The 288358-nt window shown below is 38.1% G+C and overlaps 2 protein-coding genes across 2 annotated transcripts in view; both read left to right on the top strand.

The window, feature by feature from the left end:
* Positions 1-75652: 75652 nt before the first annotated feature.
* On the top strand, positions 75653-270831 carry ADAMTS19 (ADAM metallopeptidase with thrombospondin type 1 motif 19; the record flags this gene model as incomplete). The annotated part of the gene is made up of 23 exons (XM_084886566.1): positions 75653-75749; positions 76292-76932; positions 113364-113529; positions 120944-121116; positions 122665-122748; positions 123422-123579; positions 136310-136353; positions 157648-157753; positions 175160-175300; positions 176749-176899; positions 187601-187702; positions 193309-193439; positions 194675-194847; positions 202627-202754; positions 206966-207086; positions 214898-214978; positions 223530-223687; positions 233379-233532; positions 243598-243733; positions 246221-246425; positions 248264-248416; positions 267713-267890; positions 270680-270831. 23 exons carry the CDS (start codon positions 75653-75655, stop codon positions 270829-270831), a joined length of 3633 nt encoding a protein of 1210 aa, XP_084742692.1.
* Positions 270832-277811: 6980 nt separating this feature from the next.
* Positions 277812-288358, top strand: part of MINAR2 (membrane integral NOTCH2 associated receptor 2) — a 12142-nt gene continuing 1595 nt past the window's right edge. Inside the window, exons 1-3 of the mRNA XM_084886737.1 lie at positions 277812-277982; positions 281495-281545; positions 285378-285605. Of these exons, the coding sequence (XP_084742863.1) occupies positions 277818-277982; positions 281495-281545; positions 285378-285605 (444 nt within the window). The 5' untranslated portion in view covers positions 277812-277817. The remainder of the gene's footprint in view (positions 277983-281494; positions 281546-285377; positions 285606-288358) is intronic.

Raw genomic sequence — 288358 nt, 5'->3', positions numbered from 1 at the left:
GCCTCTTATCAGGGATCCAGCCCGAAACCGGAGTCAAACCAGTGCCCTCTTGGTTTTTGGGTCAATGCTCAATCACTGAGCTACATTGGCCAGGCTGAAATTTTTATTAGAAGAAAATACAAGATAGTCATCATCTGACCTTGAGGTAGGAAATTTTTTTTTAATAGAATCAGATTCAGAAACCAATAAGACAACCCCAAAATGGATTTTAAAGATGATTTTGCTTCTTCTGATATTTTTAGTTGACACTGTTCCCTTTTAGTTAACACAGGTCATTGGAAATTTATTGAAACTGTTATATTTTTCTCTTTTCTTTGAGACTTATCAACATTATATTTTTAAACAAACAGACTTTCAAATTACAGGGGAAGAGTAGAGAGATATGGGGGCGATAAGAGATCAACTGAAGGACTTGTATGCATGCATATAAACATAACCAATGTACGAGGCACTCTGAGGAAGGAGGGCATGTATGGAGGGGATTGGTAAGATATGTACACATATAATACCTTAATAAAAAAATGAACGAAAAAAAAATATAAATCTAGATAAGGAAAAAGAGGCTCTCTGCAATTTTAAAACCTTAAAAAAACCTCCAACAAAATAAAAAACAAAAACAAATTAAAAATAAATAAACTTCAGAACTTTTAACACTATAACTTCATAGGTTATGATACATTAACATATATTTTTATTTTCATTTATGTTAACATATTTTATAATTTCCTTAGTGATTTTTGACCCATGGATTATATAGGAATACATTCTTTATTTCATTTTTTGGGCTGTGTGTTAGTATATTTTTGTTAGTGATTCCTAGTTTAAGTCCATTTGGGCCAGTGTACATACTATGGATGGCTTAAGTCCTCTTAAATTTATTGAAAGTTGTTTTGTGGGTCATAGTAACTTTCCTTTGTGAACTTTTTGCACACACTTAGAACGATCATGTATCTACTGTTGTCAGGTGTGATACTTTATGTATCAGTTAGGGAAAGTTGGTAGATCGTGTTGTTCAGGTCTTCCATAGCCTTACTTACCTTTGGTCTTGTTAGACTGTCTATTATTTGGAGTTTTGTACAGAAAGCCCAGTATAATTGTGGATTCATCACTTATCCTTTTCGGTCTGTCAGTGTTTTGAATCCAGGTATTAGGTGCATACCCTTTTAGGATCTTCATTTGTTCATGCTCATCTATCACTGTCAAGTGTCCTTTTTCACTCCTGGCTGTAACTTTGTCCTACTTATCCTCGTTAGTGTGGCCTTCCAGCTTTCATGTTAGAGTTCGTATGAAATATATTTTATTACACACATGAGACTGATGTGGCTTATTAGAAAGAATGCATATTTATAAAACCAAACTGTGTGAGGCCAGTAATAAAGTTTGTATCAATTACTAGTTTACAAAATACAATAGTGGGCTTCTATAAGAAAATAAAAATGTAGAAAGACATACATAGTAAGTAAGATCAGCAATGTTCTAACACATGTTGAAACTGCTTGATAGGTGTTCGGGAGTTTATTATGCTATCTTTCACCATATTTACTTTTTCCATTAAAAACTTAAGGAGTAAAGGGACATATATAAGGTAAGGATACATATTATAGTAGAAGATGGAAAGATACTAATTGGATTGTGCTAGGCAGAAAATGTTAAATAATCTAATGCTACAAAAGGAAAATGGCTTTTGTAGTGAAGAAGGCAGATATCATACAATTACTCATAAAATAAAAAGAATATAATATAAAAAAGATTGTAAAAACAAATCGAAAATAGTTGGAATTAAATGAGGAATTAAAAATCAATTAAGCTTGGCTGGCAGGTGCTCAGTGGTTGAGTGTCGACCTAATGAACCAGGAGGCCACAGTTCGATTCCCAGTCAGGGCACATGTGTGGGGCGTGAGGAGGCAGCCAATCAATGATTCTCTCTCATAATTGATGTTTCTATCTCTCCCTCTCTGAAAAAAAAATTTTAAAAATCAATTAAAATACAGAAACATGTGATGACACACTGGTAAGTAAAATAACGAGTGGTTAAACTGATCCTAATAAGTGAGGGGAAAGTATAGGCTTTCACTAAGAATAGAATTTAAAACACAGAGTAAAATTATGTAAACAAACATCTTGATTCATAAAAATGTATCTCCAAATATAATGAAAACAATGCCATAAATTGTTAGTAATAGTTAAACGCAACAACTTTTATTCCTTAGGTGCCAAAATCTTTAATTTTTGAAGAATCTAGAATGGAGCATATGTTAATTACATAGTGTTATTCTAATCTTACTCTCCTGATTTCTTGAAATTAAATGTAAAAAATAATCCTTCCCAGTACAGAGCCATTAAGTCCTGACTGCTAGCACGATACTTTTATAAACTGAGAAACCATGAACCTGGAAAATGGACTCTTCCTATGTGAACTTATACTGGTTCAGAAGAAAAGTACTGAAGTATCATAATTACACCTGGAAGTTTAGTACTAACTTTAGCCTAATTGTAGATTATTTCTGTTTTTGGGTTTTTTTTTTTTAAACCAAGTAAGTTCTTTTTCTTTTTCAATATAAAATGACATACCTATATGACATGACTATTTTTTCATCAGAATTTCTTTAGATTTTAAGTTTTTCTTTACTTCCTCTGTCTTTCCCACATCTCTCACTGAGCTTTGGAAAAACATCCATCATGGCCTTTACATTAACTCCTTCTATTATATTTGAACTTTATTTATTCATTAAATGTATTGCTTCAATAAAAAACTATGGTAGCTTATTTCTCAAAGATTTTAAAGCATATCAGGAGAGTAATCTATAATTTTAAGATAATCTAAAAAATATAAGTATACTAATACTCTACAACATTAAAATATAATACTGTTAAGTGATAAGAGAGATTTCATCTATATATTATATTTATAAGGCATTTCATTTTCTGTTGTATTATAATATTCCAACTAATAATTCGAGTCATTTTGAGATTTTGCTGAAACTAGATGAATTTGTTGTTTGTTAGAAAACTGGTATTAAGAAATCTGGGTTAGATTAAATTTTGTTTTATGCCATAATGGTTCAGATTTCATTTATATATCTTCTTTTTTGCTATTAGATGTAGTATATATTAAATAGCTATATAAAAGTAGAAAAAAATACATGAAATTATTTTGTCAGTTTTACTACAACAACTAAAATTTATAACCATGAGAAACATATGATCCTGGAAATAAGTAGTTCAAAGCTTCATATGCTAAGATAATCCAAAAAGGAAAAGGAGAGAGAAAAAAAAAAACAGAATACAAGCATAAATTCCAGTTATTTAAATGCCTCAGAAAATTTAGAGAAAGGTATACTAGTAATTCAGAAAAATCTTGTTTTCAAAGAGAGGAAGGTAAATAGAAAATTTTTATTGACTTGCTTATTCACATTTTAGAATGGATTCCTTATACCACCTTTCAGAACCGTGTGTTGATTTTGTCCGCCGATTCCCGTAGATCCATGTCAAAGTCACCTGACCTGTGAGAGCTGCATTATTGTTTTGAGTATCAGATGTATTCTGACAGTATTATGCTTATTTTCCAACATTTCCTCCCCAGGATCTGTGGATAGTTTTCTCCTCTTCTTCTTATTGCCTCTGTATGTACATCTTTGAAGTTCTTTCAAAGTATACATACTCTAATTCATTCACTGACTGTATAAAAAAATGTATGTGCACCGACCATACAGGTTTTTATACTTTTACTGCATAAGGAACAAGTCCATAAACACCCCCAGTACTGCTCTGTATATTTAAATTTGTACTTTCCTAAAATAAAAAATCACTACTTTAAATTTTCTTTGCAACTAGTTCCCTCCCCCAATTTGTTTTTTTTTATTTACGTTTATCTATGTCAATATGTTTATTCATTTCATTCATTTTAACTATGTATAACTGTAAATATAAGCTATCAAAAGCTGTAATGGCAAGTTTATATCATTTAATCTAATATATCGTATGGACATGCAGTGTAGATATGAGAAAGAGAGAGTTTTCTAAGTTATACAGCTAGAGGTAGAACTGCTAGGTCCGAGGTGCATTTTCACCATAGTTAGACCAGCACATTGTTCTTGGGGCTGATGAACTAGCCTCTCGTGAGCAGTCAAGTCTTTCCATGGGAAGCTCTTTAATTTCTGCCGGGCTTAGGGGAGAAAAATTTCTATTGAGTTGGAGAATTTTTACAAAAGTTTTGGCCATTTGGATTACTTTTAATTCACTTTTTATTACCATTAAGTACAGTGGGTTTTTTATTTCAATATTAAATTCTACTTGATAATGTGTTCTAGTTAGGTTTTTCCCCCCAATTGGTTAAAAGTTCATTCATTGTCATACCATGAGCTATAACAATTTATTGCTTTCATTATATTTTTTAAACATCCCTCACTAGAATACATGTAATTACTAGACCATATAAACCTTACTCTGCACTTTTAGTCTCACAACCAGCAGAGTAACTATAACATAGAAGGTTCTCAATAAATATTGGCTGGAACAATAAACACATATAGTCTTATGTTTCTAACCGATGCCAATTAAATAACCAATTTTAGAGGTATGGAGGATGCAGAATGCAGATGATAAAGTTTCTATCTGTCCAGTGACTCACATAAACCTTGAGAAACAAACTAATTTTCAATATACTCATTGCAATGTCCTCCTGGCTTTTTCTTTGCATTAATAGTCTTGAGTTTTGACTGACAATCGCACTCATAAAACTCACGTCTTCATACAGCACAAAGTTCACTCGGCTCTAAGAAAGACGATAGGATACGAACAGCCACACAGCTGCTGTCTGATGACTCCCAGGCAGTGTCTGGTTCAACATATACCAATCAATAAATGTGACATACTACATTAATAGAATAAAAAATTAAAATCACATGATCCTATGCTGCCTTAAAAAAGAAGGAATTCTTACCATTTGCAGCAACCTGGATGGAATTGGTGAACATTATGATCAGTGAAATAAGCCAGTTAATGAAAGAAAAATACCACATGATCTCACTCATTTGTGGATAATAAAAAACATTATAATCTGGTGAACAAAAAGATAGAGAGACAGTAAAGCATCAAACAGACTGTCAAATTATAGCGGGAAGATTAGGGAGGGATGGGGGAGATAAAAGATAAACCGAAGGACTAATATGCATGCATGTAAGAATAACTAACAGATGCAAAACATTGGGGGGTGAGGGCATGTACGGGAGTGAGGGGGCAATGGTAAGATATGTACACATATAATACCTTAATAAAAATAAAATAAAATCACATGGTCATCTCAATAAATGGGGCAGGGGGGAAAGCATTTGACAAAATACAGCATCCTTTTTTGATAAAAACCCTCAACAGACTGGATATAAAAGGAAAACACCTTAACATATTGAAGACCATGTATGACAAACCCACAGCTAACATACTCCACAGTGAAAAACAGCTCCATTGAATTATTAAAGCTAAAGAAAAGCTTCCAGGATCTGAGTGCCTTACCTAAGAGACCTCATCAGTTACTTTCAGAAATGGATCAGATATCTAGGTCTCTCTATATCTGCTTCATTGTTCTTTGTCCATTGTGCTCCTAAATATTATCTCCACAAAGGAGAAAGTTTTCAAGCTTGCATTACTCAAGAGTCATTTTATGCTCCAGAGAAGCTTATACTTGAGATCGATGTTATTCCCAGTTACATGATATTGACCATGGTGTGTCCTTGTTTGAAAATTCTTAATAATTTCTCATGTTATGAAGAACAAACCCCAAAACATTTGTTTAAGAGTCAAAATCATGTGTAATCACAATAGTAAGTTAAGAGATATACTAATGCACACAAAAGAAGTGAAATTAATAATGTATTAAATTTGATGTGTGTTTTTTACCTATCTGTGACTTGATTTTTATTAAATTAAGAGACAAACTGATTATATAGTAAAGCATGGATGAGCTGTAGAGAAATAAAATTATTAAAATAAAATATAATAATTTAAAATTAAAATATATCATCCAGGTTTCAGAAATCAAAGTCCTCAATTATAACTAACAATAGCTGTGAGTATTTTGAAGAAAGTTGAACAGTTTAATAATCAGGAGTCATCTTGTCAGAGGTCCTCAAATTTTTTTATAACATGTGACTTATATTCTGTCCAAGGTGGGCTAAGGTTGAGCCTTAAGTTAAGAAAAAAAGATAGAACCATTCTTGTATTCAAGGGATAAATCCCACTTGGTCATGGAGTACAAAAATCCTTTAAATGTGTTTTTAAAATATGGTTTTCTAATGTTTTGGTGAGAAATTTTGCATCTAAATTTATCAGAACTATTGGTTTATACTTTGCTTAAAATGTTCTTATCTGTTTTTGGTATTAGGGTAATTCTAGTTTCATAGAATGAGTTCAAAAGTGTTGCCTCCTCTTTAATTTTTGGAAGAGTTTGAGAAGGATGGACATTAATTTATTTAAATATTTGGTAGAATTTGTGCTTCTTTGGTTTTGGGTTTTCTGTGTTGGAGGTTTTTAATTACTGATTCAACCTCTTTCATCATTATTAATCTCTTTAGATTTTTCTATTTCTTCCTGAATCATTCTTAGTAGATTGTGTGCTCCTAGGAATTTATCCATTCTTCTAAATTATCCAATTTATTCATATATTGCCGGTCATAGTTGTCTCTTAAGATTTTATATATTTCTGTAGTATCAATTGTAATGTCTCCTTTTTCATTTCTCATTTAATTATTTATTCTTTTTTTTTTCTCTCTCAGTCTAGTCAAAGTTTGTCAATTTTATCTTTTTGGAAAACCAGCTCTTAGTTTTGTTAATGCTTATTGTTGCTTTTCTGGTCTCTACTTCATTTATTTCCACTCTCATCTTTATTATATCTTTCCTCTATGATGGTGTGTTTAACTTGTTCCTTTTCTAATTCCTTGTGGAATAAATCTAGGTCATTTGAGATCTTTCAAATTTCTTAGTATATGCATTTAGTCTATAAATTTTTCTCTCAGTAAATTGCTTTTACAGCATCCCACAAGTTTTGGTATATTGTGTTTCCACTTTCATTTGTTTTGAGGTTTTAAAAAGTTTTCTTTTTTTGACCTATTGGTTGTGCAAAAATGTCTGTTTAGTTTTCAAATATTTTTGTAGATTTTCTAGTTTTTCTCGTGTTGGTTTCTATTTTCATTGTAGTCAGAAAAGATTGTTGCTACAATTCCTTTTTTTAAAATTTCTTTATTGATTAAGGTATTACATATGTGTCCTTATCCTCCCTTTGCCCACTCTGCTATAATTTTATTCCTAAATTTGCTAAGATTTGTTTTGTATCTTGTCATCAGTTCTATTCTGGAAAATTTTCCTTGGGCACTTGAGAAAAATATATATTGTGCTGTTGTTGGATGAAATGTTTACATCTATGTCTGTTAAGTCCATTTGATCTAAAGTACGGTTCAATTCCAACATTTTGTTGTTGATTTTTTTTTGCTTTTAAGATCAGGAATAAGACTACGATGCTCATTGTTGTCTCTCTTATTCAATACTAAAGGCCCAGTGCGTGAAATTTGTGCATGGGTAGGGTCCCTAGGCCTAGCTGGCGATCAGGGCTGATCTGTGGGGTGACTGGTGGGGCAATCAGGGGGCCCATACTGACGCCCACCTTGGCTGACCTGGGGCCTGGGGCTGGGGGCAGCTCCTGCATTGAGCGTCTGCTCTCTGGTGGTCAGTCGCTTAATCATAGTGACCGGTTGTTCTGCTGTTCAGTTGACTTGCACATTAGGCTTTTATTATATAGGATAGTACTGGAAGTTCCAGCTAGAGCAATTAGGCAAGGCATCTGAATCAGCAAGAAGTAAAATGGTGATTATTTGCAGATGACATGATTTGTTTGTGCAATAATGTAAATAAAGACCCAGTTTTGTTAATAGCTTTCTGGTCTGTCGGTTTCTGTATGTTAACATCGTCTCTGCACTTGATCACAGGATGAACTCTGCACCTTACATGATAGCATCTCCTTTAGGAAAGAAAGGATTTAAGGGTGTTTGTTCTCCTGGCTTCATTCTGGCCTTTTATCTTTCTCAGAAGCCTTTCTCCAGGGGACTTCTTACATTTCACTGGGAAGAAAGGGTTTAAGGTCCACTCTCATACCAATGATGTCACTATAATTGTCTTGTACCCTGGGGCTAGGCATTTTAGTGTTCAAACAAGAGTTGGCTAGACAGAACAGAGGATAGCTGCTGGATAGGCAAAAGGATATTTGGCTATTTTGACAATTAGTAAATGTAATTTAATTCAGATCAACAAGACTGTAGTAAATCTCCTATGTCCCAGTTATTAAAATGAGACAAGCCATAGTTCCTGTGCTTGAGCAGCTCACACAGTATTTTGGTGCATTTAGAAAAAGAAGCAATTCTAGTTTATTGTGATAAACCTATTCAAAAGTGATAGTGGAGGGTGGATGGGAGTGAGGAGATAGGGACCCTCATTGATAAGGAGAAGGAAAGCAAACTACTATTTGTTTCACTTCCACACTATGCTAGCTTCATAAAAGCATGTTGAATAACTTCGAGTGAAAACATAATTATAATGCAGAGTTGCCTTCTGGAAGCAGACTTAATAAGTCCAGGTTTAGAACTCATGACTCCAGACCTGCGGTCAGTATATCTTTCACCAGGTATTAATCCACAGCTTACAAAAACTCACATTATAAAATCATCCTTCCTTTAAAAAAAAGTGTGGATGTTCTACTTCACATATAAACATTTTTAATATAATCTCTTGGTTCAGTTCAAACTGATTTCACCTAATTGGACTTTGGTCACATCCAGTAAATCCACCAATCAGACACGATTGCTCTTCATTTTCCATTGGGATAAGTAAAGGAGGCTGTGCTGTTGAGAGATGAGATTTCATTCCTCTCTAGAGAAAGAAAAAAAAAAAAACCATGGTCATAAAACAAAAACAATCTTCAAGTTTTATTCAGTTTATCTAAAAAATATCCCGTTGAAAGGCTACTTTTTTTAAAAATGAGGAAAATGTTATGCTAATTGGAGGACCTGGTTAGTAATGCCAATTACATCAACACAGTGTGTTTATTCTTAGTGTGTAATATTCACCAGACGTTCTAAGTCCCACAGAGAAATTCTGAAGCAGGAGGAAAGGTCCACGCCTAATTAGAAACGGGCCGATCAGAGGAATTTATTAAGGGGGATTAACCACGCATTCAGAAACAAAGGGTCAAATTCTTATTCCTTCTTAGCTTCAAAAGGAGCTCCGAGAAATAAGGCAAATGGAGTGGAGAGAAGGGAAATGGAATCTGGCCCCATTTCTCATCTCTCTGAAGGCACAGAAAGGTTACGTGGCTGCCTCAGGCAAGGTAATTAGACTGGCTGAGTTGCAAACATGAAGAGGTAACATTGGAAATTAGACTTTCAGCTCATCTAAAAAGTTTAAATTAAAATGTTGTTTTGGAACAAAACCTTTAAAACAGCAAACACTTTTAATGCTTCTTTTTCCCCTTCCAAATAATTGACTTAATGTATATATTCTTCTTCTTGATCTGGAATTCTCAGAACATATTTGATGTTACAATGTAGTATTATATTGTGCTTCTGAATTAATAGAACTCTACCAACTGGGAAAATGGTGCCTCCTAATTATTTTATATTTGACATTTTTGAGTAGGCGTTTTAAACTACTATAAAATTTGTTGCTTTTGTTAAATTAACTTACTTTAAAAATTAAAATAGTTTTATAGTAGGAAAGCTATGTATAACAACAAAAACACTGCATTGTTCTTGGAAGGATTGATTTCAAGCATTATCATGTTGTATTCATTACAAGAATGTCTTTTTCATGGAAAAAAAATAGCTGGTTACTTTTAAATAAAAATAAAGATAACTTTTAAAGTTGCTGTGATCATTTCTCTTTCTATTACACAAGGGGGGGGGGGAATCAATGAAGTTTGAATAAATTAACAGTCAACTCAACTTAAAACCAAGGGGAAATGTTCTATTAAGTTCTCTGTTATGTTTGCAAAATATTTCAGATCTTCTTTTGAAGAGAGGTAATCCATAACTTTTAGACTTCTGACAGGTGATTAGGTTATGTATTTCAAATTAGTTTTTCACTTGAAAAGAATTGTTCTCCTTAAAGAAATTCTTATATTAAATGTCATAAATAATTGTTACTGTAACACCTGCAATTTTCAGGCTACTGTATGAATGCAGAATAGTAAATTTACTTTCCTAATAATATTGGTTTTAGATTAAACCCTACTAAACTTGCTTGTGGCTGAAAAGTAATAAAGAAGCATCACTTAAAACTTATCAAAGAAAATTGTATATTTTAAAAATAGGATACTATTTTTCCATATAATATGACAGATGGTTTTCATTCTTTAAAAAAAATACATGGAAGTAACTGGGGGAAAAATCTTAACACTCCAAGTAGGTATTATATAAATATTACAAATCCTCTATCCTATTCTCAGACCATTTACCAGGATTATTCTTCCTTCTATATCCCTCTAGGCCTGCCAACAGAAGGATGCTATAAAATATTTAGGAACTCTATTTTCATCTGGCATGTCTTGTGAATCTTTTCATAGCTAAAGGATTTGTTTTAATGACTACAAAGTATAGAATGGTGTAGAGATAATGTGACTTATCCAACTAACCCTGTTTCCAAACTACTTCCTTTACAAAGTGTTGCAAATAGCCTTTACAAATTGTTAGACTACTTGTATGGAAAATTTCTAAAATGAAAGTTCTTGCGGGGTGCAGCAAGAACAAGCACCTTTGCTTATGATATTAAAATTTTTCCCCCCAGTTGATCCTTTTTCTTTTGCAATTTATTTCTGCTGGGCTTTTCTAAATGCATCAGTAATAAAATTTCAGTTTTTATGTATTAAAATGCACCTATGTGTGTAGCGTCTACGTTTTAATCATTCTTGTGAAAGTCATACTTTGCTTTTAGATTAAAAAAGATGTTACCTCTTTATATAGGTATATACTAGAGGCCCCTTGCATGAAGATTCATACAATAGGCCTTCTTTTCCCTGGCTGCCAGCACCAGTTTTCCTCTGGCACCCAGGACCCAGGCCTTCGCTCTGGCTGCTGCCGTCCCGTCCGCCTTTGCTCTGGCCGGAATCTTGGCTCCGGCCAACTGGAGTCATTGCTCTGGCTGGAATGTTCAGTCTTCTTTGCTCCGGCCAGAGTGCCGCTCCTGTAGCTACCTCCACCCTCCACTCTCCTCCTCATAGTAGGCATACTGCCCCATGCTTGCATATGCAAATTAACCCACAATCTTTGTTGGGTTAATTTGCATACCCACTCCTTATTGGCTGTGGTTATCATGGAGATTTGGTCAATTTGCATATTTCTCTTTTATTAGTATAGAGAAATTCTTTTATTTTTATTTTTATTGTTGACAGTATTGCAGATGTTTCCCATTTTTTCCTCCATTTTATCCCCCCTCCACCAAGCCCCTGCCCCATCCCAGGCCTTCACCTCATTATTGTCCATGTCCATGGGCTATGTGTATATGTTCTTGGTTAATCCTGGATTAATCTCTTCCGTTCTCCCCTCCAACACCCTCCTGACCCCATCAGGGCACATACCTAGAATGTGGGTTCGATCTCTGGTCAGGGTACAAACAGGAGCCAAACAATGGATGTTTGTCTCTCACTTTTTTTCTCTCTCTCTCCCTTCCTCTCTCTCTCTTCAATCAATAGAAAAAAAACCATATCCTTGGATGAAGATTTAAAAAGAAAAAAAAGGAGGCCCAAATAAATAAAATCAGAAAGAGGAGCCGAAACCGGTTTGGCTCAATGGATAGAGCGTCAGCTTGGGGACTGAAAGGTCCCAGGTTCGATTCCGGTCAAGGGCATGTATCTTGGTTGCGGGCATATCCCCAGTGGGGGGTGTGCAAGAGGCAGCTGGTTGATGCTTCTCTTTCATCGACGTTCCTAGCTCTCTATCTCTCTCCCTTCCTCTCTGTAAAATGCCAATAAAATATATTTTAAAAAAAAAAAGAAATGAAAGAGGAGAAGCAACAGCTGACACTACATAGGATTGTAAGAATATATGATAAACAGCTACATGCCAACAATTTGCACAACCTGGAAAAATGGATAAATTTCTAGAAATATACAATCTTCCAAAACTGAATCAGGAAGAGTCAGAAAACCTGAATAGGAAATAAAATTACAACTAAGGAAATCAAAGCAGTAATAATAATAATACTAAACTTCCCACAAACAAAAGTCCTGAGCTAGCTTGGTGATTTTATCAAATATTTAAGGAAGAACTAACACCTATCCTCAAACTATTTCAAAAAATTCAAAGGAGGGAAGACTTCCAAGCTCTTCTTACATTCGCATTATCCTAATTCCAAAACCAGATAAAGACACTACAAAGAAAGAAAAGTAAAGGCTATTTTCCCTGATAAACATAGATGCTAGAATCCTCAACAAAATATTAGCAAACCAGATCTAACAATTCTATATAATAAAAGGCTAATATGCAAATTGAACGAATGATGGAATGACTGGTTGCTGTGATGTGCACTGACCAACAGGGGGCAGATGCTCAACGCAGGAACTACCCCCTGGTCGTCAGTGCACTCCCACAGGGGGAGTGCTGCTCAGCCAGAAGCCTGAGCTGGGCTTACAGCTGGTGAGGGCAGCGGCTGTGGCAGGAGCCTCTCCCGCCTCTGGGTCAGCAATAAGGATGTCTTACTGCCAGCTTAGGCCCACTCCCCATGGACCTAAGCTATCAGTTGGGCATCCCCCATGGGCACCCACACTGCAAAAGGGCACAGGCTGGGCTAAGGGCCCCTCCCTCCCTTCCCAGTGCATGAATGTCGTGCACTGGGCCTCTAGTACATTAATAAGATCATGCACCATGATCAAGTGGAATTTATTCCAGGAATGCAAGGTTGGTACAATATTCACCAATCAATAAATGTAATACATCATTGAAACAAAATGAAGGATAAAAATCATGTGGTCATATCAATAGATGCAAAAAAGGGCATTTGATAAAATCCAGCAGCCATTGTGATAAAAACTACCAGCAAAGTGGGAATTGGGGGATCCTATCTCAGCACCATTTATTGAAGAGGCTTTCTTTTCTCCATTGTGTGTTTGGCTCTTTTGTCAAATTTTTTTGCCCATCTACGTGTGGGTTCATTCCTGGCTCTCCATTCTGTTCCATTGGTTTGCATTTCTGTTTTTCTGCCAGTACTATGCTGCTGTGATTATTGTTGCTTTGTAGTATAATTTTAAGTCATGGAGTGTGATACCTCTGGCTTCATTCTTTTTTTTTCAGTATTGTTTTAGCTTTTCAGGGTCTTTTGTGGTTCCATATAAATCTGATGATTTTTTGTTCTATTTAAAAATGTCATTGGTATTTTGGTAAGGATTGTATTAAATTTGTATATTGCTGTGGGTAATATGGACATTTTAAGTACATTGATTCTTCCAATCCATGAACACAGGATAACTTTTCATTTCATTATGTCTTTTCCCATCTCTTTTAAGAATGCTTTGTAATTTTTAGTATATAGGTCCTCCACATATGAAAACTTTGAAAACATTTATTCACAAAGATATATGCACCCCTTTGTTCATTGCAGTATAATTCACAGTGGTCAAGACCTAGAAACAGCTAAAGTGTCCTTTGATATATGATTGGATAAAGATGTGGTACATGTATTCTGTGGAATACTACTCAACCATAAAATGAAATACTGCCATTTGCTACAACTTGGACAGACCTTGTGATTATCATGCTAAGCGAAATAAGTCAGACAGAAAATTTTAAGAACCATGTAATATCACTCTTATGTGAAATATAAAATGAAAGCAACAAATCAATAAACAAGAAAAACAAAAACTTATAGACACAGACAACACATTGTGGTTACCAGAGGCAAGAGGGGTGGGAGGTAGTAAAGGATAAAGAGAGTCAAATATATGGTGACAAAAGATGATTTGACTTTGGGTGGTGGATACACAGTTCAATATACAGATCATATGTCATAGAAATGTACACAGGAAACCTATGTAATCTTATTAACAAATGTCACCCCAATAAATTTACAACAGTCTTATTCTTTCTTTTGCTTTGGTTTCAAAGGGTATTGTGCAAGCATGGGGAAATGTTTGGATGCATCCATATGAACTTGGTGGGTTTAGCTTCAATATTCCTGCCGATTATGTGTAGAGTTTTTGATCTATAAGGAGTCTGTTATCTTGTAGAGACCCTAGACCAATATTACACATTTAACAAAACCTAGTCCTGTTGAAGTGACTTTCTTGCAATAAAATGAATCATGCATTCTGTAGTTTAAAATTTCTTTCCACTTTTTGCATTGTTTTCAGAATAATTTTCAATCCACATAGTTTGGGTTACATAGTCATTTACAATGGTGCCCAAACTACTTCTTTAGTCATTCCACCCCAGGTATTCTACATTATTGGCACAGGCAAATTTAATCATCCACCCAACAAGCTCTAATTTGTTGAACATTTACCCTATTCATAAAGTGAGTTAAGGAAGGAATTTTCCAGATTCCTTTGGTGACAATTCTCATTAATAGCTCCTACAGTGAACCATTTTCTATACATGTATATTTTAAATGTATCATGTTATGTCTATGTTTTTCCTTACAATGAAGATTAAATATATGGTCAAAATCTACAATTCTATAATGTACCTGAATATACACAATTAAGTACTCTTGGAACTTTCTTCTTAAAACTAAATAAATATTTCAACCTTAAACCATTTGTCTGCCTTTTCCAGTCCTTTGAATCATTATTGTAGTTTTCTCTCTACTCTTTCCAAGTTCCCCTTATGCGGAAAATAAAGTGCCATATAAAATTGTTTATAGTGTTTGTCAAGCATTCATTATAAGACTTAGTCTTACAAAGTGATGATGCCGTCTCCCCTCCTGTTTATGCATGAGTATGTATTCTGTTTGCATTTTAACAGTGGCAGGCCATGACTGATTCATGGCCACTGATGAGTCATTTTCTTGATTAATTGTGTTAGGCCTCTTTGTGTTCTGAACAACAAAACTATGTGATGGATAGCCGGGTTCTATAGTTTAAGACAAGAACAGATGTTAAGAGTTTGTATTCAGCCTATTAAAAGAGGTAACCAAATAATTAATCATCTACGCTGTCTTTTTAGAGCAGTCTGGCAACAAGCACTGCCTTATAAAAGTTGAACTTTCAGTTCCACTGACAAATGTTGCTGTTTTTCTTCATCCACATTCACACTGGAGATGCATGACAGCGGTTGTCTTTATAATCGGTTTAATTACATTTCAATCAGGTTTCCTACCAAATTAAATGTCGGCTATCAAAAGAAAGGATTTCTTTCCAGAGACCTCCATTTTACACAATGAGAATGTGATCCAGGTCATTAAATTGTCCTCGTTATTTCCTGTTTGAGTAGCTCTTCTGCAACCAATACCCCATGTCTGTACCACCTACATATATATTCCTACTGATTAAGACAGACAGAGTCATAGTGGGTCTAACCTGCCTCTTCCCTGGCTGCAGGCCTATGAGCCCTGTGCCTCAGTGTTCCTTTAATTAATAAGCCTCACTTGCATGATTTTGTTGTAGACGTGAATTCAGGTACCGGACTTTGTCTTGAGTTTCCTTTTCCTAGAATGCTGTGAGTTTTTTACTATCGCTTGTAAGGATGATGGAGTTGAAAAAATGATCTGTATTGAAGAACTAGCCAGGCCATGAATATATTTTATGGTGTTCTGCAAGATATTTAATCATTCTAGTGTGAACTGTTTTCCTTATCAGTGGCAAGAGAATAAGAATACCTATCCGTCTTACAGATGGAGTGTTGTGCTTTCGGAATAGGATAGACATAAGGAACTTTTCTTAAATGCTCGGTGATTTCCCTTCCTCTTTGATAAGCGCCCTCTACTGGTTGTTCTTTCCCAGAAACCAGGTAGCAATTGCACAGTCAGGCTCACTTGGAGCAGCTTGGGCTTTTTCCGATATTAAGAACATCTGTGTATTATCAGATTAAAATAAAGGAATCCTGAGACCTCATCCTTGTATGTATAATAGGTTAAACTTTTAAAATGTTTGCTATTTTAGTATTTATATAATTTACAGGTAACCTCAATACTTGAGCAAATAGAGTTCTGTAGCTATCGCTGTCAAGCTTCTATGACCAATGGTGGCACTTAAAATATATTAGTACTGGAAAAAAAATATTAGTATTCATTCTTCCTAACCCTGACTACGTGGTGTAAAATCAGATTTCCCCCCTTTTCTCTACATGCCTATTCAATATCTTTTCTCGACTTTTTCATTATTTTAAGGATCTCTGTATTGTTGGGAGCTGCAATGTGCCGATCCCCAAAATAGTATTTTCTGGCCTCCCTTGCTTACGGGGGAGACTAATGTAAGCAGAATCTATTGAGTGAGGTTTGGGAAACATTCTTTAAGAGCTCTGTAACTGGCAAGGGAATCTTTTGTTTTCCTCTTTTTCATTATCTTCCTATCTGGAATGGAGTAATTATTATGGGTGGCCAGTTGCAATCTTGCAAACAGTTGATGAATTTGAAGATGAAAGCTGTACGTTAAAGATGGTGGAGGAAAACGGTATTAGAACCCGGGCCCTGATGACTTTGTGGAGCCACCATTCTAGCTCACGTTATGTGGGAGAAAAGGACATTCTGAAATTAAGTGTAAGCCATTGCTATATTTGAAGTCTTGGCTAGGTTACCCTTCATAAAATAGGCTTATTTTTTTTTTCTCTTTCTCTTCTCATAATCAGAAAACAAGACAAAAACAATAACAATAACCAAAACAACAAGCCACTACATGTATGTATCTGCTAGTACACACATAAGCAAATGGATTCATGATAGAAACATGAAGTTGGGCACTATATATATATATTTTTCACTATGACTCTTACTCAGGCATTCACATGTCTTGATTATAAAAACTGATTTAAAGTGATTTCCTTTCATAATGGAACTGGATTCACTTTAAATGCACAGAAAAAAATAAATCTCAAGGAAAAATTCCTCCTCTTGAGATCGATGCCAGGACATGTCAGAACAATAGGCAAAACACAACGAAGAGGTCTCCAGCGACTGCCAGGCCCAATGGTTCCCGAAGATTAGCACTGTCCTGTGTGTTATTATGACACTTGGTGATTAGGCATTATCTTTGGCTGTTTCCTCTGGCTTTCTTTTTCTGACAGGCCTGTCTTAATTAAGCCCAAATTCGAATGAAATATGACAAATAAGCCCATATTTATTTATCATTTCAAGGAAAACAATGCCATTGGAAATTAATCATTTCTACAAAACATCTTGTGCTTTTCAGATTTATGTTTAAGTCATTGTTTTCTTTTGGAGAGTAAGAACCTTTTAGGTGTGAAAGTATGCAAAATCATAATTCTTTGGGAAAAAACAGAATTATGGATGGGTGAGGGAGACTTGCCAACACATGTATATGCTTATAAAAATAAGTATATATAAAAATGTTTGGAAGAAAAGGCAACATGATGGTCAAAAGTAGAGAGTGCTTATCTGCAATTATCAAAATATGAGCTTATATAATTTTCTTATTCATATTTTCTTGTTTCTAATATAATGAACATGAATCTTTTTTATAATAAGAAAATAAAATTGTTGAAGAATTTTATTGAATAAAATGTTATTACCTACCAGATTTTATATATAATATATGATATATGATATATCTATATATAAAAGGCTAATATGCTAAGTGTCTTTCCCTCTGTCCATGTAATGACATCACTTAGCAATGCCCCGCTTCCTCTCTCTAGCAATGACTAGCCTTCTTGCAGTTTCTTCAGCCCAGGAACACAACTTGCTTTACAGCCAGGTGGAAACATTTCACACTGTAATCAAACATCTGTGCCTCATCTTATTTGACCCTCACAGAAGTAGGTACCCTGTTTCCCTGAAAATAAGACAGTGTTTTGTATTAATTTTTGCTCCCAAAGATGCGCTAGGTCTTATTTTCAGGGGATGTCTTATTTTTCCATGAAGAAGAATACGGTACACATTTATTGTTAAATGAAAATAAAGGAAATTTATCACTTGTATACGGTACTGTAGTATGGTAGTTGTCAACACAAACCAGACAAACTGTGAATCCTACAGTATCAAGAATTTACTCATTTATTCAATGACAATCATGTCATCATCTTCTGGAACATCATCATAACAATCCAATTCCTGAATTTCCTGGTGAATTGCTTGTGACTCCATTTCTTTCAGAATCAGTGCACCAAATCTCTCATGTTTAGCAATAGCACTGTCTTTAAATGAGTACTTCTTGTCAAGGTAGCCTGCTTGCAGTGCATTTGCAATGCAACTGTCAGTGATTTTCTCCCATGAATTCTTCACCCAAGTCACAACTTCTTGCAGTTTAGGTTTTACAAAGTTTCAACGCTGATTTCTCTCCATTCTATTTTCAATGTAGTCATTAATTTCCATGTGCAAATTGTCTTTGAATGGCTTGTTTATTGCAATATCAAGAGTCTGGAGATAGGCCGTCATTCCTGCGGGAATCATTATCTGATCTATTTTTCTTTCCTGAAGAAATGTCTTCATGTCTTTAGCGCGGTGAGTGCTGGCTGCATCCCAGACTAGCAGACCTCTTTGGCTCCCTCACATAACAAGCGGCAGCATTAAATCGACCCACTTCCTTATAACTGCTTGTGTGGCCCAGGCTTTTTCAGTTTCAAGAATAAAAATGTCCAAAACACGTTCAATCTTTTTCTTCTTGTCCTTAGAAATGATTAAAGGTGGGATTTTAGTGCCATCCAGATGAATTGCCAAAATATAGGAAACACGTGCACTTTCGTAAGCAGTGAAGGGAATGTACACTAAGGAGGCACCCCGCTGTTCAATTGTTGTTTGAGATGATTGGCCCATAAACACTGCAGTTTCATCCATAGCAATCATGTTGGAAAGATTGTATTTAGAGAAGTCAGCATCATCAATAAAGGACTTGAATGCAAGTGCTCGCTTAATAACTTGAGTATCTTCCAACCTAAACAATGTTGTACCAGTAGATCTTCTTAAAGACAGTTCACTTCGCTAAAGGAAATTATCCAGCCAGTGTTGTGATGCTTTGAAGTCTTCCGGGGCTATGTCAAACTGTGGTGCCATTGCAAGGGCAAATTCTTAAATCTGATCCCTATTCATAACCAAAGCCTTTGCTCTCCTGTCAACAACCCATTCACAGATCAGGTCTTCCAACTCGGAAAATAATGGTTGCCGACCTGATCCACACTTGTGCTTTTTAGCATTTCCCTTGTCCACTTGTTCAATGAGGTTACCATACTCTGCTCGCCATTTTCAGACCAATCGGATACTCAACATCTTCTCTTTGCAGAAAGCAGTAAGATTTTGGCCCCAAGAGTCTTCCACAATTCCTTTCTTGTACTCCACAGAGTAGCTTTTTCTTTTTGCGCTCATTTCTAGGGGTAAAAAAAAAGGAATTGGGGTATCAAGGTGGGGGGAGGGGGATCACTTAAAATGACACAGGGGGGATAAGAGGGGGAAATCAAAATGGCACAGGAGAATCAGAGGGGGATTACCATTTTAGTAACCCCTTTTGATCCTCCTGTGTCATTTTAAGTGATCCCCCTCCCCCCACCCCTGTGCCACTGAACACCTTCACCAGACATCCCCTCTACCCCTTTATCAGACATTTACCCCCTGCCTGGGGACTGTCACTGGGCTTGCTGGGGCTTGGATCTAGACTGGAGCAGGGTCTGCCACTGACTGAGAACCTTCAGTCATCATGAGGGCGACCGTGAGCATCAGGTAGTGTCTCCAGAGACAGACCAGCACTCACCACCTTTGCCTCGTCCCATCCGCTCTAATCCTCCTGTTCTATATGCATCTGCGAAAGTCTCCTCCTCTCTCCAGCCCCACGCTCACGGCTCACTCCAACCTCTGCTCTTCCTGCACACAGCAGTGACATCAGGACTCCGTGTATTGTCACTGGTTGCTAGACGCCAGTTGGGGCGGCCCTAGCAACCAGTTTACGGTAAATTAATTTTCATTCTGAGACAGAGCCTGGGGGGGGGGGGGGGGCGCTGATTTTTTGGGGGATGCCTTATATTTCACTCAGAAGGAAACCTGTAAGTAGGTCTTATTTTCAAAAGATGTTTTATTTTCGGGGAAACACGGTAGATAGGAAACTCGGTGGAATCCCATTTTCTTTTCATTAGATGGAAAATGGAGATTTAGAAAGCTTAGAAACTTGACCTAACTAAAAAGTAAAAAATGGTGGGTCTTGAAAATTATTTCAGGTTTTCTGACTGTGCAGAATATAGTCAAACATTATTGCAGTTAAATATTTTACCCTTTGTTCTCCCTGTGTGATCTACAATAATCTTTTTGTGTTGATATTTACTGCTGTGTTGCTGACAATTATCTGAAAAAGAAATTGGGGGGCTTCACTGGGCTGGGAAAAGTTTAGCTAAATCAGAAATCAGGTCTAATTAAGTAAGTTTACTCTATATCTATAAAAGGCTAAGTTGACTCTCACATGCGCAGTACATATAAAGCTCTCACTGGCACCAATTGCACACCTTTGTTTCCATCTGTCATTGTCCATCATGAATTTGGCTGACACTTCTATTACAGAGAAAGGGCAAATAGCAATATTAAAATATTTCTTCTAATTAATTTCCTTTCAATGTGTATTAATTCTTACACCAGGCCACTAGGAATATATATATAATTCTCACACTATAATAACTGTACCTTGTTTTTATTCTCACTTACAAGACAGAATATATATAGTCATCTTTCTATATCACAGCTTTTCATATACACTGTAGTGGTTTTAAAACTATAATGGTTTAATATTCCTTTCTTTAAGAGGTAATGCTTAATTTCTCTACCCGTGAATATGTGCTAAACTTAGTGACTAACTTTGTAAGGAACATGTCTCTGATTCATCTTCATAGAAAAGAAACAGCATGTGGCTAGGTGGTTACTGAATTTCCCCAGAGCAAACAGGATATGGGGGATGGGGAGAGGGTATGAGAGCTGTGCTCTTTGGCTGGTAGCCCATTTTCTTGGAAGATTTCCCTAAACAAAGGGAGGTGGAGACAACTAGAAGGTCTCAGCCCAATATTTGAAATGGCCCAATGGGAAACAGCAAGATCTAGGCAAGGTTTTAGGAAACAGGTGACCAAATAATACCCAGCCAATGAGGAACTAAAGAGGGAATAAATAAATAGACTATGTTCCCTGAATCACATGTGTGCCCTACAATGATGCCCTCTCTCTTGAGTGTTGTTCTCATTTCGCCATGTTTCTGTTTCCTAGCCCCTCATTCGAAATTCGGACAGGTGAGCCATTTCTTACAACTTCTAACAAATGGAATAAACCAGAAATGCTATATCACATCCAAGTTCCAATTAAAAACAGTGTCTATTGGTTGGCATGGCTCAGTGGTTATAGTGTCAGCCTGTGCACCAAAGAAGGGTCACAGGTTCTATTTCTGGTCATGAGTACATACCTGAATTGTAGGTTTGGTCCCCCGCAGGGTACATGCGGAAGGCAACCAATAGATGTGTCTCTCCCACATCAATGTTTCTCTTGCTTCCCTCTCTCTTTCTCTCTCTCCTTTCCACTTTCTCTGAAAATCATTAAGAGTTTCCGAATTCTAGAGAAATCAGGTAGGGAGAAAAAAGATATAATTTACCAAACTGCTTTAAGAGAAAAATAAGTCTCCTTATATCTGAAAAGCAAGAGGAAAATCCCTGCTCTTATAACAGCATGAAGAACCGAACTCCAATTCTGTATTATCTTATTTTTTATCTTTTAAATTCATTATTTAGCTTAGCTATATAATTTCCTCTCAAGATTTCTTCTCACAAACCTTCATAATCCCTTTTAGCTTACCATTTCCTAACACATTCAGAAATAACCAACTTTAGAACAACTCATTTTCTTCCTTTTCCTTCGAAGAGTATCTCCACATCTTATGCCTTCCATTACCCAAACCATACAATTTCTTTCCAACTTAATTTTTAATGACAACTACAATAAAATGTAAGCAATTAGATTGGCAAATTCATTTTATAATTTCTAGAAACATAGGCTCCTCCATTGGCAAACACTCTCACATTTTTAAGAGATATACTTTTAATAAAGTATAAGACATTCATTAATAGCTAGCTTCCAATGTATTTTCTAGCTTCTCTTTAATAAAAAGTAGGTAAACTTAATATTTGTCTAGCAATCAATGTTTCAGTATTTTATTTTATTTTATTATTTTTTAAAAATGTTTCAGTATTTTAAAATATCTAGATATTTAATAATTTATATCAAAGCATTAATTTAAAAAGCAACAGCGGGAATAATTTAAATTGATCTCCTCAAATGGCTCAGGGTTTTTTTCCTTTCTTTTTCCTTTCAGTAAGAATTACCTCCCAGAAGCTTGCATTAAAAGATGGCCCAGGTAAGAGTTATTGAAGAAGACCGGGTATTTGCATCTCAAGGGCACAAGAATAAAATGCAAATTCCTCCTAGAAAAACATTGGTTTTATAAAGTCACTTATCTATAAGCCTTTTGAGCATAACAGGGGAGGTTTGGGGAAGAAAAAGGAGTTTGGCTTTGCATTGTTTCCTTTAGTTGTCGTTAAGAATTAAGTTGGAAAGAAATTGTATGGTTTGGGTAATGGAAGGCATGAGATATGGAGATACTTGTTGAAGAAGTGTCTTTGGCCCTGTTATGCCTTTGGCCCTGGAAAGACTTCATTTGTAAAACAAGGACAGTTGTTTTCAATAACTCAGTAATTAGTTTGCCACCCAAATGTTGGCAAAGGACTGACAAACTCTTTCATCTTTTTTTTTTTTTTTTTTTTTTTAACTTTTCCTATTTTATACATAGCTTAAGGTTATCTCTGAGAGCCATAAAGGCATGGATTTGTGGTACTTCCATCCATTTCCCTTGGGAATGGCAAAACAGGTCTAGCTGTAAGATATCATTAAAATTAATGGTGCCATTAACTAGCCAAACCTCTCCATTGTCCACTTCACTAGTATATTGGAGCCAGGCCATGTGGCAAGAGAAGATTAACCTCTTGTTTCTGAGGAGCCCAGGGTCAAATCTCTCTCAGTTGTCAAGTATGCATCCCAAAAGGGACATCTTGAGGCATTGTGGACTGGTTCCCTGGCTACGGAGAGACAGACACGTTCTGAGCCAAGAGGCAGAGGTGACTCTAGTACGAGTCTCTGGGCTGTTTGGGGCTGCCCTGTGGTCTGAGAGCCACTGAAGGGCAGGCACTCTATCGCCCGGGATGTGGAGTGCATGGTGTACCCTGTGCCCTGAGGGTAGACTTACCAAAGGTCACTGCAATAGCCAATCAAAGGGAGGATGGACTTACTCCACTAAGGTAGGGGGACTCCACTCCACAGGGATACCCTGACGTACCAGTACCACCCAAGGTGTGGAGTGCCAGCCCATGCTCTGAGAGCAGACTTACCAACGGTCATAGTAGTGACTGGGCACTGTTTATCTGGACTCGCTCTGCTCAGACAGGTGGACTCTGTTCTACACAAAGCCCATTCCCAGCAAGGCCTCCCTGCTTGTTGGCCTCTGGTCTTAGCTACCTTCCTGGAGGTCCCCCATCATGCGTATCCATACGAGGGTTGCCTATCTCTGTCACCTTAGATGGAAGCCTCGTGCTACAACGCTGGTCTCTAGGAGTTGGGCAGGTGACCTGTCGCTCTTCCTTTTATATTCCCAAGAGCCCTTGTCCTTTAGGAGGTCTAGGAGAGGGGACAGCTTACACTTGAAGGGAAGGGAGAGACCCTGGTAAGCTGTCCCTGAAGCCCTCATATTAATAATGAAGAAAAGATAAACATTCAGTCAGTCTCAAGATTAGTTTCCTCTTGTGGAGATCTATTTAAAATTATTATTTTCCAAGCTGGTTCAGTACCTAATTCATTTAATCCTAAATATATTTTGTCCTTCTGGAAAAAGGATATGTGGGTGCCATGGATTTCAAGAACATCTTACCCTATCAGGTGACATTGTCCCAGAGGATTCCAGAGCTTGGGAAGGAACAGGTTCTAATGTAAAAACAGACATTGGTTGATTAGATATTCTTGTCCATTTGTGCAGAAGCTTTACTCGGAGGTAGAAGGCAACTTACTTGGTTTTAGTTAAGAACATAAAAACAGCCCCAGTAACTATAAGGGCTACAGTGGCTTCCCTGTGGCTTTGGTTCAGCAACCTCAGTACTTGAGATGTGGCTAAGGAAGATTTCAGAGCCAAGACTCAAACTATAAGAGAAAGTTTATTTAGAAAATCACAGAAGTGGAAGTGAGAGTTGGAAGAAATGTGCTCAGGAAACAAGTTACAGAGGCAAAGGAAAGTGCCCTTGGAGCTTAGAAGAGAGAAGGGCAAAGGTAACGCCTCTGAGGGGGAAGAGGAAGACTGGAAAGGCACAAAGTGTACTCCTGAGAGGGAGAGCACGCTTAGTAACTCTTAGTAGAAGTTTACAGTGTGGAATGATGCTCAGAATTGGAGAAGGGCTATGGGAATTGTTTATTTTTAATTTAAAAACTTTCCAAAGTTTTGGAATTATTTCCTTGTACTAGTACCAATATTATTTTTCAAATTAAAAAATAGAATAATATACATACAAGTATTTGGATTAAATTCTGAAATCTAGTTTTTATTTAACTTTGTAAAGAACTATGGATAAGACAAAGCATATGTATAATTTGATGTTTTCATAATTTCCTGATAGTACTCACATACACAAAAAATATAGATGATCACTGTGCAAGCAATGTACTAAAGGAAATAAGAATAAATTTCTAATAAAGATTCCTTTAGCCTGGTCATGGTGGCTCAGTGGTTGAGTGTTGACCTGTGAACCAGGAAGTCATGGTTCAATACCCAGTCAGGGCACATGCTGGGGTTGTGGGCTCAATCCCCAGTGTGGGGTGTACATGAAAGGTAGCCGATCAGCGATTCTCTCTTATCATTGATGTTTCTATTTCTCCCTCTCCTTTCTTCTCTGAAATCAATAAAAATGTATTTAAAAAAAGAACAACCATAATCAATGAGCTATAACAGCTCAGAACTTTGTGATTATATGTTATAGAACTTTGTCTTTGTCGCCAATGGTGAGAGAGAGAGAGAGAGAGAGAGAGACAGAGAGAGAGAGACAGAGAGAGAGAGAGACAGAGGGAGAATGACTCCTGAACACCAAGAAGGCTCTGTGCACTTTGGAGTGCTGAAGGTTTGCTCTTGCACCTAGAATTTTCCTTCCTAGAAGGCATTATGGCATTTTATTGCACTCAGTTTTATTATGTTGTGTGGAAGTGTCCTGTGATTCAACCAAGGAGTTCCAGTTCTCTGCCTGTAACTTTTTAGAAAGAGAACTAAACTCTGGGTCCTCAAATGCAAGTGTTAAGCAAAGGAATTTGGCCTTTTCTCCTAAATGTCTTTGCTTCATTAACTTTCCGAAGAAACTGCCTCACACGAAGAAAGAGTCTTGAAAACCTTCAGGGTCCATCAGAAAGACTCCCTTTGCATAGACTCGTTCATCAGTTTCAGCAGCAACAGAGAGCAGTGGCAGCGTGATCTGAATCGGTTGCTGAAAACTGAGTAGTAACTTGAAACTCTGTTGAAGTTGTTTATCAGATGTAGGGCACAGCTTGTTCCTTGTATTTATAAATATTGAAACATTATGGACATTTTTACCACAATTAAAACATTTCTACCCAAAGGAGTGGTGATGGTGTAATGTGAGTTACATGTACAATACACTTAACTTTCAATGAGCAGATGAGCTGTGACATGAATTTTTAAAGCAATTTAAAATAAGACCTTTTGTTTTCAGAAATATGCAAATATTTATGAGTCTTGTAGAACCTACTCCATGTGAAAGATTATTATTATTATTTTAAAATATATTTTATTGATTTTTTTACAGAGAGGAAAGGTGAGGGGTAGAGAGTTAGAAACATTGATGAGAGAGAAACACTAATCAGCTGCCTCCTGCACACCCCCCCATTGGGGATGTGCCTTCAAGCAAGGTACATGCCCTTGACTGGAATTGAACCTGGAACCTTTCAGTCCACAGGCTGATGCTCTATCCACTGAGCCAAATTGGTTAGGGCATGAAAGTTTATTATTATCAAAAGTATTTTTCAGAGAATAAATGGCTTTAAAGCTGGAAGTCTCTGGCACAGAGGGAAGATTTTTTTTTTTTTTTTTTTTTTTTTTTTTTTTGTGTGTGTGTGTGTGTGTGTGCTCCCATCCATGTGCTGTCCACTCTCAATGTCAGTACATTTTGTTTTTATAATTTTAAAATTTTATACATATATAATTTACTCTGGTTGATACATCTGTATTTACGGTTTTTGATAACTATTAAAACAGAAGTTCTGTGCCTGTCCAACTTCTCCAAAGAGAGAAAACAGAGAGCTTAAAAATTAAGTCTAGAAATACTTTTTTAATTGGAAAGCAACTGATTAAGAATCAACCTGTGGTCCCTCCCCTGTGACATTCCTTTCTTCTTCCTCACCCCTAAATAAATAAGTAAACATCCTATAAAATTCTTAAGGTATTTTCCCTATAAATGTTTAAAAATTATGTGCTCTCTTGGCCTTTAAAGTGATTGATATATTATTTAGTAATTCTGGAATTATTATTCCAAGAAATATTTTGTGATTTTTTTAAAAAGAAAAACTATTTCCTAACAGTCTTGGAAGTTCTTTGCTACTCTGAAACAAACCAATAAAAGAGTGAAAGAGAGAAAGAAGGAAAAGAACAGAGAAGGAGAGAGAAGGAAGGAAGGAAAAGAACGGGTGCTACACAGTTCTTCGATACAAGGAGAGATTATCATAATGTTTTGAGACAAAAATTATGTGCAGGCAATTTTATGAAACAAGATGAAGACCAAAATGATAGTAAAGATCCTGGGTACTATACCCTGAAACAGCTGTTTTCAGACTGCTTTTTAAAAACAGGAACAATTTAAATTCCGTTTATTTTAGCACTTTCCTGTTCTCTCTGAGAATAATTACACAACTATATTTTTTAATATGACATTTAAAATTTATATCACTAAAATTTTGATTAATATAAAGCATGAGAATAAAGTTAGAGTTGTAATTATTGATGCCTACTTAAAATATTTGGAAGAAAAAATATATTAGTATTTCAGTAAATGATCATTTAAATAGTATACAAGTATGTATATATGTGCATATATACATTTGTGTCCAGCATAAAACATTATACATATGTATACTGCTCAAAATTTATTTATAATAAATGGAAGAAAAATAATTAAGGCTTATATTCATGGCTTTTTGTATAATGAACTGAATTGAATTCTTTTTTTGTCTAGAATTGTTTCTTTTTCATAAAGACCAAAGGATAATAATCTTCTTCTGTCCATATTTTAAAAAAGTAGAGTAATCACAATCTTCTTAAATTTCTACCACTAAATAAATATTAAATTGATATCTTGTTAAAGTTGACATCAGTTTAAGATAAATTAATCCTTGAGGACTAAAAGGATCAACTAAAAGAGCAAAGATTTGTGTGTGTTAAGAGACCTCTTCACTATCTTATTTAAAAAAAAAATTTTTATTGATATTTTACAGAGAGGAAGGGAAAGGGATAGAGAACTAGAAACGTCGATGAGAGAGAAACATCGACCAGCTGCCTCTTGCACACCTCCTACCAAGGTACGCCCTTGACCGGAATCGAACCTGGGACCTTTCAGTCCGCAGACCAATGCTCTACCAATACTGAGCCAAACCGGTTTCGGCCACTATCTTATTTTTTAATGTATTTTTGAATTGACTCCTTAAGGTACTCATCAGAGTCTGTGTCCCATTTGGGAAACCACCATGGTTATCATCAGTAGCTCCAATCTATTGCTATGACCCAAGAGCAAACGTTTTGAGTGTCTAAATTTTTATATGGTTAGTTTACGTATCCAGGACACTCTAGAGTGTTCTTTGAGTAAACTCATTTTTTAATAGCATGTTATGATTTCTTAAGCATTATTGTGGCTCAAGATTTTATCATATCATCTTATGATAGTTTTTTATTTTTAAAAATATATATGTTAATTTTTAATGCTCACCAAGGATATGTTTTTCTTGATTTTTTTTATTTAGGGAGAGGAAGAGAGGGAGGAAGGGAGGGAAGAAGAGGAGGAGGAAGAGGAGAAGAAGAAGGAGGAGGAAGAGGAGGAGGAGGAGCAGGAGAGAGAGAAAGAGAGAGACATGGATATGAGAGAGAGACACTGATTGGTTGCTTTCTGTTTGTGCCCTGACAGTCCTAATGGGGGATTGAACCTGCAACCTAGGTATGTATCCTGACTGGTAATAGAACCAGCAACCCTTTGGTGCTCAGGGCAATGCTCCAACAAACTGAGGTCCCCAGCCAGGAGTATTTATGTTAATTTTTAAAAACATATCCTTACCTCCCCAATCACTTTTGGGGTCTGAGGTGTTCCCTCCCTGGTGGTGGTTGTCCCGCCCCACCACAAAATCAGGGTATCCATTTTAGCTGCTTTAACTTAACCTTTTACCTTAATATCCCTACCCACACCCAGAACTTCTGTTGAAGGAGAAAGGGCATGTTTAGGAAACACACAGAGATCCGTTGCATCCCATGCTGACACACGCAGCCTCTTGATGAGCGCTGTGTATAGCCAAGTGGTCATCATCCTTATAGTCCAAGACTGTGTCAGTGCAATGAGAGAATCCAGGGAGCCAAAGCAGAATGTAAATTTCTTTGGACCCTGCTTGGCCAGGCTGTCTCATCTGGAGCGTGTACCAATCCGGCTGGCCTGACGTTGCTGCTAGGGGAAAGAAAGGAACATCATGTTCAGAAACAATCCTGGCAGAATCCCAAATTTTCCAAATTAGTATGTAACCCTCTGCTCCATTTAGCCTTATTATTACTACCCAGGAAGCATCCTGAAGGCGGTGATCCCTCTCTGGGGCAGCCACACTAAGTGACCAGCTCCTTGAAGGTGTGAAGAATAGCAGGAGGTGAAAGAAGTAGAATCAGAATCTTCTTGAGTGGGCTATTAAAGAGCTTGTTCCAACACTCAAGAATACCAGAAGCCACCCTGGCCAGTGTTGCTCAATGGTCAGACCACTGGCCTTCACACGGAAGGCGCAGGTTGGATCCCTGGTCAAGGGCACATACCTGAGTTGCAGGTTTGATCCCTGGCGTGGTTGAGGCATGGGCAGGAGGCAACCAATCAATGTGTCTCTCTCACATCGATGCTTCTCTCTCCCTCTCTCCCTTCCTCACCTTTTCTCCCTTCCACTCTCTCTAAAAATCAATGGAAAAAATATCCTTGGGTGTGGATTAACATCAAAAAGAGAGAGAATACCGGGAGCCCTTGTGGGTGGTAGTGAGAATGGAAAATCCATAGAGTAACCTGGCTGTCGATTGCTGAGTAGCTCTTGCAATAAAATGTGCATAATTTTCAGACTAGAAATGACCAACGAAGCAAAAAATAGGACACAGGTTAGTTCCAAGGGTCACAATGAAGTGTCTGGAGTTGGCTGATTAGACTGGAACAACAACGCAAATCTGAAATGATGTCAGCATCGTTGTGATGTCACGGGAAATCTCGAACAGGCCAGGGTTTTAGAGACGCTCCCAGTGTCTGCTGCCCAGGGTGGCTGTGAATGTGCCTCCTTTCTGGTTCCGCGTTCCAGCGCTTCTCTGCAGCCGTTGTCTCCTGATTCTTACCAGTGCCAGTCAGAGGAGGAGAAGACAGTGTTCGTGTATTGATCTTTTCTTCATGTTGTTCTATTCCCTTCAGACATCACTTGATAGTTCAACAATAGAATAAATTCCTAATGTTGGAATTTAAAGTAGGGAAGAAAAAAAAAATCTACATACTTGAGGTATTACCAATCTCTAACAAGTCTGTAACCATTTCTACATGTGACCATTGGTTCCTTTGTCAGGTGAGTGAAAGCGATAGCATGTTTGTTGTCATCCTCATCATCATAAACATAGGAGCCTTTGTAAGATTCTTCATATTTTTACAAAGTAGCGTTATGATTTCATCCATCTTCTCAAACACGGCTTGAGGAAGGTAATATCCCTTTTTGTAAGTAAGGACATAAAACTCCCTCATTATTCTGCGGCCTCAAAGCGGCAGAGCGAACGGAGACTGGGGGCTTTCATACGGAGGAGCTGGTGCTTGTCCAGGGCTGTCATTAAAGCTTTCCTCCCCCGAGAAGGAAAGTATGACGAGGGTCGTTTGTTTTGCATGTGTCGAGGCCTTGCCATGTAACTTGTAAATGCCCACAAAAAGCTTGAGCACGTTTGATACTTACTTACAAGATTGGGTCAACGGATATAAGGCAGTGCAGCCTCAGGTCCTCATTAGATACTTTTGATGTTGGAGGGCATTGTGTGCCCCAGTGGGTGCGGAAGGTTGATTTGGCCCAGGCTGTCATCCCCTGCCCCCGCCCCGCAATTACCTGGATGACGTATTGGTAGGGTGGGCAGTGCTGCTAAAGAATTCTCTCATCTGAGGGTGAGGATGAGAACAAAGCAATGCGTTCTCTCTTCATTGTTCCCTACGTTTTTGTTTTATCTTCCAAAGGTTTGATGCTTGATAATGAATAAATTAGGATAAAATATGAATGCCCCCTCTGTAAGGACCCAGCGGGGAAACACGGCTGTGGAGCCAGAGCTCAATCAGCAAATGAAAGGGGTTCATTTTGGCATTAAGAACAAGCCTGTGAAGTCTGCTTATTTAGAAGAAAATTCAAGATGAAAAGGGCAGCGAGAGTGTGTGTGTGTGTGTGTGTGTGTGTGCAAGAGAGATAATAAGAAGGCTTAGAAAAGTTTCAATTTTGTGGAAATAACACACATTTCATATAAAGTAATTTGCCATTTTCTTCTATAACTTATTCTTTAAAAATATTTATTAACTAATTTATTACTAATTGCTACAGATGTCTTATTAATGCTCTAGAATGTCTTATTAATGTTTTACCTCGTGGAGGCTGAACACTAAAGCAACCACACACATATGAAATCGCAATGATGCTGGCTTTCGCTCTTGCCCACCTCATAGAGACAACAAGCCATTTGCAAAAAAGCAAATTGTATGGTAACTGGCTTTAGGTGGAATTACATGAACAGTGTCATAGCCGGGTTGCTTTTAAAGGCTGCTGACACACTGTTACTCTGAGGACAGGGCCATCAGTGACTCACCCATGCTATTGGAGCCCAGACGGAGGCTGCGAGCTCGCAAATCTCAGCTGGCATGTGGCTCCAGGCTGTTGCCATTCTCCTCACATCTGCCCCACCAGGAGAGCTGTCAAAGGAAGTTAGCAACTCCCAGCGCTTCCTGTCACTGGCTGGTAGATAGAGGCTGGCTTCTGCTCAGAGCCCTGGCTCCACATAGGGCATGCCTAACGTAAGGGATGGAAACTTTGGCAGAGGCTTCAGTTCTGAACTATGCAAGAGGGATGGAGTCCGCTCAGGGAAACACTGGCAAGTCGGCAAAATGTCTTTCTGGCCTCCCCTGTGTGCACTTTCCCCTGATATTCAGACTCCACAGTGGCTGGGAAATGTGCCTTAAGAAAAGGTTGTGAGAGGTGGAGAAGGTCTCTTTCTTTCTCCTTTCTTTCCTTCCTTCCTTCCTTCCTTCCTTCCTTCCTTCCTTCCTTCCTTCCTTCCTTCCTTCCTTCCTTCCTTTCTCCCTCCCTTCCTCCCTTCTTCTCTCCCTACCTATCTCCCTCCCTTCCCATCCACCCTTCCCATCCGTCACCTGTTACTTCTGAGCTCATTTAAACATTGAACTCCCCTTTTAACTGCATAGCCCAAAACTTAATTTCTAAATGAAAAAAATCTGCCAAATCTAGCTAGCACGTTGGAGAGATATTTTGGGTGGCAGAGGCAGTTCCGCAAATAACCTATCACGGGTAGCTTCTCATGCCACATCTATAATGATTTATAAAAGTAAAAGCATAACATGCTAATTAGATCGGACAGCCAAACAACCTTCCGGACATCATTCTGGATGTCCTGCAGCAGTAGGGCTGAGGCAGAGGCAGTTAGGGGCGATGAGGCAGGCAGGCAGAGTGGTTAGGGGTGATCAGGCAGGCGAGCAGTTAGGAGCCAGCAGTCCTGGATTGCGAGAGGGATGTCTGACTGCCGGTTTAGGCCTGATCCCTGTGGCAGTGGGACAACCCCTGAGGGGCCCTGGACTGCGAGAGGGTGCAGGCTGCGCTGAGATACACCCCTCCCATGCCTGAATTTTGTGCACCAGGCCTCTAGTTTATATATAACATGCCATGAGGACAGAGTTGTTTTTTTTTGGAAAGCACTTCACAATTCTGTCCCTTGAGGTCTTGTTCCAGTCACTGAGCACACAATAGTAGTTCTTGTTCTGACTTATTTGGCATGATATGATAAGTGACCTGGCTCAGTGGAGGGCCAGCTTATTTTTAAGTAGAGTCAACATGGCATATATGAAAAAATGCAGTAAGTCCACTACCTTATTACATGGGAACTGCAATTACAGCATTTCCCCCCTTTCAATCTGTAATCAGATATATATTCTGTTTTGATATTAAGAAATAGGAAGATATGGATAAGGCAGTTAACTTTTGAAACAGTGTGATTGAATGATTTTAAGGAATGACATGAAGGTGTTTTTTTTTTTTTTTTTCCTATTCAAGAGAAATTTTAGACTTAAAGTGTTTTAATAATAAAGATTTTTTGAAAGGACAGGAAGAATAACAAGGTATACAGCTGTGTATTATGTATACAGCAAAATCAAAATACATTAAATTAAAAGTGCTTTCCCTATGTATTTTATCTGACATTAATATATGCATTTAACATTTTATTTTGAACGCTTTCTTTTTCTTTTTTTCATTATGACCATTAAAGCCGAGATTTTTATCTTTTAATTTGACTTATGTTAGAGTCGCCTGAGGGAAGCATGCATGGCTAAGTACTGAATTGCTACCATATAATTAACTGGCTTCCAACAAGTAAGAGGGAGGGGGCAGGGGAAGGAAGAGGGAAGAGAAAAAAGAGAGAGAGGCAGAGAGTTGTTAGAGGAAAAGTATCCATTCTAGGAAAGTGTATTATATTAATAAATCATAGGCTGCAGTTCTCTATCATCTCACAAGGTGGCATGTGACTGATTTAACAGAAATAAAATTAGAGATGAACCAGGAAAGTTATGCTATTAAAAATCAGTTGTGCCTGCAAGTTATCTGTATCTATGTGTTTTCTTACCTATTTGCACAGTTCACAAGCCAGGCATCTCAAATTTGTATTGGGGAGCAAATGATACAATACACTACATGCTGAGCATATAGTTAGCCCTCCACACGTGTAAATTTATTTTCGTGTGACTAGTCATCGTAGAAAGTGTTTCTATGTTGTTTATTCTTACTAATGTTATTAATGAGGGAGGTCAAGAATTTTTATAACCAGTAATATGCTTCCAAATGGTTTAAAGTTTAAAGCATGAAACTGTTATCGATTGGGGTAACCCGCTGGGATCTTGGTTCTTTTCATCAATGCAGAAACGATTTTAAGGTCCACGAAAATAAAAGTAAAGCAAAAATGGGGTTTATGGAAGATACACTCCCCAGGAGACGTGGGCCAGTTGAGAGAGACAATGGCTGGGCTGGTTTAGTTCAGTAGGAAGTCAGAGAAAAGGGGGGGGGGGGGGCTCGGAGACAGGCTTGGGGGGTTAGTCCCGATGAGCTGCAGGTGCTCATTTCTCCCCTGGTTGCAAGTCTCATGGCATCCCTAGGGGCTTAGTCACAAGGAACAACAACAGCCTGTCATTATTGGAATCGAGAGTCTAGGTCAGTGGTCGGCAAACTCATTAGTCAACAGAGCGGCAAACCGTGGCTCACAAGCCGCAGTTTGCCGACCACTGCCTTAGAGCAGTGGTTCTCAACCTTCCTAATGCCGGAACCCTCTAATACAGTTCCTCATGTTGTGGTGACCCCCAACCATAAAATTACTTTCGTTGCTACTTCATAACTGTAATTTTGCTACTGTTATGAATCGTAATGTAAATATCTGTGTTTTCTGATGGTCTTAGGCCACCCTGCTAGAGGTTCTCAACCTGTGGGTCGCGGTTCATAACAGCAGCAAAATTACAGCTATGAAGTAGCAATGAAAATAACTTTATGGTTGGGGGTCACCACAACATGAGGAACTGCATTAAAGGGTCGCATCATTAAAAGGGTTGAGTAACACTGACTTAAGGTAAAGCTTGACCTTTTTCAAGGAAGATATTCCCCTAGGACCCGACTACCCTCCATGACTCGATTTTAGTTAGGAAGTTTTAGTCAGACCATCTTCTGTGGCTACTTCAGGTCTCTGAGTTTGTAAGGCTTGCCGTGCAGGCCTTTGCTAAGCTTGCCAGGCTTAGTATGTAGCCCCTCTCTTTGTCCGCACATGTATGGTAGATTAGGGGAGAGAACAATGGGAAATTGTAGCAGCACAGAATGTTGTTAATGCCGGTCTACCCTGAGTACAGCTAGTGAATAAATATGTATAACATTCACTTGTACTTTTCAAGATCTGAAAATAATGACAGAGAAACCAGGTTTGAAAATATTCGTGTAAATTATCTCCTGAAATGAACCACTTAGATAAGTTGACATGCATTTGAGATGACTCCTCAAATAGAAACTTGAGTCACTTCCTTTAATAATGAAAAAGATAGACAAGTAGTTAGTGTGTGGTATTTTGTTAAAGCAGCTGAAATGGACTATAAATATATAGAAACAAACATCTTGGGGCTCCAAATATCAGAAACAAATTTTGAAATAATTACGCTGTGTGCAAGGTGATACTGGCCAGAATTGAAATTTTCAGGAGAAAATTCCAAACTGTAAAATAATAAATAGAAATTCTAGAAGTGGATAATAAAGTTATTGGCTCAACCAGCTTGGCTCAGTGGCTGAACTTCAATGTATGAACCAGGAGGTCCAGGTTCGATTCCCCATCAGGGCACATGCCTGGGTGGTGGGCTTGATCCTGGGTGTGGGCCATTCAGGAGGCAGCCAATCAATGAATCTCTCTCACCGTTGATGTTTCTATCTCTCTCCCCCACTCCTTTCCTCTCTAAAATAAAATAAAATAATATTTTTAAAAGAAAAATAAAGTTACTGTAATGAGGAGCCACTGCCTTAGAGCAGTGGTTCTCAAATTAAAAGCAACTGAGAAAGAATTTGTGTAGTGAAAGAGCTAAGAAAAGGTATCTTGAATAATGCACAAAGAGACAAAGATAAGGAGCAAACAAAACACGAGAGGCACATAGAGGGTAGGATAAGAATGTTTAACGTAATTGTAGGTGGGATCTTAAAGGAGAACAGAAAAATGGAGCAGGAACAATTTGAAGAGCTAATGAATACAACCTTTGTAAAACTGATGAAAGACATAAAATCATTTTTCAAAGAGTATGAACAGCAAGCACGGTAAATACAAAAGAAAATCCACACTTAATCGCATCAGTAACTGTTGAAAACTAAAGATAAAGAGAAAATTTAAAAGCAATCAGCAGGTTAAGAAAACTTTAAGGATTATATTCTGGTGTGTGACAGTTAAATTAAAACCTAACTTCCGTACAGCAACTACGGGAAATAGGAGGTAGCTGAATGATATTTGCAAAGTGCTGATAGAAAATAGCTGCCAACCAGAATTCCATACACAGCAAAAATGCCCTTAGAAAATTAAAGTGGGGGAAAAAGATATTTTCAGGCATGCAAACACTGAAAGAATTATTACTCGTAGAGTTTACTATTGGGAAGAAAAACACCTCTTCCAAAGGAATATACAGGGTCTCAGGTGGGATATCAGAGACGCCAGGTGGTCAGAAGAGAAATAAAAATGGTAAAAATGAGAGCAAATCCAAATAAAGTTGGATAGGATAAAAATGATAATGTACTAACGGTTTATATTTCACATTTTTATATATACTACTAGAGGTCCAGTGCATGACTATTATGCATTGAAGCGAGGTGAGGTCCCTCAGCCTGGCCTGTGTCCTCTCGCAACCTGGGACCCATCAGGGATGTCCACCTGCCGGCTTAGGCCCACTCCCCACAGCAGTCGGACACCCCCCAAGGGGTCCTTTGCTCTGTTGTGGAGGCAGGAGAGGCTCCCGCCACCACCGCTGTGCTTGCCAGCCCTGAATTCGGCTTCTGGCTCAGCGGTGCTCCCCTGTGGGAGCACTCTGACCACCATAGGACAGCTCCTGCCATTGAGTGTCTGCCCTGGTGGTCAGGGCACGTCATAGTGACTGGTTATTCTGCCGTTTGGTCAACTTGCATAGTAGGGTTTTATTATATAGGATTGTTATAATAACTATTTATTTATATATTTACTTACAATGGCTAAGAAAAAGCACATGAGTTGGAAGGTAAATGTATAAAGTGTTCTGAAGAACTATGAGAGAGAGAAAGAGAGAGAGAGAGGGAGAGAGAGAGAGAGAGAGAGAGAGAGAGACTCCATGTATAAAAATGTCAAAAATCAATGAATCATTCACTACTGTGTAGTCCAAAGCCATTTGATGGAGGTCAGCAAATCTCAGCTATGGCCCAGAGCAGGTAGCAGAGGTATTAGAAAAGGGCACTTAATAAAATGCATACTTTTGTTTGAAATTCTGTGGTGAATTAACAGAATTTTAAAAAAAGTATAAGAGCTGATGGCGAACACTTAAAAATGCCAGCTTCCTCGGACTGTATACCCAGTTTCTCCTAGCCACCAGAATCACAATGAAAAAAAACTCTAGAGCAGTGGTTTTCAACCGTTTCATCTCATAGAATACATAATCACTAAAATTCTGCAGCCCACTAAAAATGTATTCTATTTTTTTCCAATTTGATAAAAAAAAAAAAAAAGTATAATTTTGGTTCATTCATACCACAGGCTATTGTGTTGGCTGTTGTCATTTTTTTATTTTTTTAAATCTGACATCCAAGGGAAAGAGATCAGTGCTCCTGATGAGATGGCCAGGAATTGCACGTGGGTTTTGTTGTGGTTAATTCTCACCGGAGGCTAATCTTTTCCATTGGTTTTTGGAGAGGGAGAGAGTGGAAGGGAAGGATATCAATGAACAAAGTAATCAATTGTTTAAATAGATGTTTAAGAATGCCTCTCTACTAAGAAGTATCAACTTCAAAAGAACCTTTCTTTCAGAAACACTTGCCACCATGCTTTTTATGGTGGCTTCCTCTGTCTCTCACCGAGGCAGCGGCCGCACGTGGCTTCTGGGGGATGCTGGTGGTGTGGCTCTGGCCGGAGAGTCTTACATTCGAAGATCTTTGTGACATAATGATTCCCCTGCATGGTGGCCTAGAGGTGATGAGCATGAATTCTCCATGTTTTCTTCTTTACGGAGGAGTGTATTTCATGGATACTTACCAGGAAGGTATATTTGGTTATGTTTTTGCTTTTGAAAATATTATCTTAAATTATTAAAAGTGTTCTGGGAACAAAATTCATTACAGTGGTCTCTCAGTATGCTGACAGAGACGCGTTTTGAAGGAAGAAATGAAAAAGAAAGAAGTCATACAATCCCAGAATGGTGCTCGGTGAAGGGCCGCACAGGCCAACCTCGGGTTAGGTCGGACTCGATGTCATTTTGTGGTGATGTCACCACCTCCCATTTATTTATACAAAAAAAGTTCCATCATTTCGGCGTATATACATATGTGCTTTATGTTTTTTTTATTATTATTTATTTACCACAAATAAAGGTCAGGAATTATCGTTCTTTTAAACTTTTTTTACTGTTTCACTTCATTACTGCTGTGTATGTGTGCGCCATGTGAGTGACGTAGGTGCTTATGTAGGTGGGTTCCGACTCATGGCGAAAATCCTGTTATGCAGGAGGAACGGATATCTGGATCTCGGACCTCACCTGAGCATCTGCTGTGAACTGAACTCTGTTCCTGTCTGTGTGGGGCCCGGAGGGCTTTGCTCCAGATCCACACAGTGCCGCTATACTATACAGCGAAGCGATCCACCCCACATGAGCAGTTCTTCCCATCGCCCCAAGGACTGCCCAGCCCGCCTCCTTCACCCAGAGAGACACTGAGCAGGACCACTCGTTCCAACTTTCTGCCCACTGGGAGGCACAGCGATTTTTACATGCCCTCAAATTCCACTCAAGGTAGTATACGGAGACTAGGGTGTTTTCTCCGGAACTCTTGGCCTAGGATTACCTCGTCAAGTTTTAGAAAGAGAGAAAGAAAGAGGAATGATTATGCCAAGAGGATTCTATGATGGGAAGAATAAAGATTTGGGAGAGATGACAGAAGGTGAATTGGAGTTAACCAGAAAATGAGAAAATCTGTACAGAAGCAATGGGTGTGCTGTTTCTGGTGAAAGGGAGACTAAGGTGCTTTGGAGAAAGACAAGAGGTTGGATGTTGCTGAGGTGTGGGGAGTGTGATCACAGATGGACAGGAGAAGTGGACAGGGAGAATTTGATAGCTTCTTCAGTGATCCAGTATCCCAGAATATTCCAAACTGAGACTGTGTGAGGAGGAGACTTTTTTCTGCATGATTTAAAGATGAAATGATCACAAAATCCAATGTTTGACAATTAATAGTAAAATGTACATTGTAATTTAAACGCAATGTGATTCTAACAACAAGCTCTTATTATACAAAGTATGTAAATGCAAAGTCCAGTCTGCACCTGATATGACACCTGAGAGAAATATTAAGGTCCGTTGCTTCCTTTGTTTTTCTTCTTGATAACCATAAATTTCCACCGAAAGTACTAGTGGGTCTGCTGCATGTATAGGCTTGAGTAATATCACTATATTTTGACTCAAAGGTATTTTCACCTAATCTCTCTGGGAAAATGTATTGGAAAAATATAGGGAATATTTTATTTCTTCTTGAGCTGATGGTCTTTATAATATTAAAATACTATGAAATGCAGGTGTTTTTTTTTTTCTTTTCTTTTTTTTTTTTCTTCCTGGTAATTTAATTCACTAGATGCCAGGTCACAGCTTTCATGTGTGAGATTTTTAAAATTCATGGTATGTGTAGAAATTTCATTGTTTCCCAGAAGAGGAAAATGAAGTTCACATATGTGATCTTTCCCAATGTTTTTCCTTTCAACTATAGAAAAATAACCAAACTTTCCTAAGCTTACTGGGAAGTGCCTTCAATTTGTTCAAAGGACCCAAGTCCATGGTCACTTCATTTGGTTTAGATAATCTTTGCCTCTAATTTTAGGTGTTAGAATTGATTCTGTTGGAATTTGTCCTTGACTTGATGCTAAAACAGCCACTCCCACAAACGTTCTTTTCAAGTTGTCACATCTACAAAAGGCTCTTCACCTGTTTCATTTTTAATCAGGTACTCTCCCCCCATCCCATGCCCCCCTCCCCCCTCCCATCCCAGTGTGAGCTTCGCCCGACTGAATACTGATGCGGTGATAACTTCAAAGAAGATGTTACTGGCTCACCACAGCAGGTTGGCAGCTGTAAGACAGGGAACTCAAGTGGTATGTCCTGGATGGTTCATATCCTTTGTGACTGTGGAACAGACTTACAGAGTGACTTCTCAGTTATGTCCTCTATCTCCTACTCCCATTACTGATATGAGAATTAATATGAGAGGTCTAAGAAATGGTGGCCTCTTACCTCAGAAAACATCTTGTTCATATAACCCTGTTGACATTTTGAAACTCGGGGATTTCAAGACTTATGACTGTCTTTCAGGCATCTTCTTATCAAGTCACAGATAATGTCTTTCAGTGATGCATAGTCTGAGTGATGGATATATGATCACCTGACTTTGGTATGATTCCTACATCACCGCAAAAGGGAGGTTTGGGTGGGATTAGGGTTAGGGTTAGGATCTTTCCTTACTATTCCTCCTGATGAACATAACCTGTATTCTTCTCCCTGACCATCCAACTCAGTAGGTAAATGAACAGTCCATGATGTATAAGCTTTTCTGTCACAACTCTAGAACATAAAAAATATATAAAAAGAATTAATTGTAGCCATGTTTTAGTAATTTAAGATAGATAATAGAGGCCCATTGCAGGAAGATTCCTGCAAAAATAGGGATTCCTGCAGCATTCTCCATCGCCCCGCCTGCTTCCCTCCCTTCTCCGCTGCCCTATTTGCTTGCTTCTTCACAGCTTTGCTCCCTTCTGCTGCACTTGGCTTCCTTCTACGCTGTCTTCAGTCTTCGCTCTGTGCCTGGGTATGCAAATTAACCACCATCTTGGATGGGTTAATTTGCATACTCACTTCTGATTTGCTGGTGGGCATGGCTTATGGGTGTAGTGGAGGTATGGTCAATTTGTATCTTTCTCTTTTATTAGATAGGATAACCCACAGTCAGTAACATAAATGATAGAGTGATTAAAGAGCATTTTCTGGGGGGAGGGGACTGAATACTCTCTGGCACAAAAATATTAACTCAAAGCTTACATTCTATTGAAAGTAAATCAGAAGAAAAACTGCAAGTAAAAACAAAAGCTATATTTAATTGAAACCCTAAAATCTTTAAATATATTCTTGCTGTGATTTATTTAATATAAATATATTTAATAGATAGTTTGAGTATGCATTAAATTCACTCATAAAATATTAGTGATAGCCAAGGCTGCTTTCAAATACTGATTGTTAACATTATATTTTCCAGTTTTTAAGGAATTCCTCTCATCCACTTTCATTAAAGCTAATTTGTCTGAACAATTTTTCAGTGATATTGATTGTTAATGAGGGTTAGTGCTTCTCATTCCAACTCATATTCCTATAAGCTAGGCCAAATACATAGACCAAAGAATTATTCCTAGAAATCCAAGTCTATACGTGGGGCACAATTAACATTACTTACCATTTAGCCTAAACAAGGACTATCACCCACTGAATGTAATGGGCTCAAAAAACGAGTTCACATTCAAGTCTCTGAAAAGTCCCCATTTTGCTGATTCACTTCCCTTTTCAGTAGTTTGGCTCCATGAAATAGTTACTTAATATGTGACCTCCTTAATAATCAGATCAATTAAATCAAATGAAATATTTCCACTAGAATCTTATCCACAGCAGTTCTCCCAAAGACTCAAATGCCATACTCCTTACTTTCCTTGGGGTAAAGGTTTGGATTTAATTACCACATTATTAAGTGCCGAGTCTTTATCAGGCATTGATTTATGCATTTTCACACATGTAATCTCCTTTAATTTTTAAATGGAAAAACAAACAAACAAACAAAACCTCTCAGTGGCTTCAGTAAGAGGAACATTTGTTGGGACTTTTGAGACTACGAAAGTCCTGGTTTGGGTTACACAAAATGTGAGTAAATATGTTTTCATGGACCGTGTTCTCAGAAAAGATTTTGGCCCGATTATTTGAATAGGTATAGTTGCCATGCTTCCTGAAACAAAGTGAATTTGTTTCACAGCTGTTCTGTGTCCACAGTGCTTTACATTATCTTGATATAATAGGCATTTGTTTTGCTTACTCTCAGATTGTAGCCCCGAAGTCTGCTTAGTATTGCTCCATGTTGATCCTAGTTGCTTCTGCGATTTCTCCGGGAACAGTAAAGAAGATATGCATGTTATTAACAGCACTGTTTCCACTTTGATCTTTATCACTGCACTTCTGCTGAGCTTTATCCACTTTCACATTCTCACGACTGGAATTTGCAGACATTGCCTCAACTATATGTGCACTTATAAGCTTCTCTAGCACTTACAGCAAGGATTTTAGGGAGAAGTTAGGGAAGAACACAGTTGGAAAAACCTGTCGTGCTAATATCTCTCCCGAGCAGTGCTGTGGGAGCATGTCATAACAAAACTTTAACCACCAGACCTCCTCCTCACCGTCTCCAGGACTTTGCTTATTGTTATCACCTATTGCTTCTGCTTCATGGTCCTCTCTTTCTCTATAAATCATTCCTGTAGGAGAGTTAACTCTACAACACGCGTCTTAGAGAAACAAAAGTCCCCTTGACCCACTTCCCCTTCCATTAGAGTCCCATGTTCTCCTCTCCCCTGGGAAGCCAAACTAGATGGAAAATACATTATATATCCTGTCTCTGTTTCCTCACCACCCATCAAGCCCTAGGCTCATCCCCTTTGGCTTCAGTCTCCAGAACAACAAAACCATGCTTATCACGGACTTCTACTTTTCCAAATCCCGTTCGATGTTTCTTACTCATGTTATTCAGATTCTCAGTGGCGTTTGACATAATTATTCTAAAAGTTTTCTCAAAATATTCTTCTCGACTAGTTTCCCTGAGCTCCTCCACCTCTGCAGCTGCTCCTTCTCTGCGTCTCTCCTCCTCATTTATCTGCACTATAAAATTTGGAAGTTGCAAGGGCCATATCCTAGACTTTCTCTTATTTCTCAACATTCTCCCTTTGGTTGTTTTATCCATTCTTCTGGCTTTAAATATCATCTATACCGTGAAGGCCACTGTCCCATCTACAAAATTATTTCTCGTTTAGCATAGAATTGGAAAGTATAATTTAGGACCTTTTCTCTTCATCTCATTTTGACAAAAAAAAAATTAGTAGGGATATATTATTCTGTTTTGTTTTACTATTCAATATTTGAAAAGTCCTCCCATAAATATTTTCTAGTATTAATTTCCTCTTTTTCTTCTGCATGGCCTTCATTCTCTAATGTCTCTCAATGTTCATCGCATTACTGTGAATGCCACAGAGTACAAAGCACAGCCCTGTGTTTGGTGATGCGTGATTATTTTGGACTTTGTGTGATATGATAGCTACAACCCAGAACTTATCTAATGGAGACATAAGAAACAAAAACATAAAATATTTACATGTTAGGACAGTCAATACTTTATGTTCTTATAAATATACATGTAACAATTGGTATGTCATTCAGAGGAAGAAAGGGTAAATATCAGCTGGATTAATCTAAGGAACTAGATCGAGAAGATGCTTTCTATCCCAAGATTATTGTTTTAATAATTTGAAGGGTCTTCTAATAGTCCTATCATAGGTTACCAACATAATCAACTCTTGGTACTAACAATTCCAATTAAGAGGAATTTTTCTAGAGAAATTGTCAAAATTAGGCATATAATTTAATTTATAAGAATGTGTTTTAGAATGTTATTCATAATAAAACCTAAGATACACACATCCACTATTAAGTAAAGTTGTTTTGAGGAATTGTACATGTTTTTGTTGGTAACTTCTAATGCATTTTCAAAACCAAGAAATGATTTAATTTTAGAGCTGAACCATTGGAATAATCTAGTTCTATTTCCTGTTTTTAACAATGGAAAATTGTAAAAATGAATTCCAAAGCAACTGAATTACCAGTTTAAGATTTCACATACAGTCAGACTAGATTAGACCAGAAGGCAATATAGTTCTTTTTTCACTATGATTTACACACGAATATTGCTTGTTTGTATACGGTGTAAACATGCTTTTTTGTGTCAACGTTTGTTAGTCTTAGAAAATAACCCCATAGTGACTAGCTCAACATTTCACAGCCAGCTCGACTGTATCAAACCATGATAATCAGAGACTTCTACAATTAGACTGCTACAATTTAACCACTACAGTTTTGTGGGCCAGGAATTCTATCATGGATTTCAATCTATGTGTATTCATAGATACGTAGTACTTACATATATAAATCATTTGTATTACAGGCATGTTTGTTTTGTTGTTATGGAATTAGTCCTAAGAAATAATTCTAAAATGATAAAATTGGCCCATGTGTGTACACTTGAAAGCAAAAAATAAAACTGTGCTTCAAGTTATGTCACTGAAGAATCAGAGCTTATTTTAGAAATGCGCGCGCGCGAGCACACACACACACACACACACACACACACACAAAATAACATAAAAGTCTGGCCATCTGTGTACGCATGATCAGCAAGACGACTCACGTGCTCAGAGGAGGCTATGTAACGGGCCATGGAGATATGTAATGAGGCCAACGTATTTCCCGAAAACTTGTCCTGCAAAGCGTTGCCCTGTTTACAGTATTTCTGTGCATACGAAGGTATTGCTCCTGCACATTCAATGCGGACAAAGAGCCTGTTGTTCATGCAAAAAGTTCCCCCCTCCCCTTTTCATGTTATTCGATACCCCATGGCCACAAGTGATCTAAAGATGTCTGGGTGCTGAAGCAGAGAAATGGACTGAGGCAGTTAGGTCGTTTGTACACAGACTCCTGGGTGGGAAAATTAGTGAGCTTTGTTTGCTTTCTTGAAGCTTTATATAGATGAGGATCTGTGGCGTGCTCATTTTTTCCTTGGCCCCGTTCCCACATCCTCAGTCAGATCTTGCCGCCAGGTCTAGGTATGTATTTCCTTGACTCCTGAGACCTGCACTTGGGTGGGAGCTCATGTGTGGATCACAGATGCAGAGACTTTGTTTGTGTTGTATGGAAATGGGGGCTGCGGAGTACCATGCTAATCCTGGAGCCGCTGGGACTAAAAGAAGGGGCCCGCGCTTAAAAGGTACTGAGGCGGCACCACACAGCAACTCGCGGACTAATGGTCTACAGACAGTCCCAGAGTCACACGCAGTTTCCCCTGCCTGCTCACACATGCTGCTCCTGCCGTCAGGCGGTCAGGTGCATGCTCCCCTTTTGAACTTCGCTAGCCTGGTGGTTTGCTTTGATCACCAGAATGTGGCAGAGGGATGTTCTGGACTTTTGACCTCAGGCTTTTAGAGACCGGGTAGGTTGCCCTGGTGCTGTGTTGGAAACCGGCTGCTCTTTAAGGAAGTCTGACGGTCCCTGTGGACGAGAGGCTCCAAAGGGGGAGGAAGAAGCCCTCAGGCCCCCAGGCATTTCAATCGCCCAAGTGAAGCAAAGGACATGTGAGTGCAGTCATCTTGGACTTTTCTGAAGACTCCATGTCCAGCGAAAGAGCTGCTCAGTTGAAGCCCGTCCACCCTCAGAATCACGAGAAAGAATGCATTCTGGTCGTTTGAAGCTGCCATCGTTGGGGGTACTTTGTTGTGCATCAATCGATAATCACAATAATTCTACTACAGTTGGCACAGCAGATAACCTGACTTCAGCCACTGCCCTCTGTGTGTGTGTGTGTGTGTGTGTGTGTGTGTGTGTGTGAGACTCTGCTTCATTTGATACCTCCGATTAAGCCTTTCCCAAACTTTAATTCTGAGATACCCCAGTCTCCTGATTCTCTTCTAATCTTAGTTCTTTTTCATCTCTATCATCAAGCTCCTTCCTTATCTCCACATTAAATAGGAATGGTTCCAAGACTTCAATCTCCTCTCCCTTCCCTTCTTGTGGTATATGTTCTCTTTCATGCCTCCCCCACAACTCAATGTGTTCCTCAACCATCTATTTCCTAAGTCCCCCAAACTTCTAACTTAAACCAGACACCTTCCAGTCATGTAGACTCTCACATTCAATTTTGTGCTTGGAAAACTCTGCTTAAATATTAAAGTATTTTTAAACTTGGTCCTGAACTAAGCTCCTCCATGCTTACCCCCCCAAATTATGTGTCATTTAAAAAATTTATTACTTAATCTACTCGTTCACGTTGCTTTCTGGTTCTTCTGAGCTGTAATCTGAGGAGATCTTCCTCTGGGCCATAACAGGTGTCCGATTGATTGCCTAAGAATAGATGTATGGAAGGTGAGTGGGCTGTTAGGGCTGATGGGAAACAGAACACAGGAAGCTGCCACCAGAATGCAGGGCTCTCCACCATCCTGGACACACTTTCACTGACATCATCGAGCAGGAAAAAAAATCAAAGCAACTCACTTTCATCAGGGTTAGCGAGATAGCACTGAAGAGGAACAGAGAGCCGTCTGTCAGCACTCCCCTTAGTCAAGGATCAGCAAGTTCCTTAGAAGACCAGAAGCACTTCAAACGATTCCCTTTCAGAGAACCTGGCAGGGATACTCCGCTATAAACTTTGTCGGAAATTTTAAAGTAACCAGAGTAGCCAGAGAGATCAAAATCCTTAGCCTTAAGCATAAAAGCGTCTGGTTAGTATTTCCTTAACATGCGCAGCACCTAAGGATTAGCTAGTATTATCACCCCTTCCAAAAAGGAAACCGAGACACCTTTCGGAAATAGCGTTTGTGACGCTCCAAACATGACTCAGAACGTGCCTTGCGTTTAGAAGGAAAACCAAAAGGCTGAGCTCTCTAACCTGCCCTCTTCCGATTCACTGTGTAGCTTGTGTCTGAGCACATTCTGTGATGGAGCTCGCTGCCTCTCCCACTTCTCACACTGTGCTTGGGAAGACAGGAAAGCGAGCCAGGTTGATGGTGGAGGTCCAAAGCTAAGACCTTCTCTTATCATCTTGGCTGCGTTTCTTTCAAACCCACGCTGCTGGGCTGGATAAAGGTTGGCAAAAGATGACAGTGTCGCCAAGGTTCTGAATATCCATGCGGAGTTCTTGCCAGTGGGGCAGAGGGATCTCCATAAACGCTAATTTAAAAACCTGAGTACTGCCCACACGGAGGCTGCGGGCTGCCACAGATCACTACTAATAAATGTCGACACATTGGTTGACTACCCACTGTCTACAATGCTGGCTTTCACTGATTTTGGAAGACTCTTAAAGCTAACTGCTTACGGTAAATGAGACTTACCAATAGGTTGAATATTTTCATGTCAGGAACTTAAAAAAAAATTCTTATATCTAATATTTATAGTTATAGATAAAAATCCAAAGGCTCCATGAGGTTAATTTACTCACCCAAGGTCATGTAGGTTGTAAGAGGAAGAACGAAATTCAAATGCAGGCCTGTCTAATGCCAGATTTATGTTCTTTTCCCTATGCTAGTCAATAAAGGTATGCTTCATGTATTAGACATTCAAGTTCTAGTTCACACTGTTCATCATATTAGTCATAAGTCCACAGCACCATTTTAAGTACAGAGGTTAATGATCAGAATATAACCCCTTTCACTGTGGGCTGGGATGTAAACATCTGAAATATTTAAATACTAATATACGTATCTATAAATATTCAGATGTTCATCAAAATGCAGAACATTCTAGATCCTCATTTCCTGTGATGCCTACTCTTTGCTAGCATAACGTTACTCATTTCTTTCATTTGGAAAAACACTATTGACCAAGGACCAGGAAATGTGCTGAGCATGGCTGGCGTCCCAGTGAGCACGCAAGCAGAACTCCTGCCACCAAAGAACTAACATTTTAGTCGAAGAAGGCAGATCATAAACACATAAGTAAAAAGTAAACACATAAATGACTATGATCGTTACAGGCTGTGGAACTCATTTTGAAGGAAATACACAGTGTGCCTGGGCAGAGAATAATTACAGAATAATTACTATAAAAGCCAAATAATTTGGTGCTATTTTCTTCAATAGCAGTAGCATCCATAGAGAGCGTGTCTGAGGTTTTCTAGGAAGGAAAAAGGTAATTGGTAGATGCCTGTACCAGTCCCCTTGCACAATTTGAGCGACCTACAAAAGAATTCTTCCATTCAGAATTGCACATTGATGGATGTTGCAGGTGCTACGCAAAAGGGAAGCTAATCTTTGCTTAAAACCTTGGTGTCTATCAGCAATTTTTTGTTCTTTATAGGGAGTTAACAAGTGATTCTTTTGTTTCTTTTTTTTGGAAAACAAAACTCCTTTATCTGCCATGAAGACAGGATTGCGGCTACTGACGTTTGGGACAGTGGGCTCCCAGGAATCATTAGGAAAGTGATGGAGGTGAAAAAGCCCAGGTGCCCTGGCCAGTCTCGGATCCTCAGTAGTTAGGAAGTGTCCTCAAACAGTTCATAACTGTCTTTTTTGTTAATCCTCTCCAGAGGATATTTTTTCCCCATTGGATTTTAGAAAGCGTGGAAGGGGGAAGGGAGGAGGAGAGAGAGAGGAACATTGATGTGAGAGAGTCACATCGATTATTTGCCTCCCACATACACACTGACCAGGGCCAGGGATTGAACCTGCAACCCAGATACCTGCCCTTGATGGGGAATCAAACCCACAACCCTGCAGTGTGTGGGCCAATATTCTAGCCACTGAGACACACAAGCCAGGCCATGTCATAACCATTTTTCTTTTAAATCTCTAAGGTGAGCATGTTGCATCATTCACCAAATGATTCATTCCAACTATGACAATTTCTGATTCTGTTTTCAGATTCAAATTATATATATATACATATATACATATATATATATATATATATATATATATATATATATATATATATATATATAAAGAGAGAGAGAGAGAGAGAGAGAGAGAGAGAGAGAGAAGTGATCTATATCTGTTGAGATGGAGAGAATGTGAAAGTGGAGAGCAGAACTGTCTGTTTGAGTTATCTTGTAAATTCTGGGTATTGCTTCAGAAATTTTAAAGACATTACTCTGAAGCTATTTGGCACAGATACTGCCTGACTAATGGACAGTTTCCTATTCTTTTGGAAGAGGAAACTGTAGCCCAGAGACATGAAGGACTCAGCTCTTGTCCTAGTGGCAATGGCTGGACTGATACTAGGACTCCAGAACCCAGTTTTCCAGTTGCTACCACAGTTGTCTTTCAGCCTAACCCTGGATCATGTCCCTTTATATACTAATATTTTAATCTGAATCAGCCATATTCTGTTTCTGACCTAATTTTCCATTTATTGTTAATTATAAATTTATTAACATCATTCACATTTTGGAGATATAATTCAACCAATATCATGATAACCTGGATATATATATATATATATATATATATATATATATATATATATATACTTGATTTTTTACAGAGAGGAAGGGAGAAAGATAGAGAGCCAGAAACATCAATGAGAGAGAAACATCGACCAGCTGCCTCCTGTACACTCCCTACTGGGGATGTGCCCGCAACCAAGACCAACGTACATGCCCTTGCCCAAAATCGAACCTGGGACCCTTCAGTCCACAGACCGACGCTCTACCATTGAGCCAAACCAGCTTCGGCCGATAACCTGTTTCTTATTTCAGACTATCAGACCCTATCTCCAAGTCAATGCCTATGAGAAAAAGGGTAAGGGGATATGTTGTAGTTTAATTTACCTGCTTTGTTTTTTCTTGTTCCTTTTGAACTCTGCCTTCTTCTTAATGATAAAGCCAAGTCATTGCATGGACAGATCTATTGTCTACACAGAATTTCAGGTTTTATATGACAGCTAAACCTAGGCATGTACAGAAAGGAGTCAAGTTTCACAGTGCTTTTTTGTGAAAATGTTCTTTATACGATGCCCATTAAGAAGCAAAGTAGGAATTATAATTATGAATACTCTTGTAAAATTCTCTAATCTGTATACCCTCACCCTCCCAAATGAAAATGTGTCCAGGTAAAAACTTATACACTAATGTTTACAGAAGTATTATTCATAAGTAGAGGCCTGGTGCATGGATTCGTGCACTGGTTGGGTCCCTCAGCCTGGCCTATGCCCTCTTGCAACCCAGGACCCCTCAGGGGATATAGTAGTGCGTAGTGCATGAAATGGCTGGGGAGGAGCCAGAGCCTGGGTTAGGCTCAGAGCTGCTCCCCCTTATCCTGGCCCCACTGCTCCTGTGCTTGGTAGTGCTGCCATGGAGGTAGAGGAGGTTCACACTGCCACCGCTGTGCTCGCCAACAGTGAGCCTGGTGTCTCATGCATGTTGGTCTGCTGAGCAATGCTCCCACTGTGGGAGTGCACTGACCACCAGCGGGCAGCTCCTGCATTGAGTGTCTTCCCCCTGGTGGTCAGTGTACATCATAGCAACAGGTCAACCAGTTGTTTGGTCATTTGATCGTCAGTCACATAGGCTTTTATATCTATAGAAGATAGTCAAAGATTGAACACAACCCAGATGTCTATCAATGATGAATGGATGGATAAGCAAATGTGGTATATCCAGACAATGAAATATTATTTGGCACCAAAAAGGAATGAAGTACTGATATATGCTACATATATGCTACATAGGAATCTTGACAACATTATACTATGAAGAAACCAATCATAAAACATATCATATTGTATGGTTATTTATATGAAAACTCCAGAATGTACAAATCTATACAGACAAAGTAGATTAGTGGTTACCTGAGATTGGGTGGAAAAAAATAACAACTACTAGATATAGAGTTGTTTTTAGGGGTGATGAAAATCTAAAATTAGGTTGTGGTAATATTTGCATAAAACCACTAAATTTTATACTTTAAGTGGGTACATTTTATGAATTATATCTAGTTAAAGTTATTTTTAAAAATCATCTATCTACATGAGCATCTCTCTATTGGATTTCCAAGAAGTTGAGCTTACCTTTCCCATGCACCAATTTAATCATTAAAAATGTTGAATAAAATTTTACTTTCAAATAATATAAACAATTAAGTCTTTTTGTTGTTCTTAATCCTCATCTGAGGATATTTTTGCATTGAATTTTATTTTTAGAGTGGAAGGGAGGGGAAGAGACAGAGAAAAAACACTGATGTGAGAGGGACACACTAACTGGCTGCATCCCACACACTCTGACTAGGACCTGGGATTGAGCCTGCAGCCGACGTACGTACCCTTGACTGGAATCAAACCCGCGACCCTTTAGTCTGCAGGGCAACCTATTTTCACTGAGCCAAACCAGCTAGGGCTAACTACTTCAGTCTTTATAGGTTTAATTGTTTCTTGTGAAAAGAGCAATTGGATAAAAGGTAATGAATCCTCATTGTGCTCATATGATGATTATTTAAACAGATGGAAACAAAATAAATTTTGTATTTAATTCAGTTTAAGTTCTACAGGTTACTCCAAAAAATGTTCATGAAGTTTGAAGATACATACTAGGTGACCTTCAGTTTTAAGGAAATTTATTTAAATAACCATTTCCATCCAGTAATATTGAATGGGAATGATACTAAAGAATTGTAACACACAGTTGAAATTCTGGATTTTTTTTTTCAAATATATGATTTAGAAATATAACACATAAATATAAAATGGTTCAGTAATTAAATGAAATACTGTCTGCTATGTTTTCTGTTTCATGCTTTGATTGCCAGGCAAGGTCTAAATAGATTCAGGAAAGTAGTCACAAAACTGTTCTTACTTGATGTGATGACCTGGGGGAGAGGAAGCACGAAACAAAGAGTCAGGAGAGAGAGAGAGAGGAAAATGACAAAAACATAGTAATTACATTCTTGCTAGCCCTTTTGATCTTCATGTAACTCTTATTTTCTATCATAGAGTAGATATACAACAAGGTCTCTGGACTGGAATGCAAAGTATTTTAGTCTAAAAGCAATTTATCTAACTAGTCTTTAAAATTACAAAGTCACTTAGAAATGTAAACCAAAAGGCTTTTAAAACAGCACTTTTCCTATACGGAAATAAAAGGGATGAGAGCAAACTACAAACTTTGACATTTGACTGCATTTATAATCCTGACACATTGGCTAAACAGTTTGATAATGTTGAGTTCAAGTTTAAACAAATGACAAAGGTGTGTCCCAAACTAGGGTTTCTTAACTCAAACTTTATATTTACATCTGACTAGTTACATTTCTATCTTTTACATCGTGTTCCAAAATGAAAATATTTAATTAACCTCAAAATCAACAGTTCCAATGAGCAGAATTCTAAAATTTGCAGCTCAAATATAGAACAAGTAAAAGATAGTTAAACTAAATCAATAGTTGAGGTCTGTATTCCATTTGTTCATCTTCCTTTCTTTTCTTTTTCCTTTTTTTGCTCAAAGAATTTTAAAGAATATTCAACCAGCCTCACTGGTGTGGCTCAGTGGTTAAGTATCAACCTTTGAACCAGGAAGTCATAGTTGGATTCTAAGTCCAGGCACATATCTGGGTTGTGGGTTTGATCCCCGGTGTGGAGTGTGCAAGAGGCAGCCAATCAATGATTCTCTCTCATAATTGGTGTTTACATCTCTCTTTCCTTCTCCCTTCCTCTCTGGAATATATATAGTTCAACCAGCGCGCTCGCGCTCGCTCTCTCTCGCTCTCTCTCTCTCTCTCTCTCTCTCTCTCTCTCTCTCTCTCTCTTATAAACAAGACCTTAACTAAAGCAAATAATTTCCATCTATTATTTCAGTTCAACCTGTATTATTAAAATATATTCTATGATAGTGTGGTATTAGAGCTACTTGTACATACAAGAATTTTAAAAACTATTGTCTAAAAACTCTATTTACTAGAAGATACACACACATAACAAATAATGGACTTAAGCTATCTTTAAGAAATGTCATAACAAAGGTATCTCGAGAGCACTATGAGAATATCTGGGAAGGAGAAGCAATGATCACTTTAGGGAATCTTGAGTCTTCTTTTAGGGGACGGCAGGTGCGCTGGCTTTCAACAGAAGGTTAAGTTTGGACAGGTAACTAAGGAGGATGAAGAGAGAATGCAGAATGAAGTTGCAAGAACAATTTAAAGCACGACATATTTTGAGGACAAAAATAGATTGGTCTGGGCTCTTGATTCTCCTGCAGTCCAGTGTTTCCTCTCCTTTTCAACATCATAATTCAGCAAACTGTGAAGCAGCCGTATGGCATTTGCCTCCCATATCTGTGCTCATGATGCACAGAGAGAGATTGTCAGGGGCTGCAATGAATCGGAAGCTCTTGGCATTCTGCCTATTTTTAAGGCAATAAGAATATGCTCAGTTGCTCTGTTTCTCCTTAGTCTTTTCTAAGTTCTTTTGCCAAAGTTTGGGCACTGGACTGTTAGCCTGTAAAGAATGCCTTGAAGACGCGGCTCAGGCCATGTGAGACTCAGACAGTGTTTTCACGGCTCACGTGGTCTTCCAGAACCTGCTCTGCAAGCTTCCACATCTCCGTTTTATGAATAAATAAATGCATTGGAAAACATAAATCAAATCCCTAGAATTCGTTTATTTAAAACCTGCCCAGAATAATGGAATCTTTTTTAATTCTAGGGGATAAAAGAGAGCAAAGAAGATATTCATCACACAATTTAAATGAAATATGACTGGTAGGTTAATTAATTTTCTTCATTAAAAAATTTGAACTTTGCTGTTAGAATATGCTATTTGGAATGTGATTTGCACAAATCACTGAACCATTGACTTGAATAGAAAAGTTAGTTTAAATAACTTTTACATTGTTGATTCAATATTGTTAGGACAAGAAATAAACTATACATGTCATCACTTGAACTGTGAAGGTTGTATACATCAAAGGTACACATGCAGTGTTAAAAAAAAGTAGACCCCACAAATTCTCTTTTATCCTGTGAAAACTTTCAATGCATTCTTTTTAGTCAGATCTACCGTCAAGCATCAACTTTAAGTATTAGTAGACGTATAGATCATGTTAAATTTTGGATAAGTGCATACGTTTATTGTGTACTCACATCTCTGAATCAGTGAGTACCTCTGAGTTCTATGAGAAAACAGAATTCATTGTTTTGTTGTTATGATTTTTCATATTTCTGCTATGTCAGGAGGTCTCACAGGACCTTTATGAGTGGGAGGCACTCAGGGAATGTTGATTGTTAGCAGTACTATTACAAGAGAAACCTTACAATTATAGATGAACTTTCAAGAGGTCACTACAAGCCTATGTCATTGTCTAACACACAAGCACCAAGTTTGCTAACAAAATTATCATTGCACTATTTTGGATAAGAATGTTTCACACTCAATTTTTATCTGTTCTGTAAATGATCCAGATATACTACTTTTGTGAAGTTTCCCAATGTTGATTAGTAAAGTCTATTCCATTTTCCCCACAAATAATGCAATAGTGGTCCATGTGATTTTTTTTAAAAACTCATGGACATTTTCAAATATACACATCAGCTTCTACAGTCATCCTCCAAAAGCCTACCAAGTTTTATCTCTAGCCCCACCAACTTCACAACATCTATCCCAGTTACTTTGATAGAAATCACCATTTGTACAGAATAGTCCTGGTTTTAGCACTGAAAGTTCCAAGTTTCAAGAAACCTCTCAATCATGGGCAAATCAGTACATTTGCTTGCCATAGATATCTATCATTTCTATAAATATTTAGAAGGATGAGGGATCTTTAAAAAAATACAATGTTATTAGCCTATTTAATAATCATTATTGTCATCAAATATTCCATCAGTGTTCACTTTCTCTAATTGTCATAAACTTTTAAACAATTTGTTTTTCATATGAGGATCTAATTAAGGTACATAAGTTGTGATTGCTTGATATGTTTCTTTAACTATTTTAGTTTTATTATTTTGCTTTGTTTTTAGTCGACAGAGTCTGCCTTTCCATGTCTCCCAGGCTTTGTTTTCAAAGAAACAAAAGAGTTGCTTATCCTGTACAATTTCTCATAGTCTGGATTTTGCTGATTGCATTCTCCTGGTGCAATTTAACATGTTCCACTGACCCCCATTTATCTTGTAAATTTCTAATTTTATGTACAGTCTTGGCCATATCTAAGTGACAATTTGGTGGGGAGAGGACAGGACTACAGGGGAGGTGTGCCTCTGTGAAAGTCTATGTCTACCTGATGACAGCTGCCTGCAGTCAGTATTGCCTAGAGTCCAGGGGTCTTCAAACTACAGCCCGCGGGCCACATGCGGCCCGCAGAGGAGTCTGATCCGGTCCGCCAGGTTTTTTGGGCAGTGAGCGCAGCCGAGGTGTTACAGTAGGAATTAGTAGTTCATATAGTCCGGCCCTCCAGCTCTCTGAGGGACCGTGATCTGGCCCCCACTTTAAAAAGTTTGAGGACCCCTGTCCCTAGACTCATATGTAGTCTTAGGATATTTAGTCTAGAAAATTCAGTAGAAAAATATTGCAAGAGTAATGAAAAATTACATAGGTCTTGCATAATTACTGTTCATTCTATCTAGCATGGCCCTTTTCTAACTGGCACCAATGGTGGGAGTTGTCATATTTTGTTTCCAATCAATTCTAACTCAGGTATATTAAAGTAATCCGTTTTCTTAAGGGTATTATCACTTTAAAACAGAATTGTTAAGGCTAGAAACACTCTGCACATATATGAAGTTATACTAGTGTAGAGATAGGACAAAAATGTATTTCAGAACATTGTCTTGCTTTTGTGCTCCTTCTAATAATGCCTCATAAATAGTCCTTTAGGGAACTTGCTTATTTATGTATAGGAATATCTCATTTACTAGTGATACTAATAATTTTGGTGTATTGTGTGAATTGCAGATATTTTTCCCCAGTGTTTATTGTTTTATTTTTTAAGGTGATTTGGGCCTTTAGAAATTTTTGATTTTGATATTGCTATCTATATTCTTCTTGTAAGCTTTCTTTGTTTAAACTATATTTTTATTGATTTCAGAGAGGAAGGGAGAGGGAGAGTGAGATAGAAATATCAATGCTGAAAGAGAATCATTGGTCAGCTGCCTCCTGCATGCCCCCCACTGGGGATTGAGCCCGAAGCCCGTGCATGTGCCCTTGACTGGAATCAAACCTGGGACCCTCCAGTCCGCAGGTAGATGCTCTATCCACTGAGCCAAACCAGCAAGCGCCTTTTAAGCTTTATTGATTCCTTTTCTTAATGATGCCTAAGGCTTGGTAATTGTTTAGAGATTGAGGTTTTCTAAATCATGCTTAGTTTTTATAAGCAACATTAATAAATCTAAACAATGTATTTGTGTATGGAGTAGCACATAGCCAATAATTTTAGTTTCTCTGTCCCTGAAGAAATGCTAAAGTGCCTGATTCATTAACTTAATGAGGTTACATTAATCACTCAGAGAAAATGGCCAGCACTAAAGGCAAGAATCCAAAGGAGGAAATAGTACACTGATGGCAAATAGGCTTAATTGTGAGTACTGGCTTACATATGTTGGTAGTGAGACCTGAAATATAATGCCATGAATATTTATAACTATGAATTCATCGGGATTTCGGGAGAAACAAAACTCTGATTAATTAATACTATCAACAATAGGTTTAGGAGAGGGTAGTGATGGCACACTTGCCGTTTGTTTGCTGATTGTTTCCAAAACCAATTCTTTACCAAGCTTTATCTTAATCATTTAAGTCAGTTTCCTAAAATTACCACCATATGCTAGATGCATTGAAGAATGTAAGAAAGTACGGCAATAGCTTTATTCATCGTGATGTATAAATTAACCTTGAAGGAAATATAAAGTCTATATGCCAAATATTATCGCTGGATGCCTTTTAAAATTTTTTATGGGAATTATTTGATATTTTGTAGCAATATTTTATAGCCAACATAAAGTTGAGAGAATTTGTACCTAGAAAATATTCAGGTCATTATATAGGTACATCTTGAAAAAATTAAGTCTATTTTATTAGAGTGAATACACAAAACAAGCTAACAGGAATCTTAATCACTGTGCTCTATTTCACGTGAATAGCTAAAAAGCTCCCAAACTAGGTATCATTAAAATTACCGGAATCAGAATAGTCAGATCTCAGAAAATTTAGGGACTGGCTAGTTTTTCAACATCCTAAGTATCCTTATCAACTGTTTCTTAAGAATTGTAAGCCTACCAACCTCCATTCTGTTAATATTTATCAGCTATGTTTTCTGTCTCTTCACTGTGTATGTCTTCATTTGAAGTTGTTTTTCCTGCCAAACCAATAATGCACTCTTTCCTATGAAGGGCTTTTGGATTCTATTTACTCTTCCTGCCCATTGCTACTTATGGGTCTCTTTTTCCTCTAGTTCACTTTCTGATTCTACTACCAAACAAATAGCCTCTGACTATTTATTTACAGTTCAGATTATCAAGAGAAAGGAAGTTTCTAATTCTTGTGTGGCTTTTTCCAGGCTATTGACTGACTGCTCTTGAGTTACAGGCCAACTGTAATGGAATCATGTTTAACTGGAGAGATGGCACCCTTACAACACTGTCATGTCAACTAAACCAAAGGGAAATTCTGAGGCTCAGTGTAATGTACATTTACCTTTCAAAATATTGAATTCTGTTACAGAATGTGAATAGGTCTATAGTTTGAAAAACAGAGATGAAAACATTCAAATTTTGAGTATAAATAAATAGTAAGCAAAGAGCTTGTTAGGCATAAGCAGAATTCATGTTTAATAAACATAAGTACTTGGTAGCATAGTAATCTTAAACATTAAAAGAAATGGACCTCCCTAGCTGGTTTGGCTCAGTGGCTAGAGCATTGGACCTCCGACTGAAAGATGGCAAGTTCAATTCCAGTCAAGGGCATGTACTTCAGTTGCAGACTTGCTCCCTGGCCCTGGTCTGGGCAAGTGCAGGAGGGCAGGAGGGAATCAATTGATGTATCTCTCACATGGATGCTTTTCTCTCCCTGTTTCTCCCCTTCCCTTCTATTCTCTTCAAAAACCAATGGAAAATATCTTCAAGTGAGGATTAACCAAAATTTAAAAAAAAAAAAAAAAAAGGAGTCGACAATACTTCATTTTATAAATATTATAGAGACCTGGTGCATGAAAATTCATGCACTGGAGGGGAGGAGTTCCCCAGCCTGGACTCTCCCTTCTCATATTCCAGGAGTTCTCAGGGGCAGGAGGTGATCCAGTGATCAGGGGAAGGTGATACCCCATCACACCTCTGCTGCTGCCACTGCCGGCAGCGCAAGCCTTGGCTGGCCCTGGTTACCTGAGCCTCAGGCAACCCTGGGCAGCTGGGCAGCTGCCATCTGAGGCTTTCCTGAGCTTCAAGCTGGTGCTGGGCAGCTGGGAGACTGAGGGTGCCGCCATTTTGAGGGCAGGGCAGACAATTAGCATATCCCCTCCTTATTGGCTGTGGGCACCGTCATCTTTGCAACACCTTGAGGGTCAATTAGCATATTCCCTCATTATTAGGTAGGATATTCTTTAGATGGTTGACAGGGGTCTAGAAAGAAAAGAAAGGTAAAATATTGAAAAGGAGTACAAGGAGATATGAGGTAGAAGTTTATGAATGGACATATGAGAGTGGATTTAGGGTGTGAATATTGTTTGTTGCATTATATGGTAATGCCCACAAAAAACATCCCTCATAGAAGAGGCAAGAATAAAAAATGACCCAGCCAGGACTCTCGTTGGACGCTCTAGTGATGCTGCAATGGACACTTGAATACAGTGGCCTTGATGGCAGAGGTGGAGGCTCTCTATGTGCCCAATAGCATTTGCTCCTACTTGCTGATCTACTGGAAGCCAACATTGAAGGTCCCACCAACCAACGATAAAGACTGACGTTGATCCCCCATTTTGTTGCCATTCTTTGAGGAGACCCACTGGCTAGTTGGTGCCATGATGACTACGTTGTACCCCTTTCACTCTGGACAGGCCAGCCAATTGTTCCCCGAAGAATGGATAATATTCAGAGCTTGGGTTTGTCTTTCCTGTACGTAGGGCCTCAGCGAGCACAGCTATTTGAAGTTGGATAGCATGATGGAGCCACTGGCATGGGGCCCCACAGTGCAGTGCATCAGACTGAGGGGACAACTTCATAGCAGAGAAAGTATTTGCTTACCTGGGGCACATGCCATCAGATGGCATGTCATCTTGTAAGAATTACTAAAGGCCGAGCCGAGGCCATTGTCAGAGTGTTATCTCTCCAGGGGGCTGCAGCGTTTACACCCTAAACCCCAGGAGGGGTTCAAGGCCTAGACTGAGAGAACTGCTGAGAACTTTCCCTAGTAATGTCAGCTGGGAGAGAGAACCAATAAGGGATGCCAGAAATCCCAACCTGTCCATCTCCCCTCTCTTTCTCGTAGAACAAAAAGCTGAATTTGCATGGGAAAGAGCAAAAACAATGGCTGCTGTTTCTACAGGGAGAAAAGAAAAAAGAAAAAAGAAGAGCTGTACCTGGCAGCTGAGCTGCAATACTTGTTATTCCCCCTCCTCACACTTCCCCTCCCCCGCAGCGAGAAGAGGGACACATTCCACAAGTTCACAGAGGCTGCTGAGATTGAGGCTTACTCAGAACGTCAGAGAATGCCCTCGCCCTCTGCTTCCCACCTCCCAGGTGACAAACCCTGAGTGGAAACAACTGGAGTCCAGAAGGGGTTGCTGCAGGAGGCAGCTCCTCCCCCTGGGCCTGGGCCTGGGCCTGGGGAAGCACTCTGTGGTAAACTGGACCACACCCAAACTCGGAGAGTCACGGTAGAAATATAAAGCCTCTGGGACATGGAAGGTAACCATAGCAACACCAAACTTTAAACCCAGCCTGATATTTGACCACTAGATTAACCCCCCAGTTCTGACCTCCCCCCCCCCCCCCCCCCCCCGACCCTAAGGTTATAGAAGCAAAAAAGGTATGCTCATCTATAAGGTAAATTTGCTTCAGAATCTTACCTGTCTAACTTCTAACAACCATGATAAGGCGTTTGAATAAATACAGTACGAAGTTGGAAAGTCATCTCCAGAACCAGCCTCAGATATAAGCCAAATGCTGGAACTGACAGGGAATGTAAAATAACTATTAAGCCTTCCTGCTTCTCTCGCTCGTTTCACGATATGAGGCAGAGCGTACCTTCCTCCAGCTCCACCTGGATATCCTGGAAGCCGTCCCAGCGAAGGAGGAGGACCGCGAGCTGGAGACAAACACCTGGAGTGAAGACCTCAGTGGCTGAAGCGAGAGGAAGACCGCTGTGGAAATAGTCCGGGCAGCGGGCACAGGTAGACGCGGTGGACGCTTGTTTTGCACGAGGAGGACCAGACCCTGGGAAATCCTCTTCCTTACGTGATCACGAGGAACCCGGAGGTCTGACTGCGTGGTTACACTACAACCCATCCTTCAGAGAGTAAAATTCACTTACGGATTCAGACTCGAGGTGCTCTTCCAGCTGTTGAGCCATTTCAGAGAGACCTGAGTGAGCTCATGACTGTCTGCCAACATGTGCTGGACAAGTGTGAGGCCAGCATAAAGGAAGACAAGGACCAAAGAGCATGCAGAAATGAATCCACATTCCAGGCCCTTGTGCACTATACAGGGATGATATTCTGGGATATTCTCTTCCTGATCTTGCAAAACCCAGAAATAGAAGTTTATGATCACAACACAATCTGCCCTTCAGAAAGGTGTGATTCTAGCTAGTAACTCATTACAGCTGTGGGAATCCCTGCAAGAACCTTTTGTATTTTCCTAAGAAAGTCCCTCTTTAAACTAATAAATAAGTAAGTAAATAAATAAATACAATAACTATTAATAATGTAAAACCTCTATATAACGGACTAATTCAGGCGAGGGAGTGTCTGTTAAAGCCAAAAGTGTGTTCTAAAGTAGTTTTTCTGAATGCATGTGTTAAAAAATTGGCAAATTGGTGAGTGTATCTGTTTTTACTTATGTAGACACAATTGTGAAATTAAAATTAAGTAAGCATGAAAAGTTTAATTTCACAGAAGAGCTTTCTATATGTGTTACTGTAACTTTAATTATACTGAATGGGTGCATCCACCAGTCACTGCGGGCAAACAAACGCCCCCGGCTGGGGTGTGGCTCAGCGCCTGTGAGAGCACTGGAGTTAAAGCTGCTGCAGAAAGTCATGCCAACAGACCCAATTACGCAGAGTGATGCGGATTTACACTATGGTTGTAGATATGTCATGTTTTTTTTTTTTTTTTTTAATGTTGGCAAAATTACTATAGTTTTCCCCCCCAACATATGGCCTATTCGCTAAAATCTGTTAAAAAATAAGAGTGAATTAATAACAAAACATAACTTGTTAATTTAATTATAATCAAATCTTGGTTAAAAGCATTTAAAAATTCATGCCGGGACTGGTTTGGCTCAATGGATAGAGCGTCAGCTTGGGGACTGAAAGGTCCCGGGTTCGATTCCGGTCAAGGGCATGTACTTTGGTTGCAGGCACATCCCCAGTAGGGGGTGTGCAAGAGGTAGCTGATTGATGACTCTCTCTCATCGATGTTTCTAACTCTCTATCTCTCTCCCTTCCTCTCTGTACAAAATCAATAAAATATATTTAAAAATTCACAGTGCGTTAATTTTCATTTATGATATATGGATCAGAAATTTTGTTCATTAAATCTGAAGTCCGATAAGTTGAGATCCACAAAAGTGAGGCTTTACTGTAATATGTTAAAGGCTCTAATAGAAGAGTTAGACAACATGCAAGAACAGATGGGTAATTTTAGCATAGAGCAGGAAACTTTAGGAAAGAATAAAATCATATCAAAATACTAGAAATAAAAAGACACACAGTCACAGCAGTGATGACATTTCTATATACTTAATTTTCAGAGCTCTGAAACAAAACATAGTTGTTATTTAGCTCCTTATTTTATACTTCTACTACTACAAGAACTCAGACTGATTTAATCTATTAAGTGTTTTAAACTTACCAGTATTTCTTGGGAATTTTTTGAGAAATAAAATGAATAAAAACAAGCAAATCCAATAGAAAGCTATTTTACTGACTCAACTATGTTTAAGTATGTTTTTGTATGTCACTGTATCTGTAAACCGATTTTTATCAAATTTAATAAAAACAGCTTGCATTCTGCATAAAGTCATTCATTTTCGAGGGACTGACTCAGGTGTAAAGATAGAAAAGGGCTTTGTGTCTGAAAGAATGCTACTTATTTTAGAAATTTCTGCATATCAGACAAGCATGCAATCTTTCAGGCAGCAACAATTTTTTATTTCAACTTAGACTAAACTTCCCAGGGAATTCCATTAAACTGAATTGTTCTGGGGAAACACAACACTGTGTATGATGTAAAACAGCCCCTGGCAATTTACTAAATTGCTTTTTCATTAAGCTGTATTTTTAAAAGTAAAAATGATCAGTTTAAGCATTTCTCTGTGGCATAATGCACCTAAGACAAGATCAAGAAAATCTTGACTGACAATCCATTTAGTGTTATGTGGAACAGTGCTATTAAAAAAAAAATAATAACCATCCAAATTCTACCCACATGTACTGCTGTTAATAGTACTATTTATTATTTGTTGAGTGCTGACAGTGAGCAGACACAGCCCCTGCCCTAGGGGCTTATAATAGAACCTAGACAGCCAAGGAAAGAAATCTGAATAAAGTACTCCAGTAGGTGTGAGGCTTTGGAGCTTATGTCCGTCTATAAATTTCCCTTTCTTTCCTCTTCATTTGTCTTGTGAAACACTGTATATAAAGTGAGTATATTACTGCAGTATTTTTTCCCCCCAGATTTCTTGTAGTTTACATTAAACAAGTCACGTGTTACTACTAGTAATTTGTAATACGTAAATAATATATGCCATGTAAGTGGAGGATATTTAACATATTAAATATCATTATAATGGAGAATGCTGTAAGTCCATGAAAGCTTTTCACAGAAAGAATTTGAGATGATATCCATAAGTATTTGTAATCAAATAAAAACATTTTAATCACCGAAATGATCCTTTTTCTCATTTTCAGAGAAAGGGGCTATTTTAGTTGCATAACAAAAAGAAGGAAAGAAGGAAGACCTGTTGATTACCCACTATTTGTTCACAGCTATTTGAAGGTCATTGTTTTTCCTAACAGTTTTCTGTATTGTGGTTTAATTTTTATAAGTGAATTTTGTTCTAAAACAAGGTTTTCTTAAGAAATTAAAAAAAAAAGCTTTTGAAGTAATCTCTAATATATATATATGTAAGCAAATATTTTAGTTAAGCATATAAATACAGTATAGAATTACGCATTGAATGTTTAGAAATCATGAGTTAATGTGATGTAAATGTACTGTTTAGATCAACAGAAACACATTGTTGCCTTCGCAGAAGGGAACAACACTCTCTTCACTAAGCATTCTAAAACAGAAATCAACATCTAGCACGTACATGTATGCTTCTGAGAGGAAAAACCAGTTTATAATCTATCTTGAGTTTTTGTAAGAGTTTATTTACCCTGAGATAACATTTGAAAGGCTTTCCAGAAACAGGAAGACATAAGTTTCTGGTTCTAATTTAAATAGTCATATGATATGTGACCTTAATGTAGTAAGAGGTATTCCAGCCAGGGTAGTTTCTCCTATGGATCAAGTGTATTTTTGTTAAATTGTAAAAATTTAAAACAAATGTCTCCCAAGCTGAAAAAAAAAAAAAAAAAAAAAAAAAAACCTCAAGGGCATCATCAGTCATAGGTTTAAAACACATGCCCAAATAATTAACAGCTAAATCATAGTAGAAAAAAAATAAGAGCTTTTCCTGAACAATTTGTGGCATTATTTAAAGTCTTCTCTTAGAAGGCAATTGTTCTAGAATGACTGATTTTCTCTGTGTACTTTTGCTCAATAAACATTAATGAGTCAATTATGTAAAAAGTAGAAATAAAGCAACACAGAGGAGCATTGAACACTCTGAATGGCAATGTTTTTTCTTTAAAAACTCTTTAGTAGATTTTTCAGAAGTTACAGGGAACTAAGCGACACAATAGAAAACATTCTGAAAAGTTTTTCTCTGTGTAGCTCTCTCTATTACACCTAACATACATTCACATTCCTTTGATATATTTCAATAGTTCATTGTATACTTGGCCATCTCTTTCTATATATTCATACAAATGTATACAGCCACTGTATATCAGAGGAAATATTATTCCTGTACATTCTGACTTACATTTTAAAAATTATAAAATATAGAATATACTTTTTTTTTTGCATATCAGTAGAAAAAGGTCAATGCTTTTTTTTTTTAAGTTTTTAAAAAAATATATTTTATTGATTTTTTTACAGAGAGGAAGGGAGAGAGATAGAGAGCTAGAAACGTCGATGAGAGAGAAACATCAACAAGCTGCCTCTTGCACACCCCCTACTGGGGATGTGCCCGCAACCAATATACATGCCCTTGACCGGAATCGAACCTGGGACCTTTCAGTCCGCAGACCGACGCTCTACTGCTGAGCCAAACCGGCTTCGGCAAGGTCAATGCTTTTGAGAATATTCCACAGTAAGGTGTGCTCTAAGTTATTCAGTCATTTGCTTAATGACGGACATTGAGGCTTTCCTGCACTTGAAGTGCCACTAGAAATAGTGGTGCCATAAACATCATTGGACAATAACAGCCTTAGGAGCCCTGGCTTCTCTCTCTTTGAGATAGATCTCTTCAAGTGGGATTGACGGGTCCATAGCATGTGTTGTTTCCATGTTGCTGAAGATGTCCCGTTTCATTTCCAAAGAGGGCTTAGCACACTCAGGAACAAAGTTAAAACTGTTTCTCCCTCTCACACTTACCCTGCAATGACTCTTAACACTCTTTATTTTAAGGGGTTTAAAAAGTCAAAACAGAATCTTTTTTGTAATCATCTGCATTGTTCTCCCTAGTGGTGAAGTTGAGCATATTTTTCATATTGCTTCTCATTTGAATTTCCTCTTCTCTCAATGACTTATTCTATCATTATCCATTTTTCTTTTTGACTGCTGGTCTTCTTTTAGCATTAATTTATGAACACCCTTTTTATATTAAGGATATTAACCCTTTGTCGTGTGTGTGTGTGTGTGTGTGTGTGTGTGTGTACCTTTTAGATATATATTTTATAATACAAACAATTTTAAATAGATGAAGTCAAATCTCTTTTTCTTTATGACTATTATTTCAAAAGGCATTCTTAACAAAAGATTATTCAAATATCATTACATTCCTATAATGTAATGATATTTTTGCTGCTGGCATGTTAGTGGTAGTAGAGGCCCAGTTAATTTTAGCAAGGGAAGTAGCCACCAATGCTTTTTCGTTACCCTCTCATTGACTAATGATGAGTGCGAGGCTGGCTGATGTTGGCAGAGAGGGCTGGTTTATATAATCCAGGCATGACCCCTCTCTCACAGAGGGGGCTTTGGAGGAGTAATCACATGGGACACAAATGTCTTCTCCTCTGGGAGGTTCCTGAACTTCAACTTCAAGAAGTCTATCCACATAGTTCTTAGACAGCTTCTTTTTCACCCGTCCGTTCATCCGACTTCTAGGTTCTCACCTCCTTGGCAAACCGTTAACCACCTTCCATTAATCAGAAGAGAAACTTACTGCATGCCATGCCTCTTTTCCGGGCCAGACAGGAACGATGCGCTGCTCGCAGTGTGGCGTGCTGTTCTTCAGGCCCGCTCCTTTGCAGCTGTCCACTGGTGGCTGGTGCCAGCAAATTGCCCAGAGAAACGTGTGACCAGGGCTGAATCTATTCCCCTGTCATCGTCAGCTGCTCTCAGAAAACTTCCCATGAAACAACAGATAAGGTTTGTGGGAGGAACTTCAGTGAAATTGGAGTAAGCATGCTCATATTTTGAGAGAACTGTTTAAGGGGGCTTTCAGGTACCGCATAGATGCTATCCTGTGGATGCGGGTTCTATTCGATGAGAATGTTTCTGGACAAGTTTAGGTAGAATCCTTTCTCTCTCTCATCCTCCCTTGTTCCTTCCTTCCATCCTATCTTTTTCCTTTCCTCCATCTATTAGTAAATATTTAAGAGACAATGATCACATGCCATGTATCAGTCCAGAATCTGGGGAGAGAGTGGTGGGCAGGCTAGGCCAGTGCCTTCCTTCACAGAGGTAACATGCTGATAAGAGTAGAATAGCGCGGTTTATGATGGGCAGCTCAGCTTACGTGGCCACCTCCTATTTCACAGTCAGGTATTCAGTCTCAGTCGTGGCCTAGTTGACAGGCAAGAGCTTTTGTAAAGAAGCGAGTTATTTGCAGAAGAGGGCCTGGCAATGCTCCAGAAATTTTCAAGTCTCCATTTTGCTTTTCTAATCACTACTGCTCCACACAGGGATGGGATAGTACACACCTGCCCGATGCCCCTCTTAATCCCCTGGTCAATAGGGTAGAGAGGCAGAGCTATTTGCACCCCAACAAGGCCAAATGGGGACACTTTGGTTGCTCTGAACCATGTTCAACATATGTCATCCTTTAGATCAACTGGTAAGTATGTTGGAAAGGCTAACTCACATGAGGTGTGTTTTCTCCTAAACTCAAAGAACCAAGAAAATGTTTTTCGTATTAGTAGGGGTACACGGTACAGTAGGGGTACACAGGACTCAGGATTTCACTACATCGCTCAAACTATTTCTTGAATTTGAGAGAGAGATCCTGACTTGCCCCCAAATCACTGGACTACTAGAAACTTTACCAAGTTGGTAGACCCTTAATCTCTCACTCTTTAATATATGTAATATTTTATATATATATATATATATATATATATATATATATATATATATATATGCTTTTCCTCAGGACTGGCTACATCATGCCCTCTGTTCTATTAACATCATTATTAATCCATGTGGACAAGCATTATATCCTTGAGGGATCAGAAACTTTAATATCCCTGTGGGCTAAATTATGGAAAACATCAGACAGTAGCTATTATCCAGGAGGAAGCTATTTTTTAAAAATCTTTTTTTAGGTAAGAACAAATTGTTTCCATTGATTTACATTTATAGGAATAAAGGAAAAACTTTTTACCAAACAGCTGTCTATTAATTTTCAGAGGCTGTATTTATTTGTCCAAGCAAAAAATTATATCTAGAATAGCAGCTAAAATAGTTTAAATATACAACACTCTCTTCTTATTTTCCCAGGTTCATCTTATCTGCAGGTAAGTGATTTAAATAGGAATGTAAAAAGGTCACCTCCTTGGCATATTCCAAGTTTTTGTTAGAGGCACCAATTTCTGTAGTTTCATAGTAATTTAGAATTCCTTTGATATATAATTTTGGTTCAGAAGGGGAGTTGTAGTGGTTTCCATTTGTTATCTTATTGCAGTAGACATTGCCGTATGTGTCAGGAAATCCATGTGGGAGATCAGCCGATTCTCAGTATTTCTATTTCTGCCCCAAGAAGAAAGGAGCCTGTGTCCTAAAGTATAAGGAACATCTATCTCAACTTATGACACAAGTGAGAAATATACTTCTATCGCGTTGTATCTATTATATGTTTCTGAGTATATTTGTTCCCATAGTCTTTTAAACACAGTGTGGACTCAGGATTTCACTACATCGCTCATGAGCATCCTCAACTAAAAATTCACGTGTGACTTTCGGAAGCCCCATTCTGACATGCGCATTGCAATGGATGGTTGGGTGCTCAACTCCATTTCTCAGAGTTAGTGGCCAACAGTAAGACTCAAAAGACCTGGGAAAATTCTATTCCCCAAAGCCAAGCAATCTTAGTAAATACTCATAGTTACAGGTCCTTTTCTGGCAGGAAAGAAGATTGGCATAGAGCCGATGTTATCAGGTCTTCTGGGGGGAGGGAGGGTATTCAGGCTTTTCTTCCTTCAAGGGACTGGGGACTGTGTACTAAGCCAGGTCAAGGAATTTGAGAAGTAGCATCTGGGGGATAGTTTATGGCAGTGGTCGGCAAGCTCATTAGTCAACAGAGCCAAATATCAACAGTACGACGATTGAAATTTCTTTGGAGAGCTGAAAACCGACTTCTGCGCATGGGCCACGAAGTTCCAATCTCACTGTACGTGCGTGTCCGCACGTGGTAATTTGTGGAAGAGCCACACTCAAGGGGCCAAAGAGCAGCATGTGGCTCGTGAGCCTCAGTTTGTCGACCACTGGTTTATGATAACTCTTCCTTAGCTAGGGAATCCTGGGTACATATATTCTTTATCTATCTATCCATCTATCTATCTATCTATCTATCTATCTATCTATCTATCTATCATTTATTTTTAAAATTAAATTATTATCTGTGTACATATACCAAGTGAAGCATCTGGGAACATTGCATACTCATCTCAAGTTTTTCCTTAAATAGGTTTATTGAGATGCAATTTACCTTCAAGAGATGCAATTTACATACAAAAATTGGCATCTTTGTTAGGTATACAATTTGAATGAGTTTTGAAAAATACAGTTAGGTAACCAGTATCATAATCATGATATAGAACATTTTCATTACCCAAGAAGGCTCTGTCATCTGTGCCCACAGGCCAGCTCCTGGCATTGATCTTTCCATCACTTTGTTTTTGCCTTTTCTAGACTTTTATATAAATAGAAGCATTATTTACTGAGAATAATCCTTTTGAGGTTCATCCCTATTGTTGCATGTATCAGTAGTTTGTTTCCTTGTATTGTTGAGTGAAATTCCACTACAAAGATATAGTGAAATTTGTTTATCCATTCACCAGTTGATGGACATTTGAGATGTTTCCAGTTTGGGGCTATTACTGATAAAGCTGATGTGAAAATTCCAGCAGTACTTGGAATTTACATGTTTCTATTTCTCTTGGTAAAAATGTATAGAACATGGGTTGCTGGGTTGTATGATTAAGAAATATAAGAAGCTGTCATCCCCTCCCCACAAAGTTGCTGTTCTTTTGCATTCACATCGGCAATGTACGAGAGTTCCAGTTGTTCTACATCTTAGCAAACATTTGGTATTGTAGATATTTTAAACTTTCTCCATTCTTTTAAAATATGTTTTTATTGATTTTAGAAAGACAAAAAGGGAGAGGGATAGAGAAGTAGAAACATCAATGAGAGAGAAACATCCATCGGCTGCCTCCTGCATGCCCCCAACTGGGGATTGAGCCCATAACCCAGGCATGTATCCTGACCCAGAATGTAACTGGGGACCTCTTGGTTCATGGGTCGACATTCAACCACTGAGCCACACTAGCCAGGCAAAATTTTCTCCATTTTAATGGTGTGTGACATTATCTACCTGTGTTTTTAATTTGCAGTTAATGTTTATTTAGCTACTAATGATGTTGGCTATTCATATATAAAAATATAAAACTTTATCTTATCTCACCTCATTACCAGAATTAGGCCAAAATGGATCAGAGACCTAAATGGGAGACAAAAACTCTTAAAACTTCTAGAAAAGCAAAAAGTTCTTAGATAGCAAACCAAAGGACAAACTATACAGGACAAATTAATAAATTAGATTTCAAATTAATAAATTAGAAAAAATTAAAAATGTTTGCTCTTTAAAGGACATTGTTTAATAAACAAAAGGCAAGCCACAGACTAGGAGAAGATCTAGTTTACTATATATATATATATATATATATATATATATATATATATACACACACACACACACACACTAGAGGGCCGATGCACAAAATTTGTGCAAGAGTAGGCCTCCCTTCACCAGGCTGCCCGCACTGGCTTTCCTCTGGCACCTGGACCCGGGCTTCCCTTGCAGCCCTGGCTTTGTCCAGAAAGCCATCTGGAAGAACATCTGGTCTAATTAGCATATTATACACACACACACACACACACACACACACACACACTCTCTCCCTCTCTCTCTCTCTCTCTCTCTCTCCTGGTTTGTATATATTTTGATAAGAACTTTGCTGTTATTATCTTTGCTTCTCTACATAATTCAATGCATCTTTCCCCCTCTAATTTGTTATTAGCAATAGCTAACTAATACATACATATATTGGTACCTTGAAGTAAGTATTGTTGTAGCAAAAATTAAATTGTGAGCGTGGTTTGGAGCTGGTCAGTGAGCATTGAGGAGAGTAATAGTGAAAGTGTAAAGTATTTGTAAAAGCTTATTTTAGGTTTTATTTGAAAAAATTGTACTAAAAAATTTACAGATATTGCCTATAAATCTTTCATCCAATTTTCACTAATGATAATATATAACCATAGTATGTTATCAAAACCAGGAAATTGACATTGGTACTGTATTATTAAATAAACCACAGACTTTACTTGGATTTTACAGTTGTAAAATGTGTTTGTGTGTAGTTCTGTGAAATATTATCATGTATAGATTTGTGTAATCACACTATGATTAAGAGAGAACTGCTTCATTATAATAATAAAACTTCCTTTTCCATTTATTGCTATATACCAATCAATACTCCTCCAAAACTTAATCCCTGGAAGCCATTGATATGTTTTCCATCATTATAATTATACTAGGGACCCAGTGCACGAATTCGTGTGCCTTGAAAGGAACTGTGGGCCACAAGGCTGCGGTGGGCACAGGGGTGGGTCTCAGCCCTTCCTTTGTGCCCCCACCTGGCCCCTCCTGCTGTGATCCCTGGTCCCCTGTCTGCTGGCGGCCCTGCTCCAGCAACCCCCACTTCCATGCACTGACAGCACCAGCACACTCCCACCTGCTGATGGCATGGAGCGATTGGGGCTGGTGCCAGCAGCAGGTGTGAGCAGTGGCTCCAATAGTGGCAGTGGATGTGAGTGATGGCTGCTGCCCTGATCATCCCTCAGGAGCAGGGGGAGGTGGAAAAGCCCTGAGGAGTGATTGGGGCCAGCAGACACAGCTCAACATCCAACATCATGGATGGATGTTGAATTTTGTTTAATGCTTTTTATGCATCAATTGGTATACTCATGTGTCTTTTTCTTTAGCTTATTGTTATGAATTACATTGATTGATTTTGGAATATTGAACTAGCCTTGCATTCCTTAAATAATCTCGCTGGTCATATTACATTATTCTTTTTATATATTGCTGGATACAATTTACTATTATTTTGTTGATTTTGCATCTATATTCATGAGATACATTGGCCTGTATTTTCCCTTTTTGTTCTGGCTTTGTCTGGTTTTGGTATGAGAATATTGCCAGCCTCATAGAATGGGTCGTGAATTATGGTCTTCTATTTTTGGGAAAGATTATGTAGAATTGGTGTTACTTTAAAAACAAATGTTCAGTAGAATGAACCATTGAAACCAGCTGGAACTAGATATTTCTTTTTTGAAAGCTTATTTTTTTTTTAATTACAAATTTAATTTCTTTGCTACCTTAGGAAAGTTTTTAGTCGAATCCATATGATTTTTTTGGTGAGGCCACAGGTGAGGGTTTAGGAAAGTGAGGTAAACATTATTGGAAACTAAAGGAAGGGGAATCCTTGTTATATAGTGGCAATAATTTCACTAACACTTGTCTGCAGTAGGAAATAGACCTAGTGAACTGGTTCGTCAAGCTCAGGACATTCCCAAAATTTTTTTGTAGGTCCCATCTATTTTTTTCTGCTTATAGAACATGTGAAAGGAGAGAAGATAAACTAAAGAAAGACCGTTAATAAAAAGCAGCCAGGACTGGATGACTTCGAAATTGTTTAGCTTCTTTTTCTGGAAAATAATGCTAAAATTAAGAACATATTGCATTATAGCAAAGACAAAATACGGAGCACTTTTAGGAAAGCATGGCCTAATGATGAAGCCAAAGATGTGATTGTAATATCCCTTGTTAAGAAATCATAAAGATCACATGTGGTAATTCAGAGTATCTTTCAGTTGGCTGCCTCGAAAGTGTTTAAGTGTGTATCTCCTAGATCCTTTCAATCAAACATTAGGGCTTTTAAGAAGTATAAGAGCACTGCTTCTCAGCAGTCCCATCAAATAGTCAAGATAGAGATTTCTCATCTTCCAGAAATTTGAGGGGGTGGCTTTTGTCTGAACTCCATAAAGATTCACAGAAGACTCACAAAGTTTGGAAAACAGAATTATCTACATACTCAAAACCATTTCTGGACAGAAAGCGGCAGATACTCTATAAAATAATATGGTCAAATGACTTAGTGATTTGCTTCAGATGAACAGAATTTGGTAGAAGTGATGGTATATCCTTTTCAAGATTTGGTTAAAAGAAGACCATAGCTTACTATGGGGTGCACTCTATTGGAACACATATAATGAGCAGCCCTCAGGAGAGAGCCGTGTGACTGGTTCCCTGTCTATCTTCAGAAACTGTAGACCTGGCTAAGAGTTTGATTGTAATTTTACGAGAGAAACTGAGCCTTAAATAACCAGCTTAGCTACTCCTAGATTCCTGATCCTCAGAAACCATTTGAGAAAATAAGTGTTTGTTTTTAACTGGTAGGTTGGTTATGCAGCAAGACATAATAAATACTCACCTCTGGTACTTTGCCCGATAAATTCTAGTCATCTTGCTCTGTCTTCTCAAATCTGTGGGTCTTCGGTGCTCTGTTTAAACTTTTCTCCTTGTGCTGAAGCCTGGACATTGCCTTCAGGTAGTAAACTAGGGAAATTTTAGTGATATCCCATTTGCTTTCTTTCTCTACTAGATCATAGTCTTAGGCTGCCTGTTGTCCAATGTCTGAAAACCATTTTTATTTTTATTTTTATTTTTTACATTTTGTCTGTTTTTCTAATTGCTAAAGGTGAGAGTTAGTTTGGTTCCTGATACTCTGTTACTCTCCCATGGCCAGAACTAGCTTAAGTCTTTTTTTTTTTTTTTTTAAATCCTCTCCTGAGGATTATTTATTTAGAGATGAAAGGGGAGAGATATATATATCAATTGGCTGCCTCCTGTGAGAGCCTGATGTAAGAATCAAACCAACAACCCAGGCCTGTGCCTTGACCAGGAACTGAACCTACAACCTTGCACACATATGTCACAATCCTACACTTATTCCTCTATCTCACCATATGTAATTTACTCAATTCCAAATCAGGCTAGTTCTTTCACTTACATGCATATGTGAAACTTACATCCACTGTAACCAATGCCCTTGTTTGCACATCTAAGTCTCTTCTAATTAGAGCACAGAAACTTCCTCCAAGTCATTGCTCTCCAGAAAAATCATACTGATGCTCCAACCAACGGAGCCACTGGCCAGGGCGGAGCTAGCTTAAGTCTTGATGTCCTTTTACACGTGAGTGCTATTGGGAGTTGGTATCCTCATGTAACTCAATGAAAGGGTTCTTTGTATTTCCTAAGATTTTATGGTTTCTTGGATGGGAAATTTTTTAAGATTAAAGTAGTGAGAGGCTTCAGGCCAATGAGCAAAGAGAATGAGGAAGGGGTGAAGGCATCAAAGCCACTTTTCTACACAGAAAAGCATGGGTTATAAAATGCAACATGTGAGCACCTTGTGTATAAGAACAGTTGGTTCCACTTACTCTGATGCTTGGTCACTTACACCCACTCCACAAAAGCATTGCTTGGTTGATGCTAGCTACCATCTGGTGACATATGTATTGACCTGTCTTAAGCAACATATTTTTCCCAGCTGTTCTTTTCTTTCCTCTAAGATTGGTATTGCACACATATGTCACAGTCCTGCCCTTTTTCCCTCTCTCTCACCATATGTAATTTACTCAATTCCAAATCAGGCTAGTTCTTTCTTTCACTTACATGCATATGTGAAACTTACTCACATCCACTGTAACCAATGCCCTTGTTTGCACATCTAAGTCTCTTCTAATTAGAGCACAGAAACTTCCTCCAAGTCATTGCTCTCCTAGGCTTGTTCTCTCTGTAAACCAGAAAAATCGTACTGATAGTCGAAGATCGCCAACCGAGCTAATGTAATTCTGGGTTAAAACTGGAATTGAAGTAAAATACTATACAGACAGCAATTTCTATCATCTTCTAAAGCATCTTAGAGAATTTCTACACCTAAATCGCTGAATTAGGCAGGTTGATAAAAAATGAAAAGCTATCATTCCTACCTTCACAAATTGATCACATAGTAGGATAAATATGTAAACAAGTCATTGCAAACCAAATTATTTATAAAAGCCTTTGAAAATATACCAGTAACTTATAACAGTATTTCAAATGGGAGAGAGAGAAGAGCTTGCTGGGAATTAATCAGACCTTTTTGGATTATGTTAGTAGGGAACTCACAGAGACAACCCGTGTGTTTGAGTTGTATATTTAATTTAATCCTATAACTCATCTTGTTTTAAGGAATCACAAATGTATTCCAATAAATGCATACAATTTAATATGCATTCCTACAATTTTACGCTTATATTTTTGTTGTCATTGTTAAAATTATAGAAAAATTGAAGATATACCCTATGGAGGTGTTTCACTGAAACTAGCCTTTTGTCTTAATGACTTGCTGTATTTATTAAAAATAAACTGCCTCAGATCTCTTGCCTAGTCTAAAATCTGTATAATGGAGTCCCATAAAGAGAAGTGTGTAGGTTCCTAAGTAACTCAGATATTTCTTGAGAGTCAGGATACCCACACCCCCACATTTTAGATCTTTAGCAAGACAAGGTTTGGAGACAAAACACTCCTTACAAACACACCTAGAGGGTCTTGGTGTTTGTTTTTAAACTCTGGACCACTCAAACAAAGTATTCTAGGACCCTGCTTATTCAAACAATGGCTTTCCTTTGAAATAAGATCCTCTGCCTCCCTGAAAGGCATAGTGGTCACCTTTGACACAAGGAACAGAAGGTAAAACAACAAAGGATATGAAAAACCAACCTCAGTGCAGGCATTTAAAAAAAAAACCCTCACCGATTTGCATTAACTCTTATAGGTAGATGCCTGGCCTAGTTCAGAGGAAGCAAATGGCGGGTTAGATTAATCACCCTTGAGTCTGACTTGAAAGGTTTGATGTGGACAAGAAAAGAAGTGTGGAAAGGGGGTAGGCATTACGAAGAGCTTCAACAAAGAAGGCAATATTTAAGGATGAATTTTCCCCCAAAAGACAGAAATAGCAAAAATATATTTAATGTACATAAAAAAAGGCAAAATCATCTCACTTGGCCTGAGACTTTTAGAATACATTATTCAACATTGGTCCTCTTAATCTTACCCTCATTATGAGAGAGAGAGAGAGAGAGAGAGAGAGAGAGAGAGAGAGAGAGAGAGAAATTGATAGCACTGATTAACTGATTAATGGGAAGCCGGGAAGCCGGAAAGATAAGGCAGGATAAGGGGCTCTGAAATGTCAGGATGTCTGGATGTCTCCTGTCCTGGGAATCTTTGAAGCCACACGCCGTGACGAATGACATTATCTCCAGACTTAGAGAATTCCTAGAGACAAAGATGGGAAGAAAAAAAAATCAAAGGTCTTCGGTAAATGGGGCCCAGCTTTGTGCTTACATTTGCTCTAAAGTGTTGCTTTGTGTGTGATGTGCGGCGGGGAATTCGATCCGAGGAGGAGCCTGAGGAAGGAGGCGGGGTGGGGAGAGGGAGGCACTCCTACCTGCTCACACCTCCGCCGGGGTGGGGGGGCGGGCGCGGTGTGAGGATGCAAATCGGGGCCCCGAGCAGCCAATCAGGGGGCGGGTGAGGAAATTTGGGTCCCCACCCCGTCCCCACTGGGCGTGTGAGCACGTGTGTGGTGTTCGGGGACCTTTGTCCGGCAAAGTCACCCTTGGCGGGCCGCCTCGGTCCCTTTTTCTGGTGGGATTGGTTTGAAACTCTTCTCCAACATCCCACCTGGCACGCGGAGTCTCCCCCTCGTCCTCCCCCAAATCCTCTCCCGAGAGCCTGCAGGACTCTGGTCTCGGGGCGGAGGAGGCGTGTGCCCACCCTGCACCCCGGGCGGCTGGGACCGCGGCACCCACTCCGGCACCCACCCCGGGCAGCTCGGCGGCGCGGCTCGGACCCCGCGGCTCTCCAGCCCGCGCAGGGCAGTCCTCCCTCCGTCTCCGGGCTGCCCTGACCGCCTGGCGCTGGCCGGCCCTCTGCTGACTGTGGTCGGACCGGGGCTCCGGAGGAAACTCCTGCCGCGACCAGAACACAGAAAATATACTCATCACCTAATCCGCCAGGGAGCGGGGAGCCGCGGGCTGCGCGCTGCCTGCCCCCGCTCCTCCCCCCACCCCACCCCACCCGCCCGGGCTCGGGCAGCCTCTCGGAGTCACACAGCACCCCTCGCTCCCCCCGCCCCCCCCGCAGACAAAGGGCCCGGGCAAACTCGCCGCCCGGCCTCCTTGCGCTCCGGGAGGCGGCGGCGCCCGCGGTGCATCGCGCAGGGCGGCGCGCGGGGAGCGCGGGATGGGGCAGCGCGGCGGCGGGATGCGCCTGGCTGGCCTCTGCGGCGGCTGCTGCCTCCTGTACCAGCTGGCGGTCCTGGCGGGCGGCGTCGTCGCAGGTAAGTGCTGGCGGGACCCGTGGGAGCCCCTTTCCGGGGTCCCCAGCGGAGAGGGGACGCGCGCGGGTGGGCCGGCGGGGAGCGGGGCGGTGCAGCCGGTGCGCGGGGAGCGGGGCTCAGGGGCATCTGGGCGCGGAGGACAGACGGGGACGCGCTCCGGAGCCCGCACGGTTCCCCCGGCCTTTTAAAAACCACCCCGAGGGGGCTCGTTTTCCTCCCGGAGAGGAGGGGTGCTGGGGAAGGTGCGTGCACAGCACCTGGTGGAACACGGGGACGTCCGTGCACGGCTAGCTCTGCTCCGGCATGCACTGAAGGACACTGTCTAACGGTGCCCCCGTGGTCTTTGCACCTTTGCACCACCGAGGGCTGTCACTGCCCGTTCCCTCTCCCTCCCCCCGCCCTATATAGCACTTTTATTTTGAAAACGCTGGGGTCTGTAATCTGATCGCCAGGCTTCGGGCCCGCCGGAGCCCCCGGGGCTAGACGGGTGGTCTGCGAGCCGGGGCGCCGCGCGCTCAGCCCGCACCTCTGTCCGCCCGCAGGGCTGCAGCTCGGCCCGGACCGCGCCGCCGAGTGGGAGGTGGTGTTCCCCGCGCTGTGGCGGCGGGAGCCGGACGCCGCCGCGGGGGGCAGCGGGGGCAGCGCCGACCCGGGCTGGGGGCGCGGCGGCGGCGGCGCCTGGACGCAGGCGGCCGGCAGCTCCCGCGAGGTGCGCTCCGTGGCCCCGGCGCCCCCCGAGGAGCGGGCGGCGGAGGGCCCTTCGGAGCCCGGGCCCCGGCCCTCGCCGCCCCCCGGGGCCGAGGAGGACGAAGAGCTCGAGTCCCAGGAGCTGCCGCGGGGATCCGGCGGGGCTGCTGCCGCTGTGTCCCCGGGCGCCCCGGCCTCGTGGCAGCCGCCGCCGTCCCCGCTGCCGCCCCCGGCCCCGGCCCCGCACGCCGACCCGGAGGGCGAAGAGGTGCTGCTGCGGATCCCCGCCTTCTCCCGGGACCTCTACCTGCTGCTCCGGAGGGACGGCCGCTTCCTGGCGCCGCGCTTCGCCGTGGAGCAGCGGCCGAGCCCCGGCCCAGCCCCCACGCGGGCCCCGCGCCCGCCCGCGCCGCCCGACGCCGCCTGCTTCTACACCGGGGCGGTGCTGCGGCACCCCGGCTCCCTGGCCTCGTTCAGCACCTGCGGAGGTGGCCTGGTAAGCCGTCCCTCGCTGCCCCCCTCCCCATCCCCCTGGTGTTCCCTTCCCGCTCCCCCTCCTGTCCCCCTCCCTCTCCACCTCCTCTTCCTCCTCCCCTTTGCAGCCCAGCTGGTTCACCGCACCTCCCCCCTCCCCTGTGCTCCCCAACTTCCCCCGAGTCCCAGCCACCACCACCCAGAGGCCACACCGCTCACCTCCCGGCGCTTGGCCAGGGCAGCCAGCGGCCTGAGGGCTGGCCGGGTGGATCAGCAGCCTGCTCCCTGCAGAGGATGCCCTGCCTTAGCAAACTGCCTCCCTGTAACTGTCCCTGCTTCCCGCTCTGTTCTCCAAGGGAAGCCCACCACGTGGTATCTTTCAGGAGCCTGGGAGACAACCAATCTGTTCCCTCTGAGTCTCCTCTGTGCGCGTCCCCCCACCCCCCCATTTCCTCTGCCCTTACCTTATAGGAGTTTTCACGCCCTACCGCGACTCTGTAGAGCAGCTCTGAGCTGCACTCTGACAGCTGCCTCTGAGGCATGCACACCCGCCCCAGGCCGCCGCTGCTCAGGGTCCCCCCGAAGGACAGGGGCTGAGCGGGCCCCGCGGAAAGCCTGGGAGCTGCTGAGGAACGGATGACTTTGTAATCTAGTCAGTGTTCAAAGGGCTACGGTTCTGTGATGTAACGGTCTTTCCTTAGGTTAGTATTTTATCTGGCAGGAGTTCCTTTTCTTCTTCCCACTCCACGGGGAAAGGAAGGAGCAAGTGTGAGAGCCTTGCTCTGAGAGGCCTGGTGGAACTGGAGCGTGAAAGCCATTTGCTCTCTGTCTGTCTGAAAAATAGAGATCATCATTCGTTCCTCCCCCCTCGCCCTCTCCTTCTTGACGAAGGGTTAGGGATAATTGTTACCTCCTGTAGGTTAGCCTTCGCTTTGTGGTAAAGTATACATAAAGTTACCATTGTAACCATTTTAAAAAATATATTTATTTATTTATTTATTTATTTATTTATTTATTTATTTATTTTTTACAGAGAGGAAGAGAGAGGGATAGAGAGTTAGAAACATCAATTGGCTGCCTCTTGCACACCCCCCACTGGGGATGTGCCTCCAACCAAGGTACATGCCCTTGACCGGAATCGAACCTGGGACCTTTCAGTCCGAAGGCCAATGCTCTATCCAGTGAGCCACATTGGTTTTGGCCATTGTAACCATTTTTAGGCGTCCGCTTCAGGGGCATTTAGTACACTCACATTGTTGTACAGCCCTCATGACTATGGCCTTTACTGTTGGTTTAAAGCAAAACCCACACAATAATTGAAAATGCACAAGTGATTTGTGGCTTCCTTTTGTTGTTCCCAGTGAGCCATTGATGAAACCCACAAGGACTCATCTGAAAACAACCTGCCTATTTGGAGAAAAATCTAACAGTAATTATTTAATTTTTTTCAAAGTACTTAATCTTTGTGGATCTCATTTCCCTTATGTATAGCAGGAAATATCTGCACAATCAAAGCTACCTAAAGCCACGAAATGGAAAAAGACAGTTAAAAATTCAACCAGAATGAAACTGGAATTTTTTTTTTTTTTTTTTTTTTTTTTTTTTTTTTTACCTATACCCTCCTAAGGTCCCATAGGCAAAAGATGTAAATTACTGGACAGAGCTATATCTTACCAGAGGCTCATAATGATGAATATTCACATGTGAACATTTTTAGCCATGAGTGTAAAAAAAAAAAAAAAAAAAAAAAAAAAAAAAAAAAAAAAAACTGGCATGGAAAAAAATCACATGGAAAGCTTTTAAAAATGTTTTTTTGTGGAACTGATGTTTGACCACCTCAGGGGGCTAGCGGGGTAGGAGGGGGGACTTTTTGTGGGAATTTCATTGTCCACTAGTGTTCGGCCTGGGATTAAATAATTGCATCTAGAAAGGTCTTGGTGTGATGGAAGGGAAAGGGGATAAAGCATTTCACTGTGTTGAAATGTGGGCTTTTGGTCAGATTTTCCAAATGAGCTATACCTTCTCTCCATACTTAAGGGAGCAAAGTTAGAATTATGAGTAGGTTTTTTCATAGACTGAATAGGAGTTCGACATACCTCCCTGTTTATCATGTTGGACGTATACTCACTTTTCCTGTTAGCCACATATGTATATGTTCTGAACTGGGAAGCCTTTGTTATTGAGGAAAACTGACATTGCCAGCAATACAGTATAGCAGTCAGACTTTGAGTAAAAAAGTTAGGCAAATAGCCAAGAAGGGTGGGTTTGCTACTCCAGACTCTACCGTGCCAGCCCTTCCCCTTATGAGGTGGGTAATGAGAGAGGGAGCATACTTTGTTTTCTGAGCCCTAATATTGGCTCATTTTCAGGTGATCAACAAGTCCCCTACCTCTCTGGAATTCAGTTTTCATAAGTAAAATGAGACAATGGGATGATTTCATAAATAATTGGGTGATAGAATTAAAATTCCACTGGATGTCCAATGTATTCTCAGTCCCGTGTCAGGGGTGCACAGATCAGTAGAGGGACATCACATATAAGTAGATAGGGCATAGATCATCATGAGACAGTGACATACTGACATGATGAACAAAAAAGTATGCCTGAGGTCAAGTCCCCTTTGGGGAGTGAGATGAGGAAGGCTTCCCAGCATTTAATTGGATTTTTAAGCGTGGGAGAGACTTCCTCCTGGCAGAAGAGAACCGAAGAGTGTTTCAGACAGAGGGGAGAGACGGAGGGAGATGTGGAGGTGCACAGTGTATCAAGGGAATAGAAAATTGTTGCCCAGGATGAGGCCCGAAGGCTCCACAGGGGAAAGGCCCTGGAAAGCTGGTGAGCTCAGACCTCAAAAGCCTTGTGTGCTGAGGACAGGGTGCTCTGGTTCATGTGGATTAGCACTGGACTACATTTCTGCTCCTTTCTATGCCCAGAATCCTGAGATCCCGGAATCCTGACTTGAGGAGTCATGCTGCTGTCTTTCTATGAGGTTGAATGATTTGTTAATGTAACCGCCTTTAATTGGCAATAAATAGGTTTTTCTTCCCAGTTAGCAAAGATTTCAGGTGGTCAGTGGCACGTTAACGATCACTAAGTATACCTTCCCTTCCCTCCCTGAACTCCTCAGCACCTTTGGTTGCTGCAATCATCATCTGTCCAGTATTGCGAAGTGGTGGACATTTATGAGATGGGTCATTCAGTCTCCAGTGACCAGTCTGGCTGGTGCTGGGAAGGGAAAAGTGCTAGAACGAAGTTGGATTCAGGGCCAGGTGCCGGCTTTTCAAAGTTCTTAATCTTTCTGGGTCTCATTTTCCCCATTTATAAAATGGATAAATTGTGTTTTATCCCTAGCAATGGACATATAAAGTGTTCTTACTATTTCCGTTTCTCCTTATTTGTCTCTAATATTGAATAACAATCTGATTTGAGGCATATGTTTGATGTAAAGGGCACACAAATATAGTACTAAAGCAATTAAACACTTATTGAACAACTCCTTCGAGCAAGGTATTGTGTGGATACACAGAATCCAAAAAGGAGATGAAGAAGTCTTGGTAGGTTACAAGGAGCTCACAGCAGCAGGGCCCACCAGTCACAGATGTCAGCAAAAAATAGAGCAGGTTGAGATATGTATAAATGCAGGGATGCCCCAAGTGCTGTGATGGTACTGTATTGTCCATCTCTCTTCATTTCCACAGCATTGTAAGATATCTAATTTTTAGTGGATATGCAATAACAATCACTAGATAAAACATAACACATGCATCACTTTATTATGTTTTAAATAAATAATCTCTATTAAAATACAAAAAAGAAACAAATAAAATTCCATGAAAAAGTGCAACAATTATAGTTCCACAAAGTTAACACAATACTGACATACACACGCACGCTTGTGCGTGCGCACACACACAGACACACACACACACACACACTCTAAGCACTGGGCCATGGTATACTAATCAGGACATACCTTGCCTATGGTTCTCTTAACATGGACTGCTGAAATGCTTATCAGTTATATTTAGATTATTTTTCCAGGATGATAAAAAGCGACTCCTAAAACTTTACTTAAATTTAGTTTTACACAGTAGTCATTTTGATGAGTTCTGAATCAAAATGCAGCATTGTATAAATTACGATTTTTAAAAAAAATTTTGCCATTTAATCCCTTACTTGAAATAACATATTTGATGCCATGGCAAATGTTGAATAACTTAAATATTTGGAGGTACCTGTTTTGGAAAAGGTACTTTATCAAGTACTAGCATGAAAGCAGGAGGGGAGGGTGTCGGGGCAGGGATGGGGAAAGGAAGCACACAACTAGATCAGGGTTAGGAGCGGAATCAGCATCCACATGGAAACAGTAAGATAGCAGACTAACCTCACACGTCTACCTTCTTTGTTTGATCCAAATCTTAGGAATGACAGAAAATCTATTCCAAATAAATCTAAAGCAGTATTATAAAAGAATGCCATCGGTGCATCAAACATTTTGAATATCTCTTGAAAGACTGAAGCAGTTTGGACTGGATTAATGGAAAACACATATGGATGTTAGGAAGCATCTGTGAATGGTGGGCGCTGTGCCAGAGGAGCTGCTGCACAGGCAGTGGGCAGAGGGGGCCCTAGAACGGCTCCTTGACTTTCTCTGATTTCCAGTTCTGCCAACAAGTGGAGGCCAAATGCGTGTCCCTGAGCAAGAGCACAAAGAATAGAGACAGAGCTTTCCCAGGCATGTGGGTGAGTCCAGAGGATAAAGAGTCTTCTACTCTCCAAAGATGAACTATTGGTTCCCTGGACCCAGGAGAAGGTCCCACCTGTCTTACCAAATAACTGGGAGAGAGCTGGGTAAGTGAACTAGTCAACAGATAAGTGAGCAGCAAAACCAAAAAGGGATGAGCTGACACCAAGAATACCTTCTAAAAAAAACGAACCATATAAAAGAGAACCCTCAAACTCTGGTTAATTATTAAGCAACAACATGAACAGAATAAAATAAAACACTTTCACAGATGATTAAAAGTGGATATATATTTATGGAAAAATATGCTTAAAGAAAACAACAGCTTCTATTTGGAAAAAATGATTAGATACAATGAAACTAATTTTTTTGATCATTATAATTAAAAAACTTCATATATAAACTAATCAGTCAGTTTGTGATCTAGAAGATCAAGCCCAGAAATTATCCCAGAATATATTATAAGGGATAAAAGGATACAGAATATGAAAGAAAAGTTGTGAGCCAAAATTGTAGATCTAGATAATCCAAATTTTTCTAATAGGAGTTCATTTTTAAAATAAGTTACAGGATAGAATTTTTAAAATGCATGAAATGCACCCTAAACATTTAATTCTAATTTAAATCACCAAAGTGTATATTCATCTGCCAACCTTTGGATATAAGGCCAGATACTACGTACTCCTTTAAGTGTAGGTCACATAACTGGTGTTCCAGGTGAGCCTTACCAGCTGTGCACCAAACCAATTTCCAATGTAGGTTTCTGTATTTGGGATAAAAGTTAAAGAGAAATGCAAGGCAATTTATGTGTAGAATCCTGGACTTAAAAATAAATTGAATCGTTTTTCCCCTTCATTTATTTTTTATTAAATATACTAAAGGCCCAGGCACGAATTCATATATGGGAGGGGTCTAGCCCCCTGCCCCCCATTGAGGGGGGGGAGATAATGGAGGTGGGAAAGATAGTGGTTGTGCTGGGCACCTCTCCTGGACACTTGGCTGATGGTCTAGAGTCGGACCATCACAGAGCAGTTTTTCTCCTGATCACTCGTCATTCAGGTTCCTGATCTATGACAGCTAGAGAGTGTTCACTTAGAATCACTGAAGGTCACATTTCAGTGATCTGGGTGGGAGAGGCTGGTAGGGGGACGGGCCGCAGGCTATTGGTGGCCGGCCCTGCCCCAGATTGGGCTGGCTGGCTGCTGCAGTGGGTGTCATAGCCACTGGTAGTTCTGGTCGTTCTGCCGTTTGGTTGCTAGGCTTTTATATATATATAGATAGATAGATTGGAATAACATTGGTTAATAGATTATATATGTTTCAGGTGTACAACTTTATAGTAAGCATATGTATACTCTATTATGTGCTTAGCACCCAAGGTCTAGTCTTCTGTCACCATATATTTGATACTCTGTTTAATCTCTTTGTTCTCCCACCACTTCTCTTTCCTTCTGGTAATCATCAAAAACTACTGTCTTTTGTTTATTTGTTTCTTTTTGTTTTATACCCCACATAAGAGTGATTGCATATGTTTCTTGTCCTTTTCCTTGACTCATTTTACTTAGCATAAGTAAATACTCTCAAAACCTACCCATGTTGACGCAAATGGCAGTAATTCATCTTTTTAATGGCTAAGTACTATTCCATTGTAGATATGTGTCACATCCTTATCTAATCATCTGCTGAGGGATACTTAAGTTGTTTCTCTGTCTTGGCTATTGTGAAATGCCACAGTGAACATAAGGATACATATATATTTATGAGTAAGTGATTCAAAACCAGTTTTCAAATATTTTATAGTTGTTTCATCCCAAATGAAATATCTATCTATCTATCATCTATCTATCTAACTTTAGCAACTTATCTGTCTCAAGTTTTCCAGGAAATCTTCCTGGAAACAAGCACACCTTTTGCAGAGTTTACTGGCTGCTAATATTAGTGTCTGATTAAATTATGTAATTGCAAAATGTTGTGCATACATCTGTTCAAACAAATATAGCTGATTCTTGGTAAACATGCAGGCCTACTGGTGGGAATAATTGTGTATAGCAAGACAAGGTAGCAATCTACAAACTGAGCACTTACGTTACTTCAATGTAATTTTATTTACTTACTAGAGGCCTGGTGCATGAATTTGTGCATGGGTTGGGTCTCTCAGGTTGGCCTGTGGAGATTGGGCCCCTGCTCATGCCTCCAGCCTCACAACCCTGCAGCCCTGCCAGGCACCCCAGCTTGGCCTGGTGCTGCCCCCTCACCTGCTCCAACATCCTGCCTGTGGGACAGTTGATCAGGGGCTGGACCCCCGCACATCCTCTCAGCACCTGGGAACTGGGTGGCAGCCCTGCCCCCACCACCACTGCTGGTCACCATCTGTGGGATGATTGGCAAGGTGATTGGGCCCCCTGTTCACACCCACCTTGACCTGGTGATGCCCACTTACCTGCTCCACCATTCTGCTGCAGTCCCGCTCTTGTCTGGGCCCATCAGGACCAGCAGCACCTCCACTGCATTGCCAATGCCCGCCATGTTCTGTGCCACCCCCTGGTGGTCAGCGCACATCATAGCAAGCAGTCAAACTCCCAGTCTTCTGGTCGAACTACCGGAAGGGACAATCAGCGTATTAGGCTTTTATTATATAGGATTTTTGTGTTATGGTAAGCTGAGATCTTTTCATATTTTTATTCTAATTTCCTTTACTGTAAACTTTCATATTCCCTACTCATCTTTTCCATTAAGTTTTTGGTCCTTTTCAAATTACAAAGCTCTATTTTTTTCAATTTTAATATTACTTTATTTCCATTTCAGTTGACATTCAATATTATGTTATTTTCAGATATACAGCACAGTATTTGACAGTTACATAATTAAAAAGTGATTCCTCCCCATAAGTTAGTACTCACCTGGCACCATACATAGTTATTGCAATATTATTGACTACATTCCTTATGCTGTACTTAAATTCCTGTGACAATTTGTGACGGTCAATTTGTACTTCTTAATCCCTTCACCTTTTTCACCCAGTCCTTCAATCCCCCATTCCTCTAGCACCTGTCAGTCTGTTCTCTGCATCTGTGAGTCTGTGTGTTTTATTTTGTTTTTTAGATTTCATATAAGTTATCTGTGGATATTGAACCAACTTTGCATCCCAGGAATAAATCCCACTTGATCAAGATGTATAATTTTTTAAATGTATTACTGAGATCAGTTTGCTAATATTTTGTTGATGTTTGCATTTGTGTTCATCAGGGACATTGGCCTGTAATTTTTTCTTGACTTTCTTTTTTGTCCCTGAGGGGGTGCACTGCTCCCCAGAGGCACTGGAATATCAGACAATGCTTGGCGTGGGGAGAGCAAGCTCTTATTCGTCTCTTTGGTCCAAAAATTCATTAATATGCATTTCTTGGATAGAGGACATATTGGATGTTAATTTATAAGAGCAGATACCTTTTTAGCCAAAAGGTTGAGATGCGATGGTCTATAATTTTCTTCTCTTTTCTTTCTCTCCTCTCCTCTCCTCTCCTCTCCTCCCCTCCCCTCCCCTCCCCTCCCCTCCCCTCCCCTCCCCTCCCCTCCCCTCCCCTCCCCTCCCCCCTCCCCTCCCCCCTCCCCTCCCCCCCCCTCCCCTCCCCTCCCCTCCCCTCCCCTCCCCTCCCCTTCTTCTCTTCTCTTCTCTTCTCTTCTCTTCTCTTCTCTTCTCTTCTCTTCTCTTCTCTTCTCTTCTCTTCTCTTCTCTTCTCTTCTCTTCTCTTCTCTTCTCTTCTCTTCTCTTCTCTCTTCTTCCTCAGGCTTTGGGATTAGGATAATGCTGGCATCGTAAAATGAAGCTGGGAGACTTCCTTCCTGTTCAGTTTTTGGAACAGTCTGACTGTTCCAGGCTGGCTGCCACCGACACAGCCTCTGGCCGAGTGGGAGTTGGGGAGGACAGGGCCTCAGGGAGTCAGAAGGGTGGGGCTAGCGGAGCTCACCAGACCAATGCCCTGTAGGGGAAGTTTTTAAGCCAGGGAAGATGGTGCCAGTGGGCTGTACAATAGGAAGATTCACCGCAGGGGCATTAGAGGTTATCCCTTCAGCCCTCGCCCTGAAGCCACAGAGCTGTCTGTCCCTGTGTGACTGATACCCCCTGAGCAGCCGTCCCTCTGCTGGTGCCAGGGGGAGTGCCTGAGGTAGTCTAGTCTGTGAGTTGTCCTTTTCAGAGGGAGCCTGAATTCCCAGCAACCTTCAGTCTTACCCAGGCATGGATGGAATCCCCATTGAATTTCACTGCCGGATGTTATGTGGGCTTCTCTTCCTGGTTCTTGTGCCATGGGCTGGGGAACCTAGTGTAGGGTTCAGGGAGGACCTTGGCAGCTGAACTATCCCTCTGGGGTCTCAACTGACACACCTGGGTGTGGAGCCAACCCATTTTGTGTTTCTGACCCTCCAGTCTCGCTGTAGTTTCTTCTTTATGCTCTTAGTTATAGGACTTACGTTGAGCTACTCTTTTTTTAAATTGATTTTTAGAGTGGGAGAGAGAAAGGGAAGGAAGGAGGGAGGGAGGGAGGGAGAGAGGGGAAGGGAGGGAGGGAGAGAGGGAGAGAGGGATAGAGGAAGAGAGGAAGAGAGGGAGAGGGAGAGGGGGAGAGAGAGAGAGAGAGAGAGAGAGAGAGAGAGAGAGAGAGAGAGAGAGAGAGAGATTGATTTTGATTTGTTTTTCCACTTTATGCATTCCTTGGTTGATTCTTGTATTTGTCCTGACCTGGGGATTGAACCTGCAACCTTGGCATATTAGACAATGCTCTAACTCGCTGAGCTACCCAGCCAGGGTTTCAGTTACTTTCAGATGGTTCTGTAGGTTGATTGTTCTGTGATTTAGTTGTGTTTTCGATGTGGACATGGGAGGAGAAGAGTTGAGCTTCCACTTACTTGGCTGTCTTGAACTCCTATCCCCCAGGAAATTATTTAAGAAAATCTTCAAATATTTGTTATGCAACATTAAAACAGCACATTTTTACTGTGCTCTCACACAATTGAATGTGTTTTTTTTTTTTTTTTTTCCTTAATTGAAATTATATTTTTACCCCAGATGGTCTTAAGGTCTTTATGTTTGCAAAATAAAGAGTAATCAGAGGCATTGCAGGTTCCTGATAGATGGGAAGGATGCTAAGTTGGGGATGTAATCTGACATACTTTGAGGCCGTGGGAGAACCAGTGGTCTGTCTTGGATTATGATTGGGGTGGGGGGAGGGGATGTTCCTGAAAGGAAGCTTTAAGATTCCCCGAGCCAAGTGAGGATCATAATTTGATGCAGAGTGCATTCAGGGTGCAGCCATGGTGAGCACATCATCTTGTCTCCAGCTCATCTTTATTCTGATGCCAAGTGCTAGACTGAGAGAAGTGAGAAAATGGGAACTCAGCCATTTCAATGCTCCCAGATATTTGAGCAGAATTATTGCATGGCGGTGTGGGGAGGCCCCTGGGGATGAGATAGACTGGGCCTTGCCTTTTCCAGCAGGAGAAAATGGATTTCATTTCATAATTAATGTGCATAAATATGCAATAAATTATTAACTTTTTTAGGCTTTAGCTCAGATAATTAGGGGATGGGATTGATCAACCCAGATCAATTTTGGCATTATTAAGCAGCTTCTGTTTGCTTATTGCTTTCCATTAAATAAAATGAGATCTAAACATATTTTTTTTTTCTTCACAAGCACTTAAAGATGTTTTGCCTCAGATTTTTATTTCAGCCCTCTTGCCTCTGCCAGGCTTCACCTAAACCACAGGACCATCTTCTGCAGAGAGCCCATATCATTAGTAACTTGTTCATGCTTTTGATGCCCTGTTTCTGAGAATCTGGTGTGCAAACTCTTAACCAAAGTCATGCAGTGGGGGTGAGGCAGAGGAAGGTGGTGTGTCTGCATTTAAAACTGGGATTTCAGGGTGTACCTCAAACCTAAGAAATATATTTAGAATCCAAGGTAATTCCAGTGCAAACTGGAATTTGAGGGCAGCCACTCTAGTGGCTTGGAAAACTCCAGAGCTCATGATATTCAGTGGCTAGATTCGTATTCACCAAACTTTATATACCCTAGGTGTTTTGAATGGATTTTAATACTATTTTTTTTTTAACTCCAATGATAGTAAAGTTGGATACTTTGTCTTTATTTTTCACCTCCTCCCAGGAACCCTATTAGATTTCATTGAGCTACAAAGAATTTTATGAATTTCAAGTGATTATTTAACAGGCTTTACAGTACCTATGAACTAGTTGGGAGATAATGTGATAGGGCCTTAATGCCAGTATGAATGTTTTTGAAGCAAATAGAGCAGATTATTTCAAACTGTTACCCACTGTTTTGTGGGTAATGTAGCAGGAGAATGAGAGTATTATATTATTAGATGTTTCACAATAGTTACTCTAATAAGATGAAGTTGTTGAAAAGTAAAGGAGGAAACATACCTTTAGGTTGAAAGGGGCCTACCATACTACCAAGTTCAGATATGGATAAATGAAGATGGAAGCACATTATAGAGGGATCTTAGAATATCAGTAAACTCTTTGTGAGAGATTGTCTACGCTGACTGGCAGTGCAGTGTGGTCAGGTTAAGAAGACCTTGGACATGCATAAGAATTAAATGGTAAGCTTACTCAAATGGCAGAAATAAAATAATGTGTTTTATCTCCTCATTCACATCCTAAGAATTTTTATATCAAGCCCTGACTTGTGTGGATCATTTGGTTAGGCTTTGTCCCACGTACAGAAAGGTGGTTGGTTCTATTCTTGGTCAGGGCACATGCCTGAGTTGTGGGCTCAATTGCCGGTAGGGGGTGTGCAGGAGACAGCTAATTGATGTTACACTCTCACATAGATGCTTTTCTCTTCTCCCTTTTTCACTATAAGTCAATAAACTATTCTTTTAACAGCCAAAAAAAAAATAAATAAAATAAAAAAATAACATGCTACGAGGAGTGGCCAGGCAAATAATTATATTAGCTAATCTAATTAGTGCAAATTGTCTCTGTTATAATTTGGATTTAAATGTATGTAATAGCAACAAAAATGTGATAGACATATCTCCATTACTAAAGCATTATATTACCAGCAAATATTTAGTGTTCAGTTCATAGTCAGTTGACAGAGGAATTTATGTGTATTTAGCATAAGGTCTTTGTGTTATCTGATTCTGATTATGTGCTTGAAGATAAATATAACTTCAAAATGCTATTAAAAATAGGAAGTGGAAGTAATTTATTATGGAAATAACAATTATGTGTAAATATAATTAACAAAGTAATGTCTGAGTAACTTATTGTGGACATATCTGTCTTTTTATAAATATAATTATTTTATCTACTAATATGGATAATTTCTGTGTCTCAAGAACTCTTAATTAGAATTGTGGTTAATAATGTTTTAAAAGTACTGAATTTAGTAACTTAAGATTAAAGTTCCTACTTAAAAAACTTTTCAAGTAGAAACTAATTATTTCTCATTAGTAAGGTAGATTCATGAATATTTTGAGCTGACTTTCCAATATAACATATTTTAAAAGATAGTGTGAATGCCTTTTTTTCTAGTATCTTTCTTCTGGTATGATTTACATGCCATAAGATTCACCCACATTTATAAATCAGTGGTTTTTAGTACATTTACAAAATTTAAAGTATTTCCATCATCCCACAGGGCTTCTTTATTCCCATCTGCAGACATCCAGTTCCAAGCAACCATTAATCTTTCTCTCTCTGTAGATTTGCCTTTACATCTTATGTCAATGAAATTACATACAATTTGGTCTCACTTCTTAAACTTAGTGTAATGTTTTTTGAGGTTCATCCATGTGGTAGCATGTGTCAGTAGTTTAGTTTATTTCCTTGCTGAGGAATAAATCATTATTTGGATAGACCACATTTTATTTACCCATTCATCAGTTGATGGACTTTTGGATTGTTTGCACATTTTGGCTGTGATGACTAACGCTAACATGAGCATTTGTGTACAAGTCTTGTGTAGAGAGATTTTTATTTTATTTCTGTTGGGTACATACGTAGGAATGGAATTGCTAGATCATATTGTAAATTTATGTTTAATATCTTACAAAGCTGCCAAATTCGTCTCCAAAGTACTAAGCCATTTTAAATTCCCATCAACAATGTGTTAGGATGACAGTTTCTCCTATTTTAACTCTTCTTGTGATTGGTTAGTGGTAGCTTGTGGTTTTAATTTACATTTTTCTAGTTACTAATTATCTTGAGCATCTTTTCATGTGCCATTTCATAGCCACTGCTATATCATCTTTGGTGAAATATCTGCTCACATCTTTTGGCTGTTTTAAATTAGTGTTTTTTTTGGTCTTCCTACTCTGGAGTTCTTAGAGTTCTCCATATATTCTGGATGTAAATATTTTATCAGACACACGGCTTACTAATGTTTCTTCCAGTCTGTCGGTTTCTATTCATTTACTTAATGGTGTCTTCTAAAGCCAATTAAAAACACACACAGTGAAAATAACCCAGTTTATCAATTTTTCTCTTTTACTGAATGTGTTTTTGGTGTTGTATCCAAGAACTTTGTCTTAATTCAAAGTCACAGACATTCTCTTACATTTTCTTCCATAATTCCATTCTTACATTCAGGCCTATGATTAATTTTAAGTTACTTTTTGTATATGGCATGAGATAAGAGTCTAAATTAATCTCTTTGCATATATGTATCCAGTTTTTTCTCAGCATCATTTGAAAAGATCATCCTGTCCTCATGAAATACCATCCATAGAACTTTTGTGAAAACTTAATTAACCATAAAGGTAAATTTACTTTTAAACTATTAAAAGTGTACTTTTGATCTGTATGTATCTCCTTATGTCAATACTGTACTGTCTTGATTTATGTAGCTTTATAATATGCTTTACATGCAGGAAATTTAAGTTCTTCAACTTTGATTTTCTTCTTTGAAACTGTTTTAGCTCTTCTGGATCCTTTGTATTTCTATATAAACTTTAGATTGTCAATATCTCCAAAGAGCCTGTAGGGACTTTAATAGGGATTGTATTTAAAGATTAATTTTGGAAGAGTTTCCATCTTAAACAATATAAAATGTTATTATTATTATTATTTTTTTTTTTAGCTTTCTGGAAATAATGATCACTAGAGCAATCATTAAGGGATATCTATGAATACCCCATTGATTAAAATGAACAAAATTAGCTACTGTAGTTCATTTATATACTAGTTTATAAAAAAAACAGAGAACAGCTGGAACTGGTTTGGCTCAGTGGATAGAGCCTCGACCTGTGGACTAAGGGGTCCCAGGTTCCATTCCGGTCAAGGGCATGTATCTTGGTTGCGGGCCGCATATCCCAGTGGGAGGTGTGTGGGAGGCAGCTGATCGATGTTTCTCTCTCATCGGTTTCTAACTCTCTATCCCTCTCTCTTCCTCTCTGTGAAAAATCAATAAAATATATTAAAAAACAAAAAACAACAACAAAAAAAACAACAGCAACTGCAACTACCAGAGACCAGAACAAGCAGAGACCAGAACACCATGGCCCCTGGCCCAGGCTGGCCCTGCCCTCAGGGAGCAGTTAGGGGTGCCCCTAGGCAATGTGATAGGGTGCGAGTTTGATGGAGGGAAGTAAAGAAATGGGGGGAAAGTCTTAAGGGTCTGCGGGGATGGGATGGTTGGCCCAGAGTAGGTTTGGCTGTGCTGGGGAAGGAAGAGGCAGATCCGATTGGAAAAGCACAGTACCTTTCTCGTTGCAAACCAGGACTGTGCCAGCAGTGGCCTGAATGGGCGGTTGTTTCATGAGTGTGCTTGGGACAGGCATCTTCATGGCAATGGCGCTCCCAAAATTTCACTGATTCCGCGTAGTGAACAGCTATCAACTTCAAAAAACAGAGAAATCTACTCCAACTAGAGGCCCTGAACATGGCAAGGCTACTGACGGAAACATCACTTAAGGAGGAGCTAAAAAAACCGGAAGTAAGGGACCAGAGGATTGTGGGATTGCGGAGGACACCTGGGCACCTACCGCTGGAACATGAGCCTGTTATTGCGCATGTGCATAGTCAGCTCTATAGCCCTCAGTCTCTCGGTATTTGGATGTGACTTCTGGAGGGAAATTATTTCAGTTGAGGTTTGCTGTTCTCTTGCGGTGAGGAAGATCAGAATTAAAGGTTTCGTTTGTTACCTTGGTTTGAAGCGGAGGAAAATGGGATTCTGACGAATAAGAAACTTTGGAGAGAGTGCAGGGCAGTCTGTTGAGAGCTCAGAAATAGAGTTTAATTGAGATAGAAATCTTGCTAATAGCCCATGATGCCTGAAATCTGAGAACTCTACTTTTAGATTTTCCAGTTCAAGTTTTTGGAGACTGCCTATTAAAACATTTCCTGGTTGGAAAGTGTTTGTATAGAAGCTCATAAGTATTAAGTATTTGCTGTGTTTACCATGCTTAGCTCTCTCTGAGGAATATGGAATAATGTTAAATGCCTCATGTTCTCCAGAAGTTCGATTTTTAAATAGAAAAAATAGAAATATTAAAAATAAAAAAGAAGAAGCTTGAGTTTCAGGGGCAAAATCAGGCAGGCAGGTGAGCAGTTAGAGGCGATCAGGCAGACAGGCAGAGCAGTTAGGGGTGATCAAGCAGGCAGGTGAATGGTTAGGAGCCAGTGGTCCCAGGAGAATTGCAAGAGGGTACAGGCTGGGCTGAGGGAACCCACCCCCCCATGCAAGGATTTTGTGCACTAGGCCTCTAGTATTATAATGTTTACAATGGACTAGACTTAAAATTCATAAAGGATTTATAAAAACAAGTAATCAAAGCTATTCATTTGATGGTATACAAATAAGGTATACAGAAATAGGAAGTCATACAATTAGTAGTGTCTTTGTAGGATTAGGGCATGAATTCAAGTATAAGTTCAATATTGTTTCATATATCCCACTGCTGTGAAAAAGACCAAAGTTGTTAGGATAACGGGTCACATCAAATAAACAATATATACAAAATAGCCAACAGCATATAACTCAACCTTGGCAGGAAGTCGATTTTCGTTGTAAACAGTCAGGGTTATTCTGAAAATATAGACCTCTATCCACATTATTTTGTGTGTTCGCTCAAATAGAACCAAGCATTCCTTTATTAAAAGCCAAAGCAATATATTCTTTGGTAATCTGAGTTTAGGCTATAGGAATCATGACTGAAAAAATAGTAAGGTGAAATAAAGGCCCTTAGTTAACCAGTTAGGTATCTATATATATAAAAACTTAAGCGACCATTTCGATTAGACGACCTGCCAGTAGCTATGACGAGCACTAACCACCAGGGGCAGATGCTCAATGCAGGATCTGCCCCCTCGTGGTCAGTGTACTCCCACAGCTAACTTCCCGAGGCCGGCCAACCTCTGGCGGTTCCTCCTCCCAGCCGGCTAGCTCCTGTCATCCCCAATTGCTGGCCACGCCAAGGGACCCCCACCCATGCAGGAATTCATGCACTGGGCCTCTAGTTAATTTAGTAATGATATAAAGGAGCCTAGTAAAGGATAGAAATACTGTATTCAGTTTATTCTAATAGATTTTTTTTTTTTTTTTTTTTTTTTACATTTTACATACGGCTGTTCCATAACACATATCTTAGAATCGATGGATTTTGATGTGAAAGCAATGTGGACTTGGTGTCATTTTTAGGAAGTGAATATTTATGAAGGCCTAGTTGTAACTGTTGTCCTGGAAATTTTGGCTTAGGAAGGAACAGGAAGTGTGATACCTGAATGGTTCTATTTAAATTTTTGGTTTCAAATTATGTATGGAGCTATACAGAGAAAAGCTTTATAGTTAAAAAAAAAATTTTTTTTAAATTGATATCAGAGAGAAAGAGATCAGGAGAGAGAGATAGAAACATCAATGATGAAAGAGAATCATTAATTGGCTGCCTCCTGCATGCCCCACACTGGGGATCGAGCCCACAACCGGAGCATGTGCCCTGACCGGGAATCCAACCCTGACCTCCTGGCTCATAGGGCGATGCTCAGTCATTGAGCCACACTAGCTGGGCTATAGCCTTTTTATTTTTATTTTTTTATTTTATTTTTTTTTATGTGCTTAAAAATCTACTGCTTGAGTTGTCTCTAGGTCAGGATTAAACCATTTTCAACTGTGTAAATCTTATATTAAAACTGAGCTTCAAGGGGTAAAATGATGACCCAGTAATTTTATTAGGAGGGATGTTTTGGATCAGAGGAAAACAGACAGGACATACATACAAATGTCACTTGAAAGTTGGGACCACATCTTGTTGGTAATATGGTAAACTAAAGAAATATATTTTATTAGTATTTAATTCCCATGATTATTTATTTTGCATTTTCAGTTTCTATAGTTCCTACTCCTTGTCAGGCCCCAAGAGTTGACATAATCTGTATGAACTGACACAACCTTCCTATGAAGGAGGCAGTGTCATGAGGTGGCCAGTGGGTGGAAGGATAAAAGAGAAGTGAATTCATGGATGTATATTTAGAGTATGTTTTAAGCTTAAGAATATGGAAACCTCTTATTTCTGCTTGAAATGCCTTTGGAACAACATGCTAAAGCACCCTGGGGGATAGCCCAGCAGTGCACATTACCGTGGTTTAAAAGGTCTCCAAAGCCTTTGCCTATCGTTAGCTCAGTTGTAGTATTTTAGTAAGTGTTCTAATAGCTTGGCTGCTCTTGCCCTTGGCCATGGGATCGCCACAAGGGCACCGTGTCCAATTTTGGGGTGCTTGGTCACTTGATCTTACGTGTTCCAAACCTATTACTAACTCACCATAGGCTTGTAAGAGACTGCATCAGACTGTACATTACAACTGCACCGTCAACTGCACCCTGGTCTTTCCTGCATTTCTTTCCATTACCTCTCCCTCTAGGAGACATACACATTCAGTCCTGTGTTCGGTGCTTCCAGATTCTCTTACTTTGGCAATTCTGGATTTCAATTAATTATAGTCTTGGAGAGTTAAAAAAATAATACAAGGGAAAGAGAAAACAGTGGAGGAACACTGTAATAATATATCGATAAATGGTTATCACCATGATAACAACATAGTTTTAAAATACCTTCCAGTTTATAACCTACATTTACAAAATCTTTGGTTATAGTTTGTCTACACATTTTTAGAAAGTAAGTGACTTACTCAAACATGTGTTTACATCTTTAAAAACTTACGTGTAAATCTAGGTTTTTTTTTTGTTTTTTTTTTAACGGAATTATGTTTTAAGGGTACTCTAAGATGTATTTATGTAAGGGAAACGTATAGTAATTTTTTTTGGTAAATAAATAATAACCCCTAATTTAGTATCACTTTCTTAGTACAAATTAGTTTGGAAATGCCTTTATGTTTTACCTTTTAATAATTTAGGATTTTTTAAATACATTTTAAAGTATTCAGAAACTTTACATATGAAAAATAAGAATAGTTTCCTATGCGCTGGCAGTGGTAAGTAGTAGATTATAAGAAACATCCCTGAAAAAAGGAAAGGCGATAGAGTCTTTCACTAATAATATTTACAGGGGCAGGAAGTTTCACCCCCACCTTTTTCTTTATCAAACCAGTGTCCAAATGTACCACAGTTCGCTTATTTTTGATCTACTCACCTACTTGGATGCTTTCATATCTTGGCTATTGTAAATAATGCTGCAATGAACATAAGGGTGCATATATTGTTTTGAATTAATGCTTTGGGTTTCTTTGGGTATATTCTCAGAAGTGGGGTTGCTGGGTCATAAGGCAGTTCTATTTTTAATTTTTTCAACATTGGCTGCACCAACTAACAGTGCATGGTGGTTTCCTTTTCTCCACATCCTTGCCAACACTTGTTGTGTGATGATTTATTGATGCTAGCCACTCTGACAGGTGTGAGGTGAATCTCATTGTGCTTTTATCTTGCATTTCTCTAATGATTAATGATGTTGAGCACCTTCCCATGTGTTTGTTTGCCATCTGTATGTCCTCTTTGGAGAAATGTCTATTCAGGGTCTCATCCCATTTTTAAATTGGATTGTGTGTTTTGTTTTGTTTTTGTATTATATAAGTCCTTTATATATTTTGGATATTAACCCCTTATCAGATGTATCATTGGCAAATATGTTATCCCATTCAAGGGGTTGTCTTTTCATTTTGTTGATAGTTTCCTTTGCTGTGCAAAAACTTTTTAATTTAATGTAGTCCCATTTTTCTTTCTTCGTTTCCCTTGGCTGAGGCAATATACCAAAAAGAATATTGCTATGAGAAATGCCTGAGAGTTTACTGCCTATGTTTTCTTCTAGGATTTTTATGGTTTCGAGTCTGATGTTTAAATCTTTAGTCCACTTTGTGTTTATTTTTGTGTTTGGTGTTATAAGATGATCTAGTTTCATTTTTTTTTTTTTTTGCACATATCTGTCCAATTTTCCCAACATTCTTTATTGAATAGAGTATCTTTAGACCATTGTATATTTTTACCTCCTTTGTCAAATATTAATTGACTATAAAAGTGTGGGTTTATTTCTGGGCTCTCTATCTGTTCTATTGATCCATATGTCTCAGGGCTTAAATAGCAAGTTGGTAAAAATGACAGTGTATTTCAATGATAAAATTTAAACTTAAAGTTTTAAGTTATATATATTAATTTATTTAAAAACTCTATAGTAAGTCAAAAAAGTGTTTTTATTAATATTATGGCTTTTGAGGTCTTTAAAATTTAATACAACTGTGTTTCATGACAAATGTACATATGTATAGTTTATATTAACATTAGGATAGATCTGGCGCACCATCTTACATAGTGATCACATTTCTTTTTTAAAAATATGTTATTATTGATTTTAGAGAGAGGGGAAAGGAGAGGGAGAGAGAGAAAAAAAGAGAAACATCAACATGATAAATATCCATTGGTTGCCTCCTGCACGCCCCCTACTGGGGATTGAGCCTGCAACCTGGGCATGTGCCCTGACTGGGAATCGAGCTGGTGACCTTTTGTGCATGGGACGACCTTAACATTTTGGTGCATGGGATGACACTCAACCAACTGAGCCACACTGGTCAGGGAGTGATCATATTTCTGTTTATAGATCACAATATACTATATATATGCTATATTAACATATATATGCTAATTATTGTATCTGGATTTTAATGTGTTGTGTTTTTCTTTTTTACATATGTAAGATAATGAATACATTGATCTTTTTTCCTGACACTTGAACTGAATTTCAAATAGCGTAACATTTTCTAGATGAACTTTTCTCAGTTTGAAATAATTAATCACAGTTTGTTGAAGTAATTAATTTCAGTTTGTCACCAGTAATGGTCTGTGTCCTTCCTAATTAAGAGACTAATCCAGGAAAACATGTGAAGCAATTTACTCTGGCACATAATTTATTAGTGAGAACTGTCATTTGTATGTATTCTTTTGGGCAGCTGTTGAATTAAACCTGAAGGGATTGACACCCATATATGGTTTTTAGGTCTACATGTTGGATAAGGTGAATAAATAAGTCACAGATAAAAATACAAGACCAAAAAAAAAAAAGCGTAAGGCAACGTATTATGTAGGAGGTTCAATTTTTAGGTCTTCGGTTTTATTTATTTTCTGACAAAAAACCCTATTAGTAGTCATAGCCAAGGAAAGACACCAGCCTTTTAAGTTGAACAGAATTATCTAATGGCCAAGTACTTAGGCCTTAGTCAGGTACAGCACAGAATGGTTTAATTTCTGGAGAGATTTATAGTTGTATAAAATGCTTTCATGTATATAATTTCATTTAATTAGGCAGGAAACGTTTCTGTGTAAGATAGCAAAGGCTTGCTTTGATTTTACTCCTAATGTTGTCTTTGTCCTAATCTTTACGCAGACACTCATGCTCGTTTTTATCTGACAAGCATCAGCCCCGCTCCTTAGGTTGGAAGGTGAACCGAACTTGGTATGAGTGTTCCTTTACGTGAAAGAGTGGTATTTAAGGAATCAATCCAAAGTATCGATAGAACAGAAAATTTAAAATGTTACCAAGCCTCACTAGTCTTTGAAGACTAGGCTTTAATATTACAATAGAGCCTGCTTAACTTTGTTTCATAGTTTTGGTTTACTACCCAAGTTGGTAGGTAGTAATTCTGGTCTTATCATTAAAGAGAACATTTCTTGAGGGCCCATTATGAAAAGTAAAGTGTGATTTATACCTCTAATTAAAACAGTTTGTGGCTCCTCTCCTCTTAAAGAGATGAACACAAGGAATAGTATAGAAAACAGATTAAAAAAGGGAAAGTAATGTCGCAGAAGCCAAAGCAAACAGTGCCCGCCGAAGGAAAGGGTTACTTAGAGATTCTTTCCTACACTGTTCTCTGTGTTCATCTCTGATTTGGAACATGTTAGTCTGTATGATCCTTTAGGTAACCAGGGTGATCTTATCTCAGGAGCCTGTGGTAGGATGCTCAATTAAGTTATTAGGAAGAAGCCCATGTTGTTTAAAATCTTTTGGCCTGCCTCAGCCTGTTTGGTTCAGCGGATAGAGCATCTGCCTCTTGATTGGGTCCCGGATTCGATTCTGGTCAAGGGCATGTACCTGGGTTGCAGGCTCCACCCTGGCCCAGGCCTGGTTGGGGCTTGTGCAAGAGGCAACCTATCGATGTGTTTCTCTCACATCGATATTTCTCTTGGTTTTCCCTCTCTCTTCCACTTTCTAAATATCAATGGAAAAATATCCTAGGGTGAGGATTGAAACAACAAAAACAACTTTTGGCCTATCATGGCCACTTCCGTTTCAAATGGGACTGCAGGTCACTTAACCTTTACTTTCTTAATTCCGAGATCTCAAATCTTTGATTTTATCTTTTCCGAGAATCTCATCAGGATCAATGGCTCTTAATTTTCTGGATGAATGAGCAATTCAATTACAATTTCCTGAGGTTGGTTGTTTTTATACTTTCGAAGAAACATATTTTGAATTATGGAAACACTCCGGAAGCAGCCATCTTTTGTAATGAAGACATTGGCACTCTTTTTTCAGAATTGTACTTAGTGTTTGTTTTGCACATGGTAGTTGATGAGCACTTTTTCCAGATTAGACTGCTTTTTTCTCAGTAGCCATGACCAACAGATCTTTTAGTGTCCCCACACTAACCATGAGAAAATGAAGACCCCTGAGGTAGTATCGCTTGCTCCAGGTCTCCCAGATCGCATCTGTGGAGCCGATCCTGAGTTTGGTCTCCCTGTGTCATAGTCTTGGCCTTTCCCTTATGCTTAAGGTTTCTTCTTGTTAGGTGGAATCATATGGAATTGTTAATATATGAATATTTGACCTACAATAAAAGCAATTTCTTATGCTACTACAAAACACACACACACACACACACACACACACACACACGCACACACACGCACGCACACACACACACACACACACACACATACAAACCAAACAAAACCACCAAGAACAAACAAACAACTCCATTTAAGAAAAGCTCATTTTGCAGGCTGGAAGAGGCTAATGGGGGGGAAAGATACACTTCTTTAAGGGAGAAACACCTTAGTCATTAATGTCTGGAAATGAAGAGCCAGAGTCACACACTTCCTTTGTGAGGACTCACGGCTCCTTTTATGTAAAAGCAGGGACTGAGGAGCCACAGTGTGTGAGTTTGAGTCCAGTCCCCCCTCTTACAACCCTATTAGCAGTGTCACCTTAAACATGTCACTTCACCTCTTAGTGCCTCCCTGTCTTCACTTTTTAAGATTCAGCAAGTTATTTTCATGCATGAGGTTACTGAGAGAATTTTCAGAGTGAACACTGAACCACTATTACTTATCTTTTAAAAGCATACATTTTGTAACCATCTTATTCATTTAGATCAATGGTTTTCAGCTGGTATGCCTCAAGAATTCTTAAAACACATAATACCTGACTCTTTAGTCAGGGGCACTGACCTCTGTCCCTTAGATTGTCAAATAAAAAAAATGAAAAAAGCCAATATGACAATAGTCACCTGGTGTGAATTAATCTATTTTTTTTTTGTCAGATTGGCAAAGAATATTTTTTTCTGTGTGCCACAGAATTTTAGTAATGCAGAATGAAAAGAAATCATAAATGAAAACACTTTCCATCTCCATCTTGTTATTCTACACAAGTCTTAATGTTTTACTTTTTTTTTTTTTTTTTGCAGTCTCTTTATTTCAGCCCATCCTATGTGATTAAGACATTTCTCGTTCAACATTCATTTCCATACTTTAAAAATTAAAGCAAATCTGCTGGCCCAGAAAGAAGCTCACTATAGACTGATGCATATGCCTTTCAGCATAACGATTATTGCTTGTCTCTGATTCTTATAAGTATACTTCCAGTAGGACATGATTTCACTCATCTAGGGGAAATGGTACACAACTGATGAACAAGAACAGACCCAGAGATAAGGAGCCATGGGTCAGACTGTTGGACCTCAGAGGGAGGGTGGGGATAAAAGGGAGAGATCAACCAAAGGACTTATGTGCACACATACGAGCCTAACAAGTGGTCAAGGACAATAGGGGGGTGGGGGCATGAGTGAGGGAGGATTGGGAAGGGGGGTTGAGGACAAATATGTGATACCTTAATCAATAAAGAAATGAATTAAAAAAAATAAATTTAAAAAAATTAAAGAAAATCAACCCTAAAAATGACATTTACAAACTAGATAACTTCCAAGTAAAAGGAAAATAGTGAAGAAGGACAGGGAACCCATTTCCTATCGGGAATGGTTACAGTAACCAGGCACATACAGAGAGGCTGTGAGAATATTTGTCACATTTTGAAATGGGAAAAGGTGCTCAGGAGGCAGAACCAGGGCTCATGGTGTGGAGTGATGGTGAAGAACCTTTTGGGCCTTTTATAGAAATGTTTGTAAGAATTACCCCTGTCCAGCAGAGGCCTGGGTTGCTTCAGAGTGGTGATCGCTCACGTAGTGATTGAAATGCATAAACAGGATATTAAATATTTATGAGATGCTGTTGAACGATGTCTTCTCTGGGTAGAATTTGGAACAAACTGACCCCTAATTCCTTGTTCGGATATGCTCTTGTTTATAAATGTCTTTATAAGATATGATGTATGGGTATAATCTTCCTGATGTGGTGTGGGATATGCAGGGTGCATTGGGTTTCCTGGTTTATACCGGATCATTTCAGCTCCTTAGGTATATGACCTCCCAGGGCCACCTCTAGTAAATCAATGTGAGATTACATTAGCTTTCTGAGCCTCTGTGCTTACTGATGGGATGTGTATGAAAGAGACTAAAGAAAGGTTGGGCCAAAACCGGTTTGGCTCAGTGGTAGAGCGTCGGTCTGTGGACTGAAAGGTCCCAGGTTCGATTCCGGTCAAGGGCATGTACGTTGGTTGCGGGCACATCCCCGGTGGGGGGTGTGCAGGAGGCAGCCGGTCGATGTTTCTCTCTCATTGACGTTTCTAGCTCTCTATCTCTCTCCCTTCCTCTCTGTAAAAAATCAATAAAATATATTTAAAAAAAAAAAAAAAGAAAGGTTGGGAGGAAAAAAGGTCAAGTGTGTTCTTCTCTCTCTCCCTCATCATACATTTGTATTCGGGATCTTGTAGTTAGGAAACAGGCCATGTGAAAAAGAACGTTGTCGGTACACAATTTACTGCTACCTTTAAAGGGGAAAACCCCACTGTAATTTATTGGACATTACTTAATGCCATTCAGAATGGGGGGTGGGAGAGACTATATGAATTACCCAAGGGTCCTAAGTGAAAAACAACAACACATTTGGCTGGTGTGGGTGCAAATGGGAAAGAAGATAAAATCTACAATAAGTAAACTCCTTAATTATTACAAAAGATACTTGAGATGGTTTTGAAATGACTGTTTCATAAACTGGTGTATTTCCTGCATCCAATACATGAGCTCACACATGCTTTGCACTCAGAGAGTATTGTCAAGTAAACGAATTGTATTTATTTGACCTTTAATTGAATCCGGAAAATGAGTTGCAGCACATTTTCCATGTCTCTGAGTATCAGGGCCCTGGTCCTGGAGCAGTTTGCTCCACTAATCTGGTTTCCATGGTAAAATGAATTTGCATCTGCTCTCTAGGGGTATGTAGGAGGTTGGCAACATCTCTGCTAATTGTGAGGTCACCCGAAAGGCCTGGCAGGGATGAGTCCTTCCCCAAATTGCAGCTGTGCAGCTTTCTCAGTGGTCTCATTCAGTTCCACTTCAAGCACATAACTGGGCTGGAATTGCATGAGATAAGTGCAGCCAGTGCTCATCACCATGGTGAATGGCTCTGAAAAATCGGGGAGTAACTAACCCTTTAACAGAGTATATTAGCTCATTGAGCACCAGGGTCGGTGGCAAGTTGGAAGCCCCCTTTAAAACATAGTCAATAAGTTTAAAACTTAGTCTATAAGCATAAATTCTTCTCACGTCTCCCCAAAATGTAAGAAAAGTAGGTAACATGGTGACAACTTTTGAGAGCCCTGGCTGATTCCTTTGCTCAGTTTTTGCTGTTGGGCTTAACAGAACCATGAGTTCATGTGTTTGTTCATCTTGCATAGGGCTACTGAAGTTTTAATGTGAGCACTCTGGGTTAGACCAGGCAATAGTTTTTTGTCTCCCCCCCCCCCCCCCCCAGAAGGAAATGAATGAGAGCTTTTTCTTGAAAGCCACTTCTAGAGAGAAATTCTGAGTTTAAAAAAAATCAACTATACAACCTCACCAGCCCTTCCTCCCAGGCTCCTTTGCTGATTGCTTCTCAGTGTTAGGGTCCTCAGGGTTTGGTCTTAGACCCTTTTCTGTTCCTTCTCCACACACTCTTTCTGGGCAGCATCACCCACCCCATGGATTGAAAATGTTGGAAGCTCTCAAATGGAAGTCTCTGGCTCCGAATCCGCCACTAAACCCCGTACCCCAAATATCTACTTGATTTCCCAACTTGGATGTTTCACACGATTTCAAACCTAATTTGTTCCCATAAGACACTTGGATTCTCTGTCCCTAAAGTTTGTTTCATCCTCAGTGTCTGGCATCTATATCTCTCTATCACAGACATCTACGTACCCTTCTTGAGTACTGAAGCTATCAACTCCGGAGTCATCCTTAATTCTTTCGTTATTGTCCCTCCACGTTCCAACATCTAAACCACATGTGTCAAACACAAGGCCCGCGGGCCAAATCCAGCCCGCCAGGCCTTGCAATGTGGCCCGCACCGCGCTGTCATCACTGCACTCCGCTGTCAGTTTATGACATTGTCAGTTTATGACTGTTCAGTAAACCATTCGGCCCGCGATTTGGGCTGGATTTTAGATTTTGGCCCCTTCTCTGATTGAGTTCGACACCCCTAATCTAAACCATTAACAAATTAGAGTGGTTGCCCTCTAGTGTGTGTGAGAATCAAAAATTAATCTCAAATGCACTTAAATCTTCTACATATCTTTAGTTCAGCCACCCTGTGTTGCTTCTTTGGTGTAGCCATCATGATCTCGCACTTGAGCTATTATAACTGGTCTCCCAGATTCTGTTCTTATCACCCTATAACCTGTTTTCTAAAAAGATCAAGAATGACTTCCTTCAAAATTTATATCAAATTATGCCATCCACTGACAGTTGCTTCCTATTTTGGGCCAAATAAAATCTAAATGTCTTACGGTCTTCAGAGTTCTATGAATCATGCCCTGCCAAACCCTCTGCTCTATTTTTGCTGCTGTAATGATTGTCTATGATTCTTGCCACTGTCTTAGTCTCTATGTCAGTTCTGTGTGGTGACTCATATATTGGTCTTCCTCACTTACAGACTTTACATTGATGCCACTTTAATTATTGCAGTTGCCTCTCAACAAGTTTTATTTCAATTTCTTTTTTTTTTTTAAAATTAAAGTGTAATCTAAATCATATATGTACATCATTTGAAAAGTCAGTACTTATTACAAAAATTATATTGGAAAAAATGAACATTCCTGCCCCCTTCTCTCCATCCTTGACTTCTGCCTGCTAGGAGCAATTGCATTTCTTTTGATACTTGCCTGGTTTCTATATTGCTAAGTAGTATAGTTATTTATTCTTTGTTTTTCATTTTTTAAATATTTTACTGTGACATAAACAGATGAGACCCAAACATACTTTGTAATAAGTAAATTTGTAATTTCTTAAGGATATTTTTCTGAATACCTAATTTTTTCTTCTCTTTCCCCCCTAATATATAAGATTCATGAAGACAGAGATTGTTTTCATCCTTGAATACTTAGTATACTGCCAACTTAGGTACTCAGAGGGTATATTTGTAGTGACCATTAAATAATCACCGAGAAGATACCATGGAATGTAGCTTTTGAAAACACTCGTTGATAAACAAAAAAATCATTTTTGATAAGTAAATTTAGGATGGAACATTCATTTTTCCATTTTACCAGTTTTTACCACTTCCTTTTCACTTCTTCAACACAGAACAGCTTCTGTTTATTATTATACTTTTGATGCTGTTCATCTGTAATGCAGTTAAAAAGGAACATTTTGAAATTGTCTTTAAATCTATATCTCTGTCAAATGTGGGGAAAAAGAGGACATTGGTTTTAAAGAAAATGGGAGAGAAAGCTTATTTTTTTTTCATTTGTAAGAGTGAAATCTAGTCCTGTATAATTATTATATAGACTAGAGGCCCGGTGCATGAAGATTTGTGCAAGCATGGGCCTTTCTTCCCCTGGCTGCCGGCACCACCTTCGTTCCGGCCCAGAGCCGCCTTTCTGCCTTCCCATGCTACAGAGGCCCAGAGCTGCTGGGGCAGTGCGGACCTCCCCACCCCTGGCTGTGGTGCCTGCATATGCAAATTAACCCACCAACTTTGGTGGGCTAATTTGCATACTCACTCCTGATTGGCTGGTGAGTGTTGCGAAGGTACGGTCAGTTTGCACCTTTCTCTTTTATTAGTGTAGATAGACTAAGACTGTATTGTGAGGCCATAAGCACAGAAGCCATCATGATGTGTCCCATAGTAAAATCTGTAACCAGTGTTCAAGAAAGATAGATGGTCTAAAAACTAATGGAGGATTTAATGAGGATTTATTTTGCATGTGAGTCAAATAAGTGACACTGTGTGGAATGCCCCTGAGTTCTTTTCTAATAATCATTTCCCATGTATCACTCTGTTTGAACTGTACTACCCTTGCTTTTCCTTAAACATGCTAAGCTTATTCTAAACTCAGGGTCTTTGTTTCCCCATCTGCCTAGAACATTCTCCCTATACACCTTCATCTGGCCATCTCCCAAACTCTAGGTCTCTGCTCAGATGTCACCTCACCCGAAAGGCCATCCACTCTCTAACCCCTTCATGGGATTGGCACCTGACTTCATATTACACATCTATAACTTTTCATCGAGTAAATAGGACTTTAGGGACGTCTTCATAAAACAAGGGGTATGTCTTTTTTTCTTTCTGGTCTTCCTTCTGGTGTTGTGCATACTTAGGTTGTGAAAAGTTCCCTGGTAAATTTAGTCACAGAAAGTCTCTGGTAATTAAAATATTTGGTAACGACAGTCCACATTCACATATAGTTAACATTTTTCTGCCATACACCCTCCACATCCCGGCTTTCTTGGAGCTAATCACTCCCAGTGAAGAAGGTGGATGAAGTTGGATTCCTCATTACTTCCCCACCTAGAGCGTTCATGCCTCCTGCTCAGTATTGCGCTTCCTCTGGCTCCTCTAGGACTGAGTCATAGGGGAGGTGAGTGGCAGGAGAATATTCACTTGACTGGCAGTGTCATGGAATGGTGTTGCTGAGCACTATTTTTTTTAAATCCTCACCTGAGGATGTTTTATTGATTTTTTTCTTTTCTTTTAGAAAGGAGAAGGTAGAGAGAGAAGAGAAAGAGGGAGAGAGATACATTGATTGGTTGTCTCCTGTATGCACCCCAACTGGGGATCCAACCTGCAACCTGGGCATGTGCCCTAACCAGGAATCAAACCCAAAACCTTTTGGTTCACCAGATGATGCTCCAACAACTGAGCCACACTGGCCAGGGCGAGCGCTATTTTGATGACTGCTTAGAATGAACTCTCTCATGGGAGAGTCTCCTCTTTAGAAACACCCATCAGTCCCTGGGGCCTCCCTCTTGTCTTTTGAAGAGGCTTAATTCATCTTCCTTGGATGGTCATGTTCAGCTCCTACTGTGGCCTGTAGGCTTAGTTTAACCTTGTTTTATATTGTGAAACAGAACACTGGTATAAATATGTATGTAAACCATCAATGTAAGCTCATGAACCAATGGTTGCAGAGCAATTGTGTGTATAACTTTGGCCCAGTTGAATAAGTAGCACCTTGTCTCCCTCCCTAAAGTATAAGTTAGTGATGTGTCTTCCAGCCTCGTTCGCTGCTGCACCCTTAGCTCTGGCTGTACAAAGTTGGTACTCATAGGCATTTTATTGACTAGAAGATCAAATGAATGAATAGCCCATAAAGTTATAATACATTTAAAGGACAGACTATTATTCAGCAATTAAAAACCCAAGCTTATAAAGATTATTTAATACTATTAAGAAACAAAATAGCTATTAAAGCTATTCTTAACTGGGAAAAAGAAGTAGGATATAAAACTATCATATGTATGTATGTGTATAGGAACACACATACATACACACTGATACATACACACATATATACTTTTATATACTTGTGTCTGTAAATAGATGAGAAAGAAATAGTATATACATATATTATAATTGTGTCATATGACAGGATTTGGGATGGTTATTTTCTTTCTTTAACTATATTTTTAAATGTTCTGCTATTTAAAAGTTCAGGTTTTAAGATCACATTTTGAGAGAGTAAACAAAAAGGAGAACTAAAAGAAAGGAAGAAGGACAGGAAACTAAAATCTGGAGCTTTTCTCCCAGATCTGCCATGGGAGAGTTATTGGGCATCCACCAAGGAGGAGGCCCGGAGAGAAAACTCTGGGCCACTCAGAAAGCCAGCGTGCTCTTGGCAGCTTGTAAATCTGGTCACAGAAAACTGTCAGCCCAAGACAGAGCTCCGAGCCCAGTGCAATATTTTGTCTTCTGCTTCGTGAGGGAGGGGGCCCGGCCTTGCTATTGATATCAGATTTTGGACATCGACCATCTGTGAGGTGTTGCGCTTGACGTCAAATCCTTAGTGCAGAATTTTTTAAAGATGAGAGCTCTTTGGAACAGCAGTCATGGCAGGCCTGGCCTCTCTCAGAGAGCCTCAAGAAGGCAGCGCGCGTGTGGAGCCAGGCCATCTTTGGTGTGAGTTCTGTTTCACCACAGATTGATTTGTGACCTTAGAATGCAAGAGTACTTTTTGAAACTCTAAAATGAGTGAGATGAACATAGGTGTCTCAAGCTGGCTGTTTCTGATTCAATGAAATCATGTATAGACAGTGTCTGGCATACAGTCATAATATTTTCTTATTGTTTTCTTTGAAATATTTTTGCACACATTTGAAAAGGGAAGAGTGAAGGGCTCTGTAGTTATTGAGGCCTGGGTGACGAGGGAAAGGAGTCATGAACAGAATGAAGACTGGAGAGGAGAATGACGGTACCCCTGCAGTGAGATGAGAAGTGGCAGGTGTGGGAATGGATCTCGAATGGAAGCAGTGGGATGGGAGGGGGACTTGGGAGTCCTCTTCAGAGAGGGGGTAATAAAACCACAGGAAGTGATAAATGCAGAGCAATTGCTGACCAGAGACCAGCCTTGGAGTGAGGAATACCGGCCTGGTTAAGGAAGCAGAAACAGGTGCTAGAGAAAAAGAAAGCTAGAGCGACACAGAGGAGAAAAATTGTCCAGGGTCATACCCCTTAGAGAGGAGAGTAAAGGAAAGGAAACTGCAGGTGACCCAGAAGAATTTCTGGAGTTCAGTGGGGCAAACTAGAATGCAAATGAAAATGTAGGTAGAATGTCGGTAGCAAGCAAATGTAGAGTGATGGACTAAAACCAAAAGTCGGTTTGGAAATTGGGAGCTGTAGATTCCAGCCCTGACATTCACACGAACTTTCTGTGTGATTGTAGATGAATCATGCAGCATTTCTAGGCCTTGTTTTTTTTGTTTTAAAAAAATATATATTTTATTGATTTTTTTACAGAGAGGAAGGTAGAGGGATAGAGAGTTAGAAACATTGGTGAGAGAAAGACGTCAATCAGCTGCCTCTCGCACACCACCCATGGGGATGTGCCCACAACCTAGGTACATGCCCCTGACCGAAATCGAACCTGGGACCCTTCAGTCCAAAGGCTGACGCTCTATCCACTGAGCCAAACCAGTTTCGGCTAGGCCTTGGTTTTCTTGATTTTTAAAGCTCCAGTGATGGCAGGATGGTTTCTGAATTTCCTTTTTACGTTGTATTGATAGTTTGTGATTCTCTTTGAAGCCCTTTGTCAGGGAAAGAACACAGAATGGTGTTCATAATGTTACTTGAAGGCTTTTTCTAAAGCTAGAACTTGGGCCCCTAAAGAAAGCAACAGAATTGCCAGAGGAAGAAATCAAATTGTAGTGTCTTCCCCCCTCCCCACACACAATGGAGCCCCAGGAGGAGTAAATGGACCCCTCCTGAGGGCAGTGAATGGATATGTTTTCTCTGAAGGAAGAGGACAGTGAGTGACAGGCAGTATCCCTTGAGCACCTGTTGTGTAGCAGACCTTGTGTATTGAAGGCGTGACGAGGGGCTCTGTGGCCAGAGCCTTCCCTCAGACAGCTCATGGCCCAATCAGAGACCCCAAGACAGTAACCACACCGGGTTTATCAGTGTGATGATGGGAAAGGTCCAGGGTCGAAGCGGATACGGGAGGCAGTGGTTACTTTGGAGAGAGAACAGGGTTGGCTTGAATTCAAAGAAATAACTCTGGATACTGACAGTGACTTTTCTGGAAAGAGAAAGCAGCACATGCCATGTACGAGGATGTCATCATGCAGCTGGAAGTTTTTTGGAAACATGTTACAATAGAAAGCTTGTTCACACAATTAAAATTGGTTTGTTAGGGTTATACATGAAGTTTAAGTAGTGAAAATAAAGCTGGAATGATACCCAAGACTTTGTCACGACTTTATACTGTCTCTGTCTTCATTAAGGACTTGGTGTTTATCCCTGTGGGTGTGAAGGGACACAGAAAGGGTCGTCAGACAGAGTATTTTAGCAGAAGGCAGTAGGCTAGATGTGGTGTCAGAGGTGCATTTTTGTGTGTGTACATAGAATGCACAAATGCATGGCAAAATACTCTCATTTATAGTAATATTGAAAATGACATTTTAAAAATAAAGCGTAAAACAAAGTTATAGTAAGATTCACGTCTTGCTTATATTCTGCTTACATTTTAAAGTATATAATGCAGTATTTACTTAATGAGATAGATATTCTAACATTACCATACAAGAAAATACGTAAGAAAATAAGGCCAAACTTGTGTAGACATTCAGGTCATGTAGAGCATCAGACAAATATTTGTCTAAAGTGTTTTTACAAGCAGATACTGATGCCAAACTTTTCAGCAACTCCTGTTGCTGTTGTTTAGAAATGAAACACTTGTGCTGCTTCCAGTGTCCTCAGGTCTTCAGGAGCTGGGCTTTCCTTCTGCTGTCAAGCACTTGGCCATTTGATGTTCCCAATTATATGGGTTCATGGTATTTGTTGGCTACATTTCTCCAGTTCTCTTCTCAAGCCATCCTCTTCTTGAACTGTTTCTGAGACTCAAGTCCTCTTTGCCCTTGTTCCCAAACGCCTCCTCTCACAGGGAGCCACCCTGCCACAGTCTTAGCCAAAGCCTGCTGTTCTTCAGGACTCCTCTTGTGTCCTGAAGTGATAAGATCTATCACCTAATTTCCTGTAACACTAATGGAATTTAGATCTTGCGATTTGCATACTAATGGTTGGCAAACTTATTGGTCAACAGAGCCAAATATCAACAGTACAACGATTGAAATTTCTTTTGACAGCCAAATTGTTTAAACTTAAACTTCTTCTAACGCCACTTCTTCAAAATAGACTCGCCCAGGCTGTGGTATTTTGTGGAAGAGCTACACTCAAGGGGCCAAAGAGCCGCATGTGGCTTGTGAGCCATAGTTTGCCGACCACTGTGCTATACTAATATTAAAGGATATTCTCAAAGACTTTCACAATACATGCTTGAGCCTCAGATAAAATGCTTTCAGCCAGTTCAGTTAAAGATGAGCTAGAAAACCAAAGTTTTGTAAAATACAGACAAGTTCAGGAAAGCGCATGGAAGCATGAAGGGAACACTTGAGAAAAATAACCACAGTAGTGCTTCCGTTTTGTGAGTGAACGGGAAGTGAGACTGTGAAAGGGAGGGAGGTAACCTAGTAGGAGTGGGAACCAGAGTGGAGAGTGCCAGGTTCTTTCTAATTGTTCAGTTAATTTTTAGTTATGCTTCTACTAGAGCCCTGGTGCACAAAATTCATGCATGGGGAGGCTCCCTAGGCCTGGTTAGCAATCAGACCTGATCAGGGCTTTCTGGCTGCTGGCCAGGGCTTTCCTTCTGCCTGGCAGCGGGCCTCCCTTCCCTGCTGCCAGCTGCCAGCTGCTGGCTGGGGCCTTCCTTCCATACTGCACCCTCGTGGTCAGTGCATGTCATAGTGAGCGATAGAACTCCTGGTCTCCTGGTCGAACTCCCGTGGGGACACTTTATATATTAGCCTTTTATATATAGAGATTAGATTTTGGAATCTGTTTGTCTATTTAATAGACCATGGTTCATTTAAATTCGGACAAATGCAACAGTGATATTTGGTGAATTGAAGAAACAATATATAAAAATTCGTGCATATTGGCCAAATTAAATTTCAATTTGTGATTAGAAGTTGGTGGCAGTATCAGTAAACATACATGTAAATCAATGTTAATAGTTGTTTTAAAAAGCACAGAGGCATCTAAATAGATGAAATATCAGAACCAGTAAGAGAAGACATGGCTGGCAACACCTTTATGTAAGTTATGGTGAATGTGCAAAACACTGAAATTCTTGCTGAATCGTCAAATCAAAGAATAACATTCAGTGACAAAATAACAGATGCCACCATATGAGGAAATGTACATGATGACAGAAGCAAGGTAGGGAATAACTGTGAAACTTAATTTCATTGCCAAATATTTGCATGTAATGTCTCATTGAAAAATCTAAAAAGAGCAACTGGGAGTAAACCACACATATAGTCTGCATTTATTTTACAATAGATAAGGGACAGTGTCCTACTAATTCACACAATCTTTCCTTTCCTTCTAAAATGGAGAGGACAATATTTGCCCTAAAGGGAGTGTGGCTTCATTGAAGATTGTGGGGCACAGAGGCCCTTGTCAGAGAAGTTAGTGTGGATTTGTGTTCTTCCATGGCCTGTACAATCACAGTACCGATAAAACAACCTGTTTTATTAGTGGACAACGTAAGCCCTTTGTGGAGACACAGAACACCTAAAGATTTTCTGCAGTTCTTTTTAGTACACGTCATTATCTTGAAAGAAACCAACCTCAGCTAGAGCACTTCCCAAGCTGCAGGATAGTTTTTTGATCTCGGACAGGAAACACGTCCATGGAGAGAGAACACCGAACGTGCCCTGGAGTGAGCTGAGCCGCACGCTGTGGTCAGACAGTAAATATACCTTGAATGAATAACATTTTTTTTTCTTTTTAAGTTGGTCCTTCTCCTTTTAAAAGTGTCTGTAGTGTCATATTAAAATTACACGAAAAAAATGCCCCAAATATCTACATATTTTTTAAAATTTATTTTAAAAAATATTTTTATTGATTTCAGAGAGGAAGGGAGTGTGAGAGAGAGAGAGAAACATCCATGATGAGAAAGAATCATTGATTGGCTGCCTCCTGCATGCCCCCTATTGGAGATTGAGCCCACAATCTCAGGTATGTGCCTTGACCAGAAATCAAACCGTGACCTCCTGGTTCATAGGTTGACGCTCAACCACTGAGCCATGCCGGCTGGACAAATATATACATATTTTTAAAGAAAAATATTTAAAAACAATCATTAGGGTAAATCTTTTTTTTGCATTATCCCTACCCACAAATGATGTGTGCATGTGAGCTTGCACTCGTGTGTGTGTGAGAGAGAGAGAGAGAGAGAGAGAGAGAGAGAGAGAGAGAGAGAGAGAGAGAAAGATGGGGGGGAGAAAGAGGTTAGGGGAAGAAGACTGGGAGAGAGAGAGAGAAGAAAAGGGAGTGAGGGAGAGAGAAGGGGACAGATGGAGGTGGTATAACTATTATTTTATTTTAAAAATATTTTTATTGATTTCAGAGAGGAACGGAGAGGGGGCGAGAGGTAGAAACATCAATGGCGAGAGAGAATCTCTGATTAACTGCCTCCTGCATGCCCTGCGCTAGGGATCAAGCCTGCAACCTGAGCATGTGCCCTGAGCAGTGTTAGAACTGGTTCATAGGTTGACACTCAATCACTGAGCTATGCTGGCCGAGTGGAACTGTTCTTCTAGTTCTTCAAAATTTTATTTGTGATATAATAAAATGAAATTGAGGAAGATTTTTAGATTACTTAAGGTATCTTGTAATGTTAATTCTTACAGAATGATAAGAGATAGCATATTCGCAATCACCTGGACTTTTTATATGGAAGATGCAATATATTTTAATCATTAGAATAAAGCAAAAGAAAAAGCTTCTTCTATACGTCTAAGGAAAATGTACTTTTAAAAAATGTAGATTTATTTTACTATTCAGCTTGGAAGAATTACTATGTCTGAAAAAGTAATTATATTATTGCTGTGGTAGGTATATGTGAATCAAATTAAAATGAACTATATATAATTAATGCAAAGCAGAATTATGAACTTTGATATTAACAGATTGGGTATGAATAAGCAGGTTCTAAGGGATTATTCAAAAATAATTACTAAAGAGTTAACAGTGATCAATTATATATATATATATATATATATATATATATATATGTAGATATTACAGTGGAGTAAAATAAAATTGAAAAGATTAAGTCATATGTTCTTCTATGTGGAATATTTTCCTAGTTATAATGCAAATTTATTCTAAAAAAGGAAAGAAATGACTAGGCTTAGCTTCAATATAATAAAAGGATACCTACTTGTTATGAGTTCTTTTTATTGATCATAACCACATTTTACAGTTTTTAGCCCTCTGCCCACAATTGGCGAACTTTAAAATCCATTTTCTTGGCATTGCATGAAATGAAACTTGTTTATATAAGTGATGCTCTTTCTTCTCCTGTAATTTATTGTTCACAGGTTTTCAAAATGTTTAGTAGAAGGCCTTAAGAATATTTTACATAATGACTCTAATGCTGTGTCTCTTATGTTTGCTTTGATATGTTACACGACTTACTTTGTTAAATAATGATTGTCAAAAAGCTGGACTATGTCTCGTATGCAATTAAGAGCTGTATTGCTCTTCTGTACATGCCGTCCATGTGAGTGAGCCCATGGGTCTCCCAAAGTGAGCCTTTAACATTCCAGAAGTTTTACTGTGCATCTGTTGCTGGCATCTCGCCTCCCACCCACACAGGCTAAGACTAGCTAAATGAAGTTTTTGCTAGTGTAATAAAGTACATAAAGATGAAGTAATAAAATGGGAAGACAGTTACTTTATTATGCGGTTGCCCGAATAGCTTCCCTAGAAGAATGCATGCACATATGTGAAAGAAAATAGTGTGCGAGTTAGGGGAACCCAGAAAGTAATTTATTCAAATGGCATTTCTTACATGTCTCTTTATGTTATTCATTCCAGATGGGATTCATACAGCTCAATGAAGACTTCATCTTTATTGAACCACTCAATGATACAGTGGCGATAACGGGTCACCCGCACCGGGTATATAGGCAGAAAAGGTCTGTGCAGGAGAAAGTCACAGAGAAGCCAGCTCCTCACAGTCATTTCTGTGGTATTGTTTCAGGTAATGCCCTCTGAAAGATTTGACTAACTATTCAATGTGGGGGTTGGGGGAGCAATATGAGATGGATCTGTCAAAAAATTCTATCCGTGCAGCCATCCATTCATTTACTAGCTTTATCTTTTTTCTTTGGTTAATGGCAATTAAATATATTTTCAGTCCATTTTTTAGTTTTCTGGGAAGTGCCACCTTTTAATATCAAGAAATATGAACTCACAAGGACTTCAGAGATTAACATATAATATACCCCACGTCTCTCCTATATTGTGAAGTGTTTCTCTTGGGATGTGGGTCACCTCGCTGGGATAGACATGACACTGGGAATCCTGAAACTGATCCTGTGAGCTCTTGGTTTGGCCAGAAGCATCTTTTTAAAAAATTTTAAACATTTTACCCAAGTAAAACTCATCTTGGAGGTTAAAATTATCAGAGGGACTGGAAGAAGGGTAAACATTTCTTTGGCTTTTATTCTCAGTATCAGCATACCCTAAACCTGGCAGTTTCAGAGGCACAGACATTCCTAACCACCAAACCCTGTCTCTGCCTGTGTGCTAGCACTTCACAGACATGAAATGGTGACTATTTTGTGCACTTTCTTACTTCCTTTGGCAGAGCTCTGTGGCATCGGCAAGAATGGCCGGGGAAATGAATGATTTCTCTTACATAAGTAGGATCTGGAAGTCGTAGCCAACATCCAGCAAATAATGAGTTTCCCTCGGAACAATTTTAAACATCTAAACCAGACATCTCAGTGAATATTCACTGATATTAGATTAGAATCTGAGGAAATATGAATTTATTGAAGAATTCTTGGTGCAAAGACTTTAAAATTTGACTTGCAGATTTCAAATTAGGTGTAAGTGCCAAGATATTAAGTCTAAAGTTGGTTATGGTTTTGAGGCTGATTTGGATATATGAATTTTGACAAGAGTAACATTTGCAGAGGCCATAGGATGCATAGGGTGTTTGGATTCAGGAAGAATTACGATTTGTTTCTGTTTAGATATATTCATCTCAAGTTAATCCGTGGTTTCTGTTTTATTTTGTGAAAGGTCTTAATATCAGTCTCTTTGGGAATCATCTTCAAAAGTTGTTAAGTGAATCTCTGTCACACCACTCAGTGTACATGATCAAGTCAATTAAAAAAAGACACATCTCTCTTCTCTATTCTAAGAACTATAGCACAAGGCATGTAACAGCTGAATGGATGTCATAGCATTACAAACAAGCAACAGAACGGCTTTTGTATGGTGAAATGACAACAGCAACCACAGCTTGAATTTAGTCCATCTAAGGAGATAGCGTTGTATGAGTTATACTGTAGTCAATTCCAGCTGCTCTAGACACCCATGTATATGGGTCACAGAAAGCAGGCTTCGTGTGCGTCATTATGTAGGGGGGAAAGATTGCTAGAAAATTTTTAATCTTAATAGGTTTATAAAGCATAAATACTTGGTTCACATTTGACAAGCATTTCTCATGAAGTTTTAATTATTATTATTATTATTTTTTTTGGTTAGGCATAACTATTTTAGGTTAATTGACCTATCTGTACCAAGCAGTTGCATATAAGAAATGCTAAGCTGTCATCAGTTGGATGATTTACTGAGCTTACCTATTTTCAGTGGCTTTTTAAGAGCATACAATTAAAAAAAAATCATTTTAAAATGAACAGTTTATGAAATAAAATATTTATTTACTTACACTGAGATGTCTAATTGGAGCTCTTATTTCAGGCTGATATATTCACATATTAAACACATGATTCAAATTTGAATAACATTGCAGTATTTGCCTTTGCACAATCCTATATAATAAAAGCCTTAATATGTAGATTGACCGAATGGCAGAATGACCAGTGGAATGACTGGTCACTATGACACACACTGACCACCAGGCGGGCAGACGCTTAGTGCAGGAGTTGTCTCAGCCCAGAGACCCCAGGCTAGCCACGGCGGGTGCCAGTGGGGGCCCTGAGATCTCTCCACCGGTCACCCTGCAGAGGGAAGCGACTGGCGGCGGCGGCAGCGGGATGGGGGTTGGGGTTGGTGCACGGGTGGCCACCAGACCAGCCAAGGCAGGTGCCAGTGGAGGCCCCCCAATTGCCCCACAGAGGGAGGCGACTGGTGGTGGTGGCAGGGGGCAAGGCCAGTGAGCTGGTGGTGCAGGCGGGCCAAGGCAGGTGCCAGTGGGGGTCCCTCCCGATTGCCCCACCAGTCACCCCACAGATCGGCCCTGATGGCTGGGAAAGCCCAGGGACCCTATGCGTGCACGAATTTCATGCCTCGGGCCTCTAGAGGAATCATAAAATTTATTTGTATTCAACTTAGTCTCTGTATGATTTCCCTTCTGCATTTTGAAGCCTAAGTACATTATGTTTACATTTATTTATTTTATGAATATTTTCTCAAAACGGGGATTTTTATACTTTAAGACAACCTTGTTGTATTCTTTTATTAAAATTAATGTAGAGGAAAGGAAGGCACATAAGGTTGAGGGTCAGAGGCCCTGAGTTTAAAGCACACCTCAGTCCCACTCCAGCTAGGTACTCTTTTTTCAATTCTCTTAAAATTCTGAAGTTTAGCTTAATTATTTGCAACATAAGCATGACCAGTCACCCCACAGTGATATGGAGTTAAAAGGCACAGCTCACATTCTCAAGAGGCAACTAATGTGTTATTTTATTTTAAATATTCTATTTAGCCGAAACCGGTTTGGCTCAGTGGTAGTACATCGGTCTGCGGACTGAAAAGTCCCAGGTTCGATTCCGGTCAAGGGCATGTACATTGGTTGCAGGCACATCCCCTGTAGGGAGTGTGCAAGAGGCAGCTGGTCGATGTTTCTCTCTCATCAACATTTCTAGCTCTCTATCTCTCTCCCTTCCTCTCTGTAAAAAAAAATCAATAAAATATATTAAAAAAAAAAAGAAATGCTTGATTCTAAAAAAAAAAAAAAATTAGAAAATTTAAATATTTTATTTATTGATTGACTTGAGAGAAAGAGAGGAACAAGGGGGAGGGGGGAGGGGAGAGACAGAGACATCGGTTTGTTTTTCCACTTATTGATGCATTCATTTGTTGATTGTTGTGTGTGTCCTGGCTGGAAATCGAACCCACAACCTTGGCATATTGGGACAATGCTCTTACCAATTGAGCTACTGGGCCAGGGCATCCATGTATTATTTCGGACAAACTGGTAAAGGAGTAATGACACTGTAGTGCGGTAAGAACTGTGACAGCCTCAGTGCACAAGATCTCAGGCTTCACTGGTGGGGTCTGAACCTCAAAGACCAAATAAAACTTAGCCACCCCGCAGGAGGAAAAAAGAGCAGAGTATGCAGGCTGAGTCTGGACTTTGCGGTCAGACTGCCTGTTTTCACATTCTTGTGCAATCACTTCCTAGCTTGGTGACTTTGGAAAACTTTATTTCTCGAAAGCTCCATTATCACTTCGGGATAGTAATACCCAAAGCTCAGGGCTGTTGTCAGAATTAAATGACATTATGCGTACAGATGAAAAACATGTGTGAAGTTTTTAGTGCATGTCATTAGATGGGGAAAGCATTTAGGCAGAAGGAACAATGGCATCGTCTCGAGGAGCTGAAGACAAATGTCTTCAATATGGCCACAAGATACAACCCTGGGAAGGTAGTCATCAACTAGATAATGCAGGGAGTTATGTGCCGTGGGAAGGAGTTTATCTGGAAGGCAAAATGTGGTCTCTGAAGACTTTAAGCAGGCAAGTGACATTATCAATATACATTCCTTAACGTTTTAGTATAAATCATGAGTATGTCTAGGACTCAGAACACTGCTGAAATCATTTCCATGCACCATCCATAACTGTTGTGGAGATTATTATCAGTATGTGGAGGATAGTATGGAGATCATACATTGAACCCCAATGAATACACGTTTTAACATGAACTCTCTGACTGGAAGTGTGTGATATCAATTATGTTGTCTTTATATTTGCATATGGGTGGAAAATGGCCTCAAGATTTAGGAGATGAAGAATGAGTAAGCATAGTTGGTGTAGACAATGAAGGCTTCAAAGGAAGCAACTTAATAAAATGATTAATTCAATATGCATGATCTTCACACCCAGTGGCTAACTTGTATGATGGCATGTATGATGAAGTTAAGATTCCTAAGAAACTTAGATTTGTTCCAAGTAGCCTATCCTACATAATAAAAGCACTAATATGCTAAGTGTCTGGTCGTCTGGTTGGCCATTGAACCAATAAAAGTGTAATATGCTAATGATATGCTAAGGCCACTCAACTACTCACTATGACATGCACTGACCACCTAGGGGCAGACACTCTGACCGGTAGATTAGCTTGCTGCTAGGGTCTGGCCGATCGGGACCAAATGGGATGGGTCAGACACAACCTGGAGCCATCCCACAGTCCCTCCCTGGCTGGTCAATCTCCTACGTCCCTCCCCAGCTCCAATCATGCACCAGTGGGGTCCTTTAGCCTGGCCTGTGCCCTCTTGCAGTACAGGAGACATCCTTGGGGATGTCAGAGAGCCTGTTTTGTCCTGATCCTGCAGGCTAGGATGAGGGACCCCACTGGTGCATGAAATCATGCACGGGGCCTCTAGTCTATATAAAAGCCAAATATGCAAAGTGTTCCCTCAGGAGTTTGACCAACCAAGAATTCAATCACTTACTATGATGTGCACTGACTACCAGGGGCAGAATTAAGGAAGGCCCTGGCTGGTAGCTGGCAGCTGCTAGGGACCCTACCCATGCATTAATTTTGTGCATTAGGCCTCTAGTTTAAATGTAACATGCAAATATGGATGCTAAATAGTGACAGTTTGGGGCCAACGTAGCTGTCAGTAGCTGGGGCAACAAAGGGAACAAACTTGGTCCAAAGCCCCTCTCATTGTGTGACTATCTCTGTGGTTTCTTTTGGGCTCTCATTTTATTTTTCTTACATCTCTCCATGAGTGTGTCTTCTTCCACATGTACACCCCCTATATGTAGGAATTTCCTAGGACTTCCTCCTTTTCTTTCTACTTCTCACTCCACATCCTTTCTTGGGGGGATATAATCCAAATCTCACCTACTCTTTTGTAATTGGCTTCTTGTGCTCAGACTTATTGTTAGGAGGTTCATCTATATTTTTGCACACTGCAGTAATTGGTTTATTTTCATTGGTATACACACTGAGTGGCTAGATTATTATGATCTCTAAATGCATAATAAACTGGCCACTCAGTGTATATCCTATATAATAAAAGGCTAATATGCAAATTGTCCCCTCAACCAGGAGTTCAACCAGCAGGCAGGCCGGCCAACCATCCATGTGCCCTCCCTCTGGCCAGGTTGGCCGGGCTCCACCCATGCACGAATTCATGCACTGGGCCTCTACTACACACACACACACACACACACACACACACAGACACACACACATACTGAGTGGCCAGATTATTGTGCGTTCAGAGATTGTAATAGTCTGGCCACTCAGTGTAGCATTTCATTGTATGAATAGGCCAAAGTGTCTTTATTCATTTTACCATTTTTAAAAAAGATTTTTTTATAGAAAGAGAGGGAGAGAGAAACATTGATATAAGAGCACAACATAGAGAAAACATCGATGTGAGAGTGACACATTAATCAGCTGCTTCTTGTACACCCCCAGGGGATTGAGCCTGCAACCTGGGCATGTTTCCTGACTAGGAATCCAACCAGGGACCTTTTGGTGCATGGGACCACGCCCACCCAATTAAGCCACACCAGCCAGGGCTATCCATTGTACTATTGATGGTTATTTGAACTATTAAGAATAATGCTGCTCTGAATAAATCGTACATGTGATTTGCATGCATTTTTGATGAGTATATATTTTCAATCATTGATCATTGGGTGTGCAAATGCTCAACCTTAGTGGTTGTTGCCAATCAGTATTTCAAAGTGTTTATCTTAATTTAAACTCCCAGCTCATGTATGCGTATGGGACTTCCAGTTCTTGCCCCCACATTCTTATTGACACCATATAATCACCTCTTTATTTTAGCCATTCTAAGGATTTAATTACTTTAACTTATTGTAACTTCAATTTTTATTTTCTTGAAGACTAATGAGATTGAGCATCTTTTAAAAAATATTTTTATTGATTTCAGAGAGGAAGGGAGAGGGAGAGAGAGAAAGAAAGATCAATGATGAGAGGGAACCATTGACCGGTTGCCTCCTGTACACCACACACTGGGGATCGAACCTGCAATCTGGGCATGTGCCCTGACTGGGAATCGAACTGTGACCTCTTGGTTCATAGGTGTCGATGTTTAACCATTGAGCCACGCCGGCTGGCAGCATCTTCTCATATGCTTTTCATTAGCCGTTTGGATATCCTTTTAGTGAGAAATCACTGTTCTTTGCCAGTTTTCTAATTGGTTTATCTGTCATTGATGTAGAGTAGCTTTTATTTCTTTATTATGGAAAAACCATTATAAATATCTTCTCCAACTTGGCATGCTTTTCATTATGATAGTGGCATGTTTTAATAAACAGAAATTTTATATTTTTATGTACTTAAATTTATAAATATTTTTATTTGTGGTTACTGCTTTTATTTGGCCCTGTTTGAGGAATTTTTATTACCCTAAGGTAGGGGTGTCGAACTCAATCAGAGAAGGGGCCAAAATCTAAAATCCAGCCTAAATCGCGGGCCGAATGGTTTACTGAACAGTCATAAACTGACAATGTCATAAACTGACAGCGGAGTGCAGTGATGACAGCGCGGTGCGGGCCACATTGCAAGGCCTGGCGGGCTGGATTTGGCCCGCGGGCCTTGTGTTTGACACATGTGCCCTAAGGTCAAACTTCTATATGATCCTGATGGAAGGCAGAACCAAATCCTTTGTAAGCCATGCATAATGTTTTAGTCATTAGGGATGTCTGACTGAAATTAGGATATGTGGTGAAGTCACTTAAGGCACTTCTTGCAAGTAGACCTTTATTTTGTTACAGGTCTCCGAAAGAAAATAATCTACCTTTTGTTTATTAGGTTATCTTATTTATACTATTTTTTTTTGTTTATTGAGTTGTTTTATTTTTATTAATGTGACGTATTATATGCCATCACCAACTCTAGAAAGTAGGTGTTAGTATTATTCATTTTACAGATGAGGAAACTAAGGCTGATGCAGTGATGTTAGTTCTCCAAATGGTAGATCTAGTAAATGGCAGAATTCCATTCTGTCTTGTTCCAAAGTCATACTCCCATGCCAGGTGCCCTTTTAGGTTCCACATGTGAAGGGGACTTACTTGGTTTTGCTCACCATAGTATCATCATTACATACTGGTATTTGGTAAACATATTTTGAAATTATTGAATAAACAGATTATTAAAATTTACTTTGCCAAGATGGAGGCACATTTGAAAATTCATTTCTCTGTTGCAGATAAAGGAAGACCTAGATCTAAAAAAGTAACAGAGAGTGGAAGAGGGAAACGATATTCATACAAATTACCCCAAGAATACAACATAGAGACTGTAGTGGTTGCAGACCCAGCAATGGTTTCCTATCATGGAGCAGATGCAGCCAGGAGATTCATTCTAACCATCTTAAATATGGTAGGCAAACTTTAAAGTGCGCTTGGAATTTTTTCAAGAAAACTCTAAGGAAGAAATGTGTGAGTATAATGAAGTTCTTTAAAAATTCATTACTGTTCCTTTCTTTTATTGACACCAGTAAAAAAAAAAAATCTTTAGGTTTAACACATTGATCTGTCTCAAAAAAGATATCAACATAATAATTCACATCATCTAGTAAAAACAACAACCCTATTGTTCATTGTGATGTGGTAAAACTCTTTAGTTTTCTCTATCTCTTTTATTTTTGTGTGTGCCTGTCTTTTCATTTTCATTTGTAAAGGCCATTTGTTGAAGTGGGCAGAAATGTTATAATATTTTTTTTATATGCATGGTCCTACCCACAATACTCTGGATTATGAGGTAGAATAAAAATGGAGGTTGATAACCCATGAAGCTCTTATATAGGTATGTAAAATTAGATTTCAGTTATAATACTAGTTGATGAGTAATACCTGATAGCTAAGAGCTAAATTTCTAACCAGCTGAACCATTTGTAGCTACTTCAGCTGGCAATATCCAGACTGCAGAAATCTAGTTTGCACCTAGCATTTTATGGATGCATACTGCCTCGTGAATCCTTTGACGTAATTGTGTATGGTTTTGAGTAAACCTCCTTCAAGGCAGAATTAGAAGGTCATAGTGAAGCATGGTTTTAAGGGGGAGAATAAACATCAATAAAAGCCAGAGGCAGATGTCCATTTATAATTCCAGTTACCATATATGGGTGAGCACTACTGACTCAAGAAGAAATATGTCATGTTTTTGTACAATTTATATTTTTTTTTTGTTATTTGTTTTTTTTTTTTTTCCCCCAGCAAAAAGATTTTCCCACACTGCAGTCATTTCAGTGTATGTTCAGCTACCCCTGAACACTCTGCCAACTTTCAACTAATGCTATCTCAGAGTATGGGCTTGGTGTGTCAGGATTATATTTTATATTCCAAATTAAATAAATGCTAAATTTTACAAAAACTTAACACACCACATAAAAATTCACCTTGCTTTCCAGCATGTCAACATGCACCGTGTTTTGAGAAAACCTGTTATAATGATGGTCTGAAACCCTTAAGCAGCCATGACCCACAAACGTGTCTTCATGGGATCATTGAAGGGAGGAGCTTTGAAGTTGTGTCTCTATTTGACAGCTAGCCGGGGCGAGAAAAAAAGACTCCAAGGAATGAATTGGGAAGTGGCATAAAGCAGGCTGAGTTTTCAGGACTGTTTCTCAGAAGAAAGGAAGACTCTGGCATTTTGTGAATTGAGAATTAAGACAAATTTTAGAGTTAGGTACCAAAGTTCTTTTCAGTATCATAAAAGCCACCCTTCTCTCAGCACCCCATTGAAATGCCCAGCCTTAGACGAATTTGCTAAGTTACTGCTTATTAAGCTAATTTTTTAAGTATTTCAAGTTTTAAATATATATAAGATTTCCCAACTAAATGGACACTGCTCCCATGTCTGGGCTTTTAGAATAATTAAGATGTTTTTCAGTTTTATTTTAGGATTTTTATTTTTATTTGTTTTTAGGTTTTTAACCTTTTCCAACACAAGAGTCTTGGTGTGCAGGTCAATCTTCGTGTGATAAAGCTTATTCTGCTCCATGAAACTCCAGTAAGAAAGTCTTGAGTTTTTTGTTCTGAATTAAGTGGGTGAGAAGTTGTGTTCAGCTGCTTTTAAGTAAAGGGAATGTTAGGGATGTACTTTTTATTGACTTAAAATCCAGAATCACTTAGAATATACATAAACTGGTCTTTAGTTTTGGTTAATGCCTCAATTTTTATTCCAAAAAATGGAATGTTCTTAGTTTCCCAGGATCCTGACCACAAACATTAACTTTCTAAAAGTAATTTTAAAAAGTCATATTTAATGACAGTTTTATTTTTTCCTCTAAATATGTACATGTAAAGTCTTTTCTTATCTGCAAGTCATTTTAAATGAGGACTATTCTGTGACATAATTTTAGCATGCTGCTTAACTGGTACTTTGTTCTTAAATCATAGAAATAATGAGTTACATGAGTTTAAAAGTTCCACATTCTCAATATTCATTGAACTTCTCTCTTTTTTTTTTTTTCCTGAAGAGCGTTAAACAGATTTTGTAATTATTGTACCTTCACAAAGTTCTAAGATTTTTACCTCAGGCTAAATTAATCCTTAATGTCTTCCAGGTTCTAATTAATGTTATGGTCAGCAGTTTGCTTTAGTAATTCATGGCGTCCCCTCAGTTTTTAGTGTTTTGTGAATCTGAGGATAATTTGCCTTGAAGTGAAATCTCTTCTTTACAGGCAGATCTGTATATTGGGCACCACGGAGAGAAAATGCTAGAGAGTTTTTGCAAGTGGCAACACGAAGAATTTGGCAAAAAGAATGATATCCACTTAGAGATGTCCACAAGCTGGGGAGAGGACACGTCTTCTGTGGATGCAGCTATTCTTATAACAAGGTAAGTCTCCCAAAGCCACTTAGGACGTCCCTAATTCCACGGCCATGCCAGTAACCCCATCAATCCCTTCACCCAATGCGTTTATTCTAGATTTTGTGTTCCAAAAAAAAAAAACCACACCAAAAACACATTTGGCATAATGATGTTAGTCAGTTTCCCTCAATTCATCATCACTGGTTTTTGAACTGCCATTCATTAGGTGGCATGTTGACAAAACATTTGGCTAGTTAATTTTTAAATAAAATTTTGTTTCAATTTTTGATGTGAAGTTATAGTCATTGACAGTGATAAGTGAAAACTATGGTTTAATTTAGTGGACCTTTGAATTTATGGGCCCAAAATATATATTTTTTCAGTCATCACCATATAAAGTAATTTAATATGTTAAATTTAGACGTTGACAAACTTTCTTGTTCAGTCTGAGAAAAATGTTTCAATTAAGTTTTGAGGAAATTAACTTGAGCTATGTTGTGAATGTCTGTAGTATTCACAAGCTTTGTAATGCAGCATTACGTGTAAATATAAGGAAGTGAAATAATGAGTAAAGATATACTATCCAGGGGCATTCTATATTAAGAATCATTGGTAAATACATCTTACTTAGAGCTAGTAAAAATGATGATAATTGTTCAGTGACAACTTAATTTTAGTATCAATAGTGTTGACATTTCACATCACATAATACACAGTGACATTTAAATGTGATTTTTTTAAATGAGCCTATTAAATGCATGATAACTTCTGTTGCTGAATCATAAAAAGCTATTCTAGCTACACATCTAAAATAATAAAAGTGTGACATGCTAATTAGACCAGACATCCTCCTAGTCATCCTTCCAGATGACCTGGACGAAGCCACAGTGGTGGGGGCTCTATGTAAGAGAGAAAATCTCTGTGTAAGAACACGTCTAGACTTCCAAAGTTAGTTATACCTGGTGCTGGGCTACTGTTATTAATCAGCATACAACTGTGAAATAAATACTTATTTGGCATCTACTTTCAATCATTGGAGAATGAGTAATGTAAGGCTACAACTCTTGAAAGAAGGGAAATTTATTAACACCAGTCAATCCAGCTTTTGCCTTTTGACAATTGTCACTAAAGGAGTGAGGATATATTTTCCATTGATCCTAGAGAGAGTGGAAGGTCTGGGGGGGGTGGGGATTGGACCCGAAACCCGGGTACATGCCCTTGACTGACAATGAACCCATGGCCCTCTGGTGTGCAGGCCGATGCTGTAATCTCTGACCAAGGCACAATTAAAAAAAAAAAAAAAAATTCTCACCCAAGGATATGTTTATTGATTTTAAAAAGAGAAAAGGAGGGAAAGAGGGAAGGAAAGAGAGAAAGAGAGAGAAAAAAATACATATGAGAGAGAACCATTAATTGGTTGTCTTCCATGTGCTGTGCCCTGACTGGGAATTGAACTCACCACCGAAGCCATGAAGCCAGGATGATTTTTGTTGACTGCAAGCTGAAATCTAGGTAGAGCACAATGGACTCTTATGAAGGCAAATGTGCTAAGAAGTCTGTGTGCAGATTATCTGTGAGACCTTTGAAAGACTAATTTGAATATACTACTATATAGATATAAACTGCCCCAAATTTATCAGAGTGCTGCTGCTATGGAGTTTAGATTTAAAAAAGATACTAGCAACTGAGCAGATTCAGGCCATAAGAGTAGGACAACCTTGTTAATACCTTATTATTACACCTGACATTTAGCTGAAAAAAAACAAAGGGCTATGCTTTTCTAGTAGAGACCATGATCCAGAGAAATACCTGCCCTTGACCTGCCCTGACAAAGCTGAAACCACACCCCAATAAGATCTTTAGGGGAGACAGAGTTTTGGAGTTTGATTTACAAAGGCTTGGGAATCATTTTGAGCTTTGATAGATCCTTCCTACCAAAGAATAAACTCAAATCGACCAAAGTTCAGATTGATTAGCCATTAATTGAACTGCCTCCTACAATAAAAGTTAGTACTCGAGGAAGATAACAGAATCTCAGATCTCTATATTATCTACAATGTCTAAAAGATATAAAAATTAGCCAAGTAATGAAACATAAAAATGTGACCCATAGTCAAGGAAAGTAGTCAATAGAAACTGACCTTGAGATAGCTTAGATGTTGGATTTGAGAAGCAAATGAGAATGGTTTAAAAAATTATTTGAAGATGTAATGGCCAAAAATTTACCCAAACTTGGTAAACATTTATAGACTTAAGCATATCATAGGAAAATGGTGAAAACAGAATTAAAAATTTTTTTTTCCAGAGAAAAGAGATACATTACACAGGGGAAACAGTGCTAAGATCAACGACTGACTTCCCATCTGAAAAAATATTAGTCCAAAAGATAATGGAGTGATCTTTCTATTGTAAGGGTACTAATCCTATCAACAAAAGTTCTTAATGAGGTTTTAAGGGTACTTTGTTAATCTATGAAGGAGAATTCATACACAAATACACACCAATTATCTATAACTAACATCACACTTAATAGATACTTTTAAAATTATAGGCAAAAAAGGTCTATATCCATTCATGGTATTTAACAAGTAACTAAGATTCAATTCCTTATCTCATATTTTTCTCAATTCTCTGCTGAATTTTCACAGATAATTAAATAGTTTAAATATATACTTAATTTTTTTTTATTTTCTATGTTACATTGTTAGGATTGTTAAATTATACTATTTAAATTATTTTTATTCAAATTGTTTATTAGAGTTGCTATGATACATTTTGAAAGCATGCATCTTTTCTATGGTGGAGGTCCATTTCATGATATTTCAGAGTGATAGGGTAAGTTTGGAAAGATGGTCATTTTCTTTCTATTTTTCTTTTGTTAATTCTCATCCAAGAATATTTGGATTTATAAATTTTTTGTTATTGTTATTTTTTTTTAGAGAGAATGGAGGGAGGGGGAGGGACAGAGAGAGAAACATTGATGTGAGAGAGACACATCCATTGGTCGCCTCCTGCATGCACCTTAACCAGGGCCAGGATCGAGTCTGCAACCGAGGTACCTGCCCTTGACTAGAATTAACCCAGGACCCTTCAGTTTCTGGGCGGAGGTTCTATCCACTGAGCAAAACTGTCTAGGGTGATAGCCATTTTCAATCACTTTATTTTGGGGGCCCTCTATGAAATCAGCTTATACTAAAATCTATCTTGTTTATGACTTGAAGCATTTTTTATTTGAATAAGATTAAAAATACTACTTTTAACTCTACCAAAAGTTTAATGAATTGCTTTTGTTAAAATAATAGAGTAGCAAATATTGCTATTAGTGAAGATGTTTGGGGTCCGCAGGGAACATGCAGACTTTATTTCTTTACTTTTAATATGAAATTATGTCATGTTTTATAGTAATTCTGCATGACAAGGTTCTTAAAATATATTTTATTTTTTATATAGTACTACATATTATATTTCTGAAGAAAGAATTTATAGTGACATATAATCTATAGTATTAGTTATGATCACGTAAGTTATTGTATGTGGTTAATTTGAACTTCTAACCTGTAACCACCACTCTGATATAGACAAATTAGATTTCCAGAATGCATTAACCATGAGTGATTTTATATTTTTATTGCTTGATTGATGAAATCTGTCCTTCTTCTTCTCATAATGTAGGTATTGGAAATACTGCTTAAGATTAAAGAGGATAATAATTAAAATAATACATATGTTTTTCTTACTAAGATTTTAATACATTTATTACAGAAATTTGAGAAATACAAGAGTAAAAAATAAAATATTAGCCTGTAATTCCACTACCTAGGAGTAATTATAGGTAACATTTTAAAGTATATTCCTTCAGCTTTGTTTCTTATGTATTTGTGTTGCTAAATACATATATTTATATTGAGCTCATACTCTTTATTCAAGTTTTGCCTTGCCCCATCAATACTGTGACATTAACTTCCTTATCTACAATGCCATTTTCTCTTCAAAACTGAGGGAAAAAAATAATATTCTACATCTAATGTATTTTCTTCTGCGATAAAGCTTTAAAAGTCATGCTTTTAAAATTAAATTAATTGGAGTGGCTAAGGTTCCAAGTGTACATTTCTGTGAAACCTGATTTTGTATATCGCATTGTGTGCCCACCACCCAAAGTCAGTCTTCTTCCGTCGCCATATATTTGACGTCTTTTACCCATTACTACCTCCTCAAGCCACTTCCCTCTGTGTGTATGAGCTTTTGTTTGTTTGTTTTCATTGTTGGTTCATTTATTGCTTTCAGTTGTATATATCACATGTGAGTGAAATCCTATGGTTCCTAACTTTTTCTGGCCGGCTTATTTCGCTTAGCATTATATTCTCAAGAAAGACGAAATAAAAGGCACAATTTAACCACTCTTCATTATTTCCCTTGCTGCCAGTCTTCACTAGCAAGATATCACAGGAGTTCTCTTTAAAAAAAAAATTGTGTGATGTATTGAAGAAAATATAAGGAATAATAAAATTATCAGCTGTCTGTTTACCACTCTGTAGAAGAAAGAATATTATTCATTGAGTTTAAGTGCCCATTTTATTTCCAATACACTAGAGGCCCAGTTCATGAAATTTGTATACTTCTTGGGGGTGAGGGGTATTCAGCTTGGCCTGCGCCCTCTCGCAGTCCGGGGCTCTCACAGTCTGGGACCCCTCACTCCTTACTGCCCGCCTGCAGTGAGCGCAGGAGCCCTGCCATCACCGCTGCACTTGCCAGCCATGAGCCTGGCTGAGTGGGGCTCCCCCTGTGGGAGTGCCCTGATCACCAGGGGGCACCTCCTGCATTGAGTGTTTGCCCACACTGGTGGTCAGTGTGCATCATAGCAACCGGTCATTCTGCCGTTAGGTTGATTTGCATAGTAGGGTTTAATTATATAGGATATTTTCCCTTAAAAATCTAGTCCAAACATTTCCTTGTTTATAAACAGTTCTTTAGGAAACACTGTTGCATAATTCCCTAGAAATGCATGAACATCTTTTTATGGTACAGATTCCTCAAAGGTAACCAGTGTTGAGTTGGTATGAAATCTAAAGAACATTGTTTCATGTGATACACAGTTTTCTTTATTTTTTTCTCACTCTCTACTATGTTTTGTAAGTCCTTTCATGACATTAATTGTCCACAGAAGCTATGTATATGTTTCTCTACATGGCAAAAGGGACTTTGTAGATGTGATTAAGGCTGTTGAGATGGGGAGATTATCCCAGAGTATTTAGATGAGTCCAGTGTAATCACAAGAATCCTAAAAGATGGAGAAGGGAACAGAAGTCAGAGTCAGAGAGACCGGACGATGCTCTGCTGCTGGCTGTCACGATTGTGGAAGGGCTCCGAGACAAAGAATGCAGGCAGCCTCCAGCTGCTGGAGAGGACAGGCCCACAGATCCCCCCTCCGAACCTTTCGGAGAAATGCAGCCTTGGTGACACCTTGATGTTAGCCCCGGAACACCTATCTTTGGCTTCAGAGCTCTAGAACTATAAGATAATACACTCCTGCTGTTTAAAGTAAAAGTTTGTGGTAATTCGTTACAGAAGCAAAGGGAAATGATATAACCATATTGGTCTATATTTATATAACTGTTTTATATAAATCTAATTTATATTACTATTCTATATTTGTGCAACTTTTTGTTTTTTTCACATTTAAAGTAAAACATAGAAACATCTTTTTTAAAAAATATATTTTATTGATTTTTTTTTTACAGAGAGGAAGGGAGAGAGATCGAGAGTTAGAAACATCGACCAGCTGCCTCCTGCACATCACCTACTGGGAATGTACCTGCAACCAAGGTACATGCCCTTGACCAGAATCAAACCTGGGACCCTTGCGTCCACAGGCTGATCCACTGAGCCAAACTAGTTTTGGCCATAGAAACATCTTTATCTATTTATGGTTTTAAACATGTGCTACTATTTACTTGGGGTGATTAAATAGTACTTGTGTCCTGGTCGGGTTGCTCAGCGGTTGGAGCACCATCCTTTACACCAGGGGCGGGAATAGTCTGGCCTGTGAGTCATAGAAAGCTCATGAATTCATTTGGTCTGGCCCTGCCAAGGCATTAGGGGTGAGTTAAATAAGTGTTTGACCAAATACAGCAGGCTAAGTTTTAAGTTGGTAATTTTGTATGGCCTGCTAATGATATTTATATATCCAAGTGGACCTTGGCAGAAAAAAGTTTCCCCACCCTTGCCGTACATCAGTGGGTTCAATTCCTGGTCAAGACACACACCTAGGTTGCGGGTTTGATCTCTTGGTTGGGGTACATATGGGAGGTAACTGATTGATGTTTCTCTCTCACATCCATATTTCTCTCATTCTCCTTTCATCTTTCTCTAAAATCAATAAATATATCCTTGATGAGGACTAAAAAAAATAGTACTTGCTATTGTGTTTAGAAATATAATCTTCCAAAATAATCTTCCGTATAGTAAAATGCTCATAAAATGCAATCAAATTTCATGTTTAGCCATGGGCTAGGTAGGGTAATATATTAAGAGAATGAACCGAAGGTAATAATATCTAAATAATATTATCCAGGAGCACATACAACAACCTGTATTTAATAAATTCAATCTGAAGGATCAGGTCAATTGATAAAATCATTATTCAGTCCCAGATTTCCAAAACTTGTACTGCCACATGACTAAATATGTATTCTCTGTGCCCAAATTATAATTTTCCAAGCTAAAGACAAAATAAGGCAGTATTACTTCTGGTATGTCTTTTAGTTATGGATAGAAAACCCGAGCTTCACTGTTTGTTTAAACAGAAACCTAGTGGAAAGCCTTTTTTGTTACAGTTTTGCTAAGCCATGTCATTTCATGGAAAACATTTTGCATATCTCCTTTTGTATCCCTCCTCCATCCTTTAGCAGAAATGGTGACTTCAGGTTCTTGCACCCAGATAAGTAGATCTTAGAATAAGACTTAGTAGGTTGCTTCTGGGTATGATCTTCCTCCCTCCCTCCCTCCCCCCCCTCCCTCCCTCCCCCCTCCCTCCCTCCCTGCTTCCCTCCTTCCCTCCCTCCCTCCCTCTCTCCCTCCCTCCCTCCCTCCCTCCCTTCCTCCCTTCCTCCTTCCCTCCCTCTCTCCCTTCCTTCTTGTAAGGAGAGTGATGGGAATAAAAATCTGTGGTTGGAAATAGAAAGAGATCTGTCGAAGACTATACACATATTAAATATTAATAGGCACTGACCAATAATTCTCCCTGGCGTCCCCTGTGGAGGTAAGGCTTGTACGGTGGGTCACTATTTCTCCAGAACAGTAAGTTCAGTGCCGTAGCAGTGGAAATCAGCCCTCTGAAGGGGATGTGGCCTCGCACCATTTGGTCAGGAAAGTCTATCAGGGGTCTTCAAACTACGGCCCGCGGGCCACATGCGGCCCGCAGAGGAGTCTGATCCTGCCCGCCAGGTTTTTTGGGCAGTGAGCGCAGCCGAGGTGTTACAGTAGGAATTAGTAGTTCATATAGTCCGGCCCTCCAGCTCTCTGAGGGACTGTGATCTGGCCCCCACTTTAAAAAGTTTGAGGACCCCTGGTCTAAGTGAATGGTCTGACTGGAAAGAAGAATCTCTTTTTAGTTAGTGTCAGCATAAAGATGATCAGGTCTTTAGCTTTGCAAGGAACCTGTGAAAAATAAAAATGTTACTCTCCCTGGATTTCACGTGCCTATCCATGTTTGACAAATGAGAGTCATATCCAGCCTGGTTTCTAGTGAGTGATCATCTTAGATAATTATTAAATGTTGTATGTTATGGGAAAACATTAGTAGGAAGAAATTTTAGCTCAGTTATCAATTTTGGTCTCCACTCAAATGAGTGTTTGTATAAACCCAAGCCTATCTGCAGTAATATCTTGGTTAAAGTTGTTCTGTGAATACAACGAAGTAAATAGTTTTAAGCTGACCTAGTGCTTGTGGGCTCATGGTAACAAAAACACAAAACTGTCAACTCTGATTTCTTGGCGTAATTTACACGTTTCTCTTTTATAATAAATCAAGGAGAAGGCCTGTGTCTGTGTCTCTTGTAAACACCCTTTAATTTAGAATTTCATTTTGTTAATGATAGTTTTGCCATTCCTATTTACTGAAATGCTCCTGGTTTATGTACAGCACTTCTGAAAGTTAGTTTCAAACTAATGACATTGGCAAGTAAGATAGAACATTTAATATTAGAAATGGCAGAAACATATTAATTTAATACAAATCATAGAATAATATTTGAATGAGTCATTTATAGGTATAACCCAGGGCACTATAAAACTCTACAATGAGACTTATTCTCAGATGCATCTTCATTCTTGGAAATTAAAGGCTATATTTCATTTTTTTTTTCAGTATAAATCAGAACTTAAGCAGAATTTATTGGCTTTCCCAGTTGCCAAAGTCTAACAGTATCGTTTCCATAAACTCTCATAATGAAACTCTATGATGCAGACTTCAGGCGCACTGAGCCAGCATGAGCCAAAAATTAGAGAATTTGAATTCACATGATCACTGGTCTAGGCAAACAAATCCCCCAGCCCCCCAATAAATCTTGGAATATTATGAAATTAAGGATATGTTTTGGTCCTCTGGAAAGAAACTGAGGATTACAAATGGCAGTCTGACCTGAAGTTTTGAAGTGCTGCTGACAATATGTTCATTCGTCAGTTGTCCTGAGAGGTATTTCCAGAGCTTTTGGATGAAAGACCTTGTGTTTTTCGAAAAAAATGTGCTTTCTTCATCTGTTTGCTAAGCGAACAGAAATGGGCTGTGTGAAGAACGAAGTGCCCTTGACAATAAGCAGTGCATTTGTCATAGTTTTATCATGTTGTTTAGTTACAGATGCAGTCCCTTGCGTCACATTATGTAAATCAAATAGTCATGCTGCAGCCTCATGCATGATTAGATGATGTACGCTTAGAAAAAGCACATAAAATCCCTTTCCCCCTACATCTGAATATACTTTGTACTCAGTAATCCTTGGCCCTGAGGTGAAGATTTGATTTTGTGTGCTTCTCTAATTTTCTGCATTATCCTATTATTCAGTATCATCTGCTTGGGTGTTTCTCTCTCCATTTGCTGGCAAAATCAGCCGCGAAACAGAACTCTCCATTCTCTAATGCAATTCCCCTGGCTTCTTTCTCCCTGATCCTGGGGTCCTTATCACACTCCAGAGGTAATCATGTTCATCCTCTTTGCCTTCAGAATAGAAACCTGTTATTTATCTTTGTAGTCTTCCCCTGATCCAGTCGATGCTTGGCATATAAGAGGCACTTAATGAATCCTACCATATCCCGTTGTATAGGTAGGTTGTGTGCTACACAACAGTAGAGGGAGCCATTTATATCGTTGCATTTGTAAATGTACCCCTAGAGTTAGCAATATATAACCTGTACTCTAGGTCTGGTGTCCCTGTGGTAGATTTGATTTCTGTATCTTCTGATGCAGAGAAAGACTAGCCACCTGGCCGTTTACCGGTACACAAAGAATGTCAGTAAACCTTTTTCATCTTTCTTTATCTGTAGTTGTATTCAGACTCTGAATATGTTACACCACTGGTGGGGATATATTTTCCTGTTTCATTTGGTGGTATTCTTGAAGCACAGAGACCAATTTGCCTAAGCTGAACACCAGAAAAAGTGTTTTGGATTTTTTTTTTTTAATAGCTGGAGGAGATTCTGTTTAGTACTTAGAATCAAAAGGAGAATTAAAGAACCAGGAATCAAGAAAGATAGTAAAGGGGAGAAGGGTTGGGGGGAAAAAGACAATGAAGAAGGAAACTCTAGAAATCTCAGCGGCTGGATTTGGATCAGGGGTCCTCAAACTTTTTGAAGTGGGGGCCAGATCACGGTCCCTCAGAGAGCTGGAGGGCCGGACTATATGAACTACTAATCCCTACTGTAACACCTTGGCTGCGCTCACTGCCCAAAAAACCTGGCGGGCAGGATCAGACTCCCCTGGGGGCTGCATGTGGCCCGCGGGCCGTAGTTTGAAGACCCCTGGTTTGGATGATCCAGAGCCATTTACATTCTCTTACTCTATCATCCACTTTAGATTTTCTGAAAAAATATTACATATCAGTTGCAGTCCATGTGAGCATCGTATTTAGGTAGTTATGCAATCTTTTAAAGAGTTTGGTAAAAGTAGATGCATGATATCAAATATAATAATAGAATAAGGCTTACATGGCTAGTTTCTATGTATATTAAGATCTAATGTTAACCATGAACAAATATGTGTTTCACTATGCTTAATTTTTATATGGTTGGTCAAGATTGGTTCATTTATTTTAATTATGTGATAATCTGGCTGATGAGGTGATCAGAAAGTATTTTCATTTGTAGGCATTTAGAAATTACAGAAAAAAAATAATAAAACCCTTTTATATGTGCAGATAAGCCAAAAACAGAAAGGGCTCTGGCAAAAAATAAAACAATAAAAAAAAAAAAAATAAAGGAGCATGCTTCTGAGATAATGTGATGGCTGCCCTGGGAAAGGTTCGTTGGACTCAAAAATCTGGGTTCTTGCCGAAACTGGTTTGGCTCAGTGGATAGAGCGTCGGCCTGCGGACTGAAAGGTCCCGGGTTCGATTCCTGTCAAGGGCATGTGCCTTGGTTGCGGGCGTATCCCCAGTAGGGGGTGTGCAGGAGGCAGCTGATCGATGATTCTCTCTCATCCATGTTTCTAACTCTCTATCCCTCTCGCTTCTTCTCTGTAAAATGTCAATAAAATATATATATTTTTAAAATATATTTTATTGATTTTGTCAGTCCCTTCAGTCAGGACCCTTCAGTCCCCAGGCCGACGCTCTATCCATTGAGCCAAACCGGTCTCGGCAATAAAATATATTCAAAAAAAAAAAATCTGGGTTCTTGGGGTTAGCTCCCACATGAAGAACATCCTCTGAGATTGGGTGGGGAAATGGAACTGAAATGATGGCATACCACCAGAACCTGCAGATGTCTGTTCCTTGAATGAAAGTGTGATCTGGTAAGAGCTCTGCAAACAAACACAAGTTGTCAACAGGAAGCGTTTTGTCTCAACCAAAATCCAAGTTAGGTAAAGCAGCCCCTGCTTGGGATCCACCACCACGAACATCATCCCGTCACCGATGGCCGGAGTGGAGGCCTGTGCAGAGCTGCTCGGAAGCGGCCCTCTTTCAGCTCTCCCTGCACAAGACAGCCCCGATGAACTCACCTAAATGACTCACAGCGGAGCTCCGAAACTCCAAAGGACAACGGCTTCCGTTGTAAAAGCCAGGAACTGTGATAAAGAATACATTTTTTTAAAAAAGCTGACGGATTATAAAAGCGTATTCTCATAATGAAAAGCACACACAAACATTCCAAAAGGTTAGAATAAGGTGGTTTAAAAATAAGTTGATTTGAAAATTAAAGAAAATGAAACATCTATAAAATAAATGTATTTATACTTGAAATCTTAATTTGTAAGCTGGAAATCAGATTAGATGCAGATGAAGGGAGTGCTTGTAGATTGGATGATAGAGCTGAGGGGATTTTCCCTGAAGGCTGCACAGAATGGCTCACAGACGGAAATACAAACAGAGCTTGAGAGTTACAGACATTAAAGTGAGGATTTATATGCCCCGGAAGGAGTTTTAGGAGAAGAGAGAAGAGAGAATGTGAGAGGAATTGGCTAAATAGGAAATGGTAAGAATTTTCATGTGTTCATGGATCTTCTAACTGAAAACACCTCAGGCCAAAGAAGATAGATGGTATCTAGACACATCTGAGTAAGACTGTAGAACTACAAAGACAAAAATATATCTTAAACTTAATCAGAAACCAGTTATAACTCAATAAAAAGAAATTAGAATGCAAGTATTTGGAAGAAGAGCAAGGTGATTGCAGACGTCTAATCTCTATGTATGAATGCTAAAAACGCTGCTTTCAGATAGTGTGCCTCAAAATTTTATACTTTGTCATGGAGTACTCTCTAAGACACAGTAGTCATATAAAGAGCAAATCATAGAATATTATTCATGGTTAGATCCCAGTTGTGTAAAAATACTAGATTCTTAATAAATACTAAATTAATGCTCTATTAGAACAATTATAATCAGTCTTTTTAAAAATTTGCCAACCTTATGATATAAAATGTTATGTTGTTTTAAGTTGTACTTCTCATTTATATCTGGAAATTATTTTTGGCTCATGTAGAGATCTTACAATATTTTTTAAACAGGAGGGCATTTCCCAACCAGACACTATTTTTTTATAATAAAAATATGAAATCCTGCCCTAACCAGTTTGGCTCAGTGGATAGAGCGTCGGCCTGTGGACTGAAGGGTCCCAGGTTCGATTCCGGTCAAGGGCAAGTACCTTGGTTGTGGGCACATCCCCAGTAGGAGATGTGCAGAAGGCAGGTGATAGATGTTTCTCTCTCATCGATGTTTCTAATTCTCTGTCCCTCTCTCTTCCTCTCTGTAAAAAATCAATATAAAATATTTAAAAGAAAGAAATCCTGTAAAAATAAAAACAGGATAGAATTTTACTTTGGAAATATTGTCTATAAAGTAGGAGAATGTGTTTCAGGATCATATCGGGTAAAAAGGTATAAAAATTTCTCACATTTTCTGAGAACTAAAAAATTATTTATTTAATCTGATATTGAGTTTTATTCTTGGAGATAAAGATACTGGTTTATTATTTATACACATATTAAAATAAGTTACATAGTCTCTATTATTTGTGGAAAAGTTTAATTTTATATTTTTCTTTCTAGGAAAGATTTCTGTGTACACAAAGATGAACCATGCGATACTGTTGGTAAGCGTCTATAAAAATTTTTACACTTTTGAGGCATTCTGGGGACCTTGAACACATCATTTGTTTAAATATAGGAAATTATTGCAGGGTGCTGTTCGTAATAGAATATTTCTATAATAGAATGTCAGATATATATATTTTCAACCTATATGTTTAATTATTTGCCAACACTTCAGTTATGAATGAAACAGCTTAAAGATATGTGTACACTGTATTTGAAAAAAATTAAATTAAACTTTAAGAATATAATGGTCTCCCGGCTCAGATGGTTGGAGTGCTGTCCTGTACACCAAAAGGTTGCTGATTCAATTCCTGGTCAGGGTGCACACGGGAGGCAACCGATCTATATTTCTCTCTCACATCGATGTCTCTCTCCCTCTCCCTCTCTCTCTTTCTCTCTCTCTCTCTCCTTCCCTCTCTTTTTCCCTCTTCCCTCCTCTCCCCCTTCCATTCTCTTTAAAAATCAATAAAAAGATATGTTCTGGTGAGGACTTAAAGAAAAAAGAATATAATGACTTTATTTTCTCAGAGCCCTAAATTTGGGTTTAATAAAATTTTATTATTTTTGGTAAAGCAAGGCAAAATATATTAATGACTGTATGATTGGCTTTTTTAGGCTAAAATATCTGTTTTAAAGTTATATATGCTTGAAGTTATTTGCAGTAAAATAACACTCTATTTAATTTGACTAATGACAATTTCTATACATGAAATAGCAAATTTTCTGTACTTTTGTCCTAGATATCCAAAATTCCTGATTCATAACCATATAGCCAATAGAATCCATACAACTAGTGTTCTTAAGTTTGAGAGAATGACCATAAATATATGCTAATATAAATGCATTTGTATAAATTTACCTATCCAAATATACATAACTATATATATAACTATAAATATAGTTTTAGGCCATGTAGCTGTATATAATAAGACTAGTGACCCGGTACACAAAATTCATGCACATTAAAAGGGGATTAATTAGAGGAAATAATTTAATATTGCTATTTGCTCTTTCTCTATAATAGAAGTGTCAGAGATGAAAGAAAAGTAGTAAAATGTGTATGAAAACCTTCCTCCTGTCAGAGTCTGGGCTCACCATGGGACCCAGAGTCAAGTCCCCTCCCACCCTCATGCACCTCAAAATCGCGTGAGACCCATACCTGGTTGCACTCCCTCCTGGGGCTAGATCCAGACCCAGCTAGTCCCACCCTTGTCAAGCCCTGCTGGGAAGGGGGCACAGCCTCAGGTCCCCCTTCAAGCCCTGCTGGGCTGGGGGTGCAGCCTGAGTTCCCCTGACCCAGCACTGGGGGTGCATCTTGAGGTCCCCTGTCAAGCCCCGCTGGGTGGGGGCACGGCCTGAGATCCCCTGTCAAGCCCAGCCAGGCAGGAGGGTACAGCTTCAGGCCCCCTGGCCGTGTCCTGGGATGCAGTCTGAAGTCCCCTGTCAAGCATCTAGTGGGGGGGGGGGCATGGCCTGAGGTCCCCTGGCCTGGCGCTGGGGCAGGAAGCACACCTTGAGGTCTCCTGTCAAGTCCTGCTGGAGCAGGGATGGGCGTAGCCTCAGGTCCCTGTTGATTGCTCAGTAAGGATCCTTATGGGACATTGGCCTCGGTGGTGGGTGCCATCTTTGTGATGGAGTGATGGTCAATTAGCATATTCCCTCTTTATTAGATAGGATATTATTGGTAAGACATATGTAAGAGTCATAATTTGGTCTGACATCATGTGGGGTTCATTTATTTTACAGGGTAATAAGTATCTTAACCATCTTGAGGTTCTATGTAAGATGAATGACAAAAAGGGGATAAAACAGAATAAGGGGTTATGGGTATTTAAAAAACTAATTCTAACTAGTTTCATTAACTTCAGTTCTTATCAACCTTCTCAGATGATTAAAATCTGAGACAATAAGTAGAAAATAGTTATAAAAGAGTAAAGAGGATGATGATGTCAAAGAAATGTTTGGTTCTGAAGGGACTTTAAGCATCAAAAGAGTGGACAACTGAGAAAAAGCTGACTTGATTTTGGGATGATCTTGCTAATGTTAACAACCTGCTTTCTGCAGCTTTCCTTCCTTGCCTAGATCTCCATAAATTAAATCTTAATGTAGTTTTAAAAAATATATATTTTATTATTTTTTTTACAGAGAGGAAGGGAGAGGGATAGAGAGTTAGAAACATCGATGAGAGAGAAACATTAATCATCTGCCTCTTGCACACCCCACACTGGGGATGTGCCCATCACCAAGGTACATGCCCTTGCCCAGAATTTAACCTGTGATCCTTCAGTCCGCAGGCTGACACTGTATCCACTGAGCCAAACCGGTTAGGGCCTTAATATAATTTTAATCAACCTAACCACAGAAACTGTTGATTACCAACAAATAACATTTTCTCCACTTGAACAACTATGTTGCCCCTAACTCATTTTTAAATATAGACCCATTTCTTGCTTCATTCGTGCACTCAAGAGAAATCAGTACTATCTTCAATAATTATGCCCCTTTATAGCATGGGCTCATGGACTAAGGAAGCTAGTACTGACGGGAGGTGGAGCAATGCTTTCTTTTTGATTGTGACTATGTTTTATAACTTGCTAAATTTGCTTATCAAAAATAGCATTATATTCGTGATACATATTATCTATGAGACTTATTTTCTGGTGTAAAGCATATTTGATTCATGAAGTAGCCTGAGGGGCTTGAACATTCAGGAAAGTGATACAGTCAGTCCCGAACACTATTAGTCCCATTCATAAGTGATCCGTCTGCTACCCTTCTGGCATCAGACTTACTTATTACAGTATTGTTGTTTATATTCCCTACAGGAATCCCTGCCTATAGTTTAAATACAATGGTAAGATTTATGCTGTGCATTGCAATTTCAAGCCACATTTTCATGGAAATCTGAATTCTCTGCTTTTATAATCATTATTGTTTTATAGCTAAAGAAAACTCTGAAATAGAAGAGAACATGGATTTGAAGTCAGGCTAGATCTAGATTTAAATCAGAGTCTTATTTAAATCTAGATCCTACATGAATGTGGATACATTCATGTTACCTACATGACTATGTGTATACTACTTAATATCTTGAAAGTTTGGGTTCCTCACATTTATTTGTTTGTTTATAAATGTATTATTGATTTCAAAGAGGGAGGGAGAGAGATATTAATGATGAGAGAGAATTATTGATTGGCTGCTGCCTGCATGCCTTCCATTGGGGACTGAGCCCTCAACCTGGGCTCTACCACTGAACAACACTGGTTGGGCCTCACCTCTTTTTATTTTATTTATTTTATTTTATTTTATTATAAAGTAAACATTTTATAATTAACATGTGAAATTTCCCAGTATTGCTTCTTTCATGTCTAAATTCCCTAATGAATAAATGGAGAAAATACTAGTACCACACTTCTTGGTTATAGAGTTTAGTATCTACATATTGTTATGGACCATTCCGTGATTGTATTAAAACATCAGTTACATTTGACACAAAAGTAGAGGCTATGTTATCAACTTCACAGAATGTTGTGAAGCCCTGACACTTGCAGAGGCAGCTAGTTTTGTGTGTGTGTGTGTGTGTGTGTGTGTGTGTGTGTGTGTTTTTTTAAATATATATTTTTATTGATTTCAGAGAAGAAGGGAGGGGGAGAGAAACATCAGTGATGAGAGGGAATCATTGATTGGCTGCTTCCTGTATGCCCCCTATTGGGGATCCAGCCTGCAACCCCAGGCATGTGCCCTTGATTAGAATAGAACCTGGGACCCTTCAGTCCACAGGCCAATGCTCTATCCACTGAGCCAAACCGGCAGCTATTTTTTAATTGGCGCTCAGTATGCACTAGTTTTTATCACTTCCTTTCATTTCCTGCAGAGAGGTTATAAATTTGCCCAGCGTCATTGTTAGTAAATAGTGCTGCTGGTCTCTACTTCAGATCTTCTTAGTATAATGAGAGTCAGCATTCCTTTATAACACGGAGTGTTTGTATGATAGAGGAAAATACAACTAGAACACTGCAGGTGAGAAATATATATTTATTCTTCATATCCACCTCTGTCTGTGTTATGCTCTAGGCAACATTTTCAGCTATTTTTATCAATTTATACAAATTTCCTATTTTCTTAGTATGCTCTTTACTCTGTTTAACTTATTTATCAAGATTCTTTATTTTAATAACCCATTTCTAGAGATTCCATTTACCTTTTTTTCCTCCATCAGCTAGAGTGTTTCAGTAATATATTGAGTTTTCCTCTTGTTTTCAATCTCTTCTTTTAGGTTTCAATGCTTTAAAGTATATTTTTGAATAGTCACTAATAATTTTAATATTGACATCCTTGTCACTCTGGCTCCATTTATTTATTTTCCTGAATCCTATCCATGGTGACTTGTCCCTCATAGGCTGCATTATAATCTGTGGACATCCTGAGGAAAGGTTGCCTCTCTCGAACCAAAAGATAGATATAGAGACAGTAAAGCAACAAGCAGACTGTCAAATTACAGCAGGGAGGGTAGGGAGATCTGGGGGAGATAATAGATCAACCGAAGGACTTGTATACATGCATATAAGTACAACCAATGGACACAAAACTCTGGGGAGGGAGGGTATGTATGGGAGGGGGGGCAATGTTAAAATATGTACACAGATAATAAATTAATAAAAAATGTAAAAAAAATAGTTTTTATTCACAAATACTATCGGGGTATTGACGTTAATTCCTTGGGTTACTATCCTTGGAACATGAATGTAATCTAAATTAGGTATCCCAACTCTGAGAGATTTCTTTAAACAAGAGAGTTTGTGTCGAAGTAGACACGTTTTTATGCTATGACCTGTGTCAGGGAGCAGTTTGTTTTGTTTTTCTAACCTCCCCTTCCATCGGGCTTAGCAGTTTTGTTGAGGGAGAGGGAGAGGGAGATGACACCCCCTCCTTCCCGCCTCATTAGAAGTTCCAGATCCAGGACGTACCTCGAGCAGTCCCTCCGCGCTGTGGCCAAAGCCGCACAGCTTTGGATTTGAGTGTGGCAAATGTCCACAGGCCACCAGCACATCGGAGCTGGCTCGAAACTGCATTTCCCTTCTTCAAAACTCTGCATTTCCCCTTCTTTTCTTTAGGCCCATTGGAGGCTTTCCCTTGCTTGTATACTCAGCCTTGCATTTTAGAGGATTTTGTTATCTTTATTCCAGCATTTGTGTGTATAGGGTTGCAAACATTGTCTTGCTGCTAGGATGGGTATTTTAGGGAAAAGTTTTAAAGCATTATAGTATATATTCCAATGCACTCTGTAGCTCTACTCGGTGAGTCAGTCCTCGTTCAGCATTCAGCTGTGCTCTGGCACCGGTTTGGAGAATTAATGTTACAGTTACAATGACTCCCACAAGTTTTAAAAAATAATTTTAGAAGCTGTTCTGCTTAAATTGCCTATATATGCTATAAGCCAGTGATTCTCACACTTTTTGGTCTTTGTATTCTTTTTTTCTAATTCTTTTAAAAAAATTGATTTCAGAAAGGAGGGAGAGGGAGAGAAGAGATAGGAACATCAATGATGAAAGAGAATCACTGAATGGCTGCCTCCTGCAAGCCTCACACTGGGGATCGAGCTGGCAGCTCAGGTATGTGCCCTTGACTGGAATCGAACCTGGGACCTTTTAGTCGGTAGGCTGATGCTCTACCCATTGAGGCAAACCAGCTAGGGCTGGTCTTTACGTGCTTAAGATTTTTTTATGTAAATAATATTTATCAGTTGTCACTATAATAGAAATTAAAAGTGGGAAATTATAAAAATAATTTATTTCAAATGAACAATAACTCATCAAATATTAGCACAAAGAACATGCTTTTAAAATAAAAATTATGTCATTCAAATTAAAAAATAGTGAGAAGACATGACTTGGTTTTAAATTTTTGCAAATCTCTTTCTACCTATTTGGCTTATAGAGGACAGACAGGGAGGGCCTTATGTCTGCTTGTGCTGGTGTTGCCTTTTGTTATTTTGGTTGAAATACACTAGGAAAATGTGGCCTCACACAGATATGTAATTAGAAAATGGATGAGTGTTTTTAGGTTATTATGTGCTTTTTGAAAGTAAACTAAAACACATGGTAGTATCTTAATGGTTAGGAGAGTGTGGTATGGAATGTGAAATCACATTAGTAAACTTTTCTATTTTGTTAAGTAAATATCTGTTGGTGTATTTTATACTTTAAGTGGATGTGTTTAACTAGGATGGGTTTTTAGCATCATTCATTGATCAATTAGAAAGTATTGTCCACTGAATTAGGCAGATTTCCTTAATGTTGAGACATTTCTCCCTTCAATATATATGTGTGGTGACAGTCATTGGTCGTGTGTGTATTTCAGAGAGAGAGAGAGAGAGAGAGAGAGAGAGAGAGAGAGAGAGAGACATCTCCTTTGTCAATATCATCATTGATCTAATCAGAAAAGTCTTTAAGCGTTGGGAGGTTGTCAAGCTCACAGTGGCAGATAAAGTTTTTCAGTATTCTAATTTCACTAGGAAGCTTGCAATTTATCATTAGGGGAAAAAATACTGTCAGTTGATTTCCTTGGCGTAATAAGTTTTCTTTGTTCATTTTTGGGTAAATGTCAGCCATGTGCCCAACCTGAATTATCATATTTGTCCATCATTCTTTGAATACAAATGGAATTCAATGAAAAACACATTTAGTTTAGCGCATAACCCAATCTTATGGTGCATTATCTTTTAGTTGGCAGCAGAAATGCTTTCTCCATACTTCTTTGTTGTTACACAAAATATTAAAAAATGGTTGTACTCAGGACTCAGATTTGATAAAATTAATACATTTCACTTTGGTAATTTTAAAGTGGAATTGATATGCCTTCCCCTGGGGATAAGTGGCAGTGAAAAATAAAGTGACTGGTGGTGAAGAGTGGTGCCACTGTCCTGATTTGTGCCAGGCAGTTTTACCTACGCTGGCTTTTGCATCAGTGCAAGTGTAGACACTTTTGATCTTGTGAACCTCCTGAGGAGATCTGGAAAGATACGACAGAAGCCCAGGATTCTGCAGAACACTCTCAGAAATTATGCCACATCCGGGAATTGATCGCTAATCGGTGGTGAGAATCATTGGTCGTGTGTGCGTTACATGAAATTTTGTAAGGTCTTTGAAGTATAGAAAATTAGCAAATACTTAGAGCTGGCAAAGGTACATGTTGATCAATATGAGTTTGCAGCTCTGAATGTTTTTCTCATCCTTGTCGATGAGAGAGGCTGTGTCCTTCACCACCGGATTTCCAGTTGTGGGGTGCTGTGCCCCTTTCTGCATTCTATTGCCAAGACTTAGATGCTTCAATATTGTTAATGAACCTTCTTCTCCCACCTCTCGGCAGGTGGGAGTGATAGTTTTATTCTTCCGCGTGCTTCTAATTCTGATGGTATGTACTTGCGACTGTCAAACACGCATACAGACCACCTGGGAAGCAACTGCCAAAAAGAAACATATTCACTAAAACATACTTAAATCACACTTTAATGTTGACATTGTGCATGTGAGAATCTCCAGACGTTTCCCTTTCTGAACACCAGTATGTTCTCCAAACCGCATTTCAGCAGAAGTAATCATTTTATTGGGTGAGAAGAAGAGGTCAAGCCAATTTTTAAAAGTACCTTAATTTTTTCATTAAACAGCAGTTGTAGCATTTTTTTTTTAATATGCATTGTGGCACCTAACGCATAGAGAATTTCAGGGTAAAAATGCTTAAAGAAATTGCTAACATTATCTCTCTACTTTAATATCCTTTGGTTAGAACTATATTTTTTTCCTACTGAAAAATCGTATTAGTTTAACATTCAATATTTTGAAATTTGTAATCCTTTGGTCTAGATGTAGAATACAGTTAACTTTTTCTATATAATCTTACTTTAAAAAAAATTTATTTCTTTATTTCGAAGAGGAAGGGAGAAGGAGTGACAGAAACATCAATGATGAGAGAGAATCATTGAAAGGCTGCCTCCTGCACACTCCCTCCCCCACTACTGAGGATCAAGCCCACAACCCAGGCATGTGCCCTTGGCCAGAATCAAACCTGGGACCCTTCAGTCCACAGACTGATGCTCCATCCACTGAGCCAAGCCAGCTAGGGCTAATCTTACTTTTTAAGTGAATTAGTCGTATAATTAGGTCTTTAAAGGAGTTCAAATATATATATTGTTGGACATTTACTATATTCAGAGTTTCTTGTTGAGTTCTGTGATGGATTCAAGGATGATACTGGGACATATACTTTAGCAAAAGAGATTATCAAACCTATTAGAAGCATGTATCAGCCTTAAGTGTGGATGATCTTATAAAACCTAGGGTCAGATTGGAAAGACTCAGAGGTCATTGGATTTGTGAGGTATGTTGTTATGAAGTTTTGCTCAGTGTTTAATGTGGATGTTCTCAGAAATGCAAAGAGAATATGCTCAGTGTGGTGGGCAGAATTCTACAGTGACAGCCCTAAAATTTTTCCGCTGGTTATTCAGTCAAACAATAATCTAGGTAACACTATAAAGGGATTTTGCAGCTGTAATTACAGTCCTTCAGTAAATGTTAAAATATTGAGATCTGACTACATTCTCCCTGTAAAGCACAAGCAGGGAACTGAATTGTGCCAATAACGTCAATGAACTTGAAAGCTCCTACTTCCTCACACCTCAGCTTGGCTGACACTTTGATTTGGCCTGTGAGACCCTAAGCAGAAGACCCACTTAAGCTGAACCAGACTTCTGACTTATAGAACTGTACAATAATAAATGGGTATTACTTTCAGCCACTACATTTATAATAATTATGTAGCAATAGAAAACTAACACATTCAGACTAAAGGATGCATATTGTTATACACTAGAGGCCTGGTGCATGAAATTCTGCAAGAAACTCACTCTCACCATACATAATAGATAGAATAAGAATAAAGATATGAAAAATACATGCCATGAAAAAAACTAATAACAACTAAAAAACATTTGAGTGGCTATGTTAATATCACACTATTTAGATTTCAGAGCAAAGAAAATTGCCAAATACTAAGAGGGAAATTATATAGTAAATAGGTAAATTTACTAAAAAGATACAATGATCTTAAATGTTTCAGCACCTAATAATAAGTGTTTTAAAATCATGAAACAAGAACTGACAGAACTAAAAGAAAATATGGACAAACGCACAATTATATTTGGAAAATGTCAGCACTCTTTCAGTAATTGACAGAATTGGTCAACAGAATGTGCAAGCATATAAGAATAGCCCTGCCCGGTGTGGCTCAGTTGGTTGGGCATCTTTCCATGCACTAAAAGGTTGCTGGTTCAATTCCTGATCAGGCACATGCCTGGGTTGTTGGCTTGATCCTCATTAGGGGTCATGCAGGAGGCATCTGATCAATGTTTCGCTCTCACATCAATGTTTCTATCTCCCTTTCCCTCCACTCTCTCTAAAAATCAATAAAAATTTTTTAAAAATTAATAACACTATTAACATTTGTACACTGCTCTACCTAAAATAATAAAATCTGCAGGCTTTTTAAGCAACATAGAAAATTTTCTAAGGAAGAACATTTTATAGCTTATAAAACAAACTTTTATAAATTTAAAAGAATTGAAATCATACAATTTATGTACTTGAACATGATGGAATTAGACTAGAAGTCAATTATTGAAAGATAAGAAAATATTCTGCAAAATATTTGAAAATAACATATTTCTAAATAATTTTTAGGTCAATAAGGAAATTTTAAGAAAAATTAGAAAATGATTTGAACTAAAAAAAAAAGACAACATATAAATTATGGACTGCAGATAAAGCAATGCTTAGAGGAAAATTTGTAGGACTAAAGGTTTTTATTAAAAAAGGAAAGGTGTGAGGTCAATACTCTAAGTTTCTACCCAAAAAACTGAAAAGGAGGTGAAAGCAAAACAAACAAACATGCTCATATTAAACAGAAGGAAGGGAATAATGAAGTTAAGAAATGGAATGAAGTGGAAACAGAAAAATGATTGTGAAAATCAATGGAAGTAAACCTGATTTTTTGAAAATGTCGGTAACATTTTAAATCCGACTCATTTTATGAGGCCAGCATTATCCTAATATTAAAACCAATCCAAGAAGTACAAGGGGGGAAAAAACAAACAAACTCCAGTCAATTGTTCCTAATGAACATAGAGTATAAGTAAATTGAACCAAGATCTAAGAATATACCCTGTTTCCCCGAAAATAAGACAGCGTCTTATATTAATTTTTGCTCCCAAAGATGCGCTAGGTCTAATTTTCAGGGGATGTCTTATTTTTCCATGAAGAAGAATACAGTACACATTTATTGTTAAATGAAAATAAAGGACATTTATTACCTGTATACGGTACGGTAGTATGGTAGTTGTCAACACAAACCAAACTGTGAATCCAACAGTATCAAGAATTTACTCATTTATTCAATGACAATCATGTCATCATCTTCTGGAACATCATCATAACAATCCAATTCCTGAATTTCCTGGTGAATTTCTTGTGACTCCATTTCTTTCAGAATCAGTGGACCAAATCTCTCATGTTTAGCCTAGGGGGGCCTTATTTTCGTGGGGATGCCTTATATTTCACTCAGAAGGAAACCTGTAAGTAGGTCTTGTTTTCGGAGGATGTCTTATTTTCGGGGAAACACGGTAGGGCGGGGCTTATGTCAATATTTAAAAATCAATCTGTGTAATCCAACATATGTAGAATCTAAATAAGAGACACGATTATGTCAACTGATGCAAAAAGAGCATGTGACAAAATTCAACATCCAGTCACAATGAGAACTCTCAGAAACATAAGCATAAGGGAATGGCCTTAATCTGACAAAGAGTGACTACAAAAAAGATTAACATTATATGTAACAGTGAAAGAATGAATGTTTTCCCATTCAGACTGGAACCAGGCAAGGCTGTTCACTCTATTGTTTTAGAATTTCCAAATGGAAGGCTATTTCTTTGTTGTCCTCTCTATTCTTGTTTATGTTCTACCCATTCTTCAGAACCTTGATTAAATTCCACTTTTGGACTTCCTACATTGCCACTCTACCATGCATGAACTTGGCGGACTTCAGTGTACTTTTCTGATAACTTGCCTTCCTTCACTCCCTCCCTTTCTGATCTCTTTGTGGTCAAAGATCATACTCAGTGCTCTGTGTCCTCAGCACAAATACAACGATTGAGCACTCCAGATCCCAATCTGTGTATTTCCGAGTAGAAACGATTAGAAAATAACATCTTTCCTATGGTTTTCTATAAAGGCAAGTTCAAACTTATCTGGTTTAATTCTTGGCTGCTGGTTTGCATCTTGGTAGGCACTGGCCAGAATATACATCAGACACTATATTTCTATTTTGGCAAGACAAGTTGCAGGGACAGGACTTGGAAACACAATTCTTAAGGAATTACTATGAAAAGTGGTTGTTCTCAAGATATTTCTCTTCTTAAGATCTTTTATTGTTAAGTATTGATTTTAATTATAGAATTTTCTTTATATTAGAAAAGTTTTAAAGGTGCTATTAAACACCATATGAATATTAAAACATGCAGAGCATATCCTTGGGAAACAAAAACCTTCTTAAATGAGAAAACTCCCCGAGGCCTTCCTTACAGTTTTCAGAGTTGTTATTGTAAGCGTCTGGAAGTCTAGCTCTGTGTTCACCACACACACAATGTTGTCAGTGAACAATAAGACTTTTAAATACATCACCTCCTTTAACCCTTTAAGAGTTTTCTGTCATAAGGGATTGTTACCTCATTTTACAAATAAGAAAGTTAAATTTAATATGTAGTGGCTACCATGTTACAGACATGTCAACATGTACTTGCACATGTTATCTACATTAGCATTCCAAGGACAAATTATTTCCAGTTTTACTGTTTGGAAAACTGAGGCTCAGAAAACAACTAATTTTTCTATGGTCACAAAGCTAAACACTGAGCGTAAGACTAAAACCCTAGAATATTTAACAAAAGAGCATTGATTCTTAAAAATTTCTTTGCATTTTGCCTTTTTTACACCTGATATAGAAAGCAGGTCATGAAAAAATTGTTATTGAATTCCAATCAGGATTTTAGAAAGTGTCACATTATTTTGGAGGAATTTTTAACTAATTTATTATGAACTACCTCTGTATACAGACCTAAAAAACTAGAAGCTTAAAAATGCATGTAGAGTTGAAATCATTTGTCCCTAAGTAAACATATTTTATTTAATACATTATGTCAAATATAATATTTTGAATATTAATAGTTGACATTTGAGAACATCCAGATATTCATAGTTGTAACTGCATTATAATTATAATCTTTAGATTTCTACAGTTTATTTATTCTCTAGGTCTTTATTTGAATAAAAACAATGATAATAATGAGTTAGAAAAGAATTTAAGAATAACAGTGATTAAAAATTGGCATGTGAAAAAGGAATGTTGTGTCAAATTGAAGATTGAGTTGGTTTGTAGTTATAAATGCGTGCTGTCAATATTTTTACTAGTATACTAAAAAAGCAATTTATACAGCTTTTTAGTAGCATGACATTTTTAGTTTTAATTGTCCCTGCTTAATGCCTTCAGGATATGATTACGTTATAATGTTATACAATGCATTAGCCAAATTCCTGATTTATATGCTATCAGAACACTTTTAAAATTTTCCAGCTGTATTCTAAAACCTACTTCATGAAAACCTTTAACTGTGATTCATCTTACCTATTTTTTTAAAGTCATGACAGTTTTTTAATCTTTGAGGCATATGAAATCATTAAACCTAATTCATTTTTTTTCTCCGCTTGTGCGCTCCATCATATAGAAAGCCTAAATACTCTGGTTTACGTTTCTTTACATGAGCATAGCAGTGAGAATACCCGTGGTCAGCCATGTTTGGGGTGGACTGCACAGTAAAGTTCTCATTACTGATTTACTAGAATTAGATGAATAATCCACCACATATGGCTTTTTCAGTGTGCCACAATAATTATATTTTTCAAAGTTATACTGAAATCTAAATTAAGAATTTCAAATGGTATGTAGTATTAGTGCATTAATGATATATCAAAACCACAAAAATGTACCGTGGAGTCTGGCTTAATTTGAACTCTCCAAGAATTTGAGAGTTTAATTTCTAAAACCATCCAATCAGCTGGTACTTTGTGTTTGTGTCTCTTATTCTTGATTAGTTTACTAGGGAACAAGGAGCTTCTGCCAACTTCCTTTTACATTTATTTTACTCATTTATTTTTCTCTTTATGATTCCTTTCTTCTATTTCCTTAAGCTTTGATTCTCTCTTCTTTTCCTAGCTCCTGGAAGGAAGTTTAACCATTAATTCTCAGTCTTTTTTGTATTTTCTAATATATGTTATGAATTTTCGTAAGTACTGTTGTTTCAGCTCACACATTTGATGTGTTCTATTTTTATTATGATTATGTTTAAGTACTTTCTAATTTCCATTATAATTCCTTCTTTTCCTTGTAGAATTATATCATCCCCAGTCTAGGCAGTTGGGTTTCTCTACTTATCTCTTTAGTTCTTGATTTCTTAATTACTGCCTTTGTGGCCTGGGGATGATTTATACTTTTTTTTTAAATATATTTTATTGATTTTGTACAGAGAGGAAGGGAGAGAGATAGAGAGTTAGAAACATCAATGAGAGAGAGTCATCAATCAGCTGCCTCCTGCACACCCCCTACTGGGGATATGCCCGCAACCAAGGCACATGCCCTTGACCGGAATCGAACCCGGATCCCTTCAGTCCCCAAACCGATGCTCTATCCATTGAGCCAAACCGGTCTCGGCTGATTTATACTTTTGAAATTTATTTTTTTTCACTACTTTGGTCAAAATTTATAAATGTTTTATATAGTACACTTAAAAAGAAAACAGTATGGAGATTTCTCAAAAGTTTATGAATAGAATTACAATATGATCCAGCCATTCTTCTCCTGGGAATTTATCTAAAAACACAAGAACACTAGTTCAGAAAGATATATGTACAGTCATATTCATTACAGCATTATTTATAGTAGTTATTGGAGTAACTTAAGTGTCCATAGATAGATGAATAGATAAAAAAGACATCTCTTTATTTCTTTATTTCTCTCTCTCTCTCTCTCTCTCTCTCTCTCTCTCTCTCTGTCTCTCTCTCTCACTCTCTCTCTCTCTTATACACACACACACACACACACACACACACACACACACACACACGAATACAACTCAGCCATAAAAAAGAATGGTATCTTGCCATTTGTGATAGATTGGTAGACCCTGAGAATTTTATGGTAAACGAGATAAGTCAGTCAGAGAAAGACAGTGATTTCACTCATATGTGGAATCCAGAAAAACAAACAAAAGAAACAAGCGAACAAACAACAAGCTCATAGATACAGAGAACAGATTGGTGATTACCAGAGCATAAGGCAGTTGGGAGAAGAGCAAAGCAGGTGAAGGGATCAATTGTACGGTGATGGATAGTAAGTAGAATTTTGGTGGTGATCATGTTGTAGTATATACACATGTCAAATTATAATTTATCTTAATAAAAACATGAATTTTGTTGTTGGGTGAAATATTCTAGTATGTCAGTTAAGACATACTTGCTACTTTTTTTGTTCAGCTCTTTAGGTCCTTAGTGAAATTTTCATGGTTATTCTATCAGCTATTAAAAGAGACATGTTGAAGTCCTTAGGTTAAATTTTGGATTTGTCTATTTTTCTTCTTAATTCTAATTATTTTTGCTTTATATATTTTAAGGCTTAGTTATTGTGTAAATACAGATTTAGAATTGTGATATCTTGTTGGAGTGACCTCTTTATCACAAAAATATCCCTCTTTATCTCTCTTTATGCTGTGCTTAAATTCAATTTGTCTAGTTGTGTATTTGCAATATATTGTCAACCTTGCTCTGCTTTGGTTAATATTTGAATATTATACCTTTTCTACTCTTTTTCCTATTATTTCTCTGTCCTTATACTTAAAGTGTTGTTTCTTCTAAGCAGAATAGAGTTGGGACTTATGTTTTTTTTTTGTTGTTGATTTTTTTTTTTTTATCCAGTTCTATAATATTAGTTTTGATTTAGTAGTCTTTTTTATTTAATGAAAGTTTTGGTATGAAATGCTATCTGTTTCTTATTTGGTTATCTCATGTTTTTCTCCCTTCTTGTATTTTTAAATATATAAATCCAATATTTGTATGTCACTTTCTTTCTATATAGTTGTTGGTTATGCATTATGTTACTATTCTTTTGCAATTATATTATACTAGGGGCCCACTGCACAAATTCATGCATCTTGAAAGGAACTGTGGGTCATGAGGCTGTAGCAGGCACCAGGGTAGATCTCGGCCCATCCACACCTCTACCTGGTCCCTCCCACTGTGGCCCCCAGTCCCCTTGTCTGCCAGCAGCCCTACTCCTGCTGCCCATGTTCTGATGGCACTAGCCCTGCTCACACCCGCTGATGGCATAGAGCAATTGGGGCCAGTGCCAGCAATGGGTGCGAGTGGAACTGGTGCTATCAGCGGGTATGAGTGGTGGCTGCTGCCCCAATTGTCCCTCAGAACCTGGAGGAGGTGGAGAAGCCCTCAGGGGCATTCAGGGCTGGCAGCTGCCACTTGCAACCACTGATGGTGCCGAGCAATTGGAACTGGCGTGAGCAGCGGCTCCAGTGCCAGCTGCAGGTGTGAGCGGGGCTGCCACTGGCAGTGTGTGTGAGTGGCAGCTCTGGCACCAGCAGCGGGTGCAAGTGGGGCTGGTGCCGGCACCAGGTGTGAGTGCTGGGTGGGACCATGGCTTGCGGAAGCAAAGAATTTTCAGTAACCACCAGAGGCTCGCCCTCACTCACCTGCTCCACCATCCCGCCATGGCCGACTCCTGCCATGTTCTGTGCATGCCCCCTGGTGGTCAGCACACGGCATAGCGATCGGTTGTTCGGTTGTTCTGCCATTCAGTCAGTTTGCATATTAGCCTCTTATTATTTAGGTTGGTATGACTTGTATCCTTCACCTCTCTCCTGGTATCACTAGAACTTATGAACTCTTGAACTCTATCCCTCATAATAAATGGTCACTTGTATTTTAGTTGACTATATTTTAAATTTTAAGACATTAAAAGTAGTGTTTCATATATTTAATATTTGTTGATAGTTACACATTTACTTACCCTGTTTAGTGTTCTTCATCTCCATGTTTTAGTCTGGGATTTTTCCTTCTGCTTGAAGAAATTTCTTTCACATTTCTTTATCCCAGTATTTTGATATAATGAGGAAGGGTTTCTTTCTCCAATTAGCAAAAAGATGCACTTGGATTGTGGTGACCCAGTGAATATGGATTTGAAGTTCCCTTATTATGTTAAAATGTCTTTATTTCACTATAATTTTTCTCTAGTGTTTTATGTCAGTGGCTTTCCTCTCACTGTGGACCACTTTCTTCACTTGGTTTGTAATTTTTATCTGTGAACTCATCTTCAGGGTGAATATTCTGTTTGTTGGGATGATAAAGTATGTCATAATAGTGACATTTCATTTTTTTTTCCCACTGAACTAACAAGGTTTTCCCCAGTGTATGATCAAGTTGTACATTATAGTCGTGGCTTAGTATTTGTGCATGGATCTCATTTCCTACTCACTAATACTCCTCCCTGCAGATATTTTGAAACACACCGTTAGTTAATAAGACTGGTATCTTATCTGACACCCACGTTGTGACATCAGTCATTCATGATCTTAATACTCCGTATTTTGAGATTTTAAGCTTTATTCTTATACTTGGGAATTCTTTTTCTTCAATCTTACCATGCATTAAACTTTTTATATATTACACAAAAGGGTGCTCAGTCTACCATGATGCAGGAACACATAAATAACATTTTAATGTGTACAAAATATTCTGCATTATTTGTCTACAGAAATTTACTGTACTATTTATTAAACTAATGTTTCTTTTTGTTAGAAGTCATTTTTTTTAATGTTCATAGAAACTGTACTGTTAAGAATGTTATAGATTTGTCAAACATGAAAAAGAAACTGGAAGCCTGTTTTTAAAATCTATAACTATATGATAGTAAACTCATAACTTGTATAATTGTACTTTTATATTACTAGATCATCATCTTGTATTTTAATGGAACAGAGACAGATAATTAACACAACTAGTAAGGCAAGTTATTTTAAAATATGCTTAAAATCCAAATTGAATGTAATCATGTAAATGGTTTTCATATTTAATAATTCTATATATTCTTTAAATTAGTGAATGAAATAAATTTTGATTCTTCAAAAGTACCTTCTTAAGGCCCTGCATTGAATCACATTTTATATTAATCTTTGTTTCAGAAGATTTAATCTATGTAATCCCTTTAACACTATTGAGAATGTGCTAAATCCAGTGTTGATGCAGAGATGCATTACATGGCTTGCACCTTAAAGAACCTAAGCTGCTCCTCTCTGGGTGACATCAACTCTTATAAGCATCTCCTCACCCTTCTTCCTGTTCAGTCTTTTGTTCAGGAATTGCCCCCACTCCCAGTTTCCACTGCCTTTCCCTGGCTATTCTCTGCCCATTCTGTGATAACAACTAGCTGTTTTCTTTCTTTTTTAAAATATATTTTTATTGATTTCAGAGAGGAAGGGAGGGAGAGATAGAAACATCAGTGATGAGACACAATAATTGATTGGCTGCCTCCTGCATGCCTCACACTGGGGATTGAGCCTGCAACCCATGCATGTGCCCTGACTGAGAAGCGAACCTTGACCTCCTGATTCTGTCTGGGCCTATTCTCTTTTCTAAAAGCACTTTGATTTTTTCTATTTCAGATGTCTCTTTTTATTCTCTCATAATATCCCATGTACATCTTGATCTGTATGTCTTGATCACATTTTAGAATGAGATTTTTCTGGCTCATGCTTCTGAAGACACGGTTAGCATGTATTAGTCTTTGTACCTTCGGCACCTGTTCATATTCCATTACTTGTTCCTTTAGGCCTCAAGTAATAGAACTCAGAGGTAAATAACTCATACTGTGCAGCCATAGGGCAAATAACTTACCTAAAACTGCTAGAAGAGCAAGGATTTTGAACTCAGGTAGTCTGGCTAGTGGTTAGAAGCAACAGTTCTGGACCTGGATGACTGACTGACTTTTGTTAGTATATATCCATCTGATCACATAAAAACTGATTTCCCAATTATCGTCATTATCATCACATGCATCCTGCATGGTTTTAGGGGTTTGGTTATCTTGATCAGGCATATCATAGCATGTCCTAGGATAGTGCACTAGTTTTCAAACGAGAGATACTGTAGATTCCTGCATGACTTGATTAATTTTTAGGTATGAAATTCAAGGCTATTTTTGATTTCCTATATATTCCCAGTTTTTTTTTTTAATATTAAAAGAGCGCATTAAAAAGGGTCTGTATTACATCTATCTTTAAATAACAGCTATATTGGATCCCTTCTTCTTCTAACCTCTACCCTTTATTATAATAGGAAACATGTGGGTTTTGGAAAGGGCCTGAAAGGCACAAGCTTTTAAACAGAATAATGTAAGTCATTTAAATTAGTCATGGTTTCACTCATTCTCCATAATTTTGAAGTTAAACAAAGTCTTGGTATGCCAAATATAAGAACAATGAAATTAAAATTTATCAGAGTCTTAATGATTCAGACTTAACATAAAAGAAGAATAATGGTAAAGGGTCATTTTTATTTATTTTATTTATTTTATTTTTATTATTTATTTATTTATTTATTTTTAAAGATTATGAACAATCTTTATTGTTCATATTATTACAAAGGTTCCTCATTTCTTCCCCCCTCCACCAGGTTCCCACCCCACCCTCCGCCCCCTCCCCACCCCCCATTGTCCTCATCCATAGGTGCACAGTTTATGTTCAGTCTCTTCCTCCCTCCCTTTCACCGAGAACAGTCAGTCCACTCCCCTCCCATATCGCCGACTCTACTACAATGAACAGCTATTATTGTTCATCAGGTTAAATTATTAGATTTTAAAATTTATTCTTAGAAGTGTAAAAGTTTATTAATTAAAAAAACACACAACAACAACAAAAGGAGATCAGAGGGTCATTTTTAATTGTTAAATTACACTCTGGTCTCTAAGATTTTATTAGTATTCAAATTTCATTGACATATCACATTTATGTCTTTAATCTTGTCATTAATAAACTATTTATAGATATTTACATAAATGTGGAAAATGGGTAAAGATGAGGAAAATTACATATAATCTCTCCACCTAATATAATTTCTATTAGCTAGTTAGCATACTTTTGTAATCTCTATGTTCTATTAAAATGTGATGGTATAGTTTTTAATACTTAGGTATAATCATACTCCTATGTCTATCTGTACTCATCACTTTTGAATTATATCTTATATCAATTCATATTTTATAGTATAAATATATATCTTACACATTATAAATTATAACCTTTATCAGCATAATATTTTCCTCAGCCACACAAACCTGTGGAGGAATCTAGGGCTCCCAGAGAGGTCACTGTTCATTCTTTCTCTTCTCCTTCACCACAGGCTGATGCCAGGCAGATACCAACATTGTATATCTGTTGCATTCTTCTTCCGTGCTTCTTGCTTCCTACGCCTATAAAATCTCTCCTGTCCGCAGGTGAAAGCTCTTCCTGTGAAGCAGAAGCTGTTGAGTTTTATAATCTTATCCCTGTCACTGAGATTAATCTCACTGATTCTTGGTCATATCCTATGGATGCTGGCCACCTTTCCACCTTCCTGAATTCAGTGTGATCATGTTCATGTAATCAGTCCACCCAACACTACTTAATAATTCTTTGACCCCAATATTGATGGTCTCTACTACCCGTCTTTACTCTCGTGGCAACACCTAATTATGTCATGAAACTTCACCTCTGAAATCCTCAACCTCTGAATCCCACCCTCTTATCACAATGTCCAATACTTTTTTGGAAAGTGTCTGTTCTTTTTCAATGTTCTTTTTCATTGAGGTATTCATTCTCCTGACAACTGGATTCTATTCTCCAAATCATCAGGCTCCATTTGACCTTACTTCTTAACTTATCTAGCATAGGTTATGCAAGTTCTATTATATAAGGATGTGAGAATATATAATGAATTCAATAAAGCTAGGTAATATTTCAATCATTCTTGTTAAATAATTTTGTGAAAATTGCAGTAATATTTACATTTAGAGTATTTCAGTCTCTTGTGTTAAATGATATTTATTCAGGGATATATCTGAGTTGGTAAAATAGCACATAAATCTTTGACTAAAGAATTATAAATGATTTAAGATATTATCATCTTTACTGATAATTTAAACCAAAGACCAAGAATCTTTTCTTAAATAATAGTTCAGTATTATATACTCTTCAGTTGGATCATCTTATTAGCCAGGAAATTTTTGAGGAAACATTATAAATTTTCCAAATATCACAGATAGTTTAAAAAATATATATATATATACATATATATATATATATATGTATATATATATATGTATATATATATAGATTGATTCTAGAGAGGAAGGAAGAGAGAGAGAGAAGAGAGAGAGAGAGAGAGAGAGAGAGAGAGAGAGAGAGAGAGAGAAACATCAATGACGAGATAGAATCATTGGTTAGCTGCCTCCTGCATGTGCCCTGCTGGTGATCAAGCCCACACTTGGGTCTGTGCCCTTGGCCTGAATGGAACTCAGGAGCCTTAAGTCCTCTATCCGCCGACGCTCTTATCTGCTGAGCCAAACGGGCTAGGGCCACAGATAGTTTTTGTCATATTAATTAAAATAGTACTCCACAACATTAAATATCAGAATTTATTAACTCAAAATATAAACGTAAGTACAAGGATATCCTATATGTAGTTTATTTTATTTTGTGATATTTCTTTGAGACTAGGTTCTTCACAAGAACTGAAAAATATTTAGCAAAATCATTGCTTTTTTGTTTGCATTTCTAAGTTGCTACCATTCACTTATCTTAAATTACAATGGAAAGTGGTCATTATAGATGTATTATTATAGTATGCCTTTTGAGAGTTGAATAATTGGTTAAATAATTTCATTTAAAATGTGAAATTCAAAAGAATACTAACAGTTTATGAGTCACTTATATTTGCATTTCCCCCTAAAATTCCACTTATAAAGGCTAGATATTAGATTTTAACATTGACATATTTTTTTTCTTCACTTTTTGTTTCTTCTTTTAGTACCTAGCATAAGTATTTGCATCTTAATTCTGACATATGATCATTAATGTTTGTGTTTTCTAGGTATAGCTTATTTGAGTGGAATGTGTAGTGAAAAGAGGAAATGTATTATTGCTGAAGACAATGGTCTGAATCTTGCATTTACAATTGCTCATGAAATGGGTCACAAGTAAGTAAAAATTCTGGCTATGCTAGCAGAACTTTACAATTTGAGTTATTGAGTAGCTTGCATACATTTTTCTTTGTTTTTTTAATGCTCATCTGAGGATATGTTTTTATTGATTTTAGAGAGAGAAAGAAACATTGATATGAGAGTGATACACCGATTGGTTGCTTCCTGTAAGCACCACTCAGCATCTAAACCACAACCTGGGTATATGCCCTGATGGGAAATTGAACCAGCAACTTTTTGGTGTACAGGACATTGATCCAATCAACTGAGACACCTGGCCAGGGAGCATATATATTTTTTTCCTTTGGGCTCGAGTTTTTAAAAATTAGGGGAAATTAGAAGAGGTGGAGAAGACCTAAATTTAAAAAGTGTCTTCTGAATATTGTAACCATTTCTGATAGGTTGAATAATATTTTATTACATTATTAAAATCCTCATCTGGACAGTCATTACATAGCATATGATTGATTTCACTACACATTTTCAAATGAAATAAACATTGCAATAATCATGGCACTACAAAGCTGTGTATTGTTTTAAACTCTAAGGAAAACACTTTGAACAAGTTTAAATACTTTTAGTTTATAATAGTACCAATGTTTATTATTGCCCAACACAGAGTAAAGGAATTAATCTCCATGGTTTAGGGGTAAATGGATTTGAAAGAGAATTAAACAGACGCATAATTAACATGTAACAACATTAACTGTGTCCCAGGCACAATCGAAGCACTTGACATCAATTAGTTCATTTAAAACTAATAAAAAGAAAGCATCTCATTTTACAGATAATATTAATAGCAATAAATAATTATTAATAATAATTACTTATATAACACTTACATAACACTTACTATGTGCCAGGCACATTTCTATGTGCTCTCGGGAACTTAATTTACCTTGTCAAAGTTATAAAAACAGTGAGTGTTGGAGGAAGGATTTGAACTCAGGTCATCTAACGCAGGCCACACCTTTGTGAATTTCTTTGTTATCTGTTTGCTATATCTTTTGGGCCCTAAATCACTCATCAGTAAAATGGGGATATTATCTGTGTCCTGAGATCTATGCACATATTTACAGGCAGTATATTATACTACACATACATCGTGTGAGTTAGGAAATCAGACCGAATGTTGACTGTTGGCTTTCCTACACAGTCACAGCATCAGCAGTACAAAGGAGAAGTATTTTAATTGGACTCTGATTTAGGAGGTCCTTCTCGGGGAGGGAGGTGATCATTATGGCAGCTTATTTGGTCAAAGACATATTTAGTTTGGCTGATGGTGTTTATAAAAGTGAATCAGTTGCCAGCATTAAAAAATATAAATTTGACATAAAAAAATTCAAATTTCCAGACTTGGCAACACCAGACCCACAGTCCCATATGGCAACCATTCCTTGCGCTGAGTAGCGTCTGTACCCTGCAGACTGGGTCCATCTTTCCTAGCTTATCGCAGGCTACAGCACTCTCCTATCAGATGTCCGGCTCACTTCATCTCCATTATGTGCCTGGACCCGAAGACAATTGAGTAAAGTTAATGTTTGATTGGTATAAGAAGGCTTAGAAGACAACTTATATAGGATGTAACAGTGTTTGATTAAAAAAAAACCCACCTTTTTAATCAGGTAAATGAAGTATAGGAAAATAAACAAGACATAATACAGCTCAGTGAACTTTCAACAATTGAATATACATGTGTGCTTATAACTTAGTCCAAGACATTATCAGCAGTTGTAAATTTTTGATGTTACTATTTAAATGTGTGGATATACTTTGAGTGTTCAGTTGAGTACTCTAGAATATAAGTTTGTTATTCAGAAAAGAAACGAAAAGGAGATAGAGTTTAAAGTCATCATTCTTTATGATACAATGCATTAATCTCATTCAGTATGCCATCCCACATATGATAGGATTTATGATTTTAATTCCAAAACAGTTTTTATAATTTAAAGATGTTTTAGTTTAATCATACCAAGAAAAACCATGTGCATCATTAGAATGTAAATATTGAGAATAATGTTTAAAGGCAGGAAAAAAAGTTACCATTAAAAAATTTTTAAGATAATAAATGCAAATTAGTCATAAATATAATTCTTATAAATTAAAGGCATGTTTATGAATAATATAATTTTCACTATGAAGCCATGCATTAACAGCTTGATATACAAGCAATCTGAATACATTTTTATACTACAGATGTTAAATGATTTTGTCAAATACCCTGAATAGTAGGTTTACTTTAAAAAGTTATTTTATACTTTTTAAAAACAGATATGTAAAATTACTTTATTCACTTGCTGTTGTATTTTTAAATGTATTAAAGGAACCAACCATAATACATGTTACTTTATTAAGATGTAATGCTTGGTCAAGCTCCTTAAACACAAAACGAAATGATATGATTTAAGGAAAGGCCACTTCAACTTTATGTAGTAGAAACATTGCTTTATGACCAGGAACTCAGTGAAATATTATTTTACTTGACTTTTATAGAACTGTACCCAAAATCAATAGAGATGTGCCAAAGGTATGTGTAATGCTTGATGGATTAAGACCAGGACATGTGATATATGTTTAGCTGCTTCATTGCTAAAAGTTCTCCTCACTAGTAAGCAGGTATTTGTCTTAAAAGTAGAGACTAGTGCTTTTTTTTTTTTTTTTAAATATATTTTATTGATTTTGTACAGAGAGGAAGGGAGAGAGATAGAGAGTTAGAAACATCGATGAGAGAGAGAGTCATCAATCAGCTGCCTCTTGCACACCCCCTACTGGGGATGTGCCCATAACCAAGGTACATGCCCTTGACCGGAATCGAACCGGGGACCCTTCAGTCCCCAAGCCGATGCTCTATCCACTGAGCCAAACCGGTTTCGGCGAGACTAGTGTTTTTTTTAAATATGTTTTTATTGATTTTTAGAAAGTGAGGAAGGGAGCGGGATGGAGAGATAGAAACATCAATGAGAGAGAAATCTATCAGCTTCCTCCTGCATGCTCCCCACAGGGGATCGAGCCAGCACCCTGGGCATGTACTTTGGCTGGGAATCGCACCCGTGACATCTTGTTTCACGGGTAGACTCTCAACCACTGAGCCACACTGGCTGGGAGAGACTAGTGCTTTCTTGATGCTAGCTATTAGGAGACAATAACAGTGAGAATAATGGTGTCTTTATAAAGAAATAAGTAGGAGGGAGTTTATCTATATAAATTCAGTGTAAGACATAATGTACAATGAAAGAAAAATGTGGGTGGAAGCACCGAATTTTAGTCACTAGACCACCATGGAGGGTAAAGGTCAAAGGGGGTCAAATATATGGTGATGGAAGAAGATTTGACTTTGGGTGGTCAGCACACAATGCAATATACATGTCATGTATCACACAGAGATATACAGTTGGAACCTATAGAATCTTATTTGCCAACTAGAGGCTCGTTGCATGAAACGCCCTGACCAGGATTCCTGCAAGAGTAGGCCTTCCTTCCCCCGACTGCTGGCCCCGGACCCTGGCTTCCCTCAGCCCCAGCTTCGTCTGGAAGGTCATCCGGTCTAATTAGCATATTATGCTTTTATTATTATGGATGTCATCCCAATAAATTTAATCTAAAAAGTGTTTAAAAAATGGGAAAAAAGAAAGGAGAATGTCTATATATATATATATATATATATATATATATATATCCTCTAAAATAGGAAAAGTTTCCATAGATGTTATATCATTATATCTGTGAATTCTGTGTATACACTCACACAAACATATCAATTGAGCTCTTTTGTTTTATTTTTCAAAATACATTTTTATTGATTTCAGAGAGGAAGGGGACAGGAGAGAGAGAGAAACATCAATGATTGGAGAGAATCATTGATTGGCTGCCTCCTGCTGCACACCTCCTGCTGGGGACTGAGCCTGAAACCCTGCCTATGCCCTGACCAGGACTGGAACCACCATCTTCTGGTTTCCGGGTTCAAAAGTGGATGCTCAACCACTGAGCCATGCTGGCCAGGCGAGCTCTTTTGATTTAGAAAAATGCCAGTATTGAATATTAAAAAAAACAATTCTATCTATCTATATCTATCTATCTATCTATCTATCTATCTATCTATCTATCTACCTACCTACCATCTATTATTGAAGAGAAAAAAGATAACTAAATACTTATGGCATTAATCAGAAAATGGAAAAAAATGTAGAACTCTTTTAATTAGAGGTGTAATTAAGAGTTAACTCCTTAAGTAAAACTGTTAAATTCTCAGTTTCTTTCTCTTAGGATTTCTTTTCCTTTTTTTTTTTTTTTTGTTTTGTTTTGTTATTACTTCTTCCCCTATAGTTCCCTATATGGATCAGAAAAATGGATCATATAATTTTGCATCCATATTTTAAAATGGCAGAATGATTCCATTTATATGTGTCAATTCAAGGATACCTTTATAATCACACGTGAAATGTTTCTAAATTGATTTGCGATGAACATACTTATGTTTGTTGCCTTGAATTTGATTTCTAGAAATTCCCAGAACAACACCATATATGGCTGGGAAAATCATTATGGGAAAAATCAATATGGGCCACCAAAGGGTGAGAATTTGAGTTATCAAAGAGAACAAAAATTCTTCTTTTACTATTTCAAAGGAATCTAAAATAATGTCAGCAAAAATGTATCAAATTTTTCCCTTTGGAATTTATCAATTTAAAATATCTTATATGAATTTATGTTAAAAATGTAAGTTAGAATCATAGCAAGAGAGGAGAAGTAAATAATTTTTATTGTTGTTAATCCTTACTTGAGAATATTTTCCCTTGGTTTTTTAGAGAATGAAACAGGGAGGGAGAGACAGAGAGAGAAACTTGGATGTGAGAAAGACACATCGATTGGTTGCCTCCCGCAAGTACCCCGGCCTGGGCTGGGGATTGAGGTGCGTGCCCTTGAATGGAACTGGAGACATTTCAGTCCATGGACCAATGCTCTATGCACTGAACCAAACTGGCGAGGGCAGAAGTAAATCATTTTTACCAATGTTTTATGTTTCCTTTTCAAAATTATTTTTCCTTTTAAACAATAGGTTTTGGGGGGGTGATTATTTTTCTTGGAACCCAAAATTTCAAGAATGGAATATTTTAATTGGTATTGAGTGTTTTTATACTTATGAAATATGAATGGGATCTTCACTAATTCACTGTGATAAAGACTAAAATGTTTTTTATAAATTAAAATAGTCATAAATTTGACAGTGTTTATTGAGTGCATATATACAATATATACACACACACACACACACACACTCACATATATATATATATACACACACACTACATTTTATATGATCTTTATGAGCAGCAATTTGTTGGAGGAAGGAATCTTCCTTTGATAGTAAGCCACAACTTGTTATTAATATATTAATTGCGGCTGGATTATGGTGTTGGAGGAGAACGTCCCCAAGATCACCCTGAGGTTCCATGATTTACGAAACAACTCACAAAACTCAGCAAATCTGATTAATCCATAATTATGGCTTATCATAGTGAAAAGATAGAGATAAAACTCAGCAAAGGGAAAAGGCAGGGGCAGGGGGCAGGAGACACCGGCACAAGCTTTCACTGGCCCTTGCCCAGTAGAGTTGTGCAGACAGTGCTGAACGCTCTCAGCCACAGTGTGTGAACACAGGCACAGGGGACTGCCACCCGGAGAAGCCAGGCTGAGCCTGGTGTCTGGGGTTTTTACTGGGGTTTGGTCATGTAGGCCTGACTGACCACCCACAAGGCAGACCTTTAGTCCCCATCCACTTCAGAGGTCAAGCTGGCTCAAGTCCTCCCCCTGCCACACCCCCGCAAATGACATTGCTAGTATAAACTAACCACATAAACAGATATTCCTGCTAAGCAGGATATCCAGAAGCTTAAAGGTTACCTCCCAGGGCCAAGCAAGGACCAGACCTTTCTCTGGAATGTGTAGGTTTTGGACCACCCAAACTCGTGCAGTTAACTCTTTACTGCACACTTACACTAGCGTACCATCACAGCTGCTCTTATAGAAGTTGGCCAAGTGTTTCCAAAATTTATATTTAGATGCAAATTGCCAAAAATAGCCAAAATATTATTGGAAAAGGAATGGAGGCAAAGACAGAGGAAGACGTGGAGAATTATCTGTGAATCTTGCTCTAACAAGGACTATTAGGAAACTACTAGAGGTCCGAGACACGAAAACTCTTGCAAGAGTAGGTCTTCCTTCCCCCGGCTGCTGGCCCCGGCTTCCCTCCAGCACCAGGACCCGGGCTGGCGTCCCTCCGGCCGCCCGCGGGCACCCGGGACCCACCTGGCTCTCCCCGGCCGCCCGCGGGCACCGGGGACCCATCTGGCTCTCCCCCGGCCGCCCGCAGGCACCTGGGCCCGGGCTGGCTTCCCTCTGGCCTCCGCTTCATCAGGGAGGACATCCAGAATGACGTCCGAAAGAAGTCCAGTCTAATTAGCTTATTACCCTTTTATTATTATAGATGGTAGTAAGACATTTCGACATTTATGCAGATAGAGAGAGCTAGACCAAAAGAATGAAGTGCAGGGTGTGAACAGGCCCATGCCTACATGGAAACCCGAGGGCTAACCCTGGTGCCACTGCAGACCAGGAGAGGTGGTTGACTATTCAGAAATATGAGATGGTGCACCTGGTTTTCCACATGTATAAAAATAAAGTTAAATAGCTTCTTCACATCATTTCTAAAAATCAACTTCAGGTAAGGTAAAGAGCGATAAATCACAGATAACACTTTTTAAATATATATATATTTTATTAATTTTTACAGAGGAAGAAAGAGGGACAGAGAGTTAGAAACATTGATCAGCTGCCTCCTGCACCCCTCCCCACTGGGGTTTTGCCCACAACCAAGGAACATACACCTGACCAGAATCGAACCTGGGACCCTTCAGTCCCCAGGATGACGCTCTATCCACTGAGTCAAACCAGTCAGGCCTCACAGATAACACTTTTAAGGGAAAACATATGAGACTATCTTTAGGACTTCAGGGTTGAAATGACTTCTAAAACAGCATTTTTTGTGAGTCCTATTTTAGACGACAGAGGAATGAGATCTGATAAAGAAGTCTGACATGGATCTCAGGATTGGTCTTGTCCAAATTTCTTATTTATGAGATGTTTCCTTTAATACTTAAGTTATATTAGATTGCATAACACATATATCTATAGTATGTATAAACACATCATAACATATTTGTTTTTATGAAAATATTTCATATTTTTATAATTGAAATAAAACTAGAAAAGAGTGGCAAAATGAGCATTATTTGTGTAATTGGAAAACTCAAGGCAATCTAAAAAATACCTATTATAATAATAAAAACATTTTATTGGCTTGTTACAAAACTACATAAAAATTTTTGCTTTCCACTGCATAAACAACCACTTGAAAACTATTAAGAAAGAAAATATAATAAATGTATATTGAAGATAGCAAAAAATAAAATAAAAATTTAAAAGATAAAATACCTAGGAATATACTTTCACAAGAATGTACAAAACTTATAAAAAGAAGAATTTATAACTACACAGAGAGTCATAAAAGTGGTTTAAATAAATGGAAAGACATTTCCTGGTTTGGAATAGGAACAGTCGATATTATAAAATGACAATTATCTATATATAAATGTAATGTGATCTGCCCAAAAATGCAAATAGAATTTTCATTTCGTTTTTTTGTTAGACATACTGATTATAGAGTCCATATGGAAAAATCAACATAAGAAATTCCTTGTTAAAAAAGAAAAAAGGAAATGGTGGGGGAGAAGAGTGGATGTTATCAGATACTACATTTCATAGTAGATAAAGCAATTTGTACTTATGCTTGAATTTGTAGGCAAGTCAATGGAAGAGTAAAAAAATTCCATTTATAAGTAGGAAATGCTGTGGAAATGCAATGTATACTAAAAGCTGCACCTATAATCAGTGGGGGAAATGAATTATTCAGTAACAAAGTATTAGGAATTTGATTCTGGACCTTCGACATTACATCAGAACACACCAACATGATTCTGAACATTGAGATATTTTATTTTGTTAGCTTTTTAATTTTTTTAGTCTAATAGGGAATGCCTATTTTTCTAGATATGAAATCTATAAACATTTGAGGAAAAGTCATAAATTTAACAACTCAAAATTAAATAATCAGAAAAAATACAATACTCAGAAGATAAACCACTATCAGTGAAAGTATGACAAAGTAATATTTTCCTTAATATAAAAACAGCTCTTACTGATGAACAAAACCAGATCCAGAGACAGAGAAGCATCCAGCAGGTGCTCAAACCTCAGAGGGGAGCTAGGGGAGGGTAAGGGTAAGGGAGAGAGATCAACCAAAGGACTTGTATGCATGCATATAAGCCTAACCAATGGATACAGACAGCAGGGGGTGAGGGTGAGGGCATGATGGGAGGGGTCAATGGGGGGAGAAGGACACATATGTAATACCTTAATCAATGATCATAAAAAAGTTCACAAATGAACAAACAAAAAAATCCCCAGAAAAGAGCTCTTACAAATGAATACACAAGTGACCAAAGCCCCATTTGAAAAAAAACGGCAAAAAGTATAACCACACAACTCATAGAGATGTATCCAGAGCTTATATAAAACAATTTTAGCATCATTCATAGAATGCCAGTTCAGACCACAAAGCCATTCTGCTTTCACCTATCAGATTACATAAATCTGTACAGATGAATCCATACTTACTTTTCACTATAAGGACCATTTGCTTCCTTTGGCAAGAAAACTTCCTGTTCTGTCCCCTCATTTTTTTTTTTTACTCTTCCTTAGATCATTTTTCCAGTGAAGTGCTCCATGGGTAGGCTAAATCCCTTAATATATGCTTTTAGAGGTCCTAGGTAGTTTCTGTTTCTAATTTTTTCACAGAGGCTGCTTTAAATTATTTGTATGATTGATTATTTGATCTTTGATCAGGTTGTGCTTCCCGAGGACAGAGGCTGTGTCTTGTTTTGTTTGTGTTGTGTATTGTTGTTGTCATTTAACATTGTGTCTCTTAACACTTTTCATATGTGCCCGATAAATAGCTGTTACTGGTAAGTGATGTTTGGATAATAGTGTAAAGTGAATGAAAAGTGTTGGAATGTGTGGGAAAACATATTACATTTTTTGAGAGGAGTATAAAGTGGTGAACTATTTTTGGAGGCCATCTGGCAATAGTTATCCAAATTTAAATAGAGGCCTGGTTTTCAATAGTTTTAGCTCCTTTTGCCAGCTTGAGTGTAGCACATTTTAAATTATAGCTTAATTGATATGTGTGTTTCTTTGTTTACTAGAGGGATTAGACATCTCATCTTTTTCTGACTTGCTAAATTTAGCCCCATTATGTAAAAATTACCAATAGTTATAAGGACTTAAAAATGGTCACTATTTTACATTACTTAAACGTTATTTTTTGATCATTAAGTATCTGATGGCTCACAACTTTCTTTTTCTAGCCATAAAAAAGTGCCCTTTTAAGATATGTCATATTCTTGAAATAATTCTATGGTCATAAAGTTGTGGACAGAATTGTCTTGAAATCAATACATGACATTGTTTTGTAATTTGACATTAGCACATATATAAGAATTTATACTTGTAATGGTGTCTGGAAAATAAAAAAGCTCTAGCAGATTTCTATATTTTTACAAGTTAAAAGAAACCACATTAAACATACACAATTTATTCACTGAGAATCTCATATGATAATTAGATTGCCTCCTTTTTTAGAGATATTGAATGGAGAAAAAATTTTAAGTTAGGGGAAATCTCTTAATAAGTCATGTCATAAAAACATACAGCATTTTTTGATAAAAGCAAAACACTTATGTGTTTTAGGGTTTTATTTTGCTTTTTGAAGTAGGGGGAAAGGACTAATACACACACACACACACACACACACACACACACATATATATTATTAAACGTTGGCACAGAGACAGGGCTTTTCCACTAAGTTGGCAATTCAGGAGTTTCTTTAAAACTCAGAGGCTGAGGCAATAAATATGCAAATTTAGCTCCTTGAAGGCAATATATATTTGGGACACCGGCTAAAGTTTAATTCCAGAGTACAAAGAATATATATGGCCGGCCAGTGTGGCTCAGTGATTGAGTGTTGACCTTTGAACCAAGAAGTCATGGTTTGATTCCTAGTCAGTGCACATGCCTTGGCTGCGGGGCTCGATCAGTTGAGTGAGGCAGTCGATCAATGATTCTTCCTCATCATTGATATTGATATTTCATCATTGATATATCAATAAAAATATATCAAAAAAAAGAATACACATGTCTGTGACTAATAAGCCTTTGAAATCAATGAGACTTACTTACATACTTTGCTGGATACCACGCCAAGGGCAGAACCAAGGGATAGGTTATCAGTCTGCGTCTTCAGAGACCTGTGTTTCTCTGATTGCACCAGTAATGTTACAATTTCTTTAGTTGAGACATCTGAAACATTTTTAACTCTTTCTTCCCTTAATTCTTCCCATAATCAGTTGCCACATTCTCTTCACTCTTCACCTGAAAGTCCTCATCTTCGGTTTAGAAATCTTTATTGCCCTTTATTTCCTAATGAATGAATTCCAAATTCCTTACCCTTAGATTCTTAACTTTTACAGAGTGGTCCCAATCTGCCTTTCTGACTTTATAATCCACTTCTCTATTTCATGAATGCAAATAGTGCATAATTTTCCATTTTTTTTGTCTTTATTAATGCTTTTGCTTATCCCAACTCCGAGCCCTTCTTTCAGTTTTATTCACCCATTAACAACCAACATAAATACTGTCACTCTCAGGAAATTAGAACTGAAAGTTTGGCTAGAATACATTTTCTTTTTAAATTTGTACTGTTTATTATAAATACCACTCTCTACTTGTACTGATTTATACTGATATCTTCACATGCACACATGTGCGCGCGCACACACATACATACGCATAAACACACACGTGCTACTAGATAGCAATCTCTCTGAAAATAGGATTTCTGTCTAATACATTTTTTTCTTGCACGAAATTGATTGCATTGTACATTATAGGTACTAAAACATTTGTTGTGTGAATGGATAGTCATTTGTTGTATAAAATACTTATCTGTTGGACAATCATCATGAGATACAGAGTAGAAGGAAATTAAATTCTAGAAGAGAAGAGGAATTAGTTTGTCAAAGAATGCAATTACCTGACCGAGTAAAAGAAAATATGACTATACAAATAACGATGGTAAAATATTTTTCCTTTTTGGTTCATGCTATTTTGAATTCCTATATAAAATAAGCTGTGGAAATAAAATAGTTAAATTATATGTTGGTTATTATGAGTCTACTTTGAAGTCTGATTGCAGTCCTATCAAGTAATTCCTTGCACGTCCTAACATCCAGGGTTTTGAAGGACCAAATCCAGCAGTTTTAGCAATAGGACCATTTAATCTAAAATTCTGCTAATTCAATAAGAAGCTAGCATATGCCCTAGGAGGCATCCTGCCAAACATAAATTTGGCTAGTCTCAGCTTGCTGCAGGAGTACTTTTTAGAAGAGAATAAAATATTTGCCCTTTATTTTGCATTGCTATCCATCAATAGATCTACTAGAAGATATATTCTAAATGGAGAGTAGACAAACAGTAAGAAGCAAATAAGAAATGAAGATAAAGGCATGCCTCCTCGTCTAGGATTATTAGGGTGCAAACAGACGAAATAACAGATGGTTGCAAGTAGACAAAAATAAATATACTCTCACCTCTAGAAATCCATTGCTCCTTAAAATGTTCAAAATTCATTATTCTGTTAATAATGTTCCTTAACCCACTAAAGTTGGGAATGGCTACATGTAAATTTCCTGTCCCCACATTTTACTCTTTGAAATTCTTTATGGCTGACGTCACAAGCTTCTTCTGACACACATGCCTTCGTTAGTGTGAGAAACTACTCATTGGGCAGACGAGAGAGAGTGTGTCAGGGAAATGCAAACTTGGACCCGAATCCTTGTCGTTCCAGCTACTCACTGAATTCATGTTAGGCAAGTTCACCTGTCTCAACTAATTTTCGTCATCCCTAAAATTTGGATACATTTTCCTCTCAAGGTGCCTTATTAGATTGGTGATGCCCTAATTGCTTGGTGCAGTTGTTAAGACATAATGCAGAGTGAATGAATAATAAGAATAATTAGTCATATTATCATTTTTTATGAATGCTTTTATGTAAAATTGAGCTTTTCAGCCTCCAATGGCCGTATGTTCAAGGAGTGATTTAATAGCCTTCTGAATTCTTATTGGATTGTCAGGCAAGTGAGCTTATGGAGAGACTTATAGATCACGAATATAGCTTTTGCATTTGATACTTTATTTAGACCATGATACCAGTTAGAATTAGAAGAAGTTTGTCCAAGTTAGTAATTATAGTGGGACTTGAGCCAGTATAGATGTGGCTGCCTTCTTGGGTGCCATAGTATCGTAGAAGAGAAGAAAATCACCCAACTGAAGACTAGCCTTACAATGATTGGTCTGTTTGCATTTCTCTAATACATCTTGGTAGATGTATGCTCTAGAGCAGGGGTGGGGAACCTTTTCCCCTCCAGGGGCCATTTGTATATTTATAACACCATTTGCTTAATATAGTTCACTTAATATAAATGTATGTTGCTATGAAAAAAGCTCCTAGATTTATTGAATTTAAAGTCTCGCCTGCAGTTGCCTCGGCAGGGCCAGACCAGATGATTTCGTGGGCCGTATTGGTGGCCCACAGGCCAGTCATTCCCCACCTCTGTTCTAGAGTAAGGCAGGCAACCATGATTGAGCAGAGTATCTGTAGACTTTTCAGGCTACGGTCTCTCTAAGTCAGTAAGAAGCCATTTTAGTTTCAATTTTTCATCACATTTACAGAATATTTGGTTGTACTGTCTGTAGATATTTTTTTTTAATTAGGTAGATTCAAGGAGTTAAAAAGAAAAGATGACAATTCTTGGTCTCTGAACACAAATTCTAGGTGGTGATAGTTTATATATATTACTTAAAATTCACCAGAAATAGAAGGTAGTTCTGATATATCTTACTTGCCATATATTTGAAGGACACAGAAGTTTAGGATTGTGAGAAATAGACGCTAGGACTTTTAAAGAGTCCTTTATGCAGGAAGAAGGACTTAAAATTGAGTTGTATTTGTAAATATAGGTAAGCTGGGGAGAGCGTTCTCAGAGGAGAGCACTGTGCAAAAGGGTAGGCTGGGATGAACTGTTCCTATGAAAATTAGATTGAAGTCAGTTTGAAGATTGTTTGAAAACCAGGATAAAAAAAGAAAAGAAAAGAAAAGAAGCTAATTGGTTTAACCAATTGGTTCAGTTGATTGGACCATCATCCAGTACACCAAAAGGTTGTGGGTTCAATTCCTGGTCAGGGCACATACCTCGACTGCGGTTTCGGTGGATCTCTGGCAGGGCCGTTTGCAGGAGCAAATCAGTTGATGTTTCTCTGTCTCTTTCTCTCTCTCCCTTCCTCTCTCTCTAAAAATCTATAAACATATCTTTAGATAGGGATTTTTTTTTTTTTTAAAGTCCATTGGTTCTCTGAGTTTTAAGTAAGAATTATCTAGAAAATGTGTTAACATAGTGTCTTGGGCCTTATCTCTAAATATTCTCTTGCACTCAGTTGGAATAGGGCCCAGGAGCTTCCTTGTCACTCACCCAACATCATCACCCTCCGATTCTGATGCACACAGTTCACATTTTCAGTAGATTGCTTGTCAAGGAAAATTAAAAGATTTTGTCCAGGAAACTAGTTTGTGTGTTGATATATTTCTAAGAAACTAAATTAATTAAAGCAGATCGAAGAGTTAGGGGTCAGTGAAGCAGACGTTACAATCCAGGAGTGCAGAGAGTCGGCACTTGTCTGGGTTGACAGCAGTGGTGGTGGGAAGAGGAGGGGAGTTTTAAGGAATGTAGAACGAACAGGATCCAGGCATTTATTAGCTGCTTGAGGATAGGAGCTGGATCTTATTCATTTTCATGACTCCCGCTGTGTACCCAGCAGATAGTGGGTTCTCAATAAGTGTTTGTTGAATTGCTAGGTAAGCCGGTTACATAATACACAGCAAAGTAAAAAGGAATCATTTGATACCTCTATTTTTTATTAAACTCTAATTTTTCCCCCCCATGTTGCTAACTTACTTTTAATTGCCTTTTGACTTGCAGTAGAGGTACATATTTAGTTGTTTTGTGCAAGTTGAAATAATTGAAATAAAATAAGAAAAGTAATGAAAATATCTTGTATTTTTAAATGTTAGTCTTTGTTCCAAGAACACACAGCAGTGGATTTACATCAAATCCACTGCAGGGTGTCTGTAGACTTTTAGTGGATATAGCCACTGCACTGTATGAAATTAAATGTGATGTCGTGGAAATACAGTCCACGTCCAGTTAGATATTTCTATCGTTTGCTTCTTTTCTCAATTGATTCTTCCATGAGGCTTTTAGTGGGAACTAATGTATCATGATCAAATGTTTAATGTGTTTAACACAAACTTCTTAAAAATATTGACCTTTTAAAAATGCTCCAGAAAGTGTGAGTGAATTCCTCCGTGCTCTCTTCTGTAGCTCTTTAGCCATCAAAAGGGACCATCTTCACAGTGCGCGCGCCTCCCCAGCTTTCCGCAGGATATCACACAACCGCCTGGCAGGGAGTTTTAAACAAGTGGAGAAGTTTTATAAGATAAAAATATTTTTTCAGTTGACTTGACAACCATGCACAATGTTAGTGGAGAGTTTATTTGCCCAAGGCTCTTTGTCAAAAATGAATGGAGACTGAGATTATTAAAATGTAGCTCAGTTGCACAGCGTGAGGAGAAGTGTGGCTCGGGTCTCGCTTCGAGATGCAATGCCACTCAGTTGTGGGCCTGGGTGTGCATTTCTGCTACCAGAGAGGAGACATCTGGGATATGAAACAATAAATCGTTCGCACTAATCGAGAGGGTGTCGCACTCATCTCTAATTTGGGTGGATTAGAGGTCTCTCCACTTGACCGTCAGACTGCCTGGGTCTGAGTCACAGCTCCCCTGCTAATTAACCTCACAGTGCCTTCCTCGTCTGCAAGATACAAGACATGATAATGGAAACATTATGAGGATATTGTGAGGAGTAAATGATATCATCATTGTCAATGATTAATATAGTGGCTGGAACAGATAGAGGTTCACAATTAATTGTCTTATTTCAAATCCGTAGACTCAGGACTAAGCAATGTCTCCTGATGACAGGTCCAGATGCGTGGTTAAAAAAAAAAAGCCCTGTCCCAATTTAACGACCATCTTTTCTGTTGCAAGTTAAATAGCTTTAGGAAAATTTAACTAATGGTAAACAATGCTTGAATCGCCAGATCTCTCCGTGGCTGTAGCTAATTTCTTACATGAGAATCAGGATCCCAAAAGGAAAAGCCTCATCTGGATGAGAAGCTGTAATCTTCCCAATTTAGAAAATCACATTACACTACTGCGGGAGAATGTCCAAATTGCTAAATCTTGGAAGCGGTGCCTCCTCTTCTCTCAAATGGACACATTATTTAAGAGGTTTTATTATTTCTGAGAAAGATCAATTGCCTTTTGAAAGTGCTAGTGTTTGTGATGGTTCGGAGGCCTGCACGCCCCAGATGGCAGGGCTGGGCGTGCTCCACGTGGCAGGCGCCTGCCGTGGGGGGAGTCACCCAGCGCCACGGCTGCAGCTGGGCTCTGTGCTGGAGGTGGCAGCGGTGCTGCCAGGGGCTGTGTCTGAACCGCACCGTTAGACGTGCACTGAGGATTCTTTATCCGCCCAGGAGATTGTGCTGTACTTACAACTTCTTACTTTAATTTAACATCGGAACAAGTAGATTCTTATTATGTTCTTGGTTTTCCTTAAGTCCACAACTTCCACCACCATCAGCAAATACAAAGATTACCTTCCATGATTATCTCTAATGATGTTTACTGCTTTGTGTTTTGTGACAAATTCAAATAAGTAGATAAATTTCTCTGATTTACTGCCCCAATAAAAACAATGGTTATGAATTCCTATATAATCTAGCACTGTGTCAGGCATTTTACATCATCCCCATGGAGACTTCACAGCCAGTCAGGGAAGTATTTTAAACACATGAGGAAACAGAGGAACATTTATTTCTTTATTGTCATTTAACTTGCCTCTGTTCACATGAATAAGGAGATACAGAATTCAGATTTCTAACTCCAACATTTTTCACTCTACCCCTTGTCACCGAGCTGGCCCAAACCTGCTTAACAGCATCTCTTATTTTTCCTCTTTGTTTTCAAAGTATGAAAAACACACATCTTCTTATTCTATTTATCATCCTATTAATGTGTGTCGATACAGACCCTATTTAAATTAATTAATTAGATTAGGAAAGATAAATGTGATTCACCATATAGCTAAATTTTTTTAACACTAAAAGTGAAGAAATGATACTCAATAAAGTGTTTCATTTAGACCATAATTTTTATAGTCTTCAAAGTTAGTAAACTTAGTGAACTTGTTACTTCATTACTCTTATTCATTAATTAATTCCATCTATAGAATTTTCTTTCAAAAATATATTGAGTATAATAATTTTTATTTAAATTCTTAATTTATCCTAATGAAAATATAGTTTGATAGTCTTGAGAATTTTTTCATTTGAGAAAATGTTGTCTACTTATATTTTTCCTTAGCAACTTTATAGTAACTCTTTTATTAGTGTTCTAAAACACAATATAGATATTCTTGTTATTCACAATTTTTCATTCTGAAAGGCTAGATCATTACACAGTGAGAAGAGGGCAGTTTTCAGACATATTCAATTTAAAATTCTTTTAGTACATTTTAAGTCAGACTTTTAGAATGGAATTCCAACCTAACAGAACAGATTCAGAATTCAGTAGAAAAACTAAAGATGGCCATGAATGTAGTTTCCCAGAGACAGGTTGTATTATCTAAAGAGTGGAAGAAGATGATCCAATGAAGCACACAGGGAAAATAATAGGTTAATGTGGTTTTAGGTGTGATATAATATATGAATAAAGAATAAAGAATCTCCAGTCAAGAGAAAGAATCTCAATTGGTCAACTAGAAATTTACTACTTCTATGTTTCTCATACAAACTACTATGTGAAAAATATGTCTATCGATGACTTCCATATAGGTGAACTAAGCATATTATTTGCTAGGTTGATTGGGAAAATGATTTTTTTCTAAATAAAAATATAACAACATTAAAAAAAAATCAATCTGAAATCTAATTTTATAATGAATTTCTCTCCCATTATTATAAGTCTTTAGCTGTTATTTAATTTCAGTTTTTTAAAAAGCTAACCATACTTATCTAATGTAATTTAAAAATTTTAATTATATTTCAAATCAGCATGGGCATTAATCATGACAATGACCACCCATCATGTGCTGACGGTCTTCATATCATGTCTGGTGAATGGATTAAAGGACAAAACCTTGGTGATGTTTCATGGTCCCGATGTAGCAAGGAGGATTTGGGAAGATTTCTAAGGTACCGAGGTCACTTACTGTTGTTGTGTTATGAATGATTATGTGTGCCTGCTTCTTCTGCCAGCCAGCGAAGGTGGCATGACAGGGCAAGACACCAGATTGGGAATCAAGGCACTTGGTCCCAATTCTGGCTCTTCCATGGACTCATAGTGTGGATTGGGACATATTATTTAACCCATCTTCTTCTCAGTTTCCACACTTTCAAATTAAAAATTGGGCAAGATGATTTGTAAGGTTGAAAAATTATAAGGATTTAAAAAATCTATTACATTAGAATTTAAAAATTCTAATTCTCTCTTCAGAATTTCTCAGAGGGAGCATTCTCATTGCTCATCACTCAGCACATCTCTTGTCATCACGAAGAACCACTTTAACCAAAGCTGCACTTTTCCTTTGAGATGCTTCTACACGCTGACTCTTTTTTTCATTACCACATAATTTTCATCATTACAATCGCTCTTGGCCTTTTGGCTAAGATCAAGGGTACTTTTCATCATTACAAATAGACCTCAATTCTCCTCCTTTCCATCTTCAACACCAGTAACACTTAGCTTTCACCTAGTTGGAAAAATAAGTGAAAACCATTATTATTGTTTTAATTTTCATTTTAAAGCCCATGTTCTTTAATTATCCTTTTGATCATGAAAGGAGCAGCTGAAACAGTGAGCAAAAGTAATGAGCAAGAGAGAGTTGCTTAGAGTAGCCAAAAGTCTTAAGTAAGAAATATAGAGACACCTAGTTAGCTTATTTTACTGCACTGAGAGATTTAATTCATTTTCACATACCATTTAACTTAGAAAGCCTGTGTTTTTTGCTAAAACATTTATTACCATAATTCTGCTCTGAAATATGTACAATATATTCTGTGCACGCTCTTTGTTGTGATGGTATAGACAACAGCGCTCCGAGCATGTCATGTGAACACACAGGTCACTGGGGCAACAGCCCTAATGAGTTTCTAAGGAACATGGAAACATGTGTGATTTTGTTTGGCTGCCCTCACATGAATCAGAATTATGATAAAATTAAACGTCACCTCATAAGTGGAAGTTGTATTACCACGTCAAGTACAAACATATTCGTGCTATGCGTGTTCACTAGAGAATGCTTTCTACAGATTCTTTAAATCCCTGGATGTAGTTAATTTTTTACCTTCACACATCGCTTTTGGACAAGCTAATTTCTGAGTCTATGCTTCTTTCTTCATCTTATAAATGTGTAAAATATAATAGTAAAGCCACCTCAGTATTATGTAGATTTGCTGAGCTAATCCAGAAAATTCTGTTATCTTGAACATTATTGTTATCATTAGGATTATCTTAAATGGAAATGCTTATAAATAAAAGTCAGACCATATTTTTCATCTTATGAAATATTTCCTGTTGCATGCTAATGATAACAACTTTTTACATTAAATTCAAAATGTTACACATATCTGCATATTGTCAGGTCAAAGGCCAGTACCTGCTTGCTCCAGACGAACCCGCAGAGTGTCAATTCCGTGATGGTGCCCTCCAAGTTGCCCGGGATGACATACACCGCTGACGAGCAATGTCAGATTCTCTTCGGGCCGCTGGCTTCCTTTTGTCAAGAGATGCAGGTAAGGGTTGTGTCCAGGTGGGATTTGTAAAGTGTGCGTTCACATTCATTGTTTAGACTCATTGATTAGAGGAGGGGAAGATGACTTTATTGTAGTAGAGTTTATGGCTCAAAATCACCCCAATCTTCAAAAGCAGGATTTTCTCAGAGAAGTTTTCCACATTTTCCCCGGAGCGCTTTGGTGATGATAGAAATAAGGTGTGGGCATTTAATTAATAAGGAATGACCTTCGTTAAAACTTTTCCTTCTCAGCCACACGCTGTAGAATGAGAAGTGGGAATACATTGTGTTTTATTTATTTACTTTTATTGTTGACACTGTTCCAGATGATTTTAGAGTCTCTTAAGAGCTAAGAGGCTGGACTTCTATGATTCCAAAATCTTATTCTGTGTTACCCTTGAAAATCATCATTTTGATCCCAAATCGGTGCAGCTTGTGAAGTGTAGGAACCAAGTAGGTAGAGAGATAAATAGATAGAGCCTTTGAAGAGGTTATTTACAAACTCAGTCTCTGATCTGACAAATATTTATTGAGTGTTCCAACTACTTTCCAGACACTGCTCCGTGCACTAATAACACGGCAGGAAACAAAGACCCCCACCTTCATGGAGCATACATTTTAGTTGGGGAAACAGACAGAAAGCAAATATATATAATGTGTCAGTTGGGGTAAGTGTTTTGGGGAAGTATGAACTCAGGTAAGAAGGAAAGGGAATACAACCTGCATGGGAGCATAGGAATGGTGCTGTTTTCTATGGGGTGATCTGGGAAGGCTTCCTGTAAAAGGTGGCATTGGGGTAGGAAATGTCTGGCCCGCAGGCCATATAAGGCCTGCCATATCATTTGGCCCGGACCTGCCAAGGCATTTGGGGTTAGTCGATAAAATGTCTGACCAAATAGAGCAGGCAAGTTTTTAAGCTGATAATTTTGTATGGCCCGTGAATGATGTTATAAATATCCAAATGGCCCTTGACAGAAATAAGGTTCCCCAGCCCTGGTTTAGAGATTTGAAGGGTCTGGTAGCAAGCCATGCATTTATCTTGGGGGGACAATGACAAGAGGAAATGGGAAGCAGAATACCTTGGAATGGAGATTTGGCAGTTTTTTTTTTTTTTTTTTTTTTTTTTTTTTTTTTTTTTTTTACATTTAAGATGCCTATTAGACATCCAAGTAGACATGTAAGAAGGTCCAGGATAGTCAATGGCAGGGGGTATAACAAAAATATTGGGGGAAATAGTTATTAGTTCTGCCTCTTAAGACACACACATATACCTTAAAGTGGATACACGTGGAATTATTGCATCTACCAGCCTGCCATCTAGACTTTACACAAAATACATCTCCTAGGAGGCAGGTCCATAACATCAAAGAAGTTGTCAATCCTTTTTATCACTGTACCTCTGGCACTAAAAAGAGTGCTCAGGAAGTATTGGTTAAGTGAATAAATGAATCAGTTGAATGATGAAATAGTAATTCTAAATTTTTGCTCACAGAGTTGGTTCTTAGCTATAGGCATACCTCATTGTGCTTCACTTTATTGCATTTTGCAGGTTTGTGGCAATCCTGGGTAGCACAAGCCTATCAGTGCCATTTTTCCAATAGGCTCAGAAGATGGTTAGCATATTTCAGTACTAAAGCACTTTTTAATTAAGGTGTTTACATTGTGTTTTAGACATGTGCTATTACACACTTAATGGACTACAGTATAGTATAAAAATGAATTTTGTATGCCCTAAGAAACCAAAAAAATTGTGATTTGCTTTATTGCAGTGGCTTGGAACTGAGCCCACACTATTTTCCAGGCTTGCGGGTATATGACAAGATAATGTGAAAATAACCTTCTAAAATACTAATTTAACCAAATTAATTCCTTAAATTCAATAACACATAATTAAATAAAATATTAATTTATAACTACATGAGCCAATGGATAAGGTCAGACAACTTATGTTTCACAGCTTCTACGTGTTAACCAAGCGTCCTTACAACCATTCCATCTCCAGTTATAAGTAACTATCAAGCTGCATGGAATGAGGATCCATAGCAACGTTTCAACGTGTGTTTCTGGTAAAATGTTAAGAGACTATGGCAGTTGGTCTATAGTATTTGAATCACGTATTGCTCTTGCATACTTGTAAACATTTATACGCAAGCACTAGCGACTCCAAGATTACATACATGCTGATCTAATGAATGATACATTTATCCGAAGACGTAGCCGTAAAGATGCTTGTGAAACATCTTGACCCCCAGCAATAACAGCTCATGCTTCTGCATTAATATGCTAACGTCTTGGCTATCCTTGTTCCCGAGTCCCGGTGCCTCTAGGCCATCTGGCATCTTATGGCTGAGCCAGCTCCAACTGCATCGAGTCATTATAATAGCTGCCGGTAATAGCCGTGCTGAGAACACAGATGTATGGATGTTTCCCTGGAAACAGTAAGAAGTGGCCACACAAAAGTTACATTTTTTTGAGCAGTGAGGAAGTGTGCTGAAATAATTGAAGACCTCCAGGAAACTTAAGGCTCTGCCTTTGCGTTTGGACAGGCACATTGTGAATTGTAGACACACTGCATTGTGTAGGAAACTTTCTAGTGTCATTGGATTATAGGGTGACTTAAAAAAGTTATGTGGAAAGTTCATTTTACATTTCTCTTCTACCGCCTTGATACATCAAAATAGGTAGGACTTCTAAACCCTCTCATTTGATTCATTGAACAGGTTGACAGTGAGTTGAGGTATCCTATGAAGAATTCTAGAAGACTGAGTCACTGGGATTTGGCATTGTGAAACTCCAGAGTCAACAGGAATTTGGACTTAAAAAGGCTTAACATGAATTTGCCCTCAATGGCTAATACTTATTTGGGCATTTCAGACAGCCTCATTGATAAATCATGTGGTCAACATTGAAATTGTAGATCTTATAAAGTCTTCCCTTCCTGTAAGATCTATAAAGTTATGGTGGGTTAAACTATCAGGAATTGATTCAGCCTGTTTGGCCATCTAATCAAAGGTTCATCTTACCCTTTAAGTTTTAATGCTACAGTCTACAAGCACATGAATTTGATGACAGCTTATTTTACTGGGTAATCTAGCTCTTTCATTTCTTTCCTCAGAACTATTTTTCCCCATGACTTCCCATGGACATGGACTTTTTATTTTTTTTAAGTCTCTTTGTACATTGCCTATTTTAATTTTTGCCAATTTTTCAATTTTCTATTTTTCTCGCTGATTTGCAGTTATTTCTATATTCTAGGTGAGAATTCTGTATTTTAAGCAGTGTATCTAACTTTTATAGTATTCTTTGTCTTTTAATTTGAGGTGGTTAAATCCATCAGATTTCCTCATGGATTATGCTGTTTTTGTTTTGTTTTCCTTCTTCCCTACTCTGCAATTAAATTGCACATGGTACATTCATTTTCTTTCAGCTTAAGTATTTCTTTAGAATTAAAGGCATTTCGGGTTTTTAAAAGATACCTTTTATTAAATACATCTACTTTGTTGCACTGCAGTAAGATGAAGTCATCTGTATGATGCCAGTCCTTTAAAATTTATTGAAGTTTTCTGTTCATTGTAATATATGATACATTTTAGTTTTTGTTCTCTGTCTACTTAAAAGGTTGTGAGTGTTCTTTAAAGTTCATTATCTGTCACTAGATCTTAGATGAAGCATACTAATATTATTTAAAATATCTATTGCTTATTTTAGTTTGGCTGATCTATCAGTAATTAACAAGCATGGGTTAAAATACCTAAGTTTGTTTATTTATTTATTTGTCCCTGTAATTCTGACAGGTTTTTTCCCCTCATAGATGTTGAGGTTATACTACAAGATACATACACATTTAAAGTTTTTTTTATCTGCTTGACTTGTTTTTTCTTTTCCATTTTTTAAGATGATTTATGCCTTAAAACATTTTGTCTGGCATTAAAAACACCATCCTGGCTAATATTTTTCATACTTTCTCTTTAACATCTCCAGATATAAATATAATGTGGATATTGATATGGATAAATAGGTATGTCTACTAGAGAAAGGCTATTGCTAGATTTTATACTTTTCTGTTTAAACTAAGTTATAGTTCTTTCAAATTTTTAATCAACTAGTTTAACATTTTTATATTTATTGTAATTAGTGGTGTTTAAAAAAAATATATGTTTTTATTGACTTCAGGAAGGAAGGGAGTGGGAGAGAAATAGAAACATAAGTGATGAGAGATCGGCTGCCTCCTGCACATCTCACACTGGGGATTAAGCCCACAACCAGGGCATGTGCCCAGACCAGGAATTGAACCATGGCCTCCTGGTTCATAGGTCAACACTCAACCACTGAGCTTTGCCAGCTGGGCTATGAAATTAGTTTTCTAGGACTTTTATTGTCAACCTATTTTATTTGTGTTTCATTTTATGTCATTTTTTCCCTTTTCTCCTTTCTACTTTCAATTAATTTGAAATTATAATTTATAATTAATAAAACCTAATTTCTTCTGCATTCCAAAGTCATACATTCTTTATGTGTTTTTGTGTATATCAGTAATTGATTCTTTCTTCTTGCTAAATCACAATCCACTGGTAGATAAACTATTTTGTTTATCAATTCACCTCTTCATAGAAATCTGGGATGTCAGCTGTTATGAGTAAGGCTACTTCGAACAATTGTGCAATGCTTATGTGATTATGTTGCAATGTTTTTATTCTGAAATATTAATACTTTAATACATTATATATTAATTGATTGAATTCTTATACACTGGCTTAGGAACTAGCTGCTTTTATAAATAAAGTTTTACTAGAAAATAGTCATCCCTCTTTGTTCACATGTTCTCTCTGGCTGCCTTCAAACTACAATGACAGTGTCTAATAGTTATAACAGAGTCCATACGGCTCACAAATTTAAAATATATACTATTTGGCACTGTACCAAAAAAATTGCTGATCCCTTTTGTTCCTCCAAAAAGTTTTGTTTTCAGAGGCAATTAAGTTTGTTTGATTCAAACTGGAAACTCTGTCGTGCCTACAGTGTGTGGCTTCTCATGTCTTGGATAAGTTCACTCTTCCCTTATCATGTCTGTATGGGTTTTGTGCCAGCTAATGGTTTAGGCTTCTCTAACTCTTTTTCCTTTTAGGATTGTCCTTTCAGTTTTTTTAAAAAAAATGTTTTTATTGATGTTTAGAGAGCAAGGAAGGGAGAGGAATAGAAAGATAGAAACATTGATCAGAGAGAAATATCACTGATTGGCTGCTTCCCGCATGCTCCCTACTGGTTATTGAGCCTGCAACCTGGGTATGTGCCCTGACCAGGAATCAAACTAACGACCTCTTGGTTCATGAGGCAATGCTCAACCATTGAGCCACACTGGCCGGGCCCAGTTTCTGTCTTCACTGTTGCTTGAGCCACCAATTGTCATACCATGAGCATAAGCCACTATTAGGTCAAAGCTACAAAAATGGTGAACTCAACTTGTGCCACAACTTCAGCTCCCTAAAAAATATACCTGCTTTTATCATTCTCCACAGCCACCAGGAAGTTGCTTTTTGTTTATGATGGTTATTTCCAGAAGGATTTGTCTTCTGGAAACTTACTCCTCCATTCCAGAAGCGGGATCTTTATATCTATCTCTTTCATAGTAAGGAATTCTGGATCTTTTTCCCCCCAAATATTCTTAATAGTTTCTTTCCACTTTTCATTCTTTGGATTTTATTAACTTTATTAACAGTTCTCTTCTCTCTAAATTTTCTCTACTGATTTGAGAGAGAGAGAGATTTGTTGTTTCATGCATTTATGCATTCATTGGTTGATTCTTGTATGTGCCCTAATTGGGATTGAACCCACAACTTGGCATATTGGGGCAATGCTCTAACCCCGTGGTAGGCAAACTACAGCTTGAGAGCCATATGCAGCTCTTTGGCCCCTTGAGTGTGGCTCTTCCACAAAATACCACGGCCTGTGCGAGTCTATTTTGAAGAAGTGGCATTAGAAGAAGTTTAAGTTTAAAAAATTTGACTCTCAAAAGAAATTTCATTCGTTGTACTGTTGATATTTGGCTCTGTTGACTAATGAGTTTTCTAACCATTGCTCTAACCACTGGAGATACTGGTCCAGGGCCACACCTTGACTTTTTTTTTCTTCTTCTTAACACTTTCTGATGTGCTCTATTGCACCATGCTACTTCATTTGTTCATTAGGCAGAGTACATTTTTCTTCCCATGTCTATTAACTCTTGCGCTAGCAATCTTTGTAAGTATGTGGAGTTGGGAGGTTGAAGGAAAGACAAACTTATCGAACTGTTAGCCGCCAAATCTCATCTGTAAAGGGATAAATTTTTGAGATATAAGTGAGCTAGATTTCTAGTATTTCTCCTACTACAAGGAAGGTTTATAATGATGGCTGAAATCCAGTTGTTGCTTTATGTAGTCAATGTTTATGTAGAATTATCCTCATTTCTATCACTCTCTTTGCTCACATTGCCTTTTAGTCCTTTGCTATCAGATCCTATTTCTTCTTGAAGTACATCGTTTTGAAATTCCTTTTGGACAGTTCTGTTGGTAGTAAACACTCAGTTTTGTTTCCTTGAGAGTCTTTATTTAACCTTTGATTTTAAATAAGATTTTAGCTAAGTTGAGGAGTCTATAATGACAGTTTTTTTCCTCTTGTCATTTTTGATATATTATGTATTCACTTCCTAAAGTTGGTACCAAGATGCCATCTTTTTCATTTTCCTAATCTTAAAAGAAAACTTTCAACATTTCACTGTTTTTTTTTATGATGTTTGCTGAAGATTTTCATAAATGTCCATTAATCATGAAGACATTTTCTTCAATGGCCCATTTACTGAGATTTTTTTTAATGAATGTTTTAATGGATGTTGAATTGCATCGCATGCTTTGTACCCATAGACATCAAAATCATAGATTTCAAAGTTACTGATGTGCTTGATTACACTAATCAAATCTCTAGTGTTGCAGTAACCTCGTATTCCAAGGAAAAAGCCACCTTGGTCATCGCACATGGCATTTTTTATGCATTGCTGGACTCAGTATGTTAACATTTGTTATTTAAATTTAAGTTAGTAATGAGGTAGATCACTATTTTAACTTTCTTTTACAATCCCTTCTGGCTTGGATATCATAAAGTGTGTTTAGAAGTTTTTTTGTTTTTTTTTCTTGAGAGAGTTTATGTAAATTGAGAATTTAAGTTTCTTGCAAGATTGTTAGTCTTTGGACCAGATGTATTCTTTGTGAGATTTTTAACAATCAGTTTTAACTATCATATGGTTACAAAACAGTTCAGCTTTTTCTATAGATTCTTGGGACCATTTTAGTAAGTTTTGTTTTTTTTTTAAAACCCATTCTTTCATTTTATGTAAGTTGTCAAGTTTATTGTCATGAACCTCTTAATCACCCTATTTCTGTTTAAACTTTACATTGTCTGTTAGTATGACTTCATTTTTTATTACTAATAGTGTTTGTTTTGCTAATTTCTCTTTTCTTGCTAATTTTCAATTTTATTTAGTATTTATAAGGAATAGATTTCAGCTTTTTATTATTCCTTTTGAGTCTTTTGTTTTTTGATTTTTAAGAATAGCTCTTTCTCTTTCTTCTTCTCTTCCATTTTTAATGATACTAAGGTGTTCTGTAATGGAAAACACTGTTTTTGAAAATACTGTCCTATACTGAATTACACTTTCAATCAAAAGTTTAAGTTATTGAAACTGTATTTTGGAAGATAATTTTGGGAAGAATGAGGAGTTACATGTTCAAGATTTAATTGTTTCTTTCACGTATAGGCACTTAAGTGTTTTATTTTAACATAAATTTCGGAACATCTTAATGGAACTATTTGCTATAAAGAAAGACATAGGTATAAGTTATCCTTGAAGATAAATTTTATGGTATTTCTATATGAGCAATTAATCTTCCATTTAAATTATTTGTTTTAAAACATTATTTTCATGTAAACATTTAAAAAGCCTACTTGAGATAAACCTCCAGATTCATACTATGTGCTTTTCATGGTCTTTTCCTGTTATGGAAGAATAAAAAAGGGATACTGCATTATTTTTTATTAGTTTGCTAGGAAATGCTGAGTTGTACATTTCTGTTCTGGATTCCTACACAAAGCATTTTAAGCTTGAAAGTTCTTTTCTTAATTGACATATTAAGTGGTCCCAACAATTAACTTGGAGAAAAAAATTCAACTCTGACTGTGTAACCTATGGTGACTGCTTGGTTCTAACACAATAGCCCACCCTGCCCCTCATTATCTTAAGAAAGGGCTCGAGATTACAAAGCTCTAATAGCACACGTCCCAGATATTCCACTCAGGGTAAAAAACGGATTTCTTCAACATTTTCTTGCTTTACTTTAGACAGTTTGGTTTGAAATTTTGAATAGGAGTTATTTTTTAAAAGGAGGCGGTGATTTACTTACCATGAGACCCCAAGGCCTGCGGAGCATAAAGGGGAAAGAGAGTCCCTCTTTGAGAGATTTATGCTCCAGGACTTGCTTATCTTGAAAAGCTGCCAAGTTTGCTTTTATGCTCTCAGTGCCTCAAGTGGAAATCAATTAAAGTACCTGCTGTTTTGAATAGTAGATAATGGTGGAAGGTCAGAATTCAGACCACCAACAGTGTCCAACAGGCAAGTCTTATCCTAAAACTACAGAACGGAAGACTGGCTTTTTAATTCAGTGTGCACTGGTTACCTAACGAATGGACTGAAATAATTCCTGTTTTCACACAACTAAGCTTTACTGAATATGAGCAGAGCAACACTCTTCCTTGGCAGAAAACTCAACAGTTGACCCCATGATTGTAAAACATCCTTAACAGAAAGGTCTCAGAAGGAAAAAAACAAAACAAAAACACTTCTAGGAACTAAAATTCTCAGATTAGAGATCTGTTAATTCAGATAGAAATGTGTCCACAAAAGTACATCAAACAAATAACCTATTTTTTTATTTTCAAGAGTCTAACATATTGTACAGATTTGATTTAGGGATTTTTAAAAAGAGTTGCTGGATGAATTTTTTTGATGAATGATATGTACAAATAAAAGCATACAAAATATACTTGTATAAAATATTTTGAAGCAGAAAACTATCTGTCATAGTCGATAAAGCAACATAAATAAAATATATCACACTGTTGCATTGACTGTTAAATTTTTAAGACCTTACAAACATGTCAGAAATTGGAATATTTAAGTAAAGAAATAATAGGAAAATAATATTTTGGGGTTTGTGGACAAATCCATTGTTAGAGTTGTAACAGGTTAAATATATCTTTCCCAGATTTGGGTCATAAATTAATTTGAACTTTGCCATGTTGTTTTTGTTTGTTTGTTTTTGTGTTAATCCTTATCCGAGGATAGTCTTCCATTGATTTTTAGAGAGAGAGTGGAAGACAGAGGAACAGCAATATGAGAGAGACACAGCGATTGGTTGCCTCCTGCACGTTCTGACCAGGGCCCAGGATTAAGCCTGCAACCCAGGTACAAGCCCTTGACCAGAATCGAACCTGCAACCCTTCAGACCTTGGGCTGACGCTCTTTCCACTGAGCAAACCGGCTAGAGCTGCCATAGTTTTCAGGCTGTTTTGAGCACCACCATCAGAGTAAACCTCCTAAAATAAAATAGCCTTTTTCTCTTAACCTGCTGGTCAACTGCTAAGTGGCTTCTTTTTCTCTCCAGACATGGAGTCAGTCCCTTGTCCTTCCTGGCAAGATCTGGTTCTTATGTCTTTCAAATCTTGTCCACGCTCCCTTCCACGGTGTGCCTCCTCCATCAAACTGACCTCCTCCCCTGAGTGACCCTGCCTTTCACATTGTCCTTACCTTTTTCTCTGTCTTTATTGACTTGCTCGCTTCCACCCTCTTCTCCAAATATCTGGACAGATAGCAACATAATCATATTCACTATAGATTGCTTTCATCACCTTTAAATATTCCTCATGGATTTCATATTTCTGTGCAATTGGTTAGTAACATACTTATGCCTAAAAACTTCAGCCATCTTAAAGAAATAGCATATGGCAGTTGCGCCTGATCTTGTCTGTGTCTCTGGGGCGGCCACAGTTACAGCTGTGGCTTCGGTTTCTGACTGTCCTCCCGCCTGCATTTCCTCGGAGCACTCTTCTTCATTGTCTCTGTTTCTGCTGCTTTTTCTCAGTCATCATTATTATTATTTTTTAATTCCTTTCAACTTCTCCCTAGAAAAAGTTCATTGTATCCTGGAGATCTAGAACTCATTCCTCCTGAGGTAAAATGACTGATCATTTATGGAAGTACACCCACTGAGTGCTCTGTATTGTGTCAGGGCGAAGAGTGTACAATGAAATCATGACACTGGCAGTGGATAGGAGGCATTTTAATTCCCCAAACCTGGTCCGTGTAATGGTATAAATAATGATTTCTAGCGTACCCTTTTCTGTTGTATGATAGCTACTTAATGTCGCATGATCTTCTGTGTTTTATTAAAAGAAATGTAAACATACTGAAATATATTGAACAGATTTTCTGTTTTTATGTATCAATCTTCTCATCACTATACATAAGCCTTATGTGATTTTAGTCGTAAGTTCAATATTAAAGCATATTTTTTTCAAATAACTTCTGTTCTATTGAAATAGTTTTCTCAAAAATGATTGATTTAACTTCAAAAATATGATACTGTTCCCTTATCAGTTATTATGCCCTTGTTTTCAGCATGTTATCTGCACAGGGTTGTGGTGCAAGGTGGAAGGTGAGAAAGAATGCAGAACCAAGCTGGACCCCCCGATGGATGGAACTGACTGTGACACTGGGAAGGTAAGTCACTGGTGTCGTCTGCAGTTAATTAGAATATGATTTCCCCCTGCCAGTTACATGTGTGTCCATCTTAACACTAATGAAATATTTTCAGTATATATAAAAATGTTAGCATTTCATCTATTTTCCTCTTTAACTTTTCATATTTTTTACATCGATGGTTATTTTGTTAATATCAGTGCAATTATTTTTATTGTTGTTGATTATGAGAATGTTGAGAGTCAGATAGATATTTGTATAGCCTTGCCAAAAAGAAGAATTCTTTTTTTTTTTTTTTTTTTTTTTTTTTACTATTTATAGCAATAGTAAGAAATAACAATCATAAATAATAGCATACATAATAATGCTTCTCAGAACTGATGAATACTTTTGGGTCTAAAATGTTGTCTTAGAAGAGGCACTGAATATAATTTTTCCTTGTCATTTCAAGCATCATAAATAAAATACTCTATTTGACATTTTGGAGATTAGTAAACATTTGGCTGTATAAGTTGTTTAACCTAATATGTTTTATAAGACTATAGAAATTTATTAGTATATATTTCCAAATCAAAATAATTGTTGAAAATTTAATTTTCTTTTAAATAAACTGAAGGAGGTAGATCCCACATAAATGTATAATTATGGTAAATTTAGTCAAAAGATAGCTCAATAGTGGACCTACTTTTTAAATTTTATTCTATGAAGGGAAAGTGGATAGTATGACTTCATTCTAGATGAAAGATCAGAAACCTTGCCTCTGAAGAATATGAATTTTTATTACATTTGAAAAGAAACAACATAAAGATTACTTAGGATGAATACTTAGTGAAAAAAGTTATGTAGAGTGCTACTTTAAAAACACATCCTTTTGAAAAATTAACAGAATGGAAATCTAGCAATTCCATTTCTAAAATTTTGCCTAAGGAAATGCTTACACAGAAGCACAAAGTTGGTATGTGGGTATGTACACACACAGATGTTTATGTAAGTGCAATTTGCAATGGTGAGAAAAGAGAAACAACAAAAATATGTATCAGGAGAAGAATGGTTACAGTGTATCTGTTAGAACAATGAAATAGTCATATTTGTTCTAACATGAAAACATCTGCAAGACACAGTGGTTAGGATATGAAGGCATGTAAGAGAAATTGATACTTTATTATACCATTTGAGATTTAAGAAAAACAGCAACTTATATACAGATGTGAATACACATCACATAGTATATATATATATATATTTGAATTATATGTATATACAATAGTTTGAAAATATAAATTTCTAACTGTAATTAGTAGTTAATTCTTGGGAGAGAAGTGGAATTGATGGATGGGAATAAAGCAACAGGAGGCAAAGGTGAATATAACTTTTCTCCAGACATTTCTGGATTGTTTGCATTAAGCACCTAGTTATTTGTTACTTATATGATTTCTTTAATTAAAAACAGTGCAATTTGTTTAAATCCCAGATGTCTTTAAAAAGAATAGCAATATTTTATCACTAGATAGAATCAATAAAAAATGGTTTCTTTAAAGGGAACTTTTGTGAAATATCAGTTAGTTATTCACATACTGTGCCAAATGTTTTTCTACGAGCTTATATGGAGAGTCAGAATTTGGATTTGTTTTGTTTTTAAAATTATACACAGAAGTGCAATAATGTGTGTATATTAGGCAAGCCTTATGGTGTTGTGCTGAGTAATTTATTGCTTGAATCATAAAACTATGCACCAGCAATACTTTTCATTATCCCTAAACACAAAAACACTAGTAAACAAAGATAGCCATATTTCTTCAAACATCACACAACCCATTCTCCTTAGTTATTCTTTGGCAATATCAAAATTCTTTTTTTTTAATAATCTGGTGTCTAAATGGTTTTCTACTATTATTTTTCTCCTGATATTTATGAGAATAATTTGCATTCTCAAGGTCTCTTACATAAACTTATTCTTCCAACTCCTCAAAAGTAAAATGTTTTAATTCCCTATGATTGCACGAGTGACATGCTCTAAGTGGTGCTGGTGTCATACTTTGTGTATGGAAGTAACTAATGAGCTCTCGGTTCCTCAGGCCATGTGTCTCAGCTGTTGTAGGAGCCTCTATGAAGATAGCTTCCAAGGTTCTGCAGTTGAGTGCTGTAGCGCTAAATCATTTGAATGCTTACAACCTCGCACTAACCACTATAGCTCAATGCATTGCAAACCAGGAAACAGTTATGATGCCATGACAGTGATGTTAATCTAGCTGTGTAACTAGTTTGCCTACAAGTATATAATTAAGTTGAGGAGGTGCCTACCAAATGTTATGATTCAAAATGGTTCGTGAGTATAGGGATTATGCACTATTCATACACAGCATTTTTCAAATTACAAATAGCTCGCTTCCTTTCTTCTTTTCTCTTAAACAATACTATCACCTGTATTTACATTTTTATAGAATAGAGGTTAAAGAGTTGATAAATGATTTGGTAAGAAACAAGAAATATATGTTTTTTACTTATAATATTTGCTAAGTATTGGGAGAGGGAAAAGCAAAATTTTATAGCAATTTACTAGAATTTTAGATTATTTTGAAGGATTGTACTTAATACATAGTCACTATTTACTTTTTAAAATTGAGATTCTTGAAATTACCATGGTCTTTCTTGATGGGAAAAAACCCGAAAATGGAAATACCCTTATAATAACAAATTTGTGTATGTACCAAGTTTGCTGACTTCCTTCCTCCTCTCCTTTTCTCTTGTCCAATAATGTATGTCTGAGAAGATTTGATTAGAAAAGTGTTTCCTTTGACATCTTCCTGGACCTCTTCTCATCCGCTGTTTTCATGAGCTTCCTGGACATATCTGCATAGAAATTTGAGAGAATAGAAATATAGTCAATTTTTTAGGTGGTGTACCATCTCAGAAACAATCTGTAGTACATTTTCTTAACATTTTCATAAATCAAACTGAATTAGTAGATAAGACAAATTTTGACCTTTTTTTTTTTTTTTTTTTTTTTTTTAGACCAGGCGTAATATCGTTTTTGAGGCTAAAAAATACAAATGAAACAAAATTTGCTGCTAGAAAATTTATGAAAATCATAATTAGGATAATTTTACATTCAAACTCAATAGAATATATTGTATAATAATCTAAAGAAAACATTTAACGCTTGCCTCACCTTGAAGTACAGCTCCTCCACCTGCAAGACTCAAAAGCAGGTTCTTCACAGTCTTACCCAGAGACATGCCTATCTGCAAGGTGATGAACTTTACATATTGTGTTCCTTTAAATTTCCCCGATTTGTGTACGCAAATTTGGCTTGCATATCTGTTTGCGTTTCTCTTTATCTGCCCAATTTGGTCTAGATGAAATGACATATAAGTCTAGATCCTGGTCTTTCCCAGAATATTTTTAGTCAGCTGTGAACTCTAGACCGTCCTTTCATTTTTTTTTTAAATTTTTTTTTTAGACCGTCCTTTTAATGTCAGCTTGCTGCTAACTAGGCAAGGAGCTATGACATTCACTCTGGGAAAAATAAACACATTTCAAGTAGGTCAAAACAATTGGACCAAATGAAGTTTAACAGCTTTATCCTCAAAAACCCCCCTCCCCTCCACTCCCCGTGAATGACATAACATTAAAACCATTAAGTTTGGTCCTTAAAACCATTAAGTTGTTTAAATGTTTTCACATGGTTTGTTTTTCCCCTCTTTTGAAATTATTGGACTTGAATCTTCATCTAAAATCTTAGTTTCTTTAATGACAGACTTAGCATATCAATACATATGAGTTGTTGAGGTTTATTTTTTTTTAAGCCTGGATTTAAAATTTCTTATCTCTAAAAGTGAGTGAATTTAAAATTTGACATGATTACAGAAAATCTGCAGGAACTAATTATTTTAATACATAGAAAGGCATTAACTGGGCTCACACAAAACAAGGTAGCATAGTTTCTAATTTTTCTAAAGACAGCATTTAAAGACTTATTCTCAAAATAAATGTTAAAGAGGGGGGTGGGTGCAGGCTAGAAGGGGTCAATGGGAAAAAAAGGACACCTATAATATTTTCAACAACTAAGATAAATTTTAAAAAATTAAGAATAAATTTTAAAAGAAACATAGATCAATGAAAAACAGAATGAACAGAATTTTGCTAAGGTTTCTGCAAACTTATTAATAACATTAATATGATAAACATGCAATTTATTTTTGTTATAGCTCACCTTTATTAAATCTTTAGTATGGTCTATGTATTATGCTTAGCACTTTATTCAGTCCCTGAAAAAAGTCTGTTAGATAAATTTGATTCTCATTTTCGTTTTGAAATGGGAAAATTGGGAATAAGAGTGTTTCTTCATTTTCTCAAAATTCCTTAAAAATCGTGTTGCCCTGAGGTGTAGAGAAGTGTTTCGGGCTGAAAGGGTCAATTTGCTCAACCATTAATCTAAATTTTTCTCATCTTATTATTCTCAACATGATTTTTTCTTCAGTTAATTTTTACCTTGAACCTGTTTGCTATGACCACCACATACGTGATTTTCCTGGAATAAGAAGAAATTATAACAAGCTGTCTACCAAGTCCTGGCAGCCATTTCCAGTGACACAGGGACAGCCTCTCTCACTGCTTTTGTTTAAAGTTCGTGTGAAGGAAGATATAAAAAAAGGAGCACGCTCTTCTTTCTTCTTTCACAGTTACCTTCCTCAGTAAATGGACACTAAATAAGCTACAGAAAAATGGAAACGAAATGACAGGATTTCAAAAAGTCTAATTGCCGAAGTTTTTCAAGTAAACAGTTTTCAGAAGAAAACATGCTATCATGTTAAGGCTTCAACTTAATGGGAACTCTTAAAAAAAAAAAAAGGAGACATACAGGAAAGTGCTAAAATAAGTAATACTTGTTTTTTAATTATAAGGAGAGTACCCTGAATCACTGACATTTAAAATAAAAGTTGCTAAATTTGTTTAAATTCAGCTTCACTCTAGTTATAGGACGTGGGTGTCTTATTTTCTTCCATCCTTACAGCTGACTGCGTTTTCTGCTCACCGCGCCTTAGTTATAAGTTTTTAGAGTGTGATGGTTTCTCTCCCCTGGCCTGTCACCCCCACATTCCCGCTTCCCCTCTCCCTGTCTCCAGGGCTGAATCCTCAGGGCTGCAGTACAAATGTCGGTGTGCTGGGTTTTTGTTTTCTGTTTTAAATATATTTTTTATTGATTTTAGAGAGCAAGAGAGAGGGAGAGAGAGATAGAAATATCAATGATGAAAGAGAATCATTGATTGGCTGCCTTCTGCATGCCCCCTACCGGGGACCTAGCTGACAGCCCTGGCGTGTTTCCTGCCCGGGAATCTAACCAGAGGCTTCTTGGTTCTTGGTTGATGCTCAGCCACCGAGAAACTGGCTGGGTTGTGTCCTTTTTCATGACAAGACTGTTAGATCTGACATGAGACCTGGGGGACTGGGCCATTCTATTAGCATCACACTTGGGAAGTGCCTACTGATCGGTGGTCTTTTTCAATTGCGCATGTTCGGGGATCCGGTAGACCTGATTTAATGGCAATCCCAGGGACTCTGTAGGCCAGTGAATGATTTTCCGTTGTGCCCTGATTTGTTCACCTAAGACCTGACTTTTGGAATAGTGGTGTAAGGCTGGAGAATGTACCAGCAGGACCTCAGCACCTGGACACGTGGCCGGAGAGTGGAGCGCCTGGAGCCCCTGCAGCCGGACCTGCAGCGCTGGGATCAGCAGCCGCGAGCGCCAGTGTCCCGGGTAAGCACAGCGCTCCTGATCGGGGGAGGGCGGCTTTCTCTTTCATTCTGAAATGCAAAGCTTCTCCTGACCAATTCTGAAAGCAAAAGATACTCCTCACACCCTACTCCACTTGGGGAAACTGACAGGTCCCTCAAATTATTTAGTTTGTATAAAAGCTCCCTTTAAAAATCTCATTTATATGTGGAATCTAAAGCACCAAACAGACAAACAAAATAGAGATACACTCATCGAACAGAAAATATGGATGGTTGCCAGAGGGGGCGGGGGAGTTGGGGATCTGGGTGAAAAAGATGAAGGGATTAAGAAATACAGATTGGTAGTCACAGGGATGTACAGTGCAGCATAGGGAATATGGTCTATACTATTGTAATAACTATATATGGTGTCAGGTGGGGACAGGAAATATGAGAGGGAACACTTTGTAAAGTATAATATTGTCTAAGCACTATGCTGTATACCTGAAACTAATACAAAATAATATTGAGTGTCAACTGTAATTGAAAAAAGAATAAAATAAGACCAATACTTCTAAGAACAAATACTTAAACCCTGCACAGGGTGGTGGTTTCTTGATTAAATAAAATAAAATGTGTTAAATAGGGAGAAATGCATTAGAAAAAGTAGGTGACACTTAAAGGAACCCTGAGAGGAGCTAGAAGAGGACAGGACTTTGGAAAGGGAAGGCATGGGAGCAGCATCAGTGTCAGAGGAAGCTAAGCACGGGCGCAGATAGGGAGGGAGCAGGGCGAGATCCTGCCGCTCCGCCCCATGGTCCCGCCGGGATCCTGGGACAGTGTGTGAGAAAGTCATTTCCGGTTTGTGCTGACTCTTGGTGTGGGCTCAGTGCGCCAGTTACTTCCCAAGCAATTTTAATAAATCTGTATGAAAATGTTTAGAAGCATCTTCTTATTAATTAAACAAACTCCCTCATGGGAACTGTAGACTTTCTATTTCATTTAAAGCCCTTTCTCTTTAATTTTCATGGCAAGTTGGCTTTTGTTTCTCATGTATTTTGGAAGTTAATTTGGTCAAAGATTGGGAAAAAAAATACTTAGTTTTAAGAAAAACATGCATTTTTCTACTATTACCAGTTATTTAATGAATCCACATTTTCAAAAGTAGATTTAATATAAAAGGGTATACATTATTACTATAATGCCTTTTAATTTAAAAAATGAGTAATTAACCTAAAAAAAAAAGATAAAATTGATTATTTGTACTATCTTTTCTAGGCTAGGTTCTGAAGCAAGGGATTGTAATGGTCCCAGAAAACAGTACAGAGTATGTGAGAATCCACCTTGTCCTGCAGGTTTGCCTGGATTCAGAGACTGGCAATGTCAGGCCTATAGTGTTAGAACTTCGTACTCAAAGCATGTACTTCAGTGGCAAGCTGTCATGGATGAAGGTATGACCGACCACATCACCACGTCTGGGTTTGCAAAGTGTTTATAAGAGTAGAACATGTCATTTTTACAGGTTATCTTCTAGGCATTTCTACACTCCGTTTTTCTCTGCCTTTACCGACATAAAACAACCACAAGCACTGGCTAAAAAAATGTACATATAAAAATATCTCTACACATCCATCAGATCAACTAAAATAAAAAAGAATGAAATGCCCAATGCTGGTGAGGATGAGGAGATGCTGTGTGTGTCTGCCAGACTTTGCTGCTAGGAATCTAAAGTGGTACATGCGGCTACTCCGAAAACAAGCGTCACAGCTTCTTAAGTAACTAAGGATATGCCCATCATATAATTCAGAAAGTGCAGTCCTGTGCATTCATCCCAGAAGAGTGGAAATTTACAATCATAAAGTATCTTGTACACATACATTCGTAGCAGCTTTATTTTCAACAGCCAAGAACTGTAAACAACCAAAAAGGTTCTAAATAGTCGAATGCTTGCACAAACGGAGGTACATGCAGACCATATTAAGCAGCAATAAAAGGAACAAATTACTGATATGTGCAATGGCTTTTTTTTTTTTTACTTCAGAGCATTATGTTGATTGAAAAGAAAACAACCTCAAAGGGTCACATACTGTATGTTTCCATTTATGTAACATTTTTGACATGATAGAACTAGAAAGATGGGAAATACATAGGTTAGCGGTTATGGGAGTTAGGGATGGGAGTGGGGAAAGAAGGGATGTCACTGTAAAGGAATAGCATATGGTAGAACATTGTGGTGAGGAAAAATAATTCAATATATTTTTGGTGGTGGTGGTTGTAAACATCTACACGTGATAAAATGCCATATAATTATACACATACATGTACCAATGTCAGTTCCCTGGGTTTGCTATTCTGTAGTTACCAGGGTGTAACCACGGGGAGAAACTGGATGAGAGGTATATGGGATCTCTCTGTCTATTTTTTCAACTTCCTGTCAATCTTGAATCATAATCAGAATTTTAAGAAAATTGTATGTTGCCTATTTCTTAAGAATGATAACGCTTGCCCATGGTCAGTGGACTGTGGGTTCGAGCTGCCGAACCAAAAGTGGGGGGGAATTCTCCGTCTTAATTGACCAACTTGCCCCTGGTCTCTCCTTTTGTTGTTTCCCCCCTTCGTCAGTTTGGACTCTGCTTTCCCTCCTTTCAGCAATGCTCTTGTTAGTAGCCCACACCCCATTGTTTATCAGGTTCAGTGCCCCCATCTGGCCAAAAACCTTCCCTCCATGTAGGCAGCTGAGCTTACAAGCACTCATGCGAACAGCTAAACAATCAAGCACATTATTCCACTGCCTCTTGGTGGGGGATAGCCATCAGGTAATTTCCTCCTTGTTTTCTTGCTGACAAACCCCTGAGCCTAACCATTAACTGCTTTCTACCATGCCGCGCAATCTTCATTCCTCCTTTCCAAAGCCGGGGGCTCCTTCTGTGTCCGTGATGTCATCCGGATTTTCCCTTTTCAGTGTGCTCATTGGTTACCCCTACTTTCTCTTATATACCCTGTTTCCCTGAAAATTAGACAGTGTCTTATATTAATTTTTGCTCCCAAAGATGCGCTAGGTCTTATTTTCAGGGGATGTCTTATTTTTCCATGAAGAAGAATACGGTACACATTTATTGTTAAATGAAAATAAAGGAAATTTATTACCTGTATACGGTATGGTAGTACGGTAGTTGTCAACACAAACCAGACAAACTGTGAATCCTACAGTATCAAGAATTTACTCATTTATTCAATGACAGTCATGTCATCATCTTCTGGAACATCATCATAACAATCCAATTCCTGAATTTCCTGGTGAATTTCTTGTGACTCCATTTCTTTCAGAATCAGTGGACCAAATCTCTCATGTTTAGCCTAGGGGGTCCTTATTTTCAGGGGATGCCTTATATTTCACTCAGAAGGAAACCTGTAAGTAGGTATTATTTTCGGAGGATGTCTTATTTTCGGGGAAACGCGGTACTTCATCTGCTTTTTCTAATTTTTCACACTGGATTTTTTTAAACATATTTAAGACTCCTCCATGAAAACCTGCAGACCTTCCTCCAAACCCATGGCCACTTCCAGCTGGTGTACTTACACTCCGCTTTCCCCCCCCTCCCCCCCCTCCACACACACAACCAGCGGACACACTTCTCCAAAGAAAAGAGTTGTCTGTTTTCCAGCCCTCTGTTTCCTGGCTTTTCAATCTGGATTTCACCAGCACAAATCACACTAATGTCGTCAGGACTTTCATAGACACTAGACTTAATAAATGGTTTCCAGTCCTTTTTGTACTTGAACTCTCAAAGACATTCCAATGGTTGGCTACCCTTTGGTTCTTAAAACACTCATGCGCCTTTATTTCCATGACATAACACCTCCATGTCTACATGCGCTCTCTGGTGTTTTCTGACTAGCCCAGATGCTATTCTGTTTTCACTCTACATTTTCTTCTTAAGTGATCTCATCTATTCCCATGACTTCAAATATGCAAATAACTCATGAAGTTATGCCTTCAGCCAGATTTTTTTCTTTGAGTTCCAAACTTGTTTGTGCAAGTCCCTCCTTGATATTTCTACTTGGATATCTGCAGTTTAGGACTAAATTCACGATTTTAACCCTTCCAATCCATGCCCATTCTGATCCTCTTTAGTGTCTCCTATCTCAGTGAAGGTTATCCCAGCTTCTCAGTTGCACCAGCCAGAGATATGACATTCTAAAGTTCCCTCTTCCTCCCCCACACATCAATCCATCACCATGTCGTATCTATTTTACTTCCTGAATCTCTCTCCACTCCATCTCCACTTTCACTGTTCTAAACTTCAGTTTCCACCGTTTCTTGCTTGGGCCACTCGAGTGGCTCCAAAGAAGTCTTTCTGTTTCCACTCTTCTGCCTCAACTCACTCTTCATAGAGCAGCCCCCAGATCTTTCTACAAAGTGCAGATTTGATCATTTGTTTCTCTTCCTTAAAGCCTTTCCGAGGCTTCCCATAACTCTTCGGGTAAAGACCAAATTACTCCACAAGACATGCACAACAAGACCCTCCTTAATCTGCCCCCTAATACTGTCTCCTTCACCTAAAACCTCCATCCCTTTCACTTGGCACTCCACGCATTGGTCATGTTTTACTGCCTCAAACATGTCATGTTCTCTTTCCCCACACAGTCCCCAAACATAGTTTCTTCAGTTGAGAAGAAATTACATCACAATCCCTTCAAAAACTGGTCATTCTGTCTTTCTGGAAGTTATCATATTTTCTTTCCTTTCTCTTTTACTGTGTATTCACAATATTAGTAAGGTTACATAAAATCCATCCAGAATGTCATCATTTTTCATCATCCAGAACCACCACCTTGGGGCGAGCCACTCTCTTTCATCCAGATGATTGCAGTGGCCTTCTGTCTTTATGCCTGTGCCCTTACCCTGCCTTCATTCTGAACATAGCAGCTAGAATGATATATTTAAAATGTCAGTTATATCATGTTCTTCTTCCATTCATAACCCTCTAGTATCTTTACAACTCACCAAGAGTGAAAGTTCGAAGTTCTTTTAATGGCCTATAAGGACCTCCACTACCTGGCTTTTTGTTGCCCTCGAACTTCATCTCTACTGTTCCTTCGTCACACCTTTCCACCCACACAGGTTTCCTTGTTCTTTCTTGAATAAGTTAGGTACCCTCCTGTCTTAATATCTTAGAGGCTGATGTTTTCTGTGCTGAAGTACTTTCCCCAGATATCGCTCTGATCCATTCTTTCACCCCCTTCAGGTCTTTTCAGAAATATAAACTCAGTGCCTTTCCTTTCTCTTCTTTATTCTGTTGTTCCAAGAGCTTATCATCTGCCATAATACTTTTATGTTTTATTTGTTTATTATATGCCCTTCAATTAATAGTTGTAAGGGCAAGGCTTATTGTCATATTTTGTGCATGTTATATCTCTAGCACTGTAAATACACGTGAACAGAATAGGCACTGAGTCAATATTAGGTGAATGACTGATGTGTCCAGTGGGAATTTTCTAGTGGTCTGTCTTGGCCCCTCTTGTCTTCTGACTAAACATTCTCCTTAAAATAATCTTATTAATTCAACGGGGTTTATTTATCTTCTATATGTAAAGGAGCACAAATATTAGTCTCCAACCCAGATTGCTCTGTTCTGATCTCCTTAGCTACTTACCCATCTGTTGCACAGCATCTCAAAATCCCATTCGTGTCCAACTCAACATGCTCCCAGTTGAACACATCCCCTGTTCCTTTCCTTTTCCAATCTACCTTATACTTCTCTTACTGGGCTCTCTCACTGAGAATGAAATCAGGATCTGCCTCATGACCAAGCTAAGCCAGAATCCTTCCTCAGTCTCCATCCACCTGTAATCAGTCATCAAATCTCACTTGTCCAAATCTTCCTACTGCCCGCATCTTTGTTCATAATCGCACCATCTCTAAACTGGATTCCTTAGTTTCTGCACAGTCTCTGCCATAGCCTTACCCTCTGCCAGCCCCTCCGCATTTCAGCCGGGTTGGCCTTCTGAAAGGACAGGCTTGTCAGGTGCATTGCCAAGTAACACCCTTCCGTGAGTCCTGCTGCTCTCAGGACCAATCTCACACTTTATTACCTGGCCTGTACGGCCCACCCCTTTGACTTCTCTCATTCCCTTCTGTAGTCTCCAGCACAGTCAGGCTGGATTCCATTCCCTTCCTCATGTGCATCGTGCTCTCTTATTTCTGGGCTTGTGAACGTGCTAGTTTCTTGGCATAATCCCTTTTCTTTCTCAAGCTTTGATCTCTCTCCCCCCATTTATTTACCTTGAAAACTTCTGCTGATTTTTTTTTTTTTACTCAGCTCATGTCAAGTTTTCTAGAAAAAAGAATCCCCCTGACCCTCCAAACTGGGTATGTGCCTCTTCCAAGTACCCGCCAAGCACCCTGTTGTAGCAGATTTCATGTGTCTGTATTCTCTCTATTGTCTGTGCCTAGTATACAGTCTGGCAGTTATTAAGCTTTTGATTAATGTCCGGTGCATAAATTGGAAATACATAAACAATATATTTTTGTTGTAAAGATATAATCAAGATGACTATTCAGATCATGAAAGTGATTATCTGATCATTTGAGGGGTAAGTCTATCTCTGCCTCTAACTGACTATACAGTTTGGTAATATTAAATTTATTTGAAACCTGTCTACTCATATGTGAAATAAGAGATAGGAAAGAGTTTTCCTTCAGTTTAAAAAAAAAAATCAGAATTGGATGGGAGTCAGTTTGAAATATTAAAGATATTGGAAATCACAATTGAATAAGTGCCTAACTTATAAAGTGACATTTATCACCAGAATAATCCATAACAGATAATTATATAATTAGCAGGTTAGCATTTTTTATAATGAATTTTTTACAAGTGAGACATCAAGCAAACCCAGCAGTCTGTATGATGAATAGAGCCCACAACAATTTGTCTCCATAGATTATTGCACAATGGAAGAAATTCAAATACATAATTCTGTTTAAAAGTCTAAGTCTTAATAACACATGACACCTTGAAATTCAAGTGGCTATTTCCGTTACTGTTATGGAGTACACGGACCTGTGGCTAGGAGAATTAAACTTAGGGCATCAATGCCGTGGAACATTTATTTTTAGAGAAAAAAGATGCATGGCTTTGACATTCAGGTGTTTTGCATACTCGGTGCTGAAATTTGGCTGATAGCCACGTTTAATGCATATCTTGGAAAGGGTTTGTCTCTTAAATCAAGACAGAGCCTGCCTGCCAAGTGCTGGCATGTTAAAAGGATCGCTAGAATGTCACCATCTCAAGGGTATTTTCCAGGAAGGAAGATTGGTATCAAATGTTTATGTCATCTGTAAAGCTAAAGTAAGCACAGCCAATTGACAGTACGTTGTAAAAGGAGAAATACAAAGATTTTTATCTGAAGCCTTGCTTGGAATGTGAGTGGAATTTTCTAGATTAACTCCTGTCAACATTATTCATATATCAGGTTTGCTCCTCTCTTTCATAAAAACTCCAGAAAGAGATATATCTTTTAAAGTGTTACAATTACAGCAGCTGTTTTTAAGTCCAAAGATATGACACAGTAAGCAGCCATTGAATAAACATAACCTACTTTGAGGTGTGAGAGCACACTGAAACACTTTATTGTGGCTTATAATGGCATCCTAAAGGAAAATTTCAAAACCATGCGCATTGAAGGCCTTGTTCCAACTCATCAAAATTGTTCAAAGCAGTATTCAGAAGCCACATGTGAAAACTGTTTGAAATGTTCAATTCTGAAGGCTCATTTGACTGTCCGTCTTCCCTTTGCAAAGTGATACCCTGTTCCACGCCTCTGGCTGTTATTTGGTATTTATAGAACCCCATCTGCATCCTGGAACTTTGCTGAAGACATACTCGAAGATCAGTGGCAGAGACTGTCAGCTATTTTCCATTCTCTTTATATGAGCTTAATAAACAATAAAGGGCCCGACTGGTGTCAAGCCAATAGAGTAGTAATGTAGCATGGAATTTGCTCTAACGTTTCAGATTTGGATAATCCTACTACTGGTGTTACCAAGTACTGCAGCTCCTCTGTACCATGCTTAGAAATAGAAACAGCGCTTTAAAAATATTTTGGCACTCTTTGACTGAGCTTAAAAGACACGTGCTTTAGCTCTAGCTGCCCAATCTTATTGAGCTCTAGCTCAACAAAGTACCAGAGAAGACTGCCAGCCATTCAAGAATTCTTTACCTAGAACTGTGGTTCTCAACCCCGACGTCCTAGACACTGACCTGCTTTCTGACTAAGCAGTAAAGGAGGTTGAGTCCTAGACAGCTAGACAGTGCGTCAGCAATGGTGCACACCAATGGACGTTCTAATGGGATTGTGTTACATTTCTAAACATCCTAGTCATGCAAAAGCTTGAACAGTGGTTCATCTTAGAAGTTCTTTCTCCCTTTAGTTATTTTTCAATTAGAAAATGCCAAATGCATAGGAATGAAAGTTAGTATTTTGAGATTTATAAGTGAGGTCAATAACACCAGAAATTAATACAAAATAATATTGACTATAAACTGTAATTGAAAAATAATTTTTGAAGTATTTTTTAATTGATTTCAGAGAGGAAGGGAGATGGAGAGAGAGAGAGAAACATCAATGATGAGAGAATCATTGATCAGCTGCTTCCTGTATGCCCCCTACTGGGGATCGGGCCCGCAACCTGGGCATGTGCCCTTGACCAGAATCCAACCCGGGACCCTTCAGTTCGCAAGCTGACACTATTCACTGAGCCAAACCTGGTAGGGTGAAAAATAATTTTCTTTTAAGTTGAAAAAATGAGTTTTAGAAATAAAGTAAATCTTAAGTGGGTAAATGTCTGATATGTAATTAAGACAAAAGGGAATTTGTTCCAAAAAGATGTGAGCAAAATGGAAGTGGCCATGATATTTTCCAGGAAGAATGGTTGGCTTGTGTGGTAGGATTTTAGTGCCAGAAAATAATAAGTGATACATTTTGAAAATAATCTAAGGACAGATTTCTTAAGAAGGACATTGATACTCATTGGATAACAATTTTTCTCCAGGCATCATCTCCTATGCTACTCATAGTACCCCTCTAGTGTTATCTACTCTAGTATTACATTATCCAATTAACATTAAATTATATTTTTTTACTCAATAACTGTTCTGAAAAATAAAGCTTAAGATAAAAATATTTATGCAATCACTTCTGCTTGTTTCTATATACTCTGTGTGTAGGAAAACCATGTGCCTTGTTTTGCTCACCTATTGGGAAAGAACAGCCTATTCTTCTGTCAGAAAAAGTGATGGATGGAACTTCTTGTGGCTCTCAGGGATTGGATATCTGTGCAAATGGCAGGTGTCAGGTAAGGTGGTCTGAACGGGAGAGAACATACATGCTGAAAGAGGGCTGTGGGACCCCTGAGCAGCTCCCCAGTGTGGTAGAGAGCTTTGCCCTAACATTCAAAAGATGTGGATATTGTCCTGACTCAACTGTGAGCTTGACCAAGTCTGATCTACTCTGTATAATTTAGGGTTTGGACTAGATAATCTATATTATCTATTATTAGGGGAAAGATTATGAGATTTTTATTCTATCAGTACTTTCTATAGGCCTAAAATTATAACACTTTGGTCATTTTAAGCCAAAACATGGCAGACCAAAAATTCAAGCACTCCAGTTCTCCATGTCTTGTGTCCTAGACTGAGCCATGCCATAAAAACTAAAGTCAGTCCTACTACTCACTTAATATGAAAGCACTTTATTTTTAATGGTTTTTTATTGATTTTTAGAGGGAATGGAGAGAGATAGAGAGAGAGAGAGAGAGAGAGAGAGAGAGAGAGAGAGAGAGAGAGAGAGAGAGAGAGATAAGAAAGAAACATTGGTTCCCTCTTCTTGTACACACTCCAACTGGGGATCAAACTCGTAACCTGGTCATGCGCCCTGACCAGGAATCGAACCGATGACCTTTTGGCGCATGGGATGGGATAATGCTCAACCAACTGAGCCACACCAGCCAGGGCTGAAAGCATTTTAAATTTTCTTATAATACTTAGACATTTCATTTGCCTCTGTCTTCCTTTTTTTTAAAAAAAAATTTTAATAAAATTTATTGGGGGTTACATTGTTCATAAGATTATATAGGTTTGAAGTGTACAATTTTATGATACATCATCTATATAATGCACTGTGCACCCACCACTCACAGTCAAATCATCTTCCCACGCTACATATTTAACCCTCTTTACATTTCACTACCCTCCCAGGCCCCTTCTTCTGGTAACCACTCTGCTGTTATCTGTGTCTACGAGTTTTTATTTGTTTGTTTTTCTTGTTTGTTCATTTGTTGTTTTCAGTTTTATATCCCACATATGAGTGAAATTATTAACTTTTGCTGTCCGATTTATTTCGTTTAGTATGGTGTTTTCAAGACCCATTTATATAATCCTCATCTACTGCATGCATTTGTGTGCTCTTCTTCATTTATCATTGGAAATTCTGTTAAAGTGAGGATGAGCAGCATGGTGGAAAGATCCAAGGCTAGAACTTAGAATTTGATAGCTGTAGCTCTGCCTCAGGGTGGCTTCCCTGGGAGATTAATATGCAGGATGTTTAATGCCTAGTGTTTTCATGATAAACATTTATGTGGGAACGAAAGGAGGCAGGATTGGGCACAGGGAGAAACTGGGCTGTGGTGCAGTCACAAGACCTCGGCTGACCCTGTGGGCATTGAACCTGGGATGGTTCTTCAGAGTTGTCCCCACTTGGGGTGGGAAAAAGCTCTTTTTACCTGTAGCAGCTACGAGCGTTTGGACACAAAACTGTCTTTGGAGAGAATGTGACCTTGGGAAATGAAGTTTCCTTAAGACTAGGTAATTTCCGAAAAGGGTTGGGGGCTGAGAGCCATCAGCTGATAAACTGCCCAGGCATGGGAGGGAAATCCATCCTTTAGTTACGAAAGAGCATCTGAGTGGAGCAGCACTGAAGCCATGACAGCCACTAGGAAGCTGTTCTTGGGAGAAGCACTTAAGATGGGTCTGCATCAGTGGACTCTGTAAAATGAAGTTGTTGGACCAATGGTCACTGATTTTTGTGTGCAATACACTCCTTTGAAAATTTGATGAAAAGTGTCCTTTTTCACCCCACACGCTCACATTTTGAAAATAATTGCAAGCTATAGATGGATCAGTCTGGTTTGATAGAAGTCTATAGACTTTTGGATAAAAACTTGAAAACAACATGAAACTGAAATGCTTCACCAGCTCTGAGATTCTATACTCTTCCAGAATGCTATAAAATTTAAAGCACAGAATCATGTACTAACATTGACATAAGAAATAGTTTTTAAATTGCATATTAATTTCCTTTATTATTTAACAGGATATGGCAGTAATATAAAATGTAATCTTTTCATTTATATGTAAAAATAAGTCCTTGCAGATACTTCTACATATTTGTTTTCAGAATTAAAATTATGTATGTTGTATAATTAAAGCTTTTAATTTAATTGTGTCATTACATGTACATCTGTCACATTATTGTATGTCTTAAATGAATTTATTTTTCAAGAAAAAGTTTTCCAACTACATATGCCACATACAATAGCCTAAATTACTATGCTTCTCACTTAACAATGTTGTGTAAGCCAGATCTGTTGTGTAAGCCAGAGTTCCTAGCTAGACATTAAAATTATAGCAATAAAAAAGTATGCATCAATGCTATGAGACTCTGAGGATTATAATTACATTAAAGTCCTATGAAATGGATTTTGACTTCTAACAGCTTTGGAATACTTCAAGATTCTGGCTTTTTAACTAAAATGCTTCATTCAGTCTTTCAGTATAATTAAAACCATGTCTCCTTCCATTTCCCCTCCCCGCACCCACACACACACAACCTTCTGTATGTTGGATTTGGATTGAATGTCTTGTTTTATCACAAAATGCATAGCACTGAAGCTGAAAATAGAATTTTCATCTTGGTGAATGGACTCACGAGGGCAATTGAAAATAGACAGCTTTCTTCCAGGGACATTTCCATAATGCATTTCCATTATCTAAGCATATTTTGATAAGTATGGGCACTTGAGACTACCGATTACAAAATATGAAATTATCTTAAAAAAATGCATGATTATTGAGCCATGGCTCAATATTTCTATATCCCGGACTTTTAGGTTTATAGACATGTAATTTTCCAGTTATAAGGGTTAGACAAAAGAGAAATTAAGTACTAATTTATTCAATTTTTTAACTACTATTTATTGGGTTTATTTTATTTGCCAGAGTACAAGCTGGGGACTAGGTGTAGAGCAATAAAGGTGCTTCTGTTACTTCAGAATCACTCCAGAATCTACTCTACATTTTTTGGTCATTTGTATATGAAAGAGATATTTTTTTCTCACCCCAGGACTCCCAAGTCTTTTCATGGCTCTGCTTCGTGACGTTTTCCCACACCCTTGTTGTGTTTTGAGAGTTTCCTGTGTGGCCACCTCTTCCATCGGAGACATTCCCTTTATCCCTCTCTGAATAAGCTTTCGTGTTTTGCTGACCATGTTTTCTGCTGATGTGTTGCATTGTCTACCTCTTGACATGGATACAGTCCTCGATACAAGGAAGGATGCTATGTGAGGCAGGTTTCTTGAGATTTTTGCTTTCAGGATGTTTATCCTGCAGCTGCCCGTTATCTGCCAGCTTCCCTTATCGTAGCACCACCCACACCAACCACAGCGAAAGACCCGGTTTTTGTTTCTGTTTTATTGATATCATTTAAATCCCTCTAAAGTAGGTGTGACTTATACATGGATGTATCCTCAGTCCATCTTGCAACTCTTATTTAGGGGTAATTATATGATCCTACTATTTATTTCTGGCAGCATTGATAATGATAAATTCTGTCCTTGGAGTATGCGTAGCTTTACAAAATATTGTTATATTTTCTGCACGTGCCTAGGAGACCAACATTATTCACTAGAAAAGATTCAGTGATTTAATCTCAGAAGATTTGTATTAACACCATTTTTCTGGAAGTATATAAATATAATTCCCCTGTGGCTTATATTTTCTCACAGCAGCCACATTTGTGTGCTGGATGCCAAAGAACTCCTTTTATTCATGAACTGTAGTGAAAATAAACATTTATTTGCTTTTCAAAATAATTAATATTTAATATTCAATATTCACTTTGCAACCTTAGAAGTGAAGCCATCCATATAATGTAATATATCTACTCTATTTTTTAGTAGAATGAATTAGATTAGTTGTGTTATGTTTAATAGAAATGTCACTGCCTTTGGGATTTATGTAAATTGCAGTTGTTTCAATATACTTTATCAGATTGCTTTAGGATATCATTTAATTTTAATAAAATAAAAATATTCTCATCACTATTCTGCTATTTGATCACTTTTAGATAATATTTGACATGAGCATGCTGAATTGGTTTGCACCAGAGACTATGACATTTTACTCGGTTGTCAATTAAATATGTCTAGATTGTAGAGACTAGGCTTGTCCTAAATTAGCGTTAAAAAAGAAAAAACTCATTTTATGATGTGTTGCCATTCTTTTGTTACAGAAGGTCGGCTGTGATGGTTTCTTAGGGTCTCTTGCAAGGGAAGACCATTGTGGTGTATGCAATGGCAATGGGAAATCGTGCAAAATCATTAAGGGAGATTTCAACCACACCAGAGGAGCAGGTAATTATATTTTTATATTTTTAAAATTAATAATCTGAACAATCTTTGGGGACAGAGATTACATTGAACTTGACTTAGAAATCGCAGTTCTGAGCCTATTGAAGACCTTGTAATGGGTATTGAATGCTTTTTCATGATGACATACAATACATGTGATATGAGCCAGAAATTCTAACAAGGCCATTTCCCAATAATGAAAATATGAAGTCATCTGTTGTGCATTTAATAAATTGGAGCAGCAAGGGAATAATCTAATTTGCATTGGCAAATGCTATCAGGTTTCCACATGCCTTGTTCTCCAATGCGGAGCACGATGTCTCACAGAGAGTAATGATTTGTAACGGCCTGAAGCAACTCTTCAGAGCATCAGGCTTCAGGTTTTCAGCTTTCCGTTGTCTTTATGTTTTCTTAATGTTTTTACTAAATTTGAAGGGAACACACTGTTGGAAACAGAGGATCTCTGTAGCACTGTAGCACCGGGGAAACAATAACAACGGGGAGTCAGAAGATGAGGGATGGTGTTCCTGATGTATTAATAGTGAGAAGCCACCCTCGATTCTTTTGTTCTCTCATCTATAAATACTAATACTCAGGGGATGTGAGGGTGCCATGAATATGGGTGATCAATATGGTGTGGGTTTAAAACTGTGAATCACAACAAAAGTACGGTAACCTATACTGAAATATACTTTAGACCCGGCAAATGCTTTACACTCGGGTCCTCAAGTTTACTGGGAGGGGGCACCTATTTCTGTGTTTACATTAGTATCTCACTGGACATCTGCTTATTAAATTATCTTATTATTTGTGATTATATTTTCATCATCTTTAGGATGCACATATTACATATATTTGCCATTTCCTGTTTTAAATTTCTTTCTTGGTCAAATACCAAACAACCCCGAGACTAAGATACATTTTCGTTTTAATACAAAAACAATTCATTTGTGTTTGAATGATCAAGAAAACTGAGTTTATTCTAGATAAAAGGATCCTTCAGAAGAGAGTATTAGACACAGCCCTCTGAAGTTGAATGTAAGCACTTGCTAGGCCCTGGCAGAATAAAAGATACGTGAACGTAAGATTTTGAAGCCTAACAATAACCAAGGTCCAAGATAAGTTACAGATCCAGATCTCAGTCTCCAAAGCTATGAAACGGGGGCCTGTGAGTCAAAAGCTGCCATAATTCATTTAGAAAAGTTCCAAAGCTGTAACAAGCTCTCGGACTTTCAGCTAAGAAGTTCAGTTGTCATAAGTTGTTCAGCCTGATTGTGGTGGCAGAAATCTTTGTAGTGCACGAGGTCCGATGAAGTCTGAAAGACTAAAAATGTAAAGACACTAGAATTTTTGAAGAATCCTCTTGCATAGTTGTTTGGCATGCAGGGAAACAGTTCACTGAAGAATACTGATGCACACTCATACTGATATCTTAAATTGTACTAACACTTGATTTTTCCACCAAGCGTAGAAAAGAGAAATACTAGTTAACCAACCAGTAAACTGTACTCACATAACTTCAGTCAGAATGATAAACAGTAATGTTTATCATTCTGACTGAAGTTATGTGAGTACAGTTTTCCAGATTCCTATTTTAAAAGTTGTTTTTATTGCACTTTAATTTTAATTTTGTTTATTTGTTTGTTTGTTGAAGGTAAGTTACATTAATGGCACCTGTTATTTGGAAAATGCCTGAGATTCCTAAGATATTGGAATTATCAGAGACTAATAATATTACTTTCTCCCTTTAACTCCATGCCAGTTTCACAATCCTCACAAGAGAGGGAGGGAATTCTTACTTTGGACCATACAAATGGTCCCACATGATGTGATCTCTACCTGTCTCTCCAGCACCATCTCTCATTAAGGCCCCTTTCCTTCTCTAAGCGACAGCCACCAGGTTTCTTTTAGATTCTCCAATTGACCTTGTTCCCTCCAGTACCTTGCAATTGAAAATATGGCCGCTAGCTTCCTGTTAGCTTTGCCTGGTTAATTCCTAGCCATCACTTAGATCTCAGTTCAGTTGTCACTTATGCAGTGAAGTGTTCCCTAAATGGCCTCCACCACTTATCACTAACAACCACATTCCTATTCAAATTCATATTCATTCATATCCATATGGTGTAGCTCTAATCCCATTTGTAATTGTACATTCATTGGTCTTTGCTTCCCCACTTTAAGGTCAATGAGAAAAAATATCCTGGCTGTTTTTATTCAGGCCCCAGATTCTTAGTGACAGTCATTGTGTCTGATTCTTTGTTAATTTAATTAACAATGAAACATTACATCATTAAGAACTTTAAAAAAACAAAATGAGTCCGTAATTATATCTTAGGCTTCATCTACTTGTGAATTTAGGAATGCCGTGTTCATTTCTCTTGAGACAATTTTATCCTTACGGTTTATGGACTTCCTCGAATTTCTTGAAGGAATTGCAGCCTCCTTTGGTCCAGTTGGCCATGCACACTGTATGTGCTGTATGAGTAACACATGTGCAGACACATGTGGGTGTTTCGGTCCCTGTGCTCTATTTAGAGTTTGCTTAGTCATTTTTGTTGGAGCTAGAAAACAAACTTAAGAGGAGGGTTTTTTTTCTTTTTTTTTTTTTTCTTGTACATTTATCATGTCTTTCCTTATAACTTGCCTAGCTAGGAGATAATTTTTTAAAGGAATTTTTAAAGTTAAATCATGTATTTGGCCAATTGTGGAACTATATAGTTATCAGTATACACGAAGAAGAAATGGGCATAAAATGTGTTCGTAATATAAGAGCTAATGATACCTGTTCTGTGTAAGGAACACAGCTCTTAGACTGTCTGTTTGTATGTTTGCCACGGGACTAGGAGTGTCAGAGAGCCATGTACTAGTATTCTGTTTTGTAATATAGTAGCAGTGGGTCATAGCTGGAAGTGCACAGTGGAATCAGACGGATCTGAGTTACAAGCTTGGGTCAGCTAATTACTGACAATGTGGTGTTGAAAAAGGGATGAAGCCCATGATATAATTAAGGTCTCACGCAAATTTTTTTTTTTTCTGCCTAAATTTATTTTCTCATCTATTATGTGAGAAATGTAATATTACAACAATGGTACTTTGGGTGTTATCATTATGATTAAATGTAGTAATTTATATAAATTACCCATAATAGTGACTAGTACATAGTGTTGCTCAAAATATGGCATTTTTCATTGTTACTTACCATGAAAATAATGATTGCTATTGGAATTTTAAGATGGCTGATTAATAATGGATCTCTGGTTATAAAATAGGATTGGATTTTCGTATGTAAAAAGCATGCTGACACAATTTATGGCAATGATGTCACAGGCTTTATTTCAACTTCTAAGCTCAGTGGTAGCCACTCTCATATTCACTTCTTTATACATTCTCAATTGTGCTAAGTGGCTTATTTACTGAAAAATATCTAGGCCCCCAGTCATTAGCTTTTTCAAATGTCTTTGCTTAATATTTTTCTTCCTCTCTTCTTTAAACTCAGTTTAACTCACTTATCATCCAGTCCATTCCAATTGAATAACAGAAAATTGCTCTGGATATAAGTGTAAACTTAGCTATAACTATTGTCCTAATGTACAAGATACCTTTGCCTTTACTGCTAAACCCAGTTACTATCTCCACTTGCTGCTGCCCAGTCTTCTTTTTTAGCATCCTGACATTTAGCATCTCCAAACACATAGCTGAATTCATTTACTGAGAGATTGACAGTCGTCTCCTGATTGTGACATCCAGGCACAATCTCCTTTCTCACTTTCTCTTTGACGTTGCTACAGTTGGTGACGCAATTGACCAACCACTCTTCTTGAGATATGCTAATCCAAAATAGCCAGATCTCCTCCTTCTCGGGATTATTACTTCTCTATATTCTTTCCTGATTTATTTTTAACCTCTGTCAGTAGGTTAGATTATCATCCCCCTATGCCAAGATTGTGGGTTCGATCCCTGATCCCTGATCAGGGTACATGCGAGAATCAACCAAGGAATGCATAAATAAGTGAAACAACAAATCAATGTTTCTCTCTTTGTCTCTCTCTAAAAATGAATAAATAAAAATTTAAAAAGCACAGAGCTATTTTTCAATTTAAAATCAAACAAACATAAAAACAGCTCTTGCCAGTAGTTCTGTTGGTTGGAGCATCATCCTATGCAACACAGGGTTGTGGGCTTGATTCCTAAGTTTCAGGTTCCATCCCCCAATGGGGTGCATGTGGGAGGCAGCCAATCAATGTCTCTCTCTCTCACACACATCTATGTTTCTCTCTCTCCCTCCTCCCTCTCTAAAATCAACAACAACAACAACAACAACAAAAAAAAAACAAATAGTTATCAGTATACACTAAGAAGAAATGTGTTCTTAGTATAAGAGCTAATGATACCGATTCTGTGTAAGGAATTGTGTGAGGATTTTAAGAAAGCCCAACTATGACTGTCACCAGTGTGGAGTTCTTGACTTGTCTCTCGATTTTCTCCACTTACTTTTATGACTTAGTTGATTATCTCTGCAAAGATGCCTCCCAAAGGGACTTGAGTTGTCTGACCCTTTTCTGGAGTTCCAGATGGTCAGAGCTCTTCCTGGGTATGTTTACTAGTGTGTTACCCATTTTGTTAAATGCAAATTCCAAAGCAGAGTTTATCAGATTCTTACCGCAACTTGACTTCCACTGTCTTGTAAGCAATGGCCCCATTCTCACCTAAGTAATAATAAAGCATTGAGTTCAATGTTTGTTTTTCCACTTTCCATTGATTCTCAAGTTCAGAATTTTTTTGTTTCCCTTCACAAGCCTTCTGAAATTACTGCCTTGGCCTCTACCATTCTTGGGATTTTACGTTAGACTTCTGCCACTGTTTTCCACAACTGCATTGCTGGGTCTCCTGCATCCTGCTGCCAGTATCTGATTACCAACGATAAAGCCTTTCTGACCAGTATCTCATTACCAAGCTGGCTTGCTATAGAATCTCCAGTCCCTGCAAATTGAAAAATTTCAGTGCCCTGGGCATACTTTAAAACTCTGTTATTTTGTCAGAATTATTTTATTCACGTGCTCCTAAAGATGCCACTTGCTCCCTTAATTTTCTTTTTTTTTTAAAAGTAGTATTTTTTAAAAAATATGTATTTTTTATTGATTTTTATAGAGAGAGGAAGGAAGAGGGAGAGAGAGACATCAATAAGAGAGAAACATCATTGATTGGCTGCCTCCTGCGCACCCTCTACTGGGGATCGAGCCCTGACCAGGAATGGAACCTGCGACCTCATAGTGCATGGGTAAATTCTCAACCACTGAGCCACACCAGCCAGGCTCCTTTACTTTTCTGTACATACAGTGAACTCATCCTTTTTCTGTATCTATCCGTATCCTGTCCATTCTTCAAAGACATTCCATCTACTTTGTGAAGCTTTCCTTAACTATAAAAATTGTTTTCTCCTCTGAATCATACATAGTCATCCCGGCTGAAGTCAGTGTTTCTCAAACATGAGTAATGTATCTCACCATTTACAAGGGAAAAATAAAAAGTATATCCCACTTCTGTGAGTTAAAAATAGCAGCAAACCTTTTGCGTGATGATGTGATTGGAGAAGGAGGGGTGCAGTGTAAACCACATGATTTATATTCTTCAGCAGGGAGTTAACCACATTTCCCATATGATCTTTTAAACTTGATTTTTGAAGTTTGATTTAACCCAAACTTATATGTTATTTCTGCCTTATCTTTCCTATTGAATTGAGTGCAGAGACTTCTTACCTTACTTCTGAGTACAAATAGACAGTAAGCATTTGTTTCTATTTTCATTGCTGCCTATTTGTTCATGTAACAAAATGATAGTGGTTTGGTGTCACTGACAGTGGTCAGATTGAGTAAACAGTGTTCGCTGATGGAAATTATGATTCCAAAAGGTGGGACATATGCTACCTTTCAATATATACCAAATGCAAGAAACACTTTCAGGAATTTGAATAATCAACAGCAGACAATTCTGAGATTAACTTTGAAATTAGACTTCTCTCGGATATATGAAGCTACACAAATATACTAAGAAAAATATTAAATACTAGAGGCCTGGTGCAAGAAATTCATGCATGGAGAGTGGGGGGTGTCCCTCAGCCCAGCCTGTACCCTCTCCAATCTGGGACACCTAGAGGGATGTCCCGGTGGGATCAGGCCTAAACAGGCAGTCAGACAGCCCTCTCACAATCCAGGACTGCTGGCTCCCAAATGCTTGCCTGCCTGCCTGCCTGCCTGCCTGCCTGCCTGATTGCCCCTAACTGCTTCTGCCTGCCAACGTGATCACCTCCTAACGACTCCTCTGTCAGCCTGATTAAAATGTAACTGCTCCCCTGCTGGCCAGATTGCCCCTAACTGCCCTCCCCTGCCAGCCTGGTCACTCCTAACTGCCCTCCCCTGCAGGCCTGGTTGCCCCCAACTGCCCTCTCCTGCTGGCCTTGTCACCCCAAACTTCCCTTCCTTGCCAGCCTGGTTGCTGCTAACTGCCCTCCCCTTCCAACCTGGTCATCCCTAACTGCCCTTCCCTGTTGGCCTGGTTGCTCCCAACTGCCCTTTCCTGCAGGCCTGGTCCCGCCCAACTGCTCTCCCCTGCAGGCCTGGTCCCCCCAAACTGCTCTCCCTTCAGGCCTGGGTCCCCCCAAACTGCCCTCCCCTGCTGGCCATCTTGTGGCAGCCATCTTGTGTCCACATGGGGGCAGTCATCTTGTATGTTGGAATGATGGTCAATTTGCATATTACCCTTTTATTAGATAGGATTATTGCAATAAATGTATGTATCTACTTATTTTTAAATGTATCTTTATTGTTGAAAGTATTGCAGATGCCCCCTCTTTTCCCCATTAAATGCCCCCTTGAACTTGCACCCATGCCCCCCTCAGGTTTTCACCACAGTATTGCCTGTATCAGTGGACTGTGCATGTATGCATATAAGCTTTTTAGTTAATCTCTCCCCACTCCTCCCATCCCCATCCCCACCTTCCCTCTGAGATTCATCAGTCTGTTCCATGCTTCTATGTTTCTGGATCTATTTTGTTCATCGGTTTATTTTGTTCAATAAATTCCACATATGAGTGAACATAAGTTTAAAGCTAAATAAAGTATCTATTCTATTCTTTATTAAACGAAGTCTTGATTTTTTACCTTTTCTGCACATTCTCTTTTCTATCCCACATTATCTTGTCATCTTATTTCACTTTAAGCTTTATATTTCTAAAATTCTGCTGAAAAACCTTTCCTAAAAAAAAACTAATTGTGTTTTGTTTCTAGCTGTCAGACACCTTCCTAGATGACACCAGCTTGCTCGGTGTGGCCTTACACCTACTTGTCTTGATCCCCAGCTTCACCGCCCTTTGTGAGTCTCCTCGGGGAGAGGCTAGTGTGTAAGCTCAGCCACTCCAGGGACCTGGTGTCCTGCCAGCTGCAGTTCCCTCTTCCCCGCATTTTCTAACTTACATGAGGTCCCCAGCAGAATCGGAGGCTATTTTCTCTGTTCTCTGTTCTGTGTTTCTAACTGGGCTGTCCCATTGTGCTTTTTCTCTTCTCACAATTCTTATAGTGAGTTTGACATAAAATGTAATTGTCTGTTTGCCTCTGATAGTGCTGTAGACTTAACATCTTTCCAAGAAACTTCTCTACTTGAAATCATGACAGCTTTTGTACTAAAGTTTTTTCTTCCCATAGGTATGAAATCATCAAAGCAACAAACAAACAAATAAAAAACACAAAACAGCAAGCCAACTAAGAAAAGAGATCTCCTAAGAACTCGAGATTCATTTCCTGACTTATTGACTCTTGCAGGTTATGTGGAAGTGCTGGTGATACCTACTGGAGCTCGAAAAATCAAAGTGGTGGAGGAGAAGCCGGCACACAGCTACTTAGGTAACCTGGGTTACAGATACAAAGCCCATCCGAGTGGGAGCCAGCTCCCTGCCCTGGGCACTCGATTATGACAAGGCTGTCAATCTGTTTCTAGTTATATGTGTGAATTTCCCAGGAAGCACCTTTTGTCATATCAAGTTGAAGTTTCTTTCAAGGACTCCCCAGGAGCAAAAGCAATTTGGTTGTCTGTGTGTTTTGGAGGGATATGAATTGCTTCCACATGTTAGTCCATGTTAAAAAAACAACACCACACTCATTGAGGATTTGCGTATGCTTTGTTTCATAGGTATGCATTTGTATAAAACATTCCATAAGTATATTTATTTCATAGATACACGCATACATATACACATAGTTATATTTCTTGCATAAGAAAATGCATATGTTCCTGTATGTATGTGTAATGATTACTTTTGAATTAGGAAATCTTGTGTGATTCTTTAAAAAATTTCAATATATTAAAAGGACTTAATATTTTAATGGGAAATGATGCTCTTTTTTGCCTCACCTATGTAGAGAGTATTTAAAATTTTTAATTATTACTTATGGAAAGAATTGTATGAGCTATTTTAATTAGGCAAATTAAAACGAATTTTTTATTTAATGATTTTTAAATATATGAAAGAAAATAGTAAATTGTCAAAATACATATTGCTTTGTAGGTTCAAATTTCAAACTAAGTCAGATGAAGTGATCTTTTATAGTTGTGGCATCACAGGTAGAGAAATCTAATATGATTAGGTCTGACAAAAAAAACATAATATTCTCCCCAAAGTTAAACATTGTATTTATAAAATCTTTTTAAAAAGCCTGCCTGTCTATTTTTTCTTAACAAAAATAATGTCCTCATTATTCTTTATCAATTCGAAATATCCTAATAGGGAAACACTTTGTACATGATTAAAAAAACCAATATTGTGTGATTGTTCATATTCCACAATATTGAAAATTGCCTATAGTACTCAGATTGAATTATTTTTCTTATTAGGGCTTGCTTTCTAGGAGTAGGAGGGTTTGAGGAAAGAGGACAGTAAAATAAACCCTTTGTCATGTGACACACTCATTAGTTTGTTTTTACTAATATTTAAATTTTGTTTTTACCACCTATGATTTTAAAATGCATTTTAAATGCAAGTAAATCCTCCCAAATGTCCAAATTCAGATCAAAGCTCTAATAACCCGTTTTTGGAGACACTGTGCAAACTACACAATTTCAAAATATTTGTTTAATAGTAGACCTTTGGCTATCACACTGGGGAATATGGTGTGTGTGTTCCCAAGCTGAAAAGGAATGTAGATGTCTCAAATGGAGTTAGCTCAAATTCTACAAAACTTCATCGTATTATGATTTTTAAGAACTTGAAACTGTGGCTAAATACATAAGCCAGTTTTACAAGTGGGAAATTTCCATGCTCTCTCTCATTCCTCACTTCCCAGGCTCTTCAGCCAATCCAGGCTTTTTTCTGCCTCCACTCTACAGTAACTGCCTTGGTCAAGTCAGCCAATGTCCCCTATTGACAGTCCAATGGTCACGTGATATTTGGCCAATAAACAGCATAAAAAACTGTTGACCTTTCCTTCGTTCATTAAATTCTTTCTTTGTTTGGCTTCTAGGATCCTTACTGGTTTCTTTTGTAGGATTCTCGACCTCTGCATGCTTTCCAAATGCTTCTATACTGTGGCTCAAGCCAGGGCCCCGCTCTCCTCCCTGCTACGTTGTCTCCCTAGGAAGTCCTATCTAGCTCCATTCCATATTTATTTGATGCAGATTATCAAATGTCTCCTACGCACCTCAGAAATAATAAGTATAAATCAAAAATTTCATTCCAGCCCATGCTAAAGCCTCTTTCTCCTTTGGTTTTTCCCACTGCAGTAAATGTCACCCTGTTAGTATTTTATGACTTCTGTAACTATTATCACAAACTTGTAGGTTTCAAAAAACAGGTATCTCACAGTTCTGGAGGCCATAATTAGTTTCAATGGACCAATGTTCAAGGTGGCTGCAAAGCCATGCTCTCTCTGAAGATTAGGGAACCTCCTTGACCCTTCTAGCTTCAGATAACTATCAGCATTCTTCTGCTTGTGATAATATATGCCTCCCTAGCATCAATGCCTTTTCTTCTTTTCCTGTATTTAAACCTCTCTTCCCACCTCTTACAAGAATGGGTGTTGATTGCATTTCAGGCCCAATTGGATAACACCCCCATCTCAAGATCCTTAACCTAGTCATATCTGCAAAGTTTGTTTATTGCCATGGAAGGTAGCATTCTAGGTTCCAGGGATTCTGACAGATAACTTTATTCCCTTCACTAACACCTTTTTAAAGCATTTTAAAAATTGATTTCAAAGAGGAAGAGAGAGAGAGAGGAGGGCGGGGGAGGGGGGAGAAACATCAGTGATGAGAGAGAATCACAGATTGGCTGCCTTCTGTATGCCCCTCACTGGGGATCAAGCCTGTAATCCAGGCATGTACCCTGACCTGGAATTGAACTATGACCTCCTGGTTCATAAGTTGACACTCAACCACTGAGCTGCACTACCTGGGCATACTAACACTTTTTTTAAAAAAAAAATTGTGGTAAAATTTACCATCTTAATTATGCTAAGTATACAATTCATTGGCATTAAGTACATTCATTTTGTTAACTATCACCACTACTATCCATCTCCTGAAGTCTTTTTGTCTTGCAAAACCAGAATTCTCTCCATTCAATAATAACTTTCCACTCCCCCATCTCTCATCCCCTGCTAACCACCATTAAGTTTTCTATCTCAATGAATTTTGCCACTCTACATACCTCATATATGTGGAATCATATAGGAAGTGTCCTTTTGTGAGTGACACATCACTTAAGAGAGTGTCTTCAAAAGTTATCGATGCTAAAGCAGGTATCAGAGTTCCCTTCATTTTTAAGGTTGAATAATATTCCATTGTTTGTATGTACCACATTTTGCTTATTCATTCCTTCATTCATGGATACTTGGGTTGCTTCTTCGTTTTAGCTGTTGTGACTAATGCTGCCATGAATATGAATGTACAAGTCTTTCTTCAAGATCCTGCTTTTCATTCTTTTGAGCATATACCCGGAAGTAGAATTGCTGAGGCATGTGGTAATTTCTGTTTTTTAATTGTTTTGAGAAACTGCCACACACCATTTTCCATTCCCACCAATAGTATGCAATGGGTTCTAGTTTCTCCATATCCTCACCAGCACTTGTTTTTTCTGTTTATTTTAATAGTGGTCATCCTAAATGGTGTGAGTTGATATCTCAAGGTGGTTTTGAAATACTTTCTCCAATAATTCTATATGCTGAGAATTGTTGGCCATTTGCATATATTATTTGGGAAAATGTCTATTTTAGCCCTCTTCTCACTTTTAAATTAGGTTGTGTGTTTTTTGTTGTTGTTGATGAGTTTTAGGAGTTCTCTATATGTTCAGGATATTAATCCCTTATCAGATATATGATTTACAAATATTTTCTACCATTCTTTGGGTTTTTATTCTTGTTAATATTGTCTTTTGGTGCACAAAAGTTTATGTATATGCAATTATTTTTAATTTTCATGAAGTTTAATCCATCTCCTTTCTTTTATTGCCTGTGCCTTTAGTGCCATATCCAAGAAGTCACTGCCAAATTTAGTGTCATGAAGCTTTTGCCTTATATTTTCTTCTAAGAGTTTTACAGTTTTAGGTCTTGGATCTTGGATCCATTTTGAATTAATTTTGTATATGGTGTTAGTTAAAGGTCCAACTTCATTGTTCTGTATGTAGTTACTCAGTTTTCCCAGCACCCCTGGCTGAAAGACTGTCCTTTCTCCACTGAATGATCTTGGCACCATTGTCAAAACTCATTTGGCTAAGGCTTATTTCTGGGATCTGTAATCTGTTCCATTGGTCTATATGTCTGTTTTTATGCCAGTAGCACACTGTTTTTGATTAGTGTAGCTTTCTAGTAAGTTTTGAAATCAGGAAGTGAGAGTCTCCAGCTTTGTTCCTCTTTTTCAGGATTGTTTTGGCTATTTAGGCTCTCTTGAGATTTTAGGAAAGTTTTTGTGTGTTTTTTTTAATTTTAATTTCTGCAAAAAAAATAAATAAATATAGGCCATTGAGATTCTGTAAAGGATTGCATTGAATTTATAGATTACTTTGGATGATATTAACATTTTAACAATATTCAGTCTTACAATCCATTGACTTGGAATGTGTTTCCATTTATGTCTTCTTTAATTTCTTTCAACAATGTTTTTTAGTTTTCATTGCATAAGTCTTTCACTTCCTTGGTTAATTTCCAAGGATTTTTTCTTTTTTTCTTTTTGATGCTATTTTAAATAGGATTGTTTTCTTAATTTCATTTTCTGAGTGTTCATTCTTAGTGTATAGAAATGCAACTGCTTTTGTGTGTTGATTTTATACCCTGCTTCTTTGCTGAATTCATTTATTAGTTCTGACAGCTTTTTAAAATATAAAATCTTTAGGGTTTTCTACATATCAGAGCATATCATTTGTGAACATAATTTTACTTCTTTCTTTCTGATTTGGATGCTTTTTTGTGCTCCTGGATTTGGTTTTCTAGTATTTTGTTGAGGATTTTTACATCAATGTTCACTAGGGAAATTGATCTGTAGTTTCATTTCTGGTTTTTTTTTGTTTGTTTGTTTGTTTTTTTCTGGTGTTCCTATCAGGAAAATATTGGCCTTGTAGAATGAGTTAGGAAATCTCCCATCCACTTCAGTTCTTTGGAAAATTTAAGGGTTGGTGTTGGTTCTTTTCTAAATGTTTGGTAAAATTTACCAATGAAGTCATAAAGTCCAGGGCTTTTCTTAGTTGGGATATTTTGATTACTGATTTGTCTGCTTTCTAATTTTTAGGTGTAGTTAGGATTTCTATGTTTTTGTTGTTGTTTTTTTTGTGTGTGATTCAGTCTTAGTAGGTTTTGTGTTTATAGGAATTTGTTCATTTCATATCCAATTTGTTAGCATACAATTGTTCATGGTATTTTTATAGTCCTCTTTATTTCTGTAACATCAGTTGTAATGTTCTCACTTTCATCTCTGATTATTTAGTTGTCTCTTTTTTTATTTAGTCCATCTAGCTTAAAGGTTTGTCAAATTTGTTGATCTTTTCAAAGAGCCAACTTCTGTGTGTTTTTTAATTAATTATTTTTCTATTCTTTATTTCACGTATTCCTGCTCTAATCTTTATTACTTTCTTCCTGCTGGATGGTTTTTCTAGTTCTATAAGTTCTAAAGCTCAGTTGTTAACTTGAGATCTTACTATAAGTGTTAATGATTATTAATTTCCTCCAATCGCACTGCTTTCACTTGTGTCCCATTAGTTTCTGGATGTTACATTTGCATTTCTATTTGTCTTAAGATATTTCTGAATTTCCCTGTGATTTCTTCTTTGATACATTGGTGTTTGAGTATGTTGTTTCATTTCCATAAATTTGTGAATCTCCAGTTTTCCTTCTGTTGTTGATTTCTAACTTCATCCCATTGTGGTCAGAAAAGATGCTTTGTATGGTACCTATCCTTCAGGACATGGATACCTTTGAGGAGAGGCATCATTATCCTATCACAGTCACTAATTCCTATCACATGCTTGCTTTTCTATTGCCTGTCTCCTCTATTAGTTCCTAAAGGCAGGGATCATTTTGCTCATGACCATATATGCAGTAGCTAAAACAGTCTGGCACACAGGAAATAGTAAAGACTTTCTGAGTGAGTTTCAATGAAGATGCTTCACATTTGTATAATGATTAGTATGAACCAGCACATTAAATATACCCATTACATAAATCCTCACAATAACTCCATGAAGTGTATACCACTAATTTCCCAATTTTAACAATCAGACAATTAAGGAATAGAGTTTACCTTTTGGTTACACATCTAAAAGAATGAGATCCTGGATTTAAACCCAAGCAATCAATTTGGCCGTAGTGTCTGGTTCCTACTCTCTCCTTTATACTAAATATACATAGTAAAGTTCTAAAGTTCAGTTGTTAACTTGAACTTTAGAACTATATATATCTCTATATCCTATATCTATATATCTATATATCTATATATATATATATATATATATATATATATATATATATATATCTGTCTATCTATCTATCTATCTATCTATCTATCTACATATATACATAGATAGATAGATAGATAGATAGATAGATAGATAGATAGACAGACAGATAGATAGATAGATAGATAGATAGATAGATAGATATAATGGATCTCAGAGAGGAAGGGAGAGGGAGAAAGAGATAGAAACATCAGTGATTAGAGAGAATCATTGATCAGCTAGCTGCCTCCTGCACTCCTCCTACTGGGTATTGAGCCTGCAACCCCGGGATATGCCCTGACTGGGAATTGAACTGTGACCTCTTCATTCATAGGTCAACTCTCAACCACTGAGCCATATCAGCATATCTGTATTTTCATTAGAGACTTTTAAAAAGTATAATTGTGCCCTGAATATGTTTATGGAAATGCAGGAGGGAAATGTAATTACACTGGCCATAGTACAAATCTAGGCCAAAAAGACTAATCACAATATTTAATAGACTTTCTGAGAAATATAAGAAAATACTTTACCTTTTAGGGGAAATCATTATTTTTTAATCACTTTAGCATTATTTGATTTATATCCATTTGTGGAGTGTAATAGCTATTATTTGCAAAGTGTTGAGAGTTTTCTGACAACATATTTATTTTCAAGTTAAAAATTCAAGGTAAAAATAATGTATATTTTTTCATAAATCTGAAAATTTGCATGTTTATTTTTATCTAAACATACTTTGTATGTATTACATCATAAATATATTATTTTCTAGAAATTAGAGTTGGTGAGGTGAAAATTAAATAATTAATAGGTGGCTTATAATAATATGAATATAAGCACCAGAAAAATTCCTCAATGGACCTGAAAAACCTTAACAGATAGTGAATAATTTATTCAGTTTACTTAAATTAAACCTGTAAATGACAAGTAAGCAAATGAAAAATGTCTTAAGCCTCTGTAGTAATGAAACAAGAGTTGTTGTTTTTTAAAATCTAGATTATTAAAAATTTAATTTCTAAAATTTCTCCTCAGCCATGTGTTGGCTAGAGAAAGGTGCTTCCAAGAAGGTGCTCAGAAATGGCACTCTGGTCACTGTTATGGAAGCATAAGCTGCTGTGCCTTTATGAAAAACAATTTAAAATTATCTTTCAAAATCTATTAGTGTGCAATTTATTTGCCTCTGTAATTCCAAATCTGGGAATCCTTCCAAGGAAAATATTCAGATGAACACATAACTAGTATACAGTATATGTATCTGAGCATTGTTTACAATAAAAAAAAAAAACTTGGAAAACCTCAAACATTCAATAGATACTAGCTTACATAATACTTAGGAAGATTATTGGCTTAAGTTATCAAATATTTTCATAGAATTATGACATAAAAGTCTTTGATTAACATGCAAATGACTTTTGAAAGAGAATTCAATTATATGGAAGAGTCTAGCACTTTTATTTTAAAAAATTAAATCAATTGGGGAAAAAAAATCTTGAATTTAAAATGGTAATCATGACATCTCACTTCCATGGCTTGAATCTTATTTAAATAGTAACAGAGATGAGTTAAAAAAAAAAAAATAGAGAAAAAGAATGTAGGTAAACAAAATTATTCTGTAAAATTCCATACAAAGGATGGCTATGTATGGATGAGAATTAGCATTTATCTCCCATTTTTGTACACATCAAATCACAAACTAGGGATGTAAAAGGACTTGAATTCTGTTTTTAAGATCAACATATTATTTTTGAAATTTCTTGTAATGAATATAACCCTGTCATTTTTTAAAATCCTTATCCAGAGATATGCTTTATGTTGATTTTAGAGAGAGAGGAAATGAGAGAGAGAGAGAGAGAGAGAGAGAGAGAGAGAGAGAGAGAGAGAGAGAGAGAGAAGAGACACTGATTGGTTGCCTCCTGCATATGCCCTCACTTGGATGGAATCCCCAACCTTTTAGTGTATGGGACGATGCTCCAGCCAGCTGAGCCACCCGGCCAGGGCTAACCCTGTCATTTTGATCTGTTAGTTAACATGCTATTTAATGACATTTCTTTGATGGCATACTTTCCGGAGTAGCATGGGAAATATGGAGGATGTAAAAGTTGCCATGTCAGCCCTCACTTTCTTTGTGGTATCATTGCATAGACAACACAGATACACAGAGCCTTAAAATAATAATATATTAAAGAATACGTGATTAAGGACCAAAATAAGGGTTCCAGATGTCTAATGTCCAATGACATTGGAGGAGGTCGAGACAAATATGGCCACATAGTTGGGACCGTTTCAGGAGCGAAGGAGAGCTTGTGGCTTTTGCTAGGATTTTGAACTTTCCCGGTGAGGACATGCCTTGTGTTTTCGTCAGGAAGTTGACCCATTGGTTTAGAAATGAACAAAATACTTTTAATGAACTCATGTGAAGTGGATATTGATGAACGCTGCTTGTTGATTAATTCTCATAATACTTTTGAACCTCTTCATAGCTCTCCGAGACACTGGAAAGCAGTCTATCAATAGTGACTGGAAGATTGAACACTCTGGAGCCTTCACCTTGGCCGGAACTACTGTCCATTACATCAGAAGAGGCCTCTGGGAGAAGATCTCTGCCAAAGGTCCTACCACATCACCTTTACACCTCCTGGTATGAGGGACAGTCGATACCATTGCTAACCAGTTCCCCGGGGCAAAGGGCATTCCCGCCGGGCCTCCTCTAACCTTTTTCACACTCTGAGATGTCAGGGAGACATTTAAAATCATGTAAGAGGTGGATTTTTTTAGGGATTTAAAAAAAACTTGTTTTCCATTGTGATATATAAAAACGGAATTTATTATAAGAGGAACAAAATTTTATAGGGACCTACAGACTCAAAGGAGAGGTGAATCACAGGCAACAAAGAAGCTTTTCCCCCCCCCTAAAAGCATACATTTGCTAACCAGAGTGGATGTCTGTGAAGAGAGAGCCATAATAGGGTAAATCAGAGCACTGTTCTATATATCCATGAAATAGGCCTGGACTGATCTGTATGAAATGCCTTTGATAGAATGGTACTCTTTCTGGGAAAAAGACTGGGCACATGTATCAAATAGTGCTTACAATTACTCTGTTCTGTTTTCTTACTAGGCTAATTGATCCCTGTAAGGAATTCTGAAAATTGGAATGTTTGGGATAATTTTTTTACCATGTAATAAAAGACTAGACTTGAGGCAGGACAGAGTTTGAAGTGAAAGAAGTGGGACAGTGGTTTCTGCACCCAACCAATGGCAAGTCAAAATGCCCTTTTTGACCTTCATCCCTGCAGTCAGTGCCGACGGCTTAGGAGCCAGAGGGCTGACTGCACAGCTGGCGTGCTTTCTGTCCTAGTGACAAAGCCGAAAACTCAGACACTTCAACACCTCTTTAAGTCCACACGTAAAAACAACTTTAAAACACGATCAGCTAACTCTTTATTTGGAGTGTGTTATGGCACATTATTTAATATCGCCACACAATTTGAGTGGAATTTTTCTTCAATTGGAGACATCTGTGTTGCCAGACTAGGAGCTGGAGGTTCAAATCGCGTATCTGCCCATTTGCTTTTCCTACTTTAATGTGCCTGCAAAGCACCTACCGAATCAGACTGTACGGATCTAAATGTATAGTCTGATTCAGTAGGTCTGGGGAGGAATCTGAGATAGACATTTCTAATCAGCTCCCAGGCAATGCCACCACTGCTGAGTCCACGGAACACATTTAAATGACAATGTTTTCTAGATCTGTAATCAATAGGTTTTACCATCACAGATAAAGGGAGCGAGGAGAGTTAGGTGCATGGGGACCTTCTGCTCCAAATCTTGATGATGATGATGATGATGATGATGATGATGATGATGATGATTCATTTAGCACTGGGTCAGATACTGTCCAAAGTGCTTTATGTTCATTACAGCATTTAATTGTCATGTTAACCCCGTGTAATATGTATTATTATTACTCCATTTTACTGAACAACTAAGTATTCCAGAAGTTAAGTGATGTGCACAGTGTCTCCCAATAACTTATTTATCCAAGAACAAGCTAGGTATTAATCAACCTACTATGCTGGCCCTCCTCACATGAAGCTTAGGTCTAAGCTCTACACCAGAGAGCCTTGGATCATAAGTGCATGTGTACTTTGAATAATTATTTGTTCATCTCCCCACAATTTCTTTGGATCCTATAATTTAATTTGAAGGGGAAACTTCACTCTGTGCCATCTGGAGAGAGGGGAGGGAGCTGACTAAACAAACATATATACCCGATATCGGGCTCTTTCCATAATTGTGTTATTTATTTATTTATTTATTTATTTATTTATTTATTTATTTTAGTTACAGTTGACATACAATATTAATTAGCTTCCAGTGTACAGCATAGTGATTAGACATTTACAAACCTTACAAAGTGCTCATCCAGAAGTCACTTAAAAATAACATTTCCAACAAACAATATTTTAATGATTGAATTGCAGGAAATGCTTGCCGAATATGAATGTAACCTACATTTTTAAGGAACAAGACCGAAGCCCCTAATTTTTTTTACTGATTCCCTAATTCAAAACCTTAAAACAGTGGACCTGAGGCCTCAGTGCGGGGCAGCGGGAGTTTCCTTGCTGCAGAATTCTTAATCTGACTGGTAATTACCAAGGTTTTTCCTGGAAGCATGAAGCGTAATTAAAGTCAGTGAACTATGCCTAAAAGAAGGCATCTATGTGACCTGGATTTATTCTGTAATCCAAGGGAAACTGCACTTCTAAGATATTTGTCTCTAATGACTATTACAGACTGAAAGCCAGTACTGCATTTTGAAAGGCAATACCTTCTGCCATGTTTCAGTCTGCGCCCCTCAACTGTACACGGTCACACTTTCCTTCTTGCAAAAGTGTGCTGCCAACTTCAAACGGTTTCAGAAGAAGCTGACGGCTTTATAGGCAAGGTCTCTATTTCAAATAGCATTATTTATTCAAGGACAATCTAAAGTATTAATGAAAATATAGGGTTTGTTTTTTTTTTTAAGGAAAAATAGACATGTTTTCATTTAATTAAATAAGTTGGCAAGTATCATTTAATCAACCAAAGAACTTCTATGCTTATATTCATAACCCATGGACACAGACAATAGGGTGGTGAAGGCCTGGGGTGGGGGCTGGGGCAGGCTAGAAAGGGTCAATGGGGGGAAAAGGAGACATATGTAATACTTTGAACAATTAAGATTTTAAAATAAACAAATAAAGTAATGAAACACAAGCAAACTAAAGTAAATAAATAAATAGATAAATAAAGCTATGAAATAACCAGACTCAACAAGAAAAAGAGAGGACCCAAATAAATAAAATTAGAAATGAAAGAGGAGAAGTAATAACTGACACCATAGAAATACAACAGATTATAAAAATATATTCTGGGCCATGGACAGGTAGCTCAGTTGGTTAAAGCGTCATCCTGATACACCAGGGTTGCTGGTTTGATCCTTGTTCAGGACATATCAAAGAATCAACCAATAATGTATAAATGAGTGCAACAAATCAATGTTTCCCTATCTCTTTCTCTAAAATCAATTTTTTAAAAAAGAAAATATTTTAAAACTATATAGCAGCAAATTGGAGAGTCTGGAAGAAATGGATAAGTTCCTAGAAACATACGCTCTTCCAAAACAGAATTAAGAAGAAACAGAATATGAGCAGACTGGTTACAGTTAATGAAATTGAAGTAGTAGCCAAAAAACTCCCAGCATACAAAAGTTTTGGACAGGATGGTTTCACAGGTAATTTTACCAAACATCCAAATTAGAACTAACACCAATCCTTCTTAAACTATTCTAAAAATTTTAAGAGGACAAAAGACCTCCAAGCTCATGTTATGAGCCCAGCATTATCCTAATTCCCAAACCAGAAAGAAGAAAATTATAGGCCAATATCTCCAATGAATATAGATGCTAAAATCCTCAACAAAATATTAGCAAACCAAATCCAGCAAAGATTAAAAAGATCATACACCAAGCGGACTTTATTCCAGGATGCGAGGTTGGTATTTCTGCAAGTCAGTTAACATGATATGCCATATAAACAAAATGAAGGATAAAAATCATATGATTATGTCAATAGATGCAGAAAAAAAGCATTTAACAAAATCTAGCATGCATATATAGTACAAACACTTAGAAAAGTGGGAATAGAGAGAACATACCTCAACATAATAAAGGCTATATATGACAAACTCACAGCTAACATCATACTCAATAGGGGAAAACTAAAAACATTTTCCTTAAGATCGGGAACAAGACAGTGCTTTTACCACTCTTATTGAACATAGCACTGAAAGTCCTAGCCACAGTAATCAGAAAAGAAATAAAAGGCATCCTAATTGGAAAGGAAGAAGTACTAGTAAACTGTCATTATTTGCAGATGACATGATACTATATATATATAGAGAGAGAGAAAAAGAACCCTACATGAACATAGATGCCAAAATCCTCAACAAAATTCTAGCAAATCGACTCCAGAAGAACATCACAAAGATCATACACCATGACCAAGTAGGATTTATTCCAGGAATGCAAGGATGGTACAATATCCGCAAATCAATAAACGTGATACATCACATAAACAAACTGAAAGATAAAAATCATATAGTCATATCAATTGACGCAGAAAAAGCATTTGACAAAATCCAACACCCTTTCCTGTTAAAAACTCTTAAAAAGGTGGGAGTACAAGGATCATACCTCAACATAATAAAAGCTATATATGATAAACCCACAGCCAACATTATACTCAATGGGCAAAAACTAAAACCATTCCCTCTAAGAACAGGAACAAGACAGGGATGCCCACTCTCGCCACTCCTGTTTGACATAGTTCTGGAAGTACTAGCCATTGCAATTAGACAAGAGGAGGAAATAAAAGGCATCCAAATTGGAAAAGAAGAAGTAAAGTTATCCTTATTTGCAGATGACATGATATTGTACATAAAAAACCCAAAAGACTCCATTAAAAAACTAATTGACTTAATAAATGAATTTGGCAACATAGCAGGATATAAAATTAATGCCAAGAAATCCATGGCATTTCTATACACCAACAGTGAAACTACAGAAACAGAGGCTAAAAAAGCAATTCCATTCACCATCGCACCAAAAAAATTAAGATACCTAGGAATAAATTTAACTAAAGAAATAAAGGACCTATTTGCGGAAAACTACACGACACTGAAAAAAGAGATAGAGGAAGATGTAAGGAGATGGAAGAACATACCATGTTCATGGATTGGTAGAATCAACATCATCAAAATGTCCATACTTCCTAAAGCAATCTATAGGTTCAATGCACTCCCCATTAAAATACCAACGACATATTTCACTGACCTAGAAAGAACTCTCCAAAAGTTCATTTGGAACAATAAAAGACCCCGAATAGCCACAGCAATTCTGAGAAAGAAGAGTAAAGTAGGAGGGATCTCAATACCAGACTTCAAACTATACTACAAAGCCACTGTTCTCAAAACAGCCTGGTACTGGCACAAGAACAGACAAATAGATCAATGGAATAGAATTGAGAACCCAGATACCAACCCAAATCACTATGCTCAATTAATATTTGACAAAGGAGGCACGAATATACAATGGAGTCAAGACAGTCTCTTCAATAAATGGTGTTGGGAAAATTGGACAGACATATGCAAAAGAATGAAACTAGATCACCAACTTATACCATTCACAAGGATAAACTCAAAATGGATACAGGACTTAAACATCAGACGGGAAACCATAAAAATACTAGAAGCATCCACAGGTAGCAAAATCTCAGACGTATGCCAAAATAACTTCTTCACTGATACTGCCCCTAGGGCAATGGAAGCTAAAGAGAAAATAAACAAATGGGACTACTTCAAAATAAAAAGCTTTTTTACAGCAAAAGAAACCATCAATAAAACAACAAGAAAGCCCACGGTGTGGGAGATCATATTTGCAAATATTACCACTGATAAAGGTTTAATCTCCAACATTTACAGACAGGTTATACAACTAAATAAAAGGAAGATGAATGATCCAATTAAAAAATGGGCAATGGACCTAAACAGAATATTTTCAAAAGAAGACAGAAGGAAGGCCAAAAGGCACATGAAAACATGCTCAAAGTCACTAATTATCCGAGAGGTGCAAATCAAAACAACAATGCGGTACCATCTCACACCTGTCAGAATGGCCAACATCAACAAATCAACAAACGACAAGTGTTGGCGAGGTTGCGGAGAAAAAGGAACCCTCGTGCACTGCTGGTGGGAATGCAGACTGGTGCAACCACTGTGGAGAACAGTGTGGAGTTTCCTCAAAAAACTGAAAATGGAACTCCCATTTGACCCAGTAATCCCACTTCTAGGAATATATCCCAAGAAACTAGAAACACCAATCAGAAAGGATATATGCACCCCTATGTTCATAGCAGCACAATCTACAATAGCCAGAATTTGGAAACAGCCTAGGTGCCCGTCAGCAGATGATTGGATCAAAAAACTTTGGTACATCTACACAATGGAATACTATGCTGCCATAAAGAAGAAGGAATTCTCATCATTTGCAGCAACCTGGATGGAATTGGAGAGCATCATGCTGAGTGAAATAAGCCAATCAACGAAAGAGAAACACCACATGACCTCACACATCGGTGGATGATAAAGATCTTTATAAACTGATGAACCAAGAGACAGATATAGAGAAAGTAAAGCAACAGGCAGACTGTCAAATTACAGTGGGGAGGGTAGGGATATCAGGGGGAGATAATAGATCAACCGAAGGACTTGTATAAATGCATATAAGTACAACCAATGGACATAAAACTATGGGGAGGGAGGGGATGTGTGGGAGGGAGGGAGGGGGGCAATAAAAAAAAATCAAGAAAATATGTAAAAAATAAATAAATAAATAAATAAATAAATAAATAAATAAATAAATAAAAAAGAAAAAGAACCCTAAAGACTTCACTAAAAACCTACTAGAACCAACAAATTAAATAACTAGCAGGATACAAAATTAATATTCAGAAATCAGTTGCATTTTTATATAGCAATAATGAACTATCAGAAAAAGAAACTAAGAAAACAGTGCCATTTACAATTGAATGAAAAATTTAAACTACCTATGAATAAGCTTAACTGAGAATATAAAAGCCTTAAACTCAGAAAATTATAAGACATTGAAGAAATAAGTCAAAAAACATACTAATTGAAACTGGATGAGAGAAGATTATTGCCAATAACATCCTGTAAAGGGTTAAGATACAAAATTTATAAAGAATTCAGACAATACCAGAAAAGCAAACAATCCAATTAAAAAGTGAGCAGAGGATCTGAGTAGTCACTTCTCCAAAGAGGACATACAGATTGCCATCAGATATATGAAAGGATGCCCAAGATCTTGAATCATCAGAGACATGCAGGTAGAACCACAATCAGAAAACACTTCATACCTGTCACAGTGGCTATCATCAATAAATCAGCAAGTAAGTGTTTGAGGATGCAGAGAGAAGGGAACCCCAGTGCACTGTTGAAACTGTATGGAGGTTCCTCAAAAAATAAAAAATGGAATTGCTTTATGACCCAGTGATTCCACTTCTGGCAATGTGTCCAAAAAAATCCAAAACACTAATTTGAAAGAATATATGTACCCCTTTGTTTATTGCAGCATTATTTACAATATCAAAATATGGAAGCATCCCAAGTGCCCATCAATATACAAGTAGGTAAACAGTGGTGGTATATGCACACAATGAAATACTATTTGGCCATAAAAAAGGATGAAATCTTTTGTAACAGCATGGATGGACACAGACAAATACCATATGATTTTACTTATATGTGGAGTCTTAAGAACAAAATAAATAAATAGAATAGAAACACACTCATAGGTTCAGAGAACAGACTGACAATCGGCAGAGGGGAAGGGATTAAGAAGTACAAATTGGTAGTTTCAGAATAGTCACAGAGATGTAAAGTACAGCATAGGCAATATAGTCAATAATATTGTAATAACTATATATGAAACCAGGTGGGGTACTTAAAATATAGGGGGGAGGCACTCTGTAAAGTACATGATTATCTAACCACTATACTGTACTATACATCTGGAATTAATACAGAGTAATATTGAATGTAAACTGTAATCTATACTAATAAATGGGCAATATGCTAATGAGACTGGGTCTACCAGACATCTTCTGGGCATCTGACTTCCTTCTGGCCAAAGCCACAATGGTGGGAGCTGAGGCAGAGGCGGTTAGGGGCGGTCAAGCCAACAGGTGGGCAGTTAGGGTGCGATCAGGCCGGCAGGGGACAAGTTAGGGGGTGATCAGGCTAGTAAGCAAAGGCAGTTAGGGGCACTCAGGCAGCCAGGTGAGTGGTTAGGGGCAATCAGGCAGGCAGGCAGATGAGCGGTTAGGAGCCAGCGGTCCCAGATTACGAGAGGAATGTCTGACTGCCGGTTTAGGTCCCATTCTTCAAGGATGGGGCCTAAACCAACAGTCGGACATCCCCTGAAGGGTCCTGGATTGAAGAGGGTGCAGGCCAGGCTAAGGGACACCGCCCCCATGCATGAATTTTGTGTACTGATCCTAGTTAAAAAATAAATTTAAGAAAATTTTAAAAGCTATGCAGTAGTCTGGCTTTGTTCATAAACAAGGTAAATCAATCTCTCTTTGTTAATTAATTTAGCTGAAAGTCATCTATAACTGGCAACATCAATGAGATATTTAAAACCAAAATAAACACTGTAATGTACTTAGAATTAGTACCCAGTGTGTATATGTGAATTTAAAACTATTTATTATTGACATAGTTGATTGATAATGCCATCATTCTTGTTCCATAATCCACATATTGAATTAGTATTTCTGTTGATATAGTGAACTGAATTTGATTAAAGAAGTAAAGAAAATTAAACTTAGGCTCATTTAAATTTCTCCCCATGGAGCTGTTAACTTTGAATCACCTATCATTATAACTCCCTTAATACAGTTCATATAACAAAATTCTTTAATAATTTAACATAATTTAAAGTTTAGATATGTATATATGTTTTTATGCACCACAATGTACTATATAGATAGCTTTCATAAATCCTCAGATTCATAGAAGTGATAAATCCCATGGAGTTAACCTATTTTATGTAAATGTATTTATAAAGAAACACATATGCTTACTCATTGTTTTATTTAAAGCTAGTAGCCCTGCACATGAATCCGTGTGCCAGTAGGTCGCTGCCGCCCTCCTGTAGCTCCCCTGCCCCCCATAGCTTGCTGCCCTTTGCCCTCTGGTAGCTCTTCACCTCCTGCTTATTTGCTGTGCTGCCTCCATTCCATAGCTCTCTGTCGTCCACTTGTAGTTTGCTGCCCCACCCTCCTGCAGGTCCTGTGATCCAGCCTTTATGCTGTTAGTCGTATGCCTCAGGGCATAACTGATAATTTTCATATTCCTCTCATTATATAGAATGAGTATATTTCTTTTATCTAAAATACGTATGATTGCCCATGATGACCAGTTTTGAGCTTGGCACAGGATACCAGGGGGTGGGGGACAAAACAGACAGGGTCCCTTTCTATGTCCGGTGTAGCCCCAAATTCAGTCATTCTTATATTTTCATATATCCTTTATGGTTTATTGCACTGCTCACATATATATGTGTAAAGAACTGATTTGTTTTTATTTGTTATTAAATTAATACTTATTCAAAAGTTCAAATAAAATAATTAGTCACTCTGACAAAATTAAAAATTAGCTTCAAGCATATGTAGGGTGAAATTTTTGTCCTCCAGCTGGCTTCGAAGTTCCCTTCCCTTGTGGAATGAAATGAATTCCAAAGTCTCCTGTCCTCCTCCTTCATGGTGCAGGAACTTTCTGTTCCTATTTCTGTTTTACATGAATGGAAAGGCTACATTTGACATTAAATTGTGAATTATATCTTGATGTTAGAGAGGATATATATTCCTGTCCCCCACTACTTAAGTCATCTCAGTCATGTACCATGCTTTGGGAAACCATCTAGTCCACTGACCTGAAAGAAAATGGTCTGGTGTATCTGACCTCATTCGAGTGGGCTTTTCTTCATAATGCCTTTAGCTCCACAGAGGTAAGTGTGGGACTTTGGTCTTTTCAGAAGTATGACAATTACATGTAAGCAATAATGCCGCAATTCTACAGATGATTAAAGAAACATGCATTCCATGCAATAAGCATTTAGGATGTCAGCATTCTTCATTTTTAGCTTCACATTGAATGTGTTATACTTTGACCATCTACCTTAATCACTTTGATATGTTACATTATAGGTGCTGCTATTTCAAGACCAGAATTATGGTCTTCACTATGAATACACGATTCCCTCAGACCCTCCTCCAGATAACCAGAGCTCTAAAGCACCTGGACCGCTCTTCATGTGGACCCACACGGGCTGGGAAGACTGTGATGCCACGTGTGGAGGAGGTAAAGGATTTTCTAATATTTATAGTTCCCGAATAGTAGTTATTTTCCGATGGACAGTTGATAGTTAGGACAGATCTGCAACCTCTTATCTAAAATTCCAAACTCCATTAAAGAATTGGAAAATGAAAGTTTTTTTGTAACACATTTAGTAGCCAAACATGGAATATTTTGTGGCAACATTTGATGTGAATTGAAAAAAAGTTCATTGAGAGTTATCACAGACCTCATTGCTTTGCTTTACATAAATATTAATTTATTTGCTTACAGGGGCTTACTTAATATATACTAAGGGCCCAGTACATGAATTTGTGCACCTTGAAAGGAACTCTGGGCTGCGAGGCTGTGGTGGGCACAGGGGCGGGTCTCGGCCCATCCTCTTTGCCACCACCTGGCAGTGGCCTTGAGAAGCAGGACACCAGGCTGCCTCTCAGTCAGAGGTACTGGAGAGAGAATGGCCCCTGGGGGGGACTCCGGGAAAAACAAGAACGTGTCCTCAAGGGAGAGAAAGGCATGCTGGAACATCGGAGGTGCAGAGACCGGAGGGAGCAGCTGCTGTCCGCGCACTCTGAGCTCCGGTGCTCATCGGGCTCCTGTGGCGCCTGGCCCTCTGGAGCTGCCGGAGCAAAGGCAGTGTTTGCGGTGGGGAAGGAGGAGATATTACAGAGCACACTTTGCTCCAAATACAGCATAATGACAACAAGGGGACTTGAAATTGTTCTCACAATTGAAAATTTTTTTCTATTCCTGCTTTCCTGATACAGTTTGCAGGGCGTCATGATTGCTCTGAGACTTAGGACCTTCTGCCTTCCTAGCCTCTCCTTCAGGTGCCCCCATGTTCACACACAGCCTGTTCCTCTGCCCCACTCACTCCTCACTGATGCAAGGCCTGTTTCACTTCAGGGGTTCTTCCTCACATCCTTCACCCACATAAAACACACACACACACACACACAATAGATTTGGAAACAGCCTAAGTGCCCATCAGCAGATGAGTGGATTAAAAAACTGTGGACACAATGGAATGCTATGCTGCTGTAAAAAGGAAGGAACGCCTACCATTTGCAACAGCATGGATGAGCAGGGAGAGCATTATGCTAAGCAAAGTTAGCCAGTCAGAGAAAGATAAATATCACATGATCTCACTCATTTGTGGATTTTAATGAGCAACGTAAACTGATGAACAAAAACAGATCCAGAGACAGAGAGGCATCCATCAGGTGCTCAAACCTCAGAGGGTGGGGGTGGGGGTAAGGGGGAGAGATCAACCAAAGGACCTGTATGCATGTATATAAGCTTAACCAATGGAGGCAGACAACAGGGGGTGAGGATGAGTGCATGATTGGGGGGCTGAGGGGCTGATGGGAGGATAAGGACACATATGTATACTTTAATCAATTAAAAAAATAGAAACAGGCATACTTGAAATGAAAAGCATTTTCTCTGCAGTGAAACTCAGGTGAGAATGACCAACTTGAGGCAGGCGGGGGTGGGGGTGGGGGGGAGGAGTGGCCTTGTGGAAAGGGGGATGGTTGCTGTTAGTGCTCTGACAGGTGTTCCTTAAAGTCTGTTTACATTTGAAACTCTAGATAGGAACATGTTTTCCCTGTGAATTTTATTACCCTCAATTTCTCTATCTTTTATAATTGTGGTCTAATAAAAGCTGCATCAGAAGTAAACATTCAGAACTTGTCAGTATTCAGTTTGAACAAGCAAAGAATTAGGGTTAAATTTTCCCCTCAAAATAACATTAATTGCAACCTAGACTGTGTTTTGCCAATTACCAAGCCTTAAGAAATAGAGGTTTGCTGTAAATTCCTCTTGCTTCAGAGTCAGAAGGACTTTTTGCTATTCTTAAGCATAACTTCTAAATTATGAACATGAAAAAATTGAAGCAGAGAGAGATTTACTTCCCAAGGCCACGCCCATTGAGGGAGGAGCCAGATTAGAATCCGGATTCCTGAGTTCAAGCCTCCTTTCCTCCTCATCATATTCTTTCTTTAAGAGCAGCTTGGAAGCCGAATGTTGTTTCCACAGGGTATGTCCCTTAGAGATTATATAAAGATATTTCATTTTATTCTGTTAAAGTCAGACAGAAAAGGACAAGAACCATATGCTGAGTGGCCAGATTATTATGCGTTCAGAGATCATAATGTTCTGGCCATTCAGTGGAGATGATGTATTGCAGAACTGTACAATTGAAGTCTACATAATCTCATTAATCAGTGTCACCCCAATGAATTTAATTAAAATTAAAATTAATTTAAATATTTTCTTATTTTTATTTTAAATGATTCGTTTTGTAAAATAGTTACTAATTATACACAGACTCTACCATTTGTGCTTTCCAATCTGTTCCTTCGTGTTCAGTCAACAGTTTTCAATTATCTCTGACTATGTTAATAGGGCACATATTCGTTTCAATGCCAAAATATTTCTGGGCTTGTGGATGTTATTTTTCTTTGCAGTTCATAAATAAAGTGGATGGACAGGATTTCAGGAATCTCATCATTTCTGACTTCGCACTGTCAATTTTATAGCCAGAAAAAGCTTTGTAATCTTTCAGCATATTCATGAATTAAATGAGAGTAAGTTCAAAGCACAGAACATTGGAAACAGATTCATGCAAAATTTATCTTCAACAGAAAAGAGGAAAAATAGCATTATTATACTTCACGGGAAAATACTAAGCAAGAGCAAATAAAGTATCACAAGGCAGTATAAAATTTCATTGTTTCACATAAGTTATTTTTTAAATTCTATTGTAAGGCTTTAGATTGCCAGAAATAGGTGGGAAAATTAAAAAAAAAATATACCTAGTGTCATGTAGCTACATTTTTATGCTAACAATCTTTTGCATCAGTATCTTCAATTACATTTTAAAATAATCCAAATAAAGTTTTTATTATGCATTTCCATTAATTTATTAATATCAGTTATAAGATATGAAAAGCCTAAGATATAAAAATCCCTTCTTTTAGAATCAATATTATTTTGAAAGTATTACTTTGGTTTGCATATAAGATCTATTTTAAGTAATCTGGATCTTCCAAGGCATTAGAGATGTACCATTCCATGATACCTGAGGTTGTATGTAGAATCTGCATTTCGCACATGACATGGTGCAACTGTCTTATGTCAGGATTTATTGTGATCTGGTGAATAAATTAATTAAATAAAGCCTGGCAGGAAAAGCCCCAAATTCAATATCCTGTTTTTGAAATAAATGAAGAATTGAGCATGCTGTTAGGAAATCTAAATAGATACAATGTACAGGGGGAGAACATAAGCCAACATTCCACACTCTCCACATGGCTCCAAGTCCTAGTAATTTACGACTCATGCTGTTAGCCTTGTGCTGTGATATCTTAGTCACAGTTCCTTATCCATGACCAGATTCTAAGGAGGCATCCAAGCCTTTGGGTCCATGTTGAGGAAACATCTTGAGATACAAATGCCTGTACATTTTTAAGGGTGTTTTTCCATTTTAGAGGCACTTTGAATGTACCAAAATAAATATTATTAGCAAAAAAAAAAAACCAAAACAAAACAAAGCAAAAAAAAAAACCCCCAAATATAATACTTTATTTTAATAAAATCAATACAATTTTGTATTCTATTTCCTTTACTTAAATAATTAGGACATTTTTATGTTAACATAAACTCCTTATAAACTTGAATTTTAATGCCTAAGTGATAATCCATTAACTGTCGTTTTGTTTGCAGATGATTTTTCACCATTTTAGTGTTAAGATGAATCTCTTCATAAAGAAGGCACCAAATTTGGGCTTGAATTCTGTGCTTCTATTTCCCTCATTGATTCCTTTACCAATGCTGACTGTGCACTCACTCTTGCTGGGTGGTCAAAAACTGAGTGCTTTCTGCTGTCAGAGAACTCTGTCCTCTAGTAGATAACTACAAAACCACTCTCCGGAACGGCTGGTGGAGATGAGGAAGGCCTTCCAGGGATAGGCATAGGTGCAAAGGCCCTGGGATTCAGTGAGAGTATTTATTACGAGGGTGTAAAATGGGAGGTTCAAGCTACCAGAAATGATTTGATCAGAAAAGTAGAAAGAAACTAATTCATGAAGGTCCTTTCATGTTATGCTAGCACTCAAGTTGCATTTAACTTGAAAGTTATGAGATCCCATTTTTTAAAAAAAATATATTTTATTGATTTTGTACAGAGAGGAAGGGAGAGAGATAGAGAGCTAGAAACATCGATGAGAGAGAGTCATCGATCAGCTGCCTCTTGCACAACCCCTACTGGGGATATGCCCGCAGCCAAGGTACATGGAATCGAACCCGGGTCCCTTCAGTCCCCAAGCCGACGCTCTATCCATTGAGCCAAACCGGTCTTGGCTATGAGATCCCATTTAAATATTTGTGTATGGAAATGACAAAATCAGTTTGGATTATATATTGGGTGTAGCCTACGATACAAAGTAACAACTTTTCACTAAAATATAAAACAAAATAGTCATTTTAATATTAAGCCCAAACCCTGAGAAAAAAATAATTATAGAAATGTAAATAATAATAATAATAATAATAATAATAATAAAGTAAAGGCCTAGAAGTAAATGGCATGATGTGGGGAAAAATTTTATGTTTCAAAAATAACCAGCATTTATGTATCTTTAAGATGTGCTCAGAGAAAAGTGTTTCATCCTCATTTAAAGTATATTTACTTTAGTTTCACTTGTTTACTGCCCCTTGTTAATTAAATAACAAACAATTAATTAAAAGAAATGTGTGAGTACAAATGAGTATATATAGACTGTCTTACAGAGTTCTACTGTATATTCCTATTTAAAAGTTTGGAATGTCGGTGACATTTAGAGAGTTTCAGCCTATCGCAACCCTGAACCCACTCCCCAGGACACGTTTCTGCATTTATGATGCAAGTTTTAGCAATGTGATCTACCTGGATAGAGAATATAGTTTTATTTAAAAAGCCATTGTTGATCGATCCAAGATGGCTGCGCCCAGGTGAACACCTAGCCACAGCCGCACACAACAATTTCAATAAAATACAACTAAAATATAAAACGGACATTGCCCAGAACTACAGGAAGGTTGACTGACTGGAAATTCTACAGCGAGAAGCAAAGAGAAAACCAGAAGGAGGCGTGGAGGAGCTGGAAAAGCCTAAGGTACGGAGACGCGGCCTGCGGAGAGGACAGAGCCAGAGAGGAGGGGGAGGAGGAGTGCCTGGCGGGCGTTCCCTAGCGGAAAGGAGATAAAACTCCGACTGTTCTGGGCCCCTGACTGCTCTGAACCCCAGTTCCCCAGACCCCGGGGACCCAGGCTCATCCATAGGGAGCCGGGCTGTAAGGCGGGACCCGGGGAAGTGGCGAAAGGAGGTCCCTGAGGCGCGCACAGTGCGTGCAGAGAAGGGACGGTCCGCTGTGCCGCAGGATTGCCCTGACGGGAAGGAGACTGGGGCTCCGGACTGCTCTGAACGCCACCTCCAACTCCACTTCCAACTGAACTGAACCCCAATACCAGGCTCATTGGGGAAGAGCATAGACTGTTTGGCAGCAGGCGAAAATCAAGGGCACCTTTCTCTCAGAGGCACCGGCAGCGAGCACTGAAGGACCCGCATAGGGCGGGGCTGAAGGAAGACAAAGCTGAAGGTTCCACCCTGAAACCTCGCCCCATCTGTAACTGCGAAATGCGACAACAAAATAGATCACAAACGAAAGAAATGGAGGGCAAAAAGCGTCTGGATATAGAGTTCAAATCTACGCTTATAAGGTTTTTCAAGAATTTCCTAGAAAAGATGGATAAGACCTATGAGGATATGAAAAGAAATCAACTAGAATTAATAAGGAGTCAACAAGAAATGATAAGGGATCAACAAGAAATGATAAGGGATCAACAAGAAATAAAGAATACATTGTCTGAAATAAAACATATTTTACAGAGTCCTAAAAACAGAAGGGAAGATCGCAAGAATCAAGTCAAAGATTTGGAACATAAAGAGCCAGAAGACACTCCTCCACAGAAGCTAGAAGGCAAGAGAATCCAGAAAATTGAAAATAATGTAAGAAACCTCTGGGACAACTTCAAGCGAACCAACATCAGAATTATGGGGGTCATGAAGATGAGAGAGAGCAAGATATCGAAAACATACTGAAAGAAATAGTGACAGAAAACTTCCCCCACCTGGTGAAAGAATTAGACTTACAAGTCCAGGAAGCGCACAGAACTCCAAACAAAAGGAATCCAAAGAGGACCACACCAAGACAAATCATAATTAAAATTCCAAGAGCAAAAGTCAAAGAGAGAATATTAAAAGAAGCAAGAGCAAAGCAGGTAGTTATCTATAAAGGAACACCCATACGATTGTCAGCTGACTTCTCAACAGAAACCATGCAGGCCAGAAGGGAATGGCAAGAAATATTCAAGGTGATGAATAGTAAGAACCTACAGCCAAAGATAATCTATCCAGCAAAGCTATCACTCAGAATCGAAGGTCAGATAAAGAGCTTCACTAATAAAAAAAAAGCTAAAGGAGTTCATCACCACCAAACCAGAATTATATGAATTGCTGAAGGGGGTTCTTTCAGACGAGAAAGTAAACAAAGATAAAAATTATGAACAACAAATACGTAACTATCAACAAGTGAATCTAAAAACCAAGGAAATTAAAAAAAAAAAATCTGATGAACAATAGTAACTGTTGAATATAATAGAATCAGAGGTATGCAAGGGGAGTGAACTGATGATTCTTGGGGAAAAGGGGAGAGGGGGGCTTGGGAAGAGACTGAACATAAACTGTGCACCTATGGATGAGGACAATGGGGAGTGGGGAAAGGGCAGAGGGTGGGGTGGGAACCTGGTGGAGGAGAGCAATGGTGGGGGGGAAAAAAAGGAACATTTGTAATAATATGAACAATAAAAACTTATTAGAATTTTTGTACTCAAAAAAAAAATAATAAATAAATAAATAAATAAAAAGCCATTGTTTCGGGGGTTAAATACAGAGCATAGAAAAAAGAGTCAGCTTATCTCCGAGACTGGAAAAGAGGGAACACAACGTAGTGTCTATCTGGAACGTGTCAGTAAGGATCAAGGACCTTACCTTTTCGGATTTTGCCTAAATTTGTCAATGAGACAAATGCATAATGCTTATTTTATTCATAATTGTATACAAAACATCAAAACAGATCTCCCCGATATGGATGTAATGGGAATGACCCGGAGGTGAAGTAAATTGCCATAAAGCAAGTAATGCACTGTCAACAGCCTGCAGCTACGCGTGGTTCAGGCAGAAGGCCAGTTACTTCCCTTTCTGTTCATCCTGGTCCTGCAGAGCTGGATGCATTATAAATACTGCTGTTACATGCGAGAATGGAAATTTCCTGTGTTGGCTGGGACATAAAAATATATAAAAGAAAAAAAATCAAACAATAACATTTCCATATGGCTTTATGATCTTAGTTGTATTTTCATAGGCATGAAGTGTCTGTAGCTCAGCAATACATTTTTTCCCCCTGATTCTGTTGTTTTTGTTCAATAACATTTTTTTAAAAAATTAGGACAAGGTACTTTTATCTGCCAAAAAACTTACGATGTGAGCTTCCTTGCTGCATTGTGGAAATGTCCCAATTCATATTCACAGGCTTTCAAGCATTCTTAGAACACCTCTGAGGCGCTCCCTGAAGTGGTGCTGATAGTTTTATCCATCTTGATATATCAATACTGGTACTTAAAAGATTTTTTCAATATGTTAGCTCTGGACTGACATAACTAAGGATAGATATTCACTGAGGAAAGGAAGAAAATGCAGTATAATTATCCCTGAGTTATTTATTCCACAACTACACATATGTTTACAAAAGCCTTCTGGATAATGTCTGTGTGTCATCTTGTGTTGTCATTGGCAAAAAGCCATGATTTAAATTAGTTTAGGTAACTCCATCTATTGTGTAGAAGAGTGTCTTATGACTGTGAAGGCTTTAAAGTAGATTTTAAAATTAACATTCATATTTCATTAATGTAACATTTTTAATCCCACTTTTAGATTGGCACCATTGCAATGCAGAAATAATACATAGGTAGCATGAGAGAGAGTAGGTATATCTATTTAATGTACACACCAGGTCATAAAGGAGCACCTGAACCAAAAATATGTCCACAATCTTACATTTAGATATCTCCTACTGGTGGGGCTAGTTTTTTCTGGGGAAAAAAAAAAAAAAAAAAAAAGTAAAATAAATCATTTCTGCTTCTTGAGTAGTTTGTTTGAAAGTTATGTGACATTGATGGGTATTGCACATGACTATGATTAAGTTTAATATTATGCTACTTATGTTAGAAGATGCAACTGAAGATGTAAATGGTTTTGGTTATATGATATGCAATAAGCACAGATGCATTATTAGTTAATACACATGTGTTTACAGATATAGTCAGGCTTTTATACTAGAAGTTATCATGGGACTGCACTCGGTATTTAGAGGGAAATCCAGGGAGATCCTGAATTTGTCCTTTTGCCTTCCCCTTGGCCACTCCAATGTCTCTCCCATTCCTCATTTAAGTAAAAGGAAAAGACACTCAAAAATTATTCAAGTATCTCACTCTTTCTCTCTCTCTACATTCCTTCTTTGTTTTTCCCTTAATGCCAGTCTTCTCCCTGTTACTGAATGACAGAGTGGCCTTTCAGCCACCTATTTGTCACGACCCGCACAAACACTCCAAGCTTCCTAGTAATCATTGTAAGACCATCCTAGGACCCTAGCTATTGGGCCTTTGAATAGTGACTCAGAAAACTCATGATTTTTTTTTTTTCTTAATCCTTAAGGGTCCCCCTAGTTTTAAAGTTGTTGACTGATTTCATCTATATATATAAAAGGCTAATACGTAAAGTGTCCCCTCAGGAGTTTGACTGGGAGACTGAGTTCAATAATTTTCTATGTCATGTGCTGACCACTAGGGGCGGTTCAGAATGAAGAAAGGCCCTGGCCGACAGCCAGAAGACCCTGATTGGCCCCAATTGCTGGCCAGGCCTAGGGACTCTACCTATGCACAAATTTCATGCACTGGGCCTCTAGTTTGTTTATAATGTCAAACAGTAAGTTAAATTAGATTATTCAGTCTTACATAGATATTTGACTTCTGTAGAGAAAGAATTAGCACATATGTATTAGGCCACATGTGTCAAACACAAGGCCCGCGGGCCAAATCCAGCCCGCCAGGCCTTGCAATGTGGCCCGCACCGCGCTGTCATCACTGCACTCCGCTGTCAGTTTATGACATTGTCAGTTTATGACTGTTCAGTAAACCATTCGGCCCGCGATTTAGGCTGGATTTTAGATTTTGGCCCCTTCTCTGATTGAGTTCGACACCCCTATATTAGGCTTTTGACGTGTAAGGTGAAATAAAAGTGTTGTCAGGTATGTGTGCTTATGGGGCTCTCTGAAATATTAATATAGCATACAGATGGTCACTTTTACTTCCTGTTATCAGGCTTTATCATACCAGAGAGAGTAGAAAAGCCAGTTTTCTGAAATCTGGTGAACAATGGTAAGGGTCCCATGGCTATTCTTAGAGAACATGGCAGTCATTAGGGAATGGGGATTTCTAGAATTCTTGGGGCCTTTATCAGAGGCTTTAAGAATAAAGGTCTGAGTCATACTCTAAGCTTGCTTTCCATAATTTAACACAGAGCACTGCTGATGTACAACCAAGCATGCATGCATGTTTATGGGAGTTTATGAGATTTCATGAAGGAACATAGGTGTTATGCAAACATATCTTTCCACCACTTAATGCTAAAGATGGCATAGCCCTTTATAACAAGTCTTTAATTAATATCTAGTCAACCTATGGTGCCACGATCCCTTTGTAATATAAAAGTTGGCCATTTCATTTCTAACAAGGAGAAAATTATCATCTTTCTTAAACCTAGAGATACATTTTTATGTAAATAATATCATCTCCATTGATCTAGCCTAAAATGTATTTAAAATATCTCTGAAAATTACAAGAAGCCTGTGAACACCTCCTAAATCCATTAGATGAAGGTCTATAATAACATTCTTTTTATGTTTCTTTCAGGAGAAAGAAAGACAACAGTGTCTTGCACAAAAATCATGAACAAAAATATCAGCATTGTGGACAGCAAGAAATGCAAATATTTAACCAAGCCAGAGCCACAGATTCGCAAGTGCAATGAGCAGCCATGCCAAACGAGGTAACCCTGTCCCCCACACTCCAAGTATCACCAGAGTCACACTTTCCTTACAAACAATGCAAGGGATCTAAACAAAACTGTAAGCTTTTAAATAAGCAAGGTCTAAAAGAGACAGAATCAACTTGATGGAATGTATATGGGAGTGCTGCAGAAGGAAGCCATGCCTTAATAACTAATGAATGGGTGGAACCTGAGTATAACTTTGGAGCAGGCTCGCAACAAGGCTGTCTGCAATGGCCTCCCTCGCAGGGCTCCTGAAAATCCATGTGCTTTCCTGTGAATCGATGCTGGGCTTGAGTGGGACTAACCCCCCATGTCAAACGTCCCAAAACCTTGAATGGATGGAATGACAAAAGGAGTGTGAGCCTGGGTTGATTCCTCTAGCACAGTGTTTCCCAAACTTTTGACATATGTGTACTCCTTCTATAATTTTCGTAACGCTGAGTACCCCTCGTCCTCATGAGAACGTAGAATTAGGCGCAGCTAAGCACGGTGCAGTGCATATCCCCACCAAACTCCGGTGCAACGCGTACCCCCACCAAACTCTTCCCGTACCCCTGGGCGTACGCGTACCACACTTTGGGAAACACTGCCTAGCATATGGGGACAGGAACATTTTTAACCTGACCCTTAGAGATCTGTGGAGGATTCCATAGTTTTGGAGAGAGGGACATGGATTTTAATGTGTATCTTTGTACAGAAAGATGAAGCAGAACCTGAATGAAATTGGATAATGAGTACACCCTTTTAGGAAAAAACCCATTGGGAGCTTCCAAAGCAAGATGGTAGTAGGTCCATCAGCACACAAGAACCTTGCCAGAGGTGATACTGGAGTGCAGATGTTATCATGAAGTGTTTTTTTGTTTTTGTTTTGTTTTATTGTTATTTATTCCTCCCAGAAACAGAGGCATAGAATCATTAAGAAGTAAACCGTTGTACAGATAAGAAAACTAGGCTGTAAGAGGATGTACCATCTCTTAGTCTCATTGTAAAGAACATATGGACTTAAGTAAATTTGGAATAACTGAGGCTATTTCTATAAAATGGAGAGAAACATACTGTAAATTCCATTTCGAGAAATGTTTAAGGCAAAGAAAGCTCTTGTATGCAAAGTGTTACCGATGCAAAGAAGAATAAAGCCCTGGTCCCTGCCTTTGGGAGATTATGTACTCGGCAGCAAAAGAATGTCACATTCTCCAGGTAGCCTGTGAGCCTCCGCTTCCCTGGAGAATAACGTGCACTTGTCTTGTGAGTGCCAAATGCAAAGGGGAACACAGTCCCTGTGCGTTGAGTGGCAGGAGCCCTGCTGGGAGGAAGGGACTTGGAGCTGCTGTCAAGGATCCCAGCAGGAGATGATCCAGAAAGAAGAGCCATGAAGTGACAACAGAGAGTGTTTGGGGAACCAGCTGAGCATATGGCTTGCTTTCTAAACAAGTGGGCAAGGAAGCTAGAGAAATTTAGGAATAAGTATGTATTTTAGAAATATACTGTAATATAGGTAGCATATACTACATACTGAGTACCCACTGTATGTCAGCCTTAATAAGCACTTTTACTAATGAGAAATACTTAAGAGATATTAACTGTTGTTTTAGGAATATGCACAGCCCAAACCGGTTTGGCCTAGTACATAGAGCATCAGCCTGTGGACTAAAAGGTCCCAGGTTTGATTCCAGTCAAAGGCATGTACCTTGATTGCAGGCACATCCCCAGTGGGGTGTGTGTGTGTGTGTGTGTGTGTGTGTGTATGTGTGTGTGCAAGAGGCAGCTGATAGATGATTCTCTCTCTTCCTCTCTGTAAAAAAATCAATAAAATATAATTTTAAAAAATAATATGCACAGCTCGTACCGAACCAGAATGAAGCCCAGGCTTCTGACTACCTTGGCCTGTGCTTACATGCGATTGTGCAGATAGTTGAGTGGGGGACTCAGATCCCACTGTGAGGTTGTCTCAAGAAGGGGAAATGCAGAGAGGATTTTATTGACAGGAATTGTGCAAATACCAAATTTTGGGAGAGACTTTTCTGGCAGGGGCCTCGGTTCATTCCTGGAATAAATTTGGAGCAGTGTTTAAATTAGGAGTTCTCAGGGGAGATCCCAGTTCATTAGAAATGATAGCTGTCTTTTAACTCGTTTCAGTGACTGTTGCTTTACTTTATTTATTTTTCATCTTTATTGTGGAAAGTATTACATATATCTGTCTCCCTTTTCCCCCCATGGACCTCTTCTCACTCACCTCCATGCTCACCCCAGGCCTTCACCACCCCATTGTCCGTGTCCATGGGATATGCATATATGCACCCAAGTTCTTTGGTTGATCTCTTCCCTCCTACCCCTCTTGCCCCCTTCACTCTGAGATTCCACAATCAGTTCCTTGCTTCTATGTCTCTGGATCTATTTTGTTCATGAGACTCCACATATGGGTGAGATCGTGTGATACTTGTCTCTCTCTGACTGGCTTACTTTGTTTTCTGACTTTCCTTTTAGATGGATGATGACAGAATGGACCCCATGTTCACGAACTTGTGGAAAAGGGATGCAGAGCAGACAAGTGGCGTGTACCCAACAACTGAGCAACGGAACCCTGATCCGGGCCCGGGAGCGGGACTGCGCTGGGCCCAAGCCGGCCTCCGCCCAGCGCTGCGAGGGCCAGGACTGCATGACCGTGTGGGAGGCGGGCGTGTGGTCAGAGGTGCGCACATGCCCCGTTTCTTTCCCTTTCGCTTTTCTTTTTGCCTTTCAGATTCTTTAAGGTCATGTGGTATCGTGTTTAGAATCTGTGCCTGGCAGTGAGTATTTTTCAATACCATCTGCTGATTCTGCTGGTAATAAAAAAGTATGCTCATTATAAATAAGTTTGAAAATATGAGAAACAAAGATTTTTTTACTCTTTATTTTGTAAATAATGTAACACGATGAAGAGGATAGTTTATGTACATTTTATGCTTTTTCATTTATATATCATGAAATACTTTTAAGTGGACACATAATAAAATACACATTTCACTCATCATATATCCCTGAACATTTAAACAAGAAAGGAAAAGAAAGGGATTAACACTTAATCATTTTCTGTGAGCAAGGACTATGTTTTTAATTCATATTTAATAGGTTATTTATATTTAATCAGGAATTCAAGAAAGGTAACAATTTTATCCTTTTATAACATAGCTTAAAGAAATTAAATCATTTACTTTAAAATTCAAGATAGTCTAACACAAGCCATAAATTATGAGATATTTGAGTGTTTATGAAAAAATGTAGTACGTGTAAAATATTATTAGCTCCATGCATAAGTTTTCAGGAACATAACTATTGGAATCCGCATGGCTGTTCCTATACTGTGTTGTTGCTACAGGTTCGCCTGCACCTCTTTCTTTGGTGGAGACCAGTGGTTCTCAGGTTGTCAACCTTCCTAATGCTGCGCCCCTTTAATACAGTACCTCATGTTGTGGTGACCCTCAAGCATAAAATTATTTTCGTTGCTACCTCATAACTGTAATTTTGCTTCTGTAATGAATCGTAATGTAAGTGTCTATGTTTTCCAATGGTCTTAGGCGACCCTGCCAGCGGTTCTCAGCCTGTGGGTCGTCGCGGCATTAGAAAGGCTGAGAACCGCTGCTTTTAGGCCTTTTACAGAAACAGATATAACTTGGGTTTTCACATTTTGCCGTAGCTCTCATTTTGCTCACACTCCCCTGTCCCACCTAATTTCGTTTTGGTCCCTGTGTCCAGACAGTCGGTGACACGTACCTTGGGGAAGCTTTACGTAATAGAAAGCATCCATGTAAATGGGCGGGCAAGTTGCAGCTAAAAGGATGGTGGAATATACATGTGTGCTTCATATCTGCTAGGTCACCAATGTCAATCAAGCATCAGTTATTTATAATATAAATTAAACTATTTGTGAACCAACTCATATTCTAATCCATACAACTATTTAGAATGATGTTTTCTAGGGCTATAGAATTATGTAAAGAAATTCTTTGTTTTAGCTTTAAGAACAATTTGTGAAAAATGCCATTCTGTAAGGAATTTGGACACAGTCAAGAGTGTGGTGATGGTGAGGGGGTAGGGAGGTAGGTGGAGGTGGAAGAGGATATAAGGAGGATAAATAGTGATAGAAGAAAATAAAATACATTTGAAAAAAAATTCTCTTTTTTTTACATTTCTTAAGGCTAAAACAGATAAAATCTTAACAAAAATAAAACAATTTTATTACACAATTCTATATAAAAACTTGCTGCCCATCAAATGTAGCATGTACGTTTTGATCACTGTGTTCTATTTGTCTTTCATAAATAACCCCTATGTCCTCTGCAATCATCGGCGTGTGCTCCTGAAAGCCTTTCACCCCAGCACTGTGCCTGAGCTGCCTCAGGCCTTTAACACTGGTGCATAGCCTGTTCTGCTCATTCTTTATGTGGGTTATGGGCTTATGGAGACGAGTAGAATCCACACTTTACATAAGTTCACTCTTTGTCTCCCTTCTAAACGCTGGCTGTATGCCTACTCTCTGATGTCTTCCAGTGCTCTGTCAAGTGTGGCAAAGGTGTCCGCCAGCGGACCGTGAGGTGCACTAACCCCAGAAAGAAGTGTGTCCTCTCCACCAGACCCAGGGAGGCCGAGGACTGCGAGGACTACTCAAAATGCTACCTCTGGCGGATGGGTGACTGGTCCAAGGTGAGAATCATGCTGTACATTCTCGGTGTTGGGTTTCAATAATGTCTTCATTGCCCTGGATACTACATCCATATAGTATGGACTTTAGGAGGGATGGAGGGGAGAGGGGAAGATTATAGGATATGGAGTATTATATCCCCAGGTTCCAGGTTCAAAGCCTGCCTCTGTCCATAATCATGATACCTATAAAACTTTTAAAGATTAAGACAAAATGTAAAAAGCAATTAACATGATTTTTTTTTACACAAAGAAAGCTTTCAAAATGCAAATTATTGTTGTTTTGTTGCTAGTTTTTGTGATATTGTTCCTTGTCAGAATATTTTTTGCATAAAACTTCCCTAAGAAATAGAATACTATCAGGTGAGTCAATTCAAAATATAATTAAGGAAAGTAGTGGCAAAATCAAACAAAGAAATGTCCATCATAATAGGTAAAACACAGTATTTTTTCCACCAATATTTGGGGTTGTGGATAGAAGAAAAGAGAAGGAACGGAATTCTTTTTTTTTTTTTTTTTTTTTAATCTTTATTGTTCAGATTAATACATATGTTCCTCTTTTCCCCTCCTCCCATAGCTCCCCTCCACCCGGTTCCCACCCTACCCCATGCCCTCGCCCCCTCACCGTCCTCTTCCATAGGTGTAAGATTTTTATCTAATCTCTTCCCACACCCTCCACAACCCCTTTCCCCTAATCATTGTCAGTCCACTCCTTTTCCATGCCCCTGATTCTATTACATCCACCAGTTTTTTCTGTTCATCAGATTTTTTTATTCATTTGAATTTTAGATTTACTTGTTGATAAATATGTATTTGTTTCCATAATTTTTATCTTTACCTTTTTATTCTTCTTCCTCTTCTTAAAAACTTCCCTTCAGCATTTCACATAATACTGGTTTGATAATTAACTCTTTTAGCTTTGTCTTACCTGTGAAGCTTTTTATCTGACCTTCAATTCTAAATGATAGCTTTGCTGGGTAGAGTAATCTTGGTTGTAGGTTCTTGCTATTCATCACTGTGAATATTTCTTGCCACTCCCTTCTGGTGCATAGTTTCTGTTGAGAAATTAGCTGACAGTCGTATGGGTGCTCCCTTACAGGTAACTAACTGCTTTTCTCTTGCTGCTTTTAATATTCTCTCTTTGTCTTTTGCCCTTGGAATTTTAAATATGATGTGTCTTGGTGTGGTCCTCTTTAATTCCTCTTGTTTGGGGTTCTCTGCGCTTCCTGGACTTGTAAGTCTATTTCTTTCACCAGGTAGGGGAAGTTTTCTGTCATTATTTCTTCAAATAGGTTTTCAATATCTTGCTCTCTCTCTACTTCTGGCACCCCCATAATTCGGATGTTGGTACTCTTGAAGTTGTCCCAGAGGCTCCTTACACTACCCAGCAGGAGCTACAGAGAGATCTGCAGATTCCTCCTTTTTGTTTGGGGTTTGGAAGTACCCAGATGAGGCCTATCTGTGAAGCAAGGCAGGCTGCTGCTGGGCCTTTGGCCTTTTTTTGTAGCTTTGGGGCTCTCTGACCCAGTTGCTGCCTGTTTGACAGGTTTTTGGCTGAGAAAAGACATGCCATTCATATGCAAAAGCTGCTGTGCACAGCTTGGGTGGGGCAGGGCTCGGAATCACCAGGGCGGAGCAAACAGCAATGGCTGCCAGTCAACCCAGCAAGGGGCAAGTACTTATGCCACCATCTTGAGGAATGGAATTCTTGAAGCCTTTTGGTCAAAGCAAGTGGATACAGTTCATTTAGTAGTTGAACATTAAATTTAATACCAAGATAATTATGCTTTATTTAAAATTTATGAATGGAGTCTCATATAAATGAGCTATAAATACAAGTCACATATTCACTCTGCAAAGTGAATTGATAAATAAATATATAAATCCCATGGTTTAAGATAAAATTCTGATCACACCTAGGGAAAATAGCTCTCAAATACTAGTTTCAGAAATGTAAATATTAATCAAATGATCCCCTGTGCCTTGCTGCATTTAGCTGTAATTTAATATCCTTATTGTTATGGGATCATATAATTCTAGGGCTTAGAAGAGACTTAAATCTTCTTTTCCTCTTTTATTTGTTGTATAAATAAGAAGTTGTGGCTGCTGGGAATGGTGGGGAGTGTGATAGCTGGGAATGGTGGGAAGTGTTCATAAGTAACACCGAGGGAAACTCTGAAATAAAATTTTTCATTGAATTATGCACTGTGGTTAGCCAGCTTGCCCAATATTGAAATCCATGACATTGCCTTTCCTCACTAACAAAAGTTTGCATATTAACATAGCATCTGAGTTCTCAGTAAACTGTACTCTCTTTCCACTACTTACAACATTCAGAGATCACATTGGGACTCCTACTGGAGGCATTTGTAAACAATGTAAATCAATCCCTGGATTTATTAGGATATATTCAGTCCAACCCATGAATCTTTTAACTGGTGAACCATACTGTATAAGGAAACACCGTATTTCAGAGTAAACAACTTTTAGATGAAACAAAATTTCAAATTTACCACAAATATATATTTTTTAATGTTAAGGTTTATGCTCCCCCAATTCTTAGAGAGAAAAATACAGTAGGATGATAGGGAAAGACAATGATTTGGAAGTCAAGAGACATGGGGACAGCTTGGATTCCATCACTGTGCAGATGGCCAAAGGAATAAGCCATTGAATGAATGTCTTTGTGTATTTGTTTCCATAGGAGTGAAATAAGGAAAATAGACATCACTATTGTGTTTCTATATAAACTCTAAATTCAGCTCTGACGGTATGAAACAGGATGAGAAAATAAAGTACTAGTTGGAGGGGTGGAGAAGATCGCCTATTGCTCACTTTCTATTCTAAGAACTGCCCGTTCGTTTATTCTGGCTAGTGAGATTCTAGAGATTTTCCTTAAGTGATTCTACTAGTAAACTAAGGAAAAATTCAAAATCCACTAGAATATACGTATGAGTGACCTTTTCTCAACTTTATTAGTAGAACTATTTTTAAGTGATAAATGTTAAGTCTATTAACTACAAAAGACAGATTTGTAATTGAAAACAAACAAACAACAACAACAAAAACACAACACACCAGAAGACCCAGGTTTTATTGTAAATTATGACACAGAACCAACTACACTCCTCCATTGCAGCATATAGAAATGGGGCCAGCAAATCCCGTTTTCATGACTAATACTATTGATTAATATGTGCCTCTTATGTGGACTCTGGTTAAATCTTAAGCAAAAAATAATAATAATAATTGGGGAGATTATAGAAGACATTGGTTTTGGTTTTTCATGCTAAGTCTGAAAAAAATATATTTAAAAATTTTACCACAATTACATGTGTATTTTAAATGTACCTGGGTTGAATTACTGTAAATTGATTTTGTTGAATTACCAAATTGCTACCCAGCTTATAGTACATGGCCACTGTGAGGAACAAAATCAATAGCCACAATATATATTCGTTACTGTTCTGTGACTTCTTACCTTTGTTTGTTGGACTGCTTGCTTCTTTGTTTGCTTATTTAGAAGATCCAGGATGTTGCATTCTTCTTCTTTTTCTATGAATATAAATCTGCTCTTTACCCCAAAGCCGTTTTCTCCTTTTCATTTATAGCTGAGGCCTCAGCATAACACATTCAAACAGCAGTAGAACTTAAAGCCAGCGGTTATATGTGAACTTTATTGATTTCTCTCCTCCTTTTTTTCACGCCTAAGATACCACTATCGTGTTAAAATGAAGACCATCCCAAAATAATTACAGAGAAAATGAATAATGCTGTGATATTTCAATTTCAGTGGTTAAAATATTAATGGGCAGATGAGACATAAATTTCTTATTCTTTTTTTTCTAATATATTGGGTCGGCAACTAAGTAATTGCGGATTTTAAAAAGAAAATCAAAGACAATTTTTTCATGGAACTAAATAACTTTATTCTGTAATGTATTGCCCATTTTGATCAATGACCTTTTGCCATCTTTCAGGCAGCATCATAATCCCACGTTCAAAAAACTTCTGGTTTTTATTAGCAAAAAACTGAATCAGGTACGATTTGACATCATCATCATTATTGAAATTTTTACCATTCAAGGAGTTTTGTAAAGATCGAAACAAAAAGTAATCAGATGGTGCAAGGTCAGGACTATATGGTGGATGTGGCAAAACATCCCAACCAAGCTCCATTAATTTTTGCCGAGTGACCAAAGATGTGTGTGGCCTTGCATTGTCATGATGGAATACAACACCTTTTCGATTTGTCAATTCGGGCCGCTTTTCTTCAGCTGCATTGTTTAATTTCGTTAGTTGTTCAATGTAGACATCAGAATTGATCGTTCGGTTGGGTGGTAAGAGTTCAAAGTAGACAATTCCTTTGTAATCCCACCAAACTGATAACAAAATCTTCTTTTGATGAATATCAGCTTTTGATGTTGTTTGAGTTGGTTCACCTGGCCTGCTCCACGATCTTTTCCGCTTGATATTGTTGTAAACAACCCATTTTTCATCGCCAGTTATCAGTCGTTTTAAAAATGAATCATTTTCATTACGTTTCTTTAGCAAATTGCAGCTGCTAATGAGTTGCGTTAACTGTGATTCTTTCAGTTCGTGAGGAACCCATGTATCGAGTTTTTGAACATAGCCAAGTTGTTTTAAGTGATTTTCAATGCATGTATGTGATACATGAAGCTTCTCTGCAATCTCACGTGTTGTACTGTGACAGTCCGAATTGATTATTGCTTTGATTAGGGCGTCATCAACTTCAACTGGACGACCAGAGCGTTTTTCATCTTTGAGTGAAAAATCACCAGAACGAAATTTGGCAAACCAATTTTGACACTGCCGTTCTTTTAAGGCTTCGTCACCATAAATAGCACATAACTTTTTATGAGCTTGCGATGCGTTTTTCCCTTTGTGGAAATAAAAAAGCAAAATATGACGAAAATGTTCCTTTTGATTTTCCATTTTTCAACGAACGCCAAACGAAAACTACAAAACAGATCAAAAAACTTTTTTTACTGATTAACAGCTGAATAGCCAACTATCAAATAACAAAATGTGTTTTACATTTGTACTACGTCTGCAAATCTAAAAATTCAACTGAAGCCATATATGTGTGAAACCAGCAATTACTTAGTTGCCGACCCAATATTTTATTGATTTTTTACAGAGAGGAAGGGAGAGAGATAGAGAGCCAGAAACGTCGATGAGAGAGAAACATCGGCCAGCTGCCTCTTGCACACCCCCGACCAGGGATGTGCCCGCAACCAATGTACATGCCCTTGACGGGAATCGAACCTGGGACCTTTCAGTCCGCAGACCGACGCTCTACCACTGAGCCAAACCGGTTTTGGCTAATTTCTTATTCTTATTAGCTGTGATCCTGGGATAAGAATAACAATGAGATGTGTTCATGGGAGTGGATTTCTGTGCTCTTCTGAGATCAGTTAGTCTGCTAGTGTCATTCAAATCCTGCTAACATTGTTTAACTACTGATAAACCTAAGTGGACTTAAAATTCACCCTTGCTTTCTTTAGTCCGGAGTATTCTATGGACTGCCGGAAAGTCAAGCCCTAAAGCCCCCTTCAGTAATATTAGAGGAGAATCAGTTAAAAGACAGACAGACTCTCACGTTCACCACTGGGTGAAACTCATTAACCACTATTGGACCAAGGTAATTTTGGCCAAACAGTTAAAGCTTACTAAGAATACGGCTTATGCCTCACACTGTGTTCACTGCATTTGTGTCAGCCTGTGTGATTTCTAGCGTTTATGATTTGGTGGCTTGCATATAAACAGTGGGAAACTTGCTCTCAGCTTCAAAGGAAAAATATAGATCCAAGTGTGCTCCAAGAGAAAAATCTCCTGTTCTAAAATCATTACCTCTGATTTCAACCCTGTAATAAGTTGAATAATGCTCACGTTTATTTCATTGAGACTGGAGAGTTGGCAAAAATAGGACACAAACAGTGTGGTCACTCTGTTCTGGCTGGGTTTAACTATTGACACAGTTATGTGCCACGCTGTGACCGTGTCTCTGATGCACATATGGCTTCAAGTTTTTTCCCTGAGAGAGCAGAATACAACCCATATGCTCTCTGGCAGCACAAATCTGTATTTATTCTTTTAAACTGACCTAAGTTTAGAATACTGACTTTAAAAATATATCCTATACTGGCTTTAAAAATAACAGCCTCTTTATGTTCAATTAAATACTATATTTTCTGCTTCTACAACTTTCTTATTTTCATTGTTGGAAATCGATAGAGGAGCAAATAAATGAGTATTGTTTTATCTACCTGTTAGACAGAATTTAGTCCTTCATGAAGCTTTTTAAAGTTAACTTTTCTGTGCAATATTAAAAATGGTTTACACTTTTTTAGGTGAATTATAATAACAACAAAACACCTGGGTATTACACTTTTTTAGGTGAATTATAATGACAACAAAACACCTGGCAAATAATTATGGTTTTATTCTCAATTTATACACTACAATTTGAATTTAATTTAGTCCTTTAAAATTCAGGGAAAGAAATAGTATCATATCAAATTATGACGTGATTAATAGATTATTTTGAGAAGAGATTATGAGTCTTTTGTGATGATGTAATTCAAAATAATGCTCAAAGCACAATAAATCATTTTGGGTGATTTAATTATATAGATAATATGATATGTCTTTGTATAGAAATAGTATATATAAAGCTTTCAGTATAAAAAAGTCATTTTTAACTTTTGCTGCAAAAGGAAACCACAATTATAGTCAGTATATGCAGTTGACTAGAAAGTGGAATTAGATAGAAGAGGAATCCAAAAACTAAGATAATTCTTCCTAATAAACAGTGGAGAAATATCAGATTAAACACATGTTTCCTAACTATATAAATTGCATTTGAGCTAATAGGAATTCTACTTATTCTGAGTCATTCTCTGAGTGGAGATTTTCTAGTTCTATGTAGTTACAAATCTCAAAATGGTATGTTATAATTTTTTTTCCTTAAAAATAATGCTGTGGCTTAAAAGAAAACAAATTGATTGTTTCATGACTTATTTTTGAAACCATGAAAAACCTGCATCTACTTATATTATTTCCGGTAAAAATAATTTTATCACACATACTACAGATGTTATTAAAATCCACCTAGTATATCATATTGTCCTTGAATTCTGTAATAACTATGGGAAAATGTGTCCTGAGTAGTTAACACTGTATTTTTCAAAGAAGCTCAAAAATAGAATTTTAAATTAATTAAGTAAATTATGCTCTTTCTTTAAGATGGCTTTGCATGATCTTAAAGTGTTCCCATATCGCATAATTAGTAAATTAAAACAATTCAACAGGAAGGTGCAAGATCAAAGAAAGAACAAGTCAATGAAAGATTCCTTAGTGACATACTTAAAACAAGTCTAGAAAGACAAACAGAAGATTTATTACCGTCATACCTTTATTCAGATTGGCCAGCAGTCACTGTAACTGGATTGGTTTGCACATTTTTCACTTATCACTAAAAAAAATTTATTTTATCTTGCTGTCTTTGTTATACTGGATTTGTGGAGACAGATCAGGTGAATTTGAAGCTCTGAATAGGATAATAGGCTATCATAGGCTGTTCCAGAATCTCACAGGGTCCCTGGCCTGGTGATATGCCTTCTATTTTCTATACAGAAGCTTGTCATTCCTTAAAATTAACATTGACAGTAGTCGTTGTGGCTTATCGCAGTTGTTAGAAAATTATGGGTAATCACCAGGGCCATTTCTTTCCACTGAAGGAAACTCAGGGAATCATTAAAGGAAAGTTAAAGAGACATCTTAATCAGTGAAATCAAGAATATCTTAAACTAAATGACTAGATAATATCATGTTTTTAATGATGCATCTCTGCAGCCTAGTGTTTTTGCATTAGTTATAAGGGAACGAAAAGAACCAGATCTAAAAATCCCAAAGGAGGGATTTCTTATTGCCCCATGATCAGGCTAGGATCTCAGGACTGTGGATTCTTGTATGTCTGGACTGACCCAATACTGGCATGTACCCCACCCCAATAGAAATCAACTTGCAGAAGGTCCCAGCATGCAACTGAGGCTATGCAGAGTTTGCTGGCTTTAAGTGGATTCTTATAGGTTAATAGAGGAAGGCTCAATTAGTTGTTGGAAGGATTTCATTCATCTCTAAAGAAATAATTAGCACCAATAGCAAATAACCAAATTAAATACCCTACAAGGATGTGAAAATAGAAAACGTTAAGTATTGGCTGAAACTAGAGAATACAGTAAAATAATGAATAAAATGAGAAATGCCATAATGAAGAAAATATATTGTCTTTCCAATCTGCTCAAAACCATTCCATGACATTAGCATCAGTAAAATTGCTAGTTACCAAAAACCAGAATGTCATCCTTCTTATAAGACTAAATTCCTAATTTACGAATTCTTGAGACTTGTATCCTCAAAATAATGTTCCATAGAAAACTCATTCCTTGGGATGTGGTCTCCATGTATGAGAAATACTGTAGTAAAGCAAGGATAATAAACAAATAGTTTTTGCTGTAGGACTTTACAAACATTCTGCTGTACATAGTAGGTCTCAAAGGGAGAATATAGTATTTCTCTTTTCTTTTTGCCAAAGGTGATTTTTGCAGAGAATGTAGCTAGTTTGTTATTTAGTGTAATACACTTTGGGAAAGCTGGCATTAGATTATACTGATTTCAAAGGCCAGTTTGGTAAATATTATTTTCAAATTAGAAAAAAATTGTAAATTGAAACAAAACTGAACTTATCTATAATCTAGAAAATTATTCTTTTTTTAAAATATATTTTTTACAGAGACAAAGAGAGAGGGATAGAGAGTTAGAAACATCGATGAGAGAGAAACACTGATCAGCTGCCTCCTGCACACTCGCTACTGAGTATATGCCCGCAACCAAGGTACATGCCCTTGACTGGAATTAAACCAGAGACCCTTGAGTCCACAGGCCATCACTCTATTCACTGAGCCAAACTGGTTAGGGCTAGAAAATTAATCTTGAGATGAATTATTATTTCTATTCAAAAGTATTTTCTTTTTTTAAACTAGTTTTCAATTATGGAATTATTTTTTAATTATAACTAACAGTCTATTGATATTTGGAAAAATAATTGCTTATCATTTTTATAATTTTAAATAATCTCATAAAACAGGAAAAAGGGGTACTCAAAGGAGCGGGAGGAAAATAATGGGGAACAAGAAAGTACTCTTAAGAACATTCAATGAGATGGGGACTGAGTCAGAGGGAGTTAAAGAAGCCCATTCTCAAAGTAAACTTCAGCTGCCCTAGGACTGTGCCTTTGACATTCTAACAGTTCCTGAAATTTGGAATATTTAAAACAAAATGTCTCATTTTGTTTCTTTCCACCAATTTCCTTTTTCTGGAAAAATGTTGATATCATCTTCCCATTTACCCAGCCTGGAAGCTACCCTGAGCCTTTCTTCTATACACAAGTAGGGTTTTGTCTCAGATGCTCTTTGTGTATTTATTTTTCAATTACAGTTGATATTCATTATTATATTACCTTCAGGTGTGTGACAGAATGACCAGACATTTATATAACTTACAAAGTGATCACTTCAATAAGTCTACTACACACCTGACTCCATGCTTAGTTATCTCAATATTATTGACTATATTCCCTACGCTGTACTGTACATCTCTGTGACTGTTTCGTAACTACCAATTTGTATTTATTATTCCCTTCACCATTTTCATCCAGCCTCCCAACTGCTCTCTCATCTGGTAACCATCAAAATGTACTTGGAATCCATGAGTTTTGTTTCTGTTTTGTTTGTTCATTTATTTTGTTCTTTAGATTCTACATATAAGTGAAATCATGTTGTATTTGTCTTTCTCTGACTGACATTTTACTTAGCATAATACCCACAAGATCCATCTATATATTCGCAGATGGTAAGATTTCTTTCATTCTTTTTTTCTTATGGCCAAGTAATATATATATATATATATATATATATATATATATATATATATATATATAGAGAGAGAGAGAGAGAGAGAGAGAGAGAGAGTATATTCACATATTTATCCAATGTCAGTTGCTCTTTATTCCCAGTATAATACTACTATCCTTATTTTTTCACCAGGACTAGAGTAAAAATTTCTAATATGTTCCCTTATCCACATACTCCTCCTCTTTCACATCCATTCACTCACAGGGATGCCTTCCTCACTCTGTTCTAGAGCCCAGCACTTGCAGAGAATTCCCCATGGCTGTACTGTCACCTACCAGAAACTCGCTTGGCATTCAGAGTTTTCCTATTCTAGTCCTAACCTACCTACTGAAATGGGTCTCAGCATTCTCATTCATCCAGTGTGTCCACGAAGCTCAGGCCTGGGCAGTGTATACTTCTACAATCTCCATGTCTTTGTTTATATTTTTCTCTTGCCTGGAATGTGTTTCTTCCAACTCTCTAAATCCTTCAGGTGCCTAATTTTTTAAAGGGCTTCCCCAATAAGTGGCAGAAATAATTTGCACTTATTGACTATATTACATTTTCTTTCTTTTAAAATATATTTTCATTAGTTTCAGAGAGAAAGGGAGAGGGGGAGAGATCAAAATATCAATGATGAGAGAGAATCAGTGATTGGCTGCCTCCTGCACACCCCTCACTGGGGATTGAGCCTGCAGCCTGGGCATGGACCTTGACCGAGAATTGAACTGACCTCCTGGTTCATAAGTCCATGCTCAACCACTGAGCCACACCAGTGGAGCTATGTTATGTTTTCTCAGTGAATTATTTATTGCCTTGCATTGTTGCTGTTTTATTAAGAATGTCTCAACCTTCTCACAAATCTGAGTGACCAGGACACTGCACTACATGTAGCAATATTTATTGAATAATTGACTGCTAAACAAACAAAAAATGTGTGATGCATCTAAGCATTGTATGTCTTTTCTTTTGATCTATTTTATTTTTTGGAATCTAATTCTATAACAACTACAACTATATAACAACAATATTTTCCTACCAAAGAGTTAGTAACTAGCTTCTCTTTCTCCAGGAAAATGAAACTAACCAATATAATTTTATGTAAACACATGACTCCCCTGACATTTTCCTGTATGAAAAATCAAACTACTTAAAAATGTGATTTAAAAAAAAAAAAAGTAAATTCACTGTTATTTGAAGAACACGCTATGTAAGCCAAAAAGTGTGCTTGACATTGAGCTTCAAGGAAGCTGGCAGACTTCCTCTGCATTCTTGTGAGTCGATTTGGCTGAACACCTGCCAGCAGGTTAGACAGCAATGATCTAACCTGGAAGGAAAGCAGTAGAAGGAAGCAAAGCACACCGAGGAATGTTCTTTGAGAACTGGCAGAGACAGTATTTATTTCGGGTTGGAATAACTTAAAGGTAGCGATATATGCTCTCTATGCTATTTTAAATCAATCCTCTATTTATTAAAACAAAACAAAAGCACACACACTTCAGCAACATGGCCACAGAAGGATTAGATCCATTCTTAACCAGGAATTGTTGGGCTGGACCTGGAAAGTATGTGATTTGAAAAGGAAGTTCAATCACTGTCGTTTTCAGCGGTTCTCTCTGGTGGCAAGATGTTTCCCTGGGAGGGCAGTGCTAAAATAGAAATGTCTTGATAATATTTTTTTCACCTCTGCGGCCCCTGTGATTGATTGTCTGAGCACCGGCAGGGCTGCATATGTGCCCAAGGGTTTGTGCTTATTAATTACCGCATAATGCAAAACATCTTTTTTTTTTTCTTTCATCATTGCAGTGATCAATGTGTACTTTGATATAAAAAATTATTTTTTTGTTCCTTTGACAGCCTTTTCATAACATATTCACTTCTCTGCTAATCATTCATAAGTAATCTGCTTGATTTTTGCCACACACATTTTCTTGATTTGTTATAACTGTATGCAAATGTTTTCATTAAAGAAACAAAAATAGATTGAACTGTACGACCAAATGATGAATTAATTAAACACATACACACACACACACACACACACAAATATTTTTTCCCCAAATGTCTGACCTCTAGGAATAGATTCAATCCCAAATACCCATGTGCTAAATAAAGGCAGATAAACTTTTTTAAAAAGATGCTGAAACACTGACCAAAATAAATAGCAAATCTTAAAAACAAACCTAACTTTTGTTCCTTAGTATGTTTGTTTCACACTCACTTTATTAAAAAGTTGAAAGATGGAACTGCCAAACATATACAGAAATGAATAGGAATGCTGCACTAATAATTTCCAGTAGAAGTCATCATTTAGTTTCCTTATGAGATCCATTCTCCACTGTGAATGCTACTTCACTCTTGTTAAAACTCTTGTTAAAATAATCCACTTACTCCCCAAGACAAATTATCCAAGTCGGTGTTGTTAAGCTTGTTGTAGTTTGACACTTAACGTTACAGATTATATCGGGCCCTGTAAGATTGCATATCATAGTGGTAGAAAAAATAATTTGAACTGCTTTTTGCCAGTGACAATTTTCTCTTAATTTAGGAATTCCTATTTCTCACCGAGGCCAGCTGGAAATAAGTAAAGCATTACAGCGCCTTCCTTAGCTGTTGGCCTGGAGAATACACATTCTCTCCAAAATATATATCTTTGGCACAGTCCAGAAGGAAGGAATCTCGGGTAATCTTTGTGCTGGCCAAATGTGGGAATTATTATTTTTAACCCCTAAATACACTGAAATTTGGTTTTCTTTCAAGGAATTCAAAACCAGACCTGTGCTAGTTTAGTTATATTTGTTAACCAATAACACTCAAAGTAAGTAGCTTAGAGTAGTATGCATTTTTATTATTGGGTATTCTGCCTTTTTGGTTTATAATCTTTAAGAGGACATTTTACAAAATTTACAGCTTGAAGAGTTTCACAATTTAACATTAGAGCTTAATATATACAGATTAATAGTTCCGTAAACTCATTGGCAAACTAGTTGATTATTTAACCTAAGTTTACAAATTTATTATACTATCATGTCCCATTTGGTTCCCAAAACTAAGTTATATCAATATTCAGAGTAACAAATAACTAACCAGCATCAAAACAGTGTCTATGTGTCTATTCTGAAGTCCTGAAAGGAAAGGTAGAAAATCATTTAACCAATAATTTTAAAGTTTGGCATTTTACCATAAGAATCCCAATACTTAAGATTAGATGTGAAAATCATTTTAACTCCATGTTCAAAGACATGTATGTGGAATAAATTTACTTGATCTCAGAGCCTATGGAGCACAGAATTTATTAGTATTTAGTGATTTATGTCAGTAGGCATAGCGGTATTCATAGGAACAACACACATTATTTTTAAATAATGCAGATTTTTTATAAATTCAGATATATCAGACAAGGATATATAAAATATATTTCTCTAATAAAATAATGGAAATTTAGCAACAGAATATATTCATATTATGTATATAGTATTTGATCCATCCAAAATTTATTGTGCTAATAAGACCTAATTATCCTCAATGCATCCAATTAGACTTGAAAACGTAAGTAATTTAATCAGACCACAGTTATTCGACAGCACACACTCACTGCCCTTGAACATACTGAAAAGATAACTTCAATAAAATGTCTCAGGTTAAATGATCTTTCCTTGAATTTCTTCTATAAGATATTTACATATTTTCCAAAGTATTACACCAAGATCTTAGTAACACTGTCTATCAGTGCTATAAATAATGCTATGTCAGGAATAAAATTTTCATGGTTAGTTTCTTCAGTTTACTTATTGGGCAGTGTCTCACCACCTGTCTATTCTTTGTGATATCCTTGGCTTGTCCATTAGATGGACATCATAGCCATTTAGAGTCCATTTAATTCTTTTGTGTCTATGATAGTGCCACAGTTAAGAATTTGTAAGAATTTTTTAGTGTGTGTTTTTCTATGTGTTTTATTTTCCCTCATTTGTTTGCGTTCAGGCCAATCCATAAATTTGCCAAGTCATTCTGGAATCTTACACTGTCTTTACCAGAACTGCCAAGCCCTGCCCACTCAGGGCTCTCATCTAATTTAGTCCATAAAATTTTCCAAGAGTTCACATCCATATCTGTCACCAGATCATCCTTGGTCATTTTTAGAAAATGATAAATGTCTGAGTTAAAGGTCTACTGTACTCTTCCGCCAACTTGGGCATTGCTTGTATGCCCCCAGATATTTCTCTTGCAGCTTATTTAGATGGAATTTTCTCAGGTAAAACAGAATCAGTCAGCTCTTGGTACCTGGCATAAAAATGACAGAAGGAAAGGAGGTTTTAGACAATGACTATGATTATAAGGTCTGTAATGTATTTTAAACGAGGATAAAGCCTTTTTCGTATTGGTTTGCTGCCATTTGTACTCGTGGTTCTTATTTACTGTATTTTACTAATCTTTTAATAGTACAAACTATTTGAATTATTGAGAAAGTTTCCCTTTCATGTTTAGTGTTTGACATGCAAGCTATACAACATGTACCTGTTAATAATGTGGATTTTGTAATCAAAGAAAACACGATAATTTCAAGAGAAACATCAAAAGTGCTTTATTCAAACTAATGTCCATTGCTAGCTACAAATTTTCCCCATCTTTAAGGTAAATTGTGAATACCATCCCAATATAACTTTTCTTGTTTTGAGGCAAACTATTCAGCGACCAAATTTTCCACTTCTTCTACGTTTTGAAGTGCTGCTCAGAAAGTGCTCGGGCTATTGATCGGAACAAGTGGTAGCCTGAAGGAGCAAGGTCTGGTGAATATGGCGGGTGGGTTAATACTTCCCAGGCAAGAACTTTTATAAAAATATATAATTTTTTATTTCAGAGAGGAATGGTGAGTGAGAGAGAAATAAGAACATCAATGATGAGAGAGAATCACTGATCGGCTGCCTCCTGCACACCCACCACCGCGGATGGAGCTCACAACCTGGGCACGTGCCCTTGACTGGAACCAAACCTGGGACCTTTCAGTCCGCAGGCCAAACCAGCCAGAGCCCCAGACAAGCTCTTTTAATGTGTCTTTAACTGGTTTTGAAGTGTGTGATGGTGCGTTATCCTGGAGCAAAATTACTTTTAGCAGCACTTTTCTTCAAAATAAAGTAATAAATTAAAACTTCCTGCAAATGCTCTCTTTTTTTTTGACACGAGTTTGACATTTTTAAACGTAAAAATATCTATAATGTTAACACCTTCAGCAAATTTTACATATGAAGTTTTGAAGTTTGCTGTCTATACAACAAAATAGCATATACTATATCACATCGCATATAAACATATGTGTAATTCCATCTATTGGAAAAAAATCCATATTATTAATCAGTACACGTGGTAGTATGGACATAATTTAATACAGTCTTAGAAATTGTCACTAATGTTCCATGTCAAGGAAGGATTTATTTTAGGAGAAAGCCATAGCAATATTATCTGAAAATATTAGTCATGTGAACCCAAGTGCAGGGAGGGTCATAGTTCCTCAGGAACAAACATTATTTTCAGATTTGTTGGGGCTCAGTTCTTGGTGGGAAAGAGAGATGGCCAACATCAGTTTTCCTTGTGCCATGTTGTCTTTGTCAAAATACTGTTTTTAACTCTAAAATCATGAGAGCCATTTTCTAAGCTGTTCTAAATTTATTCTAAAGATTACTGTCTCCTTTTTACTCTAGTAACGCTAGGATAGCAAGACTGTGTTTGCTGTTCATAATGGAGGGCTTATAGTTCATAAAATTGATTAATGGGATGTTTTGTTTCAAGGTCCTTCAAGGTGATGGATAGTAAACTGTTTGGGGAATAGAATATTTGTCAGGCAATCCAATTCTCTTTTTAAAAAAATATTCTTGTCAGGAAATGTTCCTTGTAAAGGAAAGATCATTGGCAACTTATCTGGTAACCCTGTGTTTGTTTACTGGTTGCTGGCAAATTGTCATTTTAGCATTTTGGCCTTTAGTGAAAGTCTATAGTGTTATTTTATGTCATTGGGTTTTATAATAAAGATTATGGAATAAAGTGCTAGCTCCAAAGTATAAATAACTTCTGCTGTTTATATTTTCTGCATGGGATCCTGAACATAATGGGTGATATATAAATATATAGAAAACCAATAAATGATTCTAAGACAGTGAAACAAATTATATTTTGAGACTCTACTGAGCAGAATTTCTATCATACGATTGTTGGGTGGTACAGTGAAAAATCAGATAATGAAACTAGAGTCCTTACTGTTTCACGCCTTCACCACTTAAAAATTGCCAGACTACAGTAATTTTTAATAAAATTTGGAGTTTTTACTTTCATAGTAATTTAGTCCTGAAATTATAACTATGATCTCCTCCAATGCCTTGCTTACCAAAAAGAAAAAAGAAAAAATTCCAGGTAAATTAGTTGCTAGTGACAATATTGAAGCCCAAGTCTCCTCATTTCAAGACCAGAATTAATTTAGCTTTTCCTTTTAATGTCTATCTTTAATCATAGCAATATGATTTGAGAAAATATTCAATTATTTAGTATACTTTATAATATTATAATAAAGTAAGAACTAATTTAGGAAATACCTTAGAATTTCAGTGAACAGAAATATTTGTTCATTTTCTACACATTTGTAATAAATTTTTTACTAAAATATGTGTTATAAATAAAATAATTATTAGTAAGAGGTTAATATTTTATTATGAAAGTATTATAATGAGAATTACTTTCTCAGGCTATTATACTATTTAATTCCATATTTTATAATAAAACTTATCCTAAATCTTTCAAAGGTAAAAATGAGTCTGTTTTAGTTAAATTAATTCTAGAACTTTTATTATTTCCTGGATACTATTTTTATTTCTGGGTCATTCCCATATACAAGTTACAAAATTTAACTTGCAAAAGGAATACAACTAACATTTTTTCTCTCTAGTTTTTCAGATTTTTATGAAAGACACTATTTAACCATTATCTGCTAAAATTGTTTATTCTGTTACTTTGTTGAATTTTTATAATTCTGAAAAATGATTTGTTACGTTGATTTGCTCATGTCCTATGGAGTTGACATAAAATTAATCAAAAGTTTTGGGAATAGTCTGTGACTTATTCCTGGGCTTCAATGACATGATTGTGAACTTCCTCTACTATCAAAATGAGTTCATCTATTAAAAAGCTCTGTTATTATTATTTTCACAAATATTTCAAGATCTGCATAAATTTTAGGAATAAATACTAGAATGGTATTTTCCCGTATTAACTTAACCCCTTAAAAGTTTTTAGTTTAATTATTTTGAATTTTCTTGAATATATTTTTCTAAGAAATGTAATATCTTCATTTATATAAATATATCAATTTTATAGATTGGTATTAAGATGCTTTTAAGAAAGAAAGACCATGTTAAATAGTTACTCCACTTATAATAGTTTTATATTATAGTAAAGCTTAAACTGAACTGGAAACATTCAGATTGTAGAGTTAACAAGAAAAATAAACCATAAATATGTGTAAATAGTTGGGGTAATTGTGGAACACTTAATGGATTGTGATTTGAAAAGCAGCCAGGCATTTGGAAAAGAGTAATACTATGGATACAATTGTAGATGTGGGAATAGAAAATGCATGGGCATGATCTATATATAAAAGCCGAAGTGATTGTTACAACTGAATGACTGGAACGACCAGAATGACTGGTTGACCAGTCGCTATGATGCGCACTCACCTGAAGGCAGACACTCAACAGAGGAGCTGCCCCTGATGGTCAGTGTGCTCCCACAGCCAACCTCCTGTGGTCCCTCCCCCAGCTGGCCAACCTGCTGCAATCCCTCCCCCATGCCAGGAAGCTTCCCAAATAGGCCCAGATTGGGGGGTCAGCTGGCCAACCCCCTGGGGTTCCTCTCCCCAGCTGGCTGCCCCTCTCCCCAATAGGCCTCAATCACCAGCCAGGCCGAGGGACCCCACCCATGCATAAATTCGTACACCGGGCCTCTAGTTAATCTATAATAGAGCAAATGATTCCTACAGTGAAGGGTAGACAATAAAGCTGAGGAGATAGATAAACACCAGCCTGGAGATTCTGGGATACTGGGCTTTATCTTGCAGTCAGTGACTCAGTAATCAAAGATTTCTGTCCAATGAGATTATATATGTAAAGCAACTTTGGAAGAATGCATATTCAGTATTAACAAGTGGGATTGATTGGAAGACTGGGGACTAAACTAACATTAGTAGACTAGGCTTGAGGTGAGCAGGGTTTGTGTAGAATGATTCTTGTGCAAATGAAAAGAAGAGCTGGGACCCGCAACGATGTACAGGAAGAATTGATGGCAAAGTGAGTGCAGTCTGATAATGACTTGAGAATAAAGCACAAGGGGGAAAAATACATTAAAATCTTATGCCTGTATATCTAAAAGGGGACATTCAGGAAATATTTACCAGTTTTCAATGAGAATACACTAAGATCATTTGGCTAAAGATCAATATGGGTAAGATGACTAGTAAAATAAGTCATTATTTTCAGAAACACAAGCATATTCCCTCTCATGTAATTGTGATACCCTAGAATCACTTTATTCTCTCAAATAAGCACCAGCTTATTTGTGCAACAAATCAAATCTGGGGATACATGGGGACCCAAGAAACTTCCCTCATAAAAGACCATTGTACATCAAACACATTTTTCTTTGCAAAATATCTTACAAATGAAGACAAACTGCATTTATGAAATACAAGGAATCCATTGAAAGGGTATTTTATTAGAAAAATCCAGGTTACCAGATATTTTTATTAGCATAGTATTGGATGTTGTGTCAACTGCCAAGAAATAGCAGCTGTTTCCATCACACGCCAGGTTGATAAGCCATATTGAAACTGTTGATCAACAGAGCAAAAGAGTAGATGAGGAGACAAAAAATGCCACAGACACCCAGCCTCACAGCTGGGCGTGTGCTAACTCTTGAGATCAATGACTAAATTGAAAAATAGCAAGTCAAATTTTTGTTGCAAAGTAGATAGAACTTTTAAAGACTGTCTGCCCAAGTGCATGTCTGATATGAGTCATTCTATTCCATGCCGACTGATACTCTCGGGCTTTCTCTACTCGCCTTTGTCCTGCATCGCCCTAAGCTCTGCCTGAGGTCAGCCAGAGAGCACAGAAAACATTGTACCCAAGTATGAGCATCCCCGTTTCTAGCCCATGTTTTGCATCAACTCTGGATGTTGTGGGCTCATGTTCAATTTTAAGAAATACGGGGAGAAGGTGGCTCACAGCCTAGAAGAGAGAAACAGCGAAAAGGACTTTTAACAAGCCTTCTCTCTCTCCCCCAGTGCTCAATTACCTGTGGCAAAGGAATGCAGTCCCGTGTTATCCAGTGCATGCACAAGATCACAGGAAGACATGGAAATGAGTGTTTCTCTTCAGAAAAGCCTGCAGCATACAGGCCATGCCACCTTCAGCCCTGCAATGAGAAGATTAACGTAAATACCATAACATCACCCAGGCTGGGTAAGCTGACCGAAAGGGAATGGCTTTGAGAAATACGGAAGTACTCATGGTTTCTTCTATTTTGCACATCACTTTAAAGCTTAGCTATAAGTGGATACGAATTAGATGGGTCCTAACCAAATGGGCTGTATTTTACAGTAGGTTAATCCAAATGGCCAGGTGGGCAAAGAATCCTAAAGAATAAACTATTTTGATCCCTGAAGCTGTCTACTCAGAACCAGACCCTGGAAATATGAATGTAAACCACCCAAGCTCATCATGTAAAGGGTTGAAGGGTATAGCCATATTTTGGATTTTGACCAGTCTCATGGCAGAACTATCAATTAAGGTAGTGTCTAGTTGAAAGGCACTTGTAGTATATGCCTTAGATCTCTCCACTGTCAGCATCCTTCCTATGATCCTGCATACAAATTATCTTTTGGAGAATCTTAGATTAAAAAATGACTTTCAAGACAAATGAGTGCATGGATCTATACCACCAAACAAAAGGTATAATTTTTTTCATACTTAAGGATATAATATGACATACAAATAGCTACTAGAAACATTTATTACATTGACTTTTATGTTGTACAATGCTTTTCATGTGAATTCTCAATACCAGTTATTTAATCAGCTGTCATGAAGAAGTAGGGTATGTATTTTAATTAAGTGTAGCCTGCACTTGCATAACAAATATTCATGAATGAATTAGCCTTTATGTTTGTGGCAATTAGTGGCTTTTGCCAGCACTGTTGCCTGGCAGTTATTGGGTTAATCTATGTTTAACACCTTCCGTTTTGTCTGTGCACATAATCTTCAGGAGAACAATTTAATCGTAAATTGTTATAGATACTCTTCCAGGCATATGATTCAATCAAATGGAAAAGTTTGGTTCTTTGTGGACATACAAAATTTCTCTTTTTTTGAGCCAAATAATTAACATTTCTAAGAAATAATCAGTTCAAGGAGAATTAAGACTAGTTAAAACAAAAAGTTAAGCAATCATAGAGCAAATGCAGCTAAATCCATGTATTTCAAACAATATAAATCCCTTTATCCAGCAATTACTTGGAGTTCGTCTTAAAGTATGTGGCAGAAAATAATGACCTAAAAGAAGAATTTAATTAAAATTGCATTGTTTTGTTTATTATTTCTTACCCCCAAACACAGAAGCACAGTGATTGGAAAATCTAAGGTTTCTAAGTGTAAAATAATGAAATATAGTAGAATAGTGGCAAAAGAAAGAATTGTAGCAAGACTGACTTTTATTATGCATGCCAGAACACACTATTTCTTCAGAAAACCTGAGCCTAAATTTACATGACAAATATTTTTATATCAAGTTCTCATTTTAAAAACTTTAATGCTATAAGTTTCAGTCACATGATAAGTGGCTTTGATGTTAAAGGTGCATTAAATTACTATCCCACAAACAAACAAAATAGAAGGACTCATAGATACAGAGAACAGGCTGACAGTTGGCAGAGGGAGGGGGTTTGGGGAACTGGATGATAAAGGTAAAGGGATTAAGCAGAACAAATTGGTAGTTACAGAATAGCCACATAGATATATACTGCAACATGGGGAATATATTCAATAATATCATAACTATGTATGGGGTCAGCTGGGTGCTTGAAGAAGAAGGGGGACCACTCTGTAAAAATGCATGATTTTCTTAGTGCTTTGCTGTGCATCTGAAACTAATACAAAATAATATTTCATGTGAACTGTAATCCTATCTAATAAAGAGGTAGTATGCAAATTGACCAATCACGCCCACACAGAAGATGGCTGCCCACATGTGGACACAAGATGGCCACCACAAGATCGCTGGCTGGAGAGGGCAGTTGTGGGTGATCAGGCCAGCAGGGGAGAGCAGTTGGGAGGGACCAGGCCTGAAAGGGAGGAAGGTTGGGGGGGACCCAGGCCTGCAGAGGAGGGGAGTTGGGGGAAACCAGGCCAGCAGGGGAAGGCAATTAGGGGCAACCAGGCTGGCAAGGGAGGGCAGTTAGGGGTGATCAGGCTGATAGGGGAGGACAGTTAGGGGCAATGGGGTCAGCAGGGCTTCGATCAGGCTGGCAGGGGAGTGGTTAGGGGGTGATCAGGCAGGCAGGGGCGTGGTTAGGGGGTGATCAGGCTGGCAGGGGCGTGGTTAGGGGTGATCAGGCAGGCAGGGGAGTGGTTAGGAGGTGATCAATCAGGTAGGTAGGCAAGTGGTTGGGAGCCAGCAGTCCTGCACTGTGAGAGGGATATCTGACTGACACCCCCCCGCCCCCCCCCCACACACACACACTAGTTTAATTCGTCGAGCCTCTAGTTGAAATATAAAATTAGAGGAAAGAATAAAATATAATGTGCAAGCATATTTTTGTTTTGCTATTTCTTTGCGAATTCATCTATAATAATACTGATTAAATTTTATTCCTATAAAGGTAGATATATTGAGCACATTTATTTGTGTTTTTAATCCTCTCAACTAAAAACCCAAAAGAAACTTAAATGAAAAACCATAAAATTGACCTTTAAAAGCCACTTGCAGGACAATTCATTGAATTTGGGAATATCTGTCTTAAATACGTGAGAGCATTATTCATTCACTTTACTCCTTTATTTCAGGGTGTATATATATGTGTGTGTGTGTGTGTGTGTGTGTGTGTGTGTGTGCACACAGCTCTGTGTTTTAAGTTGCATGGGGACTATAAATGAGTCAGTGGACACCATCCCACTAACATGATTGCTATTGGCTTCTACTCGTGACATCCCCGGAATATCTACCTGTATTGAGTTTCCTGTGTTCTGCTTCACAGCTGCTCTGACTTTCAAGTGCCTGGGAGATCAATGGCCCGTTTACTGCCGAGTGATACGCGAGAAGAACCTGTGTCAGGACATGCGGTGGTATCAGCGCTGCTGTGAGACGTGCAGGGACTTCTATGCCCAAAAGCTGCAGCAAAAGAGTTGACCTCTAGCAGGCTGGCTGGCTCACAGCTCTTTGCAGTTACATTATTTATAGACACACACACGCTAGCATGTTTTTCAGACCAAATATTATCAGATTACATATAATTTAATCAAATTAATTTATTTTGGGGCCTGCCAAACATCAATATGGTGCTTATTTTTGGTAATACAAACATTGTGATTTTTACGATAGGGCTTCCTAAGTCATTTTATATGAATGCATTGGATCCAGTTACCAGAAAAAGAAAAAGAAAACAAAGATTATTAGGCTTAAAAAAATGTTTTGTTTTTTTTAAGTTAGGGCTGGCTATAAGGTGCTACTCTCTCGCCACCAATGCCATTGAGTTATGCATAATGTATACTAATTTAGCATCATAGGTTTAGCTATCTATGGGGAAAATTGTTTTTGTGATTTGGTGTCCTCATGCAGAGTTAGCCCATTTTCAGTACTCTGAAGGAGAGGTGTGTAAACATAACAAACCTCATAGGGTTGAACAGGTGTTTAGAGAATGTATTATGAATTTGGTTCAGACTTAGAGACATCTATAGGAAAAATGCTACTGTAATTATAACCTTATTTTAATAATGGAAAAGAAAAAAATCGAAATAGAGACTTTGATCATGTTCACGAACATGTACTTGAACACAAGTATTGTAACAATGAAACACTGTAATTAATGATTTACACTGAATCACCATTGCACTGTCGATATAGTGTAGAGAAACCGTTACAGAAATGGTAACATCCTACAAAAATGTGTATTATTTTTAACATGTTGTCATTAGATTTTAGCTTTTTTAAATATTTTGAAGAAAGAAAGCATTGATCCACCCATTTCCTTGTATTTTTTTTTTTTTAGCAGATTTAAAAAATATATACTAGGTACATAAGCCTCACAAATCATAATGAAAAAACTTACTAAATATTTTTCAGCCTTTTCCCTAGAAAGAAGGAAAGACTAAAAGCTGATAATACTGTGGTAGTTTCATTGTGTGCTTTTCTTTATAAAAATTAAAACGTTTTACAATTCTGTGAAACGTTAAAAAAAAAACAGCTTAAATTTTTTCTTGTGAGAAAATGTTGTACATGATTCACATGATTTCTTAGATTTTTTTTTTTTTTTTGCAATAAAATATGTGAAATTTTCCTGTTGGGAGGCAATTCTTCGTAGGTCTGTCATGTTTCCACAAGTCTTGGCACTGTCTGCTTTTGTTCTGGAATATCTTCTAAGGGATGTTTGTGTGGTGAGCAGCTTTGGAAGATAAAGTTGGTGTCTCTCTTTGGAGCAAAGGGCAGATGTGTTTATTTCTCATGATACGAGTTTCACAGTCCCCCCGCGGGGGCCCCTCACCTGGAATACAACGCTCTGCGTGTGTGGTGTCATCTGGCTTCTTTACGTCTGGTGCTTCCATTGGCATTACTACCGTGAAAGCCCTCGTGCCACAGATCATGGCACCAAAGAGGGGAGGATGGGTTTTTGCCAGTTTATGTGTTTTTTTTTAAATTAAATTCATTGGAATAACATGGGTTAATAACATTATATAAATTTCAGGTGTACAACTTTATAATGCAACATCTGTGGTACTATATGGTGCTCACCACACAGTCTTTTGACCATGTCTGTTTCAAATAGACCTTCCAGAATTAGGGAAGTTACTATGGGGTGGGCTCTGAGACCCTTGAGTCCACTAAGAGGCAGATTTAAGCCAAGCTTGATCCAATTATCTGGCTTCCATCAGCCTTTGCTCTGACTGTGGGACTGCAGCGGCAATGTAGAGTCACCAAGAACCCAGAAATCATCAGAAAGTCAGACTATTTTCCTTTCCCCAATATATAGTTCCCCATCCAGAAAGACTAGAAGGTAGATTAACAATATGGGTTTTGGAGAGTGTGACAAAATCTTTCCTCAGAAGATCTGGCCTCCTCTTCATCCAAGGAGTTCCGGATCTGTGAAGCTGCTCTCATGTGGAATTTGATCTAGGAATGCAATTCCCTGCTGTGGTGAGTCAAATCAGATTTCTCTCCCCTAAGACTGAAAACTTCGTGCTTATACAAATATAAGACTTTAGTAGAATGTGAATTTATTTCAGTCCTAGGATCAGTTATGCAGAACCAAAATCTTTGCTGGTCAAACCATTCCCTCTCCCCCTGTGACTCTAATGCCCTTTCTGGTAGCTGTGCTTTCCTGGTCTTTGGCGGTGAAATTCAGCCATTTGGTTCCTGCCCTTATGGCATTCCATTTTCTCATTCAATTCAGGAAGCCCAGTTCAATGGCAGCATTTCCCAATGTCTTTCCTGACATTCACAGACTAGCCACTTGAGAGTTCTTTAGGGATCCCAATGCTGCCTTCAACAATGAATTTTTCAAAGCCTTAGTGAAGGGAGTGCCATCTAGACACACTGAGGGGACATATGAAACCAGTGAGTGAACACATCGATCGTATTAAAACCAATCTCCCTAAACATTTGTATCCCTCCCTCTGTAGTACCTTATGGCAAGTATATTTTAGCGTCTCAACTTCATTCTGTATGGACAACCATTGGGTTCGGTTTTCCGATAAATTGATAGAATTACTCCCGGTCACATCAACTAATACTTTCTAGAATCTCTCCTTCGTGAACCCATGTCAGAAACATTTAGGCTAATTCAACATTGTATGCTTTCCATCCTAACAAAACCCTCTTAAGAAACATCATGAAACATATACTTTGGGTTTCAGTAAATATGAATTAGTGAAATCCTGCAGGTCTTTTGATATGTATGGTACCACTTCACAAGTCACACTTTTTGTCTGCCCCCCCCCCCCTTGAATCTTCCGGGACCTGCTCTGATATATATTTAGAAGACATGACAGATGGTGGAACATGAGCAGAAGAGCTGAAAAGGTTTTATTTCAAGATGGCTTAGATCCTGAGCTGTGACTTTTAAACCTCACCCTTATTTCTCTCTTTAACTTCTCTAGTCTTTTTAGCAATGAATCAACCCCACAGTCATTATCCTCTTTGTTTCTATTAAAAAGATTTTGTGCAGCAGGTACTCACTTTCTATAGGCCCTTCACTCCAGATGATAACAGGTGAGAATTTACATAACCATGTTGGCATTTTGTGCCATGGATGACCATTGTCCCACTTACTGGAAAGAGGGTCACTAATGCCATGGAGTCCAGTTAGAACAGAGAACGAATCCCAGGTTTCATTTCTTAAATTCCCTTCCTTGGAAACATTTATTTTTCGTACTAGTAATTGTCATGGTTCAGTCAGCCAAACAGAGTTGGAGTGTTATGGGATAATGGATCTGAATTCATAACATCAGGAGGAGCTGGGGAAGATCCATGAGAAGAGTTGGAGAATCAGGAGTCACCCACTGATCTGAGCAGCCAAGCACATCCAGGTCAGTATGACTATGGAAGGTTGACTTGTAAAGATGTCTGTATGATGCTGTTGCCTCTGTATACCTCCCTCCTTTGTAGGTCCACAGCCAAACATCAGGTGGTGGACCTGGGTTTGCTGTTAGTCAGCAGGTCCAACAGCTGGAAAAAAGAAATGGGCATGGAGCTCAAAAAGCAAAGGTCACTTGGAAACTGCCAAGCACCTGTGCCTCTCTCTGTCCCTGCATCTGATTACAAGAAGACTTTCGAATTAATGGATGCTGCTTCCATTTTGCCTTCCAAATGCCATGCAAGTTACTCTTTTGGCCAATTCTAACCCAGAATCACACAAAGAAGGGGATTCTTGGAAATGTAGTTTGCTTTTTATCTATAGGTGACTAATATGATTTTTAATTTTTTCAAGTTTGCTTTATCACAGAGACAACTGAGATGAAAACCTATATTTTCACTCTCTTAAAATAACAGTAAACCTTCTTATAATGAGGGCTCATTATATCCTAAACATTCTGTTAACCACTTTACCTATTAGACCTCACAGCAACCTTGTAAGGTAGTGTTAATATCTTCACATTATAACAGCAATCTGAGGCTCAGAGAACTTGGGTAACATGTTTAGTTGGATGTGAAAAAACCACCAGGACTCCAGATTCTGTGCACTCAGTTATCCTGATTGCCTCTCTTGTTCACCACTTTTGAAAATAGGTGCACAAGATTATAATCTCATCACAGACTTCCTTTGTAATTTAAACTATCCAACTAATTTTGAAATTCTCTCAGTTAATTTTGATGAATTCCCAACTGCTCATCTGAATTGTACAGGCTTTTCAGCTGAAAATACTTTCAGGTATTTCAATACGTTATTGGCACAAATTAGAGAGGTGGGGAAAAAGAAAGAAAAGAAAGGTGAAAATGAAAGAGGAGAGATGAAGAAAGGACAGGTCAGAGAATGAGAAGAAAGAAGAAAAAAGTAAATATGTAAAAAGTTTTGCTTAGTGAACCACATTTAATTCTATTTTTATGATCCTCATGGTTCAGAAAACAATAATGCTGGATCCAAACCCAAGGGGAAATGATACTTTTATAAAAATTTTCTGTGAAGAAAGCAAATGCTTATCTGCATCCAGAGGGCTGAGAAGTGCCAGAGATCCACATTTCCACCAGCCTGTCCCTGCAGTATAATTCCTTTTTTAAAAAAACAAGGCAGAGAAGTTATTTTATTTTGTTCCTATTTTTATTAATGTCAAAGAAGAAGGGAGAGAGAGAGAGAGAGGGAGGGAGAGAGAGAGAGAGAGAGAGAGAGAGAGAGAGAGAGAGAGAGAGAGAGAGAGAGAGAGAGAAACATCAATGATGAGAGAGAATCATTGATTGACTGCCTCCTGCATGCCCACACAGGGTTGAGCCCATAACCTGGTGCCCTAACCAGGAAGTAAGATGAGAGGATAAACAAATCACCCTAAGATTTCAGAAGAAGGAAAATCATTCCTACTAAGGAACATATGTGAAGGCTTTGTGAAAGAGAGGCCGGCACAGGAGATGACCCATAAAGGACATTTAGAGGTTTCAGTAGCCAGGGCCGTGGAGAAATGCTTCCAGGCGGGAGGACTGGCACAAGTAGAGGCACAGGGGTTGGGGTTGGGGTATGGCCAGTACAAAGGAGTGGGGAAAAGGATTGATTTCCTCATTGTCAGCCACGTGGGATACCTACAGGGGGAGTAGTGAGAAACAAGAACTGATGGTTGGGGAGGGGTGGGGAGAAGCATGGTGGGGAAAGATGGAGTCTGAGACTAAACGATTTGTAAACGAAAAGACAGTATACAACCCTCCGGGCATCTAGAGCATGGCGGAGGGATCTGAAGGAAGAACGCCCAAGGAAAACTAAAGGCCTGTTTCACCCACCTCATAATCTGGCTAAGAAAAAGGCCTGGCCTAATCAATATATTTGGATCTAAGTTCTGTGTCTCCGCTTGCCAATAGAGAGAGCCAAAAAGAAGTTAGGTTCCCCTTGAAGATGTTTGTTATTCCCCAAAGAATCTTTCAGGAAAAGCAAACAGCCTGAGAAATATTTGTTCATTAGATGTATTCTGGCAGCAACCAGAAAATTCCAGAAAGTACCAAGCACAGGCACATAATACACTTGATTCTTGAAACACTTACGATTGAGCTGGTTATTGTCATTATGAAGTACTGTTTATCCAGTCAATGTATTGATAAAACCACCCAGATGTATTTCTAATATTGTTAAGACAGAGAGAGAGAGAGAGTTTGGTCCAAAAAAATTCCTATAGAAAGTGTTGATTGCTTAATCCAGTTTTACAGTCATAAGTAGGACAGATGTTTTGGTTTTGTGTTTTTTTTGACACCCTCGTGCTTATTGCTATAGAGAAAGCCAGTACTCTCCAGTGTCTTGCTCAATTCGAGAACATCCTGGCTGCCGATTCTTACACGGCTCGATGGCCCTCTCCTGAAATGTGCTGCTGATGCATTCCACATGTAGCCATTCCCCCTGGACGGGAAACCTTCCTGCTGAGTCAGACGGGCCTACAGAGGTGCAAACAGAGCAAACAGCTCATGTCTTTCAGAACTGCTGGGGTGTCTATCTTCCGCCTTCTCGCAAGCAGGAGGGTTTCTCTCCCTCTGGATGGAAATCAGTCCTTTCCCACTGAGAAGCATGGGTTCCCTAAGGCAGCGTGGCTTCAAACAAGGGAGCTTATCTCCGTTCAAGTCCTCATCACTTCCTGACAGCCCACTGCCTGTGGCCTCCCTCCCTCCTTGGCTCCCTGACCAGCAGATGGGCTCACTTGGGACAGTAGGTCAGCCATGTTCCCGCGTGGTTCCCAATGTACCGTGTTCGGACCCCAAACACATCGTAGGAGTGTGTGCGGGCAGGAGGAGTCGGAGGGGCCTCGGGGAGTGTATGGGTTAAGACAGCAGGTTGGGACACTCATTTACTGTAAAGAGGCCGATGCTTGCCATTTCTCGACTCAAAACGAAGCTGACAAGCGAAACAGGATTGGGTTTCACCTGAGCCTGAGACGCTGGGAGTGAAAAGATGAGAAGAAACAAGATCTTGCCTATCACATGTGAGGCGGCGTGTGCAGGGCCAGGTCTGCCGGGTTAGCTTAGCGATGATCAGAGAGAGAAATTAAGTTACGTCTCTATCGGTGGCTATCTCATGTGCTCCAAATGATGGACCGTGATACTGAAATTCTGGCAGTCTTTCCCCAAAGAATAGCTCTTCTTTATTAGGCTGTTATTTCTGACTCTGTGGAGAGGCAGTAGGTGCTATCTAATTTTGGCATCCTATTAATTTTAATGTGTAGCCCCATTCAAGCATCCTTAATGCGTGTGTGTGTGTGTGTGTGTGTGTGTGTGTGTGTATGTGTGTGTGAGTGTGTGTGTGTGTGTGGGGGGGGGGTGAAAAGGCAGGGTGCTGCACTGTTCCCTGTGCTGATGTGTCATTCTGAGCGTGGCATCGGAGTACCGCTGAGAGCTGGTTTCAGGTGCCCGGAGGAGCATCCTCAGGCTCATTCATAATGGACGAGTCTGACGGGACCAACCTCACTCGCCTTTGTTTCCTACCGTAGACGAAGGGGGACATGGATCTCTCTGCTTTGCCAAATAACAACCATCCGGACAAATTCCTGCAGCTGGACGTGAAGCTGCTGATGAGGAACTCGGCCCTCCTGCAGGCCAGCCTGGTGAGGTTTCCGGGCGGGAGCTACCCCGCTGCACAGCACTGGCAAAACCTCGTCTACGCACAGGTACGACCCCGAGGGCGGGGGCCGGGGCTCCTTTCTCGCTCCCTGCCACTGCAGCATCAGTGCAGACGGAAGGCTGGAGGGGGCCGAGGGCAAGGTAGCTTAGCTTACTCATTCTATATAAAAGATGGGAATTCTCCCGCCCATTCATTCCCCTTCACACATTAGCTTCCCAGCATGACTTCATTTTAGAGTTTGCCTAGCCCTCACTTTACTCCTCTCAGGATTTTTCAAACCAATTTGCAAATAGAGTTTTGGAGGGAAAACCTATCTCTATTTTTTAATTTTTTATTTATATATATTTTTTTGGTATATTCTAAGCACGAAGCATCAGAAACTTACGTTGGAGTCTCATACACCTCCTTCAGACCAACTGCCTTTCATTTCGTGCAGGACAGACCCACGGCAGGACAATGGCAAGTTCAGGATGGAAGGAGCGGATGTAGCGGGAACTCTCCCCCTTGTGAAGGGCTGTCATTGTAGACACTCTTGGTCCCTCCTCGTGGAAGGACATGCCAGCCAGGTCTTCCAGCCTAAGGCAGACCTGATTTCTTGCTTTCTTCTTTTGCATCTTCCTTCCTTCCTGTTGCTGACCAGGAGAGAATAAAGCTGTGATGAGTTCCATGTGCTGGGATAAACACAGAGGCCCTGACTGCTGCCCCGCTCCTGAAACAGGAATAATCTGTTTTAAGATGCGAGGGCTAATGGGGCTAAGGGTTAGTCCGTTTAGAAACAGGAAGAAGCGTTGCATTTCAGAACAGATGTGACTGACCCACAAAGCCCTGCAAGTCATTAAATCCTGTGGAGGGGTTCAGACTCCCTGAGCAGAAATTTGTTTTCCTTTAAGAAACAGTTGCTACTCATGAGCCCTGGTGTAAAGTGACTCCTTTGTGGTGCGTTTTGTGGGCTCCTGGGGACCTTTATCATGAGATCATTCAAAATCAAGTACACTCAGCTGATTATGTAAGTGTTTCCTCCACCTATAAGGGTTTTAATTTATTTCCATGGTAAGGCAAGCTTATTATGACAACTGACTTTTTAAAAATTTTTGCATCTTTTCTATTTGGAATCCTCAACACCCTCCTGCCCATCGTCTGCACCTTTTTGGTTATTGCTTTTGTGTTTTGTTTAGTTTGAAGCTAAGTGCGATGAAATCCCTCCTTTAGATACTGTTTGTTTATATCATGGAGTAAAATGATTCAAAAATCAGTTTAAAAAAAAACCACCTTGGCTTTCTTATGCTATGAAGTTAAGTCTAAGAAAACATATCCAACAAATTCCTTTCAGGTTGGAACACATACATCTAACATCTTTTGTTTGGTACTGGAGTTGACCTATTTTCTTCATGTGGAACTTCACAGTTTCAAGCTCTGTAGAATATTATTCCAAAATCTGAATGAAATGCAAAATTTTAAAGGGTATATTTTTCCACAGCCTCTATTGGGTTGAAATAGTTATTCAAGGAAAAACCAAGGAGGTAAAAAAAAAAAAAAATTTGTTGAATAAGTTATTGGTAATTATGAACTGCAGATAAAGTTGTTATCCTTCTACCCTAAAAAGAAATATTAAATGATTGAAACAAAGACCAATTTACTATTGAAATAATGCATGTTGGTGTAAGTCACTTACAAATTCAGGTAGTTGGGTAGGTGTAACACAAATAATGAGTAACAACAATTATATTTACTACTTCAGTTTGCAATATGTCAATAAGTAATTCTTCTCTGCTTGGCTGAATTTAAAATCTAGGAATGATATATTCTTTGGATAAAAAATAAATCTATAAAGAAATGGACACATGGAATTTTTCAGTATCTATAATAACTGGAAGAAGGTGCTTATATACCAAGTGAATTGAGGTGTTGGGATACACAGGTGGCAGTTGTCAAATAGTTCTTAATTTAAAACCCTCCTCTATTGGGGAGATATTAAGCATAGAATAAAGAGGTTAGAAATTTGGCTTCTTGTGTCATATTCTCAGCAAGACAGTGTGAGAGATATCTGTTATGGCCCGTATTCAGTCCATGCTTCAGTTTATTTCACTTGCAGAATTAGAATAATATTCATTTTGCATATTTCCTTAAAACTGAGAACAAATAAAATATGACAAAAGCAATTGAGAAAAAATGATTTTCTATGCAAGTATATGAAATGTGCATTATCATCATTTGTCAATATTCAAAATGTGTTAAAATTATCCTTTCATTATAATTTGAAGAACAGCAGATAATATCACTTGCATTATTTGATTTATGCTGTGAACGGATATGTGTGTGTGTATGGTGGTGTTGGAGAATATACTTAAATACATCTGTCAAGCTACATGGCCAACTCAAGCAGTAGACTTTATACTCACCTGAAATCCACACCAATTTCAGATTTGTGTCAGCTTATCGTTTGGTATTACACCACCCCAGGTAGGTGCATGGTGTGTGGGACTCAGACTACCTCAAGAAATGTTAAAGGATTTAACCTACAAACATTGCCTTCAAAATTGCTGGTAACTCAGCATTTAAAACAAAAATCCCCTAGATCCCAAGTATGAAGCTGAATTCTTAAATATACAGGATACCCCAAACAAATGTATAAACTCTTCAAGTAGATTGATTACATTTTGTTTGTTTGTTTGTTTGTTTGTTTGTTTGTAGATATATTTTATTGATTTTTCCACAGAGAGGAAGGGAGAGTGATAGAGAGTTAGAAACATCCTGCATCCTGCACGCCCCCTTACTGGGGATGTGCCTACAACCAAGGTACATGCTCCTGACTGGAATCGAACCTGGGACCCTTCAGTCAATAGGCTGATGCTCTACACACTGAGCCAAACCGGTCAGGGTTCTATTACATTTTGAAAATGAAATGTATTTTAGTAAGCACTGCCTTTATAATTATTCAAAGTATCTGTACATTGTTGGGACACCTTGTATGTATCATTTACATTCATGATTTATTTGTATTTAAGATTTTTAAAAATGCACATTTTACTTTCAGAGTTGAGTCCCAATGCCATTTTTTAATGAGCTGAAGCAATAGGGTGCATAAAGAAAAGGGAGCTGAGGTTCACAGGCTGGCCAGTGGCCCCGGTCAACTCCCTTCTGTGCAGGTCACCCATATGTGCAGAGGGCACAAGCAAATACTCCTTGATTCTACTATGTTTATATTCCTTACGTCCCCTCACTAGAGAAATAAAGGAGCTTCACAGCAAATTTCATCTCAGTGCACTGAGCAAACTTTCTCCAAAATCGAATGTTTCTGGTTGTTAAAATTATTTGGGGCATGCATCTGATGAAGGCACTTGGAATTGTACTCTCCATATTTCTGCCAATCCCTTTATAAAACGAAGTAATGAAAGGAAAGGGATGATTTTTTTATTTAGTTTAAATGATAAAATATGTTTTTGCAGATATTGTGGTGGGCCTTTTTTTTCTTTTTCTGATTAGCAGTTAGACTTCAGAATATTTTCTGACTAACCCCTTTGCTCTGTCTTTTCTTGGCTTCCATCACATCTGTTTCAGAACCCAGGAACATTCCTCACTAAACCTGTGAGCTGGAGCGACAGGCCCAGGGTAAGAGGCTCTCCTCCCGTGACTGTTAGACACTGTTCTTTACTAGGTTTGTTTCTCAATCACCTTTCCTTGCGTGGCTGTTGTATGCCCATGAAAAATCAGTGAATTTGGTGAGTATCTAGCCAGGCACTGTCACAGGCTATCATTCTGGAAAGCCAATATATCCTTGTCTCCCTGGCTGAATGGGAAAAGGGAAAGACACCACAGTAACTGGGATCCCACTGGGAGCAGTGTGTGTGGCCTTCTTCCTTGAAGGGGGGGAAGATTGATTGGGACGCTTCTGCTTTGGAGACGTCCTGAGGCATTGTTCTCTGAAGCTCTTGGTTCCATAGACTAGGTCCTAGACTATGTCCTCGTCTAGGTCTATAGACTCTTGGAGACATGCCCTTCTCATTATTCCCTTTTTCCATATCAGAAGTGGGCCCTCCTTTAAGCCTGTATAAAGATTCAAAGTTTGCTCCTAATCCTGGATATTTGCAGGCCTAGGGCTATTGTTGCCTTGTCTTGTTTTTTGTTTTTGTTTGTTTGTTTGTTTGTTTGTTGTGTGTGTGTGTGTGTGTTGTTGTTTTTTATTTCAAACAATCAAAAATTTGTAGGTGTAGGGTAGTGGTTTCTTTGGTAATACATATCTTATAAAAATTAGCAAGCTATTTGTTAGTGTAAGCCTTGCTTTTTCTGCCTCCCTTCCTCCCTCCTTTGACTCGAGGACAGCCACCTGGAGGCTGTCAGGGATTAGTTATGAAACCACACCCTAAACATAATCTTTACCCCGAGACACGTCATTCAGCTGAGACATTTTAATGGACTTTTTTGACTCAGTGCTTTAAAAAAAAGTCTGTTTGTCAGTTTTGGGGTCTATAAACAGTCAGATTTTAAACAGTAGAAAGCATAACATTTCTAAACTCTAATTTCTTCTTGCACAGTGTCCAGTTTTTCCTCTCGTCTCATCTCCTTCTTGTATTATACTAATGCTCTGATTCTTGTGGTATCATTATATGTACATGGACACTGATAATGTGTAAGTATTTCTTTTAGAGCTACAGGTGATTAGATTCCAGTGGCCACAGATGATATTTTTACCAAATGATTTTCATTTTAGGATGTGAATAGGCATCATTCCAGCTTCTGATACTGATTTATCCTTTTCTACCACTTGACTGCTAAGCCAGTGCCACACATTTGTGGAATTTCAAGATGCCACTTGTGTGTGAGGAGGGTACAATAGGCTATACTGTGAATTTAAACTGGGGAAAACTTTTATTTTTAAATTTGTTTTAACTGATTTTTAGCGAGAGGGGGAGGAAGATGGACAGAGAGAGAAACATTGATGAGAGATAAACATTCACTGCCTCCCACATGCCCCTCACCGCGAACTAAGTCCACAATCCTCAAAGGTTAGGTAAATATAAAATATTACTTTTTTTGCATAAACATTTTAAAATGTAAGTTATCTTACAGTCCATATAACTAAAATGATGGAATTACTATTGGGTTTTCCTTTGCTATATTAAATGAAATCTATGTAAAAATGTGGATGAAGAGTTGGAATCAAATGCATGCTTTTTTTTTTTTCTTAACCTATTTGAAAAATATTATCAAAGTATAAATGAACTCCAACCACAATTAGTACTTTTATCCAGCCATCAAATTCTTAATAAAGCTATATTATTAATTTTTTAAGCATATTTCTTTCAGGCATGAGATTGCCATGCAACACAAAAACAAATGGCACCATGTTTGAGGAGAAATCTCAGTCTTTCAAGAATGTGATTTAGAATTAAGAACTTGAATGTCTTTCTAGAATATAGCTCTGGTTATTTTGCTATGGTTTATATATTAGTTTTTCAAAGGCCTTGTACATTGTAATAGGATGTATTATTTTTTCTTTACCCTGAAACTGTTTCCTCATTTATAGAACTAGTCTAGCAGGCAAGAAAACTGACATAGTCAATTTATCAATGTCAGAAGAATTATTCCTCCTCAAAAATGATCAAAGATGTCTAGCCTTGAAGGAAAAAGCTTGAGTCAGAATTATGCTAATCTGAAATGATCTAAATTTTATATCAAATTGTTTTTCCTCAATTCAGAAACATTTTCATGAGGTCATTCATCTTAAAGAGAAATACTAAGTCAAGGTGATTTATTATTTCACTGCAAACCTCAGTATTACAGAATATAAATTGATTTTGAGCATGCTAACAACCTAGTAAAGTCAGAGAAGATCTCCAGGTTTATCTATAATTATGTAAAAAATATGGATTAAGAAAATTAGAAAACCTAAGACTACAGAGAATGTGAAAGGTTTTATACAGATGATTTTTGGGACCACAGCCATTTCAAAAGGAAACCATGTAATATTAGTTTACAACTTAGTGTATATGAATACATATTTAACATTACCTACATACCCCAGTAGATGCTGAGGGAATCAACCTATTGGTGATCATAAATATGATACAAAGGAATGTTTATTGCTACTATTGAATCTTCTCTGTTTTGTGAAACACATTTATTTTTAAAACCACTGTAAATTAATGAAATTTGCTGCCAGTTTTTAAGGGATAAGCCTAAGTTTTCTGAAAATTAACTTATGTGGAGTTCCTCTGCCTTGATGCCACATGATAAATGAACCATTATGCTATAAGTTTTTTGTTTCTTCTCAATTATATTTGGCCAATGAACAAATTTTAACTTAAACATTTTCTGCCCTCATGATAGCTTTGTAGTCATAAGGGGAAAAAGGGAAGAAAAAAAACTGAGGTCAAACTAGACATATAAAAGCACACATTATATGATTCCATTTATAAAAAAAGAAAAAAAAAAGAGTCCATCTGACTTACGCTGTTAAATTTGGAATACTGGTTATCCTTGGGCAGAGCGAGGGATAGTGACTGGAAGAGAGCATGAAGCATGCTGGTATTGTTCTGTTCCTTGGTAGAATCTTAAGGTTTATATGGGTTGTGAAAATGTATTTATGATATATGTACTTGTCTTTATGTATATTGTGCTTCAATTAAAATGTTTGTTAAAATCTGAAGGTCAACATTAGAGCCTTCTAATAGCCAGCTCGTCTGTAGACACAGATATGAGTGCTTTGCTAACTTAGTCCATTTCTCCAAGATATCTGAAATAGGAGTCCCAAGAGAATTTTCACGAAAGCCAAGGCATGTCTATAAATGCCTTTTAATCTTGACTTTGCTGGGTTAATAGAGCAATATTAAATATTATTCTTATCAGTCATGGAATGCACAAATAAAAATGAAATGTTATTAAATCTCAATGCAAGAGAGCTGGGGGGGGGGGGAAATGGCTTTGTTCAGAATTCTACTATTTGAATTAAAGAACAGTGCTCTTTCTCCATAGTTATAAAATAGTATTTTAATGAATGATTACTGAAGCCAAAAAGATTATAGGCAAAGAAAGAACTCAATGGCTCAGCCGGCATGGCTCAGTGGTTGACTGTCAACCAAAAACCAGGAGGTCACAGTTCAATTCCTGGTCAGGGCACATGCCTGGTTTGTGAGCTCAATCCCCAATGTGGGTGGAGTACACAGGAGGCAGCTAATCAATGATTCTCTCTCATCATCGATGTTACTATCTCTCTCTCCCTTTCCCTTTCTCTCTGAAATCAATAAGAATATTTTTAAAAAAGAAAGAACTCCATGAAATAGAATTCTAGGTGAAACTAGATCCCAGACTCCTTTCCTCATTATCCTAATCTGTTGAGTTTCCAGGCAGAATCAACACATTTTGGGGTACAGTTTTTTCCTATTACATTCTCTGTCATCAGTGGCCTGTTGGTAAGAGAAGCCTTGTCTCTGCCTCTTAACAGAGAGAAAAGAAGAATCTCACTGCTCAACGAATGAGGAGATCCAGTGTGAAGGGTGCTGTCTTCATAGATAGGCCCCCACCAGCTCTCTCATCAGTCCTGAAGAATAATCCACTCTGTGGTGACTTAAGCTTGGAGGAAGCTATGGAAGAAAGGAAAAAGAATCCTTCATGGACCATCGAAGAATATGACAAGCATTCCCTGCACACAAACCTCTCTGGGCATCTGAAGGTACTCGAGGCAAAGAGTCCGTCCTTCAGTTGAAGGGGGAGATCAGTTAACTGTCCTAAACAACATGGGTGTTGGGGTGACAGGCATCCTTCATGGGGCACAAAGCCTCCAGGTTTCCATTTTAGCCTCCGGCTTCCCTTGTTCTTTCCTCTCTTGGTGTTTGTTTATTTGTTTTGAGCTTTCCAACAAATTTAATGTGGCACAGACACAAGGTTTACCTGGAAGGGAAAAGTTTTTTGAAAATTCGTTTGCCAAATGATGTATGTTTTCCCATGGTTGTGTGACCACTTGTGTTCATGAATACTTATGAATCTCTTGCTCAACACATATTCCAAAAATACTGATTCAGTGTTCTGTCCTCGGCACTGTGCAAGGCAGTTCTCATCAAAGATCATTTCGTTCCAAGCCCACTCAGTGATTGAAGATTGCGGACTTACATTTTGGACTCTTTCCTGTGTCTCAGTAACAAAACAAAGCAAAACAAAAGCATTTCAACACAGAAAAAATATGCAATGAACTCATTCACCCAAAGTCCCCCCACCCCACTCCTATTCTACGCCCAGTGTCACCCATCACACAGAAGATCTAGAAATACCTGAAAAGCAGGAGAGTGGCCCTCTCTTTTCTGAGTGGCCTGGATTCCTTCCCAGCCTCCGCTTGCCTCCGCTGCCCTGGGGCCAGGAAGCCCTGCCGGTTTCCAAGTACCCGTTATGCATATCTGTTCACACCTGAAGCATCTACAGACTTTTGCAGGGAACAGCCTTATGTCCTCTTAAAATCTTACACTTTAAAAATCTCAAATGCCCACTCCTTGAAATATCTCATTGTCCAGCGTCTTTGAAGTTTCTGCATTTCCTTGTAGATGTAACGTATCTTCTCCTTACTGTAGTCTCTTTTCCAGAGAGGTTTCCATAACAGATGCTCCCCCATAGCAACACTAATCATGTGTTTTTTATCAGGAGCCTGAAGATCAACCTCTAAGAAGTCACTTCCTACAAGTAGGAAAAATGTATTGATTCATTTCTCAAACATGTCCTGACTGTACATGAGAGCCCCTTTTCTTTGTCGTTCTCATGAATGCCAAGGGGACTATAAAGAGAAATGTTTCTGTCCCTGCCTCAAAAAGTTCATTTAACTGAGCGGAGTAACAAACAGTAACTATAGAACCAGGTAGGGCGACAAGATGGAGAGAGAGCACAGTGCCCATTGTGGCAGTAGAAAGTGCTGTGCAAATTCAGAGGAGAGCAAAGCCACATTGGATTATTAAAAGCCCTGTGAAAGGTTAATTTATGCTGGGTCTGAAAGATGGGGAGCATTCAAAAGATCTAGCTGGTTTGCATAAGTGTGGCTTGGGAGTGGGCTCTCCTGTCAGACATAGCAAGAGGAAAGGCACAAGTTACAAGAAAGTTAGAGAATTTGTCAGACTAAGCAGTCTAGTTTTGCTGCGCTGCAGCTGAAGTAATAGAATAATGGGAAAGTAAGGCTAAAACAGACTAAAAGAAATTGTTTGAATGCAAGAATAAGGAAATTGAACATTATTGGCAATGAGGAGTAATTTTTTTGTTGGACAGTTCCATGAGTTATGTGTAGGAAGCTCACACATGAGGAGGATGGCTATTTTGCTTTTCTATAATCAGGGTCTACCCCCTCACCCCAATCCTCTACATGAAATCGCTCACTGCAAAGCAGTGGCCCCTCAGGTCACAGGCTCATTTGCATTCTTGAGGGATGCTTCTGGAAGTCATGACTTTTGTTTTGATTATAACTTCTTTCTATTAATGAATACTTTGTTAATTCAACTTCTCCCCTCACCTTTGCCTATTCATAACTCTTGTTTAGCAGGCAGAGCCCCTAAATTATTTCTGAAAACTTTTCACCACGATGGCCATAATAGTTTAAAGTCTCTTGGGCCACTCTCTTTTTTCTAAATTGCTAAGAATATATATATATATATATATACACACATACATACACACACACATAAAAGCCTAAGTGACTGTTACAACAGAGTGACCGGGACGATCGTTTGACCAGTTAATATGATGCACACTGACCATGTTTAATGCAGATGTTTAATGCAGAAGCTTTCCCCTGGTGGTGCACTCCCACAGAGGGTGTGCTGCTCAGCCAGAAGCTGGGCTCACGGCTGGCAAGCGCAGCTGTGGTGGCAGGAGCATCTCCTGACTCTGCAGCATACTACCAAGTGACAGGCACAGCAGGCTGGGATGAGTGTGAGTGGCATAGCACTGGTTTGGGCTTCTCCCTGGCTGCCTGCCACTTGGTGCATTGCTACATCCCCCGAGGGGTCCTGGATTGCGAGAGGGTGCAGGCCAGGCTGAGGGACCACCCTCTCTTGTGCAAGAATCCATGCACTGGGCCTCTAGTATATATATAAAAGCCTAAGGGACTGTTCGACCATTCAACTGGTAGCTATGTCATGCACTGACCACCAGGGGCAGATGCTCAATGCACGGGCATGGAAACATGGAACAGACTGATGAATCTCAGAAGGGAGGGGAGAGGAGGAAGGGTGGAAAGAGATTAACCAAAGATCTTATATGTATACTAATAAGTATACATTAGAGGCCCAGTACATGGATTTGTGCACTGGTGGAGTCCTTCAGCCTAGCCTGCAGGGATCAGGCTGAAACCGGCAGTCTGACATCCCTCAAGGGGTCCCAGGTTGTGAGACAGTTCAAGCCAGGCTGAGGGACCCCACTGGTGCATGAGTCCATGCACCAGGACTCTAGTTT

The sequence above is a fragment of the Pipistrellus hanaki genome, assembly GCF_964339955.1.
Source record: "Pipistrellus hanaki genome assembly, chromosome: 5".
Classification (NCBI taxonomy): domain Eukaryota; kingdom Metazoa; phylum Chordata; class Mammalia; order Chiroptera; family Vespertilionidae; genus Pipistrellus; species Pipistrellus hanaki.
Note: the sequence above shows the minus strand (reverse complement) of the source record. Positions and strands in the feature narration are given on the sequence as shown.